The 260,188-nt window shown below is 41.7% G+C and overlaps 1 protein-coding gene across 1 annotated transcript; it reads right to left on the bottom strand.

Annotated features, from left to right (window-relative positions):
• Positions 1 to 69,983: 69,983 nt before the first annotated feature.
• On the bottom strand, positions 69,984 to 195,216 carry LOC126252066 (sodium- and chloride-dependent GABA transporter 1-like). Its single transcript, XM_049952911.1, has 11 exons — positions 194,877 to 195,216; positions 160,742 to 160,876; positions 147,585 to 147,713; positions 147,300 to 147,402; positions 141,248 to 141,380; positions 129,358 to 129,596; positions 114,998 to 115,214; positions 96,429 to 96,581; positions 86,544 to 86,747; positions 85,582 to 85,752; positions 69,984 to 70,731 (listed from the first exon to the last, which is right to left on the bottom strand). Exons 1-11 carry the CDS (start codon positions 195,214 to 195,216, stop codon positions 70,594 to 70,596), a joined length of 1,962 nt encoding a protein of 653 aa, XP_049808868.1. The 3' UTR covers positions 69,984 to 70,593.
• Positions 195,217 to 260,188: the final 64,972 nt, after the last annotated feature.

The following is a 260,188-nucleotide window of genomic DNA, read 5'->3' as shown; positions in this document are numbered from 1 at the left end:
CGGGTGATACGACAGTATGGGATGACGAATACACGCTTCCAATGTGCGTTCACCGCGATGTCGCCAAACACGGATGCGAGCATCATGATGCTGTAAACACAACCTGGATTCATCCCAAAAGATGATTCTTGACATGTTGATACTTGACATGTTTTACCATTGGCTCTGAGCACTATGGGACTCAACTGCTGTGGTCATCAGTCCCCTAGAACTTAGAACTACTTAAACCTAACTAACCTAAGGACATCACACACATCCATGCCCGAGGCAGGATACGAACCTGCGACCGTAGCAGTCGCACGGTTCCGGACTGCGCGCCTAGAACCGCGAGTGTTTTACCATTCGTGCACCTAAGTTCGTCGTTGGGTACACCATCGCAGGCGCTCCTGTCTGTGATACAGCGTCAAGGGTAACCGCAGCCATGGTCTCCGAGCTGATAGTACGTGCTGCTGCAAACGTCGTCGAACTGTTCGTGCAGATGGTTGTTGTCTTGCAAACGTCCCCATCTGTTGACTCAGGGTTCGAGACGTGGCTGGACGATCCGTTACAGCCATGCGGATAAGATGCCTGTCATCTGGACTGCTAGTGATAGGAGGCCGTTGGGATCCAGCACGGCCTTCTGTATTACCCTCCTGAACCCACCGATTCCATATTCTGCTAACAGTCATTGGATCTCGACCAACGCGAGCAGCAATGTCGCGCTACGGTAAACCTCAATCGCGATAGGCTTCAATCTGACCTTTATCGCCGACCGACGTGGCCGAGCGGTTCTAGGCGCTGCAGTCCGGAACCGCGCTGCTGCTACGGTCGCAGGTTCGAATCCTGCCTCGGGCATGGATGTGTGTGATGTCCTTAGGTTACTTAGGTTAAAGTAGTTCTAAGTTCTAGGGGACTGATGACCGCAGAAGTTAAGTCCCATAGTGCTCAGAGCCATTGCATGGGGGCTTAATATAAATATAATGCAAATAATTTTAATTTTTGCTTTAGTAGCTGTCTGTCCAATTACGAAGTCTCGTAACGGTTGGCCCTGACTAGTATTATTACGCAATCTGACTGCTTAGAACACAACAAAGAATGAAATGGAAATTTTCATTAACACAATTAATTAATTAAGTCCCCAGCAACTATAAAACCTACGAAACCAAAGCACAAGTGTAACTGTTCTGTGTGTGGAAGTATGACTCAACGTACGCATCTGGCACGGTTCTTCTTCAATAACACAAGAAATTTTAAATATCATTTATACTGAATTAATTAAAGAAAATAAAAATACCATAATTACTCAAGAAAACCAGAATTACACTCTAATACAAGAACACAAGCCAGATGCTTTGTTAACTGAACCTGTAATGACGCATTATTTAAAACATGGAAATAATGAAAAATAAATCAAGTTTCGTTACCTTCATATATTGACCAAAATCACTCTATACAATATATCTCCACACCGACTCGCTATTACCACATCTCAACAAGAACTTTTCAGTATCACATCTCAGCAAGCACTCCCTACTAGCACATCTGAACACGAACTGACTACTACCAGTCCTCGACAAGCACTGCCCACTACGACATCTCAATAATCACTGCCAGTGGAGGCGGCGGAACAATGCTCTCTAGCGATCTCTGGCGCTGTGGCTCAGTGTAGCCACCTTTCATATGCCCTTCCTCCACGGGCTAGAATTTGATGGTATTTTTGCCAGCATTGGTGGTGAAAATACCACCAAATTCGTCAAAAAAATACAGACAAAAATAAAAGATAATATTAATACGTAAATATCATATAACTAGATAAAATTTTGGCTTTGCACTGACCTTTCAATAACCTAATATATAAAATACAATAAGCAATACAAATTCTTTCATACATGTGACTTTACATTATAGTTTACACAAGTATTATGTGGTTAAACAATTCAATCAATAGCGTCAGTAATGACGAATATGTGCAGGTAAGAGTCTCATAACTTTTCACAAACAGTAATACACAAAAAATCAGTTTATACAAATATTCACATAAACGCTTTCCATAGCTCAAGAATAAGCAGTTGACAGTTCCAGCAGTAGCACCCAGCAATGGTCAACAGGTGCAAATACCAACAAGTAACATTTTTTCAATAGAAGCAGTCCATCCGTGGCACCCAGTAATGTTGAATAGGTGCAGACACCAACAAGTAACACCATTTCAGTATAAGCAGTCCCATTAGTGGCACCAGCAATGTTGAACAGGTGCAGACACCCACAAGTAACACCATTTCAGTAGAAGCAGTCCATTAGTGGCACCAGCAATGTTGATCAGGTGCACACAGCAACAGGTGACTTCATTTCAGTAGAAGCAATCCATCAGTGGCACCCAGCAATGTTGAGCAGGTGCAGACATCAACAGGTGACATCTTTTCAGTAGAAGCAGTCCATCAGTGGCACCCAGTAATGTTGAATAGGTGCAGACACCAACAAGTAACACCATTTCAGTATAAGCAGTCCCATTAGTGGCACCAGCAATGTTGAACAGGTGCAGACACCCACAAGTAACACCATTTCAGTAGAAGCAGTCCATTAGTGGCACCAGCAATGTTGATCAGGTGCACACAGCAACAGGTGACTTCATTTCAGTAGAAGCAGTCCATCAGTGGCACCCAGTAATGTTGACCAGGTGCTGACCGCAGTCTTTATGGACTATCACTATCACGAATCACACTGTTCATCAGCAGAAATTAAACATGTCCTTGTGGCACCAATCATGTAGAAGAAGTGCAAGTAACAGTCCATACTATTCACCATAACTACTGAGACAGTTCAGTCATGAACAATAGTTTGAATGCACATACAATTTCTTTAACAAATTATTATCAATGCTCTTACACTAAACATACAAATCATAATAAACACACAAATGATATCAGGTAATTGTCACATTAACTATTACAGTACACAATAACAGTTAACCTATAATATTTATGGGTGTCAGTGCAAGCCACAACAAACAAGTGAAATAATATTTAGGAGATAGGTTGGGATCACTTCTCTGGGATTATAAAAGGAAAACACACAAAACACACTCACTCATCTTTCATCCACATTAGTGCTACTGTGTAATTGAATAGTGTTAACTGTGTAAATGCAATTCTGTCAAAATTTTATGTTCATCATGTGTATCAAGTAGTAGTGGCAGCCATGTATAACAGTCAATAATAGTTAGTCAACGTCATAGTCATCATGTCAAGACCAATGTTTGCCAAGCCAGACCAAATTGTACTGTTGCTGAACAACTGTCAGTGAGCCAAGATATGCAAATACTTCCTCTCTTCAAAAAAAAAGTGTATACTGCTTAGTGATTTAACAAAGTGTGTGTATAGACTATCTTCCTTCTACTTGAGTGTTCTAGTCTGCCATCTTTATCCTCCTTGTTCCATATGGACCAACAAAAAAAATATGCTCCTCACTTACTTTACCTCTTATCCACCAAACTCCAATAATCATTACTTAATCTTAATACTTCAAAAATACCTCTTTCACTTCCATAACAACTCTTTCCTCTAGTCAGTCTCCTCGAACAAGTACAGATAAATCCTAGTGCAACTTCAATTCATCATCCCATACAATCCGAAGACACAGTGTCCACACACAACCTCTGTGTAATCCATCTCACCCAAATTTTCTACTCATTATAAATTATAAGATACATTTTGGTTCCTTGTCCATCATTAAATAAAAGAAATGCATACATGACCTCTAACAGACTTTAGTTCGAATAACTCTCAGTAATTAAGTACGATTACGGAGTGTGAATGATCATAATATTTCACAGTGTGTACACCACTTCAAGAATCATAGCAGAAGCAAACATGTGGAGTATTTTTTGTGTCAAGTGTCACTTCCTATTTCAATTGCTCACGAAAAATGCAGTGTAATAACTGTCAATGGTCTAAACCTAGTTTTGGTATGTCATGTCGTTAGCTTCCTTCCTATTAGCATAAATTTATACAGCTTCCATAAAACCTCAGCTCATGTGACTTTATGAAGTTTCTTGTATTCATGTCGTTCGTCGAATTATAGCAGTTCATTTTCTTATCTTAAAAATATAAGGCACTGAGCATAAGCAAAACATGCAATAGCGAGTAAATATACCAGTAGAGAACAGAATGTCAACAAGTGGATGCAACACAATCCCTACATCGAGGCTCTGCCAAGCGAACAATCTATAATTAATACCATAGTGTGACCTAAACTCTATGTTTGTACACAGTATATCAGCATTTCTATATACCAACTTAAAGAGTAGTTACGACGACAAACAGAAATGTATAAATATGCCATCCATACGCATAGCAGTAAACATATATCTTACGTAATAAACAGGTCATTAGCATCATATCAGCATAAGCAAATAAATGTTTATATGTAATCTTAATAAGTAAACATGAAGGCGCAAGCAGATAAATCACAAAGTGTAACCTACTTACCTAACTACAGTCAGCACAATTAATCAGGTGACAATTATAATTTAAATAAATAAGCACAGCGGGCACATAATTAAAAAATATGACATCAGTGAAAAAGCACAGCAGCCAAGCGATGCATAATATACGCAAGTAATAACAGTGTTCATTAATCACTCATTGTCAAAATCAGTTAATGTGCGCAAGCACGTCGCTTCACAAGTAAATTCATAGAACATGAAATTTAGCACAAAGAATGTATCACGTAATCGCGAGCAGCAAATTACGTCTAAAGTACGTACCTAAATGGAAATCTGTTACCTGAAAAATAAACTCAATTAATCGTTACCTTTTTAGTTTATTAGTTTCATCTTCGAAATTACATTCTTCCTGAAATTTTCTCGATAGTAAGTCCTCTTAACGTCGGACACACACAGAATTTACCTGAAGGTCTTAAATATTTTACACACCGTATCCTGAAAAATACTGAACGTTAATAACATAATTTTTGAAGTCATTATAGCTTTATACTGAATTTAGTCGGAGAAATTAGACTGTGTATTTGTTTACGTCTGTCAGTGCATTCACACTGAGCGCTCGATCAGCTGTAGACGCGTGACGTAGGAAGTGATTGTTTGCGGTCAACGACAGCCTTGTGCGGCGCGGAGACTTCACTGTTGCTTTGAGTATGTGCCGCCGCCGGAACACGGAGCGGTATCCTTGTATTCTCTACATGTTTACATGTAGCTGTTAATTTCTCTAAAGTATGTCATTCCACAAAAATTTTTACGTTGCCTATTGACATAATTTGCATTTGGCAAGAACAGATCGAATACGTTTTTCCATATTACTTAAGTAGCAATTTTCCCGTAATTTATGAAAGCATTTTCTGGGACCAAAGTGCGCATAACTGAAATGTGTAAACGAGGTGTGGCCAAATCATCCAATCTAACAAAGCGTCTAAGAAAATTACAGACACCAAGGAAACTGCAAACATCACGTTTTGTGGTAGGAACAGCATAATTACGAATAGCGTCTAGTTTCTCTGGATCAGGGAGAATACCTTCTGTAGAAATAATGTGACCGAGAAATTTCACCTGAGAACGACCAAATTCTGATTTTTCCAAGTTCACAGTAATGCCAACTCTTGCAAAAATACGTAATAATGAATCCAAATTTGTTGTGCTCACTCCAATAAGAATATCGTCAACATATGAAGTAATATTGTCACGAAGATAAACAGGTAAAATTTCATTTAAACTACGAATGAATGCGGCTGAAGATACAGTAAGTCCAAACGGTTATTTTCGAAGTCACTTTTGGGTAAAATCGTCATATACGGTTAATCTTTACCTACTGTCTAGATAGATGGATAGTAGAAGAATTGTTTTTATAGATGCAAAGAATAGTATAAGAGTAGGCAGCGGTGCAGAAAACTAAAAGGGAAATAGCACCACTACAGCTCGGGGCCTTGTGAGCGCTACGGCACATATTCACTTAGTGTAGTGAATCCCCTGAGGACTTTAATAGCTGCACATAAATTTCAGTTTGTGACTCAGTGGCAAATCTGGCGGAAGTGCGCACGTAAATCGATCCAACCATGAACATGGACGTATGTCATTCCTAGAATTGTAAAAGATCTTAAATTTCCGAACAGTCAAAAAGTGTTTACAGTCAAAGCTTCCGCCTCGCGGCGACAAAGACCTACCGCGTCTGTCCCAGTCCCAATGTCGATTATTGTCAAGTTCCCGCGCCTGGCGCTCTCTTGTTACATCCCCTAAATGAAACAAATTACTTTCTTCAAAGCCCTCTGCTATCTGTGATACTAAAATTCGTCTGCTGTCTTTTCCTACGATTTCGCTTTCAATATATTTGTCTTGCTTTTGTAATGCCTCAAATTCCCTTTTGACGCGTTCATTAACTTTTCCCTGATTTTCAACATGCTTATTTCTGTTCTGGTACTCTTCGGTTTCTGCAAATGGCAATGGTGCTGTATCATCTGAAGCTCTGTCCCCATTTAAGCTAAGACTTGTCAATTTATCTGGAATCTCCTCAACTCTTTCCGATAAGTTTACGTCTTCCGTAAGTGTCGCAACTCGGGTTTCGGTATTGTCACATTTAGTAGTTGACTGTTCACACTGTTGCGTTAAGTCATTTGTGCTGTCATTTGGTACGGATTCCTCGATTTTCTCAAATATTTCTTCCTTATCGTGTGCACGTTGTAAATTTAACTCTGAAAATTTCTGTACTATCACGCGATCTCTTTCCTCCTGTTCTCTATCCTGTTCCCTTTGTCTAATCTCTACTGCAATTAATCTATTATTGTGAGCATTCAAAATCGGTTGTACTTCTTCTCTGATTTCTTTCTTTAATTCATCTTTCATATTTTTGAAACATGTCCCTATTCGTGAATCTAACCGTGTTTCCATTGTTTCTATCTCTGTTTCTAGCCGTGTTGCCACTGTTTTCAGTTCAGATCCTAACCGTGTTTCCATTGTTCCCATCCGTGTTTCCATTTGTGAGTCTAACCGTGTTTCCATTGTTTCTATCTCTGTTTCTAGCCGTGTTGCCACTGTTTTCAATTCAGATCCTAACCGTGTTTCCATTGTTCCCATCCGTGTTTCCATTTGTGAGTCTAACCGTGTTTCCATTGTTCCCATCCGTGTTTCCATTGTTCCCATCTGTGTTTTTAATTCAGATCCCAAGTTTAATATTACACCCATCAACTGCTCCATAATAGCCGGTTCGAAATTCTTTTCGCCCCTAACATTTCCCGCAAAACCAGCTTCCTTTGTCATAGCTGTAAAGCTATCTGTGTTCGATACTATTTCAGAATCTTCTATCGTTAATCTCGTATTCTGTGAATTTTCTGATTGAGAAAAATTTTGAAATGGTTCCGGACTATTTTCCCGACTTATTACATTGTTTTCCACTTCATTATTCATCATATCGTTCTCCTGTGTTGGCGAATTCGCCATGTCAACAATTTCGTCATTCTGACTATCCATCATTTTTGCCTTCTTCATCGATCGCGTAATCATTTACACAACATACAAAACTCGTCACTTTATGAAAATTACACACAATAAGACTTTATCACCAACAATATCATTCACATGAAATGCTTCCCTCAAACACGATTAACGAACAATTGAAGAATGACAATTACCAAATCTACACATGCAATATAGACAACAATTACTAAACTACAAATTACTACAACAATACTACTGTCTACTATTTTTACAATCAGAAGAATTCCAAGGGACGATCCGAAGCAGCGGTCGCCACGTGCATGGGGGCTTAATTAAAATAATTAATGAAAATAATTTTAATTTTTTGCTTTCGTAGCTGTATGTCCGATTACGCAATGTCTCGTAAACGGTTGGCCCTGACTAGTATTATTACGCAATCTGACTGCTTAGAACACAACAAAGAATGAAATGGAAATTTTCATTAACACAATTAATTAATTAAGTCCCCAGCAACTATAAAACCTACGAAACCAAAGCACAAGTGTAACTGTTCTGTGTGTGGAAGTATGACTCAACGTACGCATCTGGCACGGTTCTTCTTCAATAACACAAGAAATTTTAAATATCATTTATACTGAATTAATTAAAGAAAATAAAAATACCATAATTACTCAAGAAAACCAGAATTACACTCTAATACAAGAACACAAGCCAGATGCTTTGTTAACTGAACCTGTAATGACGCATTATTTAAAACATGGAAATAATGAAAAATAAATCAAGTTTCGTTACCTTCATATATTGACCAAAATCACTCTATACAATATATCTCCACACCGACTCGCTATTACCACATCTCAACAAGAACTTTTCAGTATCACATCTCAGCAAGCACTCCCTACTAGCACATCTGAACACGAACTGACTACTACCAGTCCTCGACAAGCACTGCCCACTACGACATCTCAATAATCACTGCCAGTGGAGGCGGCGGAACAATGCTCTCTAGCGATCTCTGGCGCTGTAGCTCAGTGTAGCCACCTTTCACCATTTGAACCAATCTGACCTTTATCAAAGTCGTAAACGTGATGGTACGCATTTCTCCTCCTTACACGAGGCATCACAACAACGTTTCACCAGGCAACGCTCGGCAACTGCTGTTTGTGTATGAGAAATCGGTTGGAAACTTTCCACATGTCAGCACGTTGTAGGTGTCGCCACCGGGACCAACCTTGTGTAAATGGTCTGAAAAGCTAATCATTTGCATATCACAGCATCTTCTTCCTGTCGGTTAAATTTCGCGTCTGTAGCACGTCATCTTCATGGTGTAGCAATTTGAATGGCCAGTAGTGTATTAACCAATCCCTTCTTTTATTCAAACTGAGCCATAACGATCATTTCTCTCCATTTCGTTTAGTACTTCTTCTTTAGTTTTATTTATTTATTTATTTAAATATCAACCATTTTAACCGCAGTATGAATACGTCAAGAAATAATTTACAGAAAATACAACAGCATATAAATGGAAAGAAAAATACAGTCGTATAAAGAAAAATATAGGAATATGGAAGACAAAGCAAACGCTACAACGAAATGGAAGCTTCAGAAATTAGGAAAAACCGCTGTCAATTTGCCTATTATAACTATATAATGCTGGGTGAAAGTGGATATAACTTCTTGTGGGTCTGAAAAATTGCTGTTGTTCTGTCTTAGGGCTACATTTTCGGACCTTATGCTGGAAGAGCTGTTCCTTTCTTTATTTGTGTACACGTCCAGGCAGTCTTGAAGAGAGTCTTTAAGCTTCTGATGCCTATTAAAGCTATACAGAGACTACGACGTGACCCACTCTGAGATAGTAACATCTTAGTGGCGACCGTGACAGGACGGAAGTTGTGGACACTAATGAAGCTATAAAAGAAAGTCATTGACAAAAACCAAGACGTACAAGACGAGAAGATACGTCCCAAAGAAAGAAGACATCCGGAAGAAAGAAGATGCAAGGAATAGATTCAGAACGCGTCCGAGAACAATTTAAAAATGGTACTCGATCATCAGCATGCGGAGAAGGTGACAGCGTAGACAATGGAGGCTCAGAGGTCAATAAAGAAAGTTCTGAGGTATTCCGCCCTAAATCTCGAGAGCATGCTACACTTCCTAGTCCCTTATGCGTAAACTTGAGTGGGTCTAAACATATTGAGCAGTATAGAGGAATGATGAAGTAAGATCCAACTAATTACTTGGTCAGACTTACATACAGCTATCCAGTGACGTAGTTCCTTTGTGTTTGAATAACACCAAGTAATATGAAAGTGATGACCTTCACTTTCACCTAAAACAAAATACCTAAGCCGGGTCCATCATATACATAACTGATGATCCGAGAAGATATTACAGTGCTTTTAATAAAGAAATAATAGTAATTAAAATTTTAATAATTTGCAAAACAATAACTAACGCAAGTGCTTCAGTCTTGTAAGTAGTAATTTGGAACATATTTTTGGTGCACTTTTTCATCGACAAATAAGTTTCCATTTTTATGCAACTGCAATCAGTCAGAAAAGTGTGATAAGGTCTTGAGCCAATACTAGTAGTTCAAATGGTTCAAATGGCTCTGAGCACTATGGGACTTAACATCTGAGGTCATCAGTCCCCTAGAACTTAGAACTACTTAAACCTAACTAACCTAAGGACACCACACACATCCATGCCCGAGGCAGGATTCGAACCTGCGACCGTAGCGGTCGCGCGGCTCCAGACTGAAACGCCTAGAACCGCTCGGCTACAACGGCCGGCAATACTAGTAGTAATTGCACAGACTGATTAACAATAACTTTTAATGACTAACAATAAAAGTAGAAGCTGTAAGAAACCAATTAGTCATTAAAATCATATCACGAACTTTGCCGTTCTTTTACAATCGAAATTTTGACTTTGCAAATTACGTAACTGTAACTCATAAAAAGTGATTATGGAATGATGCTATATCACTGCGGTAAATTTTATGCTACATGACTGCATTCAGTAATGAATAAACATAAATAACGTCTAGAGTAAAATTAAGGACAGTAAGCATCACAGTGAGTGATACAACTAATTTTACAATTTACTTAACTGTTTACTAGTGATGAGATTTTGTTCTTTGATTATTATTAACTGGTTTCCACGAGCTGCAGTCTAATTTAAAGCTATTTGTCCACTGTGACCTATCCATTTGAAATCACGTTAGAACAATATTTACCAATTTTGTGCTATTTTCGCCTTGCTGCAAAATCAAGCATTCTTACTCCAGTTTTTCACTGTTAACAGACAGTGATTAAAATGACATTAATTTTGCTCAAGTAGTAAGCTGTCGATCGTTAATTTTCTTTATTCCATTAACTTAACTTACAACATTTCTCAAATTTAACTAACTACTATAATTCCGTCCTGCCAAATTTTGTACTCCTTTAACTGAGTTTTTACTTCTTGTCGACGTTGCTGCAAGTGCAGAGCACTGGTGATTCGGTTATAACTGCACCTGTATACCACGGATTTCATTTATTCTTCGGAGTAGATGTCTTCCCCGCGCAGCGGGTAACTTTACATACACGGTCCATCTAAGTCCTTATTAGCAAGAAGTGTAGTGGGTGTTTATAAGTTCACTGAATCACTTGGGCAAAGCTCTTAATGCGACTGCTTGAAAAGACTGTCGAGTTGGCCTATCAGTGTTGCAGTCAATGAGACAATGTGTATTCAGCGTCCGCTGGTGGCGTGTGTGTGTGCTGTCTCCCAACGGAGACATAGAGAAGAAATATGTCTGCAGTGAGCATTCGGATGCGTAGAACAGATTGTATGTTGTCAACATACATAGCCACCCTGCTCCCGTTTTCTTGGGATGCCGTAGTTCGTCCGTAAAGTGCCTTGTACATTTAGAATGTCATTACATCGCTATTACAAACAGATCCTCCTCGTAGGTGCTGTGGATTTGGTATAGACACTTCGTAAACATCATAACCATTTGCACAATAAACCAGACTCTTTATCCGCGAAGAGAAAAATGAAGAGGCATTTTTGCTTCTTTGCGACAAGTGTCCAAGCCCAGATGCACTCAGTTTTAGATATATGGGACAGACACCACTATCTTTGGGTTTAATACGGAACATTATCGTATTGTCGAGTCTCTTGTGGTAAATCTTTGCTGTGATAGCATCGAAAATGGCTTAATAGCAAGCCAGTGCCTTTGCAAGTGTCCCAAAAAAATATTGAATTTTCCGCATGTTAACGTTTATACTATATGTTTCTTCGTCGTTTTTTCTCCTGTTTTTGTATAGGGTCTATATATTTTTCTCTTTCCTGTAGACTAGAGCACAATTTTGCTTACTGGTAACACTTTAATCTATTTATTTAGCGCATTAATGAGTAGAACTGAAAAAAATCCGTTCGCTGGTTAAATGTACTACAAAGCCAGATGCACCCTAAATATTAAAAATATGTATGACACATTTGCTCTCCTGCCACTCCCACCTCTCTCCCCCTCAATACTGTGAAAATTGCATGAACAAACAGTACAGATTCTTCCAAAACATTTTACATCCTCAGTGTCATGTGTTGAGGTGTAGACCATGAAACAACGTGGAGGAAAGTGGACAATGACACACATGAAGGAGTTTTATGGCAGCTTATATTTTATGCCTGTTAATCAAATGGTGAAGACAATACCTTGAAGGTATTCCAAAAAGGCAGCTGAATTTTTACTTTGTGTGTGTGTGTGTGTGTGTGTCTGATTTTTCATTTTTGTTCCCCATTATTATGCTTCACATTCAATCTGTTGATTTCTTATTGACTTACCTGCAAAGCAGAATATACAACCAAGCTGTGAGGCTGCCAGTGTTGTAATACAAATAAATAAAGGAAGTAGTCTTTACCCCGGAATTTATATACTTTGCAGGTCCTTATTTCACATTGCTATTAGCATACTTTTCACTTCCTGTTTACTTTAATTTCTCTCTCTCTCTCTCTCTCTCTCTCTCTCTCTCTCTCTCTCTCATACACACATACACACACACGCACACACACACACACACACACACACACACACACATACATTCATTTCTTTCTTCTCTGTTCTGCAAAACATCCTATCCAACCAAGTGTGGAATATTTAACAAACATTTTTATTTTGGCTAAAATACAAAACGATTTCTTCATGTTACACAGTACCCTATAGGAAGTATATTTCAGTTTAAGACAAACTGACAATAAATTACGCAGATGTGTGCTATTAGAAATGCATAAAAAGGAAAAGGCCTAACTTCTAGCAGTGTTTTTCTTTTTTTTTTTTTTTAATTTACTGCTTTCAAAAGACAAGGCCATTTTTTTTTCTAGCTGTAAGTTTCTCGCCTTTTATGTGTACGAATACCAAGAAATGACTGATGCAGATAAAAGACTTTACTTGATATTACTACACAATTTGCACACATAATAGGGGAAGGCGGGGCAAGACGGGATGGGGGGGTAAGACGGGGAAGGGCTATAAGGTACAGTTAGGGTGCTGCCATCTGTGGATAGCTACGTCAACATCATCAATACACAGGTCCCAGTGTGTTGACATTGCTGAACCTCAGTTTCGGGCGGTTTCTGTGAGCTTTGCAAGGTACGTACAATTGTTATACTGATTTGCAATGTTTTACACCTTTCGAGGTCCTAAAACATGTGTTTCGTGAACATTTGACCAGACCGTATATATAGCACTAAATATTACGTCTTATTAACAGTAAACTGCTGTGTCAGTAGTGAATGTTCACTAAATAGTGTTCATGTAGGCGTAACATAACCTGACAGCATGGTAGGGGGCAAGACGGGGTAGGGCAAGATGGGGAGCTTCCCCGTCTTGCCGCTTCCCCGTCTTTCCCCTACTACACTCCTGGAAATTGAAATAAGAACACCGAGAATTCATTGTCCCAGGAAGGGGAAACTTTATTGACACATTCCTGGGGTCAGATACATCACATGATCACACTGACAGAACCACAGGCACATAGACACAGGCAACAGAGCATGCACAATGTCGGCACTAGTACAGTGTATATCCACCTTTCGCAGCAATGCAGGCTGCTATTCTCCCATGGAGACGATCGTAGAGATGCTGGATGTAGTCCTGTGGAACGGCTTGCCATGCCATTTCCACCTGGCGCCTCAGTTGGACCAGCGTTCGTGCTGGACGTGCAGACCGTGTGAGACGACGCTTCATCCAGTCCCAAACATGCTCAATGGGGGACAGATCCGGAGATCTTGCTGGCCAGGGTAGTTGACTTACACCTTCTAGAGCACGTTGGGTGGCACGGGATACATGCGGACGTGCATTGTCCTGTTGTAACAGCAAGTTCCCTTGCCGGTCTAGGAATGGTAGAACGATGGGTTCGATGACGGTTTGGATGTACCGTGCACTATTCAGTGTCCCCTCGACGATCACCAGTGGTGTACGGCCAGTGTAGGAGATCGCTCCCCACACCATGATGCCGGGTGTCGGCCCTGTGTGCCTCGGTCGTATGCAGTCCTGATTGTGGCGCTCACCTGCACGGCGCCAAACACGCATACGACCATCATTGGCACCAAGGCAGAAGCGACTCTCATCGCTGAAGACGACACGTCTCCATTCGTCCCTCCATTCACGCCTGTCGCGACACCACTGGAGGCGGGCTGCACAATGTTGGGGCGTGAGCGGAAGACGGCCTAACGGTGTGCGGGACCGTAGCCCAGCTTCATGGAGACGGTTGCGAATGGTCCTCGCCGATACCCCAGGAGCAACAGTGTCCCTAATTTGCTGGGAAGTGGCGGTGCGGTCCCCTACGGCACTGCGTAGGATCCTACGGTCTTGGCGTGCATCCGTGCGTCGCTGCGGTCCGGTCCGGTCCCAGGTCGACGGGCACGTGCACCTTCCGCCGACCACTGGCGACAACATCGATGTACTGTGGAGACCTCACGCCCCACGTGTTGAGCAATTCGGCGGTACGTCCACCCGGCCTCCCGCATGCCTAGTATACGCCCTCGCTCAAAGTCCGTCAACTGCACATACGGTTCACGTCCACGCTGTCGCGGCATGCTACCAGTGTTAAAGACTGCGATGGAGCTCCGTATGCCACGGCAAACTGGCTGACACTGACGGCGGCGGTGCACAAATGCTGCGCAGCTAGCGCCATTCGACGGCCAACACCGCGGTTCCTGGTGTGTCCGCTGTGCCGTGCGTGTGATCATTGCTTGTACAGCCCTCTCGCAGTGTCCGGAGCAAGTATGGTGGGTCTGACACACCGGTGTCAATGTGTTCTTTTTTCCATTTCCAGGAGTGTATTTGTCCAACCATTACGTTCTTATCGTCTCATGTGTTTACCTCGCTGCGGGTTTTGAACACGTACATTATACGTTGAATACAATTGTAAATAGAATGGTATTCGTTATTCCCATGTTTCCTAATTAATTACAAAGTATGCCTTAGGCTATATGGTGAATAAAAATACACAAAACGAGCAAAGTCAGTATTCTTGCTATGCTTTAACGACTGACTATTGGAAATATGGTATTTACTGTATAATATAGATTACCAGGCATGATCTGACTCAATAGTACGTTCCACGTGTTTTATTTCAGATGGTTCGCAAGTATAGGCGACAAACGTCTAGGCAAAATAAATGGCTCTGAGCACTATGGGACTCAACTTCTTGAGGTCATTAGTCCCCTAGAACTTAGAACTAGTTAAACCTAACTAACCTAAGGACATCACACACATCTATGCCCAAGGCAGGATTCGAACCTGCGACCGTAGCGGTCTCGCGGTTCCAGACTGCAGCGCCTAGAACCGCACGGCCACTACGGCCGGCTGTCTAGGCAAGGTTGGTCATTGGAGTCAATGGAAGGCGCTGTATATGCTGTTATTGAAGGTCATATGGATTCTTTCAGGGCTGCTCGACAGTTCAACGTGCCGCAGACAACGATTGAATGACATGTGGCAATGAAACGTGCTAATCCTGGCTATACAGCTATGAAAAGGTTAGGACCAATCACTAGTGTGTTTACCCCAGAACAAGAGGCAGAACTTAAAGACTACTTAACACAGATGGAAGGACAGTATTTTGGCCTAACACTTAAAGAACTTTGTGAACTTGCTTTTCAGCTAGCTGAACGAAACAACATCAAACATCCATTTAATACTGCAGCCAAATCTGCTGGAAGAGATTGGTTAAATGGGTTTCTTGCACGAAATCCTACCGTAACAATACGAAAACCAGAGGCCACATCAATCACACGAGCAATGGGGTTTAATCGAGTTGCTGTAGATCGGTTTTTCGATCTGTTAGAAAGTCAATTAGACACATTCCAGTGTACGGGACACAGAATTTTCAGTTGCGATGAGACTGGTTTAACAGTCATTCCAAAAGGTCACACAAAGGTGGTTGCTTCGAAAGGGCGCAGACAGGTGGGAGCAGTTACTTCAGCAGAAAGAGGCCAGACTGTGACAGCAGAAATCTGTGTTTCAGCGTCGGGGTGCTACGTACCACCTATGTTAATTTATCCTCGAAAACGAATGCAACAAGCGTTTGAGACTGGCCTGCCCCCTGGTGCCTGGGCAGAAGTCCAAGAAACTGGTTGGATGACGAAAGAACTATTTTTGATTTGGTTTAAGAAGTTGAATGCATTTACTGGAGCGTCAAAGGAAAGACCAATACTTCTCATATTGGACGGCCACAAAACGCACACCAAGAATTTAGAACTGATGATGTGGCCCGCGAAAATGGGGTTGTCTTGCTGTGTTTGCCACCACACTGCTCACACCGTCTTCAACCATTGGACGTGGCATTTATGAAACCTCTCAGTAAATTTTACGAAGATGAAGTAAGATCGTGGCTTCGCACCAATCCTCGAAAGGTTGTTACGCTGCATCAGATCGCAAGTTTATTCGGCAAAGCCTTCATTCATTCAGCTACAATAAATGTCCACAGCAGTGAACGGGTTTCGCAAAACAGGCATTTGGCCTGGAAACAGAAATGTGTCTCAAGAAAGTGATTACCTTCCCTGTTCAACTACAGACATTCATCAAGCTCACACATCTGAAGTTACAGAAACGGAAGACCAAATACCAGAGATGCTGTCAAGACGTAAAACACCTGAACAATTAACAACTGACGATCAAGCCTCTGTTTCGTCTAACTTTCAAGTTACCAGCCCTGAAATGGTGTTAGCTATTCCAAAGGTGGATAAGAAATCAAAAGGAAACCATCTAACAGGCGTGGAAAACCCGTTGTTTTAACCGAATCTCCTTATAGGAGTGAACTATCTGAAGAAATTAAACGAAAAGGAGTCCCCAAACGTGCTGCATGTAAACGAAAACTCTTCTCAAAGACGTTTAATAAACCTGGGATACCATCAAAAGGACATAATGACAACGAAAAAGTGACAAACGTTGCTGACGCCTTAACCACCCCTTCATGCTCAAGGGATAATAAACTGAGGTCGAATGACAACGAGGAAGAGAGTGAAGAATGTTTCTACTGCTATGACTTCTCTGAAGGAGGCTGGATACGGTGTATTAGCTGCGGACGCTGGGCCCACGACACTTGTGCAGGGATAGAAAGTGGCGATGACGAGGCTGTCCACACTTGTGTACTATGTGAAAGTAAGGGGGCCTAAATAAAACGTAATACCTGATTCTACAATTCGCAGAACCATGTTTCGAAACCTTATCGTCACATGATTGAGTTATTCCAGTCCTTATTTAAGCTTTAGAGATGAATTCATGCTAGTTCCCCATCTTACCCCGCATATGGGGCGAGACGGGGAATTTGTAGTTTATGTTTCAAATCGAGATATTTCTAACTAAATGCAACAAGTTTGCAGGTTTCTTTGCATGCTATTGTAATGGTTCTGAGCACTATGGGACTTAACAAATATGGTTCAAATGGCTCTGAGCACTATGGGACTCAACTGCTGAGGTCATAAGTCCCCTAGAACTTAGAACTACTTAAACCTAACTAACCGAAGGACAACACACACATCCATGCCCGAGGCAGGATTCGAACCTGCGACCGTAGCGGTCACGCGGTTCCAGACTGCAGCGCCTAGAACCGCACGGCCACTCCTGCCGGCCGGGACTTAACATCTATGGTCATCAGTCCCCTAGAACTTAGAGCTACTTAAACCTAACTAACGTAAGGACATCACACAACACCCAGTCATCACGAGGCAGAGAAAATCCCTGACCCCGTCGGGAATCGAACCCGGGAACCCGGGCGTGGGAAGCGAGAACGCTACCGCACGACCACGAGCTGCGGACACATGCTATTGTAATTCAATGGTTAAGTAAACAAATGATAATCAAACCTACTTGAATTTGTTTATTTTTTGTCCCTTTAGTAAGGGTTTAAAGTTAGCGTCCTCAACTTGCCCCGCCTTCCCCTACTATATTTAAAACATTTATTCAAAAAAGCAACCAAAACAACAGAGTACGATATCAGCACGTCAAAGTATTCATACAATGCCCATTTTTTTCTCCTTTCATATATGTCTCTTTGAACCTGTAACAACTACAATAGTTCTCTGTTGCTGTTACGAATAAAAAAAACGGTGAAAACGCAACAAATACGTGCAACATTAGATTTTTCGAGCTCTGTCCCAAGCACAAACAAACAACGTTGTCCCAAGATCATGTGACATTTGCAATGTGACAACCTGCACAAAACGCAATACTTACTCCGGAGATATTTCTACTCTATGAGCGGAGGCAGCGAGCAACGGAAGAGCGAGTTCGCCTAGCAGGTTAGTTGTGACCGGCACACCGGGAGTGGTCGACGAAGATGCTCTCGACACCAGAGGAACCATCCCGGTATTCACCTGGAGCGACTTAAGGAAATCACGCAAAACTTACATCAGGGTGGATGAACATGCATTTGAACAGTCGTCATCCTGAATGCGAGCGCAGTGTACTAACTCACTACGCCACCTTGCTCGATCACAGTCGTATCATTATCATAACACACCTAGTGATTCTTGATCTCATATTTCGCACCATCACAGATTTTCTCTCTCTGGATTACTCGTTGGACTTCGTTTATCTGTAGTGCTGTCTCCACATGTTTGTTTTCTCTTGTTGTTTGTGTTCCTGTTCACATTTGGCGATCTGCAGTTGATGACCCCTTGCTCACAAATCCAGCCTCAGCGATTTCTTATGCGTCGTTCCCAATCTTCTGCTGATCCCAGTTACAATAACTGGTGACGAGGGAAAACATACCATTGATGCTAAGTTTATGAAACTCTGTCAACAGCAATTGGAACAGTTGTTCCAACTACAGTTTTGACAATGGCAGCAGCAAAATGAGTTGCTCTATCAAGAAATTCGGCTTCTGGAGGATCAACTGAAGATATAGGGTTGGGATCATATTTACAGCAGTTGAAACACGACTTCACTGCCTTTCTGATCCCTGATGATAGTCTCGTAAGGTCACTCTTCCTGTCTTGGGCTTCCCCTGAGACATTTTTCTCACTTAAGAAGTTGGTTCCTTTCTCGAATCAAATCGCCTTCACATTTGACGAAACGTGGACATTATTTTCGGATTATTATCCGCAACAATTCCATGTGATCACATCGTAACTCGAATTTCAACATCACAAACAACCTATTAATTCATATTGTTCTTCGCTGATTTACAAGGTTGGTTCAAATGGCTCTGAGCACTATGGGACTCAACTGCTGAGGTCATTAGTCCCCTAGAACTTAGAACTAGTTAAACCTAACTAACCTAAGGACATCATAAACATCCATGCCCGAGGCAGGGTTCGAACCTGCGACCGTAGCGGTCTTGCGGTTCCAGACTGCAGCGCCTTTAACCGCACGGCCACTTCGGCCGGCGATTTACAAGGATTAAGTCGCTGATGCAATTTCACTTGTGCAAGCCCAGCATGCAGTTCTTGTTTGAGACATAGTGGTTCAACTGGCTCGCGATCCAGACAGCCGATCATTGGAAGATATTTTGACAATCGGGCATTCCTTCGGAATTTTGCAGATGGCAAATGAGCGTCTGAAGGCCTGACCACAAGTAGCAATGGTTAAGACGCCCCGTCATATCCCAGGAACGTGAAATATCTGTAAACCACTTCCCCATCGGCAGGATCACGATTTATCAGTATCAAATGTATCAGCAGCCTCTGAATAGCCAGTAATGTTGAGTGTTCAAATTTCTCGGCACACTATACCCGTTGTGGAAAAGATGGACATCTCCATCAGATCTACATCTACGTACATACCCTGCATCCCACGGCGCTGTGTGTGGCGTGGAGTACCTTGTACCACTACTTGTCATTTCCTTCCCTGCTACACTCGCAAGTATATTCGGATGATACCTCCTAACGTCGTGCCGCACCTCCTTTTACCTGGCGTAGTGCAGTAACTTGACATAGATGGACTCAACAAATATCTGGAAGTCTACTGCAGAAATATTGAGCCATCCTGCCTCTATAGCTGTCCACAGTTGCGAAAGTATTGCTGATGCAGGATTTTTTGCACGAAATGACCTCTCAGTTATGTCCCACAACTGTTCAACGGGATTCACGTAGAACGATCAGAGAGGCCAGATCATTTGCTCGAACTGCCCAGAAATTTGACATGGCGCATTGCCATCCATAAAAATCCCATCGTTTTTTGTGAACAAGAAGTCCATGGATGGCTGCAAATGGTCTCCAAGTAGTCGAACATAACCATTTTCAGTCCTTTCCATGCAAATACAGCCCACACCATTATGGAGTGCCTTGCACAGTGCCTTGTTGACAAATTGGGTCGATGGCTTTTTGGGGTCTGCGCCACACTCGAACCCTACCATCAGATCTTACCATCTGAAATTGGAGCTCTGCTGACAAGGCCAAGGTTTTTCAGTCGCCTAGAGTCCATCCGATATAGTCACTAGTCCGGAAGTGGCGCTGCAGAAAAAAAAAATGGTTCTGAGCACTATGGGACTCAACTGCTGTGGTCATTAGTCCCCTAGAACTTAGAACTACTTAAACCTAACTAACCTAAGGACATCACAGACATCCATGCCCGAGGCAGGATTCGAACCTGCGACCGTAGCAGTCGCACGGATCCGGACTGCGCGCCTAGAACCGCGAGACCACCGCGACGGCGCTGCAGACAATGTCGTGCTGTTAGCAACGGCACTCGCATTGGTGGTCCGCTCCCATAGCCCATCAACTCCAGATTTAGCCGCACTGTCCTAACGGATAAGTCCGTCGTATGTCCCACATTGACTTCTGCTGTTATTCCACGCAGTGTTGCTTGTCAGTTAGTACTGACAACGCTATGCGAACGCTGTTGCTCTCGGGCACTGCGTCATCTGTGGGGAGGGCTCATGCCTTAAATCTGATGCCACGCTCTTGACACTGTAGATCTCGCAATATTGAGTTCCCTAACGATTTCCGAAATGTGATCTCCCATGCGCCTAGCTCCATTTAATATTCCGCTTTCAGAGTCTGTTAATTTCCTTCGTGCAGTCATAATCAACTAGGAAATCTTTTCACATGAATCACTTGCGGACATATGACAGCTCTGTCAATTCACTGCTATTTTATCCCTTGTGCACGCGATATCACCGCCATTTCTGCATGTGTATATCGCTATCGTATGACCTTTGTCACTTCAGTGTAGAGCGAGCGAAAAACCAAATATGATTTCGTAAAAGCCCTAGTTTCTCTTATCTTCGTAGACGTTAAGCGAGATGTATGTTGGTGGCGGAAGAGTCGTTCTGCAGTCAACTTCAGACGTCGGTTCTCTAAATTTTCTCATTAGTGTTCCCCAAAAAGAACTTCGTCTTCCCTCCAGTGTTCCGCACTTGACTTCCCAAAGCATCTCTGTAATATTTCGTGTTGTTTGAACAAATCTAGCAACGTACCTTTGAATTGCTTCAATGTCTTCCTTCCATCCAACCTGATGGGGATCCCAAGCATCAAGCAGTACTCAAGAATGGGTCGCACTATTGTCCTATATGCCGTCTCCTTTGCAAGTGGACCACATTTACCTAAAATTGTCCCAGTGAAATGTAGCCGAGCTTTCTATTTCCCTATTACTGCCCTCCCATGACCGTTACACTGTAACTGACGTGACTGTCAAACACTACACTACTAATTCCGTAGTCGTACATTATGTGATTGTTTTTCCTACCCATCTGCATTAATTTACATTTTTATACATTTAGAGCCTGTTACCATTCATCATACCAGCTGGAAATTTTGTCTAGTCATCTTTTATCCTCCTTCAATTACTCAACAACGACACTTTAGCAAACAGCCCCAGATTGTTGCTCACCTTCTCCATCAGATCACTCATGCGTACAGAGTGACTTTATTAACATTTGAAAACTCCTAAAGCGACGTAGGTAACGGTGAGACAAGTAATTTAATACAGCACGTATGAAGCCGCAAACGTCGAGAAATGTCTCAAAACTGGATGGCAAATATTGAACATGTGACGTCACCAGATGAGGTACCTAGCCACACGTGCACTTGTTAGGCTTGTCGACCCTACCCTCGCTGGTAGGGGACATTGTTGCGCAGCGTTCCACTAGGCTCCTCTTTTTTCGAAGTAAAGAGTGACAATTATTGAATTATATATGAAAAAACGTAAATTAGTTACAAACTACGGCGCGCGCACACTTTATTCAACATGTAAACGTCACTACAGGTATTCTGATCTAGGTTTTGACATTTTCAATATGCCTGCCATCATTGGCGATGATGTGGCGCAGACGAATAGCGAAATTCTGCCCGCAGAAGTGTCGGAACATCGATGCTGTCGATGACCTCCTGAATGGCTGTTTTCAGCTCAGCATTGGTTTTGGGATTATTACTGTATACCTTGTCTTTAATATAGCCCCATAAAAAGGAGTCGCATGTGTTCAGGTTTGGAGAATATGGCGACCAATCGAGACCCATTCCAGTGGTCTCTGGGTACCCCAGAGCCACAATGCATTCGCCAAAGTGCTCCTCCAGGATATCAAACATTCTCCTGCTTCGATTGGGTCGACGTCCGTCTTGCATGAACCACATCGTGTCGAAATCAGGGCCACTTTGGTTAATGGGGATGAAATCATCTTCCAAAACCTTCACATACCATTCAGTAGTCACCGTACCACACTAGCGGATTAAAGGGGGGGGGGGCGGTCGTACCCCCTTTATTTTGCTTTACATAAGTGGAAAAGGTTCGTATGTCTTGGAGTAGCTCGAATTTCATCATGATATGTTTTCACCCTGCTGTATGCTTTGGGAAATTTTTTTTATTTAAAATTGAAATTTAGCCTCCGAAGTGGTACCCCATTTTAGCCAGATCTAGAGTGTATCACTTCGTTGTTCTTATCTGCTTTTCTCTAATCTCTATGTTTCTGATGATTTCCATGTTCTATTTCAGGTCAAATTTTGTGTCCACGTACTGCTTGTGACTTATCCTATACAACTGCATTAATCAAAGTAGAATCACATGACAGGTCATGAGGGAGCGAGTGGAAGGGAAAATGGGGAGCAGAAAGGAGAGGAGCAGAGAGGGGAACACTCCAGTGGGTGTGCCAACAGAAAACAGCACTCAGTGTGGGTTACAGGAGCTGAACTGTGAGAAGGTGACACGACAGGGAGGGCAGAAACAGTTGGGTGCAGTTTATTGGGACAGTGGCTTACCGTAGGTTGAGGCCAGTATGATTTCAGGAGCAGAGAATCTGTTGTAAGGATAGCTCCCATCACACAGTTCAGAAAAGCTTGTGGTGGAGGGAAGAATCCAGATGGCTTGGATTGTGACACAGTAACTGAAATCAAGATTATTATGATCAGCAGCATGTTGTGCCACAGAGTGGTCCACTCTGCTCTTGGCCACTGTTTGATGGTGGGCAGTCATCAGGGAGGAGAGCTGGTTGGTTGTCATACCAATATAAAAAGCTGAGCAAAGATTGCAGCAGAGCTGGTATACGACATGCCTGCTATCACAGGTGGCCCAGCGTCTACTGGACTAGGACAAGCCGATAACAGAACTGGAATAGGAAGTGCTGGGTGAGTGGATTGGGCTGGGTGAGTGGATGTGGCTTCCACAGGGATATGATCGCTGTGGCAAGGGCATAGGGGTGGACTAGAATGTTGTGGAGGTTGGGTGGGTGATGGAACACTACTTTAGAGGGGTGGGAAGGATCTTGGGTGGGATGACCCTAATTTCAGGTCATGGTGATAGATAATCAAAGCCCTGACGAAGGACTTGGTTTAGTTGTTCCTGTCCATGGTGATATTGGTTGATCAATGGGGTACTCCTTTGTAGCTGGTTCTTGGAGGTTGATAGGAGAATTGGGGATGGGTGGGGATACAACTGGGAATTCTGGTCGTGGACAGGGTCTGAGGAATAGTGGCTGTCAGTGAAGGCCTTTGTCAAACCTACAGCATACTGGACAAGGGAGCTCCTGTCACTGCAGATATTCTGTCCCTGGGCGGCCAGGCTGTATGCGAGGGAATTTTTTGGTTCACATGGCTTGAGAACTATGGGACTCAACAGCTGAGGTCATCAGCCCCCTACAACTTAGAGCTACTTAAACCTAACTAACCTAAGGACATCACACACATCCGTGCCCGAGGCTGGATTCGAACCTGCGACCGTAGCGGTCGCGCGGTTCCAGACTGAAGCGCCTAGAACCGCTCGGCCACGCTGGCCAGCGAATTTTTTGGTGTGAGAAAAATGGCAACCATTGAAATGCAGATATTGTTAGTGGTTGGTGGATTTAATATGGACAGAGGTTTGAATGGAGCCATCAGAGAGGATGAGGTCAACGTCCAGGAAGGTGGCATGCTGAATTGAGAAGGACCAAGTGAAGTAGACGGAAGAGAAGGTGTTGAGGTTATGAAATAATGAGGATAGGGTTTCCTGTACCTGAGTCCAGACCATAAAGATATCATCAATGAACGTGAACCAGACCAGGGGTAACAGGTTTTGAGAGGCTAGGAAAGTTTCCTCTAGACAGTCCATAAACAGGTTGGTAAAGGATGGTATCGTGCAGGGGCCCATGGCTTGCTCCGATTTGTTTACATACCTTCCCTTCAAAGGAGAAATAGTTGTATGTTAGCATATAGTTGATAAGGTGTATGAGGAATGAGGTAGTGGGTTTGAGGTCTGAAGGACGTTGGGAGATGTAGTGTTCAATAGTGACAAAACCAAGCACATGAGGGATGTTGGTGTATATGGAAGTGGCATCAACAATGATGAGTAGGGATCCAGGAGTTATGTATGTGGGGGTGGAGGAGAGTCAGTGAAGGAAGTGGTTGGTATCTTTGCTGTGGAAGGCAATATTTCAGTCAATATGTTGGTGGTTTTGATCAATGAAGGCCAAAATTCTTTCAGTGGGAGTACAATAGCTAGTGGCAATGTGGCGTCCAGGACAGCTGGGTTCATAGAATTTGGGGAGCATGTAGAAGGCGTGTGTGGTTGTCATGTAGGTGAGGAGGGAAACTGATTGAAGGGATAGGTTCTGAGAAGGACTCTAGGTTTTAAGCAGGGACTGTAGGTTATGTTGTACTTCTGAGATGAGATCACTCTAGCAAAGTTTATTAGTGGAGACAGACAATAAATTTCCAGATGCCTTCCAGCAGGTAGTCACTGTGATTCATAATGACAGTAGTGGAACCTTTGTCTGTATGATTAGGTCAGAATTTGTTTTGTAATTGTATGTGGATGCTTTTGCTGAAAGCTTGATGTTCTTAGGAAGGACCTGGGGAAGGATGGTGAGGCCAAGTTGGAGCAAGGAATTCCTGGAAGGTGACCAGGGAGTGGTTACGTGGGAGGAGGGAGGAGCCAGGACATGGTTGGATGATGGTATGAACTAGGAGAGGCAGGGTTCAATGCTGGACATTGGTTGGCTTTAATTGGAGGGATTGATGGTAAAGTAGTGTTTCCATTGCAGGGATCAGGAGTAGGAGAGTAGGCCTCTGACAAGTCCCACATAGTTAAGTTATAGTGTAGGGCTAAAGGTGAGGCATTCGGAGAGGACTGAAACTTCTGTGGGGCTGAGGATTTTGGAGGAAAGGTTAACAACAGTGTTCTGGGATTGTTTCAGCTTTGGATTTAGTGAGTGTTGGAGGAGAGTTTTGGCAAGTTGAAAAGATCGGTTAGGCTGGCTTTGGGTGCTATGAGGCTTGATGGGGAACCCACTGCTCTTTTCACAATGACCTTCACCTTCTCACATTCCGCCATTCTCTCACCCTCACAAACCTGATAGTCCTCACACCTGTATATAAAAAGTGTAAAAGAACAGACCGACATAATTACAGACCAATAAACTTAACATAAGTCTACAGCAGAATTCTTGAACATATTCTTAGCTCAAAAATAACAAGTTTCCTTGTGCTGGAAAAGCTTCTGTCTATAAATCAGCACGGTTTCAGAAGACATCACTCATATGGAACTTAGTTTGCTCTTTTCTCCCATGATATCCTGCGAACTATGGATGAAGGGCAACAGGCAGATCCCATATTACTAGTTTTCCGAAAAGCGTTTGATATGGTGCCCCACCGCAGACTGTTATCGAAGGTGTGAGCACATGGAATAGGTTCCCTGATATGTTTGGCTCAAAGACTTCTTCAGTAGTAGAACCCAGTGTGTAGTCTTCGAAGGCGAGTGTTCATCAGAGATAAGGGTATCGTCAGGAGCGCACCTGCGAAGATGTGATAAGACTGCTGTTGTTCTCTATACTGGGTGATTCTTATTAACATTTAAGAGCATCCAAGTGAAGTAGATGACGCTGAGACAAGTAATTTAATATAAGACGCATGGGGTCGCAAAAGTGTATGACAGAAGTTCAACATGTGACGTCACCAGATGACGTACCTAGCCGCATTAGCAGCGGTTGAGCCCATCTGTCTGTCACACCTGATCAATGCAATCCAAGTCAAGCATTCATCTCGGCGTGGCTCTGGGCCTACATCGCGACTTTAAGGCATGGGGCTCAGGTTTCGAATTTTGTATGTGGCAGGCAGCAGTTTTTTACATTCCATTAGACAGTTATTTGTTTACACTGAAGTAAGACTTACTATTTTATGTACCGGTCTGATGGCTCCACTGGTTCATTGCAAAAAAACAGTACAACAAAAACCTAGCGTACTGCGTCACAGGTAAATGAGTATAAGCTTCCGAACTGCGTCGCTACCAGTAAATGACCTACGTTTTCTTTACTAAATATATTCCATAAACAAAACACGGGGGAAAAGGGACGAAATGCAAAGTAAGAACAGCTTTTGCATGGTTACAGCAAAGACAACAATTTTGTAACTTCTTCTTTTACAACAGATCACATTACAAAGGTACAGGGTGACAATTATTGAGCTATATGAAATAAAATATTCAGAACTTCTGAACGGTTTCCGTTAGGACTTTCAAACTGTACGATTGGCCGTCGGGGATGATGGGAATTGTATGGTTTGGTTTAGCGACGAAATTCACTTTCATTTGGATGAGTTCGTCAATAAGCAAAATTGGCGCATTTGGGGGACCGAGAAGTCTCTTCACCCTCAACGGGTGACTGTGTGGGGTGTAATGTCCAGTGACAGAATAATCAGTGCAATATTTCTTGATGGCACGGTAGTGGCGGATTAAAGAAATTTTATTGGGGGGGGGGGGGGCGGTTGCCTCGAAGAGCGAGAGAACCTGGGGAGTTCCCCAGAAAACAAAGAAAAAAAGGTATTTAAATGTAGCATTTCAAGCTTTTTGGACTTAAAAAACATATCAAAGTCACGGAAAAGGCGTACTTTGTTTTGGGGATACAGACGTCTAAAATTTCTTCAAACATCTGGCCTTCAAAGTCGTTACATAGGTATTTACATTTACATAATTGTTAACAGGAAAGTATCAAGTTACATAAGTGTTTTGTAAACACAAATACTTTATTTTAAAACAGTATTAGTATGGCCATAAATAAATCCATTCTTTTTACTTTTTTATTTTTAAACACTTTAGAATGATACAGTATGAGCAATAGTCATTACAAACATATATAAGAGATATAAAAACAATAATTTTGAATATAATATGGTATATTTCTGTGTAGTAAGTGATTTAAATTTTGGTAGAAGTTACGTTAAAAATTTTTGTATTCCTTTTTATGCATATTAGCAGGTAGTTTGTTGTTCTTACAGTTCTTATAAAAACGCAAAAATTAATATAGTTTCGTAATTATTAATTACTCTATCTTCTCTCATCGGCTGACTTTACAACATCTAGACCTCAGAAAGCATACATCTTTTCCTCTTTCCACCCTTTGCAATAAATCTATCTATGATTTTTTTTTCTTTCTTAATAACAATGTCCCTATGTACGTACAATAAAGCAAGCCCAGTTAAGCGGTTTTGCCCACAACGATTTCTTAACTAAGTCTTAATCAATTTCAGTGTAGAGAAAGATCTTTCGACTGTTGCAGTTGAGACAGGAAGACAAGAAAGGATCTACATTAAAGATGTAATCAAGGGGAAAATGTCTGTAGTACAAAACTGCAAACACTCAACTGCAGAGTTTGGTAGAAGTGTTTTCTTTGCATCTTCTCTTTTCCATTTGGTCACCCACAACTTGACTTCTACCCTCAAATTACATATGCAGTCACTTTCAACCTTTCCAAACACTTTATAATACTTTCTTGCTACTGTTTCGGTATCACTAATCACTGACTCCATGGACCTTGTCAACGAAGAACACTTTTGGTAGAAGCATGTTCAGGTTGAGGAGAATTAGAACGTTTTTAGAGAATCTGCTTTCAAGATTGTTGCTAATTGTGTCGAGAATGGGGATTAAGACATTAACCCTAAAATAACTTTCTGGACTCGATGGAGCAGCATTAGATCGGTTAATTTGGCGAGATGTAATTATGGGTGTTTTGGATGGTGCTTCCAACAATATCTGCGATTCTCTTGGCTTCATCATAAAGGAGACTGAACTCTGCAACTGCATTATCTCGCTTTGTTTTTAAGATTGATAAAGTGTAGTTTATGGTATCAGTTGCTTCTGTAACATCAATAGTTTCTTTCTGGAAAAATCTACTGAGAGGCAATGTTAGACCGAGCACATCAGCATGGCACACTAGAGTTAAGATAAATTCTCCATTACTGATAGCGTATAAAAGCGTCATAGCTGTTTCACTAGAGGTATCACTTGAAAAATGTGTCCATTGTGAAATTTCCTCAAGGCACAACACAATTTTTTCAATTTTTTTTTAAGAAACGACACTACAGATAACTGCCTTTCTACCCATCTCGTTTCACACATGGAGACAAGCTGACTGCCTGCATGCTTAACGAGTACAGCATTTCTTTTTGGAGAGGCTGTAAAAAATGAAACAACCTCCTTAACGATACCAATTGAGTTTCTCACTTGTTGTACACCAGAACTCATAGAAATAGATAAATTCAAAGGATGGTTGAAACATGGGGCTCTTTTAGTATTAATACATTCCTTCTTTATTGTGACAACTGCTCCAACAATCTCGGAACACATGACAGAGCAGCCATCGGTTGCAATACCAGTACATTTACTGAGGTCGAGATTAAGATGTCTCATACTGTTTATCACAGTTTTACCTAAGTGTATTCCAGTCATTCTGGGATATTTATCTTCTTCATCTGCTCTATCTTTGTTACATTTATTAGAATCACAGCCATCTTCAAAAGACTCAAGGTGATCATTTTCATCCTCAGATGTTGAAGAGAAATCTCCGTTTTTATTACTTTTGGATACAGCTTTGAAGTTTTGTTTCCACATATTTGTCTGTGGCTCCCGTGGATTGATGAAACCTATGAAATCTTCTCTGATCACATCTTTGTAAACATATCTTTAAAAAATTGACATCTGAGTTTTGTGGCTGATGTCAGTTGTCTCATCAAACCCAGTACTGTAGAATTTTTCTTCTGTTCTATTTACTACTTGAGAAATAATTTCTTCGCCACAGCATTCAATCAACTCATTTTGAACAGTTTTACTTAAAAATGTGCGGCTTTTATTACTAGAGCTATACTGTGCTTCTAATTCAATTTCCCCACATTCTTCGGCGCGAAATTTCATCAACTCTTTAAAGTTGCCTTTATTTAATATATTAAAAAACTAAAAACCCGCCTCGATTGCGAAAAAAGCACCTAGTGTTAACCTAGGTTTTGGCGTAGATAACTACACCTTCTTCAGAACAATAAAACCCACAAGTGCCTAAAAAGACCTTTGTCAATTATTAAAAGAACACCATACCTATACATTTATAAACGAAAAAGAAAAGGAAAACATAAACAGTACATATGTACAAAGTCAAAACCACTACTTAACTTAATGGTGTACGTTCCACCTCACACTGGCCTATGTTCGATGGGCCATGACCCGCCATAATCATTGACAAAGGTCTTTCTAGGCACGTGTGGGTTTTATTGTTCTGAAGAAGGTGTAGTTATCTACGCCGAAACCTAGGTTAACACTAGGTGCTTTTTTCGCAATCGAAGCGGGTTTTTAGTTCTTTAATATATTAACCAACGATTGCTGACGCGCTACGATGTTGAAGGTTCTTTATTTAATAGTCTGGGATTGTTAGAAAAAACGGAGCCATCATCTCGATGTCCTCTAAAAGGTATGTTCTGCCTTCCAAGAAATATGACGTTTCGCAAAGGAAATGACAACTGTTTTCGGTTTTTCTTTTTTTTTTTTCATTCTCTTTAGTCGGTAGGTGTCAACTTGAATTTCAACCAATTTATTTGGATTTTGGTGAAAAACCAAAAAGTCGTTGGCACGTCCTAAAGCTTGCTGATGATATACTGCTCTACTGTGATTTTCCAGGTTAACAATATTTACCTAATAACTTAGCAAATTTTGTCAGAAGTACAGTCACTAATGTGTTTAACTTCATTTCTACATGATACCCACACTTAAGAGAAGGAGCAAAGAAAGAACACACTTTGCAAAATAGACCTTCTTTGGATGGAGACAAAACTAACTAGAGGTGGGCCAAACGGTTATTCTGGAGTAACCGTTATCACAGTTCCAGTTATTCTTTGATAACCGTTATCGTTAACTGTTATTAATAACTGCCAAGTTATTTTTCGCAAGCGAATACCGAATACTCCGACAGTTAAATAACGACATAGTTGGAATCCATCGGTTTAGTTATCAGTATAACTGCGAATAGTGTGAAATAGCAGGAATGTCGTATGAATCGTGTCATATCCTTAGCTTATTAACTCCGGGTACATTTTAGTTGATGTTAGAACGATTATTACTGTTTCATATTATATGTTTGTAGGTTATCGGTCGCTATTAGAAATATTATCTTCGCAGCTGCGACAGAAAGTACGCAGAACTTCGCCAAAGCACTGTTTAAGTAAAATGTTAACAACGTGCGTTTTTAAGTATGAAGTAATATGTAAACTGAGTACTGTAGGTTAAATTCGAAGCTTAATTTCTTGTGCTGCTCACATAATAGAATAAAGTGTACAGCCTTGTAATACAACAAAAAATATACGTAATGTGACAGATTCGTTTACTCCTGTGCTGTAAAAGCTAGTCCTATTGGGGAAAGTGTGAGTACGCTAATCCAAGTTTTATGTCAGATTTGCAAACTGCTCGATTTCTCCAGCGACAGCATGTTTATAACATATGAAGACATGCAGATCGAAAAGGTTGACAGTGTTACATTTCTGGGACTACAACTCGATAATAAATTCAGTTGGGAAGGGCATACCACATTTTTTCATTCTATTATTTCATAAGGGAGCTGATTCTGTGGTAACTTATCAAACGTAGCAAAAGTTTTTCGCATATAAAAGCGTGTAATAAAAATCGTTTGTGGTATCAATTCAAGAACATCATGTAGGAACCTGTTCAAGGAACTTTGTATTCTAACCATTGCTTCCTAGTATATTTATTCCTTAATGGAATTTGTTACAAGTATTTCCAACCAATAGCTTAATACATAATATCAGTACTAGAAATTGGAACAGCAATCTACATAAAGACCTAAAATTACTTACCTTGGTCCAAAAGGGGTCCAATATTCAGGAACATGCATTTTCAATAAACTGCCAGCAAGTCAGCAACCATTAAAAACTTGGTTTCAGATAAGGCACGGTTTACAGTGTGTTTGAAAGACTATTTGATACAGAAGTGTCTGATTCCACCCGTCATCAATATGCCGGAAATGGCTATTTTAAGTGTGTCTATGACGTCACTACATACACATGGCAACAAACACGAAGATACATATAAATAATACAATAACATTTCCCACCAAAAATACAGTCAAACCGATGGGACAACTGCGGGAAGTTGGGGGTTTTAGGGTGAGGACAAGCTAGTAAAAAAAAACACACCATGATCCCAAAACACAAAATGAAGAACAAAAAGAAAAAAAAAATACAGCATTCTGCTACACCAACAAAAATCTGCAGGAATCGGACACTTCCCTTGAACAATATAGGTCAACTATAGGTGACCATACCAAAACACCAATACCCACAACTAAAAGTACGAAAATTGGAATCAGACATTTCCCTTGACCTACATAGGTCAACCTCAGATGACGATACTAAAACATCAACACACAACTATGAAAATGGGAATCGATCATTTCCGGTGACCTATATAGGTCCACCACAGCTACTGATGCCAAAAAACCAACACCTACAACTGCGAAAAATAAAACCACAATCCCAAAAGTCCACAAATCAATCATCCCTACATAAATTAAATCACATTCAATACTTCATAAATACACAAAACATCACAGCTAGAAAAAAAAAATTAATTACCACCAGCAAATTCCGGCACTGCAACCTAGATCGACAGTCCCCCCCCCCCACACACACACACACACAAAAACCAACTCATAAACACCGTGCCGTAATGACATTCACACACCACAACACCTTTACGTCGAAGCAGACGGGTGGAATCAGACGCTTCCATTGACCCCTCCTTCTACTCTGTAGATGAATATCGTAACAGAGACTGATAGACCAGCTTAGGTAAAAATTCTGCTATATTTCAGTTTTGACAGCACTTGGTTGCAACAGTCAAGATCGGGTATTCTGTGTACGATAAATTTATTAAAAGTACGTAACTGTGTTTTATTCTGTCAGTGTACCAATTCTGTAAATATTAGCAGTTACTGTGATATATTCACATATTTTGACAATCTCCTGACAAATGATGAGGATAATAATTATTATATTCCACTGTAATACGTTATACTTTCTGACATGTTATTTGTCATTCGCGATGGCCAGCGGCTATTTCCGTAGCAGTACGAAAATATTTGTTCGCTCCAGTTACTATCCTCTCTGGAAATATCACCTGGAACTACGACCTTTAACTGGAGTCACCGAGTCAGGAACGTCTAGACACACAGTTATTCCGTTACCAGCTTCCAGGTTATCTGTGGTGGTAGCCCGATAACTACCAGAGAACTAGAACTACGAGCCAATAACGATAACTGCCAGAGGAGAATACCGGTCTCTGACAGTTATTTCCATAGTCTCTCGAATTCCTTAGTAACTTTCCTTGTACTACCCGTCCAAGCTAAATTAACACGTAAGGCGGTGGCTTAAGGGAACGACCGTACTTGTTAATGCCTGTACTGCAGCTCCTATCAGCCACGGCTCGGACATTAACTTTATTTAATTGTTTATGCTAAAAGTAACGAAGGCCCACGAAATAGTACACAGTTCATATCAACAGATGGCGCGCAGTCTCACAGTTATTCCCATGGTCTATAGAACGCCTTTCAAATGCGCAGTACGATCTTCGGTCAACAGATGGCGCGAGGCACTGTTGACACTAAACAGTTATTGAAATAACTGCCAGAATCAGAGGAACGGTTATCGCAGTAACCGTTACTTCTCAGTAACCGGTTATTTCTATCAGTTACGTTATTTTTTGCCACCTCTAAAACTAACCATGCTTTATATTTATCTGAGTGCTCTTTTCTCAGAAACCTTCTTTCAGTCTTCCCACCCTTATTATGAGTAGAATTTGGGTAACTGTATTCAGCAGGAGGTTCCCAGTGGTTTTGTAGTATGGTGGCAAGCACTCTACCAGATGGTTTAGTCCCAATATGTAGACCGATGTCATTTTCGTAATGTACCACTGAAACGGAAGTGTTATCTGGTTATCTGCAGGTAATAAAGTTGAAGCGCAGCTCATCTGATCACCTGGATCATTCGAAGTGGCAGGCATTGGTGGTGCTGAGTCCTCAATCTCATTATGCTCCTCTAATGTGGAACCTGAAAAGAATACATTGCACCAAAGTGATAAATGATATGTGTTTAACCTTCCTGCCTCACAAGCTTACATGCCATACCACAGTACACACAAGCAGCTGTTGGCATAAATGAATGCTTGGCTGCTCACTCGTCTAACAATCTCTCACCCGCCAAACAATCCTGTTATCATTCGTGCTGGCCTTCTTTCTGTTTGCTATATGTCTCCCGTTAGTCCAACCTGATGGGGCCCTGCACATTTGCTCCATATTACTGGCCGAAATGTCTTTGGGTCCGTTCTCTTCTCGTTTTGTATATCGGCGTGACTTGTGCCCTTTTCCATTCACGAGAGATACGCGGTAAATTATAGACAAGAAAGGGGCTACTTCGGTCGCAAATTCCGTGACAGGAATTCCGTCGGGTCCTGGAGCTTTGTTGTGTGTCAGAGATTTAAACTATTTTTCGACATTTTTTAAAATGTAGATGTTGCTGAGATCTTTAATTTTGTACTGCGTAATTTTATATAGAACCTAAGGTTCACGCAGTGTACCTCAAAAGAGTACACTAGCTGACTGGCGTCAAATTTTTGGCCGTCTTGATTGACTATAATCGACATTGCTTCTCCCGTCTGTTACCTCAAGTAGCAAAATAAATACTAAAACACAGCTAGGGTTTTCATCGATTAATTAAAAAGATTCCCATCAGTCGCATAAGTGATTCCAAGTTTGTGATAGTTTTTTTATAGATTGTAGTGATGGAAAAAAGCTTCGTGTCAGACATCACATCTGACATAGAGCTTTACGCCGTAATTTAGTAGATGTGGAAGTCCTCAAAGACCCTTCTGTTTGTGAATTTCTAGTTAGGTGACTGAAATAAGGGGGCTTATTTAGAAAATTGCAATGAAGCACATCTAAGCTGTGCTATTAACTGCTGTCTTTTAGCGGAACCATTTGACAGATTCTAAGGTATACTTACCATTTTAAAAATATTTACATGCTACATATAAAAAAGATACACTACACTTGTGTTTATTTCCATTTGACAGTGATATTTTAGGTTCTACTGCATCAAAGTATCTTACCTGTTAGTAGTCAAACATTTCGGTTTTAGATCACGGTGCGCAGGAAATGGACATGTTTTCGAAAAACATAAATTATCACATTTAATTGATATATTGTAATTAGACCTAAAGGTCACACATTGGATGATTTCGCATGGAAGATGAGATTTCAACGTGTCCTGATAGGTAAATTGCCATGATACTGACAAAATGATGAAGCAAGAATCCAGTTCTGTTTCTTTCTAAATTTGCCACCATGAGTTTTTTTTTCGTTTGTTAATTGTACAATTTTATTTTATAGATTAATATAGCAACCGTAGTATATCGTATTTATATCTATCGGCAATAAAAAAGTTAAGCAGGCAGTTCTTTGCGGGGTCTGCAACTTTGCACGCAAGCGCAATGCCAGTCTTTAGCTACTTTCGGAACGACGCGTCGAAACAACAATCTTTCGTAATAATACGTTGTTGAGACTTCTTATTCAAAAGTGACCATCCGATGTATTCTCAAAAACGGTCAATCTGTCTGCAGATCTCAAACGAGACCGAACACTGGCAATTTTATCATCGGAATGCCGCCTCCCCCAGTTGAAAATTGGTGCTTCACTTGGAAAATGTATAATAGTGTATATAGGTAAATTGGAACAGATGCTTACATATCAAACATGGGATGCACCTACATTTCAAAAGCAGAAATCTTGTGTGTGACAAGATAAGCAAAATTATCACAGAGAGAGATGAGCTAAATAAAATTCTTAATTGCTATGGCAATAGGGATGCCTTTTTAGAGTAAATTATAGCAAATTACCCCATACAGGTGAATGTGCTACTTCAGGGAGTAAAGTTAAAATAACTTACCAGAACATTCAGTATAAAACGGATGATGCAGAGTAGTTGGGTGTATACCTAAATGAAACTGAACCACATTTCTTCACAGCAACTGAAATGGTTTACAAGGAGGTTGAGGTATGTGGATACAGGTTAAATAATTATGAGCTCATAAACTTGTCCTCTTAAGGACATATATAGCTGGTGGGCTAGGAATTTATGGTAGAAATGATACAGCATGTGAAAAAGTGAAATATATTGATAATGTTGGTATCAAAATGATACCTGAGGCTGCAGCAATAAATTTAAAACTAGGGAACAACAGCATGATTATAGGAACTCTGTATAGGTCACCTGCAAGCAACATTTAAGAATTTTTTTAACTGTCTAGACAATTTGCTGGAAAAGTTGCCAATACATAAAGAATGTGTTGTTCATTGGAGACATCAAATTAGACTCATTTAATAATAGCATTAATTATTTGCATTATCTCTAAATACTACAATGTTATAGCTATAACAAGGTGAAATCTGCACTCACAGGAATTACTATGGACACACATACATCCATTAGCACATTCTCACAAATATAACAAAGAGGAAAGTAAACATAACAGCCTTAAAAACTATTTGCCATGTAAAGTCATATAGGGAATGTAGGCTAACAAAAAGTGATACTTTTATGTTTCATAAAACATAATTTAATTCTGATAAATGTAGGAAGGCACGAGGGAATGGAAAATGGTAACTGGCATACAATGCGTTTGGTGTGAATGGTAAATGGGAAAACCTCTATAAGCTATTCAATAAAACTTTAAATCAAAATGTGCCCTGTAGTAAAAGAACGAAGCAAAGCTGTAAATCATAAATCTGAGAATTTCTCTCCTGAAATCCTTGAACTGAGAGAGAACATGAAATATGGTTATATATCCAACAATGTAGGAAAAGACAGATAGTTTCTTACCATAAAGAAGACATGTTATGTTGCAGACAGGTAAATTAAGAGACATTTATGTAAAGCTTTCAGCCACAGCCTTCACCAGCAAAAGAGAATATCATCAATGTACCCCTGTGCAGTAAGTGTGCCATGGACGATAACCAAAGTGGTCCTGCCATGAAATGAAATGGCAACCCAGGCTATCACTCCTGGCTATCAGGCAGTATGGTGGTTGACAGTCAGGTTGGTACCCACTGCTGTCCATGGCATCTCCAGACACATCTCTGCTGGTCATCAGGGCTCAGTTAAGAGCAAAGCACATCACTGAAGACAATTTTACTCCAGTCAGTTAGATTTCAAGCTGAATGTGCTGAACACCATTGCAAACAGGCTTGTAGGTGTACAGAGGTTAATGGTAGTCAGCTCAAGGAGTGCCATGAGCTCAGTGTCCTTTCTGTGAGCTACCTATTAATGGTCCTTGTAGTCACTGAAGCACCAGTTGCACGTCAGGTCAATGATAACGATGGGGTTCAGAGTGCCTCTCTGGCGACTGCTCGGGCCTCATGTTCTGATGTGCCTCAGGGTCGATCACTTCCTTCTCGATGCTGTGTTCAGCCGTGGTTTACCCATTCCTCCCAACATCATTAAACACTTTGGCGTTGCTTGTATTCAAAAGTCAGATAATTCACTGATTACTCCAACCAGCTTCTTTGAGCCCAACTACACATCCTCCCTTAAATGCTGACATCTGCGTATATTTTTTGTGCACCTGTCTACGAGGCATAGTTACTGTCCAACTGAGTATATGGAATGAAATTCACAAAGACTTTATGCCCCGGTATGAACATGTCTCCCATTTACCATTCTTGTCGGCTGCATGGTGAAACTGTGAAATTGTACTGTACAGTTATACATTCATCCATCAGCCACCAAAGCTTACAGTTTTGCATTTTCCAAGAATACCTGAATGAATATCCATTTGTGACCATTTGTATAACTCCTTCATAGCGCACCTTTCTTAGATCTAAACATCACAGCACTTCCCATTATGCACCAGGGGACGATCCAGGATTTGTTTCTGGAGTTATGGAGGGGTCACAGGTCACTGTTTGTGTTTTTGTCACTGTCTATAACTACAGCTGCACCCCTCCCCACCCTTCCCCATAAATGTAGCCTGCCATCACCATCACTTTTAACAAGCCACAGATGTGTATAATTTTAATAATGATTAAATTTATAAATGTTTTTATAACAATAATAACAATAAGCTGACTACTCACCATAAAATATATGAAATATCCAAAGTAGGCTATAAGTTCTGAAATCCATTGCCATTTCAGAGACTCTTAGTTTTGATGCTATATTGTTCTCCAAAAGTTAGCCCTGATATTTGTAAACTGGTATACAACATGGGTTCAAAAAGTAATAGGTATTTTGTTATTTCACTTGTTGTACTGACTGATTCATGCAATTTTTCATTTTTGCATGTCTGAAAAATATCAGTACAGGGTTAGCCTTACTGTATATTTGGTCTGTTGCGAGTTGTCAAAAATGTTAGGTGGGTGTTCCTAGTATCAGCAATTTGTATAAATGTGGTTCAGAGTATTAATATTAAATTTTGGTATAAGAATGGAATGAAATGTGGCAGAGTTTTAGAAATGTTAAATATTCCTTTTGATGAGTCTTCTGTGATTAAATAAGGGTTTGTAAGTTGTTTTGAGGAAGGTTGCGAAGTTGTTGAAGATAATGGGAGCCCTTGACATCTCAGCAAACCATTAGACAGTGAAATCATGCAAAAAATTCTTTTTTCTTAAGTTTATGAAAAATGAGCTACACGTCCACGCATCCGTGCAGGCTAGGATTTATTTATAAATTACCCCATGTTATGTATGCCTTGAATGTACATAAAACTGTGACATCCACACATCCATGCAGGCTAGGAGTTATTTATAAGATACTGTATGTTATGTATGCCTTGTATGTACACTCTTTGACATAAAACTTGACCGGCGGCCGGCCGCTTCAGAGGCTAAGTCCGCGCCGATCGCGACATGGGACAAAAAAACTGGCCAACTCGCTAATTCTCTAAGTCCGGTTATCTGCACAATCTGGCAACACTGTAGACTGCGGCACTTCCTGGAGGAAAACTTGTCCCATGATAGAGAAACTCTAGGCTGATTACGCCTGTGGTCTAGCGGTAGCGTGCGTTGTTTCTGTTCATAATGTCAGTGGATCGAGAGCAGCTGGCATAAAATATTTTTATAGCCTCTTCTGTCTGAATGCTGAAGACGTGAATGTAATGGTAGCGCAGATTCAATCTATTTCGCTTTGTGACACACCGATATCAAAATTTTATCCAGTAACGATTTTGCGGCAGATTTCCTGCAGACTGTCCTCCTCTGGACGCCGTATGCGGCAAAGCTCCGGGATCCATTTGCTGGCTACTGGCAGCGGCCGTGGCGACAGCAGCGGCGCTGCACTCCCCCGTTCTTTATCGAAAGCGCCTGCTACCGCTCATCGCTTTTGATGATTTCAAACGCTTTATTATTAAATGTTGCTCCACAGAAAATTTCTACAATTTCCATTCACGCTCAAAAGCAACGGAGACAGACGCCCTGATTAGTAGGCGGGTATTATATTACATTAATCGGCAAGAGCTGAGTATGGCCCGAAATTAATTTTATAGACTGGGACGAAATTAAACCACCTCACTACATTCGATGAATTTATAAATGCTTCATACCTCGTTTCTTTTCCTTTCAAACTCAATTATTTGTGCAACTTTTGGTCAATGTTTGGATGTTTTCGTCAAGCCAGAGTGAGCGTCTGTGGTGTAAAGTGTATTACAGTTCTTGTTTCATTCCTTATGGTAAGTCTATGCGATAAACTGTGTGAATACCTTGCAATGCATGCTCTGTAGCAGTGCAGGAACACTGCACATTTGGAGTTCCATGTATGGGTCCATGAAGTATTTATTGTTGATCGGAAGTGATAGTTAAGGTCATCAGATTTAAACCAGAAATATTTGTCGTTTTGAAGGTTTCAGAGAACGGAAAGGAATTGCTAACGCCGGTGTTAGAAAACGTCTACAGTTAAATGCTATTGCAAAAATTTAGAAGAAGGGAACTATATTAATGAACATGTGCACTTCATAAACAACCTTCTGACATGTTAGACCTATATGACGAACAAAGCTCAAATTTATATCGTTGACAGTCGGTTTGAATCTTTTCAGGGTCTATTTTACAGTGAAGCACCTTGGAATTTGCAAAGCAGAAATCCATGATATTAACTTAATTTACTAAGTCGAAATCGGGCGAAGATTGATGTTTAAAGGCATTCTTCAGATTTCGCATAAGAAATTTTTACTAGCAGTTTGCAACTCCATTAATTAAAATGGAAAATAAAAGGTTGTAGTCAGCGGCTTCTACCGTGATTCGAACTGCTATGTCTTATAGTACAAGCACTGCAACGCACAAGGGAACCTCTGAGCTAACGACACACTGGCGGCCAGAGGCGGAATATAGTCACTGCGATGTTGCCTGAGCCTCAAAACGCAACCTTAAACACACGAACAGAGGAGGTGGAGATTACTGTTTTAACGTCCCGTCGACAACGATGTCATTAGAGACGGAGCACAAGCTCGGATTAGGGAAGGATGGGGAAGGAAATCGGCCGTGCCCTTCCTAAGGAACCATCCCGGCATTTGCCTGAAGCGATTTAGGGAAATCATTGAAAACCTAAATCAGGATGGCCGGGCGCGTGATTGCACCGTCGTCCTCCCGAATGCACACACAAACAGGTGTTACTTATGTGAAGAACGCCGTTCTTGGAGTCCAGAAATTAAATATACTTTCTAATTGTGTCATCTTGCAGTGGATTATATCGTACGAGTCTTCGATGTGGAAAACGAATGTCAAGTGAATGTAGCGAGGTAACGCCGACCTACACCCGGAAGTAAATGCACTATCAGAGTGTTGACAAATACTTGCTACGACGCTGCCATTTCTAGGCTCTCTGACGAGGCAACTCTTCAGCGAAATGCTTGCCGTGATTCTCCGATACGGTTCTTCAGAGTGGAGACGCGCGCGCACGTTCCCTGATTGTTTCTGACGTCGCCTTGTGGGCTATGTATACATATGAGACATTCAATTATCATTAATCCAGAATCATACAAGTTTCAGCTTCCGGCGTGGAAGAAGGCTGTTGACGCCGACATTATATCATTTCAACGTAGGGAAAGCAAAACGGATCATTCAATATTTCTCATTCAACATAAAGCATGTGAGATAATTTTCCGTAACGTTCATAATCATCTACAAATACAAACGAAGTAAAAATACATCGGAAGCTTATTCGAATTGAATATAACGCTTTGCACCTCGATGTCGAATTTGTCCATTTGCAATCTTTTGCAGCATACACATAGAATGTCATGATTACCACGAGAATGAAGAAATATGTTGGTAAGGATGGAAGCAAGAAGAGACGCAGTCAACAAATATTCTATTCCTCATGGCATTCATTTCATTTGAAACGTAAGAAGAGGTAAAGCGGGAATTTACTTTCGTTAACACGAAAGATATGCCGCACATATTGATAACGAGGAAGTCTGCGTCTTCATACGTTTCCTCCTTGAAATCAGTATGCTCTATTATATTCTAAGTAGCCCGATCATTGTTTCAGTAATGTTACCCTCTTGTTTGACCCCGTAACGATGAACAGATTCCAAAAGCATGTCTCCCTTCCTGGGTTGTTTTTTGTGCTTTATTGCTTGGAATTCCTGAAGCAGACCACTGTGCCTTCCCCCCTCGTGGGTTAGGTCTCAAAACTAAACCGCTTTGTATCCAATGGCATAATTTATTCAGACAGCATCAGCATAAGACTATCAAACAAAGCCTTCCATTTACAGTTGCAGCACTCTAACCAGCACTGACCAAAGTGTAATCCACGGTCATGGTCCTAAATTACCAGCTGTCTGCTACTGTGGCAAAGTCCGTACTACACTTTCGATTCCGCAGCACCATTTCATCTGGTAACACTGTGCAGTTGCACAGTTGTGCTACCAGGTCTGTCCTCACACTGTCAACTTTATGTATCTCACTTCTCCTGTAGCGTAGATCACGAGGAGCCGAAGTAAATGAGTGTATTCTGCATGACGTAACATTCAGTATTCCCTTCTTTCATAGCCACTCTTCATGTGCATCGATACCAAATAGGAATGCGAAAACTCTTGCGAGTGAGAGAATGACAATAACAATCGTAACAAGAACAAGCAAATAATGAATGATGTTTATTCCAACGCAGAACGAGAATGGCTTTAAATATAAAAATCTGTATCTATATCTATATCCATATCTATTGATCTTTGAGTTGGCACAATGCAAATATATTCTTAGCATTTAGTTACTGAATTTAGTTCTGGATGTTTGCAGAGAAAAGGAAAAGTCGGTACTTCTCGCTAGTGTAATATAATGTGAACCAGCAACTACCCTTTCCTTAGAACACGACTCAAGCAGGTCCTCAAGTAGGTAGCAAGGCACTGCTGCATTCTGTTCCCTGACATTGCTCTGATGACGGTTAATGCAGATAGTTCCGATTATGAAATACAAAACGTATTGCAGGTTAGTTCCTAGGATAGTAACATTAAATTTGCGTTGTAGACGGCACATGAACGTGACGACTATCCATATTACTCATCAATATAAAAAGACAATATTTTGGGAATTTAGCAGGATTACTCAAAATGAATTCTGAAATTGGGTGACTGACTGCACAGGTGCTAAACGTCGTCAAGAGTATACGATGTCCTAATCGCATTAGGAATATGAAGATCGTCTTCGACAGCTCGCAACTTTCACATTGCTATCTCCACCCTACTCCAGACAGCCCTCGGTGGAGTTGCACTACGTTGCCGATGTTATGGAAGGCCTTCAAACCGACAACAGACCACATATTGAAAAATACAAGCGAATTCTCTTGCAGCGTAAGCTTATTGTAACTAATCTAAAAATTATTGGAGAGGAACATTGTCCTATTCAAAAAAAGTAAAATGTTACACACTGTTGACGTCAAACGGACATTATCTATGTCGTGTCTTGTGTCCTACTCATCTATAATATCAAGTGTACTATGAAAATGATTATATATAATGGATGATAGGGTAATGCATTGATACCAGATGGTGGGTGCCGGCCGGTGTGGCCGTGCGGTTCTAGGCGCTTCAGTCTGGAACCGCGTGACCGCTACGGCCGCAGGTTCGAATCCTGCCTCGGGCATGGATGTGAGTGATGTCCTTAGGTTAGTTAGGTTTAAGTAGTTCTAAGTTCTAGGGGACTGATGACCTTAGAAGTTAAGTCCCATAGTGCTCAGAGCCATTTGAACCATTTGAACTATTTAACACAAAATGACATTAAAAATTAAAGTTATTCACGAGCAGCTAGTTGAGAATATGTATGAACATTAAATGACACGACGAACTGAAATAATATGACGAAGAGTTCAGCGCTCACTGGGAATAGAGCCCCACACATATCGTTGTTGACTACGCACAAAGAGACGTCAGCTACCGAATTTTTATCCACCAGCTGCTCAGAATAGCATCTGGAACTTACAGTCATCTCGCAAATAGTTCTGTGTCTCACTGGGAGTTAAAAACGTCAGATATCGTTAGTGTTGACACCGAATGAAAATACATTAAAAATCAAAATTATTATCCACCAGCAGATAGGTGTTCTCATGATAGAGCTTGATAATACATAATTAAATCTTTAGTGCCGGGCCAGGATTCGATCCCATTCACGCGTAATATGTGAAGGTGTTGAGGAATCTGCAGTTTTGAACAAACAACAAATTGTAGCCGAGCTGTATTGCCACGAAGGGATCAAATTCCGCGTTAAGGGCGGTCTGAGTTGCATTCCCAGTTTAGAACCAATTTTATCGACATACAGAAGCTCAAATAAAAGATGGAATAAGTGTTCTGTGACCATACATAGCGTTTGTGTCGTCACTTGAAATAAATAACTAGTATAAGAAAGGTTACTGGTGATAGAGTTTCTACATGTCGCCACTCCAGACTTTATTGTGGTTCAACCTACCGTCTACTTGGTAAAGAAGGAATATCATCTTTAATGTGAATTTTCAGACCACGCAGCCATTATATCTCATTCACTCGGTGTAGCCAGGAGAGAATGGAATCTGTCTCTCCCTATCTAAAATCATTGACGGAAGTGGGAATCGAACCCAGACCATAGGTATAACAACCTACCATCCGTCCAACAGACCACGAAATCCTCTTCTCTGCGAGTCATTTTTCTATTGTAACGCAGTTGCACCACACTGGATGAGAATTCTGACACGCAGGCTCCCTGTAGTAATTTGCAGCATGTTCAGTAAATTCATTTACTTGGTTGACCGAATCACCATGAACTAGCTGCCTCGGCTACCCAGTGCATACATTCGACTATTTTGTAATCACAGAAATAAAATCACGTAACTGCCACCTACACACAACTGCCAACAGTGTAGGATGCAGAAGTTTAAATAGGAAGTGTTCCTTTCCACTTGAGCTATTCTATTGCGCTATCTGTTACTAGAAAACGTCGTTCAGTCCAAAAGAAAAGCTGTAACTGTTTGTCTCTCAGAAGTCAAGACCTGGCCATATGCATAATCTCACAGTGCTGTGGAATCCAAAAGTTCTGGAGGAATAGTTGCCGAGCTCTGGAGCTGCTGTAGCTACGTGTCAGCTTGTAGCATAGATAAGATGTCGCGAGTTCGAATACATTCAGTGCTACATTTTTTAAAACGCAATTCTGCTCTCTGCTGAAGGTATCAATCTAATGGAACTTTGAACATAATTCCCTTCACTTCTCAACCCAAAGTAATCGCATGTGGAAAAAGGGCTAACTACTGTGACATTTTGTTCTATTCAGGTTTAATAGACAGCAGGCAGCAGATGCATCTCGAAGATGTGCAGGGAGAGCGCATCGTGCCATAATATGTCAGAAAAGTATTTTCTACATTAGCCGTCGTGTGGTAGTGATATTTTATTCTTCTTCAAACTTTGTTTGACAGCTTTAACTCAGAACAAGTTTTCTACATGCATGTAATCAATAAACTGCATGTGCATTGTCAGACTGTCATAGGTAACATCAGAGAATTCGCATATATCGTTGATGTTTAATTTCTCTCTCATGTTTACTATTGTTTTAACAACACTAAAGGAAACCTTACGAAAATTGTGCACTGTATTATAAGAAATGAAATAAAACTAACCATGATAACCTTACGACGAAAGTATCTGTGCACAAGCATGCCTCTATCGACACGAATTAGTAAAGTACTACTCACTTAGATTTTGATTGGGTCTGTGTTTAATTGGTATGCTGTGTCATACTCAAGAGGTATGCAAATGTGGCATTTCATAAATATAGTTACGTATTCCTAGAAACCCAAAATTCGCTTGGCAGCAGCGGAAAGAGGCCTTACCTGTTGTGCAGCATTGTAAGTTTTTCAACATTGCACTATGAGCTGAAAGCATTTTCTTGCGATTTCCTAATTGATGTTTGATCTGACTGCTTGTAGCTCTTTCACAGAAGGGATAAAAACGTTACAGTCAGTGAGACTGGAACTGCGAACCGTAACAGACGCTTTTTCACAGGTCAGCACGTTACCACAGAGCTGGCGAGGAGGTATGGGTCTTAGCTTCCTATTACGACGGCAATAGTAACTAGAACTCGTAAACCGCTATTTGAAGGTCGAGATTAGTTGCGGTTTCCACCTGCAACGACTTTCCTGGGCTGAAAACCGTAAATTTTCAATCTTTTGTTACCCTTCAAGCGATAATAACTCAGATTATTCAATGGAAATGACAGGTAAAATCAAGTGAACTTTGAGGCTTAATTCCGTGCACACCAGGAAGTAACTCGTCGATCACAGAGTTGCCAAACATACGTTGCCTTGTTGCCAAATCTCAGTTACAGTACCAGCAGGAAGAAGACGAACCGATGTGATCCTACAGCGGTCTGGGAAGTGACCATAGCTGGTGCCTCCAAGTCGCGGCTGCTACGGCCTGGAATACGTAATGCGTCTGATTCGCTTTCTGTAACTAGGTTTAGGGACTGGAGCGTAGTTACTAATAATACTCAGAACTGACTGCAAACTGAGCATCATAAATCAGTAACTCTCATTGTTGTTTTTATATTTCTTTCGTAAGTGTACTCAAAACTAAGAAAGTCATTCACAGGCGTTTTCGTGCCTCGCCGATAGTCGAGCACAACATACAAATAAAAATAAAAAAGAATGTGTGTGTGTGTTTGTGTGTGTGTGAGAGAGAGAGATAAATAAAAAGCAATGAGAGAGAGTGTAAAAAATTGTTGTAAAGAAATTGAATCATGGTATTTAAAGAAATCTTTCATAAAAATGACACGTTCCACATCATTACGAAATGTCGTATTCATGATCTATGGAACAAGAGTTAATCTAATGTAATCTAATCTAATCTAATCACATCATATTGATGATTAGCCATGAAGAGTCATGAATTACCGAAATTTTGGCCAATACCAGTAACCAAATCTAAACTTGAAAATAAAAGACGACAATTTTTGTAATAAACCGTGACTCCTATCAAGACCCTTTCGTCCCTGTTATCTAACCACGAAAGATGTCTGATATACCTCCATTCTGAAGTAACAAAGTGTGCATGCATTTAAAGATGAAGTGCATGATGTGAAGTTCTGTGACGGAGATACGAACCCAACACGTAATCCGATTGTTAACTAAGAAAAATCAAATGTTACGTATCGGTTTTTCTTACGAGCCGCTAGGTGTCTGAATCTAAAATAAGGATACAAACGTTTGTGCCTAAGCGACAATCGAACTGCACACCTACCGTGCATCCACGAATATAGCTTAAGTATCAGTTGCTTACTCATGAACAGTAAGATGTGTGCGTGTTTGACCAGAAATAACGACACCTGTTGCGATTGTTGGAAACACATGAACAGACATTGAAATTGCGCGTTAATTTTCACTAGCAGGTGGGTGTGCACTTGATAAAGCTAGAAATGAAATTATGAATATTTTTGTACTGGATCAGGTTTCAGACCCACATACTTACCTTTGGAGGAGACCTAGAGAAGATTGCAGTCTTGGGAAAAGGAACGAAATGACTGAACTATACTGTTCCGAGAGATTCAGATCCTCGAAAGAGGAGATACGAATTCGAATCACAGTCCAGCACCAAATTTTTAAACGTCTCTAGTTCAATCAAGTACAAGTAAAATAAGAGCCCTGTCCCTTTAAATGGCTATCGGTTCATCAAATAAAATAAAATTTCCTAATGTAAGTGAGCTTACTGGCGACTGTATTTCTGTTTACCATGACTTCCGCTGTGTCATTTCCCAACGTAAACCGGCTCTGCCCAGTTGGTAATGAAGGAGCGTGATGTTTAATGCGGATTCTGGATTATAACGTCTTTCTCTTGAGGTTACCAGAGGTAAAATAAATCTGTTTGTGCCTCTTAAAAGTAAATGCCTGAACCCACGCATTGCACCTGTGATAGCTCGTTCCACCATACCATTGTGGCCACATTACCCAGCCCCAAGAGTGTGCTGTAACGGATGATGTGCTTAGCTTACAAAATTAGTCACGGTGGAAAAAATGCGAGTCTATTAAATGGTCAAGTAGAAGCAAGCTTCTGACGCAGAGATTATGCTATTCTCATGTCAGCAGGATGTAAAGACTCTTCTAGGCATCATAGGCTGGATGTGAAGCCATTTTGATTTTTCACAAATTCAGCAAATTTCTTAGTTCGAGAAAATCCACTGTGAAGTGTGAAGTTGCCGGATAATTCGATTATTACTGTTATTATTAATATCATTCTATTCATACCGCTGCTGGAACACGACCGTAGTCTTCAGGTAAAACGCGAGACCAGCTAATATGACTTCTGGCGACCGAAAGCACATATCGACAAAATTTTTATCGCCCCTTTCCTCTCGGTGCTGAAGCTATGAGTGTAATTCAAGCGAATCTACAATATCATATTAGCTGGTCTCGCGTTTTACCTCAAGACTACGGTCGTAGTCAAGAGTAATGTACTAAGACTGGAGTCAAGACTTCCTCTGGGAAGCGCCGCAGTCTACATGTTGCTAGATCGAGCATATTGCCAGACATAGAATTCTGAGAGGAGCACGACTGTATTGTCCACCTTACGTGAACGACTCGGCGGTCAATTTTTTGGTCTGAGACTGTATCTACAACACATATTGCACGCTGAAGACCCAGAAGAATTTTAAAAAAAAAGTAGATTATGAGAGCAACGTTAACCATAGCGTTCGAAGTATTCATAGTATTGTATACGTGTGTGTAAACGCCTTCCAATGACCACTCAAGAAAGACAAGGATACACAGTCTAGCTCCAATATTATAAATACGCCTCAGTTTGTGGATGAACTCAGACTTAGGTTGATAATAATTGTGAAAATTAGCAGCACTGTACCCATTGGTGTTAAACTCGTTTTCAACCAATGATTCCCACAGCTACAGGGATACTACTTGTGATACCTCTTAGACAAAATACTTAAGCAGTGTTATCAGACGAAAAGATCAACCTGACACAAACTGTGGGAAGTTTGTTTTACAACCTTCGTACCTGGATATTCAGCTTTTTCCTATTTGAGATATCTGTGAACGTTGCTGCTTAAGACGATTTAAGCAGAAACTAAATTCCCTCAGCTTCGACAATGTTTAAAGAAATCGTCTTATTGGCACTAAATCGTGGTTTGTGAATTGTTTACCGGCCGTACTCTACCGTATTTTGCCGGTTGGAAGGCAAAAGCTTACTGACAAATTTCACACAGAAATTACTGTTACAGTGTACTTATGGAGCCAAATGAGTGAATTGCGTATTTTCCGGTGAGAAAGAGCACTGGCAAACAGTCTTCGCTACATTAGGTTATTTAAACTGGTGTCACTCTGAGCTAGAATGTATGGTCAGCGACTAAGTGTAAGGTCAACGTTTCGGATGCGAGTTTTGCGACTGTGAAATACTTTCCTACATTATAGAAGCGAATATTAAATTTGAACTAATATTGTGAAAATTTTGTACTTGGACAGCTTAGAATGAAAATACTTCTGTTTATTTCAAAGGGAAACAATAGATTTTCTAAAACACTGTCTGTCATACACAACTTGAAACAGGTCATGTCGACCAAATCATGTGGAAGAACTAACAGCAACGTATATCGGAAGGCAGTAAGATCTCTTGCCTTTTGGTTTCTCAGTACTCGATAGCCATTTCTAGGCGAAAGTAAATGAAGAAAGGCAGTGCGTTTTTGTTACAAAGTGACGTCTTCGTCAATTACTTTAGTTTTAAAGTAATCTACGAGTAATTGCTGGTGTTTGATATTAACATGAAAAGGATTCCGTAGACAGGGAAAGAACCTGTTCTTGGGAAACTACACCTATAGTGACCAAAAGGCATTAAATGATGTTCAAGCACTTGTGTTACAGCAGCGGTATGAATAGAATGATATTAATAATAACAGTAATAATCGAATTATCCGGCAACTTCACACTTCACAGTGGATTTTCTCGAACTAAGAAATTTGCTGAATTTGTGAAAAATCAAAATGGCTTCACATCCAGCCTATGATGCCTAGAAGAGTCTTTACATCCTGCTGACATGAGAATAGCATAATCTCTGCGTCAGAAGCTTGCTTCTACTTGACCATTTAATAGACTCGCATTTTTTCCACCGTGACTAATTTTGTAAGCTAAGCACATCATCCGTTACAGCACACTCTTGGGGCTGGGTAATGTGGCCACAATGGTATGGTGGAACGAGCTATCACAGGTGCAATGCGTGGGTTCAGGCATTTACTTTTAAGAGGCACAAACAGATTTATTTTACCTCTGGTAACCTCAAGAGAAAGACGTTATAATCCAGAATCCGCATTAAACATCACGCTCCTTCATTACCAACTGGGCAGAGCCGGTTTACGTTGGGAAATGACACAGCGGAAGTCATGGTAAACAGAAATACAGTCGCCAGTAAGCTCACTTACATTAGGAAATTTTATTTTATTTGATGAACCGATAGCCATTTAAAGGGACAGGGCTCTTATTTTACTTGTACTTGATTGAACTAGAGACGTTTAAAAATTTGGTGCTGGACTGTGATTCGAATTCGTATCTCCTCTTTCGAGGATCTGAATCTCTCGGAACAGTATAGTTCAGTCATTTCGTTCCTTTTCCCAAGACTGCAATCTTCTCTAGGTCTCCTCCAAAGGTAAGTATGTGGGTCTGAAACCTGATCCAGTACAAAAATATTCATAATTTCATTTCTAGCTTTATCAAGTGCACACCCACCTGCTAGTGAAAATTAACGCGCAATTTCAATGTCTGTTCATGTGTTTCCAACAATCGCAACAGGTGTCGTTATTTCTGGTCAAACACGCACACATCTTACTGTTCATGAGTAAGCAACTGATACTTAAGCTATATTCGTGGATGCACGGTAGGTGTGCAGTTCGATTGTCGCTTAGGCACAAACGTTTGTATCCTTATTTTAGATTCAGACACCTAGCGGCTCGTAAGAAAAACCGATACGTAACATTTGATTTTTCTTAGTTAACAATCGGATTACGTGTTGGGTTCGTATCTCCGTCACAGAACTTCACATCATGCACTTCATCTTTAAATGCATGCACACTTTGTTACTTCAGAATGGAGGTATATCAGACATCTTTCGTGGTTAGATAACAGGGACGAAAGGGTCTTGATAGGAGTCACGGTTTATTACAAAAATTGTCGTCTTTTATTTTCAAGTTTAGATTTGGTTACTGGTATTGGCCAAAATTTCGGTAATTCATGACTCTTCATGGCTAATCATCAATATGATGTGATTAGATTAGATTAGATTACATTAGATTAACTCTTGTTCCATAGATCATGAATACGACATTTCGTAATGATGTGGAACGTGTCATTTTTATGAAAGATTTCTTTAAATACCATGATTCAATTTCTTTACAACAATTTTTTACACTCTCTCTCATTGCTTTTTATTTATCTCTCTCTCTCTCTCACACACAAACACACACACACATTCTTTTTTATTTTTATTTGTATGTTGTGCTCGACTATCGGCGAGGCACGAAAACGCCTGTGAATGACTTTCTTAGTTTTGAGTACACTTACGAAAGAAATATAAAAACAACAATGAGAGTTACTGATTTATGATGCTCAGTTTGCAGTCAGTTCTGAGTATTATTAGTAACTACGCTCCAGTCCCTAAACCTAGTTACAGAAAGCGAATCAGACGCATTACGTATTCCAGGCCGTAGCAGCCGCGACTTGGAGGCACCAGCTATGGTCACTTCCCAGACCGCTGTAGGATCACATCGGTTCGTCTTCTTCCTGCTGGTACTGTAACTGAGATTTGGCAACAAGGCAACGTATGTTTGGCAACTCTGTGATCGACGAGTTACTTCCTGGTGTGCACGGAATTAAGCCTCAAAGTTCACTTGATTTTACCTGTCATTTCCATTGAATAATCTGAGTTATTATCGCTTGAAGGGTAACAAAAGATTGAAAATTTACGGTTTTCAGCCCAGGAAAGTCGTTGCAGGTGGAAACCGCAACTAATCTCGACCTTCAAATAGCGGTTTACGAGTTCTAGTTACTATTGCCGTCGTAATAGGAAGCTAAGACCCATACCTCCTCGCCAGCTCTGTGGTAACGTGCTGACCTGTGAAAAAGCGTCTGTTACGGTTCGCAGTTCCAGTCTCACTGACTGTAACGTTTTTATCCCTTCTGTGAAAGAGCTACAAGCAGTCAGATCAAACATCAATTAGGAAATCGCAAGAAAATGCTTTCAGCTCATAGTGCAATGTTGAAAAACTTACAATGCTGCACAACAGGTAAGGCCTCTTTCCGCTGCTGCCAAGCGAATTTTGGGTTTCTAGGAATACGTAACTATATTTATGAAATGCCACATTTGCATACCTCTTGAGTATGACACAGCATACCAATTAAACACAGACCCAATCAAAATCTAAGTGAGTAGTACTTTACTAATTCGTGTCGATAGAGGCATGCTTGTGCACAGATACTTTCGTCGTAAGGTTATCATGGTTAGTTTTATTTCATTTCTTATAATACAGTGCACAATTTTCGTAAGGTTTCCTTTAGTGTTGTTAAAACAATAGTAAACATGAGAGAGAAATTAAACATCAACGATATATGCGAATTCTCTGATGTTACCTATGACAGTCTGACAATGCACATGCAGTTTATTGATTACATGCATGTAGAAAACTTGTTCTGAGTTAAAGCTGTCAAACAAAGTTTGAAGAAGAATAAAATATCACTACCACACGACGGCTAATGTAGAAAATACTTTTCTGACATATTATGGCACGATGCGCTCTCCCTGCACATCTTCGAGATGCATCTGCTGCCTGCTGTCTATTAAACCTGAATAGAACAAAATGTCACAGTAGTTAGCCCTTTTTCCACATGCGATTACTTTGGGTTGAGAAGTGAAGGGAATTATGTTCAAAGTTCCATTAGATTGATACCTTCAGCAGAGAGCAGAATTGCGTTTTAAAAAATGTAGCACTGAATGTATTCGAACTCGCGACATCTTATCTATGCTACAAGCTGACACGTAGCTACAGCAGCTCCAGAGCTCGGCAACTATTCCTCCAGAACTTTTGGATTCCACAGCACTGTGAGATTATGCATATGGCCAGGTCTTGACTTCTGAGAGACAAACAGTTACAGCTTTTCTTTTGGACTGAACGACGTTTTCTAGTAACAGATAGCGCAATAGAATAGCTCAAGTGGAAAGGAACACTTCCTATTTAAACTTCTGCATCCTACACTGTTGGCAGTTGTGTGTAGGTGGCAGTTACGTGATTTTATTTCTGTGATTACAAAATAGTCGAATGTATGCACTGGGTAGCCGAGGCAGCTAGTTCATGGTGATTCGGTCAACCAAGTAAATGAATTTACTGAACATGCTGCAAATTACTACAGGGAGCCTGCGTGTCAGAATTCTCATCCAGTGTGGTGCAACTGCGTTACAATAGAAAAATGACTCGCAGAGAAGAGGATTTCGTGGTCTGTTGGACGGATGGTAGGTTGTTATACCTATGGTCTGGGTTCGATTCCCACTTCCGTCAATGATTTTAGATAGGGAGAGACAGATTCCATTCTCTCCTGGCTACACCGAGTGAATGAGATATAATGGCTGCGTGGTCTGAAAATTCACATTAAAGATGATATTCCTTCTTTACCAAGTAGACGGTAGGTTGAACCACAATAAAGTCTGGAGTGGCGACATGTAGAAACTCTATCACCAGTAACCTTTCTTATACTAGTTATTTATTTCAAGTGACGACACAAACGCTATGTATGGTCACAGAACACTTATTCCATCTTTTATTTGAGCTTCTGTATGTCGATAAAATTGGTTCTAAACTGGGAATGCAACTCAGACCGCCCTTAACGCGGAATTTGATCCCTTCGTGGCAATACAGCTCGGCTACAATTTGTTGTTTGTTCAAAACTGCAGATTCCTCAACACCTTCACATATTACGCGTGAATGGGATCGAATCCTGGCCCGGCACTAAAGATTTAATTATGTATTATCAAGCTCTATCATGAGAACACCTATCTGCTGGTGGATAATAATTTTGATTTTTAATGTATTTTCATTCGGTGTCAACACTAACGATATCTGACGTTTTTAACTCCCAGTGAGACACAGAACTATTTGCGAGATGACTGTAAGTTCCAGATGCTATTCTGAGCAGCTGGTGGATAAAAATTCGGTAGCTGACGTCTCTTTGTGCGTAGTCAACAACGATATGTGTGGGGCTCTATTCCCAGTGAGCGCTGAACTCTTCGTCATATTATTTCAGTTCGTCGTGTCATTTAATGTTCATACATATTCTCAACTAGCTGCTCGTGAATAACTTTAATTTTTAATGTCATTTTGTGTTAAATAGTTCAAATGGATCAAATGGCTCTGAGCACTATGGGACTTAACTTCTAAGGCCATCAGTCCCCTAGAACTTAGAACTACTTAAACCTAACTAACCTAAGGACATCACTCACATCCATGCCCGAGGCAGGATTCGAACCTGCGGCCGTAGCGGTCACGCGGTTCCAGACTGAAGCGCCTAGAACCGCACGGCCACACCGGCCGGCACCCACCATCTGGTATCAATGCATTACCCTATCATCCATTATATATAATCATTTTCATAGTACACTTGATATTATAGATGAGTAGGACACAAGACACGACATAGATAATGTCCGTTTGACGTCAACAGTGTGTAACATTTTACTTTTTTTGAATAGGACAATGTTCCTCTCCAATAATTTTTAGATTAGTTACAATAAGCTTACGCTGCAAGAGAATTCGCTTGTATTTTTCAATATGTGGTCTGTTGTCGGTTTGAAGGCCTTCCATAACATCGGCAACGTAGTGCAACTCCACCGAGGGCTGTCTGGAGTAGGGTGGAGATAGCAATGTGAAAGTTGCGAGCTGTCGAAGACGATCTTCATATTCCTAATGCGATTAGGACATCGTATACTCTTGACGACGTTTAGCACCTGTGCAGTCAGTCACCCAATTTCAGAATTCATTTTGAGTAATCCTGCTAAATTCCCAAAATATTGTCTTTTTATATTGATGAGTAATATGGATAGTCGTCACGTTCATGTGCCGTCTACAACGCAAATTTAATGTTACTATCCTAGGAACTAACCTGCAATACGTTTTGTATTTCATAATCGGAACTATCTGCATTAACCGTCATCAGAGCAATGTCAGGGAACAGAATGCAGCAGTGCCTTGCTACCTACTTGAGGACCTGCTTGAGTCGTGTTCTAAGGAAAGGGTAGTTGCTGGTTCACATTATATAACACTAGCGAGAAGTACCGACTTTTCCTTTTCTCTGCAAACATCCATAACTAAATTCAGTAAGTAAATGCTAAGAATATACACTCCTGGAAATGGAAAAAAGAACACATTGACACCGGTGTGTCAGACCCACCATACTTGTTCCGGACACTGCGAGAGGGCTGTACAAGCAATGATCACACGCACGGCACAGCGGACACACCAGGAACCGCGGTGTTGGCCGTCGAATGGCGCTAGCTGCGCAGCATTTGTGCACCGCCGCCGTCAGTGTCAGCCAATTTGCCGTGGCATACGGAGCTCCATCGCAGTCTTTAACACTGGTAGCATGCCGCGACAGCGTGGACGTGAACCGTATGTGCAGTTGACGGACTTTGAGCGAGGGCGTATAGTGGGCATGCGGGAGGCCGGGTGGACGTACCGCCGAATTGCTCAACACGTGGGGCGTGAGGTCTCCACAGTACATCGATGTTGTCGCCAGTGGTCGGCGGAAGGTGCACGTGCCCGTCGACCTGGGACCGGACCGCAGCGACCCACGGATGCACGCCAAGACCGTAGGATCCTACGCAGTGCCGTAGGGGACCGCACCGCCACTTCCCAGCAAACTAGGGACACTGTTGCTCCTGGGGTATCGGCGAGGACCATTCGCAACCGTCTCCATGAAGCTGGGCTACGGTCCCGCACACCGTTAGGCCGTCTTCCGCTCACGCCCCAACATCGTGCAGCCCGCCTCCAGTGGTGTCGCGACAGGCGTGAATGGAGGGACGAATGGAGACGTGTCGTCTTCAGCGATGAGAGTCGCTTCTGCCTTGGTGCCAATGATGGTCGTATGCGTGTTTGGCGCCGTGCAGGTGAGCGCCACAATCAGGACTGCATACGACTGAGGCACACAGGGCCAACACCCAGCATCATGGTGTGGGGAGCGATCTCCTACACTGGCCGTACACCACTGGTGATCGTCGAGGGGACACTGAATAGTGCACGGTACATCCAAACCGTCATCGAACCCATCGTTGTACCATTCCTAGACCGGCAAGGGAACTTGCTGTTCCAACAGGACAATGCACGTCCGCATGTATCCCGTGCCACCCAACGTGCTCTAGAAGGTGTAAGTCAACTACCCTGGCCAGCAAGATCTCCGGATCTGTCCCCCATTGAGCATGTTTGGGACTGGATGAAGTGTCGTCTCACGCGGTCTGCACGTCCAGCACGAACGCTGGTCCAACTGAGGCGCCAGGTGGAAATGGCATGGCAAGCCGTTCCACAGGACTACATCCAGCATCTCTACGATCGTCTCCATGGGAGAATAGCAGCCTGCATAGCTGCGAAAGGTGGATATACACTGTACTAGTGCCGACATTGTGCATGCTCTGTTGCCTGTGTCTATATGCCTGTGGTTCTGTCAGTGTGATCATGTGATGTATCTGACCCCAGGAATGTGTCAATAAAGTTTCCCCTTCCTGGGACAATGAATTCACGGTGTTCTTATTTCAATTTCCAGGAGTGTATTTGCATTGTGCCAACTCAAAGATCAATAGATATGGATATAGATATAATTACAGATTTTTATATTTAAAGCCATTCTCGTTCTGCGTTGGAATAAACATCATTCATTATTTGCTTGTTCTTGTTACGATTGTTATTGTCATTCTCTCACTCGCAAGAGTTTTCGCATTCCTATTTGGTATCGATGCACATGAAGAGTGGCTATGAAAGAAGGGAATACTGAATGTTACGTCATGCAGAATACACTCATTTACTTCGGCTCCTCGTGATCTACGCTACAGGAGAAGTGAGATTCATAAAGTTGACAGTGTGAGGACAGACCTGGTAGCACAACTGTGCAACTGCACAGTGTTACCAGATAAAATGGTGCTGCGGAATCGAAAGTGTAGTACGGACTTTGCCACAGTAGCAGGCAGCTGGTAATTTAGGACCATGACCGTGGATTACACTTTGGTCAGTGCTGGTTAGAGTGCTGCAACTGTAAATGGAAGGCTTTGTTTGATAGTCTTATGCTGATGCTGTCTGAATAAATTATGCCATTGGATACAAAGCGGTTTAGTTTTGAGACCTAACCCACGAGGGGGGAAGGCACAGTGGTCTGCTTCAGGAACTCCAAGCAATAAAGCACAAAAAACAACCCAGGAAGGGAGACATGCTTTTGGAATCTGTTCATCGTTACGGGGTCAAACAAGAGGGTAACATTACTGAAACAATGATCGGGCTACTTAGAATATAATAGAGCATACTGATTTCAAGGAGGAAACGTATGAAGACGCAGACTTCCTCGTTATCAATATGTGCGGCATATCTTTCGTGTTAACGAAAGTAAATTCCCGCTTTACCTCTTCTTACGTTTCAAATGAAATGAATGCCATGAGGAATAGAATATTTGTTGACTGCGCCTCTTCTTGCTTCCATCCTTACCAACATATTTCTTCATTCTCGTGGTAATCATGACATTCTATGTGTATGCTGCAAAAGATTGCAAATGGACAAATTCGACATCGAGGTGCAAAGCGTTATATTCAATTCGAATAAGCTTCCGATGTATTTTTACTTCGTTTGTATTTTTAGATGATTATGAACGTTACGGAAAATTATCTCACATGCTTTATGTTGAATGAGAAACATTGAATGATCCGTTTTGCTTTCCCTACGTTGAAATGATATAATGTCGGCGTCAACAGCCTTCTTCCACGCCGGAAGCTGAAACTTGTATGATTCTGGATTAATGATAATTGAATGTCTCATATGTATACATAGCCCACAAGGCGACGTCAGAAACAATCAGGGAACGTGCGCGCGCGTCTCCACTCTGAAGAACCGTATCGGAGAATCACGGCAAGCATTTCGCTGAAGAGTTGCCTCGTCAGAGAGCCTAGAAATGGCAGCGTCGTAGCAAGTATTTGTCAACACTCTGATAGTGCATTTACTTCCGGGTGTAGGTCGGCGTTACCTCGCTACATTCACTTGACATTCGTTTTCCACATCGAAGACTCGTACGATATAATCCACTGCAAGATGACACAATTAGAAAGTATATTTAATTTCTGGACTCCAAGAACGGCGTTCTTCACATAAGTAACACCTGTTTGTGTGTGCATTCGGGAGGACGACGGTGCAATCACGCGCCCGGCCATCCTGATTTAGGTTTTCAATGATTTCCCTAAATCGCTTCAGGCAAATGCCGGGATGGTTCCTTAGGAAGGGCACGGCCGATTTCCTTCCCCATCCTTCCCTAATCCGAGCTTGTGCTCCGTCTCTAATGACATCGTTGTCGACGGGACGTTAAAACAGTAATCTCCACCTCCTCTGTTCGTGTGTTTAAGGTTGCGTTTTGAGGCTCAGGCAACATCGCAGTGACTATATTCCGCCTCTGGCCGCCAGTGTGTCGTTAGCTCAGAGGTTCCCTTGTGCGTTGCAGTGCTTGTACTATAAGACATAGCAGTTCGAATCACGGTAGAAGCCGCTGACTACAACCTTTTATTTTCCATTTTAATTAATGGAGTTGCAAACTGCTAGTAAAAATTTCTTATGCGAAATCTGAAGAATGCCTTTAAACATCAATCTTCGCCCGATTTCGACTTAGTAAATTAAGTTAATATCATGGATTTCTGCTTTGCAAATTCCAAGGTGCTTCACTGTAAAATAGACCCTGAAAAGATTCAAACCGACTGTCAACGATATAAATTTGAGCTTTGTTCGTCATATAGGTCTAACATGTCAGAAGGTTGTTTATGAAGTGCACATGTTCATTAATATAGTTCCCTTCTTCTAAATTTTTGCAATAGCATTTAACTGTAGACGTTTTCTAACACCGGCGTTAGCAATTCCTTTCCGTTCTCTGAAACCTTCAAAACGACAAATATTTCTGGTTTAAATCTGATGACCTTAACTATCACTTCCGATCAACAATAAATACTTCATGGACCCATACATGGAACTCCAAATGTGCAGTGTTCCTGCACTGCTACAGAGCATGCATTGCAAGGTATTCACACAGTTTATCGCATAGACTTACCATAAGGAATGAAACAAGAACTGTAATACACTTTACACCACAGACGCTCACTCTGGCTTGACGAAAACATCCAAACATTGACCAAAAGTTGCACAAATAATTGAGTTTGAAAGGAAAAGAAACGAGGTATGAAGCATTTATAAATTCATCGAATGTAGTGAGGTGGTTTAATTTCGTCCCAGTCTATAAAATTAATTTCGGGCCATACTCAGCTCTTGCCGATTAATGTAATATAATACCCGCCTACTAATCAGGGCGTCTGTCTCCGTTGCTTTTGAGCGTGAATGGAAATTGTAGAAATTTTCTGTGGAGCAACATTTAATAATAAAGCGTTTGAAATCATCAAAAGCGATGAGCGGTAGCAGGCGCTTTCGATAAAGAACGGGGGAGTGCAGCGCCGCTGCTGTCGCCACGGCCGCTGCCAGTAGCCAGCAAATGGATCCCGGAGCTTTGCCGCATACGGCGTCCAGAGGAGGACAGTCTGCAGGAAATCTGCCGCAAAATCGTTACTGGATAAAATTTTGATATCGGTGTGTCACAAAGCGAAATAGATTGAATCTGCGCTACCATTACATTCACGTCTTCAGCATTCAGACAGAAGAGGCTATAAAAATATTTTATGCCAGCTGCTCTCGATCCACTGACATTATGAACAGAAACAACGCACGCTACCGCTAGACCACAGGCGTAATCAGCCTAGAGTTTCTCTATCATGGGACAAGTTTTCCTCCAGGAAGTGCCGCAGTCTACAGTGTTGCCAGATTGTGCAGATAACCGGACTTAGAGAATTAGCGAGTTGGCCAGTTTTTTTGTCCCATGTCGCGATCGGCGCGGACTTAGCCTCTGAAGCGGCCGGCCGCCGGTCAAGTTTTATGTCAAAGAGTGTACATAAACTGTGATTGACAGATGAGTTGCATATTTATCACATCCACAAGTAATTACGTAGTAGTATGTCTATGAGTGAAACTGCTTGAAACATTTTTATTCATTCATGTGTAAACTAGAATATAAATTTAAATTCTTAGTCAAAGTCATTGGAAAACAGTCACTGAAAAATCACTGACAATAATCTAACAGGCTATGAGCCTATTCCCTCCATGTGTGAAACAGTTTGAAGGAATGTTTGTGCTTCAGAAGACAGAATTATACATTGTATTTTTTTGTAATGGATTTTGGTTCTGATATTACATGAAGTTAATCTACACATTCTTGGAGAAGTTAGATCATCAGTGAGTGGGAAATGAACATAACCATCACACCTTTTGTCACCACAAGGAATAGGGACTGGCCAATTTCCAATGTTTGTACCTTTTACATGTGTCAGGCTCAGTTTCATCCTCAGGCTCATACAACTCAGGTCATTAATTCATGGGACTCGTCATTTCCAGCTGAAATTTCATCAAGACCATAATGTCCTTCTGTGGATCTTCATTTCATTTTGTGTTTATTTTGTATATCAGGGGTTGTCAAATTTTTTGGTTCAAGAGCCAATACTGACATTGTGTGGTGGCACCTTGCATCACATATGTACTGATCTTATTATTAGCTGGAAACCTGCATAAATGAGTAAGTTATGAGACTCTAGTAGACTACCTGTAGTAGGCTTCCAATATATTACCACTGAACCCAAGTACTAATCATTTGAAGCACTTCCTGTTGACTGTGCTCTGTTTCAGGTTGGTGCCACTCTCAGTGATCCCTAAGCTGCAACACTGTAATTGCCTGACAAAGTGTTGTATTGTGTGTGTGTGTGTGTGTGTGTGTGTGTGTGTGAGAGAGAGAGAGAGAGAGAGAGAGAGAGAGAGAAGAAGATTAATTTATTAATAATAGTAATTCTACTTGCACTTAAATAGTTAAAGCTACTCCACCTTCAAGCCCTGATGGGCCAAATGGGACCAGCCACCTGCCAGGTCATCCTTTGCCAATGGCGGCACTGAATGCAGTATGGAGGGGTGAGGGGTCAGCACACCATGCTCCCAACAGTTGGTGGGTTTCAGCACTTTGGAGTCGCTACATCTCACTCAATTAGTTATCCAATTGGCATCACAAGGATTAGTGTACCCTGTTTCAGTCCTCCCACCAAGGAAAATCCCTAGGAATACTGGGAGTTGAAACTTGGTTTCCCACAAAGGTGCCAGACACACTGATCGATTTCTTGCCATCTTCTTTCTTTCGGTCTGTTCCTTTGATGTTATGTCATCAGTGGTTCTGTATGGATATTGCATGACATCTTTCAAATTCTCTCATGAGAATTTTACACGTTTATTTTTTTATTTATTTATTTATTTATTTATTTATTTATTTTTTTGTTTCAAAGAATGGCCATCCCTCTAACCCAAGATGCTGTGTAACTGTGCCGGCAACTGCTGAACGATGGAGGTGGCTGTACAGGGTGGTCAGAAACAGTCTGAGAAGGTTTTAAGCAGGGTATGTTGTGCTGAGAAATAACTGTTAAGAACAAAATCAATATGTTGCACCATTTATGTGTTAATTGACACTGAAGTTAGCTAATCAGGACACTGTGTGCACAAAAGCAAGTGGCCCACCAGAGACAGTTTTGCCAAAAATGTTCTTTGTTTCATTTCCTAAAACTGAACAAAAGAGTGACACAAAAATTGGACATGGAACAGTAGTAAAGATCAAACCAGAGCCAAAGGCTGAGCAGTCTCATGTGCTGCCCTCTATGCTATGAGAACAACTGATACTGATTGTACCTGGTGGGCCAATGGAGTTTGTGCATGCAACGGTCTGACTGGGTGACTTTAATGTTAATTAACTCATATCAGAAATGGTACAACATACTGCATTTTCTCTTTAACAATTATTTCTCATTACAACCTACCCTGCAACACCCTTAAAAGCTTTTCAGAATTTTTGTGAGCAATGTTTCTTTAAATGCGTTATGCAATATGAAACATGCTCACAAATATTTACTAAATGATTTGAATATCATCTTTCTTCTACTTATTGCATTGCATCATAACACTCTTAATTAATTTAATGTTCCTTGCTATAAATAAGTACCACATTTGAAGATGACCATCTCTATAATGCACATTCACAAATCCATCTTACTTCCATGTCAAAATTTATACCATTGCAGCTGGCTGGCACAAGTCACATATTCCTGTGAGTTGTCAGAGCTGGAAGACAAACTCTAAGACACTGGGCAAGTGCCCAGCTTTACATAGCTCACAGCCGAATTCGTCAGCATCAATTATAATTACGCACAACTCTCCAAACATTTTTGTTTGTTACTGAGCAAGAAAACTACACTCTTAAGAAAACTCTCAACATTAGGTGACATTTTCAGATTTGACTGCTGGTTGCTAGGTGCATATTATTAAAAAAATATGGCTGAGAACTGAAGGCCACACAAACACTTGATTTGGGCCACATGCGGCTCAGGAGCCACTGTTTGATGACCACTGCTGTAAAACATCCAGCAGTTTGGGGAAATGTAGACTGAACTTTAAAATCAATTTTCTTGTTCTAAGCACAGTGACACTCCATTAATGTTGATCACAGATGTCCATCATGCCCATTGACTGGTTATATCTGCATACAGCAGGCAGACATGGTAGCTAAATGTATATTTTCTTTCTTTTTGGGCCAGCAATATCAGCATGTCATTAGAACCCAACTGCTCTTTCTCCATTGTACTAAAACTAGATCATGACTATTATTAAATTTAAACCAAAGAAATACTTAAAGTTCAACGTTCCTACTGACTACACGTTTGTCAGTTTTGATGCAGAAGTAAGTTAAAGCACCTGCAGAAAGAAAGCTTTCCAGGAAAATCCTTCTCTCTCCATGATGGTTCAAATGGCTCTGAGCACTATGGAACTCAACTGCTGTGGTCATAAGTCCCCTAGAACTTAGAACTACTTAAACCTAACTAACCTAAGGACAGCACACAACACCCAGCCATCATGAGGCAGAGAAAATCCCTGACCCCGCCGGGAATCGAACCCGGGAACCCAGGCTTGGGAAGCGAGAACGCTACTGCACGACCACGAGATGCGGGCAAAAGTCTCTCCGTGATCACCTCTGCTGTGTCAATAGAGAAGGCTGAGGATACACATCATGGAAATCTTCTGGTATTACTCATTGTTGTGAAGATGCACCATATTCACAGATAGAAATTGTGGCACAGTAAGAAACATTTCAGATTTATTATTGCTTTAGTGCTTTTGAGACAATTTTCTTTATTGCTGCTGTTTTCTGAATATTTTTCTTTTTATATCACTCGCCAGCCATTGTAATAGGCAATCCACTTTAGCATTTTCATCTTCATACAAATAACCGATGTCTGACATTTTGTTCTTAGGTATTTCACTTTTGGACAAAATACTTTTACTAGTTGACATATGAGGAGTAAAAGCAGCAATCTCTCACTTGCAGTAAATAATTTTTAATGTGAAAATGTATTTTAAATAATATTTCGTAGCTTGGCATAATTGTGTAGGTATTAAAAATACAAAATACTAACCTGCAAACTGGTGACAGTTATTTGTTCCACAGTAAACAGTGTAATTTGAAAATAATTACAACGAACTTTGTTCAGTTGTAGTTATTACACCTCTTTTGGTTAAAAACCATTAATATCATTTCTCATTTAAAAAGTATAATGAAAAATAAGAAATATCTTACTTCACTGATGTGACAACACTCATCAACATATTGAATTTTCTGTGTAAGGAGTATGCTGCCAACAACTGGAATCCAAATTGCCGCTGTACCAGCAGGCACAGGCCCAGGCCCAGATGACTGATTCAAGTTGGTGAGAGCCACAGAAATGAAAATAAGCCAAGAAAAAACTTTACATATTGACCCATACATTCTTTTGTGTCAGGGGCTGAAAGATATATCAACTGGCTCATACTGTATTTTGGTTATGTTGGACGTTTTGGTTCATAACTTGTGACAGCAAATTTTGTTCCAAAATTGTTGAATTATGAACCAAAATGGCAGCAAGTGCAAGATGCTCAGAAGCGGCTAGAACTACTGAAATGTCTCACAACAGATTATTGAAAAGGATGTATGGATATTACATCAAAACTAAGGCTGAATGGTCCCAGTGGAAAGGATTCTGGATCACCAAGAATGAAAAAAGCTCAATGACGACAGTCAGATGTGAAGGATACGCACACTCTGTTTTTCGATGTTAATAGTTTAGTTTCATAACTTTGAGTAATCAGTAAGGAGTACTAGTTACAAGCTCAGTACCTTAACACCCAGATTTCTGATGAAAAAACCACAGGTTTTGCATCACAATAATGCACTTTGTTCCCTGTTTGCAACTTCTTGGCCGAAAACAATACCGTAATGATGCACTAGCATCCATCTTTCCATGCAAGGCCCCATTTGACTTTTTTTGGTTGTAGAAAAAAAATCTTAAAGGGTTATCATTTTGTAAGCATGGATGAGATTAAAAATGTATCACAGAGAGAGCTAAAAGCTATCACAGAGAGTCCAGAAGTTTGAAGAAGTTTTGGTATAAGTGAATAATATCTAATGAAGGATATTTTGAAGGGCTTAACACTGAGTAGAAGAATAAATAAAATTATTTTCAAAAATACAAATTTGACCTTTTTGTCACACCTAGTATTTAAAAATTAAACACTTCTACGGAAAACTTTTTCTTGGGGGACTGCACATGTCATATACCATCATATCACTTACTCTGACTTGTTCAATTTCATGATGCACTTTCTGCTCAAAATATGACATAAAGGACCAATAAACATACAATACAATTAGTATTACATTATTTTTTCCTATATATTGTAACAAATTGTATAAAATAAAAAAAATCATCCATACAAATCTGATGTTGCTTTAAGTAAAGCTTACTCACCATACATGAAAACCTTCAAAAACTGTGAATGAAACAATGTGCTACAGGATCAGATAATAGCAGTTTAATATCATTATATTTCAAACACAACACTGACAATTTTTTCCATATAAAATGTAATTTCATCAATGTTAATTTGAATCATGGCACATCATAAGCTCAGACACACAATACCTAAAATACAGGAAGCTGCACACATTTTTTTCTCTTTGTAAATACTGCCTGGAAAACGCAGAAAACATACATTACACTATATTTTTGGAGCAGCAGAAACTCTTTTTGTAGAAGACACAGGGCAATATAATTGTAAAGCATACTCAGAAGAGACACTATCAAATACATAAGTCTCCTTCCCTCAGTATAGACATTTCTCCAGAGGAAAATGCTCTGATAAATACCTATATTTTTGCTACATAAAGAAGCTCCTTACATAATCAGTAGACGTATTTTCATTGTGGTGTCTACATTTTCCAGATTTGTCAGGCCAATAAGGAACTATTTTCTTGTTTTATTTTCTTTGTACATACTGCAAAAATTTAGTAGAAAAGTTCCTGTTTGACCTAAACATTGCAACATTTATTACTCAACCAGAATTCTTTTCAGTTTTACTTATGTACACTTGAAATGGTCTTTTGCTCTAGACTAAGACTAATGTCTAAATGGAGTTAATGAGCCAGCCACTAACTCCTTTATTATTTTCTTGTTCCATTAACATAATTTCTACATGCTACAGACAAACTCATATACAGTAAACAAATGTTACAGTACAAATCCTTCTAGTTAACATGTTTCTGGTGTATAAATATTTTATTTCCAAACTAAAAATTTATTTCCTTACAGCAACATTTAATAATTCTTCAGAACTCTTTGCGAAAGTTTTAGTAGCAAACTAAAGGAAGACTTTCATAGCACTTTTTCTAGTGGAGTTAAAAGTGACAAAAGTAATTAAATGTTATTTACCACACACATAACTAATCTTCAAAACAGATTTACAACAATTGTGATAATACTTCAATAATACTGCATTTACTAGTAAATGTTAATTGGTGACATCTGTCACAATAGTTCTTTAATTCTAAAATTATAGTATATGTATGATATAATATCACTAGCCCAATACTGGCATCATTTTCTTAAATCAACTGTCATAATTAATACTGCATTAAAGCAATGAATTAGTTAGCAAATCCTTTTGTTTCAGGAGTTAACATGACAATGGCTGAAATTTGGATTTTTGCTTAAATAATAGTGGCATTCACTAACAGTGATATTCCTCTGTTATGAGTAGAGATAAAGAAAGATAAGAGAATACTTCATGCTATGATTTTTGTCTTCTTGTAGAGCAGCTTGAGCAAATCATTATTTATAATACTTTATCTGAGCAATAAGTATAGAACAGATGTTTATAATAGAAAAATGAAAAAGAGTATTTACTAACCCAGTGCATTCAGATGTAACTCTCAGCCATTTTCTCTCTAACAATAAGGGCAATGACATCCTGTAAACTCATATTCTCACACAGCAATAGAAACGTTAAGCACCTTTTTTTTTTAAAAAAAAAAAAAAAAAAAGAAGAAGAAGAAGAAGGGAAAGGATACAGAAAAGTAGGATAAAGTAATAATTTCATTTTTCCTCATTTAAGACTGAAATCAAGATATCTGATATGGAAAAAAATGGTGACTGTCAAAGATAGTACAGTATTTAATCTGTGAACTACTGCAAAAGATAGTTGTAAGAGGCCTTTTATACGAGATATACAGTGAATCAATAGCTGCCAGTGTGTTAAAGCAAGAACAAATGGGAAATCCATAATTTACAGCAATGAATTATGTAAACTGAGGACTTGGTGCACAGTCATAAAGAAACACAGATACAGTAGAAAAAATTACTAGAGAAGAGTAACATGTTTTCACTTCTCATCTGCCTACATGTCCTTAACTGCACACTACTGCATTCAGCTGACTGAAGCTAGTTAAATCTGCTAAAGAAAGGTATGCAGATGATACACAGGTGTAAATTGGCACTGTAACAGTACTTAGATTTTGTAATTGTTGGAAATAACAAGTTTCAGTAAGCATTTTACATCAAACAGGCAAACACGTAATTAAGTTCTTCTTTGTTATTCTCAAGTTCCGCCAATCATGAAGTTTGATATAGTTTTATGAAGCTACATGTTACTTTCACGAATTTGGTAGTACATATCAGTTCAGCATAAAGTTATTAAAATGTTTTCGACTGAATATGACACTTACAGTGCATTGACATGCAGCACACATATGTGAAACTGGACAGTAAGAATATAAAAATGAAAATTACTGATTTAACAAGTGTACTATTTGGTATTTACTATTTGGTAATCTCTAATAACATCAGATTGTGTGACATAACTAATGGTTGTAATAGCAACATATCCTGTATCCATTTTCACAGGAGTAACTATGTCAATTATCATCTACTCCCAGCATTAGCAACACTCTCACAAAAAATCATTAGCATTATTTACATACCTTGAGCCTGTACTCCTATTTAAAATAGAAGACAGTCACATAATATACATGAACATCACCAAATACAGTTTCTTGTACCTCAAATATTTAATAATATACAGTTTTATTCATGAAAATATCTCAATAGATATTCACAAACTTGAAGAACAAACATCTCAAATAAAATATCAAAACCTGATGCTCTGATGCTTTTGTTTTTTGTTTTTTTTTTTTTTACAATAAATGTTTTGCTGATTTGTTACACAACTGTGGATCTATCCTTTACCAGTACAGAAGCTGAATGATTATTTCTGGTCTGATAACCACGTACTGCATTTCTTGTGCAATTCATTTCAACAAGTTCATACTTAGTTCTATTGTTCTCTTACATGTATTGTTTTCTTATGCCACTGAACATAGTATGTTCACAATATAATTTGATATTAACAAGCCTATGTCAAAAAAAAAACTTCTTTCACTCATAACTGGCAACTCTGGTGGTTTCTGAACATTAGATGTAACAGTATGTTGATAATTAAACATCTGTGTTTGTTTTTAAATCATGGTTTTTATTAAATAACATATTCTTAACCAGCTGCCTATCTCTTTGATGTTTGTAAGGAAAATGATCTTAGTGTCTGCTGTACCGACTCTATGAGAACTTATAGAAATTAACCTGATGGACAAAAAACACAATAAGACATTAGTTCCTGATGCATTATCCCTACAAGTGCCATGAATAAAATATGGCAAAGTACTTATAATATTATTATAATATTAATTGTTCTTTATTTTTATACCATGACTTTCATTAATAAGTTTGGTTGTCAGCTGTAAGTCATGTTTTATAGGACATCATTCATGCAAAACTGAAATAACTACTGACTGTGAAAATAAATGTAACTGTTACTTACTCAGCAGCACTCATAAGTGTTGCATACTAACTTGAAGTTATGAGACCCAAATACTAAGCTGAACAGCACTTTCTTAATTGTTAGTAAAACAGTGTCAACAAAGTGGACACACTAACAAAAAGACAAAAGTTCAGAAATGAACTGATTACATCTGCTAGCGATAAATAGAAGTTTGCCCTGAACAAAGAATCAGACATGACACAATGCAGGAATGAAATCACAAGATTATTACTTCTTAGTTCTTTCCTGCACTTTGTCTTCCATGATTAAAGCCAGGAGTAACTTTTCTCCTTACAAAATGCGCACCCTGATTTCCTTTCCATTTTCCTATCATCTTTCTGACAGCAAGGGAACAAATGCTAGGAATGTAATGACTGTCCCTTCTTTTGCATCTCTCACATCCTTTCCCTTATTGCATTTATTTCTGTTAATGATCCCATTAACATATATTGTTGAATTCACATACTGATAGCCAGTTGTCAGGAAACATTTGTTACACATGATCTTCTTCATTCATATTCTCATGTTTTAGGAATAGTGTATAAGTTATGCTGCGAAATGTAATGTTGTAAGAAGTATAAAGGTCTCTTATCAGTAACAGAGTATCAGTTATATACACATACATCTAATAATTAATTATCTTATCACAACAATTAGTCCCAGATCTAAATTGATTTCACGTGACACATTACTGATTTTTGTACCAGAGACAAAATTTTCATGGCTGTTGTAAATATGAGCAGCGTCTTTTAGAAGGGCATTATTTGTCACTGACTGCAGTAATCCAGAAACAGTCACTAAGAACTTCACTTACATGGCTAGAAAGTTTAATTATTTTATTTTTAATTTCAAAAGGGATAATTAGGTACAAGTAGTTCATTTAATACAGAATATTCAATTTACATAACATCGATTTTAACTGAAACTGATTGAAAATGTCAAATGCAAGTAATGTGTCGTAAACTTTCTTGAGATAGTGACATTAAACAACTACTTCTGTACAACTGAAACTTTACACCACTATATGGAGACACTTCAATTTCATTATAATAAAGGATGTGAAAATCAACAGTGAATTTCTTTTCCTATTTCTTGCAATTATAGCTAGTGGTTGGTTGATTTGGAGAGAAAGGGACAAAACTACAGGGTCATCAGTCCATAACTAATGGTCTCAGTTGCTCAAATTTGTTTCACTCTATTGATAACTATAAATAAAGACAGATACCAGAAATCTAATTCAGTATAAAATTAATCAACATAAAAAAGTGAAAAAGTTTGACAAGGTGTTGGTAGAGGCCTGGAAGTATTATGAGACTATAATTGAAACATTGTGTGAAAACATCATTTACACAGACTAGACTGTCTGATGAAAAGGAGTTTCACAAAGAAAGTGATGGAAAAATTTTTTGGTAGTTCTTGACATAGTGAAGTTCATAAATTAATTTTTGTACAAAGTAGATCAATTAATATGTAAAAACATCAACAGTTCACAGATCTTTATGCTTTCCCCAATCTACTTACCCAGTAAGCATGAGAATACACTTAATTTTCTGTGGTTTGTCTTTCTACATTTGGATCTCAATTTTTGCATTATTGACATGAAAATCACATTTGCATTTATTCTTTTGACATAAAATCAGTGCTAGAAACATAGTGGATGCAAGTGTCTCTATGACCTTTCTTTATTATTTTAATATGAATAATTCATCATTTAATGTTTTGTTCTCTGTTGTGAGGTACATTTTCCCATCTTAGTTATCACAATGTTTAAAATTAGAATCAAATGACACTGTTATCATGTTCAAGATTCGGTACTGCCTATGTCTAATGGAACATTTTAGGCAACAGTTTGGACTTTTTATCTCCCTCTACGCTGAATGAGGTCTTGATAGCTTCAGTCTGTCACAGAAAAACTTTAGTGCAGTATTATTTAGTGCAGACATCATATTCTTCATTTGCACAGATGGAACCATTATAAGTGAAAAATTTGGAAATTATTCCAGTTGAAACTTACATAAATGATTTACTGCCTTTATGTTTTAAATATTAAATGACAACTCACTGGCAAACATTGGTAATCTCTTGCAGGACTTCATTTTCACTTTATTTTTTGTAGTAACTGAAATCTGCTGCTGATGACACTTGAAAAGAATTTCACACAGTTTATACCTAAAATGAGTAATTTAACATATTACTATATAATGAAAACAAGAAGCTGAGAGTTCACTTCAATATGTTGCATATGGTTTAAGGTAGGAATTGAGGTTTATGTTTGTTTTGACATGTCTGTGGTTGCTCATGAGCACACCAGAGGTTAAAATACAACAGAAAATTTTAATTCATTTAAGCTCTTGCTTTGTCACATTCTCAACTGAATTTCAATTCTTATTATGCTATTGAGTCCAATTACATACGTTCTGTGCTCTTTAGAAATAAACTGCCCCATTTAAGAAATGTTTTAAACAGCTGCATCTCAAAACTATCATTAACTGCTATTTAAAGCAGTGACCTGAAATACATGAGTATTTCACAGACATATTTACAGAACAAATCATAAATATTATTGAACATATAATTTCATAACAATAATTTAAAATAAACAAATTCTTGTACCTGATGTGTGTTTGCTCTGTGGTTAAAATTCATTGTGTTTTAGTAATAGTTCATGACAAATATTTATGGTAGTAAATTTTATCAAATCACAGCTGCTGTGCTTTCAGTTTGCTCATCTTGAAAATCAGTATCTTAAACACTGCCTCATAAATTTCATGCTGATGCTCACACTCACCACATCTTTTATTGCACATGTTAATAGCTCTAAGAGTTTAGAGTTTTAAACATGTTACTTACTTATTCATTTCCACATTTCAGCAACTAGGTTCATTTTTATTGTTGGCTAAGAAATGAACTGTTCTTTGTGAGCAAACCAGCACTGCTTTCAGACATTGGAATAACTGCTGTCTTCTGGGCTGCAGGCAACTTTTGGCGTGATTTAATATTTGGTTTGAGGCCTCGTATTAAATTCTGGAAATATTTATATCACTATTAATTTCTATAATAATGTATGTGTTCATAATAGTTGCAAAAGTTATCAACAGGTTAACATTACTTTTTAAATTTAAACATTGAAAAATATGTAAATTGTTATATTAGTATGTAATTACATTATTTTTTATGGTTTTCAGACCAGACATTATATGTCTCAAGGACTTTATACATTGTTGACTATCACCAGGTTTGCTAGAATTTATCTTAACAGAATAGCTTTTCTAAGTTAACCTTAATGATTGCAAACCATTTAAACACACACAAACTTCACACTAATTTGCAATTTAACTAAAGAGAAGTTTTGTCATAATTTGCATTCTTGAAACTTGTAACCAGACTAGCTTAATAATGATAAAAGAAAAATTTTCAGCCAGAGCTTAGTCTCCAAGGCAGATCCACTGATTACCGAAATCTCTCCTATATTTTGTTACACATGTCCCAATTGATTATCAACATCACACTGCAGACCCTGAATTTAGATTAATCATTACACAAGTTACAAATGGCTTCTAAACACTGCCAAAATTATTAGTTATTTGTTGCTTTTTTATCTCAATAAGGGTTCTAGAAAATCTGTTGTATTTTAGTCAATCAAAAGTTTTTTTTTTTCAGATGAAGCTACTACTACACACATGTATTATGAAAAAACTTGACTTTCAATACATGAGAGTATTATGTTATCAACATATGCATATTATGTAAGCTTTGGAACAAAGCAGACAATTAAAAGCAACCATTTATTTAAAAAATGCTGTTTCTCTAACAATTAAAAATTAATTCACTTCTTTATACATGTGTATGTATATCTGGCAGTATATGGGCTTCTGTAGTTGATATTGTCTGAAAAAGGCTGTTGTTCTCTGCATATTTCTCAGACATCTTTGACAGCTAGTGGAACCTTGTTAGTACATCCCTTATTACCACATTTTCCTGCATAATATTTCCATTTTTGGAAGTCCCAGTCACAATTTCATTAAACACACATTGAAATAACTTGAGAAATGGAAATTCCAGGATGAATTGACAACATTATTATGAAAATGATAGATTGCTAATCACCATATAGAGGTGTCATTGAGAAGCAGACGGGCACAACAGAGAGACTGCTATACATTTCATTTTTCAAACAAGAAGCCTCTTTCTGAAGCAGTAAACACACACCCATTCACACAACCACATCTCTCACATGCATGACCACTATCTCTGGCTACTTCAGTCAGACTGAGTTGTAACTGTGTGTGATGGTAGCAGCAGTGTAGGGGTGCAGGTGCGGAGGCGGCATGTGGTGGGGGGTGGCAGGGGGGGAGGAAGTCCGGTTAGGTGCAGGACAGATGTGGAGTGCAGCTTTTGGAATCATGCAGGAACATAGTGGGGACAGGGTAGGGCTGCTACATGCAATCAGGAGGTTTGGGTGGAGTGAGGGGGGAAGTGGAAGAGGAGAGAAGCATTGAATGGGAAAAGGACTAGAGGACAGGTGGAATGGAAAGTTGTGTTGTAATGGAGTGGGAGCAAGGAAGGGAATACGTAAATGTAGGACAGGACGAGTGAAGGCTGAGGCCAGGGGGAAGTTACAGGAATGTAGGATATATTGCGGGGAGAGTGCCCACCTGTGCAGTTCAGAAAAGCTAGTGTTGTTAGAAAGTATTAAGACAGACTGGGCTGTGAAGCAATAATTGAAGTGAATAACATTGTATTGGGCAGCAAGTTCAGAAACTGAGTGGCCAAACTGTCCCTTGGCCACAATTTGTCTGTAGCCATTCATGCAGAAGGTATGCCCATATAGAAAGCAGCACAGTGGTTGCACCTTAGTTTGTAGATCACATGACTGTTTTGACAAGGACAACACCTAGCTGACTCCAAACATGCAACCACTTAACCGATCACAATGACGAACTATATCCTCACCCACAATTATTTCTCCTTTGAAAGCTTCACCTACAAACAAATCCACAGTACAGAAGGAACCATCCCATGCTAACATATTCATGGGCCATCTAGATGAATCCTTCCTAACCACTGAGAATGCCAAACCCCTCATCTCATTTAGATGCATTGATGACACTGTTGTGATGTGGGCCAAGGGTGAGGACGCCCTATCCACATTCCTCCAGAACCTCAACACCTTCTCCCCATTCAGTTCATTTGGTCCTCCTCAACCCAACCACCCACCTTCCTCAATCTGGACCTCCACCTCAATGATGGCTACATCAGTACCCCCATCTATATTGAACCTACCAGCCACCAGCAATACCTCCACTTCAACAGCTCACCCTCCCCCCACAGTGGTTAGCACATTGGACTCAAATTCAGGAGGACAATGGTTCAAACCCGTGTCCAACCATCCTGATTTAGGTTTTCCATGATATCCCTATATCACTTCAGTCACATGCTGGGATGATTCCTTTGAAAGGACATGGTTGCCTTGCTTCCCCACCCTTTCCCAATCCAAAGGGACCAATGACCTCACCATTTGGTCCCCTCCCCTGAATCAATCAGCCAACCAACCTGTGGTCATAACATCTGCAGTCACAAGCAGCCCTCTTCTCGAAATATACCAAGGGTCTCAGTGAGTTGACCAAAATTACCCACCCAACCTTGTACAGAAACAAACTTCCCATGCCTTGTCCCTCCTGTCATCAACCACCTCCTACATTCCCAGCACCTGACCACAAAGGGGAAATCTCCCCGTGACTCAGTAACATCTAGGACTGGAGCAGCTGATACACATTCTCCTACAGATTTTCAATTACCTCTCATCATGCCCTTAAATATGGAATATCCTACCCACTATTCTTCCCATTCCTCCCACAATGGTATTCCCCTGCCCCCAAACCTATGCAATATCCATGACCACCCTTACTCCACTCCTGCCCTCAGTCCCTTTCCTCATGGCCCGTATCCCTGCAATAGACAAAGATGCAAGGCCTGACATCCTCCCACCACAAGCTACTTAGTCTTGTCACAGGCATCTCCTGTCTCATCAAAGGCAGGGCTACCTGTGAAAGCAGTCATGTGATATACAAACTAAGCTGCAACCAATGTGCTGCATTCAATGTGGCATGAAGACTAACAAGTAGTCTATCTGCATGAATGGCTACTGACACGCTGTGGCCAAGAGACAGATGGACCATGCAGTTGCTGAATATGCTGCCTAACACTATGTGCTTCACAGTCTGTGTCATCTGGCTTGCTCATACCAACACCCACTTTTCTGAATTGCACAGGTGGGAACTGTCCCTGCAATATATCCCACATTTCCTCCTGGCCTCAACCTTCGCTAGGCCCTATCCTCAACTTACCTATCCCCTTCCCTGCTACCACTCCAGCATCACACAGCCTTCCATTCCACCAACACATCCATTTGTCCTTTTCTCTCCTTTACCTTACCGCCCACTCCTCCCCTCTCAAACTATCTGACTACATCTAGCAGCCCCCCTGTCCCAACCACATCCCTGCATGATCCCACAAGCTGCACTTCATGGTCCCCCATCCCACCCTGCTATTCCCTCCTGCTTCCCTGCCCCATGCCACCTCCTTACCCCCATCACCAGACTGATGCTCCTGTCATGCATGTTTACAACTCAATCAGCCACAGTGGCCAGAAACATTGGTCATGTATGGGTGAGTTGTGCTTATGTGTATGTGTGTGTTTTTTTCCACTTCAGAATGCCTTTTGGCTGAAAGATAAATTGTATAGCAGTTTTTTGTTGTGCCTGTCTGTTATTCAGTGTCTCCTTTGTATAGCGAGTAGCAATTTATCCTTTTTTTTAATATTGTTGTTAAAATGACTCATTCACATGCTGGATATCCTCACATAATACTGTTTGGCTGATGCATCTTTTGCCATTGAGAGGTCTGGGAATGGTGGGAGTAGGATGTTTATGGTGAAGAAACATGCAGGTAGACAATGCTGTGCAGTACCTGCAGCTTTCTATGTTCTACAGATTGTTTGCTATGGCAGAAATGATGCACGGAAGTAGCTTGTATATGTTGGCATTAGCTCTAATGACTTCCAGCTTCTACCAACAAGTACCTATTGGAGGCAGAGGCAAACTGAAGATGGCACTTTCTGCTATTCAAACAAGGCATTATGTACATTCGAGTAAAGGTGTTATGATCGATCACGGCTGTTTGTAAACTGTCTCTGCTGTGCTTGCACAGCTTTGTGGGCTTCGTAACACCATTGTGTTACTGAAATGCATATTCAATTTATTTCATTGTTTGGCAATCTGTAGCACTAATTGATACCTTTATGTTCTTTGCATTACCCAAATGTTTCTAGTCCACATTTTTGGTTTGTACTTCTTGGAGCAATCATCTAACACCATGAGCAACAGTGATACAAAATGCTAATGGAAGAAGTTCTGAATTATTCACATTACTTACGACTTCCCTCATTGATCCTGCTATTTTTTTTTTTTTTTAATATTTTGATTATATGTGTATTCTAACTAATTTTAAGATTCTCTCAATTTTGTCATTGATTGTTACTAATTATCTGCTGTGTATTGTCAGTCTCAATAAACTGTAACATAGAAAAAGCTGAAACATTGCAAATGTTGGAAATTACCATTCCAAGAAAAATTACCAATGGTTAATTTTTAGGAAGTGGCTGCAATGTGTCCAGCATACAGATGTATGGGTAGTGCTATTGGCATTAAGTATATTAATAAACATAAGTGTTAAAGGCTAGTGTTGATGCATTAATATTGTATCATAAAGCTAATTATGTTTAAAAGTCAGTTGAAGTGATCAGGACCATACCTTAGTATGCTATTGAGAAGTGCATTGTCATCCGCACATCTTTAAAAATTTTATCATTCACTGGCAGGCCTTTGACAGCAAGTAAATCAGTGGTAGTGTAATTATAATTCTGAGAACAACATTTAGCAAATATTTTATTTTTCTGTGCACTTATGTTACTTTAAAACTGTGTATGAAATGTGCAAAACTACACATCTAAACACTTTGAGCAGATAGTGTTTTGTGTGGTCACTGCCAACAGTGCTTATAAATCTGGTATGCAGCTTAATTTCACCTGTATAATGTATATGTAACAGTACTGCATGCATATTGCTACCTATGCCACCTCCCTCTAAAGTCAGCCAAATTAATGTGTGCATGCATTTATAGCAATGAGTGTAGGATGCGACTCACAACTGCCAAATCTTGTTACCTGACTCTTGTATGGAAGATGAAAAAATAACTCATTTTGAAAGGGAAATTAACAGAGGATAGTGAGATCCTTTTCTTGCCACATCCCAGGATTCATGTGCACAGCACACGAAAGGAATAAAATCTCTTAAGGAAGTAAAATTACATTAGCCTGTATTAAATATTCACAAGCTTAAGAAGTACTACCCCTTTAAAGGGCTATCAGGAACCTTGTTGTTGTTTCCTTTAATGATAAGAGTACCAGGGTGGAAAAAAGCTATGTGTATGCATGGGCCTTTATCTTTGGAGCAATGTTTCAAATGCTTTTGAACCACCAGATGTAGTTCCTGTGTCCATTCAAGACTAGTCATGACCCTACATTGGCCAGGACTTGAATAACTTTTGACCAGTCATAACCCTATGCCCAGTGGAACTGAGATAATGTCAAATACAGAGTGAAAATCTCATTCTGAGATAACGTCAGACTGACAAATTCGTGCGATCATGATTGGTTGTGATTGTTACTGAAATAAATCTATTGTAAAATGAGTGAAACAAAAATATAGGAAAGTTCTTGACATTTGAGGCTGGCCTGTGTTTGTACAACAGTGAGAAAGGTAACAACCTTGGATGCTATGCATTTTATAAGAAGTGCCTAGGATTTTGTGCAAGAAAGCATAATTTCAAACTGCTTCAAGATTTCTGCCTTTCATTGGATACGTACAAAAGACATCATGCCAGAAAATTAAGGAATTACAGCTGAGCAATGGCAGCAAATAATGGGCCAAGAAGAAAACACTGATTATCTTAGCTTCCAAGCATATGTTGACTGTGACAAAGGGGATGCCATCTCTCAATCCATGACAACTGATAAAGCCTTGAAAGAACTGATGGGAGAGAAACAAGGAGAAAGTGAAAACAAAGATGAACCAGAACCTTTGCCAGTTCCTTCAGTATCAAAAGTTATTGATGCAACTGTCTTAACTAAGCTTACATGCTCCGTTTTGAAATTGACAAAAAAGTGATGAATGTATCAACTGAGATGGGCAATATAAGATTAAAATCAGGTCAAAAGAAACAATCAGCTAGGCAGTCTGGTTAGAGTGGCCAGAGATAGGGTTGTGTGAGTGTGTGTGAGTGAGTGTGTGTGTGTGCGTGCGTGTGTGTGTGTGTGTGTGTGTGTGAGAGAGAGAGAGAGAGAGAGAGAGAGAGAGAGAGAGAGAGAGAGAGAGAGAGAGTTGTACTGCCAGCTTGTGTGAAAGTGTTTGTGTTTTCCTTTCTTTTCTGAAGAGGACTTGGACCAAAAGCACAGAGGTAACAGTCTTTTCATTGTGCCTGTCTGCAACTTAACATATTTCTTTATGGTGAGTAGCAATCTATCCTTTTCATAAAAAATATTTTCCTTCCATTTGCTGTAAACTTGGTAACATTTTAGAGCATAATTCAATATGTTATCTGAAATTTTAATTTATGCCATACATGTGAGCAGGAAAATTAAAAACTCTATTTTCAAATCTTTCTTTACAAAAAAAAATCCAGGAGTATTACCGTAATTCAATTCTTGCACTGCTGTAAACATTAATGATACAGATGTTGGTGACGTTGAAAAAATAGCTGAAACTGCTAAAATCAAAAAAGCTGCAGGGTCCAACAGAACCTAACAGTTTCTATAGATAATTTGTATGGAGTGAGCCTCTCCATTAACAATAGTGTACCGTAGATCTCTTGAACAAAAAACTGTGTACAGTAGTTGCAAGGAAGCATACGTCACTCTCATTTACAAGAATGGTACTCAAAGTAGCCCACAAAATTATTGTCCAAAATATTTTGAATCCATCTGTTGTAGAATCTTACAACATCTTCTGAGCTTAGATGTAACAGGTATCTTACTCAGAATGATCTAGCCCATTCCAGCCAACATGGGCTCAGAAAACACTAGTCACATAAATTCTGACTATGCTTTTCTCATATGACAAGCCACAGATCAAGACAGTCAGTTCAGTGTGATATTTCTTGACTTCCAAAAGCCTTTGACCCATCCCATTTGACTGATTATTGATGACAGTGTGATAATATGCAAAGACAGTTTGTGACTGGGCTATTGATTTTTCAGTAGAGAGGACACAGCATGTTGTCTTCCATGGAGAGTCATTGACAGATATAGATGTAACTTCAAGCATACCCCAGGGAAGTATATAAATATAGAATCCTTTGTTGCTCATGTTGTATGTTAATCACTAGCAGACAAAATTTTTCATAATCTATGACATTTTGCAGGTGATGCAGTCATCTATAATGAAATACTATCTGCAGAAAACTGCACAAATACATCCTGTCAGCTCTTGCTAAGATTTCAGAATGGTACAAAGACTGGCAATTTGCTTTATATGTTCAAGATTGTAAAATTGTGGACTACACAAAATGAAAAAATGTGCCTGGTGGTTATAAATACAGTCACTCATAGAGATCCTGTAATGGGTTAATTCGGAACTGATTTATGCTGGAAAAAAATAAGTTCCAGTTTTAGCCACCAGGGGAAAACCTGGCACTGTATTTCACTGGTGCGATGGTATGACATCCACACTCTCCTCTGACAAGCCATAATGTGAGTGAACAGTATGGCTCTTGAGATGAAAGACCATGTGCTACTAGTGAAACTGTTTTATGTGAACAGCAGCCATTACAGTGATGCATTGAGAGTATCAGAGAGTATCACTGAATGAAAGGTCTGAGAAGACACTCTTGTCATTAAATGGCTTAAAGAAGATGATAATGAAATTTGGAAACATGGGTGAGTTTGGTGTGGCATCTGGAAGAGGAAGGCTTCATATCCTAGTGGAAGTTACTGATGAGGTTGCTCTTGCTGTAACTGATCATGCATCATATGCCCCAGGTAGCGCTAGTGTTCATGCAGTGCCATGAGAATTGTCCATCCCATGGTCAACAATACAGAAAATTTTGTGGTCTTTTTTACAGTGGTACCCATAAAAGATCCAGATGGTGCAACAACTGGAACCTAATGATCTGCAGCAATGTTCTGAATTTTCGATTACTGGCACAGACTGAAGTTGATAACATGTGGCCAGGCAATATTCTGTGGAGTGATTAGGCACATTTTACACTACAAGGTACAGTGAATACACAGAACTGCCAAATTTGGGGAACCGTTAAATTGTATGTTGTGCAAAAAGAACTATGGCACTCCCAAATGTGACTGTGTGGTGCAGATTCACAAGCAGCTTTGTTCTTGGTTTTATCTTCTTTGTAGAGAATACACTCAGGAGGCCTATCAGGCATACCGTGATGTCTGCAAGTTATCAAGACCTCCTTGTAGAGCATGTTATTCCTTATTTTGGAAGAGTGCTGCTGTGTGGAAACCACAGATTTCATGCAAGATGGGGCAACACCCCATGTCACTTATCCAGTGAAAAATCCACTTAATGCAACCTTCCATAAATGTGTTATCTCCAGGGGTTTTACACATGCATAGCCTGCAAGATCACCTGATGTGTGGTCTCTACTTGATATGATATGAAGGCCAGTGTACAAGAACTGATGCTCAGATTCCACTGGAACTTCTGTGAGCAACTGTTTATCACATCATTTTACAGATGTAGCATCTCAATGAAGTCTCTGGTGCTCATATTGAACAATTTGTGTAAGTGGTGGGGTATAATAAAATCAACATTAAGTCTTTCTCACTTATTTGATCTTTTCTGCCCACATCCAGTTCCTAATCCATTACATATAGTAGTTTTTCCATATATCTTTCTTGGATTCGCAGTGCCAGATCTACACCTGGTGGCCAGAACCAGAACTAATTTTTCCAGTAAAAATAGGTTTCACATTAATGCAGTAGAATATCTACCAAGTTTTGATGTCATATGACAATTACACCCCACACTGGTCCTCTGTGGACATTACATTACATTACAGTGTCATATGACTATGATATTGATGGAATCAGTCAACTAATGCAAATACCTGGGTGCAGCTTTTTGTATGGATATAAAATGGAATGATCACATAATCTCAGACATGTATAAAGCAAAGGTAGAAATTGATTCATTGACAGAATACTGGGAAGTGCAATGAATCTACAGAGCAGATTGCTTTCAAAATAAAAAAATAGAAACTCCAGGTAGGAATATCAACAATGTAAGAAAAAACAGATTGCTACTTACTGTACAAAAGATGCATTGACACATGACTGCTGACTCCATCATCTCAGGCTGAAATGCTGGATTTGGCAGTTGTGTGTGCATCTTGGGCCAAGATGCTAGAGCTGGAGATAGTGTGTGTATGAGGTATACTTGCTTTGTGTGTGTGTGTGTGTGTGTGTGTGTGTGTGTGTGTTTTACAGATGAAGGCTGTTGCTGAAAGCTATACGTGAGTGTCTTTTGACTGTGTCTGTCTGCAACTTGACATGTCTTCTTTATGGTAAGTACCAATCAGTCTTCTCTTACATTGTTGATATTACTTACAAAATACTCATACAATTCATCCTACATTATGTTTCAAGTTTGTTGGGAGTGATACCACTTAGGACTAACAGAGTATATTGAATATATGTAAATAATAGCAGCATGAATGGTCACATAGTTGCTTAACACATGGGTCAGCATCTTGGAGATGCAGAAGATAGATATGCCTGAACTGTACACACTTAAAGACACTAGCTATTCAGCTAACGCCTACTTTAAAATTTCAGTGACACATATGAAGTGTGGAATTGAGGAATATACCAAAGTCCCATTTGCATCACTATCATAAGAACAATGATGTCAGAATGAAACTAAGTACAGAATGCATCATGGCACTTAAGCATTCTTCCTGCACCACATAAGTGAATGTTACAGGAATATAACCTGAATACATCATACAGTGGGAGGCAACGTTTTCCATGCACTTCGCAGTAGTTTACAGAGTACAGATGAAGATCAGAATGACTTTTTTTCTTGTGTACATGAAATGCATCTAGGCAACTTAAAATTCTGTAACTCTGTTCATGCCTAGCTGATATCGCTGTGTGAATAGCACAGTCTGTTCGCTCTTTCTGTATATACAATGCAACATCAAGACAACTTTCCATGTAGGGACTCTTGTTAATGATGACGATAATAGTTTCAAAAATACAACTATTCTTAATAGTACTAACAATATCAATAATAATGATTATGTTACTGATGCCTTATATGCCTGAGTCAGTCCACTATCCTTTTAATGAAGAAAAACTTATTCATCTCTAAATCATGATGGCCAGACATGGATTTGAACAGCCATCTCTCCAAATGCGAGCCTAGTGTTGCAAATATTGTGCCACCTTCTTAGTTATTATACAGAAAACATATATTAAAGCCTCTGCAATTGAGAATTCCCAAAGATAATTGTCTTGTATGTTTACCAATGTGTTACTCTTGAGTGGCATTCAAAGACTTATTCAGCATTACATTCACTTACCCATATTGTCAGAAACTTTTCATTTTTAAGTATGTAATTACTGTTTATTTTCTTCTTTTGGTTCTACAACATGTGGTATGAGCTATAGTCTGTGAACATGTATTTGCATAATTTCCCAGAAACATTGTGGTAAGCATAATACATATGTTAACACCATCTTTGTTTTTATATTTTCCCTCAAGATATATTCGCAATATAAGTTCATCCAGTTCCTTCATGAGGCTTCCTGTCTTTTTACATAAGATACTAAATGCATTTTCTTTCATATAATTGGTTTAATTAAAGTTACTCAGTTTTGCTTTGCTGGTAAGTGGTGCAGCTATTACTATATTTACACTGCAGTACATTCCAGGAAGAGTCTTACAACATATTACTTCCTCCCATTTATGTTTTTCAAAATGACCACAACATGAAAATTCAAGAAACTGGAGCTAATACAGCGGTTTACTGATAATCATTCTCCCCACACAGGGATCAGGTATCAGTTAGTGATACCAGAAGCTTCCTTTCCACATACCATCAGGTGGCTTGTGGAGTGTTGATGTAGATGTAGATGAAGCGCTGTTGTCCAGAATTTTCTGTCACAGAGTACTGAGAAAAATAACACTGTGGTTACCATACAGGACTTTTATTTATGAGGAGCAGGATTCAAAACCCCACTAGCTATCCTAAGTTACAATTTCTGTGATGCCATAAAATCAAATAAAGTGAATGCCAGATGGGGTCTTTGAGATGGATATAACCAGTTTTGTCACACCAGCATTGTCCTATCAGAGTGTGTGCTTCATCTCTAATGATGCCATCATCAGATTGTTAGCTCAATCTTACTTTATGAAATGTCTATTATTGTTGGCCAGTTGTGTGCTATCAGTTCAGAAATACGAAAAAAACAATCTTTAAAAATAATGTTGACCTGCAGATTTATATTAGTTTGCTATTTGGACTATCTCTTTCATTAATTGCTGGTGTGTAACCAGTCTGATTAAAATTTCAAAACTGAATGGATTCAAAACAGCTTCGAAAGGAGCCCAAGAAACTGTATCATTTGTTGTGGATACTTTTTGAAAGCAACTAAATGTCTTTATATTGACAATTTTGAAATGTTTGAATTTGTGACCTTATTATCTGCATCAGAGATCTCATTTTGCTTCTAAAGTAGAATATGCTCACGAATTTGATATAGTATAATCAGCACTTAAACCACAGTAAAATTAACAGATTCCTTTTGCCTTTTCATTGGAGACAGCTGGGGAAAGTAAGACAAACAAATAAACACACACATACATATTTAAAAACAAAGATGCTGTAACTTACCAAATGAAAGCGTTGGTATGTTGATAGAGACAATAAAAATGACGGCATCGTCTTTCCCTCTCCTTCCCTCTTTCCTAATGAAGCAATCTTGGGTTGTGAAAGCTTGACATTTGTGTGTGTATTTGTGTGTTGTTTATTGTCTCTATCAACATACCAACGCTTTTGTTTGGTAAGTTACAGCATCTTTGTTTTTAGATATATTTTTCCCATGTGGAATGTTTCCCTCTACAATTTTCTTTTTACACTATACTGCTATTAATAACCAATTTTATTGAAATTTCATGAAGATGAACCAATTCATAAAAGTAAAAAAATGTTTTAAATGCTGTGTACATTAAATCAGCACAAATTGATGGCAGTTTCTCAATTTATCAGCTGAGATTGAGCATCATCGTGAAGAAAAATTTTTATAAGTTTCACACTTGTCATCTTCAGAATTTCACCTGAAGATGATGAGTTGGATACTTATTGAAACATTGCTTTGGGATGGCACTGCATCATGGGCGACAACTGACATTTTATGAGGTATGAAAATATGCATTCGCAGTAGTATAAATTGTTGCATAATAGAAAATCTACAGTTAACTATAAATTAAACACTCATTGCACACAGATATTTCTTGATTACCTAAGACAAACTCAACACAGCACTGACTTTCTAATGGAATGTGTAAAGTAAAGAGCTACTTGTTTTACAAGATAAGAGGAGAAATGCAGAGTGCTGAACAAGTTTGCTACACTTCAAAATGTAGAGTGCAATTTTTCCCCCTCAAATCAGGATACATCACAATCCTTTCTACATTAAAAATAGCCTCACAGATGTTACATGAATCTGAGTGTAGAACCAAAGTGATAACTACTGTGGATAGTAAGTAATGTACACATGATAGTTTAAATAAATTGATGACTACAAAAAAAACTAAGATGTCACTGAGGAGAGATATGAGTAGGCCAAGTGAAAACACAGATAAGTTCATGTTAAAAGATTTTGGGGAAAAGCAAAACAGTACCTTCACTCTCTCAGTAATGATACAGAGGTGGTTATTTTCTCAATAAAAAGGAAAAAAAACATAACAACGTAATGATGAATGTCTCTACAATCCTACATTAATGGCTAAATTATTGTTTTTATATCAAAATTTACATGTAGCCCATTTTACAACTGTATGGTCAAGTTGGCTGCTTGTGCAATAGTTGCAAAACTGGTCACAAAAGTAATTTGGGTGCATATTTGGCTATGTCAGGGAGCATGGTAGACAGCAGTAGTGTTTTAAAGTAACGTGAAACAAAGAGTCATAAATGAACAAAATGCTGTTTTATTTCAAATCTTTAAAGAAGTTTAAGCCTTTAAATAAAAATACAAGACTTGAACTTTTACAAGATGCATAATAGTTTTAGTCAGGTTTAATCATTCAATTCACACTTAATGTTAATAACATTTTTCTTGATAATAGGAAATCTTTGTAAACAAATCTTTGGAACATGAAATATTTCAAAGACAGAATCCCGAAGTAAAATGACTGAAACAATGTTTGGGGAACTGTCATCATCCAAAAGATCAAAATCAAACCCTTCAGCCTTGCCATTTTTGTTTTTGCCCATTCCCATTAGCTCCTGCTGCTCAAAAACTTTTATGTAGAATTTTAACTTTTCCTCCTTGGGCCATGTCTCTCCCCAGAGAAGTGCTAGGATATGGATCACATCCATAACTTTAGCTTTTTACAATCATCGGCTCTATATTTCTTTGTCTCTTCCTTGAACTACAGTTTCCTGTGGCCTCTTCTCTGTCATCACTAACACTACTCTCAGCATTAGTTTTGTCAAGCTCATCAACATGTTCTTTAATAGCAGAAGTTTCCTCTTTATTATCCTCATCCATTTTGGATTGTCCTACAATAAATCTGACCATAAACTCCTTCTAAAATAACAAATGCATCAAGCATGCTGGCTGCTCCTGTTACTCGTAAAACAATGCCTTTTCATATCTTCCTTCTTATGAGGGAGCGACAAAAGAAAAAACATATGAGATTCCCTCCAGTACTGCAAACCTAAACATTTTGGTCACAGGCTGCTCAAAACTGCAAGTTTTATAAAGTGTTGTGTGTGGCAAGGCGACATGTCCAGTTCTCCATCCATAGCCTTTGTCAGCAGTCATGATTCCTTAAATCTTGGCCTCTTTTGCATCTAGTTAGGATTTGGCTGGTTTTACAACCCAATGTGTTGTTGTGTTGAAGACATGGCCACCTCTGCACCCATGCACCATTTCCAAGCTCATTTTAAAGGTCTTAGAGCCATTTTTGCATTCTGATTGATACAGCATTAGAGAGACTTGAAAATTAATATTAATACAAGAGGGAGACTTCAGCTCAATTTTTTTTCCCCACACAGACACATTTGCACCTGGGGTACTCATATATAAGAGTAAGATAAAAACAATATGTTTGATGCTAAAACAATAAATAAATTTAGAAATATCTTCAAAATACTTTTTAGAAGTCAACTTGTCTGAAATTTTCACAAAAATCAGCTTTTCAATACATAAATTACACACCTGAAAATAAATTGTATAAAAAAGCTTATTTCCACATTCTTGTATAATATTAATTAATGTCACAAGAAAATTATATATTTATCCATTGCTTATTATGGAAATATTTGTGTAGTTTTACACAAAATTTCATCAAAACTGCTCTCTCTCTCTCTCTCTCTCTCTCTCTCTCTCTCTCTCTGTGTGTGTGTGTGTGTGTGTGTGTGTGTGTGTGTGTGTGTGTGTGTGTTTTATTAACTGTCTCTTTAACTTAATCACAACAGCAGTTACAGAATTACAGAGACTAAAATATTTTATTAATTGTGTATTGAGTGAAATAGATAATTAGCTTTCTATTGAGCGATATTTACCTCCTTAACAGACCCTGGTGATGTGACTAGGTAATATATGACATAAGCAGGCACCCACAGCATAGATGAAAGGCTGATGAGAATACCCAGTACTTCTGCCCACACAGGATAAGTGTAGTCCTTGCCATATGTAACAGGTTTATATTGTATAAAGTAGAACAAGAATATTGCCTGTGAAATGAAATAACCTATTAGGAAAATTATAAGCAGCAAAACAAACATTGTACAAATACTTAACACTGAAACTGTAGTGGGATAAGTTTCTGCTAGCTACTACTTGAGTTTCAAAGGAGCAGAGTCACACAATTTTCAAAAACAAAATCAACAAGCTGCTGTGAAAAGCCATAATATTAAGATACAAATTAATTCACTTAAGTAAATTTCAACACAAAAAGATTTCTTATAACTGTGCCTGAATAAAATGAAGAATATACATTTAAGATAGGAAAAGATGATGTCACATGATAAATATTTGTTTTAGTAGAGAAGAAAGGAAAAAGCACATCAATGGAATGGATAGAGAATTTTACAATCTGCTCTCAAGCAAAAACCAATGTTTGTAGCATCAATTGCAGAGCATGTTAGAGCAACACTGGGTTTGTCCATCTCAAGCTGTTGGTGAACCATAAAAGAAAGTGATGTTGAACTTTCAGATAGTTACTAACATATGCATAATAGAGTCTGGAAACTTACAGAGTAAATCATTTTTTTCTTGATGAATTTTTGTATGTATATATAGCATGTTAGAAATATCATTGTCATGTGAAGTTCCTTTCTTGCAGGTATAACTAAGTACCAGTCATTTGAAATAAGGCTCTAATTACATTAAAACATATTTTCTGTTTATAAGCAGAGAATATAGTCCAGCAGGGATCCAAAAGCAGTAATGTGGAGTAAATAAATCTTTGATCTTATTACTGTGCTTTCTAGTGATTGTCTGACATGTTAATCCTTGTACCCACCAGCATCACAAGTGGTGCACAGAAAACCCAGCAAGCATACCAAAAGCGACCTGGCCTGACACCCATCATCTGCTGCACACAGTCACAAAACTTGTCAGCACCAAATATCCAGGATATAGCAATTGTCTGGAAGAAGCACACCCACAACAGAGACATTCCACTTGCAGAATAGAAGTCCATCAGCTGAAAGACATATGCACCTCCCTGTGTGGTAAGAAAAAGAAGATTATTGTTTTTATCTTTTGAATTACAGTGTGGTATAATATCCTCTTCAGGACACAGAATCTTACATTAGGATCATGCCTCCCATTGCATTTAGAACTACAGTGTACTGACACACATATCATGGGTTACAAAAAGGCAGCATACAACTTTTAAGACACCATTTCATTTCATCATAACTATAAAACAAGATTATTCACTCAATCAACCATATGTTTCCCTGTGAGAGTAGGTGGTCTGGTAATAGAAAGTCCTTAATGAAATATAAAACTGAACACATTTGTGTGTGTGTGTGTGTGTGTGTGTGTGTGTGTGTGTGTGTGTGTGTGTGTGTTAATAAGCTATTTTTATGTCATTCACAGTTTATTTGTATTGAATCCTGGAGGTCAACCATATATCCAGGTATCCATTTATAAGGTGTCTCGCAAATGGGCACATCAAATAAGAAACATTTTTCTGCTGTATTGCAGAGAATACTATGATATTCTGACCATCATGAGGCTGCGCATTGTCTTTATGGAATAAAGTGCAGGTAATGTTGTTAAAGGAAGAGTTTGATGCCTATAGTTTCACAGGGGTAGTAGTTATTGCTGGGCCATGTGCAATAAATTCTTAGCACTCATCCAAACTCATGTAGTAACATTGCATCATGCCTGTTATAACACTCCATAAACAATGATTACCATGACAGTAAATCATTAATGTCTTCAGTTGTTATGGGTGGAAGAATACAGCCAATGACATGAGGATTATTAAAAAAATTTCCTTTTGGAAAATTTTTGTGTGTACCCAACTCTACACACTTTCCTGTTTTTGCCAATATGGCAATGCCCAATCACATTATGCATTCTCCCTTGACCTGACATGTTGATGAATTGTAGACTCACTCTGGAACAGCTTGGCAAGTAATGCCTCAAAAATGCAATGGACTCCTCTTAACATAATTCCTTGAATTGATGGTCTTACTGCTGACTGAGAACTCTTCAGAAAAGATAATTCACACACATCTAATGTCTCACTATTCATGGGGCTCCCCTACAAAATAGCTTTGGGTGTGAGATGATATGCCCAACTGGCTATTGTCTGAGACTTGAAAGTCCCTTATCTTTTCCTTGTGCTGTTGTAATTGAACACCAAATTTTCACTGAAACATTCATTCACTTTATTCTTCACTTATGTCAATACCTCCTAGGCGAGGTTGCCATCATTCATGTAAAGGGTGTCTTCTATATGTTTATCCCATCCTTGTGATGGAAGGAAGCTGCCATTTTTCATTCATGATTTGACAGTACCCGGCTAGAACCTGCTGTGTTAGCACACCATGAGCACTGAACAGGGTGGCAGTATGCAAACCACTGATACTGCTTCGTATTATTAGTAAGTGGCACATCTTGTACCTGCATGGAAAGAGGCCACCTTCACAAAGGCAATCGCAGACAGTTTTGGTCTGATTTCTGCAGGTTATTGTGCTCTGCAGGTATTGCAACTGAGTTACACTATGCTAATATACAATTCAGTTAGACAAGTATTGGATAATATGGAGCCCCACATCTGGTGCTGGAAACCCTTCAACAGTGAAAGAAGTGGACATAGGTCTAAGTTCGTACACTGCTGGCCATTAAACTTGCAATGCTAAGAATGTTAGCAAATAACAAAATTTTACTTATTGTGCATGCACAGTGTAGTAGCAAGGCTGACACCTCTGGCAGCAGCAACTGTAACCCAGTCGGGCTTTACGTCAAGCTAAGCCTGGATGACATGTGATACATCAATGCGTGCTCCTTCAACTATGTGCCAGAGTTCATCAGTCATAGAGAGACTGGCTCATCTCTTGGCAACCCAGATATTTTCAGTGGGGTACACCATATAAAATTGTCTATTAAAAGATAAAATCTCTGACAATGTTATCAACTCTAAAATGAGCAGACAACAGAATGACAGAAAACTGCTGCTAATCTGCACAATTACTTATGGACACTGCCCTTCCACATGACACTGCAGAGGATGAATTTGATGAACACAGAGAATTGTGGAACAAAAGTAGGGAAGCATATAGTGGAGATGGGACAGTTTTTCCATTTATGGAGAAGGAACTGAGGAAAGAATCCTGGAACTGAAAAGGAATAAATCACCTGGCTCTAATCACATACCTACTGAAGTTCTACATCCCCTTCATATACACGTAAGTTTGTATTTCTGCCAACTCTGTAACACATGTTAGCTACAAGGAAGAATAGTAGATATATGGAAGAAATTAAATGTGATTATCTTGAAAAGGGCTGAAGACAAGGAGCCCCTCACTCCAGACTCCTACAGATCAACTTGCTTTCTCAATACTTAAGAGGAAGTGCTGGAGAAGCTGCTGTTTGGTAGACCACAGAAAAGGCTTCTTCATGGAATGAAGTCACAACAGTTTGGATTCAGAAGTGGGAAGTAAACAGATGACATGGTAAATGAGGCAATAACACTTGCAAAAATTGCTCTACATAAGCTATTGTAACCATAATGGCGGACTATAACTTGACTTCTGATCATTTATGGTGGCCACCTGAGGAGCTTAGACTGCCCCTGAGTGTTCTGTAACTGTTTTAAGAACTGTTGTCAAAACAGAGAAGCAACTCTATCATACCCAAGAGAGACTGTTACAAAAGAAATTTTAAAAGGCTGCCCATAGGGATCCATAAATAGCCCAATCTCTTGGGACGTGGTTCTCAGTCCAGTATTAGGAAAGCTGCAGAATAACAAAGCAGTCATAGGAGTAGTGACATATCACAATGACTTGATGGTATTTGTAATGGGCAGCTCCAGAAGTTGCCTGGAAGAATGATGTAAGGTAGTCCTTCAGCAGTTGTGTCAAAGGTGCCAAGGAGTTCAATTGTTTCTTGTGACTGAAAATATAGTGTAGTTGTACATGTTAAAAACGGATCCTTTTAAGACACCCAGTCTTGAAATTAAGCAATAGGTCCCCAAAAGAGATACACAGGCACCTTCTTTGATAAGCAACAAAATTATAGTGCATTTACTGAAGAAATGAGTAAGAGGGCAGGAACATGATACACAAAAGTATTAGTTTAGCCTGTTACTATTGTAAACTACAAATGTAAACAATAAGAACATGTAAATGCAAACAATATGAATGTATCATTATGCTATCCTAACTGCAATTATGGGGTACTGTGCAATTCTTTTGGCACACAGATTTCTGCTGATAACACCTCCGTGGGATGTCAACAGAGTGCAATGAGAAATATTCCTTTGGCTGATAGGAGCTTTTTGTGTTGTCAGTTGAGGCACTGCAGCTAACACTTACATTATGTCCATTGGATCTCCATATATGAGAAAAAACAAGAATGATGATATACTGGCTGAAGAAATAACAATGCTATGAAGTGCTGAACATAATAGGAATACAGGCTACAATCAAGCAGCAAATTCACAATCAGATCCTTCACCTGTGGCAGAAATAACAGGATGATGCTCAAACAGTGAGGTGAATGTATGGTTTTCTCCAAAATATAAAACAGAGACTGGGAAGGAGTCACCACACTCCCTCAAGAGGCCTGACACATTTCTTGATGGGTCATGAGCCTTATGTCACCTACTGGAATTGAGCTGGTTGAAGACAAATCTCTGACTGTGCCTGTGATGAAGAAGGCTTGCCAGAACGCAACATCTGTGGATGTCCGCATCATGCCAATATTGCTGATTGTTGTATTGTGCACTGTGAGGCAGAATGGCAGGTCTTAGACAATACTGCTGGTGCTGTTTCAAGAAAAGCTTGGATAACACATTACCGTATTGGTCAATCCCCATCTACTTCACTGTAGAAGGTTATGGCAGAAGGTCAAGAAGCAATGCAGTGGAGGCAGCAGAGGTCAAGCTGTGACAGATGAACAGCCAACATGTGCCTGTGCAGCAGTTGCAACAATAACAACAGAATGGAAGTGCAGCTATGGGCTGCCTCTCACCACCCAAGAAACTAGAACAAGAGTGATGTGAACCAGCATGTGGCTGCACTCTCCACCAGCAGCAACAGCACTACCTTGGAATAAAAGAGTCATCCCTTCCAACCAGGGAGTCAACAAACAACAGTAGACATAGATGCAACCATAATGCCACAATAATGCCCAAGGAGCTGGCAGAATATTCCTATGGACTGGTGAGTGATGGAGTGTGTTGTGAAATGTGACAGAAAGAAGTGATTTTATTATTGTTTACAGTCTGTCCCAATTAGATATAAACATAGTGTATACAAGTGACCGAAAGGGGGGATCAAGTTGTAGACCAATAATAGTGATAGACATAATTAGATTTTGAAATAAGTGCAATTTTTATTAATAATAGAGATAATTATGGTGATGGGACTTGATCCTCTGTTGGATGTAATAATGCATACTGTGCCATGAGTTTCAAATGTATAGGGAAAAATTCCTATTTATAGTAATAATTTGTGTAAAATGCATACAAGTTGTGTTTTAATAATAGGTAAAGGCCACCAATTATTTGCATCACCAAGAATATAGCACTCTTAATGCCCAGGCAAAAAGGAATACAAATGTCTCAAAAATGAAATCGACAGGAAGTGCAAAATGGCTAAGCAGGGATGGCTAGAGGACAAATGTAAGGATGTAGAGGCTTGTCTCACTAGGGGTAAGATAGATACTGCCTACAGGAAAATTAAAGAGACCTTTGGAGAGAAGAGAACCACTTGTATGAATATCAAGAGCTCAGATGGCAACACAGTTCTAAGCAAAGAAACGAAGGCAGAAAGGTGGAAGGAGTATATAGAGGGTTTATACAAGGGCGAAGTACTTGAGGACAATATTATGGAAATGGAAGAGGATGTAGATGAAGACGAAATGGGAGATAAGATACTGCGTGAAGAGTTTGACAGAGCACTGAAAGACCTGAGTCGAAACAAGGCCCCGGGAGTAGACAACATTCCATTAGAACTACTGATGGCCTTGGGAGAGCCATTCATGACAAAACTCTACCATCTGGTGAGCAAGATGTATGAGACAGGCGAAATACCCTCAGACTTCAAGAAGAATACAATAATTCCAATCCCAAAGAAAGCAGGTGTTGACAGATGTGAAAATTACCGAACTATCAGCTTAATAAGTCACAGCTGCAAAATACTAACGCGAATTCTTTACAGATGAATGGAAAAACTGGTAGAAGTGGACCTCGGGGAAGATCAGTTTGGATTCCGTAGAAATGTTGGAACACGTGAGGCAATACTAACCTTACGACTTATCTTAGAAGATAGATTAAGAAAAGGCAAACCTACGTTTCTAGCATTTGTAGACTTAGAGAAAGCTTTTGACAATGTTAACTGGAATACTCTCTTTCAAATTCTGAAGGTGGCAGGGGTCAAATACAGGGAGCGAAAGGCTATTTACAATTTGTACAGAAACCAGATGGCAGTTGTAAGAGTCGAGGGCCATGAAGTGGAAGCAGTGGTTGGGAAAGGAGTGAGACAGGGTTGTAGCCTCTCCCCGATGTTATTCAATCTGTATATTGAGCAAGCAGTAAAGGAAACAAAAGAAAAATTCGGAGTAGGCATTAAAATTCATGGAGAAGAAGTAAAAACTTTGAGGTTCGCCGATGACATTGTAATTCTGTCAGAGACAGCAAAAGACTTGGAAGAACAGTTGAACGGAATGGACAGTGTCTTGAAAGGAGGATATAAGATGAACATCAACAAAAGCAAAACGAGGATAATGGAATGTAGTCAAATTAAATCGGGTGATGCTGAGGGAATTAGATTCGGAAATGAGACACTTAAAGTAGTAAAGGAGTTTTGCTATTTAGGGAGTAAAATAACTTATGATGGTCGAAGTAGAGAGGATATAAAATGTAGACTGGCAATGGCAAGGAAATCGTTTCTGAAGAAGAGAAATTTGTTAACATCGAGTATAGATTTAAGTGTCAGGAAGTCATTTCTGAAAGTATTTGTATGGAGTGTAGCCATGTATGGAAGTGAAACATGGACGATAACTAGTGTGGACAAGAAGAGAATAGAAGCTTTCAAAATGTGGTGCTACAGAAGAATGCTGAAGATAAGGTGGGTAGATCACGTAACTAATGAGGAGGTATTGAATAGGATTGGGGAGAAGAGAAGTTTGTGGGGCACAACTTGACTAGAAGAAGGGATCGGTTGGTAGGACATGTTTTGAGGCTTCAAGGGATCACAAATTTAGCATTGGAGGGCAGCGTGGAGGGTAAAAATCGTAGAGGGAGAGCAAGAGATGAATACACTAAGCAGATTCAGAAGGATGTAGGTTGCAGTAGGTACTGGGAGATGAAGAAGCTTGCACAGGATAGAGTAGCATGGAGAGCTGCATCAAACCAGTCTCAGGACTGAAGACCACAACAACAAACAATGCCCATTTGACATTTGGTGCGTGCTGCCTTCATGGTTTGCAATTTTAATAGTGAACAGTGTAGATAAGAAATAATAAAAAATTAACACATTGTAATTTAACTTTATACAACAGATACACTAAAGATTTGTAGCAATAATACAGGCTGTTTACACTTACAAATAAAGTCTTGTCCTTGTCTGATCAGTGACTGTGGCGTAGTACCTCCCTTACACCTATCATGTCTGATGAATCCAAATTTTGTCTTGAAGATACACCGACAGATTATGCACTTGAGGACATTGTTCACAGTGTAGACATAGATGTACTGTGTGGGCCTAGATTTTACTGCAGCCCACTTATTCAACACATGCAAAGCTGTTTATTTGTATGCTTCTACATATTTATGTACCATCTTGCACCAATTAGATCAGTCATCTGCAAGCTGTTCAGCCTTAGAACTTGCAACACAGCAACCTAATGTTATATACACAAGACAAATGATTTTTTCCTTTAACTCTGAAATGTTTGGCATGGTTACTGAAAAAGTAAATTATGATTCATGCTTTTGCTTCTTATAATGTCATTGTATTAATCATTTAAATTTCCGGATGATTGTCATTTTATGATTGATGTGCACGTGTGTTACATAATCTCTGATTATATATAACGAGAAAGTGCTGGTATGTTGATAGACACAATAAAAAACACAAACACACACAAACAAATATTCAAGCTTTCGCAACCCAAGGTTGCTTCATCAGGAAAGAGGGAAGGAGAGGGAAAGACGAAAGGATGTGGGTTTTAAGGGAGAGGGTAAGGGGTCATTCCAATCCCGGGAGCGGAAAGACTTACCTTAGGGGGGAAAAAGGACACGTATATATATACACACACACACACACACACACACACACACACACACACACACACACACACACACATATCCATCCACACTTATACATATATTTTTCCCACATGGAATGCTTCTCCCATTATATACATATCACATAATCTCTGATTATTTTTACAGAGAAGATTACAAATGGATAAACATGTAAAGTAACATGTAAAGTAACAGTGCAAATAGAATTTGAGACTAGCAAACCAAAATTGGAGGTAACACCATTAGTCAGAAGAGCTAACAGAACACAGACGTGTTCAGAGTGAGCAAACAAGTAAAGAGTCCAGATCAAGCACGTGTACAGTGCATATGCATAAAATATTGCCTCAGATGCTGCAAGACACACATATTGAGGTTATATGCACTTCTCCACAGTTCTGAAGTGGGATCTTCATGGAAATGGAAATATGATTTTTCCACCAGAATGTTTGTGCTAATTAGAATAATAGAATTAGAATAATTAGAATAATTAGAATAATTAGAATAATAGAATTTTTCCACCAGAATGTTTGTGCTAATTAGAATAACATGTGAATGTCTTGTATGGTGGACCTAATAGGTTGCAATATTACTTTTGAATCACAAAAACCTTCATTTCCAAGCAGTGTTTAAGTTTCCATTAGCACTGTAAACTGAAATGGCTTTTGAATTTACTAATTTGTATCACTGCAATTGTCAAATGTTCAGAGTATGATAGATTTTTTATGCCCTGACGGATATAACCTGTGATAAGATCCTATGTTTAATCCTAATTAGATGATGGTGCACTTAGGAGTAATTTGATACATGGTGATGTATGTAAAGAACTGTAAATAGAATAGTTGTTATAGTTTTTCAATGTTAACTTTAAATGTAAAGAAAATGCACTGTTGTAATTTATTTTGATACATGGTGATGTACATAAAGAACTTTAAATAGAATAGTTGTTATAGTTTTTCAATGTTAACTTTAAATGTAAAGAAAATGCACTGTTGTAATTTACAACTGATGTGAGAGAGATTGAATGCCTTTTCTTAATATAATTTCAAAATTCAGGATTTCACTGTAAGTATTTATATGTAGAAGTTGTGTCTATTTCCTCCTGTGGTGAGTTGATGCTAGATGACATTGAATTTGCATTGCTTTGTTCTTAATGCAAGATGGGGCTGTACTGAACAGTTAATAGAGAAAAACAATAAACAGAACTTTGGTCTGGTAATAAATATCTCATCATGAACAAAGTCAATTAAATAATCAGAAGGGAGTAATGATGAAGTTTTTTAAAGTTATCAACAGCCTCAAGTGGACAATAATCTCAAATAACTGTTTTTACCTGAAAAATCTCACAATCATAAAATTTTAGACGTAGTGACTGATGAGCATTTTACACAAAAAGAGTGCATCAGCTACATTTGTAGAAAGATTAACTGCAATTTTTAGGTACTTTCTAAAATGTCTCTCAACCATAATAACTCTCCCAGAGCTAAAACAAATTTACTATGGATTAAGCCACTCACATTTTCAATATGTGATTGAGATTTAAGTGGGGTATCTGAAGTTTACATGTATATGGTATTCAGTTAGATGAGAGCAGTTGGAATAACTACTGTCATAAGTTAATGTCAGTCCTCTAGGGACTATTTCATTATCTTCAATTTACTAACTGTGTTCTCTTTGTATGTTCTTAAGACCAATAGGTTAATGAATAGACTCATTCATCACTGCAGAATATGAACCAGAGAAGATTATCATATGTTACTGAGTGATAAAAGAGTTATGGAACAGAGCCCACTTACTGCTGGAAGACATGTCACTAAAAGGTTGCCTAGCAATATAAAGTAACTCTATAGAAATAATTTAAAATACAAATTGAAACAGTCATGGCAATGGACACCAGCAGCAAACAATTATGGTTTCTGAAGCCATGGTATTTGAGTGGTGTCACACTTATCCATCAAAAGTCAGATTGGGTTGCCATTTTTCTTTTCAAATAGCAACAGTAAGCAATTCTAAGCTAAGATGCCCCACACAAAACATTCACTCTGGAACGAATCAGGATATTTTGACTGACACCTTAACATTTTTGTCAATGTATTAATGAACACATATCTGCTAAGCCTTATATTCTGTCCCTGTATGTAGTCAACAAGTGATTATGACAGTACATCAGATTGGTGCTGATACTGAGTAATTATTGTAAAATATTTTTAACATTCTTGGGTCTTTTATTGGATTGTATCTTGGAAAAGGCACAACATTTAAATCAGGCAGCTGCTCATCATCTTCCGATATGAATGTGAAGATGATGAGCAGCTGTCTAATTGAAGTTTACACACCATGCGATGCAGTTTCTGAGAACCTTTCAAGCAGTTATAACATTGGAAAAATCTCAAACAGTACATACTTTGAAGTACTTACATGTGTGACCATGGGGATCCCCAGCAACAGCATGAGGCAGCATACCCCAAAAGTGAAGCGTCGGCGATGCGGGCGTAGCGTATCAGGCCAGTTGTCAACAACCCCCGTCACAAAGCTCTCCACAATGCAGAATTCACTGTCGATGCCCAGTGTCTGGTCCAAAAAAATAATTATCTAGTCATGAATTCTGGATTTCCTACTTCTAATGATAGTTTCCTCTATATTATTATTTCAGTCCTGTCAAAAGATATGAACCATCATTCCAAAACCAAGGGAAATTACAAATTTCAAAATCACACCACACCTTTTAACTATAGGAATAAATGCAGCTTATCTACAAATTTACTAACTTAAAAATGAATGAAATTATAATGTGATGTCTCAGAGGATGTGGTGACAGATTAGTGACATCTTCTCAGTACTGTTGTTTCTGATAGTGTTATCATCATTAATGAGACACTGGAATTTGGTGATGTTGCTTGAAGGAAAAGTCCTAGTGAAGAAATTGTGCCAGATATGTATAGCTCGTGGGCAGGGGGAATGGAGGTCATATGCTGCTGTTGTAGGTGAGGGGTGGATAGCTTAGAGATGAAGTCTATCTTGTGGAGGAGTTCCTATGTTGGGAAGGGGTGAGTGTGTGAAAAGATTTTTCTAGGGGTGCAACCAGATTGGGGTTTAAGGAGCAGATGGGTTGTAACCATGAAAGGTGAGGAGGAAGAGGAGGAAGAAAGTGAGGATAAAATAGAAAACAAATTAGAAGAGGATGATAAATGTCACAGTGGATTTCAGGATCTGTAAGTGGAAGTCTGTTAGAGTTGTACTGTGACAGGATGGAAGGATGCCTTGGGATAATGTTGAGAGATGTGGCAACTCTATGATTAGAAACTATGAGTAAAATTGTCAATACAGAGTTTAAAGTTTGTGTAGGAGATAAATGATGCTCAATATGGGTGAAAAGGGCCCTGAAATTGATGAGGCGTTAGGAGATTCATTTGGGGAGGTGGTAGAGGATTTATTTGGGCAAGGGTACGCAGATGAGGAAATATAGGAGGGGATCAAGATCTGCAAGGATTTCTACAGATGGATAGAATTTTTAGGGGAAGGGAGCTTGTGGGGAGATACACAAAATGTAAGCAGAGACAAAAATTTAATTATTCTACACTGGTGTCCAAAACCAAAGCAACAAACAGACATTTTGCAAAGTTGCATTTATTTTGCTACAAAAGAATATGAACAGGTGATAGTAAAGTAGAAACAATATAATGGATACATATCCTAAACAACTGCAACATGCATAATGGTTCTTTATTTTTTCCAACTTGACAGATTTAGACACACATTCCAAAAACTGGTTAATGTGCTCAGTATATGGTGTGACCACCTCTGGCATCAGTACAGGCCTGACAATCATCGGGCATGTTGTAAATGATGTCACCAATCTCATGTTAAAACAATAATGCACATTCTTCTTGCAGAGCTGCTCGCTAATCTTGGAGAGTGGTTAGTGGATGCTGAAGTGATGCATCCCAGACATGCTCTATGGTATTCAAATTGGGAGAGTGAGCAGGCCACTCTATGCCTGCAAATTCTTCCATTTCCAAGAATTAACCACTTGTGCTGTACGAGTTCAAGCATTATCATCCATCGGTAAGAAGTCTGTGCCCACAGCACCTAACAAAATCCCTACATGAGGTCCCAAATCTCATCACAGTAACTGACAGAAGTTAAACATTGCTGAGTCAACTGTATAAGTTCATTAAGAGGTGTTTTAGTGTCAACATAATGCCTGCTCACATCATTAGGGACCCTCCTTCATATCAGTCTCTTTCCATAATGCTTGGGTCCCGAAATCATGTTCCACATTCCCTCCAGATGCAAATCTGTTGAGAATCACTCTCCAAACCAAATTGGCACTCATCTGTGAAAGAACATTGGCCCACTGTTTGGCCATCCAGGTGGCATGTTGATGACTCGAATCTAGACATTATCTTCTGTGAAGACATGTCAGAGGTACACATACGGCAGGTCTCCGGCAATAGAGGTCATTCTGCAGAAGCCTTCTGTCCACCATTTGCCTCAATACAACATGTCTAGTGGGTGCTGTGAGGTCAGATGCCAGTTGTCATGCAGTCTAAGGCAGTATCATTGTTCCCTTGCAGGCAAATAGTGGATCTCTCTTTCTGATGTAACTTGTGGTTGGCCCTGCTCTGGTCTTTGAGATACAGTTCTGGTCTCTATAAACTGTTGCCACATCCACAAAACAGCAGAATGATTCACATTAAGCCATCAGGCCACATCAGCTTGCAAATGTCCTGCTTCCATTTTTCCTATGTCCCTCCACTACTGAGGGTCTAGCAGGCATCTTCACTGTGCGATACGGCACCATCTATGACTGTGTACAAGTGATTGTGGATTTGGGCTATCCAGCAAACACCACCCAATTTGATAAGTACCCTGACATCATCGTTGACGTGGTTATTCATTGACAGGAATCCTATATTCCGTATTCCGCACAGAACAAAATCATATGGATATCTGTTGACAGTTTGTATAATTATTATATCTCCTCTTACTATGAAGTAACAAATCACCAAAGTTCAGATTTCAATTATCACTATTGACATTTGTGGCATTTAATGCAGTTTGTAAGAGGTCACGTACACTTTAATAATTTCCTAACCTAATACACTGTCTACTATATAATGGCTTCATGTCTTGGCTCTTGTTTTAAATTATGAAGAACCTGCAATTATCTTTATAAATTGAAGGTTTAAAGCAGGTAGCAATGATTATTAAATTATGACAACAAAGTTTTGTTTTGAATTCATTGATTTGTACTTTGCCTTCAAAATAATCTCCTAAATGACAGTACATTTCATCTTCGTAACAATTACATTTGAACTTATTTACAGAAAAATAATCACCCAGCTGCCCAAAACCAACAAATAACTCATACAGCAAACTACACTTATGCCAAGCTTAATATTATACAAACAGTGCTTAAATTTACAATAACTGTTACAGAACAGTTTATTGTAAGGTAACCATCACAAGGAAAACAGAGTAGTAATCTTCATGTTATTAGCAAATAAATTACTTGATCTATTTTTGTATAAAATTTACATAAAAAGTTTAAAGATAAGCAAAACATTATTACAAGTTACACTATAAGTTTAAATAATTTAATTTTCATATTACTAGTTATCAAAATTATTTAATCCACAATAAATGACGGCAAAAGCTCAAATTTGCACACTACTCATACTTGAAAATTAATTTAGACGTGTTTATTTTCTACTGTAGTTGTCAATACCCAATGGAATCGGTAGGCACATATAAGGTGTTGGACTTGACTATATCAGAGACTAAATTTTGTTTTTTAAGAGCAAACTCTGTAAAGAACTTAGAAGTGTAATTAAAAATGTTGTTTGGTTTAAATAGATTTAATACTAAATGTAAGGAATCAGCTCCCACAGAGCTCTACGCAGCGTAAGTGTAGGCGAGAATGACTGGAAGATTGTTTAGGCATGCAGCCTTATTTTCAGCAAATTAGTAATATTAGTCTACTGTGGACTTTCTGTTGGATGGCCAGCAGGTTGGGGCTTGTGAAGGTTGCTGTCAGGTGAATGTTCATAGAATTATAGTGGGAAGATTAGTTGGATCTGCTAGTTTTAAATGGCTAGGTCAACACCCTGAGACCAGAAGCTGCACATGCATCAGCCTGTATCTAAGAAGATTTGATTTAAGGAGCTATCAGTTGAATGAAATGGTACTATTTGTGGAACAGAGTTGAAGTAATCCCTAGTATTACTGAAATGTGTAGTAGACAGCTAGGAATCTAGTACTGGAGATCTCTTGTAAATGCGCTGGATATATCAATGGGCCAGCCAATATAACTATTCACATATTCAACAAGGTCGCTTCATGCGACATGTACGATACATTTGCCAGCATCAGATCATCTGGAAAACACCCACAAAAGATTCAAGGTCTGCCACAGACCACTTGTCATGACCAGGCAATGTTTACAGCAAGCTCTTCAGTGTACTTATTGATAATGACCATGTGCTACATGGTATTCTCTTGGACTGTGATCTAGGCTTTGTTGTTACCTGCTGTCTATTGTGACTGGAATTTGACACAAGATCAGGAACAACCCAGGCAACCTGCTGATACTGGCCAACTGGCTGGAGCTGTCAATGGCAGATTGCTTAGCAGTGACAGATGAAAATGAGGAAAATGGACAGTGAAGGCAGCTCTAAAAACAAACAAGTAATCCAAAAGAGAAACAAGACATAGTGAAACAAAAACCAAGAACCAACAGCGCAATATGGCTTTGCTGCTGGTGTTCTGGAACACAAGTTATATGGGTGAAGTTGTGGCATCGACAGTAGTGCATTCAGTTGGCATGGACAAAGCTGTCTGGGAAGGCATTGGTCCAAACACTTCAATATCTTGGCAGTTATAAGGCACTGTCCATGGGCGGCAACCACTGTAGCCAGCATCCATGTACTTTTTGCCTCATAAGAGCATAAGATGAGCCCAGTGGATATCACCTGGTGTGTCAGACCACTTGGGTTCCTGGGGCTGTGGTACCAAGAGATGTAGAAGATTCTGTGGTTGTCTCCCATAGAGGAGCTCTGACAGGCTACAGTTGTGGATAGAAGTGGTCATGTATAGACTCTTGAAGATTGCGAGTGCTGCTGTGATGGTGGCCTTCAACATTTGCTTCTTAAACATCCACACCACATGTTCTGCTTACCATTGGAGAATGGCTGATATGGTGGACTAACAACCTGTTTTCTGCTGTTGGAGGCACAATGGGGTTAAAAGCTATCTCCCTAAATTGGAGCCCATTGTCTGATATAATGGCCTTCAATGGCTAGATTCTGGATTAGTGTGTTAACTGTGGTGTCCATTGTGGCAGGGCACCATGCTGTTCACATATGGATAATCAGAGTAAGCATCCATGACTGCTAACTACACAGAACCCAAAAAAGGTCCTGCAAAGTCCAAATGAATATAACCCCAGGTGCAATGGGGAGTGGAACAAGAGGCAAAAGATTGCAGTGGAAAGGCCTGATGCTGAGCACAAGCTGGAGAACTGCACACCATGACTTCCACGTTCTTGTTTAAACCAGACAAGTAAGTGTGTTGCTGCACTAGGGCTTTCATTCGTAACATTCCCCAGCACCCACAATGGAGTAGTTCAAAATCTGAGGCTGCGGGGCAGCCAAGATGATGATACAGCTTCTGTCAGGAAGACATCACTAATGACAGAGGCAAGCCAAGGCATAGAGCTCATAAGGATTGGTTTTCTTAGAAAAGTAGTTGGTCACACAACGAGCACACACTGCATCAATCACTGTAAGATTGGGTCATGGTGTATGTCTGCAGTGATTCATTCAGTTGTAGTGGGAAACTTGTCCAAGGTTTGGCCCCACTCCACATCTTTGTGGAAACAAGGGGTCTGTTCCTGAGAGTAAGCGAGATAGAGCATCCACACTTGTGTGTTGCGATGTCAGCTTGTATTTAATGATATAAATGTAGGAAGTGACGAAAAGTGCCCAACAGTGGAGCTGTTCTGTTGCCAATTCTGAAAGACTGGAGTGCAGCCTGAGAAGTGCTACCAGTGATTTGCGGTCTGTAATTATAGTAAACTTAGTCCCAAATAAGTGAACATGGAATTTCTTTATTGAAAAGACAAAATGGAATATTCATTAATGATGTAGCCACTTTAGACTAAAATAACTAAGTCCTAAATAAGGGTACATGGAGTGCTACCTAATTCATTCAAAATGTCTGCTAAGGATGTAAATGGAAGTTCATGAATTTTTCAGGACACCAAGATTGTATGCATCAGTTTATTTGATTGAGTATACAATTAATGAGGTTTGGGTATCCTTGCAATAACTGAGGTATGATTTATCTGTAATTGATGTCAAGGATCCAAGATCAGTATGGATCCCATGAACTGCACTGTTAAATGCACTGAATTTGTTTAAAAGGAAGTGTGTGTTTTGCCTAGTACAATCGATAAAATTCATGCTTGTTGTGAGGAGACAGCACATAAGTGTAATGAGACAGGAGTGTAGATTAAAGCAAAGATGTAGGATGTAAAAGGCAAGTAGGCAAGTGCAATGGATTTTTGGAATGTGAAATTGTGATTTATCGTGGACTTGGTGGCAAGTTTCCAAATGCTCAAGTCTTTAATGGGCCTGAGTGAACAGTGACAGTTGGGAGTGAAAAAGAAAGTGTGAAGTAACAGTAATTTTTGAGCTTCATGCCTTTGGTTTTCTTTTACTTACTGTGAACAGCAGACATCTTTCGTGTACTCAGTGATGGAAGAAAAGGAATGTATGTGAGGTTCCTAAAATTAGATCCAATTTACAAATCTAGAATTATTTGAGATTGTCATAGTGTAACATGGCTGAGAGTAGCAGAGGAACATTATTAATTCTGTCTTATTAGTAATAGTGTGGCTGGCGATGTTTTTTGGAAATGACTTTGTGTTGTCTTTGCTGACAGCTTGTATAGGTGTAGTTTGTTTTCATCTTCGGTTTGTTTTGTAAAAGTCCCAGAATAAATAGTTTCAATAATCTGTGTTCCAGGCAATATGATATATGTGAATTTCACTCATTACTAGGCCAATTTTTTTTTATAAAGTACTGATCAGCATCAATATCCAATAGTTTATGAGACCAGGAAGAGTTAGTGAACTTCCTACATTGACACAGTACAATTAATTCAGAAACTATAAATCAAGATTGCAAAAATCGGTGTGGCATCACTTGTTGTGGTTGTGATTTTTACTCATGAGTTCCTGTATTTTATGCATGTTCAACATGGTGGCATAGTACATTGTGAAGAAAATTTTAAGATTTATTTGTTGAACTAGCTGAGCCTATTTAAGAGGATTTGAGCAGACAATCGCTGCTCAATTTTGAGAAATTGTCTGGTATGTCTAACGACAAGAGCTGGAAATTTATGATTTAAATGCACATAAAACATGATGAACTAAGGGAAACAATTGCTGGCACTGATTAAGATCCAATTAATGTACAGAAAGCATCATCAGACTAAGAATTTTATTGTCTCATCATGTCATCATGTACATATATGTAACAATATTATGAAAAGGATGGTTGCTACTCACCATATAGTGGAGATACTGAGTCGCAGGTAGGCAAAAAAAAGACTGTCAGAATGTGAGTTTTCGGCCAACAAGGCCTTTGTCAAAAATAGACAACATACACACACAAACACAGTCTTTTCGTTCTCCCTATCTGTGACTCAGTATCTCCACTATATGGAGAGTAGCAATTATCATTTTCATAATATTGTTACATTCCATGCTGGATTTTTCATTGTTTGATATGTACACATATAAATCATTCCCATAAAGTACAGGAGACTCGTCAATATATGAGAGGGTACTGAAAAAAAACGGAATTGCTTTTTAAAAGCTATATGTTTTCAAATTGTTTACAAAACAACATTATTCCCTTCAAAATACTCTCCATTACAACTAATACATATGTCCCGCCGGTGCTTACACTGTTCAAAACATTTTCTTTAGAAACGGCTGACAGCTCCTCCCTCATTTTTTTCTTGACTTCTTCAATGTTGTCAAACTGGCATCCTTTCAAGCCCCTTTTCATGTGTGAGAATAAGAAAAAGTCACCCAGAGTCAGGTCAGGCAAGTAAGATGCATGTGGCAATGGAACCATGCCATTTTAGCCAGAAACTGTCCAACAGAGATGGGTCTGCATGCAGGTGCATTGTCATGGTGAAAGAATCAGTCTCCTGTCTGCCACAAATTGGGCTTTTTTGGCAAACACTGTTACTCAATCTTTTTAAAACTTCAAAATAAAATGTTTGATTGACAGTCTGAGCTGGGAGAAACAACTCTGAATGAGTTATGCCCTTGGCATCAAAAAAGCAAATCAGCACTGTTTTGATGTTTGATTTGACTTGATGGCATTTTTTAGACGGGGTGTGATGTCATCTTCCATTGGCTTGGCTGTTATTTGTTCCTAAGTTGTAACCATAGCATCATGACTCATCAACTTTGACAGAAAATCTGGATTGGTTTCAGGCTATTGCTTCAAGGCACAACATGTTTCAACTTGATGTTGCTTTTAATTGTCAGTCAGAACCTGGGGAACAAACTTGGCAGCAGCCCTTTTCATTCCCAATTCCTCCATTAACCAAGTTTTAAGGTAACCCACTAACCTCTGACAGCCGGCCAGCGTGGCCGAGCAGTTCTAGGCGCTACAGTCTGGAACCGCGCGACCACTATGGTCACAGGTTCGAATCCTGCCTCAGGCATGAATGTGTGTGATGTCCTTAGGTTAGTTAGGTTTAAGTAGTTCTAAGTTCTAGGGGACTGATGACCACAGATGTTAAGTCCCATAGTGCTCAGAGCCATTTGAACCATAACCTCTGACAGTTGATCAATTGTCTGTTGATGGTCTGTGAGCAGAAGCTCTTGAATTTTTTCAATTTTTTTGTCAATTCGGGCAGTTGATGGACGTCCAGAATCAGGTTTGTCATCAATCAGAATCCACCACACCACTAGTACACTTTAGTTCTTCATTTAGCGTCATTTATTACACTATTTTGAACATTAAAACAGTTTCATAAGCATTTTTACCGAACAGGAAACAAAGTTTCGCAGCTGCATGTTGTTCACTTATACTTGGCCATCATAAAAAACAAAAAAGAACAAAACAGCACTAGCAAAAACACTCACTACAGATGAACAGAACAAGCCAGGTCAACAACGCAAGTGACACTGCACTGGCAATGAGTTGAGCTACACATGTCTAGCGGTAGAAATGCATGCTACACAAGCTCCACCCATGGCAATGCTATTTCAATTTTTTTTGGGGTACCCCCTTGTAAATGACTAGTGAACCCAGCAATCTTTGCAGTTGCTAAATAGCTATAGGAATTGGACGCGTGTCCTAAACTTCTCCCACCTCTCACTGTCTCTGTCCACCTCCTGTTCACCCGTCCGCCTGCTTAGCTGGGTGGTAACGTGCTTGCCTCCCATGTTCTGGCCCTGGGTTCAATTCCCAGCCGGGTTGGAGATTTTCTCCATTTGTGGACTGTGTGTTGTGCCATCCTCATCATCATTTCATCCTCATCACTGGTGCGAGTTGCCCAATGTGGCACTGACTGAAATAAGACTTGCACTTGGAGGCCGAACCCTAATGGGACCTCCCAGCCAACATTCCCATATGATCATTTCATTTTTTCCTGGTCATCCTTCTCTTTGTCCATCTCTTCCTTCTCCCCCCTCTCTCTGTGTGCCATCTCCTTCTCCTCTCTTTGTCCATCACCTTCCCCCCCCCCCCTTTCTATGTGAACTTCCTCCTCCCCTGTCTCCATACTCTTATGCCTCTCTCTTTGACCTTGAGCCTTGTGTACCATTATTGCAAATGAAACCTTGGTTGGGACTTCAAGGCACTTAAATGGATCAGTACATTGGTTGGGATCATTGGCATATGGGGTATGAGAGAGACCTCTCCAGCTGCTGGATGTATGAGGATAGTAGCTTCAATGACAGTATTTGGCCTGCCATCATAGTTGAAACTGACCGCAAGAAAGACAGCAAAACTGCACATTTTCACAGCACAATCTAACATAATTTTTTGAGATTTTTGCTAACAACATTATAGCCTATGTCCATCCACATGATCATTAGAGTATCATGTAAAAATCTGAAGTAAATCAGTGAAGAAATTTTTGAGATTTGTGGTGAAATTTCCCCTTTATATTAAGAAATGTGTATAGCCCTAAGTCTGTCCAAATTTTCAAAAACCTTTTGTTCCATATCTTACAGTAGATTCAAAACAGCTGTGGTAAACATATTTCCTAGTGTCTATGTCACTTGTGTGGGCCAATACTGTCATTGCAAATGCAAGACTGTTTAGCTTGTGTGCCAAGTACTTTATATGAGAAGACCAGGATAAATATTGTTCTTGAAAATCCAAAGGCAATTAAAAGAATCTACTTCCATTAGTTCCCAGTTCTTATAGATTATTTGAAAGTGAAATGATTTTGACTGTTTAGTTTTAAACTGTGTTAGTTGGGTTTTTTCATGTTTAATTTTAATCAATTTACATCAAACCAACATTCTAAACTATTTAGAGAGTCAATGACTCTTTTAGGAATCTGTTCTGTGGTCCCACTTTCAGTGGGTACAGAAATGTGATCTGCAAATAAAATTTGGTGGACTGTTGCATTTAGAGGTAAATCATTTACATAAAATAATAACCTGATTGTGCCTAAAATGGAACATTTTGGGACTCTCTGTGAAATAATTTTCCATTCTGACAAGTAATTTCAAACCACTACTGTTTATTCTGTATCATTCTAATTTATGTAACAGTAGAAAATAGTTTACACAGTCAAAAGCCTTTGTAAGGTCACAGAAAATGCTGTGACTTTTTGGGATATGTCCAGAGATAAGCAAATTTTCTCAACAAATTTGTTAAAGGCACAAGTTACACTCTTCCCTTTCTGGAAGCCAGACTAATTTAATGTGAGGATATTAGATTTTGCTATGAAATTTTGGATCTGGATTGCAACAACATTTTCGAATACTTTTGAGAATACTGGGAGAAGACTTAATGTTTGGTAGTCTTTTGCATATTCCTTTGAGCCTTTCTTGAATGATGTCTTTATTACTGCATACTTTAGAGCATCAGGGAAGCATCATTCTTCAAATGACTGGTTTATTATTTCAGACCGGGGTGCTGATATTAAACTGAAAACTATTCTACTTACTCTAGTGGGTATTCATCCCATTGAGTTGAATATTTTATTTTTATTTTTAAGAGATAATATTACTTTTTTTTACATCTTTAGCTGCAATTCACTGAAATGTAGTTAAAAATTCCCTGTTATCCTAATTGGAACTGAAGGGTTGGGCATTATTTAGGTAACCACTTATGTCAATATCTGACTTAAACACATGCATAAAAAACTCCTTAAAATATTTTGATATTTCTGAAGCATTTACAATTGATTTGTCACCTATCTTGATTGTGGAGATCTGTGAGCTGCCAGCTATGACACCAAGTTCAGATTTTATGACTGACCATACTGCCTTTACTTATTTGTATTTCACAATCAATTTTTTGCATGTCCTTTCTTTTGCTGCCTTTACCACCCTTCTAAATAGTTTTATACTTTTTTACATAGTTTACAAAATCCAAATTTGTATTACTTCTCAGTTCATTATGTAACTGTCCTTTTTCTGGGACTTGACAGTTTTTACTAGCATTTATCCATTTCAGTTCACTTGTCATCTTTTGTGGCAGACTGCGGGGGGAAATATTTTTTTAAAAAAAGTCATGCAAAAACCTTCCAAGAAACCCTTCATAATTTTTAGAACTTGAAGTACAATAATCTACTGCCCTGTTTACTTCTTCAAGCTTACAATTAAACAAGTTTATATTTTCCTTACTGAAGCATCATTTGAAACACGTTTTTCTAATGGCTGGTTCATTTATTTTGGGAAGCTCCAAAAGCAGTGCAGAATGATCATAAGTACCTAAATCAAAGCAGAAATTTTTGTAGCATCAGATGAATAATTTGTCAGAATGTTACCCATATAGTGTGAATTCTGTGACATTTAGCTTGCAACCAATTAATGCTCTCTGTTAGGCTATGTTTTATATGTTTAACTGTAAATTCCTGCGTCTATATGCAAAACTTCATGGAGCAGCAAACGCTAAAGAAGTGTAGCAAAATTTACAGTCTGCATTCAAAGATACTTTCTCTAATTATATTGGGCTTCTACAATGCTAGATGAATGTATGATTATCTTCTTAAAACAATAAGGTATGTACTCATCAAAATTTTGTCACTTTTTAAAAAATTGGTAAGAAAATGGATGATGATTTTGCAGCTGTGATCATACTAAGTGGATTTCCAGCAACTTTCTTGCCTTCGATTACAGTTTTTGACTATTTGGTTGTCAATATTGCTAGTGATTTAGTAAGTCAGTTGGTAATCCAGGAATAAATGAAACATCAAATTGCAAGAACAAATGGAACTACAGATTCACTGCTTGCAGCTAGTAAGCAATTCAGTAAACACCAGCAGACAAACATCAATTGTGATGTATGAAGTTTCAAATCATTTGAATGTTATAAATGTCAGAAAGTTCATCATGAGGCATGTGAGTGTAGAACTAAGAAGAAACTAAATAAATTTTCAAATGCTGCAAATGTCTTTAAAGCTGAAAACAAAAAAGGATGATAGCTCAAACAGCATCTCTGTATTATGGTGATGGCTGCTACTTACATTCCAAATGTACAAAACACATGATGAATAAAAGAGACTTGTTCAACAGTTTCCAATTGAGAAGCAATATATAGTCATTCTTGCCATTTATACAGACAACTTGATCATCTTATCAAATATAAATAATACGTGAAAGAAAGTATTAAGTATCAATGGATCATTTTAAGACAAGAGATCTCGGCAAACTCAGTTGATGTCTTAGCATGAGAATAAAATTAAACAGAAAACAATCAAAGAAAATATCAGCAAAAGCACACAAGAAATTTTGTATGAAAAACTGAGATGTGGTTGCACATCCATTTAATTCATGTTTGAAGCTGCAAAAACACTAAGAAAAATTGACAGATGAGGAAGAATTCATGTTACATAGCATTCGTTATCAGCAAGCCATGGGTCACTCTCATATTTGGCTCAAAGCACAAGACCAGACATTGCATGCGCCTATACTGTGGCTGCTGTAAGTAGATTTAACTTTAATTATCAAAAACTCCACTGGGAATCAGTCAATAAATTATGAGTTACATCAAAGGCACAGTAAATGTAGGACTAACTTGATGAAAAAGTGGAGCAGCAAAAAGTGAAGCCTTCTGTGATGCTGATTATGTATCAGGTCATAATTAATGAAGATCATCAACAACTGGCTATATTTTCAAGTTAACTGGTGCAGCATTTTCATGGAATTCAAAACAGCAACAATCAGCTGTTCTGCCAACAACAGAACATGAATATATGGACCTATCAACATCAGCAAGAAGCTATATACCTTCAAGGATTGGTCCAAGAGTTGTGTATTAAACACAGTGAAAAACCAGCAAGTGTATTCTGTGATAATAGTGGTGCTGTTACTTTGAATCACAATGGTACAATGGTGTACAAAACATACTCGAACAAAACAAATCAGAGTGAGGCACCACTATACCACTATGTTTGTGAGCTAATTGGTCTAGGAAAGTTCAGCATCAGCTCTATCAGTACCAACAAGAAGCAAGCTGAGTTTTTGATGTAGACACTACCACAGCTTAAGCATTAGAGGTGCTGCCAAGCCACAGGACTTTTCACACTTCACAACTTAACATCTTGAGAAATTACAGGAATGTTGGTAACAACTATGTTTTCCCTTTACTTATGCCTTCTACACCAGTACTTTGGTTTTTTTAATATTTGGGCTGTTTTGTAATAATCCCACAATAAATTGTTTCAGAAAACTGCACTGCTGGAAATATGGCGTACATGGATTTAATCCATTACCAGGCCAACTTTATAATTTCTTGAAATCTCTTAAAAGTCAGTATTCAATAACACTATTTCAATATTAAGAATAATAATAAAATATATCTGCTTTGTTGCTGTGGAAAAGTGTTACACACAGTTGACTGATACATCACTCTGAACATCTTGTCAGGTATTGGAGCAGATCGGAATGCCAGGACACAAAAAATGGTTGTAAGAATTGGGGAGGGTGAATCAGATGGGAAGATTATTGGAAGAAGTATTAGACAAAGGTGTTGGTTGTCACATTACCTTTTCATTATGAACACTGAAAAATTATCAGACAAATTGTTTAAAAACAGCAACGGAGGAGGAGGAGAATAAACAATAAATACAAAGTTATGAGATTCAGCAAATATGAAGGTGTAGTCAAAGTATCATTGGAATGGAAGCCTGAGGAACAAGTAAAATCTCTTAGGCACTTACGAAGTTTGGTGAGAAAAATGGAAGCTATATGGAAAAAATATGAGGTATACTGTCTGTGGATCAAGAAGAAAGAACAAAAGAAACTGAAAAGATGAAAGGTTCATCCACTCATTATTGATTACAAGACAGATGTATCAAAGAAGAAAAAGAGGAGTTAACAAAGTATGGATTTGGGTTTAGTGATAAACTATGACAGTGAGGTCTTTTCATCCTCATGTGTGAGTGTGCATTAGCATTCACAAGCATAGTATGCTGAGAACCATACCTGGCAGTGCATGATCCATATCTGGAAGAGGAAGGAATGTTGCAAGAATGAGTAAAATGAAAGTGGATGTGGTGTTGAGTAGCAGAAAGAATGATGATGATTTCCCAATTGTCAGAATTGAAAAAGACAATGAAGTAAAAGATTTCCACTATCCAGAAGCAAAATACACAAAAATAATGGCTACTGTAGAAAAATGAAGAAATTTCTGACACAAAGCTCAAAGCACAGAAGTGTGCAGAAGTGAAATGTATAGTTCAGAGGAACCAAAGTAAAAGATACTGAAAGCATCTGAAATTTTGAGTTTGCTTGCAAGATTATGTCAAATACTTAGTGGACAGATAAGATGAGGAATGAAGAGATACTAGAAAAAGTAGGTGAGAAAAGATGAATACTCTTGGTAAAAAGGGAGAGCCTAGTGGGGCAGAGTTGTAAGACGTCTAATGCACTTTAACTTCACAGTGGAAAATCCATGCTCAGAGAAATATACAGGGACGAACACAGACATAATTAGGGCCACTGGCACCCATGGCAAACTTCAACTTTGTCCCACGCTCCCTCTAACATTTTTCCACTGTTTGTTTACTCATCATTGCTGCTTAGCCTGCTCATTTGTTTATTGAGATCAATGTGTCTTTACAATGGTGGAAGAGGTACAAATTTCAATAGTTATTTTTTGTGTGAAATAATGCAAAACATGGAACATCGGACAGTATAAAGTCAGGAAAAAATGCAATTATAGTGTCCACAGTAGTTGAATTGTGTGCCAATGGTGGTAACACCTCAGCATGTTGACCAATAGGAACTGAATGTGATAAAATTTGAGTCAGCTGCCAGGAGCCATTGAAAATGTTTGTTCATAATTTCCTATGGTTTGTAAATAAAGTTAGCTGGTGTTTTGTTCTGTTGTTGTGGCCATTAGCACAAAGCCTAGTTTTCTGCAGCTCTCCATGCTACTCTATCCTGTGCAAGCCTCTTCATCTCTGAATAACTACTGCAACCTACATAATTTTGAACCTGCTTACTGTATTTGTCTCTTGATTTCCCTCTAAAATTTTTAACCCCCACACTTCCCTCAATACTAAATTGGTGATCCCTTGATGTCTCAGAATGTGACCCATCAATTGCTCTCTTCTTTCTGTGAAGTTGTGCCACAAATTTCTTTTCTCCCCAATTCCATTAAGTTCCTCCTCATGTATTACATGTTATACCCAACTAATCTTCAGCATTCTTCTGTGTCACCACATTCCAAAAGCTTCCATTCCCTTCTTTTGTGAACTGTTAATTGTCCACATTTTGAATTTCATGCAAGGCTATATGCCTGACAGTATTTTCTAGCACTTAAATTTATATTTGATATTAACAAATTTCTCCTCTTCAGAAATGCTTTCCATGCCATTGCCAGACTACATTTTATATCCTCTCTACGTTGGTCATCATAAGTTATTTTACTGCCCAAACATCATAACTCATCTACTACTTTTACTGACTTGTTTCCTAATCTAATTCACTCAGTATCGTCTGTTTGAATTTGACTGCTTACATTCCATTACATTACTTTTGCTTTTGTTGATTTTTATCTTACAGCCTCCTTTAAAGACACTATCTATTTCATTTAACTGCTCTTCCAAGTCCCTTCACTTTGTTGCATCTGACAGAATTACATGATGTCAGCAAACCTCAGAGTTTTTATTTCTTCTCTCTGAACATTAATTCCCTCTCCAGATTTTTCATTTGGTTACCTTTACTGCTTGTTCAATGTACAGACTGAGCAACAATGTACAGACTGAATAACATTGGGTTAGAATTTAACCACATCATCAGAATATTCAGTAAAATCAAAAATAGGAAGTACATGTAGGTTATTGCAAAGACAAATCAGTCTATGCTACACAAGGAATTTTGACATCTCAGAAGAAAACATTATTGTTAAAAATCAACAAACTGAGATAAAAAAGAATTATTGTAACTGAAGAAGTGATTTTAAAAAAGAAAAAAAGGAAGAAAACACAAAGCTATACTCTGGATTATAGATTCTGCAGACTGCTTTTATAAATAAATCTTCCTCATTGCTCCACTCCTCTGCCACATATCCTCAAACAAAAAAATTAAAGATGTTCTTGCATTTATTGAGTCCATTAAAGAACTTTTTTTGACTATGGACCCTGGGCTCTTTATACTGCACTGCTTGTGGGCACATCTGTAATTGGATCTTTAAAGTGCATTTTGTGGTTCATCAACATATGTATAAACCCTACATCTGATAAGGAGTCATAAGACTGGAAACAATCACAAATTTCAATAGTTCCAAGTGGCTCATATTTCTTTAGCATGTTCAGAATCACACATTTGTTTCTTCCAGGGACAGTTTCAAATAAATGTTTCTTACTTTCACTCTCAGCTTCTCTGAACATCCATCTATCAAAAAACACATTTCACCCTCTGAAACGTTCATGTCCCAAACATCAATTTGTCAATTTCTACAACTGTTCCCTCACCCCCAAGTACATCATCATTAGTAATTAATCAAACACAAAAAGTGTGTCAGTTAGTGACAGTGTGTTTGGACATGTGTAACTCTCCACAAGTGAAAGGAATTATTACATTTGTTCATTCATAACAAAGTCATTTTTCAAAAGTCTCCCATTTTCAGTCAGCTCCCCACACACCAGCTGTTGTGTTGTATGCTGTATTGGAAAATGTGTGGTCCTTCTCCTCTGCAACACCACTGCCCATGAACACTTTGATCTTTTCTCATATCATTAGATTAAGTGATCTTCATGGGCTACCATATACTATCACCAGATTGGCTGTAACCAATGTCAAGGAATTGCCAATATCATTATGCAACATAAGAGTCACCATCAATAAAGTGCACTTTAGCCTAAAGTCGCACTGCTTGCTCATATCATTAGATTCAGTGATCTTCATGGGTTACCATATACTATCACCAGATTGGCTGTAACCAATGTCAAGGAATTGCCAATATCATTATGCAACATAAGAGTCACCATCAATAAAGTGCACTTTAGCCTAAAGTCGCACTGCTTGCTCATATCATTAGATTCAGTGATCTTCATGGGCTACCATATACTATCACCAGATTGGCTGTAACCAATGTCAAGGAATTGCCAATATCATTATGCAACATAAGAGTCACCATCAATAAAGTGCACTTTAGCCTAAAGTCGCACTGCTTGCAAAACTAATGTGATTCCTTTTTCATTGTCTCATTGCCAATCAATGCACATCCATAATAAACAAAACAACAGACAAAAAACATACTCATACTTTCATTACACTGACGGACTTGGTATAATGAGTGCTTCCATTTAGTTGCTGAAAACAAGAATAAAGTGTTTCTATATCATGAGAAGTAACTAACTGTGCCTTCTAAGCAGACTCTCAACATGTTAGTTGACAGGATTTACAGAATGAATGAAAGTCCCAAACAAAGGGATAGAGGTATTTTATTTCTTTGCTTGAGATACTGTATCTCTTTGATCATGAGACAGTGTGTGCCTTTGGATTGCTACTCATGTGTTTAGTGTCGCTACCAACCTCAGGCCGATATACAACACATTACACACTGACAATGTTGTCACAGTCCTGTGTTGTCTTCAGTAAACTGATGTGAGTTTCATTTCTTGGGTTGTTAATTCTGTGTGTCACATTTACTTTCATGAGCAAAAGCAGATGGCATGCTGAACTTAGTGCTGTCTTCCAACAAAGTCAGGCTAGGTTGGCAGCGAGGGAAAGCTGTCAGTGCTAGTCAAGCACATTCGATTTGTACAGTTTTTTGCTAGCCGTGGTGCCGAGTGTCTTCAGGGGTAAATAGAAGGTCTTACGAAAGTTTCTCATTACAACCTAATCTGATTCTCATCAAGACTCTTTTACATACTTCTCCACCTTGTATATGTTTTTGTACTCTCCATCAGTTCCCTTCTTGTTTTTCTTTTTCTACTTCTACCCCGCTACTACTTCACTCCCACTCTTCCTCTTTTTGTTTACCCTTCGTCATTTTCGGACCTGTCCCAAAGCTACCCCATCACGGAAACTGTCCCAATGGCACCAACTTCGACTGCAATACACTACTTTTGCACCTGGCTATAGACAATTATTCATCTATATACAAGAATTTACTGTGATTTTTTTGTATGTGAGGTATGAGAATTTTGGCCCAGCATATGAAGAGATGTTGAACATCAGCAAATGAAATGAAAAACATAGTATTTTTTTATGTCGCAGGAAGTGTCACCATATTGGTATGGGAAAAGCCCCAGATACTCACAACAAGCATGAAGAAGAAGACCGCAGCCCACGCAGGAGCCCCGGGCAGCTGCAGCACGACCTCTGGATAGGTGAGGAACACAAGCCCCGGCCCGCTACGCACCACGTCGGCCACCTCGGCGCCCTTCTCGGATGCCACAAAGCCCAGGATGGAGAAAGTCACACAGCCCGCCACCAGGCTAGTCAGTGTGTTCACCACGCATGTGATGAGTGCATCCCTGCACACACAAATAATAGAATCTCACTAACATACTCAGAACATGGCAAAATGGAAACATTAGGACCTCACTAACCTATTTGGGATCATCATAAAGCTTTAAGTGTCACTTCCCAAAAAAATAAAATCACATAATTCATTTTTTCTTTTTCTGCAGGTACACACACACACACACACACACACACACACACACACTCATGGTCATAAATTAAGGATAATTGCAGAATGTGGTGCCACACAATGTGGCACTGCACAAAACTGGCGCTAATAGCATAGGCACATAGGGAACACACGGTATTGGTGATAGGTTGAGAAAACGGTCCCGAAACACATATGCTGCAAAATGGCGATGTTTCCTGCACATGTACCCCAACATCAATATGGGATATGATCACCATGCACACGTACACAGGCCGCACAATGGGTTGGCATACTCTGGATCAGGTGGTCGAGCAGCTGCTGAGGTATAGTCTCCCACTCTTGCACCAGTGCCTGTCGGAGCTCCTGAAGTGTCGAAGGGGTTTGAAGATGTGCAGCGATACATCGACCGAGAGCATTCCAGACGTGCTCGATGGGGTTTAGGTCTGGAGAATAGGCAGGCCACTCCATTCGCCTGATATCTTCTGTTTCAATGTACTCCTCCACGATGGCAGCTCGGTGGGGCCGTGCATCATCATCCATCAGGAGGAAGGTGGGACCCACTGCACCCCTGAAAAGGCGTACATACTGGTGCAAAATGATGTCCTGATACAGCCGATACACCAGACCTGTTAGAGTTCCTCTGTCAAAGACATGCAGAGGTGTACGTGCACCAATCATAATCCACTCCATAACATCAAACCACGACCTCCATACAGGTCCCTTTCAAGGACATTAAGAGGTTGGTATCTGGTTCCTTGTTCACGCCAGATGAAAACCTGGCGAGAATCACTGTTCACACTGTACCTGGACTCGTCCATGAACATAACCTGGGACCACTGTTCCAATGACATGTACTGTGTTCTTGACACCAGGCTTTAGGGGCTTTTCTGTCATCAGGGGTCAGTGGAATGCACCTTGCAGGTCTCCAGGCGAATAAACCATGTCTCAGTCGTCTGTAAACTGTGTGTCTGGAGACAACTGTTCCAGTGGCTGCGTTAAGGTCCCGGGCAAGGCTACCTGCGGTACTCCATGGCCGTCTGCGGGCACTGATGGTGAGATATCGGTCTTCTTGTAGTGTTGTACACTGTGGACGTTCCATACTGTAGCGTCTGGACACGTTTTCTGTCTGCTGGAATCGTTGTCATAATCTTGAGATCACACTTTGTGGCACACAGAGGGCCCGTGCTACGACCTGCTGTGTTTGACCAGCCTCCAGTCGCCCTAGAATTCTACCCCTCATAACGTCATCAATATGTGTTCTTTGAGCCATTTTCAACACACAGTCACCATTAGCACGTCTGAAAACATCTGCACATGTATTCGCTACACTGTACTCTGACATGCACCAACACTCCTCTGCGTATGTGCAATGCTGCCAGCTCCACCGATCGACAACCGCAGGTCCATGTGCCTATGCTATCAGCGCCAGTTTTGTGTAGTGCCACGTTGTGTGGCACCACATTCTGCACTTATCCTAAATTTATGAGCATGAGTGTAGATCTATTTCATATGAGCTCCACATATTTGAGCAATATTCTAGAATGGTTCAAACAAGTATTTTGTAAATAATTTTCTGTGTTTTCTGACTACATTGTCTCATGGCTCAAGAAATGTACACGCTCTTTGAAGTCCGAATCCCTCTTTCATTAAAGTAAATAAAAATCATTTCTGTTTTGTGGCTAATAAATTAGAAGAGCTTCCAATTGTTGCAGGATTGGAAATAAACACGACGTTGTCGCTTGAAGAACGGAAGTGGGTGCTAAAGTGTTACTGAAAAAACAGAATAAGAGTGAGGTTGAATCTCAAGGGAGAGTTGAATGCGGAACACCACTACCTTCATTGTGTGAATGTGAGACAAGTTTGAAGTAGATGAGATGGTGCATGATGTGAAGAAGGGAGGTAGCGGAAGAAAGAGATGTTCAGCAGACAACAAAAATGTTGATGCAGTGATTCAGGCGTATACGCAATTCCGAAAAGGACTGTGAGGCAGTACTCTCGTGACTATGAGATCAGAAAAAGGTAGTTTCTACAGAATTTTGCGGACTCACAATTGCGTGTACCGGGCTTACGAAAATCTATATGTAACTGAAGAAAGACATGTTAATCTACCAGGAATATCATTCAGGTGTGGTCTATTGTCTAGAGGATTAACTAGGCCGTACTCGAAGAGGCTGTTACAGGTGACTCTTTCCTAGGAATGTTATACACGCTAATCCAGATTTTAACGGTATTTTCGACAGTGAAGATCACTGCATTCTACAGAATGGTGCACCAGTTCACTTTCAACATCATGTGATGGAATTTCTCAAATGCACATTCTCTTCGAGACCGTTAGAATAAAGAGAAGTATACAGCTCGATCATCGCTTGTAAACTCTTTAGATACACTCCTGGAAATGGAAAAAAGAACACATTGACACCGGTGTGTCAGACCCACCATACTTGCTCCGGACACTGCGAGAGGGCTGTACAAGCAATGATCACACGCACGGCACAGCGGACACACCAGGAACCGCGGTGTTGGCCGTCGAATGGCGCTAGCTGCGCAGCATTTGTGCACCGCCGCCGTCAGTGTCAGCCAGTTTGCCGTGGCATACGGAGCTCCATCGCAGTCTTTAACACTGGTAGCATGCCGCGACAGCGTGGACGTGAACCGTATGTGCAGTTGACGGACTTTGAGCGAGGGCGTATAGTGGGCATGCGGGAGGCCGGGTGGACGTACCGCCGAATTGCTCAACACGTGGGGCGTGAGGTCTCCACAGTACATCGATGTTGTCGCCAGTGGTCGGCGGAAGGTGCACGTGCCCGTCGATCTGGGACCGGACCGCAGCGACGCACGGATGCACGCCAAGACCGTAGGATCCTACGCAGTGCCGTAGGGGACCGCACCGCCACTTCCCAGCAAATTAGGGACACTGTTGCTCCTGGGGTATCGGCGAGGACCATTCGCAACCGTCTCCATGAAGCTGGGCTACGGTCCCGCACACCGTTAGGTCGTCTTCCGCTCACGCCCCAACATCGTGCAGCCCGCCTCCAGTGGTGTCGCGACAGGCGTGAATGGAGGGACGAATGGAGACGTGTCGTCTTCAGCGATGAGAGTCGCTTCTGCCTTGGTGCCAATGATGGTCGTATGCGTGTTTGGCGCCGTGCAGGTGAGCGCCACAATCAGGACTGCATACGACCGAGGCACACAGGGCCAACACCCGGCATCATGGTGTGGGGAGCGATCTCCTACACTGGCCGTACACCACTGGTGGTCGTCGAGGGGACACTGAATAGTGCACGGTACATCCAAACCGTCATCGAACCCATCGTTCTACCATTCCTAGACTGGCAAGGGAACTTGCTGTTCCAGCAGGACAATGCACGTCCGCATGTATCCCGTGCCACCCAACGTGCTCTAGAAGGTGTAAGTCAACTACCCTGGCCAGCAAGATCTCCGGATCTGTCCCCCATTGAGCATGTTTGGGACTGGATGAAGCGTCGTCTCACGCGGTCTGCACGTCCAGCACGAACGCTGGTCCAACTGAGGCGCCAGGTGGAAATGGCATGGCAAGCCGTTCCACAGGACTACATCCAGCATCTCTACGATCGTCTCCATGGGAGAATAGCAGCCTGCATAGCTGCGAAAGGTGGATATACACTGTACTAGTGCCGACATTGCGCATGCTCTGTTGCCTGTGTCTATGTGCCTGTGGTTCTGTCAGTGTGATCATGTGATGTATCTGACCCCAGGAATGTGTCAATAAAGTTTCCCCTTCCTGGGACAATGAATTCACGGTGTTCTTATTTCAATTTCCAGGAGTGTATGTAGCTTTGATGTACTGTCAGCAACGTGGTGCATGCCGCAAAACCACAAACACTGTATGATATAAGAGAGCAAACTCAGCAATCTTTCCGTCATATTCCATCAGAAATATTACAATTCGTATGTTGCTTTGATCCAAGTCATTGTCGACAATGCGTTACGGTGAAAGGTGGTCATTTTGAGCGTATACACCTTAAAGTATACCTCAATGTAAACGAAATCAAAAACTTTTCATTTCTATCCGCTTTAATTAAACATGTATTCAATTTCAAAGACTGTATACATTATCTTAGGTTACAGATTTCAATCTCTCCATCGTTTGATACTTCACAAAATGTTATACACAGGTATTTTTAATAAGTCACTGATTACAATTGTGACACGTCGATACTGTAGTCATAAGATATTATGGTTTTCGGCGCCACGTGAAGTGCGCAGTTTTATATTTCTGAATAATTAAAGCAAGTTGTCAATCATTACTCTAGTTTTAAATGTTATCAAGCTCTCTTTGAATAACTGTTCAGTTTTTACAGGTAGTATATGACAATAGGTAACTGCTTCGTTCGGCAAAAACGTTGAGGTTACCTAAAACAGTACGTCGGGTCATCAATGTACATCGTGAACAGAGAGAGTCCCTCCCTCGGGCACTCTTGAAGCTACCTCTACATCGATGATCTCTCCATCCGAGATAACGTGCTAATCGGCTTGCTAGTAGCAACGTGGACATTCATTTAACAATCTGACATAAGTCGTTTTTCCTCTTGACTCGGTTGCTATGATCAACACTCTGTGTTCATCATGATCTTCATTTGTCAGTTTCGCAGCTGTTGGCCGTTTGTCATCTCAGAAAGTCCCAAACGCCGGCTGCTCTGAAGATGTTGCGGTCATGTGTGATTCACATTGTATGCCAATTTCATCGAAATATTTCCGTGCCTTTGCGTATCAGGGAACTGTTTGATTCGGTCTCGAATCAAAAATATCAAGTAACTGATTTTAATCTCTCCACGGTTGTTCGCGATAAAGTCTTGTAGACATGTAGCGACAATGTATTTTATTATGTGAAAAACTACAGACTTCATCAGGCTGAACTTCATTGAAGTTGATTATTCATACGACATACACGGTCGATTTCGAAATACACATTCCATCCTCAAATGTATCTGGAAAACCAATCACATCTAATTCCACTAATGAACAACGTCTGCATCACTCGTGCATCCTATCTTAGGACATTTCCCATGTTTGAGAGATGCATAAGAAATAGGACTTACAGAACATATTGAACCTATACAAAGAATGACGACTGAAATGGCCATAAGTTTAGTTCACTCAGTGCAAAGCGCCACAGAGATGATAATAAACCGGAATTGGCAGACGCCTGAAAATAGATTTCAATTAGCCCGCTGAAACCTATTCATGAAGTTTCGAGAAACGGTATTAAACAAAGAACCGAGAGATATTCTTTAGTCCTGTAGGGGATGCGAAGACAGACTAAACTAATTCCAGCGAGTGCAGAGGAGTTTAGGCGGTCATTCTTCTCTCGCTGTACGCGGGAACGGATTGAGAAGAAATCCAAACATGTGGTAGGATGGTAAGTGCCCTCCGCCAGCATAGTGCTTTGCAGAGTAGGGCTGTTGCATTCCGTATGAATTCGTTACTGAATAGTAGGTACCAACGAGATTCGAAGTAACGTTTTGTTACTGTCAGAAACGCTTCGTTACTCGCGCGTTTCCTTCTCCGCTCGTAGTTCGTGTCTGACTGTGGTCAGATCGGTACTTTTCACATGCCTCAAATTCGTTACCCTCAGTGGACTCTGAGTAAAGGAAGCGTCTCGTTACCCGCCTATTTTTTTCCTCCACGTTCGTGCCGACCCGTTAGTTTTCGTATTCGTTAATTTTTTTTGTTCTCAGCGAAGAACGACATTAGTGATACGGAGTACTAGATACATTTTGAACTCGTATGTTTTATCGCACAATGTAAGCTTTCACGGCTGGTGCTGACATCACAAAACTTCCAGGTTGCTAGGCCGTGATCGATGTCTAAAACTTTCTCCTCCTGCGACTGCGGGAGAACCACTAAAGATATCTCCCACACTCGAACAGGAAACGTTAGGAGAAAGTTTTATACATCGACCACGGCCTAATAGCCGAAAGTTTTAAGTGATGTCACCATGTTTTCTTTCCCCACATGCATGTGGGCGGAGTTGGCACTACCCAATCCCTTGCAATTGCTCCTGTGCACACAATACGGTTTCCGGAATACGGCAAATCGTCGGATTTTCGATAGCCCACAACGTGAAACGGGGGCTTAGGGCTAAAGCGAGTGGCCGGGGAACAGCATCTACTGTCCAGCGACCGTAGGTCGACCTGTGTTTGTCTGCCACTAGAGAGGCTGATCGTTGTACTACAGTGAGGCGATTCAGTTAGGAGTTGTTTCGATCATTCTATCTTCCTATCTCTTCTTTTTGTGTCCGCCCCGATAGCTGACTGATGCCGGCACGTTGGCTCAGCGTGTTCGGTCAGAGAGCTGGTTGGCCTCTGTAATAAAAAACTAAGTGGAAACATCAACAAACGAACTTTAACGGATGTCATGTGACGTCCGCAACAATCAAACCCAACGATCATCAACAACAACAACAACAACAACAACAAAAGTCAGAATGACGGACTGCAGTCCTAAGGGGCCCGGGTTCGATTCCCTGCTGGGTCGGGGATTTTCTCCGGTTAGGGACTGGGTGTTGTCTTCATCATCATTTCATCCCCAGCCGGCGCGCGGGTCGCCCGATGTGGCGTCGAATGCAATAAGACCTGCACCAAATCGGCCGGACCTGCCCCGTCAGGGGCCTCCTGTCCAATGACGCCAAACGCTCATTTCCATTTTTCTTCTTTCTGTCAATGTTTACACATGTTCCTTTCTTCGCCCATTCTGCGAGGAACTACTCATTCCTTGTCTCATCAGTTCACCTAATTTTCAACCTCTTTCTACAGCACCACATCTCAAACATTTCCATTCCCTTATTTTCAGGTTTTCCAGCAGTATCCGATTCAATGCCATACCATGCTGCGTTCCAAACGTTCATTCTCAGAAATTTCTTCGTCAAATGGAGGACTCTTGTTTGCTACAAGTAGAACGTTTTGGGCAAGAGTATCATTTTTGTCTGCGGTAGTCTGCTTTTTATATCTTCCTTGTTTCGTTCGTCAAGCATGATTTTGCTTACAAGGTAGCAGAATTCCTTCAGTTCGACCAACTCGTGGTCCCCAATTTTGACGTTATCGTATTTCTGCTGTTACTCATTCTTCGATTTATTCTCATTCTGTAGTATTTTTGCTCATTAAACTGTTCATTCCGTTCAACAAGATCGTCGATAATCGTTAACCTGAATATGGTGCAAAATTTAGTTCTTACTTTTACAATCCTGTTACAGAGTATGTACACTGCCTGACAAATAGTGAAGCACCCAGAAGACATGGTCGAATGTCAACGTAAAACCATTGGTGGGTATGTAAACGATTAGAACAGGTACAACAGCCACCAGAGAGCACTGGTGTTGAACGTCTTTAGTGTTGTTACCAGGCCTGTGACATGTAGATACATGGAAATACTGTGTTTTCGTATGATACAACGTTATCAATACCTGACAGCGTTTGCAAGTGATGTTATTATGGGTCTCCATTTGGCTGGCTGGTCGAATTGTGCAGTATCCGCCGGCCGGAGTGGCCGCGCGGTTCTAGGCGCTTCAGTCTGGAACCGCGCGACGGCTGCGGTCGCAGGTTCGAATCCTGCCTCGGGCATGGATGTGTGTGATCTCCTTAGGTTAGTTAGGTTTAAGTAGTTCTAGGGGACTGATGCCCTCAGATGTTAAGTCCCATAGTGCTCAGAGCCATTTGCGCAGTATCCAGATGTGTGGGGCATTGGGCTGCAACAGTGCCCCAATGTTGGACGGCGTGGGAACGTAAGGACAGGCAGACTAGTCGTGATCGACCACATCTGATCACCAGGAAGGACGATACCTGTATTGTGCACAAAGCACGTCGTAACTCCTTCACATAACCGCATGGCATCCGAGAATAAGTACTGGGCTCCCTGCGACATTCTGTCCCATCCCACACCGTTGGTCAGAAAATAGCAGCAGCCGTCCCATGGAATTGCCGTCATACGGACAGACTGCCGTTCACACAACAACACAAACGGCTGCGTTTGGAGTGGAACCGTGACCGGTAAGCACGGATCAATTGCCGGCCGCGGTGGTCTCGCGGTTCTAGGCGCTCAGTCCGGAGCCGCGCGACCGCTACGGTCGCAGGTTTGAATCCTGCCTCGGGCATGGATGTGTGTGATGTCCTTAGGTTAGTTAGGTTTAAGTAGTTCTAAGTTCTAGGGGACTGATGACCAAAGATGTTAAGTCCCATAGTGCTCAGAGCCATTTGAACCATTTGAACCACGGATCAATTACGAATGGCATCGCATTGCGCTCAGCGATGAAGCGCGATTCTGCACTACCCTGGATGACCATCATCGGCGAGTATGGAAAGGACCTGGACATAGATCTTATTCTTCCAATACTTCGGAGCGCCACAGCGGTGTGGGGAACCATCGACTATGACTTCAGGTTACGGGTAGTAGTACTAAAAGAAATCAGCTAAAGTTCGATTACGCGATAAGTCACACAAATCTGGAGGCTGTAAATTCAACTAAATACTTAGGGATTACAACTACAAATAACCTAAATCGGAACGATCACATAGATAATATTGTAGGTAGAGCAAACCAAAGACTGCGATGCATTGGCAGAACACTTAGAAGGTGCAACAGGTCTACATCACGCTTGTCCGGCCTATTCTGGAGTATTGCTGTGCGGTGTGGGATCCGCATCAGGTGGGATTGACGGATGACATCGAAAAAGTACCTGGAACGGCAGCTCATTTTGTATTATCGCGAAATAGGGAGACAGTGTCACAGACATGATACGAGAATTGGAGTGGCAATCACTAAAACAAAGGCGGTTTTCGTTGCGACTGGATTTTCTCATGAAATTTCAATCAGCAGTTTTCTCCTTCGATTGCGAAAACATTCTGTTGGCACCCACCTACATGGGGAGAAATTATCATCACGATAAAATAAGAGAAATCAGGGCTCGCACAGAAAAATTTAAGTGCTCGTTTTTCCCGCGTGCCGTTCGAGAGTGGAACGGTAGAGAGACAGCTTGAAGGTGGATCACTGAACCCTCGACCAGGCTCTTTATTGTGAACAGCAGAGTAATCACGTAGATGTAGATGTAGATGTTGACTGAGACAACTCTGACAGCACAACAGCATGTCACAAAAACATCATGTGTCCTCATATAATCCCTCTTTATCGCGGTGCCATTTTTGAACGGGACAGTGACTATCCACACATGATACGTGTCTGTACGAACTGTCTGCATGATTTTGAGGTACACCTTCGGCCAACGAGATACCCAGGTCTGTCCCCGATAGGACATGTGTTGCACCAGCTCAGACGTCAACTCGGTTCCAGTGCTATTATCCAGGATATCAAGGACCAATTACAACAGCTGTGCTCCAGCTTAACTCAGGAGACGATACTATGGATTTATGCAATTGTTCCTTACCGAACCAGTGCTTGCATCTAGATCAGAGGGGTGCAACGTCATACTGATAAATCGGCTTATACTGCCAAGTTCCTCATAAATTTGACTCGATTTTTTAATCACCCGTGACATTTTAATTAGTTTTCTGCTCCCATTCTGGATGCTTTACTTTTTTATCAGCCTGTTTACGTAGATATAGGTTTAGATGTGTTGAGGCAGCGTAGGGTGTTTTTTTTTGTGGTGAGAAGTGGGGAGGGGGGGAATTGTAAGACATTGAACAGATTAAATGAACAGCGAATGGCAAAATTCTTCATTTGTTGAACACTTTCATGCCGATGTGCTCTTTGACCATTTATTATTGTATATATACTTGCTTTTATCTTTGTGTAAATTTATATGTACACGATGTATGAATTAATTTGTTTATTTTGCTGTATAATCAATTATGTATATTATGTAAATATCGCTGAGTAATCGCTGAGGGATTGCTAGGGAAACGTTAGGTTTTTGTCAACGAAGAAGTATCGTTACAGTAGCGGCGTCTCTGGACGGGGGAGGATGTTACATCAGAGCGCGCGCTACACAGAGAGAGGACTCTGGTGTGAGACTCGGTGAAGTGCGGACGCATGGATGGCGTGCACTGTACTGGAGGAGTGATTGTTTAGCGGCACGTGGCAAGTGATGAGCGTGGGCGGTGGAAATATTGGCTGCAGCAACATCAAGAACCCACCACGCCAATATCATTGCCGGCCGGTGTGGCCGTGCGGTTCTAGGCGCTTCAGTCTGGAACCGCGTGACCGCTACGGTCTCAGGTTCGAATCCTGCCTCGGGCATGGATGTGTCTGATGTCCTTAGGTTAGTTAGGTTTAAGTAGAGGACTGATGACCTCTGATGTTAAGTCCCATAGTGCTCAGAGCCATTTGAACCAGTATCATTGCCAATAACCCCCGTGCTCGCTAATTATCATGGAAAGGAGCCAGCAGCATTATCGTCATCAGCAACTTCGTCACGGCGAGAATGAACTGAAGTAAGATTGCTGCATCACAGCTTATTGGCAACAAGTTCTGTAACGGCGTTACTCAGCTTTGTGGTGTTTTGCGAGTGAATAATTACCATAGTTTAATCAAAACTGTTTACCCGTGATTCTCCTAAAATCATTCACCAAGTAGGTTCCTGTCCTGTCCTATTGTTACAATAATCCGAGTACCGTTTATGAAAAATGAAAATTGCAGTACCAGTTAATTTGATTTTAATTTCAGTCTCATTAACTTTAAATTTGAACTTTAATCTGAGGCGATCTAATTGTTGCAAACAGTAAATCAAATCAGCAAATTAAAATGATTCCTGCCACTATAAACAAAAGCACTAACTAGAATTAATGAGTGAGTGCAAATATCAGTGATTATTGTAATTTGTTGTTAGTAAAGTTTTGGTTGACATTTTGACTTGCAGTCGTGCTAAAGTATAATAATTACCTTTTGGTACTGTAATTATCAATTGCAGTTTCCCTGTTCAAAAGTCGATAGAGTTTCTTTTAATTATTTTTTGCCATTTTCCAAAATTCATATGAAAATAGTAGACGTTATTGTGAGGCAGCGCCATTGTCACTTACAACAGTAAGTAACCATTAATCTAAGTGTTATCTTGTATGTTTTCAAAATTTCAGCTCTATTAGTTAATGATATTTCGAGTGCAAACTATTTTCTTTCTCGCTTTATTACGTAAATGTTTCAATTGTTTTTGTTAACGTGCGTGCAGCCCTCTGTTGCCGCACGTGTTCGAGTAATTCTTGACATTGACTGTTCGGTTCATTAATTCACCTAGCGAACAGAAATTTTGCCCAATTGGGCCGGCGACCGTATTTCTTTTAGCTATAATTATTTCAGTAACTCATTATTCTGTTCCGATCCACGTGGTACCCCTTCTCGTTGGCACAGTACGTGAATGATAGCACAAACCTTTCGAACAACCATACTAAATTTTACAGTAATTAAGTAGGCGGAACAAGTTGTCCTAGAAGGCATCTTGTTGTTAACCTCCACCTCATTTGTTGTTGTTGTTGTGGTCTTCAGTCCTGAGACTGGTTTGATGCAGCTCTCCATGCTACTCTATCCTGTTCAAGCTTTTTCATCTCCCAGTACCTACTGCAACCTACATCCTTCTCAATCTGCTTAGTGTATTCATCTCTTGGTCTCCCTCTACGATTTTTACCCTCCACGTTGCCCTCCAATACTAAATTGGTGATCCCTTGATGCCTCAGAACATGTCCTACCAACCGATCCCTTCTTCTGGTCAAGTTGTGCCACAAACTTCTCCCCAATCCTATTCAATACTTCCTCATTAGTTATGTGATCTACGCATCTAATCTTCAGCATTCTTCTGTAGCACCACATTTCGAAAGCTTCTATTCTCTTCTTGTCCAAACTATTTATCGTCCATGTTTCACTTCCATACATGGCTACACTCCATACAAATACTTTCAGAAATGACTTCCTGACACTTAAATCTATACTCGATGTTAACAAATTTCTCTTCTTCAGAAACGCTTTCCTTGCCATTGCCAGTCTACATTTTATATCCTCTCTACTTCGACCATCATCAGTTATTTTGCTCCCCAAATAGCAAAACTCCTTTACTACTTTAAGTGTCTCATTTCCTAATCTAATTCCCTCAGCATCACCCGACTTAATTAGACTACATTCCATTATCCTCGTTTTGCTTTTGTTGATGTTCATCTTATATCCTCCTTTCAAGACACTGTCCATTCCATTCAACTGCTCTTCCAAGTCCTTTGCTGTCTCTGACAGAATTACAATGTCATCGGCGAACCTCAAAGTTTTTATTTCTTCTCCATGAATTTTAATACCTACTCCGAATTTTTCTTTTGTTTCCTTTACTGCTTGCTCAATATACAGATTGAACAACATCGGGGAGAGGCTACAACCCTGTCTCACTCCCTTCCAAACAACTGCTTCCCCTTTCATGTCCCTCGACTCTTATAACTGCCATCTGGTTTCTGTACAAATTGTAAATAGCCTTTCGCTCCCTGTATTTTACCCCTGCCACCTTTAGAATTTGAAAGAGAGTATTCCAGTCAACATTGTCAAAAGCTTTCTCTAAGTCTACAAATGCTAGAAACGTAGGTTTTCCTTTCCTTAATCTTTCTTCTAAGATAAGTCGTAAAGTCAGTATTGCCTCACGTGTTCCAGTGTTTCTACGGAATCCAAACTGATCTTCCCCGAGGTTGGCTTCTACTAGTTTTTCCATTCGTCTGTAAAGAATTCGTGTTAGTATTTTGCAGCTGTGACTTATTAAACTGATAGTTAGGTAATTTTCACATCGGTCAACACCTGATTTCTTTGGGATTGGAATTATTATATTCTTCTTGAAGTCTGAGGGTATTTCGCCTGTTTCATACATCTTGCTCACCAGATGGTAGAGTTTTGTCAGGACTGGCTCTCCCAAGGCCGTCAGTAGTTCCAATGGAATGTTGTCTACTCCGGGGGCCTTGTTTCGACTCAGGTCTTTCAGTGCTCTGTCAAACTCTTCATGCAGTATCTTATCTCCCATTTCATCTTCGTCTACATCCTCTTCCATTTCCATAAAATTGTCCTCAAGTACATCGCCCTTGTATAGACCCTCTATATACTCCTTCCACCTTTCTGCTTTCCCTTCTTTGCTTAGAACTGGGTTTCCATCTGAGCTCTTGATATTCATACAAGTCGTTCTCTTATCTCCAAAGGTCTCTTTAATTTTCCTGTAGGCAGTATCTATCTTACCCCTAGTGAGATAGGCCTCTACATCCTTACATTTGTCCTCTAGCCATCCCTGCTTAGCCATTTTGCACTTCCTGTCGATCTCATTTTTGAGACGTTTGTATTCCTTTTTGCCTGCTTCATTTACTGCATTTTTATATTTTCTCCTTTCATCAATTAAATTCAATATTTCTTCTGTTACCCAAGGATTTCTACTAGCCCTCGTCTTTTTACCTATTTGATCCTCTGCTGCCTTCGCTACTTCATCCCTCAAAGCTACCCATTCTTCTTCTACTGTAATTCTTTCCCCCATTCCTGTCAATTGTTCCCTTATGCTCTCCCTGAAACTCTGTACAACCTCTGGTTCTTTCAGTTTATCCAGGTCCCATCTCCTTAAATTCCCACCTTTTTGCAGTTTCTTCAGTTTTAATCTACAGGTCATAACCAATAGATTGTGGTCAGAGTCCACATCTGCCCCTGGAAATGTCTTACAATTTAAAACCTGGTTCCTAAATCTCTGTCTTACCATTATATAATCTATCTGATACCTTTTAGTATCTCCAGGGTTCTTGCATGTATACAACCTTCTTTCATGATTCTTAAACCAAGTGTTAGCTATGATTATGTTGTGCTCTGTGCAAAATTCTACCCTCATTTATCGACTTTATATTGTATCTTCGGAACGATAGCCTTTTCAAAATTTTATTCCAATTGTTTAGGCACATGCTTACACGATCATACATTTCTAACATTGTCGATAGAAGGAAAGGGGGACGTTGCAGAAGTTACACTTGGGACAGAAGGCGCTAAAGCATATCAGTACTTATTGGGAGGCGTGTTGTGGCGGGTCTGACCTGTAGCAGTTGTGATGGAACTTGTTGTAGGAGCCGAGCGCGGGCAGGGCGCCGGTGCCGATGCTGTAGGCGAAGAAGATCTGCGTGGCGCCGTCTATCCAGGGCCCTGGCGACGCCAGCTCCTCCCACCGCGGCGTCACGTAGTACAGCAGGCCGTCGGCAGCGCCACGCAGCGTCACCGCGCGCACCACCAGAACCGCCAGAACCGCGTACGGGAACAGTGCCGTGAACCAGATCACCTGCCACAGCACAAACTCTACATACACTCCATACCGTCTGCAACACGGCCTGTATGCATTCTTATATTTTAACCGAGCGAGGTGGCGCAGTGGTAGCACACTGGACTCGCATTCGGGAGGACGACGGTTCAATCCCGTCTCCAGCCATCCTGATTTAGGTTTTCCGTGATTTCCCTAAATCGTTTCAGGCAAATGCCGGGATGGTTCCTTTGAAAGGGCACGGCCGATTTCCTTCCCAATCCTTCCCTAACCCGAGCTTGCGCTCCGTCTCTAATGACCTCGTTGTCGACGGGACGTTGAACACTAACCACCACCACCACCACCTTCTTATATTTTACCGGTCACCTCACCTCCTTATTACGAGGGGCATTCAATAAGTAATGCAACACTTTCTTTTCTCGAACAGTTTCGGTTGAAAAAATGCGAAAATTGTTGTGGGAAACTGTGGAACATTTCCGCTTTAGCACCTATAGTTACGTTAAGTTCCGTTTGGTGTCGGCTCTAAACATAGTCTTCAAAATGGCATCTGTAACAGATGTGCGATCCAGGCAGAAAGTTGTCATTGAGTTTCTTTTGGCGGAAAGCAAGAGCATCGCAGATGTACAAGGGCGCTTGCAGAATGTCTACGGCAGTGGTTCCCAGGGGTCCGCAAGCTATGCCAGAGGGGTCCGCAAGATGCTATTAGAATAAATAATATATTAAATGTATTTCGTATGATAAATTTTTTGTTTTGGCCGCTTCTTGCATGAGCAGAGCTTCAGCGAACGATAAATTCTGCGTCTAGTGTCTTCCTAGAGTGTACAGAGATAGGCAGTGAGCGTGAGCAACAACTTATTCATACGGAAGTAAGATGGCTTTCTCGAGGTAGGATTTTGTCAATATTTTTTGAACTTAGAGACGAGGTTCGTGTCTTCCTTCTTGACCCAAAGTACGTTCAATTTCTCACCAACTTCTCTTGGCTTTGCTCAGTTGCGTACTAAGCTGATGTGATGTGTTAAACTTGAGTTTACGAGGAAAAAATGTACACATGTTCAAAGTTGAGGATAAGATTAGTGCTACGGTCAAAAAGTGTCAGATCTGGGCGTCAAGGATAGAAAACGAGTCACTAAGTAACGTTTCTACTTTAAAACAATTCTTGAAGTCATCAGAGGAGAGTTTGCCTGACCAGATCAATATCAACGTAGCTGAGCATCTACGCAACCTAGCTACAACTTTTACAGAGTATTTGCTTGAACCTGACCCTGACGACAGATGGATTCGAAATCCCTTCAGCTGTGAAGAAATAGACAAAATCCAAAGTTTCAGTGAAGAAGAGCAAGATCAACTTGTGGATCTGTCCAGCTGTGGTACGATGATAAACATTTTCATCGGTGATAAAATTACAGGCTTCTGGGCATCAGCAAGCAAGGACTACAAGAAACTTGGAGATAAGACAATGAAAAAGATCCTTCCATTTGCAACTACATATCGGTGTGAGCAAACATGTGTTTCATGAAAAACAAATACAGGAACCGGCTCGACATGCGGTCGGATTTCAGAGTGAAAGTTTCAAGTTTGGAACCTAATATTTCAGAAATAATGGACTCAGAGATCAAATTCAACTCATTTAATTAAGAACTGAAAATTAAAACTAGCTGTATACTGATGGAGTACTCTGTTGTAACTGTATTTTTTCAAATAAATAACACCTTTATGAAATTAGTCTTTTCTTCTTTTTCATACATATCTACTCAATGCAATCTCAAGTGTACACTTGAAAGACCAATACACTCAGTTTTATTTTTTTCCTGTCATTTTCAGTACATACTCAATTTTTATTTTTTTAAGGCGTTTGTTACACTAAACACCGTGATTTGAAGACTAAGATTTTGGGCAATAATCAAAAATTTAACAATAACAAAAGTTTTAAGCTCAATATTTTTTCAATAATGAATATGTCAATGTTTTTTCTAAGTACCAAAAATAGAAAACATATAAAGAGACTCTTAATTTGGCTTTTTTAGGTACTTGATACTGTGATATGACATAGGTACCAATCATGCTCGATGACGGGGTCCTCGAAAAAATTTTGTTGGGAATCCCTGGTCTACGGAGATCCCACAGTGAACAAAAGCACGGTGAGTCGTTGGGCGAGGGGTCTGCCGTCATCGCAACAAGGCCGCGAGCACCTGTCCGATCTACTGTGTGCCAACCGGCCTACACCGCTGTGATTCCTGCAATGTTGAAACGTGCGGACACTCTCATTCGAGGTGACCGACGGATCACTATTAAACACCTCGCTGCTCAACTGGACGTCTCTGTTGGTACTGCTGCTGACACATTTCTCCACCAGCTGGGGTACTCAAAGGTGTGGGCCGTTGGGTTCCTCACCGGCTTGCAGAATACCATAAACAGCAACGAAAGACCATCTGTGCGGAATTGCTTACTTGTTACAAGGCTGACGGTGACAGTTGAAACATGGGTTCATGACTTCGAAACAGGGACAAAACTGCAATCCATGGAGTGGCGCCACACCACTTCTCCTCGAAGAAAAAGTCAAAGAAACACCGTCAGTCGGCAAAGTCGTGGCGACGGTCTTCTGGTACGCTGAAGGGATTATTCTGTTTGATGTCCTCCCTCATGGTGCAACGATCAACTTCGAAATGCATTGTGTAACCGTCAAGAAATTGAAGAACCGACTTCAGCGTTTTCGTCACCTCAAAAATGCAAACGAATTTCTCCCTCTCCTTGACAATGCAAGGTTCACCCAATTCAACCGAGAGGATTGGACTGTTCTTCCTCATCCACACAACAGCACAGACTTCGACATTTATCTGTTTCGCCCAATGAAGGATGCACTCTGTGGGAAGCACTACGTGAATGATGGGGAGGTTATTGATGAAGCAAAAAGTTAGATCCGAGTTCGAACATTAGAGTAGTATCATGCGGGCATACAGGTCCCTCCAAGTAAGGTGGCGTAATGCCGTCCCATTTATCGGAGATTATGTTGAAAAATAGCTTCTGGTAGCCAAAAGAGTAGGGAATAATATGGTGTATTGGAATGCTAAATAAAGCCAATATGCTTTCAGAAAAAAAGTGTTGCATTACTTATTGAACGCCCATCGTATTTTACCAGTCACCCCCGTATTACATAGGTGGTACCTCTGACAATTCTGGGTTGGGTTGGGGTTGGGGTGTTTGGGGGAGGAGACAAACAACGGGGTCATCGGTCTCATCGGATTAGTGAAGGATGGGGAAGGAAGTCGGCCGTGCCCTTTCAAAGGAACCATCCCGGCATTTGCCTGGAGCGATTTAGGGAAATCACGGAAAACCGAAATCAGGATAGCCAGACGCGGAATTGAACCGTTGTCCCCCCGGGTGCGAGTCCAGTGTGCTAAGCGCTGCGCCACCTCGCTCGGTGCCGATTCTGGAACGATGTTGTTGTTGTGATGGGCTTTAGTACGAAGACCGGTTTGATCTAGCTATCCACGCTAGTCTCTTCTGTGCAAGCCTTTTCATCTTCGAATAACTACTGAAACTTACATCCATTTGAATCTGCTTATTGTCGTCAAGCCTTGATCTCCCTCTAAAATTGTCATCCCCCCCCCTCTCCCCCTCACATTTGCACACACACACACACACACACACACACACACACACACACAAATATCTTTTCTCCCCAATTCGATCAACTACCTCTTCATTAATTATTCGATCCGTCCATCTACTCTTCAGCATGCTTCCATTCTCTTCTTGTCTTAACTGTTTATCGTCTACGTTTCACTTCCGTGCACTCCAGACAAATACCTTCACAAAAGATTTCCTAACACTTAAATCCATATTCGATGTTAACATATTTCTCTTCTTGAGGAACGTTTTATTACCAATTGCCAGTCTACATTTTATATCCTTTCTACTTCGCCATTGCAGGCTGTTATCGAAGGTACGGGTATACGGAATAAGTTCACAGATATGTGAGTAGCTCGAAGACTTCTTAAGTAATAGAAACCAGTATGTTGTCCTCGACGATGAGTGTTCATCAGAGACATAGGTATCGTCAGGAGTGCCACATGGAAGTGTGGTAGGACCGCTGTTGATCTCTACATACATAAATGATTTCGCGGACGGGTAAGGGACTGTAGGAAGATACAAAGTGTCTTAGAATTTCTAGTTGGGTGATGAATGGCAGTTAGCTCTAAATGCGGGAAAATGTTAGTTGCTGTGGATGAGAAGGAAACGCATACCTGTAATTTTTGGATGCAGCATTAGTAGTGTACTGCTTGACACAGTCATGTCGTTTAAATATCTGAGCGTAACGCTGCAAAGCGATACGAAATGGTTCAAGCATGTGAGGACTGTGGTAGGGAAGGCGAATGGCTGACTTCGGTTTATTGGGAGAATTTTACAAAAAAGCGGTTCACTTGTAAATGTGAGCGCATATAGGATGCTGGTGCGACCTATTCTTCAGTACTGCTCGAGTGTTTGGGTTCCGCACCAAGTCTGATTGAAGGAAGACATCGAAGCAATTCAGAGACGTGATGCTAGGTTTGTTACCGGGAGGTTCGAACAACACGTAAGTTTTACGGAGATGGTTCGGGAACTCAATTGGGAATCCCTGGAGACAAGGCGACGTTCTTTTCGAGGAACACTAATGAGAAAATTTAGAGAACCGCATTTGAAATTGACTATCGAATGATTCCACTGCCGTCAACATACACTGCGCGTAAGGACCGCGAAGTTAAGATACGGGAAATTAGGGCTCATACGGAGGCATATAGACGCTCGTTTTTCCCCCGCTTTATTTGCGAGTGGATCAGGAAAGGAAATGACTAGTAGTGGTACAGGGTACCCTCCGCCGTGCACCGTACTGTGGCTTGCGAAGTATCTATGTATATGTATATCATCAGTTATTTTCATGTTCTAATAGCAAAGCTCATCGATTATTTTTAGTATGTGATTTTCTAATCTGCTCCTACCTGCAACTCCTGATTTAATTTCACTACTGTCCATGCCCCTGTTTTACTTTCGTCGATGTACATTTTGTAACATCTTTTCAAGGCACTAAGCATTCCCTTCAATTGTTCTTGCAAATCCTTTGCTGTCTCTGAGAGAATTACTGTGTCACCGCCAAACTGCAAAGTTTTCTTGTCTTTTTCGTTAACTTTAAACCCTCTTCCAAATTTCTCGTCTCACTCCCTTCTCGACTACCGCTTCCCTTTCATTTGTTTCGACTCTTATAACTGCAATATGGTTTCTCCATAAGTTGTGTGTAACGTTTTGCTCCCTGTATTTTCATCCTGCTATCTATGACATACAGAGCATAATAACTGTAAAGGAACGTACATAATAACCTATCATGGTAACATATAACACTTTTATAGCATTCAATGAAGATGGCGGTAGAATAGTACAAATGTATTAAATTCCTCGAAATGGTGTTGTTACAATATCTTTAGGTAATATAATGCATGCACTAGGTACAGGTTAAATAATACACTTAGGGACATAATAATTGTAATACTACGAAGGCAGTATCCAATTAACGTCAAACTGGCATATAGTATACTAGACGCTTGCATAAGCAAATGTTTAGCATCTCAGTGCAACCGCATAAAGCAGTTTGGGGTGACGCCATCTACATTTTTGCGTAAGGAAAGATTACACGGATGGGTTTCTCAACTAAAAATTGCATTTCAACGTTGGTTGGTTGTGATAAGATCGTACAGTGTCTCGTGTAAGAAGGAGATTCGACAGTGGCAGGATTGTGGAATAACAAGACTGCAGTGTATTTTTCCGCGATATTGCTGCTTGCATTGGTTGGGATCTCACGAATGTCTCACAGATAAGCAGTCATTGGATTAAGTACGGCCACACTCAACGCCGTGGCCATGCAACTAGCGCCAGAGACGAATAATATATTTTCCGCTCAACCATGAAACATTGTACAGCTAAGTCGCGTACTTCGACTCGGGAAATGAGGTTGTTGTTACAGCAAGACAAGTATCCACATAAACAGTGAGGTGACGTCTGGAACACTACGGATTGTCAGCATTGCGAACATTGTTACAATTTCCCCTCACGTTTCAGCAGCGGCATGCGCACCAACTGTGGTGAGTCCAACTACAACACATGATACAGGAGTTTTACCAGGCGTATTTTCAGACGAGTTCCAATTCTGCATACAACTTCACAATGGATGTAACCGTGTATGGAGGTCTGAGCAGAGCAAACGTTGCCAAATTGCATTTGTCATCATTATATGAACCCACCAATTGGAGTGATTCTGTTGGATGCCAATGAGTGCACAACACGATCATCTTTTTTCACAGCATTTGGACAGCAGACTTTACGTTTCTGAAGTGGTAAGATCAATGGCTAAGTCCTATTGTAGAGATTTCTGTAACATAGCTTTCAACAAGATATCACAAGACCACAAGTTGCTCATGCTGTCCTCACATACCTCGATTCAGAGGATGTTTGGCTGTTGCCCTGTCCAGCAAGTTCTTCAGAGTTCTCACCTACTGAAAACATGTCAGAGGCTGTAGAGAAAGTGACATGTCACCACTGGCCACCACTGTGATTGACGAACTAAGGTTTAGACACTTGAAACAGCATGTAATGACGTATCCGTACCTGTCATCCAAACTCAGTTCGATTTGATGCCTAGCCAGTTCAAAGCAATTATAGTTACCAGCGTGCTCTAAATTTGGCACAACATATCTCCAAATAACCTTCAGATTTAAACGTGCACGCCTCCTATTATACAGCACACACACAATAAGCAAAATCTTACTTTTGCCTGTCCTTGATGATGGAATTTTAATGGCCCACTGTATATACTATTTCGTCAAAAGCATTTGGACGCTTATTAATGGACATTAATGAGGGGTGTGTCGACCTTCGCTTTTATGACGGCTTGAAAAGTATTGGGGAAACTTTCGGTGAAGTGTTTGAATATCTGTGGAGGAATGGTAGCCCATGCTTTCTCAAGAGCCTGTACCAGAGAAGGTAGTGATGTTGGAAGCTTGTGTCTGGCACGAAGTCGCGTTCTAATTCATCTCTAAAACTTTCTGTTGGGTTCAGGTCGAGACTCTGGGTGCTGGAGTAAACTGTCACCAGCATACCGGTCGGCAAAGATATAGCAAAAAGATCTGTAGTAGGCGCTGGATCAAGAACGCCTATCAGGAGAGGGACCAAAGACAGACTCGCAAGCAATGTGCCACCAACGCCCTCTCGACCGCAAGTATTTAGACCTCCACCACTGACCAGAGGGCCAGTCCAGTCTCAGTCTCAGTCGCTAGCACAGGCACTCTGTCTGTCAGTCTCAGTTACTAGCTCAGTCACTGGCGCACTAACTCGCGTTCTAGACTGGCGTCTGTCATTCATCACATAGCAGGTCTTGTACTTCACCAGCAGTGAGGCTAAAGTGGACTATTAGTGAAGGGCTTGTACCACAACACATGGACTCTTAAAGTTAAGTAGTTTCCTGTTTACGTAAATAAAGAACCCTGTTAATACATGAGTCAGTTGTGTTGAAGAAAGATGATACCAGCCACCAAGCAACATCCTCTCCCTTGATTCCAATGACCCTACAGTGGTAACGAGAATACAACACTCTGGACAGGCCAGTCCATCATAGGAATGTTACTGTCCGCAAACCATTGCCCCACAGATGCTACTTTACTACAGTGCTTATTGTCATGCTTAAATGGAAAATCGCCGGCCTTAATGGCTGAGCGGTTCTAGGCGCTACAGTCTGGAACCGCGCGACCGCTATGGTCGCAGGTTCGAATCCTGCCTCGGGCATGGATGTGTGTGATGTCCTTAGGTTAGTTAGGTTTAAGTAGTTCTAAGTTCTAGGGGACTGATGACCTCAGAAGTTAAGTCCCATAGTGCTCAGAGCCATTTGAACCAACCAAATGGAAAATCATCGTCTCCGAACGGTTCCTCCACCATATACAGTGCTGTAAAATATGCTCATATCCCTCCATATTTAGTGTTTTCTTAAGTACGGTGACAGGACCACACCCTAACTACGACAATCATTCCCATGCTGTAACGTCAGCTATTCTATACCTCACTATTGGTACTACACATCATGGCAGGTAACGTTCTCCAGGCATTCACCAATTCCAAATCCTTTCATCAGATAGCAATGGTATACAGTGTGATTCATTATTACACACGTCAAAAAAGGTTTTGCATCACCGTGGTTCACAGAGTTCCGGAACCTGTACAGAAAATTGGAATAGAGATCAACATAAACATCATTTCCGCCCTTTTTATTGCTCATGAAAACCACACATTGCATGTTGTACCACCATGCAGCAAGACCTTCAGAGGTGATCGTTCAGATTGCTGTACACACTGGTATCTCTAATACCCAATAGCACGTCCTCTTGCATTGATGCATGCCAATATTCATTGTGGCATACTGTCTACAAGTTCATTAAGGCACTCTTGGTCCAGACCGTCCCACTCCTCAACGGCGATTCGGCGTAGATCCCTCAGAGTTGTTGGTGGGTCACGTCGTCCAATAGAGTTCATGTCTGGAGAACATGCTGGCCACTCTAGTCGAGCGATGTTATCCTGAAGGAAGTCATTCACAAGATGTGCACGATGGGAGCGCGAATTGTCGTCCATGAAGACGAATGCCTCGCCAATATGCTGCCGATATGGTTGCACTATCGGTCGGAGGCTGGAATTCACGTATCATGCAGCCGTTATGGCGCCTTCCATAACCACCAGCGGCATACGCCGGTCCCACATAATGCCAACCCAAAACAGCAGGGAACCTCCACCTTGTGCACTCGCTGGACAGTGTGTCTAAGGCGTTTAGCTTGACCGGGTTGCCTCCAAACACGTCTCCGACGATTGTCTGGTTGGAGGTATATGCGACACTCATCGGTGAAGAGAACGTGATGCCAATCCTGGGCGGTCCATTCGGCATGTTGTTGGGCCCATCTGTACCGCGCTGCATGGTTTCGTAGTTGCAAAGATGGACCTCGCCATGGACGTCTGGAGTGAAGTTGCGAATCATGCAGCCCATTGCGCATAGTTTGAATCGTAACACGACGTCCTGTGGCTGCACGAAAAGCATTATTCAACATGGTGGCGCTGCTGTCAGGGTTCCTCCGAGCCATAATCCGTAGGTAGCGATCATCCACTGCAGTAGTAGCCCTTGGGCCGCCTGAGCGAGGCATGTCATCGACAGTTCCTGTCTCTCTGTATCTCCTCCATGTCCGAACAAATCGCTTTGGTTCACTCCGAGACGCTTGAACACTCCCCTTGTTGAGAGCCCCTCCTGGCACAAATTAACAATGCGGACGCGATCGAACCGCGGTATTGACTGTCTAGGCATGGTTGAACTACAGACAACACGAGCCGTGTACCTCCTTCCTGGTGGAATGACTGGAACTGATCGGCTGTCGGACCCGTTCCGTCTAATAGGCGCTGCTCATGCATGGTTATTTACATCGTTGGGCGGGTTTAGTGACATCTCTGAGTAGTGAAAGGGACTGTGTCTGTGATACAATATCCACAGTCTTCAGGAGTTCTGGGAACCGGGTTGATGCAAAACTTTTTTTTTATGCGTGTGGTTCTCAGTCATCCATTACATCGCCTCAAGTGTCGTTTAACACTGACTGCACAAATGTGTGCTTGTGAGTACCTCCTCGACCATTGCACCCATTTTTTTAACTCCCTAGGCACATTAAAATTCTAACTAGATGGATTGATAGTAGCACTTTGGAATTAACGAGTGATCACTTCCACTGATTTCATGCGATTTTTAGTATGACCTTCCACAATGCTCAACGGTCGCTATACGTCAGTACAGCAGACGTGCCTGATCTTGATTCAGGTGCAGCTGTTCCTTCGCGTTTTCACTTCATAATCACAACAGCAACAATCGACTTGGGTGATTTTAAAATAATTGAAATACCCCTGATTGGTTTGTTACTCACAAGGGAACCTCCCCATCGCACCCCCGTCAGATTTAGTTATAAGTTGGCACAGTGGATAGACCTTGAAAAACTGAACACAGATCAATCGAGAAAACAAGAAGAAGTTGTCTGGAACTATGAAAAAAATAAGCAAAATATACAAACTGAGTAGCCCATGTGCAAGATATGCAACATCAAGGCTATTAAGAGCCAATGAGCGCCGTAGTCCCGTGGTTAGCGTTAGCAACTGTGGCACGAAAGGTCCTTGGTTCAAATCTTCCCTCGAGTGAAAATTTTAATTTTTTATTTTCAGAAAATTATCAAAGTTCAGGCACTTACACACAATCAACTTCGTTCTCCAAAATTCCAGGACATGTTCAGATTTGCTTGGACATATGCAGGATTTGACCGTCTACACACGGAAAAATTTGAAAACGTTAAAAACATATGTTTTGACAGAGCACAGGGAAAACTGTGTGACTGTGAAACTTTTGCATTCATTTGTCGCAGTTTATGTGACAAATTCTTATGTTTTCATGTCTTTTTTGGGAGTGATTATCACATCCACAAGAAAACCTAAATCGGGCAAGGTAGAAGAGTATTTTTACCCATTCGCCAAGAGTACAAGTTATGTGGGTCGACAACATATTCCTGTAATGTGACGCACATGCCGTCAACAGTGTCGTATAGAATATATCAGACGTGTTTTCCTGTGGAGGAATCGGTTGACCTATGACCCTGCGATCAAATGTTTTCGGTTCCCATTGGAGAGGCATGTCCTTTCGTCTACTAATCGCATGGTTTTGCGGTGCCGTCGAAAAACACACACACGAAACTTGTTACAGTGAACAGAGACGTCAATGAACGAACGGACAGATCATAACTTTGCGAAAATAAAGAACGCAAACTTTTCACTCGAGGGAAGACTAGAACCAAGGACCTCTCGTTCCGCAGCTGCTCACGCTAACCACGGGACCACGGTGCTCATGAGCTCATACTATCCTTGATGTTGCCTATCTTGCGCATGGACTACTCAGTTTGTATATTTTGCTTATTTTTTCATAGTTCCACACAACTTCTTCCTGTTTTCTCGACTGATCTGTGTTTAGTTTTTCAAGGCCTATCCACTGTGCCAACTTATAACTAAATCTGAGGGGGGTGCGATGGGGAGGTTCCCTTGTCAGGTGACATCCAGTAACTAGTCCCCATACGAAGTCAGTGAGCTCTCTTGACTGGCCTACTCTGCTGTTACTGCTTCTCTATTGACAACGCAAGAATCCTCGCCTCCTTTCACACTCTCTTGACACCTATTTGCCAACTCCGCATTATGTAGGACTGTCCACCCACTTTTGATCAGCTACTCTAGATTCATGGCGGCTCGTTTAGTTGCTGTAAATAAACATTAGGTTCCTCGAACAGTCCACGGGTATACTGCCGGTTCATAGTGTCCAGCGGGCACAATTTTTCGGCGATCAGACATGTCACCATCGTCAGTTGCGCCTGACGATGGCGCATGTCTGATCGCCGAAGTATTGTGCTCGTTGGACACTACGAACCGGCAGTATACGCGTGGACTGTTCGAGCAACAAATACGCCGGGAGAAACTGAAGAATCACATCAAACATTAGATTGATATGGATGTACACTTAGTGAATGTAGACACTGTGTGTAAAGAATAGAGGAGCACGTGTGAACTGTAAGGTAGGTTAGGGTGGTGGTGGCGCTGACCTTGCCGCTCTGGTGGAGGCCGCGCCAGATGATGAGGTAGACGAGGACCCAGGCGAGCAGCAGGCAGCCGGCCAGCTCCCACTGAGGGCCGCCCAGCTCGTCGATGCCCGCGCTCACCTGCAGCACGCGCCGGCTGCAACACGCGACCCCTTCACCGCACGCTGCGCCCCAACCCCTCACCCCACACTCCACACCACTCCTACACACTTAGCTACATCCGATACGATAGCTGGTATCAGTGCCAATACCTAACATTGTCTCGACAATTCTACTGTATCGGAAAAAGTTGTCAGTACCGACAGTATCGCAAGGTACTGTTTGCTCGCACATTTAAACTTTTTCTTAACTTAAAATGACTTAAGCACAGAGTGCAAAAAAGTTGATATAGCATCCACCTCTGTAACTAAGACATCAGCGTGTCTGACAGCTGTGTGGAGGTCCCGGGTTCGATTCTTGGTACTGCCAGGGATTTTCCTTCGTGGGAGGACTGGACCATGGTGCACTCAGGCTCGTAATGCCAGCTGACGAGTTACAAAGACAGAAGTCTGAGTAGCTGGCAGCAGTCAGGAAAATAGTGTGCTGACTCCATGCCCCTCCATACTGCATCCGAATGACGCCATAGCCGGCCGGGGTGGCTGAGCGGTTCTAGGCGCTACAGTCTGGAACCGCGCAACCGCTACGGTCGCAGGTTCGAATCCTGCCTCGGGCATGGATGTGTGTGATGTCCTTAGGTTAGTTAGGTTTAAGTAGTTCTAAGTTCTAGGGGACTGATGATCTCAGAAGTTAAGTCCCATAGTGCTCAGAGCCATTTGAACCATTTTTTTTTTTTAACACCATTGACGGAGGTTGACCCGGCGGCCAGTCGGTACTGAATGGCCCGACAGAGCCAGTAAATGGAGCAGACGTAACGCTAATATCGTGTAACACCGCCTCTTGTCTTGATAATGCCCTCAGTTTGGCAGAGAGGAGTATTCAGAAGTGCCTTCAGATATTCCATATCCAGCTGAAGCCGCTCATTAATGACTAGATCCCGTAGGGCTCCCAAATTGCTAGGTTTCACCCGCTGTTACAAACAGTTCCAGACGCATTCTATGCGGCTGCGACTGGATGATTTAACGGAACAATTGGCGTACGTATAGGATACCTAAGTGTTCCACAAAGCCAGAAACGTATCGAACGTATCGTACGGCCCTGATAACATGGCCGCCAACATCTTGGAAGATGAGAGTATCCACAACCTACACATCGTGAAAGTGTAGAAGAAAGAGCAACACTTGGATACTGTGTAAGTAGGCTGTTTAGGTTTTTACGTTGGTAACGTCATCTAGCGCTCTGTATGAAAATCACTGGCTGTACTGTGTGCAGTCTGTGGCTGGTTTGCATTGTTGGAATTTGCTATTGTAGTGTTGGGCAGTTGGCTGTAGCGTTGCGCAGTTGGAGGTGAGCCGCCAACAGTGGTGGATGTGCAGAGTGAGATGGCGGAGTTTTGAGAGCGGATGATCTGGACGTGTGTCCATCAGAGAGAGTAAATTTGTAAGACTGCATGTCGTGAACTGATATATATATATATATATATATATATATATATATATATATATATATATTTACCTTAATAGTGTTAAAAGTCATAATATATATATATGTATATATGTATTTACCTTAATAGTGTTAAAAGTCATTATATATATATATATATATATATATATATATATATATATTATGACTTTTAACACTATTAAGGTAAATACATTGTTTGTTCTTTATCAAAATCTTTCCTTTGCTAACTATGCCTATCAGTAGTTAGTGACTTCAGTAGTTAGAATCTTTTATTTAGCTGGCAGTATTGGCGCTCGCTGTAGTTCGAGTAATGAAGATTTTTGTGAGGTAAGTGATTCATGAAAGGGATAGGTTATTGTTAGTCAGGGCCATTCTTTTGTAGGGATTATTGAAAGTCAGATTGCGTTGCGCTAAAAATATTGTGTGTCAGTTTAGTGATGATCAGAATAAGTAAAGAGAGAAATGTCTGAGTACGTTCAGTTTTGCTCAGCTGTTTGAAAATCAAATAACGTAAGGGGTTTATCAGCACAGTAATTCATTAATTTTTCTAAGGGGACGTTTCAACTGAGAATGTTGAAATAAACATGAAATAAACATCGTGATTCATGTTAGCGGTAACCTGAATGAGCGGGCCCAAGTCACGGTACGAAAATCGTACCTAAAACATAAAACTCCGACCTGAGCGACACCTTCCATACACTGTGGGTAAAGCAACTAGTGGGCCGTCGCTTCATTCAACGCCTCGCATCGTTTGAAAAGAGGCAAAATCGCGACTCGACAGAACACACTGCACGCCTTCACTCAGCCGCTGACAGTTCCTGCGTTGTTCGTCCTATTGAAAGCTTGCAGCTCTATGTGTGGCTGTGAACAATGGCCTTTTGCGAGGCACCGGACTACAAATGCCCATTGTACTAGGTTCCCTTCAAAATGCTCGCTCGGAATCTGCGTTCACTTACAGTAACAAATCTTGTCGGGTTTTAAATCGATTGTCATTGATATGGCGTGACACTCGTCTCAGGTCCTTGTCGGATAGGATCTACTTACAACTACTGTTCCTAGGCCGTGCTACACGGCTGTGAGTGGTACACTATTCCTTGCAGACACGTTGATACACCAACAAATCGGGCAACTTCATTCACTGTTTGGACATGGACACGTCCAAACACGATAGCTCCATTCTGAGACGTCTCCACGTCACTCCATATTACTGCACTGATCCCATACAACCAACTAGCAGATGCACACCATTTGGCTACCGTAAGCGTGGACGGCCACGTGATGGCTGGGTACCAGATCTACTCGATCTACAGGACCCAAAGCGATACTTCCGATACAGATACTCTCTTACGATACTATGAAATCATCGACCACTTGGTATCGACACCATAGATATCGGAACAAAAGTGCTGATAGTTACTAATATCAGTAATATGAGAACGTCCCTATACATACTTACTCTGTTGACAACATGCGAATCTCACCTTGTCGGCTTTCCAAACAACTCCAACAGTTTTTGCACGAAAGGCTATTACAAGCAGTGTTGAGGATGATAAATTAGTACCTCCATTTAGTGTCACAGAATTAAGTACAAACATTAAGCTATATATATTAAACCACCAAGAGGCACATGTATTCATTCCAAAAGAAACCACGTGGGATGTCAAGTGCTCCATGGATTCTCAAGGCATGGTGCTGCGAGTACACTCAAAATAATGTCACCCATACAGATGCCTGCAATTTTTTCGTAACATACATTTAATTCATTTACGTAACTACTTTGCAGAGAAACACAAGAGTTGTTATTTCACTAGTACACGGTCCAGTCACGTTAATAGCACCACCACCTATGTTCGAAGTGAATGTGGCTTAGTTCTTCACAAACAATAGTGGCAGGACTAACAGTGGAGGATATACAGAGCGTGTCGAGGAATGCAGAAAACAGTGTAGCCGTTGTCGTACTGCGGAAACGGAGCGGTTGATCTGGCATCCAAAATGGCATGGTCATTGGCTTTCAAGCCATTTCCGAAACGGCTAATTTGTAAACTGTTCGCGTGTTACCGTGGTTAAAGTATACGGTGGATGGCAAAATGACGCTATCCAAAACTGGCGCCGAGACAACTGTGATGAAGCACGCGTCATAGATGATAGGGACGCATATGTGTTCGACCGAATAGATGTGCAACTGTTGAGCAACTGATGGCACAGATGAACCAAGGGGTTGCTGAAAGTGTCTCACTACGGACTGTTTAGCGAACGTTGCTGTGTATGGCCTCCAATTAGCTTTTGTTGTAAGGACATCTTCTGGCACATCAATAATAATTTTGTCTTCAATAAAATGGGTTAAGTCGGAATCCTTAACTTCAAGCCAATGTCTTTGGTTTTAAGGGAAATCTGAAATATCTGTTGTCATGTATTCACGAATGGGACGGCTCATTCCCCGATCACAGCTCAATCGGTTCTGGCTAAAATGAAGGCACAGCGAAATTGACCGTCCTTGGTACTAAAGAATGCCACGAAACAAAAGATACAAACATAGTGTGTATCGTATCGATGTACTTCGGCATGCGAGTATTAAGTTATTCACAGTTAATTTGCTTCAGTATGCAAAATGTTGGATAAACACAACCTTGAGTCATCGAATAAGAATGGGATTAAATTTCACAAACGGTGTGCTATATTTAATGCACAAGCCCTTAATTCTAGTATTGGATTTTGCTAGGCTTCTCTTAGCTGCCGGGATATTATAGACAGGAACGCAGTTGCCTGAATGAAGTACCCTCCATCTGGTAGTTTTAGTTATTAAACACAAAGAAGTATTTCTGCCCCGAAACTGTGCTCCTTTTTAGTCTGTTAATTGCTAGTAACTACGTAAATATATACAAAAATATCAATGGGAAAGGATTCAAAGAAAAACTTCGAATACAGACTACTGTGATACCACGTAGAGCCGTAATTTGGTGACATACATTCCAGAAAAGATTATGTTATTTTTTGTTAGTCCTTATAATACCGGATATCTTCCAGCATTACTTCTGCTTGGGTTAAGAAATACATTCTTGTCAGCTTTTTCTGTTTCTACTTTGTATACTTCTGCCGCACCTGGCGTTCGTGGGCATTTAGCTGCTGCCAGCCGTTAGAGGGAGGTTTTCATCGCTATTCGACATACACAGCTGCAGTATTAGAGTCCATCAGTGACATCTCGCTGGAACAACTGTATCAAGATTCACTTCACAAATGACGCTTTCGGGGGACAGAGAGCAGAAAACAGTTTAATCCACACAATGGAGGCGTGTAGGTCGGTTCTGATTACTAGTGTCTCATAAGAGTTGGCGTACGCTATAACATACTTCTTAAGCAAAGCATTAGTCTAGTAACATACCATCAGCTACAAATTTGTCTTAGTTCTAAACTGATGATTTCTTATTAATTTCTCTGCAGAAGATATTTTAAGCCATTGGTTTGTGCCAGTATGAATACATGTGCCTCATAAAATTCATATTACTATACTACTCTAGACAACCTATGTTGCTAAAACCGTATCATTTTTATTCGTACTGAACATGTCTCGCAGTCCGAAGCTTGAATTTCTGATTTGCAAGAAAATGTTAATTTGAAATATTTTGTAAGCAATGCTGTAAATAATTTACCTTGATTTGGAACTCAAGTGACTTAAACGCTATGCCAGTACAGACAGAAACGAACAGAGAAACATAATCCATTTACAACAGAATTAAAATTATATATACTTTATTGGTTTGCCCTGTACAATCGATAAGATAAGATGGTATTTAACTGTTGTGTGATTTTCAGTTTTGGTGCTTCCCTTTTGAAAAGCTTCTCGAAAATATTAACGTGACGTTGTGATAAGGAATTTAAATCTAATTTCAAAAATTAAAATTGTCCGCGTGTACAGTTTGGAAATATGTCACCCTCGCTTTGGATCGATGCAGTCTGGTAACACTGCAGCTCTCAAGTTACGTGCTACAAAGCATTCTTCCGAAAGGAGCGTAAAAGTAATTTCAAAAACACGTTGCACTGGCACGAAAAAATGAAAACCACTTACTGCATGGATTAGTGAGATTTCATCCAGCGAAGTGCAAAATTACCTGAATATTACAGACCCGTGAACTCACTTTTACGGGGAGGCGAATTTACTCGTTCCACTTCACTGAGCCCTACGCCTCACAGTGGGTATGCGCTCACAAATGGCCCAGCCGACGAAAATGTCGCTCGGACAGGTGCCGGGTACTGGCGGTGGGTTGCAAACCAGAAGGACTACGGAGAACCCTGCATCTGTAGGAAGGCCGTCTGAAATGAGTATGTCACCTTTCGTACTCACCCAGGATGTGCATCTCTCGCGACTGTTGCTCCGAAAGAGCGATCGCGCGGTACTGACTCTCTCTCTACTCGCGAGACTCTCTGTCTGAAAGAGATAGCGGCTAGCTCGGGCGGCAACTACATAGACATATAGTGTGAAGCATGAGGTGCGCCTTACTCCCAGAACTCTTCCACCGGGGTGGCGGTGTGGTTGGTTCTGTTGTGCACTAGTGTGGCGTTCGTGCCGGGCGTAATGCAGTCGCGCGTATTCCACCAGTTGTCTGCAAGCAGAGAGAAAACAGAGGCTAGACTGCAGCTCCTTGATGGGCGCCTCCTCCCAGCTCTTGCGGTTCGCCCCTGCTAGGCCTGTCACACAGGAAGAAGCGGCAAAGCGCGCGCCGGCGGCGGCGGCGGGGGCGGCGGCGGCGGCGGCGGTGGCGGGGGCGGCGGGGGCGGCACTCACCGCAGTCCTCCCACGGCAGGCTGGGCAGCTGCACGAACGTCGCGATCAGGTAGAACAGCGTCCACGCGATGATGATGCAGTAGTACACGTCCAGGAAGAACACGATCGTCATGGTCGCGTAGCCCACGCCTGCAACACGCCGTATTGCAGCGCAGTCTGAGAAATGAGTGCCTCGAGATCTTGGACAGAAGGTATTGTTTAATTAAAAAAGAATCAAATACGCTCTTGAATAGAGCTATATCGGTCAAACTACCAACCGATCTGACAATTTCTATCAACCCATTGACTTATTAATATTTTTGCTCATTGTCGAGCCTATATTTACTATTTAAGTCTTACAGACTTTTCTCAAAATTATATAATTTCTTGATAAATCTATCTTTACAATTTATTGAAGTGATCAGGAGTGACAAGAATACTGGTATAGATGTTTTCCTTGGTGTGGTGTACCTGATAAGAAAACAGGCATGAGCAAGGCCATTAGACGTTTCTCACATTCATACCGTGTATCACTTTTCTTCTTCCTTGCTTTGCACACTACACGATTTATGGAGGATGTTTTCTTGATAGGACTGTGGGGATAAACCTAAAAAAACCTGAAAACGATTGTTTATAACTCAGTGCCTCGCAAGAAATCGCGTGTGTTATACACCACTTAATAGATTGATTTCTCAGCTTTCCAGTGCTATACACCATGTCATCCACGATTATATCTGCAAAAATCTATATGCTATATTGACTGATTTTTGTTCTGTGGATTTTGAAATGTTACCTGTTCCTGGAAATGATTTTTTCTTTTTTTCTTTTTTGCAGTTAATGCAGATGTTGTTAAAACAATGTAAATTACCTTTGTAATGAAAGTACACTATGTCTTGACAGTCTCCTTTTATTTTCTGACGGATCAGGAGACCAGCGTGATTAAGTTGGGTTGGGTTGTTTGGGGGAAGAAAATGGTTCAAATGGCTCTGAGCACTATGGGACTTAACTTCTGAGGTCATCAGTCCCCTAGAACTTAAAACTACTTAAAACTAACTAACCTAAGGACATCACACTCATCCATGATGGAGGCCTATGTAAGACGACGATTTGCAGCCTTCCTTGGCATCAGTTTTCAGCGGGACTCAGCAGCAGTAGCAGCGTTCCCCTGAAGATGGTGGACAGCTGAATAGCCGAAATATTGAATGACATTGGTTTCAGGATCTAGCAGTAAACTCAAGAAGACTTTCAAGATTTATTCCGCCGGGAAACCTTACGAAGTCACATAACGCATACTATGGATTACACTAGGTTAATGCCGATATGGAATGATAGGTAAATTTTTTATCACTTGTCAAAGTGTAAATTTGCGGTATAATCGAGAGATCGCGGTTCCACACCAAAGTCGACAATGCGAATCGATACCACAGACATTATCGAGGGCTCGCAGCAGCGCACAACAACCAATGAGAGGCACTGCACAAGACACGCCCTCCCTCTCAGCGTAGCAGCGCCCTCACACTGAGGTCAACATAGTGTCAGACATGCAAAGTTCAGTCCAGTTCGAGATCTCAGCTACAGCAATCATCATTATCTAGGACCAACGACTAGTTAAAATATTGAACATTTTACCTCCAGAAAACAGTCTGTTAATTAGTGCATTGAGTGATGCTTTTCTATTCCATGACATATGTAAATTATCCAGTACTCCTGTGGCAAAGAAGTGTGTCAAACTTAGGTAAAGCTTTTATTCATTAATGTAATAAAGTGAACTAATATTTCACGTGTTCTAGTTTGATGAGTCTTCTCCTAGAGCAAGCAAAGAATTCATAGTTATGGCCAGACGAAAGTACTCGTAGCTTCGTCTCGTCACAACAAAAGTGAAATGCCAATACTATTTCTGGGCATTGCTGTGTGACGTCAGAGAAGTGCATGTGAGACCAGATAACTAATTACGAAGCACAAAGTGCGTGGCTAGTTTAGGCAAGACGTAGAAGGCTCTAGGTACATCAAGATCCTGCCCCATAATTGGTCAATGCTAGTCAAAGTGATAAATGGAGTAAAAGCAGCTTTGTTGAGGACTTCGACATCATCGTAAGTAATAAAATGGAACAGCTACAGCCGTCCTTACGATCTTGTTTCTTATATGCCTACCAGTTTCGGTGTTTATTACATCATGTTCAGGCCTGCTGCAAGGGTTAACTCCAATCGTATACACGATACCATTAGTAGCCAATATCCGCAGACTATCTGTAACAATTATGTTGTGTCTCCAACCATCAACTAACAAGTTGGTTGTTGATGTTGGAGAGACAACATATTCGTTACAGGTAGTCTGCGAAAACCAGTTCATAGATGTTGGGCACTGGTGGAACCGTGTGTACGATTGGAGTTAACCCCCTCAGCGTCAGTTAAGGCCTGAGATGGTGTACTAAAGTTCCGAAACTGGTAGCCATATAATAAATAAAATCGTAAGGTCCGGTGTGGGTGTTCCGTTTCATTACGTAAGTGAACGGCCGAAGGTCCTCAAACTTCCAGTCAGAAAATGGGTGTACAAAAGATTCGACATCATCGTCTCAAATCTCTGGTGTACTGTAATACTATTCATTTTCGTTCGAATTAGAGATGTTCAGTGACATTCAGTGAACTTTCAAATAATGGTAGTTATAAGTTAGAATGCACACTTCCTGATCTAACTTTTCACATATGTCATTGTTATATTGACTAGGCCCCTGTGCCTTTCAACCTATACCGTGTGTCGTTTTATAAAAAAGAGACGTCATTAAAAGGAGTAACACTCCCAGTTTTGTTTTCTTGTTAAAAACGTGATTGACATTCATCAGTAACCACGCTTCAGTAAGTTAATTTTTGACGCAACGCAATTCTTGCTATAATAGAGAGTTTTCATCGGTACAATTTCAGTAAGGTGTTATACTTATTATTTGAAATTATTACTTTCGATTTTCTTTAACACTTTAAAATATATAACTCAAATTTTCTTACTGTTAGTTTGGACTGTACTGTTGCGTTGTTTGTCGTGTGTGTATGAACGTTGTATTGGCACACTTTTACATAAACAAATACGTAGTTACTGTTCCAGTTATCGGTTAGCTAACGAGCAGGTATTGTCCAGTTGGACTGCTGACCGTTTAATATTAATTAATTCACTGATTTTGCTGTGCGTTATTCGGAATTTCGTAACACTTTTTCCATTTCGCCTTTATCGTGTGTGATTGCACTGTTTTACATATGTTAGTCAAAGTTCAAGTAAGTAAAGAGTATAGGAAGTTATTTTTAAAAGTAACTTGTTGTATATTTTTCCCGCTAGTCAGTTATTCACTTCGGGGATGACTGCCTTAACATTTTCTTGCTGCGATTAGGCTCAAGAGATCAAGCTCAATATAAAGGGTTGTAAGAAAATCTGAAGAGCTTGTAAGGGTGTTGCAGGATAGGTTGTGCTGAGAGATAATTGTTGAAAATATTTCGATACATTGTGCCGTTTCTCAGTTAATTATCACTTTAAGTTAGCCAATCAGGAGATTGCGTGCGCGGCTTCACGCAGCCCGCCCTGATACAACTAGTGTCAGTTGTTCTCATAGCGTAGATGATAGAGCACGAGACTGCTCAGCCTTTGGCTCGGGTTCGATCCTTACTATCGTCCCATGTCCACTACCGCTCTCTTGTTCAATTTATGAAGCCAAAAGAAGAAGCAAATTTGTTTCTTGATAGTTATTATCAGCACGACCTACCCTTCAACACCCTTACAAGCTTTTCATATCGCTTCTGAACACCCTTTGCACGCAGAGAAAATTAGTGAGGGTGAGGTTACAAAGTATTATACAAAACTCAGCTGTACTAATTATCTTATATTTTACTATCGATTTCGATCAATTTCAGACTAGTCCATGAGTTGTGAAAATTGTTGTTTGTTTGTTGTGTTGTTGTGGTCTTCAGTCCTGAGACTAGTTAGATGCAGCTCTCCATGCTACTCTATCCTGTGCAAGCTTCTTCATCTCCCAGTACTTACTGCAACCTACATCCTTCTGAACCTGCTTAGTGTATTCATCTCTTGGTCTCCCTCTATGATTTTTACCCTCCACACTGCCCTCCAATGCTAAATTTGTGATCCCTTGATGCCTCAGAACATGTCCTACCAACCGGACCCTTCTTCTTGTCAAGTTGTCACAAACTCCTCTTCTCCCCAATTCTATTCGATACCTCCTCATTAGTTATGTGACCTACCCATCCAATCTTCAGCATTCTTCTGTAGCACCACATTTCGAAAGCTTCTATTCTCTTCTTGTCCAAACTATTTATCGTCCATGTTTCACTTCCATACATGGCTACACTCCATACAAATACTTTCAGAAATGACTTCCTGACACTTAAATCTATACTCGATGTTAACAAATTTCTCTTCTTCAGAAACGCTTTTCTTGCCATTGCCAGTCTACATTTCATATCCTCTCTACTTCGACCATCATCAGTTATTTTCTTCCCCAAATAGCAAAACTCCTTTACTACTTTAAGTGTCTCATTTCCTAATCTAATTCCCTCAGCATCACCCGACTTAATTCGACTACATTCCATTATCCTCGTTTTGCTTTTGTTGATGTTCATCTTATATCCTCCTTTCAAGACACTGTCCATTCCATTCAACTGCTCTTCCAAGTCCTTTGCTGTCTCTAACAGAATTACAATGTCATCGGCGAACCTCAAAGTTTTTATTTCTTCTCCATGTATTTTAATATCTACTCCGAATTTTTCTTTTGTTTCCTTTACTGCTTGCTCAATATACAGATTGAATAACATCGGGGAGAGGCTACAACCCTGTCTCACTTCCTTCCCAACTGCTGCTTCCCTTTCATGTCCCTCGACTCTTATAACTGCCACCTGGTTTCTGTACAAATTGTAAATAGCCTTTCGCTCCCTGTATTTCACCCCTGCCACCTTTAGAATTTGAAAGAGAGTATTCCAGTCAACATTGTCAAAAGCTTTCTCTAAATCTAAAATTGCTAGAAACGTAGCCTTTCCTTAATCTCTCTTCTAAGATAAGTCGTAAGGTCAGTATTGCCTCACGTGTTCCAATATTTCTACGGAAACCAAACTGATCTTCCCCAAGGTTGGCTTCTACTATTTTTTCCATTCCATCTGTAAAGAATTCGCGTTAGTATTTTGCAGCTGTGACTTACTAAACTGATTGTTCGGTAATTTTCACATCTGTCAACACCTGATTTCTTTGGGATTGGAATAATTATATTCTTCTTGAAGTCTGAGGGTATTTCGCCTGTCTCATACATCTTTCTCACCAGATGGTAGAGTTTTGTCAGGACTGGCTCTCCCAAGGCCGTCAGTAGTTCTCGTGGAATGTTGTCTACTCCCGGGGCCTTGTTTCGACTTGGGTCTTTCAGTGCTCTGTCAAACTCTTCACGCAGTATTGTATCTCCCATTTCATCTTCCTCTACATCCTCCTCCATTTCCATAATATTGTCCTCAATTACATCGCCCTTGTATAGACCCTCTATATACTCCTTCCACCTTTCTGCTTTCCCTTCTTTGCTTAGAACTGGGTTTCCATCAAAGCAGTTGATATTCATGCAAGTGGTTCTCCTTTCTCCAAAGGTCTCTTTAATTTTCCTGTAGGCAGTATCTATCTTACCCCTAGTGAGACAAGCCTCTACATCCTTACATTTGTCCTCTAGCCATCCCTGCTTAGTCATTTTGCACTTCCTGTCGATCTCATTTTTGAGACGTTTGTATTCCTTTTTGCCTGCATCCTTTACCGCATTTTTATATTCCCTCCTTTCATCAATCAAATTCAATATTTCTTCTGTTACCCAAGGATTTCTACTAGCCCTCGTCTTTTTACCTACTTGATCCTCTGCTGCCTTCACTACTTCATCCCTCAGAGCTACTCATTCTTCTTCTACTGTATTTCTTTCCGCCATTTGTGACAATTGTTCCCTTATGTTCTCCCTGAAACTCTGTTCAACCTCTGGTTTAATCAGTTTTTCCATATCCCATCTCCTTAAATTCCCACCTTTTTGCAGTTTCTTCAGTTTTAATCTACAGCTTATAACCAATAGATTGTGGTCAGAGTCCACATCTGCCCCTGCAAATGTCTTACAATTTAATACCTGGTTCCTAAATCTCTGTCTTACCATTATATAATCTATCTGATACCTTTTAGTATCACCAGGATTCTTCCAGGTATACAACCTTCTTTTATGATTCTTGAACCAAGTGTTAGCTATGATTAAGTTATGCTCTGTGCAAAATTCTAGCAGGTGGCTTCCTCTTTCATTTCTTTCCTCCAATCCATATTCTCCTACTATGTTTCCTTCTCTCCCTTCTCCTACTCTCGAATTCCAGTCACCCATGACTATTAAATTTTCGTCTCCCTTCACTATCTGAATAATTTCTTTTATCTCATCATACATTTCATCAATTTCTTCATCATCTGCAGAGCTAGTTGGCATATAAACTTGTACTACTGTAGTAGGCGTGGGCTTCGTGTCTATCTTGGCCACAACAATGCGTTCACTATGCTGTTCGTAGTAGCTTACCCGCACTTCTATTTTTTTATTAATTATTAAACCTACTCAAGCATTACCCCTATTTGATTTTGTATTTATAACCCTGTATTCACCTGACCAAAAGTCTTGTTCCTCCTGCCACCGAACTTCACTAATTCCCACTATATCTAACTGTAACCTATCCATTTCCCTTTTTAAGTTTTCTAACCTACCTGCCCGATTAAGGGATCTGACATTCCACGCTCCGATCCGCAAAACGCCAGTTTTATTTCTCCTGATAACGACGTCCTCTTGAGTAGTCCCCGCCCGGAGATCCGAATGGGGGACTACTTTACCTCCGGAATATTTTACCCATGAGGACGCCATCATCATTTAATCATACAGTAAAGCTGCATGCCCTCGGGAAAAATTACGGCTGTAGTTTCCCCTTGCTTTCAGCCGTTCGCAGTACCAGCACAGCAAGGTCGTTTTGGTTAGGGTTACAAGGCCAGATCAGTCAATCATCCAGACTGTTGCCCCTGCAACTTCTGAAAAGGCTGCTGCCCCTCTTCAGGAGCCACACGTTTGTCTGGCCTCTCAACAGATACCCCTCCGTTGTGGTTGCACCTACGGTACGGCCATCTGTATCGCTGAATCGCTGAGGCACGCAAGCCTCCCCACCTACGGCAAGGTCCATGATTCAGGGGGGGGGGGGGGGAGGGTAATTATTCAGCCAATATTCAACAAGTGCAATGTGTACTCATTCTAAAAAGTTCTATTATAGTGTAACATGTGTTGTACTCAACGTGTTCGTCTTGTACTGTAAAATATCAATAATAATTACTGTATGGTTGAAATTCAAAGCAAAGTGTCACTATTACGATATTGATCAATTGCAATCAATAACAAAAATATTTGTTTTAAGTCACTATTATTAGACCACGGAATCTTTAATGTGTTCATTACGGGACGGGGATCGGGATATTTTGAAATATAGGTTTCTGTTGTGTGTTGCTTGTTATTTTGTTTTCTTATTTTGCAATGAGTGGGGACTAATCTCGTCCATCATGGGGTTTTAGTACGATTCCCACGACAGCAGAAGGATTGGCGAGTCCTGTGACACTACGTGGTTACTGTTGTCTCACAAATCTACGGTGAACAGTGCCAGCACTTTGAGAAAGCGGCGATATTTGTTTCCCCTCTCCTCTTCACTCTCCGCGGCGGTCTATGTTCTCATTTATTTATGGTTGTCGACGACTATCGCGTTAAAGTCTCTGAACTAAATGCACTTGGTACGGGCTACCACTATATTGTCTTCGATGTGTAATGTTCTAGAGAGGGTAGATGCGTCGTTCCCATTAGCAAGGGCTAAAGGCAGTGCGATTTCCACTTTCTTGGTTTTGCACGTGCATTCTGCACTGAAGCGCCAAAGAAACTGGTACAGGCTGCATATTCAAATACAGAGATATGTAAACAGGCATAATACGGCGCTGCAGGTCGGCAATGCCTATATAAGACAACAAGTGTATGGTGCAATTGTTAGATCGGTTACTGCTGCTACAATGGCAGGTTACCAAGATTTAAGTGAATCTGAACGTGGTCTTATGGTCGCCGGACGAGCGATGGGATACAGCATCTCCGACGTAGTGATGAAGTGAGCAATTTCCCCTACGACCATTTCAAGAGTGTACAGGGAATATCAGGAATCCGACATGGCAGCGGCCGGTTAAAGATCCTGCAAGAACAGGACCACGACGACTGAAGAGAATCGTTCAACGTGACACAAGTGCAGCCCTTCTTCAAGTTACTGCAGATTTCAGTGCTGGGCCATCAAGTATCAGCGTGGGAACCATTCAACGAAACATCATCGATATGGGCTTTTGGAGCCGAAGGCCCACTGGTGTGCCCTTGATGACTGCACGACACAAAGCTTTACGCCTCGTCTGAGCCCATCACCGACATTGGACTGTTGATGACTGGAAACATGTTGCCTGGTCGAACGAGACTCGTTTCAAATTGTATCGAGCGGATGGACGTGTATAGGTATGGAGACAACCTCATGAATCCATAGACCCTGCATGTCAGCAGGGGCTGTTCAAGATGGTGGAGGCTCTGTAACGGTGTGGGGCGTGTGCAGTTGGTGTGATATTGGACCCCCGATACGTCTAGATACGACTCTGATAGTTGACACATACGTAAGCATCCTGTCTGATCACCTGCATCCATTCATGTCCATTGTGCATTCCGACGGACTTGGGCAATTCCAGCAGGACAATGCGACATCCCACACGTCCAGAATCGCTACAGAGTGGCTCCAGGAACACTCTTCTGAGTTTAAATACTTCTGCTGTTCACCAAATTCTCCAGACATGAGCATATCTGGGATGCCTTGCAACGTGCTGTTCAGAAGAGATCTCCACCCCCTCGTACTCTTATGGATTTATGGACAGCCCTGCAGGATTTATGATGTCAATTTCCTCCAGCACATTAGTCGAGTCCATGCCACGTCGTGTTGCTGTAGTTCTGCGTGCTCGTGAGGGGCCTACACGATATTAGGCAGGTATAGCAGTTTCTTTCACTCTGAAGTGTTTTTACCCCGAAAAAAGAGTTGGCTTACATCTAAGACATCCCAGATTCGTTTACAGTAACAGAGGTCACTTACGCAATTGCTGATGCACAACGCTACCTAAAGTCTCTTCTAGGCTAATTCTTCCATTGGAATTTTCGCTGCATTCTCTGACTCCTGTTTCTGTATCACATACAATACTTTGACGAATCTATCTACGTCCTTCTTAAACATACTAAGTGTCGCAGCAGGAATGGTCAATATTCAAGGATATGACAGGAACCACATTCGAATCAAAAAAGTGCGTTAAACATGGGCTCTAAAATGCATACCTTAACAGCTATGAGTACTTCTTCATCTTCGTTACTGTGAAACAAATCTCTTTCACTTCTACCATATGCTTTCCAAATTTCGACAGGTGGTACTGAGGGACAAAACTAAAATAAGTCCAGTAAATATGGTCTCTATATTCATATCCTAAGAGCTATAGGCACATGGTCATCATCGCTACTGTGGAATACATCTCTTCTACTACACAAGTACTTATAGGCGTTAAGATGTGCATTTTATAGATCGTGTTTACTAGAAATTTTTCTTGTTTTGCTCCATACCACCTCCTCCCAAAATATGAGAAAGACTTACTTCACCGTATCGAAGATTAAGAAGTGATCGTAGCTCTTCAGGTAAGCATTTTATAGCTCATATTTGAAAGACTTTCTTGCTCTGAATAATAGTTCCGGTCATATCCCTGAATTTTGACCATTACTTCTGGACGCCCTAAATTTACAATTACTGTTTGTTTGTTCGTGGTAAGGTACTATGGGACCAAACAGCTGAGGTCATCGGTCCCTAGGCCTACACACTACTTAACCTAACTTAAACTAACTTACGCTAAGGACAAAACACACACCCATGCCCGAGGGAGGACTCGAACCTCAGACGGGGCCAGCCCCGCGAACCGTGACAACGCGCCCAAGACCTCACGGCTACCCCGCACGGCTACAGTTACGGAATACAGTGCTTATTATAGTTATAAGAGTAGCGCGTTACCGTGATTCACCATTATGGTGAGTTAACATAAAATTTCGTAAATGAACTATCTGACAAATTTTAAACAGTACCCAATATGTGACGACTGATTCTAAGACGATTTCATTTGACTTCCTAGTATTTTGCAAATGTTCTGTAGAAAAAAATTCACAAAATCAGTTTCATTAATTACGACGGAAAGCTATAACTTAAGTCACATATCAAGAATATGACAGGCTACGTCATATCAAAACTTTATCTTCAAGGTCCTCTATGGTCTAGGCATCATGAGACATTTTTGCTGCCGTGTCGTGAGTGAGGGACTTGACCGTCTGGTGATGGGTTGGTGAGGACTTTGCTTGTGCCCGTAAAAATTATCTGTCAGGTAGGACGTACAGGTGGGCGGAGCAACGAATCTCCCGTAGTAGTCTGCCTGCCAATGATCTGTTTATCTCAGAGGTAACAACAACCACAAATCCAGGAAAAAAGGCCGCAAGGTATTTTTATTAATTTAATGTGCACATTATTATTTTCTTATTTTAATTAGAGGGATGGAGAGATATTGTTTTGTAATTGTGTTTTGGAAAGAGAACTGAAATTAACTAGTAGTGGTCCAACATAGAATGCCTTATGCAAATAAATAAATAATGACATGCTCTATTTACATCACTTGTGATGTAATCAAGCGTAATACACATTATGAACCTCTCTGATACCGATGGGTATTGATACTTTCATTTGTAAGATAAGAAGCTCATAAAAAACTTTGTGCAGCAAAATTTTATGTTTCATACGTTACTGTTTATATTTTATGTGATTAGGATAATTCTGAAGCTTTAATGCGAAAATATGTAAACCTATTTTCCACAAAGTTCTGTTGAACGAGTAGCAGTTACTATAAATAATGTCTTTGTCAGCAGTATGCATTATTTATACTATCTACCCTAAAAATGTAATCTTTGATCTTTCTCCCGGATTTGGCGGGAAGAAGAGTTGCAGAAAGCAGTCTTCTGAAATCTTTTGTTAGAAATACGAAGATGTGTTTTGTGCAGAGATAACAGTTGGAATTTGTAGCACATGTGAGCAGTTATATTAATGTGGAAGTTGTACATTATTTGTGAACCAGTCGACCGACAATTCTGAAATACGGATGGATAAAGGAACAAGTTATTATTTCGTAGCTGACGTGACTCAACAAACCAAACAGTCTTGGAAAACTACAGCTTTCTTCGTACAGAAACGACACGAGATCAACATTACTCTGAGAAGAAACCGAGCCCAGGAAAACAGTAACCTATGAAACAAAGCTTTAATTTGTAATTCAATTCCAGTAAAAAATGACAAACATCCATGCAGTGGATGCGTCATGAGATAGTTATTCATTATTGAAACTGCATGTTACACCCTGCAACTGGCATGACTAATCCATTTATTTATTAAAATAATTGCAACTATATCACTCAAGTGCTATTACCTCACAGTTAATAAATGATTAACATTAATCAGACTCCACCAGTTACAGAATTGGCGCCCATTCTAAGACTTGACCATATTCTATCACTACAACATGTAACTAAATAGAAATGATCCTCAGTGTGTGTCCTGCCGTCCCTAAAAGTTTACCAGTAAGGTCCTCAGACACGCCACATATCGTCATACTAACATTGACCTTCGCTAGTAAGACCTACCTAGTAAACCAGATTTATCTGTCAGCCTCTCTCTTTTTGTGTTCTACTTCACTCTGTTGGGATGCTTTGCTCCTCGACATGAGATTCAAATAAAAAGTCAATTTTAACGTTCTGTGCAACACTCTGTAAAAACGGATCCCTTTAAGATCGCTTTGTTATCCGTCTGTTCGACTGCTCACAATCGTTTATCTCAAGAAACGGGTGGACATATCAACCTGAAATTTGTGTCAGGTACTAATATCTGTGGAACTTTGGTGGTGTAAGACATTGAAACTTCTAAGTGAACACGATCAAAAGGTACGATCATTTATGTCACATAATTAATACTCGTAAACTCACTCTTCAAAATCTATAGGGTACCTCCCGTTGACCTAGAACCACGAAATTTGGCAAGAAGCAAGGCTTCACAGTACAGCCAAGGAAAAAATCCGAAAACTGTAAATTTGTAATCATATTACATGAAAAAATGTTTTTGTCATTTGTTATCAGTGTCTATCCGTTCGTCTGTTAAGACCTATTTTCCTCAAGAACGGGTAGACTTATGAAGTTGAAACTTAAGTCACAATGGTAGTATAACAATTTGAAGTTTTTAAGTCAACACAATCAAAAGATACAGCCATTTATGTCACATATGTTGATACTCGCAAAATCGCTTATCAAAACTTATAGGGTACTTCCTGCTACTCTAGAATCATGAAATTTGGCAAAAAGCCGGTCTTACACTACAAGTGAAAGAAAAAAAAGTCGAAAATTGTTAATCTGAAATATCATGCTAAAAAAATATTTCTTTGTCATTTGTTATCCGACGTCGAACTTGAAATTGAAACAATCAGTAGTTCTGCATTCAGGCTGACAGTCAAACATCAGACAAGACATGACTTTGTTGCTCATATGACGCGTTTTGGACTTTATCCATCATCAGATAGTCTGCGAATGTTTATCTCACATATAATTTTAAAAGCCATTTCTATGCACAGTAATCGCTCTTGGATGTGTGATGATGGATAAATTCTGAAACGTATCATATGAAGAATAAAGTCATTCCTTGCCGGATGTTTGACTTCCATCATTGCGACCCAGCCAGCCTGAATGGTGAACTGCTGATTATTATAATGGTCGTCTGCCTCCTGCATGACTCTATGGCATATTTATATTCTTCAAATTAAAACATTCTCGAAAATATTGGTACCCCTGGGACAGATATCTTGCCTCTATTAATATCGATTCCAGGAATTGATGAACTGTTTATATAAATAATTAAGTTTGTACGGAACCCTCAGTGCTCGGGTCCTACTCGCACCTGGCCAATTTTTTATGCAAAATACTGAAACATTTGTGGAACCTAAATGACTTAGTGGTAGGTGCAGCAGAGACAGCATTCACCTTGCAGGATGGGCACAAGCTGCCCCACGAGTGTCATGCCGCCGGCTCCCAGGTACTGCCCGATGGCCACCTCCTGGAAGAAGATGGGCATCCCGCAGAACACCATGGCGATCGCGTACGTCACCAGGAACGCTCCTGAAACACAACACACAATATCGGGTTGTCATGGCTAGTTATAGCTAGCAGGTGCGGTTTAGCGATACTATGAAACTTGGGCTAATGCTGTAGATTTCTACTAAAAGTACGGCCCATATGAAAAATATTTTTGAAACAGGGATGCAAGGCCTGTAAATCCACTTTTATAAGAAGTGAGACAAAAACAGTGCAACGGGGCACAGATCTCGATCGCTTTAAATGAACTGCTTGCAGTCTACACTTAAAATTATCACGTTCCTCATAACTCTTCCAAGTATGCAACATTAAGCAGAGGTCCAGATCGGAAAGCAGCAACATATATAATTTAGAATGATTACGACAGTTTGGGCAAGCCATTCATACTATTTCAGCTATAGTGAATTCTCTGTCTGTCAGTGGTCCGTAAATCATGACGACAGTTACAGTTGTGACATGGAATCCGTTATTGGCTTAGAAAGAGCAGTGAATTCTGTCTGTCAGTGGTCCGTAAGTCACGACGAGTTACAGTTATGACATGGAATCCGTTATTGGCTTAGAAACAGCAGTTCATCTTTTATCTACGAATACACCTTTTGCAGTTAAGCAAATCGAGCACTAAAGAACGTACGGGGCATTCCCATGATGGCGATACGAATCCTCAGGGACGATGGAGAAGGGTAAACGTGTAAGACTAGGAAACCCTCTTCCATATGTGAGCGAGTTGAAAATTGTAAGTGAAAATGAGAAAATTTCAAGTTTACTGATGGTCTGATGATGACGATGAAAATATAAGAAAATGCAATTTTGCGATGATTTATCTGCGGAACTTGCACAACTGGACTTCAAAGTGGCGTCCCTTAGATAGATTTTATTCATGCATGAAATGGTGTAGCGTACGCATTGGAACAACTCCGCTAAATTCTTTCCAGGAGATTCAGTTCCGTCTTGACAGCTGTCTCTTTCACAATAGTTTTCATTTGACCCCACTAGAAAAAATCCACTAGGCCCAGACCAGTTGAACGAGTTTGTGAAGAAACAGAATCCCCTCTTCTTGTCCTCCTTCAGGAAACATCTGACACCTGCATGCCTTGCGCACTAGCGCAGGCAATGAATTCACACTGATATCAATAAACACACTATGCCTCCATACGTTTGAACTTGGGCACTTTGTTCCAGAAAGACATTAAAAGTAGGTCTGGTACTTAGGATACGAAGAAGCTCTTCAGAAGTAGTCCCTCGTTTGAGAGAGAAAGAGAGACAGTATGGGTTTATTGGTATGTACCTTCACTATGACAACTTCTAAGAAGATGGTAAAAGTGAGAACTTAGGCAAACGTTAGAACTCACCTTCTAATCTACGTCATAAGAGACGAAGTAATAGTTTCGTTGGACGGGTAGCTTTGTTAGTCACCTGGACTGCTCTAGGAAATACATGGAAATTCTAAAATACGATGGGTGGAGGGGGATGTTGTCACCACTATTCTAAAAAACGAACCCGCTTGTCTTCCCACTGCAAGACCTTGATCGCTCGATCATGATATATTTGGAAGGACGTGAGGAATACTTCCAGTTACAAACCATTGAGATGCTTGGTGTTTGTGACTGACTGCCTTGACATAGTGAATCTAAAACACCGGGAATGCAAGTCTTGAGCTAGGAGTGATACACAGATGATGGGGATATGAAAGCGATGATTTGAGGCTACTGCCACGCTATCTGGGAACCAGATACAGGACGTGAACTCATGATGACGCCATAGCAGTAGAAGAAATTAGCGGACCAGGAAAGGAAGACACCGCGTGATGTGGGTCTAACTCTTGCCAGTTTATTAAGTGTTCAGCGACCTGGTTTGGCTCGTTAATGACCTGAGACAGCTGGTTAGTTGGCCGATTTAGCTAAGCAGCACAATGGCCAGAACGAATAGTGTGGCTCTCTGAAGTGTTCCCAGTGAACTCCCCATTGACGTCACTGCCCAGTGACGTCACTGTGCATCACATCTATATCGTTAGAGTTAAATATACATTTGTCAGTTTTTTTTCCATTCGTGGCACACGCCAGGTGTAAGCCATTTCGGCGACTTGCGTGCCAAGTGTGTGTTTAGCGTAGTTAGCTGTGATAAGTACGTGGAGAGTAATGCATATGTTATGTTCATGATAACGAGGGAGAAGGGAGGCGGAGAAACCCGTTGCTAGTACAGAACATGCTTTGCCGAACAGCACCAATGTTGTCTTCAGGCTTAACGTAGCAGTCCGACTGACAGATCGCTATGTACAGCCACATCATGTCTTCACTTCTTGAGATGTTGCAGGGAGGTTTGGAATTTAATCCAGAAGGTTGGCGCAACGGCTGGCGATTAGGAATTGAAGACATGCGCAAAAAAAACGGGCTAACGTAAGTGTTGCCATCTGTTGCTGGGTATGGGAACTATCAAAATTGACATTGGTCTCACCCCTAAACATCATTTAGGGGTGAGACCAATGTCAATTTTGATAGTTCCCCAACCCAGCAACTGATGGCAGCACTTGTCTCTGAGCTTTTACATTTGAGGGTTAGCCCGTTTTTCCGCGCATGTCTTCAATTGTGCTTCACGACGTTTCCCTCCCCTTCACCCCTGCCAATTACGAATCCACCTTCGCACCCAACTCATGTTTGAGTGGTGGCAGCTGTTCGAATTTTAATCATATCCATCTGATGAGTCTCAGATTTCTGATGTTTAGTCAGTCGTTATATTTAAATAGCAACGCACAATAACAGAGCGTTTCTGAAGTCGTGCTTTCATTATGCTCATCATCAAAGAAGCCAGCTCGGATGGTCACAGATATGAAGGACGGGAAGGAGTCATGGCAGTGTTAAAAAACCTGACATGGGAGGCACTTGAAGACAGGTGTCAATTATGCCGCGAAAGCATACTTACTAAGTTTCAAGAACTACTATTAAGTAAAGAATCTATGAATCAGTCCCCTAGGTATCGCTTCCAAAGGGACCACAGACATGAGATTAGACTAATTACAGAGTGCAGAGAGGGACTGAAACACTCTCTCCACATTCCATAGTTAGTTAGTTTCATGTTACAAGTACCAGTTTGCACGATAAATCGTAATGATGTTGATCGAGTCATTTTACATTCACATTATAAATTAATTTGTACATATGGTTACGAGCTGAACATTTCTAAGCCTCTTTCATTAAGAAAAAGTAATATATAGAAGAGAGTTAGTAGTTCCTACCCACCACCTTTTACACATTACTATAATAGAAATTCTTCTACGGAATAGAAGGCGTTGTCGAGCAGAAACTTTCTCAGTTTGTTTTCGGATTTTACTTTGCTTTTTGTCAGACATTTTATTTCACTGGGGAAGCGATCAAAAATGTTAGTTGCAGCATTATGCACTCCTTTTCTCCTTAAAGATAACCTCAATGTGGAGTAATAAATGTAATTTTTGCTTCTGGTTTTGTAATTATGTATATCGTTGTTCCTTTTGAACTTTAGTGGATTATGTACAACAAACTTCATGAGGGAATAAATATACTGTGAGGCAACAATGAGAATGCCCAATTCCTTAAACAGATGTCTACAAGATGATCGCGACTGAGCACTACATATTATTCTTACAACACGTTTTTGAGTAATGAAGACCCACTCTTAAATATAAGTTATCCCAGAAATTTTTTCTACGTTACATTATGAATGGAAATGTGTAAAATATGTCAACTTACTTATTTGTCTCTCTCTGAGATTGCGATGATTTTAAGTGCAAATGTAGCTGAAGTAGGTTGCTTCAGGAGTTCCAAAATGTGCTTTTCCCAGTTTAAATTCTCATCGATATTGACAACTAAGAATTTTGAAGTTTCCACCCAACTTGTTATTTCATCATCATGTGTTACACTTATTTTTTGTGTAGTACCCTTAGATGTGCAGAACTGAACATTTTGTGTCTTTTTAAAATTGAGGGTGAGACCATTCACAGAAACTCAGTAAATGATACTTTTAAGAACTATGTTTACCATTTTTTCTGTTTCTGTGTACATGCTTAAAGTGATTACAATACTAATGACATCTGAAAAAAGAACTTATTTTGCTTTTTGTATATTGGACCGAAGATCTTTTACATGTATGAGTAACAACAGTGGACCTAAGATTGAGCCTCGGGAAACCCCATAGGTGATTCTTCCCTATCAGAATTATGTTCCTCTACCATATTGGTTGATTTAGTAAGTACAGCTTTCTGCATTCTTGTAGTTAGATATGACATTACCCATTGGTTGGTTATACCACCAATCCCATAAAACACAAGTTTATCTAGGATAATACTGTGATTCACACAGTCAAATGCCTGATATAGGTCGCAGAAAACACCAACCGGCGCCATTCAATTATTTAATGCTCACAAAATCTGGTGAGTGAACATGTAAATTGTATTCTGAGTACAGCGACTCTATTGAAACCGAGCCACGCTTTCAGATGTTCTGTGTCCTTCAACACACGTACAGCAAACATAGAGTGCCCAAGATTTGCCTTGATTTGTTACTTTTACACCGAAATACGCGGGGTACACTTGCCACACGAACGATGTTGTATGTCCTTTTTAAATTTAACTCCATTAACTCACCAGAAACGGAACAAAATAAATCTACAGACTTTTTAGAGCCTCTTGAGGCCATTTCGAACACTGTATGTTTGCTTTTTAGTGTATATCCGCCGACACAAACACTTTTGATCGCGAGGAAACGTCATACGAACGGTTGCGCCAACACTGACAGTTGAGATGTACAACACGTTTAGTGACGAAAGTGCTGCCATCTGCCGGTTTATGATACCAACGATTCGTTTTCATAATCAACCGACAGATAAAAGCATGTCCTATGTATTTAAATCTGTCAAATACGTCTTATTTCTGTGATTTTTTAGAAGTATAACACATTTTGAACAACTGCAATTTGCCAAAGTTTTGACGAGATGGAAGAAAACTAAGGGCATTTATGGATTCAGCGTACAAACATACATAGGAATCCATCAATAGAACATGATACAACCGAAAAAATGCAGCTTGTGTAATCTGCGTTGACGGCTGTTCACAACTGTAGCGTGGGGATTCTCATCAGTCCAAACACGGACATTACGAAGATTTAGCATTTCGTCTGTGGTAAAATAGGCTTCATCCGTGAAAAGTTGATACGCAGGAAAATTAGGACCGACTATAAGGCGCTACAGGAACCATTGGCTGAACACGACACGAGGTCCGAAGTCATCAGGAGTCAAAGCATGCAGTTTTTGGGGTGTAGCTGCATTCCCAGTTATACTTGCCACAAAGTACTCCGCGAAGCATTTATTTTATGTGCAACTGATCGAGTGCTGATTGCAGATGCTTCATCCACTCGAATAAGCGCTGTATCTTCCAAGTCGTGAGTCCGTGTAGTTTGTCGTGTTGGTACCAATTGCACTCTTTCACTTTATCGTTCGGACAGTCTTGGAAACATGGTGTGAGTCTGATGTCTTCTTCTCGGATATTTGGTCTTGTACAGTCTTTCCATTTCTCTGCTGCTTCAATTTGCTTGCCCTTAGCGGGTGTAATTCCATTTGATCAGGGCTGATTGACGTTAGTACTTCAACCTGTAAGCAAAGAATGCGGCCTACTACAGTACCGACATTACACGCCAGGACTACCCATGTCATTACATAGTACACCATCTGCATCGGATTAGTTACGTCATTACCCATCTCATTGGAAGTGTCTACCCTAAAATCTTAGCAACAACAATATCGGTGCACGTATTCCATGGTCAGAGGTATCGGAACGACTTTCGCTTGTAACTTCCGACTCGATCGTTTCGAGACCAGGTTCCCTTACTTCAGATTGATACATTTACCCTTCTCTATCATTCTGAAAGTCTGTAATATCATCACCGTAACACCCTGTATTATGGACGATGAAGAAAATTACTTGCTCTAGACTTACGCGAAGCGCAGAAAAAAGTCAGCACCATGTTTTTGAGCCGAGAGAATGAGGGTGTGTTGAACATATTAATTAACAGCCATTTCATCGACAACCAAAAGAAGTTCAAAGTATATTTCAGATCTACTCGTCGTCAGTTTGCATCGCTTCCGATCTTTGTGGAAGAGAACCTGAGGTCAGACACTTGCGACGAGGTCTAGTTGTCAATATCACCTGCTGGAAAACTGGTCCTTACTCTGAGGTAATTAAATGAAATGAACTGATGTTATGGCATTATTGGCCGGGAGAAGCCATTTGGAAAATTTTTTGGAAATTTGTGGTAAGGACAATGGGACCAAACTGCTGAGGTCATCGGTCCCTAGGCTTACGCACTACTTATTCTAAATTTAACTAACTTACGCTAAGGACGACACACACCCCCATGTCCGAGAGAGGACTCGAACCTCCGACGGGAGGAGCTGCGCGAACCGTGACAAGACGCCCTAGACCACACGGCTACCACGCGCGGCAAACCATTTGGAGTTGTTCTTTAGTTACGAAGATGAGTTGAAAAGATGAGGGCAACACAAACACCCAGTTCAAGAGAAAAGAAAATCTCCGACCCGATCGGTAATCGAACTAGGGACTTTGCGATCCAGCGCGAAACCACTATACCACCAGGTGCAAGAGATAAATAGAATACAATGAAGTAAAATACAGAGTGATCTAGAAGTTCGTTGACATTTGAAAATGCACTAATTCAATGAATAATGGAGGCAGAGAGATAGAAACTGACAGACAAGCCTGAAATGACACAGAATTTTACCGAAACCAAAAACGAGTGCAAAAGCTGGCCAACAGATGGCGCTTGACAGCAACGCGTCAGTAATGCCGCTTGAGAATCGTGTACAAAATGAGCTGTAGAGAGAGGCGTCAGATCATCCCTATCCTGGTTGATGAACACCTATAGGAAAGTACGATGTTTTGCAGGACAGCGCTCCACCCCACTTTCCTACACGTGTGAAAGATCTCTTGTGGACCTCGTGCTGAGCCGCCGAAGTCCATCATGCTTGGCCTCCCAGGTTCCCAGACGTCAGTCCATGTGATTAGTGGTTGTGGGGTTATCTGAACGCACAAGTCTGCCGCGATCGTCCAACCTCATTAAGGACACTAACAGACAACACCGACAACAATTTCTCAGAATATCTCCTGATATGCTGTACAGTGCTGTTCACAACATTCTACTTCGACGACAGGTATTGTTTATGAATGACAGCCGACATATTGACCAGTTGATAGAATGAACACTGTGTTTGCTAAGAAAACAATTGTTATGCTAATTATTGCTTTTGTACTGTATGAAACGCCGTCAATTGGTCATTTTGTATACTACACTCCTGGAAATGGAAAAAAGAACACATTCATTGACACCGGTGTGTCAGACCCACCATACTTGCTCCGGACACTGCGAGAGGGCTGTACAAGCAATGATCACACGCACGGCACAGCGGACACACCAGGAACCGCGGTGTTGGCCGTCGAATGGCGCTAGCTGCGCAGCATTTGTGCACCGCCGCCGTCAGTGTCAGCCAGTTTGCCGTGGCATACGGAGCTCCATCGCAGTCTTTAACACTGGTAGCATGCCGCGACAGCGTGGACGTGAACCGTATGTGCAGTTGATGGACTTTGAGCGAGGGCGTATAGTTGGCATGCGGGAGGCCGGGTGGACGTACCGCCGAATTGCTCAACACGTGGGGCGTGAGGTCTCCACAGTACATCGATGTTGTCGCCAGTGGTCGGCGGAAGGTGCACGTGCCCGTCGACCTGGGACCGGACCGCAGCGACGCACGGATGCACGCCAAGACCGTAGGATCCTACGCAGTGCCGTAGGGGACCGCACCGCCACTTCCCAGCAAATTAGGGACACTGTTGCTCCTGGGGTATCGGCGAGGACCATTCGCAACCGTCTCCATGAAGCTGGGCTACGGTGCCGCACACCGTTAGGCCGTCTTCCGCTCACGCCCCAACATCGTGCAGCCCGCCTCCAGTGGTGTCGCGACAGGCGTGAATGGAGGGACGAATGGAGACGTGTCGTCTTCAGCGATGAGAGTCGCTTCTGCCTTGGTGCCAATGATGGTCGTATGCGTGTTTGGCGCCGTGCAGGTGAGCGCCACAATCAGGACTGCATACGACCGAGGCACACAGGGCCAACACCCGGCATCATGGTGTGGGGAGCGATCTCCTACACTGGCCGTACACCACTGGTGATCGTCGAGGGGACACTGAATAGTGCACGGTACATCCAAACCGTCATCGAACCCATCGTTCTACCATTCCTAGACCGGCAAGGGAACTTGCTGTTCCAACAGGACAATGCACGTCCGCATGTATCCCGTGCCACCCAACGTGCTCTAGAAGGTGTAAGTCAACTACCCTGGCCAGCAAGATCTCCGGATCTGTCCCCCATTGAGCATGTTTGGGACTGGATAAAGCGTCGTCTCACGCGGTCTGCACGTCCAGCACGAACGCTGGTCCAACTGAGGCGCCAGGTGGAATTGGCATGGCAAGCCGTTCCACAGGACTACATCCAGCATCTCTACGATCGTCTCCATGGGAGAATAGCAGCCTGCATTGCTGCGAAAGGTGGATATACACTGTACTAGTGCCGACATTGTGCATGCTCTGTTGCCTGTGTCTATGTGCCTGTGGTTCTGTCAGTGTGATCATGTGATGTATCTGACCCCAGGAATGTGTCAATAAAGTTTCCCCTTCCTGGGACAACGAATTCACGGTGTTCTTATTTCAATTTCCAGGAGTGTATTTTGGTTTCAATGAAATCCCATGTCATTTTAAGTGTGTGTGCCAATTTTTACCACTCTACCTACATTATTCCATGAGGTATTGAATTTTCAAATGTTAACGGACTTTTGGGTCATTCTGTACAGGAGATTTCTTATAGTTCTTATTAATAACGTCATACTATAATAACTAACTTACATATTGGTAATAATGCTGTATTTTGAATTTTAATAATTATAATGTATTAGAACAATGGTATATTAAAATGTATAACTGAAAATATTATCTGCATAAATGATAAATAACGTTAATAAAAACAATTAATGAAAAACAAACAAATGAAAGACGAAATATGGTATCTTATCTGTAAACAATTGCCTACGATAGCGTTACAGGGTGTTTCAAAAAGGACTTTACAACTTTAAAAATTCATATTAATTTGTTGAAAGAAGATATACAGCTGGGTTTAGTGTTATTTTGTAGGGAAACACACAAAGATTTTTTTACCTTGAACTATAGATGTATGTGGCTTCCATTGGTTATCCTGCACACATCCCACATCCATCAGAAGTCAATTTCATCCCAAACTCGCCGTAGCATTGCAGATGTAATTTGTGCAGTAGAGGCGTAAATTCTTGCTCTAAGTCCAGATAGATAAGCCGGCACAGGAGGCACAAATACGATATCCTTGATAAATCCCCATACAAAAAATGGAGTCGTGTGAGATCTGGGGAACGTGGGGGCCATGCAATTGAGGCGCATCACGGCCAATCCATTGAAGTGGAAAGCGGTCACTGAGAAAATCCTGGGCGTCAGCCAGGTAGTGGGGTGGTGCACCAACTTGCGTGAAGTAAACATTTAGTTCTTGGTCATCCTCATCAATATGTGGTATCAAAAACTGTTGTAACATGTCCAGGTACACTATCCCATTGATGGTTCTCTCACGGAAAAAAAAGGGGCCATACACTTTGCTCTTGCTCAATGCACAAGAAACGTTCAGTTTAGGGCTTTGTCTTTTATTGCTTGTACGATCGTCAATCTATACGGCTTCAAATGCAAACGGTTTCTCAACACATTCCAAACAGTCGTAGGTGGGATTTGCAGTTCGCGAGATGCACGCCGGCTCAATTTCGTAGGGCTGCTGACAAAACGTTGCCTCACTCGTTCAACAACGTCGTCAGACGTGCTTGGACGACCTGATGATTTCCCATGTCTTACCGAGCACCCTGTTTCTACAAAACATTTATGCCACTCATGAACTGTAGGCCTGCTAGGAGGATCTTTAGCGTATTGGTACGGAAATTACGCTGAACTGTTGTCGCCGAATTCGATTCTTCCAGCCAAAACACACAGTTAGCACGCTCGGGTCCAGTGAAGGCAGCCACCTTATACGCAACTGCCGCTAGTGCTCCTTACGGTGCGATTCGGCATTAGCGAACTATGCGAGACAAAACTTGATGTATTTCCCTACAAATTGACATTACAATCACCTCTGTAGACACTATGAATTAATTTATATGAATTTTCAATGTTGCAAAGTCCTTTTTGAAACACCCAGTATTTCATTTCAGATTCCCTGTTTCTCTTATTGACAACTTTCCCCTACTTTTGTCCATACCATGTCTTTCTTGAGTGTATATTTAAAGTTTGGATTGATCGAGTCCCATACATGTATATGTACAGACAGGGCGTCAATTAACAGTTCATCTTCCTCGGCAATGAAATGCACTTGTAGGTTTTAGCACGTTTTGCAGTCATATTGCACGAAAACGTTACCTGAATTGCAGCAATTGCTTCACAAGAACACAGAGTACAACGCATTAGACTCGCCCACAACCAGTGGGTCTGTCTCGCCTGAGGTAAAGCGCTGGCGCACTGCGCATTGCGTTCTGTCAGAAAACACCTTTACTATTATGTCACTGTCGAGGGACGATGTACTACGCCAGGCACATTTCGTGCTACGCGGCGCAAAATACCTGCACCTAGGAAATTCGACTTAATACATGATAAAATGCGAAATATCCTCTGCCATGCACTTCACAATGGTTTGTAGAGTATGGCTGTGCACGTTCGCCAGAATGTCTTCCATTCTTCTGGACTATTTCGCGCTTCTTATTACTTAGTGTTCATTGGTCAAACCATTGTCTTCAAAAAAATGTTCAAATGTGTGTGAAATCTTATGGGACCTAACTGCTAAGGTCATCAGTCCCGAAGCTTACACACTACCTCACCTAATTTATCCTAAGGACAAACACACACACCCATGCCCGAGGGAGGACTCGAACCTCCGCCGGGACCAGCCGCACAGTTCATGACTGGAGCGCCTTTGACCGCTTCTTTTTTTTATTTTAATTTCATTTTGTTCGCTTTTGTTCGTTGCATCTGCTCGGGGCGGACGTCGTAAGACATTCGTTTAAGTCAGAGGGCAGCTAACCCTCTGACCGAACACGCTGAGCTACCGTGCCAGCATCCGCTCGGCTAATCCCGCGCGGCAAACCTTTGTCTTACACGATCCTGTCACATTAATGTTACCAAAGCATGTGTTCGAGGCAAACGTGCATCAACTTCTCACAGACAGCAGGTGGCAGCACGAGCATTGGAGGATATATAAAACATTTCGGGGGATTTAAAAAACAGTGCAAACTTTTAAGTAAGGCGGAAACGGAGAGATTTATCTGACGTCCAAATGGACATGAGCGTTGACTTCCAGGTCAAGGGTGAAAGCATTTCCAAAATGACTAAGTCTGTAAACTTCTCACATGCCGCCGTGGTTAAAGTATTCCGTACATGGCAAAATGGCGATATCCAGAACCAGCGGCGAGCCTGCTGCGGTGTACCACGGCCCATAGATGACAAAAGTGAACAATGGCTGCGGAGATGTGTTCGGACGAAAAGACATGCAACTGTTGATCAACTGGCCGCGCTGATGAACTAAGGGGTACCAAAATCTCTCCTCAGCAAACGTTGCTGCTTGTTGGCCTGTGCAGCAAGCGCCTGGTTCATCCACCCATGCTGACTGCTGTTCAGCAGCGACGAAGGCTGGAATTTGCACGCCAATACCGCAGCTGGACTTTCACTGATTGATGACAGGTGGTCTTTCCAGATAAATCACGTTTTTTGCTCCATCGGACAGATGGCCGTTGGTGTGTAAGGAGTGAAACATCTGGAAGCAAACAGTTGGTCTCCAACAGTTGCACCAGAGGACTCAGCACATTCCACGTAAATACAGGCTACACCATTACGGATCCACCACCAGCTTGCACAGTGCATTGTTGACAACTTGGGTCCATGGTTTCGTGGGGTCTGCGCCACAGTCGAACCCCACCATCATCTCTTACCAACTGAAATGGGGACTCATCTGACCAGATTGGTTCAAATGGCTCTGAGCACTATGGGACTTAACTTCTGAGGTCATCAGTCCCCTAGAACTTAAAACTACTTAAACCTAACTAACCTATCACACACATCCATGCCCGAGGCCGGATTCGAACCTGCGACCGTAGCGGTCGCGCGGGTCCAGACTGTAGCGCCTAGAACCGCTCGGCCACCCCGGCCGGCATCTGACCAGACTTTGGGTTTTCAGTCGTTTACAGTCTAACCAATACGTCCGCAGCTCGCAGTCTAGTGGCTAGCGTTGCTGTCTCTGGATCACGGGATCCCGAGTTCGATTCCCGGCCGGGTCGGGTATTTTCTCCGCCCGGGGAGTGGATGTTTGTGTTGTCCTCATCATCATTGGGGTCGTGGCGAGACTGTAAATGGAAACACTGGGAACTTCTACGGCCGCTGATGACCACGATGTTGAGCGCCCCACAAACCAACATCATCGAGGTCTAACCGATATAGTCACGAGCCCAGGAGAGACGCTGCAGGCGATGTCGTGTTGTTAGCAAAGGCACTATCGTCTATCGTCTGTTGCTGTAGCCCATTAACGCCAAGTTTCGCCGCACTATCCCAAAGGTACGGTCGTGGTACGTCCCACGTTGAATTTTGCGCTTATTTCACGCAGTGTTGCTTGACTCTTAGCACTGACATTTTCTCACGAAATTTCTATCACCAATTTTCTCCTCTGAACGAGAAAATGTTTTGTTGTTGCCGAGCTACGGAGGTAGAAACGATCATCACAATAAAATAAGGGAAATCAGAGCTCGCACGGAACGATACAGGTGTTTAATTTTTTCCGCGCGCTATTCGAGATTGGAATAATGGAGAATTATTGTGAAGGTGGTTGGTTCTACGAAACCTCTGTCAGGTATTTAAGTGTGATTTTCAGAGTATTCATGCACATGTAGATGTAATAAATGACCGAGAGGTAAATATCAAATCAATTTCATTGCATGATACTATGCTGTTTTTATACAATGAAGACTTTCACAACCGCATGTAATAGTTGCTGATGCATCTTCCAGGCTGTGTGGCCGTGGTCGAAGAAACTTTTCGGTTTCTGAGGTTTCGTCTACGCACCTCCGGAAAAAAGATCAGAACCGAAAAGTTGCTTCGACCATTGCCACACAGCCCTGAAGATGCATCAGCAACTACGCGTTTTTCGCTTGTATTTTTGTCTTTAGTTTCAGAATAGTAGTTCCAGATGAGTTCTGCTGCTTTACCTATACATTAGTACATTGACAGCAGCTAATTCTTCATTGCTAAAAGGCATTGCACACCTGAAAAAATATTTACAAATTAATAACGCTACGACAGTAAATATTTCACGAGCGGCGTACATTAAATGAACTTAGGTATACGTCGCAATACGTCTGACCGATGCAGACTTTGATCCACTGGAATTCATTCAAATCTTCAGAAGGGCACTGAACAATTATTTCCTATATAGGTGAATCTATAATTGAGAGTGTGCAGCTAGTGGTCGCTGCAGCATGTAGACGGCAGGTTCTATTCCCGGCGACGTTGGAGATTTTGTTCGCTCGGAAATATGTGTTTATGTTGTCCTAATCATTTCATCTCAGTTTCAGCGAAGCGTAAGTCGCCGAAGTTGTGTCAAATAGAAAGGGCGGCACTAGGCGGCCGAACAGCCCCAGATGGGGTCTTCAGATGGTTCAAATGGCTCTGAGCACTATGGAACTTAACATCTGAGGTCATCAGTCCCCTAGAACTTAGAACTACTTAAACCTAGCCAACCTAAGCACATCACACACATCGATGCCCGAGGCAGGATTCGAATCTGCGACCGTAGCGGTCGTGCGGTTTCAGACTGCCGCGCCTAGAACCGCTCGGCCACAAGGGCCGGCCCAGATGGGGTCTCGTGGCCAATAATACCGCACGATAATTCTATTTAATTAACTGAGAGAGGCACTAAATTCTGGGTAGAGCGTATAAAGCCCTTCAGATGACACCAGAAAAACCTAAATCCATATTTAGCAGATAATTCCTTCTCGTACTTAGTAAATTACTACGTCGTTGAATTACATGTACACAAACATAAATATTTGTATTTTGAAAGAAATCTGTACAGATAATATGTGGGGAACTAAATATCCTGGCAGGTTGAGTTTATTGGACGAAAAGTACTATTATACTGGTAGGTTGAGCTACATGAAAGATGCCTACCACTATCCCGGGGGCTATGTGGGTGGGGGGAATTATGTGGGCATCCTGTCACGGTGAGTTGAATGAAAGACGTCTAGTACTACATGGGGAGGAACAATGCGAGCTGTTGCTGCTTGATTTTTCTTATCATTCAGTTCAACAATCGCCAGATGCCTGAGCATCACTAATTAAAAGAAAAATGAAGTAATATTTCCCAAGACCTGGAGGCTGATCGGAAGATATTTGTAATTTTAGAAGAAAATAAACACCACTTAATCGTCGTAGACTGCAAAGGCCTTCACGTATAAGCGTGTATGGCTGATGCCCTTGGCTAATCTGTATTGTAATGATGTGAGACCAATTAGTTACTAAAATGATATTCAGAAGAATTCGATTAATAATCGTTTATTTTGTGAACATCTGAACATGGCGAATATCCGCGTTCGAAAATGACACAAAATACAGTGAAGTTTCAAACTTTCAATTACAATTAATGCACGTAATGTTGGATCGGCTTGGTATTGGGAAGCACTGTGAAACGAGGCATTTTTTCCAATGATCTGCAATTTAATATAAATTTTTGATTTGAAAGAAATAATTACGTTACCCGTAACATGCGAGGTTACATGCATCGGAATTAATACATGCACTGGACAAGTTAACGAACAAGTCAATGGTCACTAGAATTCACTGTAAGGGAAACGCTATGTCCCGAGTCACGAGAGAATTTAAATGTAGGGTTAAAAACGTCTTTGTTTTAATGATGTCCACCCCAAATCCAGTATACATGTCAGTGACACTCTCTCTTCTGTTTCTCGATAGTACAAAGAGGGCTGCTCTTCTTTGAACTTTCTCAATGTACTCGTTAATCCTATCTGCTAAGGATTCGCACCACGCAGTAATACTCCAAAAGAGATTGGTTGATTGATTTGGGGGAGAGAACCAAACAGCGAGGTCATCGATCTCATTGGATTAGAGAAGAATGGGAAATTCAGTTGGCCGTGCCCTTTCAAAGGAACCACCCCGGCATTTTCCTGAAGAAAAATGATTCAAATGGCTCTGAGCACTATGGGACTTAACTTCTGAGGTCATCAGTCCCCTAGAACTTGGAACTACTTAAACCTAACTAACCTAAGGACATCACACACATCCACGCCCGAGGCAGGATTCGAACCTGCGACCGTAGAGGTCGCGCGGTTCCAGACTGTAGCACCTAGAGCCGCTCGGCCACACCGGCCGGCTTTTCCTGAAGAGATTTAGGGAAATCACAAAATACCTAAATCAGAATGGCCGGACGCGTGTTTGAACCGTCGTCCTTCCTAAAGCGAGTCCAGTGTGTTAACTACTGCCCCACCTCGCTCGGTCGCAAAAGAGGACGGACAAGCGACCTGTAGGCAGTCTCTTTGGTAGCTCTGCTCCATTTTCTAAGTGTTCTGCCAATAAAACGCAGTCTTTTGTTCGCCTTCACCGCAGCATTTTCTGTGTGTTCTTTCCAATTTAAGTCGTTTGTGATTGTCATTCCTGGATATTTAGTTGAATTTACGGCCTTTAGATTTGACTGATTTATCGTGTAATAGAATTTTAACGGATTCCTTTTAGCAAAGTTACGATACAAGGTTACGATGACACGCTGTTTGCTATTTTATGAGGCCATAGAGACTATTCTTCAAAGTGAAAATATATTATGAATATCTGTAGCATTTATAAAAACAGAAAGTCGACTCGGAGGCTACTACAGAAATGACCCTAATGCTCTGTTTCCAGAAATACCCGTTCTGTGGTCGTCAATATTGTACGCTAAACAAAGGAATACACACTGTATCATGAAAAGTATCCGGACACCTATTAAAACTAAAATCCGTCCGAACAGGCCTCGGAAGGCCCAACGGTACCGACCGGCCGCCGTGTCATCCTCTGTCCACAGGTATCACTGGATGCGGATATGGAAGGGCATGTAGTCAGCACCCCGCTCTCCCGGCCGTATGTCAGTTGACGAGACCGGAACCGCTACTTCTCAGTCAAGTAGCTCCTCAGTTTAACTCACAGGGGCTTGCCAACAGCGCTCAGCAGACTGGATGGTCACCCAGCCCGACAGCGCTTAACTTCGGTGATCTGACGGGAACCGGTGTTACCACTGTAGCAAGGCCGTTGGCCGGACACCTATTAGCGGATATTAACATGTGTTGTGGCCACCCTTCCCCTTTATGACAGCTTGAACTCTGCTGGGGATACTTTCAGTGAGGTGTGTGAATGTCTGTGGAGGAATGCTAACCATTTTTCGTTAAGGAGTCGAAACCAGAGAAGGCAGAGATGTTGGACACTGGGATCTGGAGCGACATCTACGCTCTGGCTTATCTCAAAGCTGTTCACGTCGCGACTCTGGACACGTCAAATGGTTCAAATGTCTCTGAGCACTATGGGACTTAACTTCTGAGGTCATCAGTCCCCTAGAACTTAGAACTACTTAAAGCTAACTAACCTAAGGATATCACACACATCCGTGCCCGAGGCAGGATTCGAACCTCGATATTACTGGCATGTATGTCTTCTGCTTGCCGAAAAGGTGGATTTCTTGAACGGATACTGGCACGTCTTCCAGTAGTTCACGGTATTACCTAAGAAAGGCCTCGCTTCTACAAACTGCGGGTGGATAGATGTTGCTCAGAAACAGAAGCCAAAAATTGGGGGTTGGTCGCATTGTCCCTATTATTAAGCGCATGGTGTGGCTCAACTGGACGTCGATCAAGTTGGCGTGAAAGCTGTTGAGCGACACCGGTGCAGGATACTCGGCGGCTAAAAAGACCAGCGCAATGGATGATATGCGTAAGATATCTGCTGAAGCTCCCTATGTCATTCCACAAAATTTTTGAATAATATTGTCGCGAGTTTTTATCTTGGCAGCGGCATTTTCAAGACTTTTTTATATGAAATGTAACGGTCAAGGGTGACACCAAGGTGCTTAGGGTACTTGTTATGGCAAAAAGCGATTCCGTTAAGTTTCAGTCTGGGCTCCGTGTTTGCTTGTTCGTCAAATGGCTCTGAGCACTATGGGACTTAAAATCTGAGGTCATCAGTCCCCTAGAACTTAGAACAGCTTAAACCTAACTAATCTAAGGACATCACACAGCCGGCCGGGGTGGCCAAGCGGTTAAAGGCGCTACAGTCTGGAACCGCGCGACCGCTACGGTCGCAGGTTCGAATCTTGCCTCGGGCATGGATGTGTGTGATGTCCTTAGGTTAGTTAGGTTTAAGTAGTTCTAAGTTCTAGGGGACTGATGACCTTAGAAGTAAAGTCCCATAGTGCTCAGAGCCATTTGAACCATTTGACATCACACACATCCATGCCCGAGGCAGGATTCGAACCTGCGACTGTAGCGGTCGCGCGGTTCCAGACTGAAGCGCCTAGAACCACTCGGCCACACTGGCCGGCGCTTATTTATCGTTCAGATGGAATGTACACACTTCAGTTTTACTTGTATTGGGTTTAAACTACTGGCCCTTACCATCCCCAACTGTAAGTGTTAACCGGTGTTTCAGAGTTAATCACTAAAGCTACTACGAGATTTATTCTGACTCCCTATCTACTAGAAAACCACAGTTTTAATTAATTTCTCTGCAACAGGCAGGCTTTCATTAGTTACATACCGTCTTATTAAAAAGTGAGAGACTGAAGTCACCCATACACATTAGAACCGGCGCCAACTGAGAGGCTAACGAACGGGCAACGCTGGGAGGTGGCAGTGCAACCGCCGGCAGCTTGCACAGTAGCCGGAGGGGGAGCGCGGACGGCCAGCTGACCGCAGCTGCGGCCGCAAGGCGCTGTGTGTGACCCTCGCGCTGACCAGGCCGGACGTCCGCATTAGGCGCCAGAAACCTCCCCCGCCCCCTCCCCCTCCCTGCCCGGCACAGCTCGCACTGCACCTCTCACCAGTTTGCGTCTCCGACGTCCGACAAGTGACTTTCCTATTAGTCGACCACCGGGAGGCCAGTACGAAATTGCGTAAGCGCCAGCGCACCAGTCTTCTGGCGTAAGAGCCCACTTCAGTTACTAAGCTCAATATGCCTTACTACAGGGCCTTCCTCAAATTCTTAATATTTCGGAATACATAGTCACGAAGCGATCATGCCGCAAATAACTTATGAAAAATTCGCTGTGTCGTCTAAATGGCCGCGTGATTTTTCGGCGTGATATATCTGCAGTGATGTAAATTGAACTCACTTCATAACGAATTGTTTTATTTGTTACTAGCGGAGAACCCCGGTATTACCCAAACACTTATTTATAGCTGTGCATCCTCGTCCATGCCATGCGAAGTCTGACCTTTGCTTAATGTTTATGACGTCGTATCTCCTAAGCTATGTATCGTTCAATGATATAATTATTTATCTGCGTTCAGTGTCATACGTGGGTACTGCCTATAAAATGTGTTGCGAATGGAGTCAGTAGCAACGAAGTAATAAATTTAAACGTGAAGCAAGAGGCCATGATTTTTCATGCGTCTGAGCGTTTATGACACCATATCTCCTTACCTAGACTATGTGTCGTAAAACGATGTGATTTTGCACTTACATTCAGTGGTACAGTCTGTAAAATGTGCCGCAAATACAGTTACTAGGAAGGAAGTAATGAATTATAATGTCATGCAACAAGCGGTACTTTTACTGCATGACCAGTGGAAAAGCGTAAGCGACAAACATTTTTTCTTTCATCACTTTGCAGAGGTTTTCCCTAAAAGTTGAAACGTTCCCTTAGAAAAATGAATGAATTACTGTGCGTGCTGATAAACCTCTATGTTATTTGATTTTCAAACAGCTGAGCAAAACTGAACGTACTCAGACATTTCTCTAAAAAAATGGTTCAAATGGCTCTGAGCGGGACTTAACATCTGTGGTCATCAGTCCCCTAGAACTTAGAACTACTTAAACCTAACTAACCTAAGGACATCACACACATCCATGCCCGAGGCAGGATTCGAACCTGCGACCGGAGCGGTCACGCGGTTCCAGCCTGAAGCGCCTTTAACCGCACGGCCACACCGGCCGGCGACATTTCTCTCTTTACTTATTCTGATCATCAATAAACTGACACACAATATTTTTAGCGTAACGCAATCTGACTTTCAAAAATCCCTACAAAAGAATGGCCCTGACTAACAATAACCTATCCCTTTCATGAATCACTTACCTCACAAAAATCTTCGTTACTCGAACTACTGCAATACAGCGAGCACCCCTACTGCCAGCTGAATAAAAGATTCTCACTACTGAAGGCACTAACTACTGATAGGCATAGTTAGCAAATGAAAGATTTTGATAGAGAACAAACAATGTATTTACCTTAATAGTGTTCAAAATGGTTCAAATGGCTCTGAGCACTATGGGACTTAACATCTGAGGTCATCAGTCCCCTAGAACTTAGAACTACTTAATCCTAACTAACCTAAGGACATCACACACACCCATGCCCGAGGAAGGATTCGAACCTGCGACCGTAGCAGTCACGCGGTTATATATATATATATATATATATATATATATATATATATATATATATATATATATATAAAATTCTGCGATCTGTCTCCCCACATCCACCACTGCTGGCGGCTCACCTCCAACTGCGCAGCGCGTAATCCAACTGCCCAACACTACAATAGCGAATATTCCAACAATGCCAACCAGCCACAGACTGCACACAACACAGCCAGTGATTTTCATACAGAGCGCTACGTGGAGTTACCAACATAAAAACCTAAACAGCCTACTTACAAAGTTAGAAATTATATGTAAAGTTTTTTCGCAAGTCGTTAAGCGCTCTCATTCTCAAATACTGGATAAATGGAGTCAGGGAATTCACACGTCGCGGGCTACGCTTCACTTTCACCTCCACCCCTCTGAAAGGTAGGTGGTTCTTACTCCTAGAGCGATTGTCGCCTGGCAACAAGGTGTATGTGTACCAAGTTTGGTTGAAATCGATCCAGTGGTTTAGGAGGAGATGTGGAACATGCATTCACACACACATACACACATCCCTTTTTATAATATGTGTGGATTACATTCATAGGATACTGACGTGTATCTTGATTCTACAATATAAAGACAAATTTAATTACATCGGTGCAACACGCCATTTAGTACAGGACGTTGATGTGAAAGAGTTACGCAGAACTTGGTATTGGAACTCGCCTCGCTACAGAAGATACACTTTTCCAGGTGAAAACCTATGTTTGATAAACGGAGCAGGGTAGGAAACAGCTCGAAAACGCACTACAGGACACTTTGGGAAAATAAATCTGCCTTGGTCAGCTCGTAAATACGACGGGGGGCATAAGATCGTAAATCTTTCGACGTATTAAAGTAGGCTGGCAAGCGTTTGGAATATTCCAACTATCGTCAGGTCAAACAAGGTTGTATAATTGTTCATCCGTGCTGGTAAGTATATCTCCGCCTTCTGACAGGCTGTGAAACATGCAAACTTGGTGAATATGCAAGACGGAGCCTTAGAACTGCATAGCGAGGCATGGGAATGTCTATATTGCCATTTACAAGGAAAGACGAAACAAAGAAGGGCAGAAAATGTTAGATCACTTGCCAACATCAAGGACATCCTGCAGAGGACAGCCACTTTGAAATGACAATGGTCCTGTCATGGCCGCGCGGTTAGAGACGCCATGTTACTGACTGCGCGGATCCCTCCCGCTGGAGGATCGATTCCCCCCTCGGGCATGGGCGTGTGTGTCGTTCTTAGCATAAGTTAGTTTAAGTAGTGTGTACGTCTAGGGACAGATGACCTCAGCAGTTTGGTCCCTTAGGAATTCACACACATTTGAACATTTGATTTGGACCGGTCATGTTGCCAGATGAAATGATGTCCTATGGACAAAGGTGGTGCTAGAATGTAGTCCAAAAGACAGAAACTGACCTCGAGGGAGACTGCCAGACAGATGGGACAACACCTGAGCTGCAGAAGATCGCACCAGACAACTCACTGACTATTGATCCAAACTGTTCCTCAAGGAAGTTGTAATTGCAGACGTGCATCAGTTCAGTCCATTCAAGGCCACGTAATTTGATTGAAATGGTTGTTGTTGTTGATGATGATGATGATGATGATGATGATGATGACGATAGTGAATGAGGTCAGAGCGGGGTAGGAAACGCCATCAAACAAAATTATGTAAATAACTGAAGATCTGAAATGCACTACTATAGAACTATGGCCACAAGACGGCAGCCATTCAGTTACAAGTGCGCGGAAGTTTGTCTGATAAGCTAACGTATTTGTGTGTGTCTAGCAGCATGGTTTCCTCCGACTAAGCTGTTGTTCTATTATGATGCGGCGGTTGTCCCCAACTGTGCTTGTCACCGTGTGATGTACCGCGCCGAAGTGGCCATCAGAAGGTGACAACGAGCAAGCTGTGACTCACATTGCTTATGGAGCAGTGGGATGCAGGGCTGTGAGCGTGACAAGGCTATCAGCAGTCACCAACTTTAGGGCTGTGGGCCATCGACCGTCAAAGAGGCAGATACACGAGGGCGAAGAACAGTGACGACTCTGGACTCTGATGAAGACGTAATCTAGCGTTTTCGAACAATGCCTTCAATTAGCATCAGAGCAACAGATGGCGATGCCAATGTCACCCATCGCTTTGTTTGAAATGTCGCAAGAGAAATCGGTTTGCATTATTACCATGCACAAAGGATACGAGCTAGGGCTGGGCAAATGACACTTGTGTTCGAACGGGTTCGAGATATCCCTACATGCTGCAGCGTGTGATACAAAATTGAGCTTGCCTGAACAATGACGTGTTGACTCGAGAGGCGCGAGTGCAATAGATACGCAAGAAATTAGAACAAGATGAAGATGTAGCCCCACTTAAAATTTGACAATTTCATGAAACAATAGAGGTAATAGCGTTAAATCCTACCACTGCCCAAACTCCTATTGTGTTTGAACAGATTTACAACGAGTTCTCATATAATACCATTTCTACTTTTTTTTAATTTTTTTTTTTTTAATCTTCAGTCATCTGACTGGTTTGATGCCGCGAATTCCTCTCCTGTGCCAACCTATGTATCTCAGAGTAGCACTTGCAACCTACGTCCTCAATTACGTCCTCAATTACGTCCTCAATTATTTGCCGGATGTATTCCAGTCACAGTCTTCCTCTACAGTTTTTGCCCTCTACAACACCCTCTAGTACCGTGGAAGTCCCGCAACAAATTCCGCATTCTTTCAGTTGAAATTGGCTAAGAAAATAATGTGTTGCATTACTTGCTGAACGCCCCTCAAATAATTACTTTTGTCTTACTTGTTACTCTTCATATTATATTGGATGATTTTATGTACTATTTAATTCTATATAAATCGATACTAAAAAAAGTTAACACATCCATTTGTGTTAAGGCATCAGTGCGAACTCGCCACTTGTTCTTGTGTCAGTTCACACACAGATAGTTCAAATCCTCTCGCAGGCAGGCGTAAAGTCATTTCGTCAAATGTACAACAATGTCTTTTAACTAAGACCTTAAGCTATGAAATAGCATAAGAGTGTTGCATGTACCACCTACAATTTACTAGAAACCGCCTATGATAGACAAGATAATTTCCTAAAATGCAGGCTTTTCGGTCATGCCTGCTTTGAAGTGAGACGCAGCCACGTGAAAAAGAAACATACTTACAAACAGTAGCAACAATGGTGTTGTAATATTTGCTAACATGGAACCGACAGTGCAAACCAACATAATGATATTCATGGTTGACACATTCACTATGGCATGGGATCTATTTCTGTTTACCATAGTGATATAAAGCTGTCCGATATAATGGCAAAAGTTTATTAAAGCTCACCGTCAACAAGGACTAATGTAATGCAGTGCACGTAAACACGTGAAAAGAGTCGATAGTGTTTGATTACACCATTGCTGCTCAACTACTGGAACTACTTGTAAAAAAATCCCCGTATACGCACCTTGAGCTTTTAATGTTGTAATAACCAGATACATCAAATTGTGGGAAAGGCAGACACTGGACTGCGTTCATTAGAAAAATCCTTAAAAATATAAGTCATTGACGCAGAGAACGTTAGCATACCAAGCTGGATTACGAAATTACGAAGCTGCGTGACTGGTCATGTGATTTCTTTGGCCAGTGCATATCATAAAAGTATACAAGTGAAAAGCCAATCATTTGAAAAGAATTGCCATTGGTGCTACGCAAGTTTTGCTGATGTACGCAGAAAGACACGATACTTTCAATGACAGAGTTTAAGTATCCAATACAACGGAAATGTATGTCTCCTCGCAGAAAAATGCGGCTGCTTAAAGTTCGCGGTCACGCTCACAGTGAAGACCTACAGGCGGTAAATCTGCTTAAATAACGGCGGCAGAAATTCGGGCAACGCTACGGCACCAGGTGTGATTGAAAAATGTAGATCTTCTCACGCTAGCCGGCCGTGGTGGCCGAGCGGTTCTAGGCGCTTCAGTCCGGAACCGCGCCTGCTACGGTCGCAGGTTCGCATCCTGCCTCGGGCATGGATGTGTGTGATGTCCTTAGGTTAGTTAGGTTTAAGTAGTTCTAAGTTCTAGGGGACTGATGACCTCAGATGTTAAGTCCCATAGTGCTCAGAGCCATTTGAACCATTTGAATCTTCTCACGCTAAAAACATTTCTTCTTTATCTAAACCAAACCGACATGTTTTCTGTGCATTTTTGTGCAAACGGTATCGAAATATCAACAACATTTGTCATTAACTAATGATATTCCTCTTCGTGTGAGTAATCTCAAAGTGCGCGTTTGCATTATCGATCTATAAATCTGAACATTCACGTATCGTACTGAGCTCTGCTGAGAACGCCTCATAAGCCGAAGAGGTAGCGTCGCTGTGTTCGGTGCAGAAGGACCTAGGCTCGAATCCCCGTACATCCTCGGACTTTTCCGAGACAGGGAGGTCGGGAACGGGGACCGGTCAACTTCATGAGGGAAATGAGGAGCTCCTTGAATAAAAAGGCGACATCATCATGATTCATTTACTGGTAATAACGGCTGGAGGGATTGGCTCCTTGCTGATTACATGGTCCACCATCATAGATCGCCCCTCCTACTGCCTTGCAGGCAACAGTGGGCCAGTCAGAACAGACCTAAAACCTAATCCGTGAGCTTGTTACTTTTTAACCTGTTCTGGATAACTATTTACTTAACATTTTCATATTTCGTTTATGATGTTAACCTTTCACAGACAATATCGTACCTCGTATGTTCTTCGGTACTGTGTCATACTGTCACACGCCGCAGAGCAAGAGGAAGAAAAAGTTAAAGAAAAAGATTAGGGTTTGGTGTTCCCTTCCATCTCTTTGTCGTTAAAAACAGATTTTGTATTCTGCTGTAGTTATAATGGAATTTGCGAGAAGCATTTGCCCAAGGTTCCGCCGCTGGGCAACTGCGCTAATTGCATTAGCTGCCAGAATAAACAGCACTGGAGAAAGGTCTGGCTAGTGGTTTTCTTCAATTTCAGTGGTTTGCAACGTAGCACGACTCCGATGAAAGTATATAAGCACCGACATGTAGACAAGGAATTAGTGTGGCATTCGTCTCTTTCCGACGAGCGTGCGGTAACTGCGGGAACGTGAACTATGGTGACGTTATTGCCAAATGCATACAAATAGGACGAACGTGCTGTTATCCTTTTCTTGGCTGCCGAACGACATAAACTGGAAGACGTCCATCGGAAAATGAAGACCGTGTGTGGGGGAATAATGTCTGTCGAAAACCATTATGAATGGTATGAATGGGATGATAAAGGATACTGCTACTTCATGATAACGCACGTCTCATAGGAGCTCCAACGCTTTATTCCTAATCTCTCCCTATGCGGTTATTGCGCCTTCAGTCCCTTAAAAAGGGCCTTGAAGGGTCGACAATTCCTGTTGGACGAGGATGTGCAGCAGGCAGTAATAGACCTCTTCACGCAGCAAGACACGGTGTTTTTCCAAACGGTTATCTTCAACCAGGTGCATCGGTGGATTGATTGCCTCAATGCTCACGACGATTTTACCTGACCGGCACACCGATTCTGGACTGTACGGCCTTTTTGATCGCACCTTATACGTTTAGTAGTGACTCGCTTTGTGCCCCATACTCTCACAGAAGAGCTTAGTTCACTGCATCAGTCAAGTACTTTACGTTTTCTCTGTGTTTGCGTTACCATCTCACTTAACACCTGTTCTGTAAATCTCAAAACTATCACAAGGACGCTCTGGGTATTTTTAGCAGTACACATGCATTTCATCAACAGCTGCCGAATTTTTCACAAAATACAGTTGGGCTATAGAGATAATCTTTTCTACTTTGTTTGCATAATATCTTCGTTTGTGACAGCAGTTTAACTACCCTTTGGATGTAGGTTTCAGTTGTGCAAACCTGCTGTTTGATTGCAGAAGCGCTGGTAACAACTAGCTATATTACACAAATGGTTTGTCACTTATAACCTATTAGTAAAAAGAAAATACTCATTGTAGGTCTCTTGAACAACGCCTGTCCCAGTACTCACATTTGCTCAGAAACCCTTTATACTGTTTTCATACTTCAGGAATATCACTTCCTTCGTTCTCACACTATTATTTCATCGTCTTTGACTGCCATTATACTGCCTCACCGTAAGTACAGCTGTCAAAAACTGCAATTTCCATCACTATAAGATGACCCTGACATTCTTAACCCTGTCATCAAATCCTTGCCTTCTGTGCCATTCAACATATTTTCTCTCTTTCTGTATGACCAGAATATCTCTTCTGCTTCCAGTTCCAATAATACGACTCTGGATTCTCAATGATTGGTACACATCCTACCACTATTTTTCCTTCTCCTTATCTGAACATTTCTCCTAATGCGTATGGGTGGGAATGCTCCACGGAGTCAGTAACAATATAATTGTGTCTTTCTCAGGTCTTGTGAACATTGCTGAAATGTGTTTCATAAGAGTATAAAACAGAGTGAAGGGGGTGCAGTGATAAGACAACTGATTCGTATGTGGGAGGAAAGCGGCTCAAATTCCATCCACCCATCCTGATTTAGGTGATTCCTCTAAATAGCTTTTAGTAAATGCCAGGGTGTTTCCTGTAAACGGACACGTCGGATGTCCATCGCCATCCTTTACCAATCCGAGTTTGTTTTCCATCTCCGGTAAATATGTAGTAGAAGAGAACCTAAATTACAATATTCCTTTCATCTACTGTTTGGAATCGTTACTTGTCAGCCAACGTCTATATACAAAAATGCTCTATTAGGATCGTTACTATTCTTTACAGATCGCAGACGTATCAGGGATGTTCAGTTAACTTAAATGGCAATCTTTAGAAGAAAGATGACCTTAAGGATAAATATAACTGACAAGTAGGCCTACTCTAGGTAGAACATCTTTGTTGCCTCCAACTACACCTCGCCTAGTAATCACGAAAATAAGACAAACATATTTTAATATAAGCGAACACATCTCTCAGTTTATCCGTAGATGCTCGACCGTTTCTTAGAAAGCGACCGTCGAAATTTTCAACGTAATTAAGAGGTCTTTTAGCGTACGATAAATGCAGCCTGGCTGGCCACAGTGGCTAGCATAGAGTTTTCTCACTTTTTTTTCAGTCCCGTGTTCGAAACCTGATTACAGTTTTTATTTATTTTATTTTTCATTATCTACTTATGTCGTTTTAGGTTACCACACGAATGCTTTTTATCAAGTTAGAGGATACACGGGCGCTATATTAACTGTAAAACTACAACTGGGTTTCACAATAAGTGTCATACATTTATTACATAATATATGTGTGTATGGTATTTTCTGGGTTTACAAGCTTTTTAAATTCTCGTGTTCTTATACAGGATGAAAAGTATTTAAACCGACAAACTCTGGGAGGTTGTATGAGACATCAAAACAAATATAAACTCCTGGAAATGGAAAAAAGAACACATTGACACCGGTGTGTCAGACCCACCATACTTGCTCCGGACACTGCGAGAGGGCTGTACAAGCAATGATCACACGCACGGCACAGCGGACACACCAGGAACCGCGGTGTTGGCCGTCGAATGGCGCTAGCTGCGCAGCATTTGTGCACCGCCGCCGTCAGTGTCAGCCAGTTTGCCGTGGCATACGGAGCTCCATCGCAGTCTTTAACACTGGTAGCATGCCGCGACAGCGTGGACGTGAACCGTATGTGCAGTTGACGAACTTTGAGCGAGGGCGTATAGTGGGCATGCGGGAGGCCGGGTGGACGTACCGCCTAATTGCTCAACACGTGGGGCGTGAGGTCTCCACAGTACAGCGATGTTGTCGCCAGTGGTCGTCGGAACGTGCACGTGCCCGTCGACCTGGGACCGGACCGCAGCGACGCACGGATGCACGCCAAGACCGTAGGATCCTACGCAGTGCCGTAGGGGACCGCACCGCCACTTCCCAGCAAATTAGGGACACTGTTGCTCCTGGGGTATCGGCGAGGACCATTCGCAACCGTCTCCATGAAGCTGGGCTACGGTCCCGTACACCGTTAGGCCGTCTTCCGCTCACGCCCCAACATCGTGCAGCCCGCCTCCAGTGGTGTCGCGACAGGCGTGAATGGAGGGACGAATGGAGACGTGTCGTCTTCAGCGATGAGAGTCGCTTCTGCCTTGGTGCCAATGATGGTCGTATGCGTGTTTGGCGCCGTGCAGGTGAGCGCCACAATCAGGACTGCATACGACCGAGGCACACAGGGCCAACACCCGGCATCATGGTGTGGGGAGCGATCTCCTACACTGGCCGTACACCACTGGTGATCGTCGAGGGGACACTGAATAGTGCACGGTACATCCAAACCGTCATCGAACCCATCGTTCTACCATTCCTAGACCGGCAAGGGAACTTGCTGTTCCAACAGGACAATGCCCGTCCGCATGTATCCCGTGCCACCCAACGTGCTCTAGAAGGTGTACGTCAACTACCCTGGCCAGCAAGATCTCCGGATCTGTCCCCCATTGAGCATGTTTGGGACTGGATGAAGCGTCGTCTCACGCGGTCTGCACGTCCAGCACGAACGCTGGTCCAACTGAGGCGCCAGGTGGAAATGGCATGGCAAGCCGTTCCACAGGACTACATCCAGCATCTCTACGATCGTCTCCATGGGAGAATAGCAGCCTGCATTGCTGCGAAAGGTGGATATACACTGTACTAGTGCCGACATTGTGCATGCTCTGTTGCCTGTGTCTATGTGCCTGTGGTTCTGTCAGTGTGATCATGTGATGTATCTGACCCCAGGAATGTGTCAATAAAGTTTCCCCTTCCTGGGACAATGAATTCACGGTGTTCTTATTTCAATTTCCAGGAGTGTATTTCCCTAATGTCATTTTTTCCTATGAGGATTATTTAAACCGGTGGAGGCCGTATTACGCTCTTCAGTTGTAGGCAACTGCTGTCCACCAGTGTAGTAGTGTATTGTCTCTGTTTACTAATGGAGCGCTACACCTGGAGTGAGTACACTGATGCGGTTAGTGCGTACTGCGTAGCGCACCACAACGGACGAGCTGCACAGCGGGTTTATCATCAACAATATCCTAATCGCCGTATCCGATATCATACGACCTTTGCTGCTGTGTACCAAAGTCTGCGTGAGACCGTGTCATTTAGAAGATTACATGGACAGGGACGCCATCGCACGGTAAGAACGCTGCAATTTGAGGAAGCTGTCTTGCAGCACGTGGAGCGGGATCCTTCAATCAGCACTCGTGCAACTGCACGTAACATGGGGATGAATCAGACGAATGTAAGAACAGTCCTTCGAGAACAATTGTTACGTCCATTTCACTTACAGCATGTCCACAACTTGGAACCAGTTGATTATCCACCCAGAGCACAGTTTTCGCAGTGGTACCTGGAACAGTGTGAAATGCTTCCTACATTTCCATCCTCTGTGTTGTTTACTGATGAAGCAACGTTCGAGCGTGATGGAGTATTCAACATGCACAATTCGTATGTTTGGAGTGAGGATAACCCACATGCCACAGTTACTAGCGCTAATCAAGAGCGGTCCTTCGTTAACGTGTGGGTCGGTGTTGTTGGGGACTGTTTAATTGGGCAGTATCTGCTACCTAGACCATTAAACGGCAGGCACTATTACAATTTTCTCGCCAGACCATTGCCTGAATTGCTAGAAGACGTCCCGCTCCCTACAAGACAACGCATGTGGTTCCAACATGAAGGGGAAACCGGCACATTAAGTCGTCGTGTGCATCGATTCCTGGACCGAAGGTTCCCAGAAACGTGGATTGGTAGAGGTGGTTCTGTACCATGGCCTGCTCGATCCCCAGATATGTCCCCTCTGGACGTTTTTGTGTGGGGACAGATGCGCAACATTGTTTACGCACCCCCTGTTGCATCAGAACAGGATCTGATTGCCCGGACAGCAGCAGCAAGAACAATATAGGATACTCCTGGGGTTTTTGCCCGTGTCAGACAGAACATGATCCGACGGTGTAACCTTTGTTTACGTGTCAATGGAGGTATTTTCGAAAATCTACTGTAATTGAAATTGGGTTGTGTTAATGTGCGCCGGCCGAAGTGGCCGTGCGGTTAAAGGCGCTGCAGTCTGGAGCCGCAAGACCGCTACGGTCGCAGGTTCGAATCCTGCCTCGGGCATGGATGTTTGTGATGTCCTTAGGTTAGTTAGGTTTAACTAGTTCTAAGTTCTAGGGGACTAATGACCTCAGCAGTTGAGTCCCATAGTGCTCAGAGCCATTTTTTTTGTTAATGTGCTGTCTCATGGTCATAAAAAAATGGAACAGTGTTTGTTGGTTTAATTAATTTGCCGCCAGAGAAATCTTCCTCTGCCGGGGTAAATACTCCTCATAGGAAAAAATGACATTAGGGGAAAATATTTGTTTTGATGTCCCCTACAACCTCCCAGAGTTTGTCGGTTTAAATACTTTTCGCTCTGTATTTCATTCTTATATCAGTTCTCAATTCTTATAGTTTATTTTCATATTTATTCTTCAGGAAGATTTGGCCCATTCCCTTGGCGATACTGATCGTAGAAATACTCGAAATATACACTATGTGATCAAAAGTATCCGGACACCCCCCAAAACATAGTTTTTCATTTTAGGTACATTGTGCTGCCACCTACTGCCAGGTAATCCATATCAGCGACCTCAGTAGTCATTAGACATCGTGAGAGAGCAGAATGGGGCGCTCCGCGGAACTCACGGACTTCGAACGTGGTCAGGTGATTGGGTGTCAGTTGTGGCATCCGTCTGTACGTGAGATTTCCTTACTCCTGAACATCCATAGTTCCACTGTTTCCGATGTGATAGTGAAGTGGAAACGTGAAGGGACATGTACAGCACAAAAGTGTACAGTCCGACCTCGTCTGTTGTCTGACAGAGACTGCCGACAGTAGAGAAGAGTAGTACGAGGTGCATTCAAGTTCTAAGACCTCCGATTTTTTTTCTCCGGACTGGAAAGAGATAGAAACATGCGCATTGTTTTAAAATGAGAACGCGTTCATTGTCAATACGCCCCAGAGATGGCAGCACCGTACGGCAGATGGAATTTTACCGCCAGCGGCGAGAATGAGAACTGTTTTAAATACTTACAATGGCGACGTTTTCCTTACTTGAACAGCGTGCAATCATTCGTTTTCTGAATTTGCGTGGTGTGAAACCAATTGAAATTCATCGACAGTTGAAGGAGACATGTGGTGATGGAGTTATGGATGTGTCGAAAGTGTGTTCGTGGGTGCGACAGTTTAATGAAGGCAGAACATCGTGTGACAACAAACCGAAACAACCTCGGGCTCGCACAAGCCGGTCTGACGACATGATCGAGAAAGTGGAGAGAATTGTTTCGGGGGATCGCCGAATGACTGTTGAACAGATCGCCTCCAGAGTTGGCATTTCTGTGGGTTCTGTGCACACAATCCTGCATGACGACCTGAAAATGCGAAAAGTGTCATCCAGGTGGGTGCCACGAATGCTGACGGACGACCACACGGCTGCCCGTGTGGCATGTTGCCAAGCAATATTGACGCGCAACGACAGCATGAATGGGACTTTCTTTTCGTCGGTTGTGACAATGGATGAGACGTGGATGCCATTTTTCAATCCAGAAACAAAGCACCAGTCAGCTCAATGGAAGCACACAGATTCACCGCCACCAAAAAAATTTCGGGTAACTGTCAGTGCTGAAAAAATGATGGTGTCCATGTTCTGGGACAGCGAGGGCGTAATACTTACCCATTGCGTTCCAAAGGGCGCTACGGTAACAGGTGCATCCTACGAAAATGTTTTGAAGAACAAATTCCTTCCTGCACTGCAACAAAAACGTCCGGGAAGGGCTGCGCGTGTGCTGTTTCACCAAGACAACGCACCCGCACATCGAGCTAACGTTACGCAACAGTTTCTTCGTGATAACAACTTTGAAGTGATTCCTCATGCTCCCTACTCACCTGACCTGGCTCCTAGTAACTTTTGGCTTTTTCCAACAATGAAAGACACTCTCCGTGGCCGCACATTCACCAGCCGTGCTGCTATTGCCTCAGCGATTTTCCAGTGGCCAAAACAGACTCCTAAAGGAGCCTTCGCCGCTGCCATGGAATCATGGCGTCAGCGTTGTGAAAAATGTGTACGTCTGCAGGGCGATTACGTCGAGAAGTAACGCCAGTTTCATCGATTTCGGGTGAGTAGTTAATTAGAAAAAAAAAATCGGAGGCCTTAGAACTTGAATGCACCTCGTAATGTGTAATAGGCAGACATGTATGCAGCCCATCACACAGGAATTCTAAGCTGCATCAGGATCCACTGAAAGTATTATGTCAGTTAGGCGGAAGGTGAGAAAACTTGGATTTCATGGTCGAGAGGCTGCTAATAAGCCATACATCATGCCGGTAAATGCCAAACGACGCCTCGCTTGGTGTAAGGAGCATAAAAATTGGACGATTGAACAGTGGGAAAACGTTGTATGGAGTGACGAATCACGATACACAATGTGGTGATCCGATGGCAGGGTGTGTGTATGGCGAATGCCCGGTGAACGTCATCTGCCAGCGTGTGTGGTGCCAACAGTAAAATTCGAAGGCGGTGCTGTTATGGTGTGGTCCTGTTTTTCATGGAGGAGGCTTGCACCCCTTGTTGTTGTTCGGGGCACTATCACATCACAGGGCTACATTGATGTTTTAAGTACCTTCTTGCTTCCCACTGTTGGAGAGCAATTCGGAAATGGCGATTGCACCTTTCAACACGATCGAGCAGCTGTTGATAATGCACGGCCTGTGTCGGAGTGGTTACACGACAATAACATCCCTGTAATGGACTGGCCTGCACAGAGTCCTGACTTGAATCCTATATAACACTTTTTTGATGTTTTGGAAGGCCGACTTCGTGCCAGGCCTCACCGACCAATATCAGTACCTCTCCTCAGTGCAGCACTCCGTGAAGAATGGGCTGCCATTCCCCAAGAAACCTTCCAGCACCTGATTCGACGTATGCCTGCGAGAGTGGACGCTATCATCACGGCTAAGGGTGGGCCAAGACCATATTGAATTCCAGCATTACCGATGGAAGGCGCCACGAACTTGTAAGTCATTTTCAGCCAGGTGTCCGGATGCTTTTGATCACATAGTGTAGATAACCGAACACCAAGAGGATCACACGAAAGCAGGTCTCCCACAGCGACATTTCTGCGTGTGAACCTCACTCGGGAAGGCAACGTCGTTAACATTACTGAAGACTTGACCTGTCGACAATACTTTACATGCAAACCACACATAAAGGATCCATTTTCCGAAAACTGGCGCTTGCAACTGATTATGAATCAAGATACTCTACAGGAATATCACCGAAAAAATTTCAAACAATTTTTCCATTCGTTTATTTTGTTTATTTATTTTAACTCATTCTCCAAATATAAAATTAAAAGATGAATTAGGGCAACATTATTTCAATATCCATTCTAAAACATCCGTGTAGTAATATTCTTGGGTTGAAAATAAAAAATAAACACATATAATAATAATTGGTTTTGGAAAAAGGGGCGCAAAACTGTGAAGCTGTGACACTAGCCACTGTGTCACCTCTTTGTTAAACTGAACACTCGCTAAAAGGCACATAAAATACATCGAAAAGTTTGACATCCGTTTTCTCAGACACGAGCGAATATCTACGGACAAGCCGACACATGTGTTCTCTTTATTTTGACCCCTCTTTCACTGAGCGCAGTTACTGGAAAATCGTCTTATGACACTTGCATTTTCTCCTCGTGAGACTGACCTGAGAGGCACAATGATAAGACAGTGACTCGTATTCGATAGGACGGTGCTTCAAATCTCTGGCGGGACGTGCAGTTTCAGATTTTTCATGAGTTTACTGAATCGCTCAGAGTGAATGCCGGGATTGTTCTTTTGAAAGGTCACGGACAATTTCGTTTACCATCCTTCCTCAAACCGACGCTTGTGTTCCAATGACCTTGTCGTCGATGGGACGTAAAACTCCAATCTTCCTTTCTTTTACTGTGCTCCGCAACTAATAATTTCATTTTCGACAGTCTCCATTCCCTAGTAAGTGAGATCCAATAGCGCTGTTGCGCTGGGTTGGACAACCGCCAGTAACTTCACCAGGAGAGTTAGTTATCACAGTGCCATTCTTATCATACCAAGTGTCGCGTAGCAAGTCTGACCTCAGGATGGACTGTGAAACGCAGAGAGTTGCGATGGATTTTGCGTACTCACCGCCGCCGTTCTTGTAGCAGAGGTAGGGGAACCTCCAGACGTTGCCGAGTCCCACGGAGACGCTGATGCAGGAGAAGAGGAAGTCCAGCTTGTGCCCCCAGCCGCCGCGGTCGGCGTCGTCCTCGCGGCCAGCCGGCTCCGCCCCCACAGGCGGCGCAGGCGTCGGCGGCGGGGGCAGCACCGCGGGGGCGGACACCACGGCATCCGCAGCCCCGTCAGCCGCCCCCTTGCCGCCGTCGCCTGTGCCGCCTCCAGAGTCGCTCTTGGCCGAGAACTCGATGAACGTCTCGTCGGGGTCCGCGCTCCGCTCGGCGCCCCAGTAGTACATCCTCTCTGACATGGCTCGTCTCCTGCGACAGAAATAAAAGTGATGTAAAATCGCGCCGACTTTCAAACATTAGCAATGCCGGGCGAGCCAATATTTTCCTAGTCGTGATCTGGTACAACATACATGACTTGATATGTACGTCAAATTCCTGCCAGACTAAAATGCCGAATCGGCCTGGAACTCGAATCTCGAATCAAGGAGTCACGAAGATGTTTATTCAACTCCAGTGGCAGATGCTGCAAGACAGTCGTTGTGCATCATGCTGTAGCTTATTGTTAAAGTTCCGAGAGTGTATGTTCCTGGAAGAATAGACCAATATATTGGTTCCTTCTACGTATATCTCGCGAAAACGTCACGAAGATAAAATCAGAGATTAGAGTCCACACGGAGGTTTATCGGCAATTGTTCTTCCCGCGAACCTTTCGCGACTGGAACAGACAAAAGGGGGATGTGACTGTGGTACACAGAGCCCCCTCTACTACACACCGTCAGGGGGCTTCGGAGTATAGATGTTCCTGGTGGCTATAATTAATCTTTCCCGATTTAGCACGTTATAACACGGAAACTAATTACCGTATGAGTACCAAACTTTAATCTCCATGCGTCAGAGCGCCACTGTCCAGTTCCAACTACGGCCACCACGTTCCGTGCTCAGCCATCGTGATTCATAGTCTCATACACTTGACCAGCCGCAGTGCACTTGTTGACGTGTCAACATGAGCTTGGACAAAAGCAGCAGGGCATTATTGGTGAAGCTCTATTACCAAACCACCGCCGCTAGGGCCTTGCCTAGTCGGTGGTGCGGGTCTCGCGCATCGTCCCCTACGCTCCTCGGAGTATGGGACCTCATCGTCATCATCTATTACCAAAACAACAGTAGTGCTGCAGCCCCGTTTCGAGAATATTGCCGGCTGAAAGGATTACGCAAGGGTCCTCTTTCTCCACATGCTGTGCGAAATATAATGAAGAAGTTAGAATCAACTGGAGAACTGGTCGTCGCTCCAGGAAGAGCCGACGACCGGTTGCACCACAACAAGTGGTTGATGAAATCGCTGTTGCTATGGCAGACAACGCTGCGCGCAATTCCCAGCCGTCAGCCAGTGCGCGTGCTGTGTCAACGACAATTCAACATGCCGTGGTCCATTGTACGGAAGGTGCTTCGAACCATTGGTGCCGCTCTGAGTGGCGGTGCGGTTTGAGGCACCATGTCACGGATTGCACTGCCCCTCTCGCCGGAGGTTCGAGTTCTCCCTTGGGCACGAGTGTGTGTGTTGTTCTTAGCATACGTTTGTTTAAGTTCGTTTAAGTTGTGTGTAAGTCTAGGGACCGATGACCTCAGCAGTTTGGTCCACATTTGAACCATTCTCAAATGGTATCCGTACAAGATCCATATCGTACAGCACCTTGCACCACAGGACGCTCAACGTGTTGACTTCACTCTTGGTGATAAACATCTTAGTAAATTAGCTTACTACGCCTATTTTCACTCATTGCTTTCATATGGCATCATATTTTGGGGTAATTCATCACTGAGGAATAAAGTATTTATTGCACAAAAGCGTGTAATCAGAATAATAGCTGGAGTCCACCCAAGATCATCCTGCAGACATTTATTTAAGGATCTAGGGATATTCACAGTAGCTTCTCAGTATATATACTCTCTTATGAAATTTGTTATTAACAACCAAACCCAATTCAAAAGTAATAGCAGTGTGCATAACTACAATACTAGGAGAAAGGATGATCTTCACTATTCAAGATTAAATCTAACTTTGGCACAGAAAGGGGTGAATTATACTGGCACTAAAGTCTTTGGTCACTTACCAAATAGTATCAAAAGTCTGACAGATAACCAACAAGTATTTAAGAAGAAATTAAAAGAATTTCTGAATGACAACTCCTTCTACTCCATAGAGGAATTTTTAGATATAAATTAAGAAAAAAAAACAAAAAAATATAAAAAAAATTAAAAAAATAAAAATAAAAAATAAAGAAAAACAAAAAAACAATAAAATAAAGTTGTTATATTAACTTAAGTATGTTGTTAAATTAACCTAATTATGTCATGTATTGGAAAATTCGACTCGTTCCACATCATTACGAAATATCGTATTCATGATCCATGGAACTAGTATTAATCTAATCTAATCTAATCTAATCTTCACTTTCTCGCAAGAACTGAAGTTGACGAGGGCTGGCCCTGGACCATCCTACGGACAGACGAAGCTCATTTTCTCTGACGGGTGAGGTGAACACACAGAATTGCCGAGTGTGGGGATCTTCACCTCCAGTCACTGTGCATGAAATTCCTTTACATGGTGAGCGTGTCACGGTAAGGTGTGGCTTCACCACTACATTCATCATTGGCCCATTCTTTTTTGAACAGGTTGGCGCTCTAGCACCAAAGACGTGCAATGTGACTGGCCAACGATATCCTTCGCCAGCAGGTCATATCCGCCCTCTAGGAGAGAGACGCATTGCACTCAACAGTTTTCATGCACGATGGAGCCCCACAGCATCGAATTATCAGCCGATCTTTTCCAAATGCTTGGCCGTTACGGTCACCTGATCTCCCTCCCTGTGACTTCTGTTCGTGGGGTTACCTGTAGGACAGGGTTTACAAGGATAGCATTCACACATGTGCTGATCTGGAGCGCAGCATACGTACGGGCATGCTTCGTTCTTCTGTGCATGCTTCGTTCTGGACACTGATGAGCGTCATATTGAGCCCCTTTTGTAGCAGTAATGGTACCGGTATGTAATGGTATGATGTACCGTAGCAGCACTTTAAAAGTGTTTCTACTGAACTGATAATGCATTATTTCTCTTTCCCATGTCCTTGACATTAATGCTGCCGAGTTTGGTACTCGTACGGTAGTTAGTTTCCGCGTTATAACGTGTTAAATGGGAAAGTTTAATTATAACCATCCGGTATATGTTGATGTAGATGTAGATGTATTATGGCTGCCTTTCTGCACAACCGACAAGCACAACCCACAACTCGCCCAAATCAGCGCACATTCCCCTGCACAGTGAAAGTTCATTCTGAATAATATTGAAATATAACCTTGCAGTATCAATGATTTTCTAAAAGCCGATGTGCAGCTGCATCCAGCTGCATCCGTATACTAAACAACCAGCCGCAAAAGAACGTACTTGTTCACATAAGAAGATGTTATGCTCTACGTTGGAAGTCTGTGACTTGTTGTTAACTGAAATCAGTTTGTAAATGAATAATGAGGAACCTGGTTTCGCCACGAAATTTAGTCCAATATATAGAACAAGACCATTGATAACGCTATCTGGCTGAAATAGAAGTACATCGGATATGATAAAACTCTCGCAAGCACAACTAAGAGGGTTTGCTTGAAGTGATCTTGTAAAAAAAAATGTGTGTGAAATCTTATTGGACTTAACTGCTAAGGTTATCAGTCCTTAAGCTTACACACTACTTAACCTAAATTATCCTAAGGACAAACACACACACACCAATGCCCGAGGGAGGACTCGAACCTCCGCCGGGACCAGCCGCATCGTCCTTGACTGCAGTGCCCCAGACCGCTCGGCTAATCCCGCGCGGCGAAGTGATCTTGAATAATTTAGATTTTAATACTGATTACAAAGACAGAACAATGAATGTTCTGATGAATTTTCATCGTACATTAGGCAATGCTTTGCAGACTCGATTTCTGCAGAACAAATGTGCTTGCCATTTGTGACGTATACCGCTTGAAAAACCTCTTAACGCATGAACTGGTTCAGTAGAGAACGTGAGTTCCAGTGACGCCATTTCTAGGACCGCATGTCTCGTGCTACTGCATCAGGTAGCCTGTGGAAATCTTACGGAAGGTAATAATAACTAAGCAGAATGCAATGTAAGTGAACAGAGCACGTTTTCATGAAGAAATTTTAAGTATACGCATGCTATGCTGAGGGACGCGCGGTCGAAATCATAGACAAGGGCAGGTATGCAAAGTAATAAATTCACAAATGCCAAAAATCCTGTAAACTTGATCAAAGAGAGAGCCTACAGAATGAGCTACCGTACATGGCGATTCTAGCGCTCCCGATAAACAGTTTTAACAATCCATCTTTACATCGCCATAGAAATGTAATTCAAAATAATAGTACAAACTTGCAGACCGTGATTTTATTAGTGAGAGAGAATGATTATGTGTCACTAGAATCCACAGATGTTTGAACTAGAATCGAGTTCTGGCTACCACGTGCTCTGGTGAAATCAAATGACCACAAATTTATCCAGTTCCCCAGAGCAATTCGAATGAAAAATGCAGAGAGTGCGAGAGATGAGCGCGATTTTGCATAGTTTTAAAATATTTGTAAATTCCAACAATGTAGATGAAGTGTGAATATACGACGCAAGCCGCAATCTCGCAAAATCCTTTGTAATAGCACGTTGAATGCGCCCATCTTGAACACACAAGACAAGCGTCTAAATCATTTCCATTCCACGCGGAAGTAAGGACAAGAGTATAACCTCGACCACACCACGAGATTATGAGGAACAAGTGACTTATGTGTGGGGTGCGATATGAAACAGAAGTCAACGAAAGCGCCCCTTTATCTATATGATCAAATGTGTTAACACATTCATCTTGAACGCCAGGTCCATCACATAAAGAGATATCTAATATCTTTTTGAGACTTCTTTTCATAACAACGACATGTCTTGGAGGCATGTCTCACTACTAAAACACGTCACCAAACACTAATTCCAAAACAAAAACAGAGAGGCGGAGAGAATGAAAAGAATAGGATTATTTGTAGGCTAGTAAATCCCGTGGGACTGATCAGTCGTCTTATTGGAAAGTCTTTATTTCTTTCCAAACAGTGTCACTATCTTTCACCGATTGTGAACACAGTCTGTTCTAGTGAAGTTGAGCGCGATGAAATGGTAAGTATGGGTTTATTCCTCCATTGTATGGCCCAACCTTGATTTCCGAATACGCTTCGTAAATGTACAGTTCGATTCAAATTAGTGGTCTGAGGAGACGTCGATAAACTATTTGTTGGCTTATTTCTGTATTCGTCAATAATTCCGCTACAAACCAAACACTAGAAAGACTGCTCTTTCTTGTTGAAATGAATGATGATTCTGTTTTATATCTACAACGAGCAAGAAGGCACCACGGGAAAGACACTGGACACATATTACGGTAGAACGACCATGTAGCTTTAGGTTTTCCGTGGTTTCTGACGTCTAAATGTCACTTCAGATTCTTTTCTCGATCCTTAGCCAGCTCTTTCACGAACGGCACGTCGAAAGGACGTTAAGTCTAACTTTCTTTGATATTTTTACAGCACACACTAGGTAAGTTTCCATGACATCCTTATAATCTTATAACGTTCTTTCGAGACGTTGCCCGGCCAGATCAACAAAGACTTTTGTTGAAGAGTGGTACCACTGGGCTAAACCCCACTGCAGACTATACGCATAGTTCACCGTGTCGCCCTTCAGGTATTCTTTCGTCCCGTTGGCGTCTATCGGAATAGCACATGGTATATTGCGATTCAGCACTGCAAAAAAGTTCTTCGATTGCGCGGCCATACTGTGTTATCGCTTCGAGGACTTCCAGAAGTGGGATTAGTGGGGACTAATTTAAACCTACAACAGTGTCACTCGTCTTCGATTTGCACTTCTCATCAACAATACGAGGGAATATATGGTCATGTAATCCTTAGGATTTTATCTCTAACATAAGTCGAAAAGGTGGTAGAATGCCAGACGCCTTTCGGAAACTGAAGAATCTATCTATCCTGCTACCTGGAAGATATCGTATGTAGCTAAATTGAGTTGTGTTTCAGACGAGTAGATTTTTCCCGAATACAGGAAGATTCTTTGTAAGGATCTTCATTTCTTCCAGTAACATCATAAAGTTCGAGGTCAGAACCTGCTCCAGGAGCTGCAAAAATAGGATTTTATAAGGGATAGTCAACTGAAAACGATACAGATGTAAATAGTAAGTAAAACGTTTATTATGTCAAAAGTAGTCGCCATATCTGTTAACACATTTATCCCATTGAGACTTACGAAACAAAACGGTCAGTGCCTTCATGGAAAAAATGTCTATGGTTGCCTATGAAACCATGATGCTACCCAGGTGTGCACCTTTTCGTGCAAAGCACATCGACGACCACGAATGTCTTTCTTCAGGGCTCCCAAAATGTGGAAATCGCATGGGGAGACTTCGGGATTGCATGCACGACGTGTAAGGGCTTCCCAGAGGAATTTCTGCAGCTTATTCTAAACAACCTCTGCGACATTTGTGAGGGCCCACTACGTTGCAGAAGCTTCACTGGGAAGCCCTTATACATCCTCCATAACACTCCCGATCTCTCCCCATGCTATTTCCACATTTTTTGAGTCCTGAGGAAAGACGTTCATGGACGTCGATTTGCTGCGAACAAAGAGGTGGACGCCTGGTTCCGTAGGCAATCGAAAAATTTTTCCTTGGAGGTACTGACAGTCTAGCCTCACAATGGGATACACTTATTTGGCGATTACTTTTGTAATAGTAAATACTTTACGTAATTTTTTCCACCTTTGTCGCTTTCATTTGACTACCCCTTACAAATTCGGGTCAAATGCATGGACAACGGTATAGATGACATGTAAAGTGAGTTATGATTAAACGTATCTAAAGCAAGAAATATCTTTATTGTAGGTTTGAGAATTCTATACTGTCACTAATTGGAACAAATTTGATGTGTGCTTCCTATTACATTCCTTCAAAAATTTAGATAACCTGCAAATAAAACATTGTTTCCTCTTTCTTTTTGCTTATACTGATTCGCAGAAATACAATAAAAAAAGTTTCCCAATTTAGAATAGTGAAATGTTTCGCAGTCGCTTCAGATGAAATAAATTCGTAAGTCCAGTTGTCGAGCAAGTAGATGGCAGGCTAAGATCAACGGAAGAAGCAAGTGGGACAGAAAATGCTCAAAGCAGAGCTATGCAGTTCGTCATCGACCTGCTTATACAGAGCGGGACTGTCGCATTTATGCACAACAGATTTCAATTGTGAATTACTTTAAAGGAAAAACGTCATGCACTGCAAAGAAGACCGCTCTAGAAGTTATAAGTATCACGCAATGTAAGGCAGGGCTTCTTTGAGCAGCACAAGTATAACTGCAAGTGTTAAACTGAAACATCTTCAGTATGATGTTTGAGGAATTGTGTAGCCGCGCAAAAATGCTCGTATCGGAGCACAAAAAAGGCGAATATGCTCGTGTATAAAATGTTGCCTCATTTTTCCTTCCTCAGCACCTTTAAAAATTTTCCCAAAAATTTGGAATGCGAACCTATTCTCCCTCTTTGCAACATGCAACTTAACTCCCACAAGTTCCCCTTACTGAACTCGCTCACACCCACCACTCCATGTCGCTCGTACCCATCCACTGCCACTTGTCCACTCTCACTCAATGCAGCCCAACTCACTGTCATTATCTCTTTGTGTCTCTCTAACTCTTAATGTTTCCTGTCTCACAGCCATAGTCTCTTTTCGTCCTGTCCTACTATTACTATTATTACTACTACTACTACTACTGCCTTCTCTCACCGTCACTGTTTTTCTCTTGCTCTCTCTTACTATCTCCTGCGAAGAGAGCTTATGTAAAGTTTGGATGGTAGGAGACGAGGTAATGGCAGAAGTAAAGCTGTGAGGACCGGGCGTGAGTCGTGCTTGGGTAGCTCAGATGGTAGAGCACTTGCCCTCGAAAGGCAAAGGTCCCGACTTCGAGTCTCGGTCCGGCACACCGTTTTAATCTGCCAGGAAGTTTCAAAATGTTGATAGTTTACTTACACGAAATTGATATAACGCAAAACTATTTTTAAACGTCAGACTGGGTTTTACGTGCACAAAAATTTTGCATGTGCTTCAGTATTACAACATGGGGTTCCCAGAATATTTCTGATGATAATGGAGACACTTTACGGCGTATTCCTCCATGCTACGTCACTTTCTAAACTACGTTTTCTCTCATACTGGAATTTACGTGCGTATTTTACGTCTGCAAGTATGGTAACTTCGAATTTCTGTATCTCGGAGATGGATAAATATATCAAGAAAATTTTCAAAGATCTTCGAGATCGGGATCTTAGGAATTTATGGTAAAACTTTGAGCTATTTTCTGTGCATACTCATCTTAGAATTTGCAGCGCTGTTTTCGTACCCAAAAGCCATGTTTTTGTGGTGTTTCTCGATAACAAGTAAAGATTTATGGAAACGAGAAGATGCCTAGAGAATGTAGCATCAAAATTTTCAGCAATTTTCTGCGATTAGTTATTCGGATATCCGCTGCTGACGGCGAAAAAATGGTGAAAAACACGTTTTGGCGTTTTCTCAGGAACTGCCCATGAGCTAAATGGTGCCCCCATAAGTCCGTTGAGGCGGACCGTAGACTACATCTACACTCCTGGAAATGGAAAAAAGAACACATTGACACCGGTGTGTCAGACCCACCATACTTGCTCCGGACACTGCGAGAGGGCTGTACAAGCAATGATCACACGCACGGCACAGCGGACACACCAGGAACCGCCGTGTTGGCCGTCGAATGGCGCTAGCTGCGCAGCATTTGTGCACCGCCGCCGTCAGTGTCAGCCAGTTTGCCGTGGCATACGGAGCTCCATCGCAGTCTTTAACACTGGTAGCATGCCGCGACAGCGTGGACGTGAACCGTATGTGCAGTTGACGGACTTTGAGCGAGGGCGTATAGTGGGCATGCGGGAGGCCGGGTGGACGTACCGCCGAATTGCTCAACACGTGGGGCGTGAGGTCTCCACAGTACATCGATGTTGTCGCCAGTGGTCGGCGGAAGGTGCACGTGCCCGTCGACCTGGGACCGGACCGCAGCGACGCACGGATGCACGCCAAGACCGTAGGATCCTACACAGTGCCGTAGGGGACCGCACCGCCACTTCCCAGCAAATTAGGGACACTGTTGCTCCTGGGGTATCGGCGAGGACCATTCGCAACCGTCTCCATAAAGCTGGGCTACGGTCCCGCACACCGTTAGGCCGTCTTCCGCTCACGCCCCAACATCGTGCAGCCCGCCTCCAGTGGTGTCGCGACAGGCGTGAATGGAGGGACGAATGGAGACGTGTCGTCTTCAGCGATGAGAGTCGCTTCTGCCTTGGTGCCAATGACGGTCGTATGCGTGTTTGGCGCCGTGCAGGTGAGCGCCACAATCAGGACTGCATACGACCGAGGCACACAGGGCCAACACCCGGCATCATGGTGTGGGGAGCGATCTCCTACACTGGCCGTACACCACTGGTGATCGTCGAGGGGACACTGAATAGTGCACGGTACATCCAAACCGTCATCGAACCCATCGTTCTACCATTCCTAGACCGGCAAGGGAACTTGCTGTTCCAACAGGACAATGCACGTCCGCATGTATCCCGTTCCACCCAACGTGCTCTAGAAGGTGTAAGTCAACTACCCTGGCCAGCAAGATCTCCGGATCTGTCCCCCATTGAGCATGTTTGGGACTGGATGAAGCGTCGTCTCACGCGGTCTGCACGTCCAGCACGAACGCTGGTCCAACTGAGGCGCCAGGTGGAAATGGCATCGCAAGCCGTTCCACAGGACTACATCCAGCATCTCTACGATCGTCTCCATGGGAGAATAGCAGCCTGCATTGCTGCGAAAGGTGGATATACACTGTACTAGTGCCGACATTGTGCATGCTCTGTTGCCTGTGTCTATGTGCCTGTGGTTCTGTCAGTGTGATCATGTGATGTATCTGACCCCAGGAATGTGTCAATAAAGTTTCCCCTTCCTGGGAAAATGAATTCACGGTGTTCTTATTTCAATTTCCAGGAGTGTAATTCGAAAAGAGACAACGGATTTGCTCCATTTTGCCTAAGCTGGACCCGGTACAGTAGGATAGTTACAATAAGACGATCCTTCTGTTGTGTATGCTAATGGTCTCTAGCACAAGGGCTATCCAAACACTTCACCCTACATTTCTATCACCAATAGTACCCAAGGTATGAGCCTCGGGAAAATCCCGTTTCTATGGGCCGCGTTTTGGAACATATTGGTAACGCTTGCTGTCGCATACGTACCATTCACGTATGTGGATGCAAATTTGTATCTGCCTTTATTATTCAACCCGAACAGATGATCATAAATTGCTACCACAGTCTGTGAACAACAGAAGCAAGATCTTTTTACCATATGGCTTCCCCTGAGTTTGACATACCAACTCCCTCCAGCGAAGCTCATTGCTTAAATGATATCCGCACCTTTACCTGAGTGGTCAGCGCGTTTGACTGCCATACAGTTCGATTCCCTTCCCGACCGGGTCGGAGATTTTCTCCGCTCGGTGACTGGGCGTTGTGTTGACCTCATCTTCAGTTCCTTATCGTCGACACGCAAGTCATCGAATGTGGCGTCAACTGAAAAGACATGCAACTTGGCGGCCGAACTTACCCAGGTGGGGACTCCGACCATCAACTGCTGTACTTAAATGACGACTCGGTGGCCGCGCGGAGTGGCCGCGCGATTTGAGGCGCCAAGTCATGGATTGCGCAGCCCCTCCCGCCGGAGGTCCGAGTCCTCCCTTCTATGCAATGTGCGTTTGTCCGATGTGTACAGGTGACGCAAGCTGTTGCAGGGTCACTGATTTACACGTTGTAGTTGAGTGCGTGCAGCACTACACTTCGATTAAAACAACTTTGATTGACGTTTCAGCCGGCCTGGCTTCAGTCAATTACAGCTCATTTTGGGACTCCATGTGTTCGCTGTGTTTGTTGTTTTACCGGTACGTGCAGGGACTTGCCAGGGGAAGCTGGCTACACTGGGTGGAGGGGATGTGAGGGACTGGGGAAGGAGAGGGGAGGGCCAAACACGGAGTGATTTATATTGATCGTGCGAGCACGCGGTCTGTTGTGTGATAGCGGGCAACGCCCCCACTACTCCCCTCACTGACATCTGCCAATCACAATGCGTCATCAGCTGCGCAAACGCCATTCGAGGCGACGCAGCGATTTAGCCACTTTCGACCTTTTTAACACACTGCGTTATTCCTAAGCCCGGCTGTGTAAACAAGCTGCACTGCGTTTGTTCAGCACTTTTCAGTGTTAAATCACGAGCGTGCCCTTTGCCCTATTAACACATTGTTTCTTTTATGAGGTAAAAATGATTTCAATGAAGAAATTTTCATTACTGAAGTAGAGCGCCGCTGTAATTTGCGGATCAAGACTCAAGGACCACAACAATAAGATCGAAAAATGTAAAAAATTTGAAACATTGCGTATCTCCTTCAAAGTCTACATTCTTTGTTTGTCATTACTTTACGACTGACTAATGTCAACCTCATTTGTCATTATCAAGTGAAAACTGCTAAAAATAATGTGCAAACCACGTAATTAATTAAGTCACTTTTTTTACCTTCATAAGAGGAGAAACGAACGTGAGAGCTGAATCTCGAGTCGTTGTAGTGCACACCAGACGAAATAATGTCAAATAGAGCAGTCACACTCTGCAGAGAAAATACGTTAAACGTTATGTCCAGAAGTAGTTTTGCAAAAAATGGTTCGTGACTACAAAATTAAAGCTTTATTAATAATACACGACTGTAAATATTTTAGATTTTTGACCTTTTCCCAAAAGACAGCTCGTAATGCCATAATGTGCCGTGCGGTCCCGCCTCGCGCTAATTTTAAAAATGCCACCATCTTCCCTGTGCGTCGCTTCCTCGCGTTTGTTTTTGCGAACTGGCATATACAGCGACCAGGAGGAGTGCCTAAACACTATAGTGAAAAGTTGTAATAAGTGGCAGTAAAATGAGTACGAGACAGATTGAAGGACAGTAAGTAAACTACACTCCTGGAAATGGAAAAAAGAACACATTGACACCGGTGTGTCAGACCCACCATACTTGCTCCGGACACTGCGAGAGGGCTGTACAAGCAATGATCACACGCACGGCACAGCGGACACACCAGGAACCGCGGTGTTGGCCGTCGAATGGCGCTAGCTGCGCAGCATTTGTGCACCGCCGCCGTCAGTGTCAGCCAGTTTGCCGTGGCATACGGAGCTCCATCGCAGTCTTTAACACTGGTAGCATGCCGCGACAGCGTGGACGTGAACCGTATTTGCAGTTGACGGACTTTGAGCGAGGGCGTATAGTGAGCATGCGGGAGGCCGGGTGGACGTACCGCCGAATTGCTCAACACGTGGGGCGTGAGGTCTCCACAGTACATCGATGTTGTCGCCAGTGGTCGGCGGAAGGTGCACGTGCCCGTCGACCTGGGACCGGACCGCAGCGACGCACGGATGCACGCCAAGACCGTAGGATCCTACGCAGTGCCGTAGGGGACCGCACCGCCACTTCCCAGCAAATTAGGGACACTGTTGCTCCTGGGGTATCGGCGAGGACCATTCGCAACCGTCTCCATGAAGCTGGGCTACGGTCCCGCACACCGTTAGGCCGTCTTCCGCTCACGCCCCAACATCGTGCAGCCCGCCTCCAGTGGTGTCGCGACAGGCGTGAATGGAGGGACGAATGGAGATGTGTCGTCTTCAGCGATGAGAGTCGCTTCTGCCTTGGTGCCAATGATGGTCGTATGCGTGTTTGGCGCCGTGCAGGTGAGCGCCACAATCAGGACTGCATACGACCGAGGCACACAGGGCCAACACCCGGCATCATGGTGTGGGGAGCGATCTCCTACACTGGCCTTACACCACTGGTGATCGTCGAGGGGACACTGAATAGTGCACGGTACATCCAAACCGTCATCGAACCCATCGTTCTACCATTCCTAGACCGGCAAGGGAACTTGCTGTTCCAACAGGACAATGCACGTCCGCATGTATCCCGTTCCACCCAACGTGCTCTAGAAGGTGTAAGTCAACTACCCTGGCCAGCAAGATCTCCGGATCTGTCCCCCATTGAGCATGTTTGGGACTGGATGAAGCGTCGTCTCACGCGGTCTGCACGTCCAGCACGAACGCTGGTCCAACTGAGGCGCCAGGTGGAAATGGCATGGCAAGCCGTTCCACAGGACTACATCCAGCATCTCTACGATCGTCTCCATGGGAGAATAGCAGCCTGCATTGCTGCGAAAGGTGGATATACACTGTACTAGTGCCGACATTGTGCATGCTCTGTTGCCTGTGTCTATGTGCCTGTGGTTCTGTCAGTGTGATCATGTGATGTATCTGACCCCAGGAATGTGTCAATAAAGTTTCCCCTTCCTGGGACAATGAATTCACGGTGTTCTTATTTCAATTTCCAGGAGTGTATTATTCAATTATTCGGACAGGGAAGACCGGAATGATTGTTGTGTTTATGTGTGATTATCTATGCACACTTCGCCAGATTTTCAATGCTGTTATAGCTACATGTGCTAACACTAACTGCCTGTATATTTGAAGGCCTCAGTATATCTATGTTTTTTATTCGAATCTAGGTTCACAACGTCTGACCAGTGTTTGTAACGCATCTTTCCTGTGGTACGCAAGGGGCGGTTAATACGTAATGCAACACTTTTTTTTCTCTGACGACTTCGTCGAAAAAATGCTGATTTGTTGTGTGACATCGTGGAACATTCCCACTTCAGCCCCTATACTTCCATGAAGTTCCAAAAGGTCGCAGCGCTATACGTAGCCTTCAAAATGACGTTTGTAATGGACTGGACTGATTTGGGGGAAGGGGCCAAACAGCGAGGTCATCGGTCTCACTGGATTAGGGAGGGATGGGGAAGGAAGTCGGCCGTGTCCTGTCCAAGGAACCATCCCGGCATTTGCGTAAAGCGATTTTAGGGAAATCACGGAAAACCTAAATCAAGACGGTCGGACGCGGGATTGAACCGTCGTCCTCCCGAATGCGAGTCCAGTGTGCTAACCACTGCGCCACCTCCGTCGGTTTTGTAATGGAGATGCGTTCCAAGCGGAGAGCTGTAGTTGAGTTTCTTTTGGCGGAAAAAGAGAGCATCGCATGTATTCGTAGGCGCTTGCAGAATACGGAGACCTGACAGTGAACAGAAGCACGATGGGTCGTTGGCCGACGCGTCTATCATCATCGCAACAAGATCACGCGAACCTGTCCGATTTCTCGCATGCCAGCCGACCGTACACAGCGATGACTCCTACATTGTTGGAACATGCTGACACTCTCATTCGACGTGATCGACGGATAACAGTCAAACACCTCGCTGCACAACTGGGCTTCTCTGTTGGTAGTACTGACGCACTCCAGCTGGGGGCCCGGTGGGTTTCTCACCGCCTAACAGTAACATAAAGGAGCAACGAACGACTATCTGTTCGGAACTGCTTGAGCGTTACGACGCTGATCCAACAATTTTTGTGTCGTATTTCGTCAAGACGGTGAAATATGGGTTCGCTACTTCTAACTGGAAACAAAACGGCAATCTGTGGAGTGACGCCACAACACCTCTCCTCCAAAGAAAAAGTTCAAAGCCGCACCCTCAGCCGGTAAAATCATGGCAATGGTCTTCTGGGACTCTAAAGTGGTTCCTCTGTTTGATGTCCTCCCTCATGATGCAACCATGTGTATTGTATTACACTCAGTAAATTGAAGAAAAGACTTCAGTGTGTTCGACGCCACAAAAACGCAAACAAACTTCTCCTTCTCCATGACAACGCAAAGTCTGACCCAAGTCTGCGCACCCAAAGGAGCTCACCAAACCTCATTGGACTGTTCATTCTCATGCACCCTACAGCTTGGATCTCGCTCCTTCTGACTTCCATATGGTTGGCCCAGTGAAGGATGCTCTCCGCGGGAAGCAGAACATTGATAATGAGGAGCTTACTGACGCAGCAAGAGGTTAGCTCCGACGTCGACCAGTAGATGATGACGATGATGTGTGGCTTGTGGGGCTCCCAACTGCGTGGTGACCAGCGCCCGTACAAGATCCTAATCTTTTCACAGTCCAGTCCAGCCATTTATCCAGAATGGTGATGAAATGATGAGGACAACACAAACACCCAGTCCCCGGGCGGAGAAGATCCTCGACCCGGCCGGGAATCGAACCCGGGACCCAGTGAGCCAGAGACAGCAACGCTGGCCACTAGTTCATGAGCTGCGGACTCGACCAATAGAGTGGCAGCATGTGAACATACAGGCCCTCTCAATAAGGTGGTATAAGGCCGCCGCAATGAACATAGATTATATTGAAAAATAGGGTTTAGTAGCCAAAAGAGTGGAGAATAATATGGTGTACTGGAATCCTGCATAAAATCAACCTGCTTTCAGAAAAAAATGTGTCGCATTACTTATTGAACGCCTCTCATATTTTTAAATCTATATCTAATAATGTGAAATGTGACTGAGTGGGAAGATTGGCCAAAATTCAGTCTGCGAGTAGGAAAAGATATCTGATACCCTGGTGAACCGCAATTCTGACGGTAAGTTTACATACCCGTTCCCATTTCTGTTGAGGCTTAGCCAACGGCAGGCGATATTTGTTTTTCCTACCAGCTCACTGACTGCTGCCGGCTGCAGTGGCCGATCGGCTCTAGGTGCTTCAGCCTGGAACCACGCGACAGCTACGGTCGCAGGTTCGAATCCAGCCTCGGGCATGGATCTGTGTGTTGTCCTTAGGTTAGTTAGGTTGAAGTAGTTCTAAGTTCTAGGGGACTGATGACCTCAGATGTAAAGTCCTATAGTGCTCAGAGCCATTTGAACCATCACTGACTGCTAATAAAATCATCGGAGAATTATTTATTATACACTACTGGCCATTAAAATTGCTACACCACGAAGATGACGTGCTACAGACGCGAAATTTAACCGACAGGAAGAAGATGCTGTGATATGCAAATGATTAGCTTTTCAGAGCATTCACACAAGGTTGGCGCCGGTGGTGACTCCTACAACGTGCTGACATGAGGAAAGTTTCCAACCGATTTCTCATACACAAACAGCAGTTGACCGGCGTTGCCTGGTGAAACGTTGTTGTGATGCCTCGTGTAAGGAGGAGAAATGCGTACCATCACGTTTCCGACTTTGATAAAGGTCGGATTGTAGCCTATCGCGATTGCGGTTTATCGTATCGCGGCACTGCTGCTCGCGCTGGTCGAGATCCAATGACTGTTAGCAGAATATGGAATCGGTGGGCTCAGGAGGGTAATACGGAACGCCGCGCTGGATCCCAACGGCCTCTTATCACTAGCAGTCGAGATGACAGGCATCTTATCCGCATGGCTGTAACGGATCGTGCAGCCACTTCTAGATCCCTGAGTCAACAGATAGGGACGTTTGCAAGACAACAACCATCTGCACGAACAGTTCGACGACGTTTGCAGCAGCATGGACTATCAGCTCGGAGACCATGGCTGCGGGTAACCTTGACGCTGCATCACAGACAGGAGTGCCTGCGATGGTGTACTCAACGACGAACTTGGGTGCACGAATGGCGAAACGGTATTTTTTCGGATGAATCCAGGTTCTGTTTACAGCATCATGATGGTCGCATCCGTGTTTGGCGACATCGTGGTGAACGCACATTGGAAGCGTGTATTCGTCATCGCCATACTGGCGTATCGCCCGGCGTATGCGGTACCATTGGTTACACGTCTCGGTCACCTCTTGTTCGCACTGACTGCACTTTGAACAGTAGACGTTACATTTCAGATGTGTTACGACCCGTGGCTCTACCCTTCGTTCGATCCCAGCGAAACCCAACATTTCAGCAGGATAATGCACGACTGCATGTTACGGGTCCTGTACGGGCCTTTCTGGATACAGAAAATGTTCGACTGGTGCCCTGGCCAGCACATTCTCCAGATCTCTCACCAACTGAAAACGTCTGGTCAATGGTGGCCGAGCAACTGGCTCGTCACAATACGCCAGTCACTACTCTTGATGAACTATGGTATAGTGTTGAAGCTGCATGGTCAGCTGTACCTGTACACGCCATCCAGGCTCTGTTTGACTCAATGCCCAGGCGTATCAAGGCCGTTATAATGGCCAGAGGTGGTTGTTCTCGGTACTGATTTCTCAGGATCTATGCACCCAAATTGCGTGAAAATGTAATCACATGTCAGTTCTAGTATAATTTATTTGTCCAATGAATACCCATTTATCATCTCCATTTCTTCTTGGTGTAGCAATTTTAATGGCCAGTAGTGTATTTATGACATCGTGGCGTCTTACAGTCGCACGTTGTTATTTTTCCCGTGGTTAGCGTTTTCAGCACGAAAGAACAATGCAGTACTTCCTTGTCTGTAGCCGTTTCGCTAGTGGCTCGTACAAGCACATAGCACGAATTTAATCGCGCAGGTAAGCCGCACGACTGAGTATAGGTCAGTTGCAAATTTCAGAGTCTGAACTGTACAAATCAGTCTAAGTATAGGTGAAGCCATAAGCTAGGCATATTACACAAAAAAATTCTTTTAATATATGATTTCGTAAATGGCTAGTTGAGAGGTATAATAGAGTAAGCAAGTGTAGCAGTTGTGTTCCTTTATCACCAAAGTCTGTGCTGTTATCCACCTAATACAGATTTTGTGCGGTTTTGGGAGGTACTGGAACGGCGCGCCTTGCAGTACGACATTACAACTGGCTTACGCCATATCACGTTGGATGATTTCAGACTTTCAGCAACTGCCGGTCGCGTGGCTGGCACATTGCCTTCCCTCTGTTCTGATGGAGTGAAATAGCTTCTAATGATCCTCTGGAGGAAAAGAATTGCAAGGCACGGCCGACTCACTTAAAGCTCCTCGTCTCCCTTGCTTCTACTGCACTGAATAAAATGAAATATTCTGACGCTATCGTAGATTCTTTTTGTACTACCAACTATGTTATCGTTGTCTTCAATCCAAAGACTGGTGTAATGTACTCTCCATGCACATCCATTTCACCCTGCCCACTGTGTTCGAGTCTTGGTCTCTCTGTTAAATTTTTAACGCCCCTCCTTCTACACCTCCCTCTATTACCAAATTAACTACTACTTGACACGTCAATGTGCACCCTCTCACCTATCACTTCTTTTAATCAAATTGTTCAATACCGATACATTCCCCCTATTCTTTTTAATACTTCCCCATTAAATACCCAGTTTTCCCAAATAATCTTTGGAATTTACCAGTCTAATCTTTGAGCAAGACCACATTTCAGAAACCTCTATTCTCTTCTCGTCAACACTTGATCGTTCACGTTTCACTTCCATACAAGGCTACGCTCCAGACAAACACTTTCTAAAAGACTCCTTAACAACATCAGTTTTCTGCTGTATTACCAGATCCTTTGAGCCATCATTTCATGCGATCCATTGCTTCCTTCTTAATGACAGTGTATGTGCTGCCGTCCATCATATCATCCATGATCTGAAATCTCTTCCTCCCTCGCCTCCTCTTTCCTTCCACACACCCATCTGTTTTCATAAACCCCTCCTTCATTCTTAGTATATGTTCAATCCGCTGTCGTTTCCTTCTTTTTATTACTGCTCGTAACTCTCTTACCTCTCCATCTGTTCTTAGTACCTCTTCATTTTTCACCCTATCCGACCAGTTTATTCTTTCCATCCTGCGCCACATCCACATTTCAAAAGCCTACACCACTACTCTGTCTCTCTTCCTCAGTGTTCATGATTTATCACCATACAACAGGGAACTCCAGACAGAACATTTTAGTAGCTTTATCCTTAAATCTTCGTCAGTAATGCTGCAGATAATTCTTCTTTTCTTATAAAATGCCTCTTTTTCCATTGCTATCCTGGTTTTAATTTCTGTGCTGCGCTTCCAGTCGTTTCTGTCCTGCTTCCGAGGTGTTTAAAGCTTTGCACATGTTCTAATACTGCTCCATTTAACATTATCTTTACCTTTATTTCCTCCCTGTGCCATTACTTTGCTAATGGCATATTAACATTTAATCTTATATTCGATGCTGATATATTTTATCTGCTTCACAAAAGCTTTTCTTGCTATTGCAGACTGTGTTTTATATCCTCCTTCCTTCTGACATCATCAGTTATTCTTCAGCCCAAATAGCAAAATTAGAGGCTCATTTTCTAATTTCCCTTGCATTTCGTACGTCACTGGGAAGCTTTAAACTCTTTACTTCTTCTCCCGTAAATTCAATTTCTTTTCCAAGCCTTTCCTTAGTTTTCCATGAGCTGTTCTCCGTACAGCTTGAATAAAACGAAAGTCCTGTCTCATTCCTTTCGCAACTACTGCCTGCCTTTCCTGTCCTTCTGATCTCATAACTGCACTCCAGTATTTGTACAAAAAACACGACTTTCACAAATCGAATTCTCATCCTTGGCCGCCACACTGACATGTCAGTAGAGTACAGCCAGAAAATGCAATGAGCACTGGCTGGCATCAAGTGCGCCCAGAGCCGTTTGTGGTGAAATACCAAAACTATTTCCCCTTCGCCACCAGACGGCTTGCGGGTCTTAAAATTTACACCCCGCGACGTTTTTTCTCATGTCATCAACCAGAGTAAAAACGAAAAAGACAAATACAGAAAGTATTCACATGTATCTGAGCATTAACTACGTGACAGCAAGATAATGTGTACACTCTCTCAATCAAGTCCGACGGATGTTCAATAATTAACGCAACACTTTTTTTCTGAACGCAGTTTCGTTTAATTCAGGTTTTCGGTACACCATATTATTCTCCGCGCCTTTGGCTACAAAACCCTATTTTTCAACATCATCTCCGTTAAATGCGACGGCCTTACGCTGCCTTATTGGGAGTACCCGTAAGCCCGCAGGGTACCACTCTATTCGTCGACGCCGGAACCAACGTCTTGCTGCATCAACAACGTCCCCATCATCCTTGTACTGTTACTCGTGGATTGCATCCGTCATTGGGCAAAGCAGATGGAAGTCGGAACGTGCGGAATCCGGGCTGCAGGATGGATCAGAAAGAACCTTGTTGCCATGATGACGGACGACGCGCCCAACGGGTCACGGTGGTTTTGTTCAGAGGCAGGTCTCCGCAGACATTGTGCAAGTGCCTATGAATATCTGAGATGCTCCAGTTTTCCGCCAAAAGAAACACAATGACATTACTCTGCTTGAAATGCGCCTACGTTACGGACGCCATTTTGAAGACTGCGTATAGCGCCGCTATCTATCGGAACTTCATGAAACTATAGGGGCTAAAGCGGGAACAATCCGCGATGTCCCTCAACAAATTCCGCGTTTTTCAACCGAAATTGGCCGAGAAAAACATGTTATTTTGTGCATTGTTGCGTTACTTACCGACCGCCCCCGGTACTTTATACGTAGTAGTATTAGTGTATTTGGTCATTAATAAACAGTTTTCCAGTAGACTTAAGTTTTATTTTGTGATAAGACGTGCTCCGTTACCTCCATTCCCTTTCCTTTCCACGAAAGTAATATGAATTACACTCCCCCCTTCCCCTCCTCTACCCCCCCCCCCACAAACACACACACTTTCATCCTGCTCAGATCCTGGCTACGTTCTTGATCTGACTTGTTACATATTAGCGTGACAGTGTTACTGTTACTGTAGACACTGTATCTCAGTTTAAAGTAAATGAGCTTGCAACGTTGGCCTGTTTTGCTCCGACTTCAACTAACCGAATACCTTCTCTATTAAAGTAGAGCATCAGTCGTATGCCAGATCCGTGGGCTCTATGGACTGGCGACAACTATTGATAATGAACTACTAAACAGAGCAGTATCATAGCGAAGATAGAACAATATTTTGTGGTTGCATTTCAAACGAGACTTCCAGAAAAACTGTTCCACTTGAGGTTGCCCGTTCATCGAACAATTTCGCTGAAACGATGAACGACGATAAAAAAGTGATGCTTATCTGCTTCACAACTTTCGATTATCGAGCACCTTGTAATTCTTCATGAATACTTACTCGGCAGTGGTGTAAACCTATATCTGTGTGGAGTCGCAACTCAAAATTTGTGCAAGCAGGAGGACTCGTAATTGAGTTTCCAGTTTTTCGCGAGCGGTCGCATGTACCTAAGCGTTCCATCCAAACCAATCCAAATTCTCGTCCCTCGATGTTCCCTCCTAAATGTCAAACTCTTATACGCACCGGTTGTCCCATCACAAGAACAGCACAAAAAAATTTAAAAAAACCGGAGGCGGAGAGACTTTTCTGGTTTTACCCAACGAGGGAATAGTTTCATGTAAGCGTCCTGCATACGAGGAGGAGCATCGAGTGAATGAGAGACTTTCGTGCAGGATGGCCTAATGGTAGGAAAAAAAGGCTTTATTTTTTTAAGGAGTTAACTTGGTGTTTATTTTTTATCTCCAGGAGAAAAGAAATTTGAAGAAGTGTGAAGGCCAGTGTCCAATGGAAAACAAGGCCAATATCGTAAGAGGATAATTTGCGAAGCGAAGCCAAATATAGGTTCAGATCCTCCACCTAGCTCATATTTTCTGTCGTCACTTCAGACATATATCACCGCGGTATATAAACCTTTGTTCTCACTATTACGATTGTTCAGTAACACACTAATGAACGAAAGCAACCTCTAACACAGAAGCAAAAACTGGGCAAAACACTATTTAAAAAAAGGATAAATACGTTTCATTGGACACCTAAAAGGACTGAATTAGTAGGTAATCTGCTGGCACCTTTACAATGCCTTTGAAGGGAATTAACTTGCATTATTTACAGCTTTCGAGTCACAAGAACTGCGATGTCTGGAAGTTTTCGTGTGCACAAGAAATGCTGGTGTACGTGACCGACTAGCAGTTCTAGGTTGCAGAACAACAGTCTCTCCGGCTCCTAACGCAGTTTCCACTGCCGCCCATTGAATGATGTGAATCGACGATTGGTGAGGCGGGCACGTAAAGTGAAAAAAACACTGCCATTCATTCCAAAAGGCTTCGATAGCTATCAGGAACAAAACGTTCACGATCTATGCTAACACAATTGTGAGTCATGTTAAGTACGCTCGTAAATGTTGCTTCATTATGTCTGTTGCACTGACATGCAAAACGAAATTAAAGGTTACAAAGAACGAATTTTTAATACGTACATTTAAGCTCGATGCTCTTGTTTAATATGCAAGATGTGTTAACTTTCTTTCTCTCAGAAATAAAACATCCTAGCGACAACCCGTTGTGAACACTGTATTCGCTACAACCTCCCAATTTCTTAACGCCTTGTTTTGTTTCGCAACTATTGTTATATGTTTGAACTGTGTCACAGTGACAGTGAACGGTTTTCACAGTGTCTGACATACGGGAGTAACAATGCAACGTGCAAATTTTTGGTGAAAGTGGGCGTAATGTTTACGGAAACATCTAAACTTTTGAAGCAAACTTGAGGAGTTCGTGTTCTACGTCTAACGTCTCCTGATGCCAAATTGGTCGTCGATTATTTGATAATGACGCTCGATGACCAATGCTTTTGATCTCATCTGGTGGCGCCCATACAAACTCGAAAATATGGTGTCCGCCAGTCATCGTCTGTCAGAGAACTTTCGGAACAGGCTCGGAAAAGGAAGATAAGAGTCAAAAGCGTACCCAGCAAGGGGTATGGAGAGGCAGTTGCCCCCCACTACTCCCCCAAGAACAAAAGTTGTGGTTTTCCCAAAACGAACTCTCCCGCCACAAGACATACAGAAGCCAGAACTTGTATAACGACTTCTAACAAGAGCACTCAATATAATTTGTACTGGAATCTGTCTAAACTATTTCGCCGTCATCCACTATTCTACTTGCAACAACAAATTATGATTTCTTTGGTTCCAAACGATTCTATTCGCTGCGTTTTCTTTTTCGTATCCCCAGCCAATGTGACAAATTACTACATATTTTAATATACACAGAAAGTATTTTCATTAATCTGAATGTTAACTGCCTAACAGTAATTTAAGGCAGACGAGAATCAAGAAAAGCTGCCAACACGAGTAGATATCCTCGGATTAGTGAAGCAACTCAAATCACTTAATAAAAGCAAGTCCTACGGTCCAGACTGTATACCAATTACATTAATTTCACAGTATGCTGATGAAATAGCTCCATACTTAACAATGATATACAGCCGCGCGCTCGACGAAAGATCCGTACCCAAAGATTGGAAAGTTGCTCAGATGACATCAATATTCAAGGGAGGCAATAGGAGTAATCCACTAAATTACAGGCCCGTATCATTAATGTCGATATGCAGCAGGTTTTTGGAACACATATAGCGTTCGAACACTACGAATTACCTCGAAGAGAACGGTCTATTGACACGAAGTGTTGAGTGCTATTGACAATGGATTTCAAATTGATTCTGTATTTCTAGATTTCCCGATGTCTTTTGACATTGTACCTCACAAGTGGCTTGTAATCAAACTGCATGCTTATGAAATATCGTCTCACTTATGTGATTGTCGGAGATGTCACAGTTCGTTGTAACTGACGGAAATGTGATCGAGTAAAACGAAAGTGATTTCTAGTGTTCCCCAAGGTAGTGCCTCCGGTGTTCCTTATCTATCTTAGGAGACAATCTGAGCAACCATCTTAGGTTCTTTGCAGATGATGGTGTCGTTTATCGACTAGTAAAGTCATCAGAAGGTCAAAACAAATCGCAAACGATTTAGAAAAGATATCTGCATGATACGAAAATTGGCAATTGACTCTACGTAATGAAAAGTGTGAGGTCATCCACAGGGGCTCTAAAAGGAATCCGTTAAACTTCGGCTACACGATAAATCAGTCAAATCTAAAGGCCGTAAATTCAACTAGATACCTAGGAATTAAAATTACATACGAGGGTAAGTCAATTATTAACCGGAATTTAGTTATATTTTGGTTTATTTTGATAGTACTGTGGTTTTACGTTGATGACGCAAGCTTTGTTTATTTGTTGTTATCTCTTTGAAATTTTCAAGCTGCTAGGTTAGTTTCGTTATCGCTGCTGTGCTGTTAATCATGGCTGCTTCGCAGTCTATTTGCACCAAAGAGGCGCAACACTCAAGTGATCCCTTTTTTGTGGTCGGAAGGCGTATCAGGGTCCGAAATTCATCGAAGACTTTCGGTACAGTACGGAAACAGTGTTTTGCCACAGCGGAGTGGCTACGAATGGATTGAAATATTCCGAAATGGTCGCACAAGTGTTGCGCACGATGAAGGAACCGGACGATCGTTTACCACCACAAATGAAGAAACTATTGAGTGTTTACGTGAGATGATTCTCTTAGACAGACGATTAACTATTGACGAAGTGGCACATCGTCTGCAAATCAGTCACGGTTCTGTCTACGAAATCATCTACAACAGACTCGGGTTTCATAAAGTTTGTGGAAGATGGGTCCCAAAACAACTCACACAGATGCGTAAACAAACACGCTTGGACATCTGCAAAAAACATTTGGATCGCTATGGTAACAAAGGGGACAACTTCTTGGACAGGATCGTTACTGATGACGAAACGTGGATCCATCATTACGAGCCGGAGAGTAAACGGCAGAGTACAGAATGGAAACATCCAAATTCGCCGTGCAGGAAAAAGTTCAAGACCCAAACGTCAGCAGCAAAACTGATGCTTACGGTTTTTTGGGACGCTCAAGGTCCAGTACTGGAACGTCATGAGGTAAGAGGCACAACAATAAACAGTGTACGTTACAGTGAGGTGCTTACTGCCAGGCTAAAGCCTGCAATTCTAAGCAAACGCCGAGGACTGCTGTCAAAAGATGTGTTGTTGCACGACAATTCCCGTCAGCATACTGCTGCCCACACTGCTGAAACGCTCCGGAAACTGAAATTTGAAGTACTGGATCATCCTCCATATAGTCCCGATCTTGCCCCTTCTATCGCTTGTTTGCTCCACTCAAACAGGCGTAAAGGGCCGTCGATTTGCCTCGGACGAATCAGTGAAAGAAGCGGTGCATTCCTGGCTCGCAGCTCAACCGAGAACCTTCTTTTATGAGGGAATCAGGAAGCTTGTACAACGATGGACCAAGTGCATTGAAACGCAAGGAGACTATGTCGAAAAATGATGTTTTTGTAAGTTTCCTATTTGATTACAGTAAAATTTTATAACTATTTTGCGGATAATAATTGACTTACCCTCGCACAACTTAAGTTGGAAAGAACACATAGAAAATATTGTGGGGAAGACAAACCAAAGATTGCGATTTATTGACTGGAAAACTTAGAAGAGCAGCAGATCTACTGTATCAGGTCGGATTAAAGGAAAAACATCAAAGCAATTCAGAGGCGGGCTGTTATATTTGTTGCCAATAGGTTCGAACCACACGCAAGTATTACTGAGATGCTTCGGGAACTCAAATAGAAATTCCTAGAGGGAAGCGACGTTCTTTTCGAGGAACACTGTCGAGAAAATTTAGACAGCTGGCATTTGAAACTGACTGCAGAACAATTCTACTGCCGCCAAAGCACACTTCCTGTAAGCACAACGAAGATAAGAGAAATTAGGACTCATACGGAGACATACAGACTTTTAGTTCCTCCCGCGCTTCCGGCCGTAGTGGCCGAGCGGTTCTAGGCGCTACAGTCCGGAGCCGCGCGGCCGCTGCGGTCGCAGGTTCGAATCCTGCCTCGGGCATGGATGTGTGTGATGTCCTTAGATTAGTTAGGTTTAAGTAGTTCTAAGTTCTAGGGGACCGATGACCTCAGAAGTTAAGTCCCATAGTGCTCAGAGCCATTTGAACAGCCATTTGAACCATTTTTTCTCCCTCGCCCTGTTTGCGAGTGGAACAGGAAAGGAAATTACTAGTAATTACGCAGGGTACCGCCCGCCGTGAACCGTACGGTGGCTTGCGAATTATGTATGTAAAAGTAGACGTTTAATAATATATAAAAATAATATAAATTCTCTCGGTTAAGTACATATTAGGTGCCCATTACATCATGGAGTATTAATATGTTGGTGATTAATAAACACAGATTTTCAAAAGTTTTGAGTCTTATATTGTAAGAAACCCTGCCTCCTTTCCTCCACCTTCCATGAAACTAACCTTGGTTGTACCGCTCCATAACCTTCAGCACTGTTCCTTAACGCTCCGATTCAAATTGTAGCCATTACGAAAAATGTTGGTTCACAATAGGCTGTAATTTCCCAGACTCGTGTTACGAATACCACATGTACGGTATAATACAGATCTGTTGTATTCAGGTAAACTGATGTCGCATATAACTATATATCAGTATATGTCTTGTAGAATATTAACCCAAATGAACTTCTTCAACTCAGATAGTATCAGGCGGCTGTCAGTAGCGTTTACACGCAGAAATAAGAAGTATGTTGTTGACTCAGAGCTAATACGTAACAGGCAGTGTGACTAGTGAATAGTCACTTAGCCACTAGACATTGCTCATGAAATCGTTGGCCATAGACCACAGAGAACTGCTTACAAGATGGATGAGGAAGGAATTTTCGAAGCCTCAGAAAGCCATTTGAATGTTCACGTCACATTCAAAGGGAGGAAGTCTCATTTCATCCGAAGAGTACAAAAGGGCCCACCCTAAATTAAAAGAGAGAGAAAGAACTCAGTATTGATTATGGTCACTGGAATTGCTAGTATCAGCAGTTTTATACTGGACGCTCGAGGCAGAAGAAAATTATAGCCTATGGACTTTGGGAAATTAAGGGGCACGTATAAACATCAGTCTGTTTTGTCGCAGCCACTGCAGTTACAGGAAATTGTTGTCCACAGATAGGTCGATTCCTTACACTCTGGCGCACCCTCTCCTCATGACATCTAGTTATCAATGTTATGGAATTAACTGCTTCCAGTTGCTAACCTGCTATAGGGATGTCCGAAGACATTTGATCAGAGAGTGTCAAACGCCATTGAACAGGCGTGCTTTACTAGCTTCAGTTACGTAACTTCCCTATAGCGTCCATCTTTTTATATACTAGGGGTAGTGAGTGTTTAGATGTTGAGATAATCCTCCAAGAAATATTCGTTTGCAGCACCCAACATTAACAGTTCGTTTTTCAGTACTTTCTGTTTAAACAAGACGGGCCGATTTGCCTTACTACCTTAGCCATATAGATAGTAATCAAGCAGCAGAGAGCCTGAATTAAGCATAAGACTGTCTGACGTGGAGAAGAGGAACTTCTTTCCTTCTGGTCGAACGCTAAACTTGATAAGAGCACTCAACGACTTCCAATAAACTTTACAAATAAGGTTTTGCATCTTCGACCATAAGCTTTACATGCATAACGCCAAGTATCTAACACATTAACTCAGTTGTAAAGTAATAAAAAGTTTGAAGCTGTTTTATATGGGGGCGTTCCATTCTTTAACCTCCCATCTCCGACCAGTAAACCCACATCCCCGACTCATTAAAGAATGGAATGAGTATGGGGTGGGCGGTTACTTGTTAATCTACCCGGTAACGTTATCTATTCATAGAGTAAGAATATCTACGGAGTGAGCATTTAGATGCGCAGAATACGATTTTTGTCGTCAGCGCACTGTCTTCCAAGTCACGTGACTATATAGTAATTCGTATGAAAAGTAACTCTCCCTCCTTTCATGTATTTCCATTTGCTTTCGTAGCAGCAACAATCATTTTCCTTTGCTGTTATTAATAAGTAAATGCGTAAAAAAAGACAAAGGTGTGCAACAATAATGTTTCGATTAAACGCAGAATGTAAACAGCATTACACTCAAGTTACGTGATAAATCCGGTTAGATGCTGACAGAGTGAGAAGTACGTCAGCTTATTCCAGAGGTACTCCTATTGTATGTGTCTGCCAGAGGTCCGTGGACAGGAAAACTTGCCTCACATGTATGTGAATCAGAAGCGAATCTAATTCAATTATGGCAATAGCGATTACTTGACTACTCCATGTGTCAAACAGATTTTCGGCAGAATTTCGCAGCCGTATAGCAGGATATGCCATTATGTCCCAACCACGTGCAATCAGTTATATAGTGCAAAAAGCGAACACAGGTAACACATTCTCCGTCACATGGATTTCTCGCCCTTCCTCTCAGCTTACTTTAAGTTGATCTTCTCGGACAAGAAAGGCTTCCAGCCAAAAATAGGAAGCACCAAGGCCAGGATGAGGGAATGTCCGTCGTGTATAGGCCCTTCGTTAATGCCACTAGGAAAGAAAGAGGAAACGTACTCAACAATATGAATAAGGTGTTCTGCTGCTGATTATAATGAAGCTAGTCAAACGGCCTATCACCGTCAAGATCTGACTTGTAATTATGGACGATCATAGTTCTCGAATCTCACGATTACCTGTTTCGTGTACTTTTCTTTCAGTACTGCAGCGACGCAGCAACCAACAAGTACTTTAGTTCCTGACTTTGAGATAATAAATTTGATAATTTTTGTGTGCTATTTGCTTTGGGGAAATACCACTCCTTCTATTATTGACTAAATAGTACGTTTCTGTACGTCCTTGGAATAGCTCTCTGCATATGTGGTGTCTCGTGAATTTCCGTACTTCTGCCCCACCTAAAGGTACACAAACACTCTGTGAAGTATAGACAGAATGAATAAGTGAGCGTATCACAAGCACTTGTTACTGTAGTGTGTGAGTAAAATCTGGCCAGTAAATGTAATCGTCAATGTATCTTAAATATTGAGAAAGCTCACACAATTAGGTGGAAACTTTATGTGAGAATACCCTGACATAAATCCAAACTGCCTTATGTATAGTTTCCACTGATTTAATAATGGAAAATGAATTCCTGCATTTTGGTATAATGGTTACCGCCTTGGTCAACCGAACATAAATAATTATCAAAGACTGAAAATATCAATAGACCTGTGAAACTTGCGATGATCTTTCATCCATCGAAGTATCCACTGCTAAATGTAGGCGCTCATACACTAGATCGTTCGTCGTGACATTCGAAGTTTTGGGACGGCTCTCAAGCAGTTTACGGTGCAACATATTCCTGGTGACGCTGTCATGTGACTCAGACATTCCTGACCGAAACAGCAACGGAGCTGACAAACAAAAAACAAAATTCAGTCATAAAGGGTGTTCCTTACTAACGTTTAAAGAAACCCGCAGCGGCGTAGATGATGCTGAGACAAGTAATTTAATACACTGAAGCGCGAAAGAATCTGGTATAGCCATGTCTATTCAAATACAGATACATGTAAACAGACAGAATACGGTGCTGCGGTCGGCAACGACAATATAAGACAACAAGTGTCTGGCACAGTTGCTAGACCGGTTACTGCTGCTACAATGACAGGTTATCAGGATTTAAGTGAGTTTGAACGTGATGTTATAGTCGGCGCACGAGCGATAGGACACAGCATCTCGGAGGTAGCGATGAAATGAAGACTTTCCCGTAGACCATTCCACGAGTGTACCGTGAATATCAGGAATCCGGAAAAACATCAAATCTCCGACATCGTTGTGGCCGGTAAAAGATCCTGCAAGAACGGGACCAACGCCGACTGATGAGAATCGTTCAGCGTGACGGAAGTGCAACCTTTTCCCAAATTGCTGCAGATTTCAATGCTGGGCCATCAACAAGCGTCAGCGTTCAAACCATTCAATGAAACTTCATCATATGGGCTTTCGGAGCCGAAGAGCCGCTCGTGTTCCCCTGATGACTGCACAACACAAAGCTTTACGCCTTGCCTGGGCCTGTCAACACCGACATTTGACTGTTGATGACTGCAAACATGTTGCTGGTCGGACGAGTCCCGTTTCAAATTGCGGATGACCGTGTACGAGTATGCAGACAACCTCATGAATCCATGGACCCAGAATGTCAGCAGGGGACTGTTCAAGCTGGTGGAGGCTCAGTAATGGTGTGTAGCGTGTGCAGTTCGAGTGATATGGGACCCCTGATGCGTGTAGATGCGTTTCTGACAAGTAACAGGTACGTAAGCACACTGTGTGATCACCTGCATCCATTAATGGTTCAGAATGGCTCTGAGCACTATGGGACTTAACATCTGAGGTCATCAGTCCCCTAGAACTTAGAACTACTTAAACCTAACTAACCCAAGGACATCACACACATCCATGCCCGAGGCAGGATTCGAACCTGCGACCGTAGCAGTCGCGCCGTTCCGGACTTAAGCGCCTAGAACCGCTCGGCCACCGCGGCCAGCCTGCATCCATTAATGTTCATTGTGCATTCCGACGGACTCGGGCAATTCCAGCAGCACAATGCGCCACCCCACACGTCCAGAATTGCTACAGAGTGGCTGCACTAACATTCTACTGAGTTTCAACACTTCCGCTGGCGACCAAACTGCCCAGACATGAAGATTATTGATCATATCCGGGATGTCTTGCAACGTGGTGCTCAGAAGAGATCTGCACCCCGTCGTAGTCTTTCAGATTTATGGACAACCCTGCAGGGTTCAGGGTGTCAGTTTCCTCCAGACTACTTCAGACATTAGTCGAGTCCATGCTACGTCGTGTTGCGGCACTTCTGCGTGCTCGCGGGGGCCCTACACGATATTAGGCAGGTGTACCACTTTCTTTGGCTCTTCAGGGTATAAGATACATGGTGCCACAAGTGCCGGGAAACACCTCAAAACTGGATGAGAAATGATAACCACGTGACGTCACATCCAAAATACGGAGAATATTTTCGAACCAGTGCGTGAATCGACGACTCAGCGATGCGATACTTGCATTCACGCAAATGGTGCAAATATCTAATACCTTCTCTAAATGTGACCTGTCGTAAACATAGAAGTTACAAAATTATTTTTCTCGCTTTAACCAAACAAAAGCTGTTCTTGTTTTGTGTTTCTTTTCTCCCGACTTTTCTTTTCTTTTTTTCTTTTTCTTTTCTTTTTTTTTTTTTTTTTTGTTCTTCTTTGCAGACATTATGCAGTAAAGAAAACGTAGATCATTTATTGGTAAGTACGCAATTCTGAAGCTTATATTCATTTCCTTTTGACACAACGCAGGAGGCTTTTGCTATACTGTACCATGTAATAAACTAGCAGTGACCGCGATACCGGGAAAAAATTTACTTGTTAACAAGTCAGTGTAAACACATAATTGTCTCAGATGATGAGGACAACACAAGCACTCAATCCCCGGGCGGAGAAAATCCCCGACCCGGCCGGAAATCGAACCCGGCCAATCCGAGGTGAATACTTGTCTTGGGTTGATCTGATGACGTCACATGCTCAACATTTGTCATCCGCTTTTGGGGTATTTTCCGGCACTTGCGGCCCCATGTGTCTTATATTAAATTACTTGTCTCAGGATAATCTGTGTCGCTTCGGAGGTTTTTATAAGTTAATAAAAATCACCCACTAGTACGGCGCTAAACGTCCAGATACTATGAAGGCGGCGAACAGCATCTTTGCTATGTTTTGCTGTTTCATTTTGTGGCGTGTTTCTACAAACTCTTTACCAACATTTTTTGCTGACCCATCATATAATCGTTTCTGAAAAACAGAACAATGTTCGCACAACTGTTGCAGGACTGGAACCGCACCCCCAGGGTAATACCGGCCATTTAGGCGCCATGGCGGCACAGACCACGTGACCGGCGGCCACACGCAGCACGTAGTTTTGGGTGTTCCTAGTAAAGTGGAGGGGTGAAAATCTTCCCTCCCCCTAGCGCCATGGTGTTGGTTTGGTCCTTGAATACGTATTCAGGGCGAGTCTGTAGGTGGTATTTAGGCGCTATAGTTTCTCTACTCTGGCATAATGTTTGGAAACAAAATTGATATTAATTGCTAGGAGTATAAGAGGTAGTTCAGTTACAAACGAACACTGTCCGTGGGAAGATTAATTTTGAACATGCCCTTAAGATACCTGAGTACAAAAGTTATTAACATTAGAACTCATAATAGTTGATATTTGTGGTAGTAAACGTTTTAATAAGATAAAAGTGATAGCTATTTCAATAATAAAACCATTCCCTGCAAAAACAGAGTATAGTATAAAAGAAAATGTACTTTTTCCCTATTCCTGATAAACATTACGATCAGTCAAAGGTAGCATAAAAAAAACTGTTGCAGCACATTTACTTCTGCAGAAAGCATCCCGAACGAATCAGAACTGTTTAGTTTTATACACGCTCTTTCAGTTCATTATTTACCGAATCATGTCTCCGTATTTGTTTTCTCTCTTCTTGAGTTATCTTAATGGTGCTCCTTCTTAAAAGTGTTTATTTTTGTGTGCGTATGCAAGTGTAGGAAGAAAGAGAGAGAGGGAGAGAGAGAGAGAGAGAGAGAGAGAGAGAGAGAGAGAGACGGGGAGGGGTGGGGTGGGGGGCGGGGAAGGGGAGAGAGGGAAGGAGAGACATTCAGGCCTAGACTTAGTCAAAGCAGAAAAATGATCGATTTTCCCGGGTAACTGTGTCCACAGGCACATTAGTTCTCGTCGTGAAATCCAATTTATGACTGATAAGGATCTTCTCTGGTATAGCGCCACTAGGTCACATGCATAATTGAAAAGTTAATGACTTAATTTCAGCGCCGCTTGCGTTTGACCAATACTAATATCAGGAGTGGAGGTGACAGTCTATCTGATTAAGTGGTATTATGACCGTAGCATGTGACACCTAATTTTTGTTTCTGTCGGGATAATCTAGCAGACCAACACACGTGTGCAGCACTATGGTGAAAAAAAAAAAAGAGCTTGTGCAGTTACGCAATTCTGCCGGTGATTCTAAGAAAAACGGTATGCTATGTATATATTTCAGATGCAACATCTAAAACAGAACAGCGTCCATTATGATGAGATTTTCAGTATATATTATTACGATTGTTACGGAGAGCTTAATTGTCAACTGTTCAAATCTGTATATATTGTGGATGTATTGAGTATCTTTTTCTTCCTTTTCCTATATAATTAATTTTTAAACGCCGCAGAGGCCACAGGGAGCAGAGCATTTTTCAGTTGGCCCAAAATGGAAATAGGCCGTGTCTTTACTGAATTTGTTGTGTCGATTCCCTAAGGTCTCGACACAATGAGTGGCTAGGTGCACGCGAAACTAACGCAGACGGGCGTAAATTCTGAAACAGGAGACTGGATGAAAACTATAAAGAAAAGAAGAGAGATTTTAATATACTTAACTTTAATGTAGTCTTGTTCTTGTTGAAATACATCTCTTGCATAGTAGTAAGCAATTAGCAATGATATAACTGGCGCCTTGCTAGGTAGTAGCGATGGACTAGCTGAAGGCTATTTAATCTGTCTCTCGGCAAATGAGAGGAAGACGTGATACGTCTTGTCGCAAGCTATGTCGTCCGTACAACTGGGGCGAGGTCATGTCCGTGTCTTGTGACCTGCCATGTGGTGGCGCTAGGTTTGCGATTACACAGTGGCGACACGCGGGTCCGACATGTACTACAGGACCGCGGCCGATTTAAGTTACCACCTAGCAAGTGTGGTGTCTAGCGGTGACACCACAGAATTAATAATCTCAGAAATCGTCTGAAGTAATTTGAGGAAACTATGAAAATTATAACGTAAGATGAACGCTTTTGGCTGAGACCATCTCTCATTCACGTGTCACACTTGCAAGAGTTATCCCACCTTGTTCGGCGTGCACAGGAGTAGAACAGACAGACTGGCAAGATCAGTGTTACGAAAGAACAGAAGGCAAACGAATCTGGCGACGGACACTGACAATTACCAACACCATTCACGACAAGTGGCTTAAATAAAACGACGAAAGCAGATCGACAATTAAATCCAGCAAGGAAAAATAAATGAAAAAAGTCATGACGATATCGAGAAACTGGGTGCCACTTACGTAACATACAAAATGAATCATTTGAAATCTTGAGTAAAAACATAAGACATTAGCTCTGTCACTCACCCCACAGAAGATTAATGTGTAGGCATAAATAGCTGACACATTTCATTTTTATTTTATTTTATTTATTTATTTATTTATTTTTGTGACAGAGAATTAATTTATGGAGTTTACTGTCAGAAATAGTACGTAATAAGCTTAATGTGAAGTTAAAGTACAGTATTTTGGACGCGGCGACAAGAGGAATCAATGGTCATTTGCCAAGCATTCAAATATTATCAAATAACGACACGCGCTTACATGGGATAGATCAACAGCATGGATCAAATTACGAGGAACAACAGATGGCAAAAATATCCTACAGAGGGCGGAAATCCTTTAAAACTATTAGTTGTGACTGAGTCAGCAGTAATCTCTGGAGAGGAAAAGCACATGTGGGCGCGGAAGCAGGAAACAATGAGGTAAACACCCCTACCGCGCAACAGAGGCGTGGCGGGCGTGATCAGCAAAAGGGCGCGATAATATTGCAAATACACGTACTGGAGCACCTGCAAGAGTGCAAATTGGATTACTGATATTTCCGCAATCCGAGCTTCGGCGCTATAATGGTAGCGTGGACTAAAAGCTCACAGCATGCTCGCCGATTCGCGTCTCTAGAAATCGCGCGCGAAGCGAACGCGACTCGTTCAGACACGAGAGGATTGCAGAACAGCGGCCAGATTAACTGGCAAGTTAACGAGAGCACTATGTTGTACAGTTTTTTTTAGTAACGCGATGCTGGCTGCCCTACCTGGAAATGTGTCGGTGTGGTCGGCGGGGTGTCGCGACGCGATACTGACCGGACCGCAGCGCACGGTGTCGAATCGATGGCGCCCCTTCGCGGCGACGTTCCGGCGCGTGCGCCGTGCCGCGGATCGATAAGTGGGGCGCGTCGGGTCGGCACGCCACGCCGCGGTCGATAGTCGCAGCGCCAGTAGCCGGCCATGATCCGCGAACCGCAGCATCCGGAGCCGCGTGGTGCGGGCACAGCCGTGCGCTCGGGGTGGGGGGTTAGATGGGTAGGGGGGAGGGGGGCAGGGCGTTGTGCTGTGCGTCAGCGCGCCACTAGGGCAAGCGAGGAAGCCGAGACCGAGCCCCGCTGGCACGCTCGTGCGTTGCAAGAAGATAGGCCACTAAAGGGACACCGTCGACTTCGAGAAAAGAAAACTGCACGAAGCTAAAAGGTTCCACAAACGTTTAACGGTCAAATAACAGAATGAAAGTTTTCACAGCTGGTGTTTATTTCTGATAAAACTTCTGGGAAGAGTGGTCGTGTTCGATACATAAAACCGTTCATTAACGATGCATTTGCATCTGCAGTAGTAATGGAGGTCATCGCTTATAAAATGACTTTTTTCTTAATGATATGAATATTTATACAGGGCGTTACAAAAAGGTACGGCCAAACTTTCAGGAGGCATTCCTCACACACAAATAAAGAAAAGATGTTATGTGGACATGTGTTCGGAAACGCTTAATTTCCATGTTAGAGCTCATTTTAGTTTCGTCAGTATGTACTGTACTTCCTCGATTCACCGCCAGTTTGCCCAATTGAAGGAAGGTAATGTTGACTTCGGTGCTTGTGTTGACATGCGACTCATTGCTCTACAGTACTAGCATCAAGCACATCAGTACGTAGCATCAACAGGTTAGTGTTCATCACGAACGTGGTTTCGCTGTCAGTGCAATGTTTACAAATGCGGAGTTGGCAGATGCCCATTTGATGTATGGATTAGCACGGGGCAATAGCCGTGGCGCGGTACGTTTGTATCGAGACAGATTTACAGAACGAAGGTGTCCCGACAGGAAGACGTTCGAAGCAATTGATCGGCGTCTTAGGGAGCACGGAACATTCCAGCCTATGACTCGCGACTGGGGAAGACCTAGAACGACGAGGACACCTGCAATGGACGAGGTAATTCTTCGTGCAGTTGACGATAACCCTAAAGAAGTTGCTGCTGTACAAGGTAACGTTGACCACGTCACTGTATGGAGAGTGCTACGGGAGAACCAGTTGTTTCCGTATCACGTACAGCGTGTGCAGGCACTATCAGCAGCTGATTGGCCTCCACGGGTACACTTCTGCGAATGGTTCATCCAACAATGTGTCAATCCTCTTTTCAGTGCAAATGTTCTCTTTACGGATCAGGCTTCATTCCAACGTGATCAAATTATAAATTTTCACAATCAACATGTGTGGGCTGACGAGAATCCGCACGCAATTGTGCAATCACGTCATCAACACAGATTTTCTGTGAACGTTTGGGCAGCCATTGTTGGTGATGTCTTGATTGGGCCCCATGTTCTTCCACCTACGCTCAATGGAGCACGTTATCATGATTTCATACGGGATACTCTACCTGTGCTGCTAGAACATGTGCCTTTACAAGTACGACACAACATGTGGTTCATGCACGATGGAGCTCCTGCACATTTCAGTCGAAGTGTTCGTACGCTTCTCAACAAAAGATTCGGTGACCGATGGATTGGTAGAGGCGGACCAATTCCATGGCCTCCACGCTCTCCTGACCTCAATCCTCTTCACTTTCATTTATGGGGGCATTTGAAAGCTCTCGTCTACGCAACCCCGGTACCAAATGTAGAGACTCTTCGTGCTTGTATTGTGGACGGCTGTGATCCAATACGCCATTCTCCAGGGCTGTATCAACGCATCAGGGATTCCATGCGACGGAGGGTGGATGCATGTATCCTCGCTAACGGAGGACATATTGAACATTTCCTGTAACAAAGTGTTTGAAGTCACGCTGGTACGTTCTGTTGCTGTGTGTTTCCATTCCATGATTAATGTGATTTGAAGAGAAGTAATAAAATGAGCTCTAACATGGAAAGTAAGCGTTTCCGGACACTGGTCCACATAACATATTTTCTTTCTTTGTGTGTGAGGAATGTTTCCTGAAAGTTTGGCCGTACCTTTTTGTAACACGCTGTATATGTGTTTGGAGAGAGAGAGAGAGATTGAAGTCGTAACTGGTACCTGAATTTTGGTTACTGCCTCCTTGAATGATCAGCTTCTGCACCAGTTGGTGACGTATTACGATTTGGAGGAAGTTATTATTCTTTAAGGTTTAAAATACGACTCTGTTAGTTACTTGGCCGTATTGCGGATAGCTTTGAGCCCAAGTTTTCGTAGCTTTTCATACCTAAGGGAGCGCTGTTGTAAGTAAATAAGATCAAACAGCAATCTGCTTTTCGTGAGAAAAGGAGATTGCTTGGCACACAAACGTCCTGCTACATCAAAATTGGTCAGTGGTGTTCAGCACTATACAATTGTACAAGAACATAACCCAATTACTGTAATTAAGAAATTGTGAGAGGTTGTTACTTATTGAATGAAAACCACAGAGAATGCATTTCTTTTCCTGTATTTTAGTGAACTTTGTACACTTACAAGAAAATAGCTCTGAGCACTATGGGACTTAACTTCTTTGGTCAGCAGTCCCCTAGAACTTAGAACTAGTTAAACCTAAATAACCTAAGGACATCACACACATCCATGCCCGAGGCAGGATTCGAACCTGCGACCGTTGGGGTCGCGCGGTTCCAGACTGTAGCGCCTAGAACCGCATGGCCACTGCGGCCAGCTGTACACTTACAATTCTGTCGATTGATAGACGGCGACGACAATGAAGTTCACCTTCTTTTCCAAAAACAATATATTTGTATTCTTCAATTCCAGAAAATTTGTACACATAAATCTTTGGCAACTCTTACACATACTTTACTCGGTTTTATCACTAAAATATCAATTTTCATTAAATGTAACAATACGTTCTGAGCGACGGCCTAGCAACACGTCCTCTTTCCATAAGATACGGATTAACAGTCCTCTTTTTTTTAATATATCAGTTGTCTTTTTTTTAGAGTCCATACTCAAAGATTCACAACTACTATCGTTGCGGGGATTGCGCGCTAAATAGTTTCTTGCCGTACAGCTGCGCTTCACTTCACTTCAAGTACTTTTTGAATCACATTTATATTTACGGTATTTACATACATTACTGAGCTTCTCAGAATAAAATCAGGCACAGTTTAAAAAAAGCAGTGAGGCACACACAACATAACACGTTGAAAGGACCGGTTTTCGGTTATATCGGTGTTTCTCAACGCCAGTTTAATTGGACTGTAAAAACCACTCAAAATTATCGTTTCTGAAATAACCGATTTTCGGTTATTTTCCCATAATAAAGGCAGAAATCGAATAAAGATTGAAAATTTTTATTTTTGTCAGTTTCTAGATACAAAGAATCAAAATATTAAATTAAATATTCAAATAAAAGACAACTTAGACTGTGCACCGTTCCCTGCTTTTCTCAAAAACTGGTGAATGACTGAATACTATAAAATATCAAAAGTATTCTCCTGCTGATTCTAATTTTTGAAACTACTCAAAAATCATGCTGTAAGCGAGTATCATGCTGCTATTTGGGCATTACGAATAGCCAGTGCTAAGGGGTGAAAACCGAATTTGAAGAACTCTGTTTTTCGTGTTGGTTTGTCCGTTTTCAAGGGCTACAAGCAGATAAAGGCATATCATGTAGACAGCAGCGGATCAGTTACTTTCTATTTTTATTCTAAACTACGAATTAATTGGTGTTAATCATTTAATTTACTACTGTTATCATATTTTCCTACCTGTATTATCATTTCATATAAATGGAGGAAAATCTTTAATCTTTTAAAGAAAATGAAGATTGTACTTCACTGCTTCGTAAAATTACCTGGGGACTAGGGTTGCCATTCTGCTACGCAACGGATGTCTGGCGAAGACAGTGAGAAACTATTGTATACACCAAGTGGTGACCAAGTCTTGCACATTGCATGTAAATGCGCATTTTAAGCCACAACACACGGCAACTGGAACATCATTGCCTCAGCAACACTGTTGTTCGTTTCTGTCGGCAGTGTTATCAAAATAACAGTGATTCCTTTTCCCATTTTCTACAACAACTCAGTATTTCAAACCAATGAAGACTTAGGAATAAAAATTACCCCTTGTATTGTCCTGAATTATTTGTTTTTGAAAATTGATTTATATCTTATCTACATTCATTCACAAGGTTGTAAGGAAGAAAGTAAAAACAATTTTGAGTATTTATTTTTATTTAGTATTTCCAAGAAGCAGTATTGAAAGTAGACTGCAAGAGGAGCAGTATGGTTTCAGACCGGGAAGATCAACAACGGACCTCATATTTGCGGTAAGGCAACTGCAGGAAAGGCACTATGAGTACGGGAAGGACTTAATCATGGCCTTTTTAGATATTGATAAGGCGTATGACAGTATCATGGTTCAAGCTGGAAAATGGGCTGCGACAGGGAAGTGCACTTTCGCCTTTATTGTTTATTATTGTTATGGATGAAATCCTACAGCAAGTATCAGATGCAATTGGAGATCATAAAATGAAAGCAGTGCTTTTTGCCGATGACCTGATGTTATGGGGAAATTGCGAGAAGGAGGTGCAAGAGCAGTTAGATGTATGGGAGGCAACGGCAGCACAATATGGAATGCATTTCTCTGCGAAGAAAAGTGAAATAATTGTCACAACAAGGAAGAAGAATAGGCCAAATGTGGATATAACTTGTGGAGGGGAAAAACTACAAGTGGTAGAGAACTTCAAGTACCTGGGAAGCATGATTGAAAGTAAGGGGGGAAACGCAATGGAAATAAATGAAAGGTGCAGAAAAGCAGGGCAGTTCTACAAATGCATTAGGGGGCTTATTTGGAGCAAGGAGGTGGCACAGAAATCCAAGGGAATTATATACCGAGCCTACTTTGTCCCCATATTGGCATACGGAAGTGAGACATGGGTAATGCACAAAAGCGACAAAAGTAGAATACAGGCTAGTGAAATGAAGTTCCAGAGGAGCAGGTTGAGTGTAACAAGACGAGACAGATTGCGAAATGTGTATGTGAGGGAAAGACTAAAGGAGGAACCAGTACAGGACAGGATAGAAAAATCAAGACTGCAGTGGTATGGACACATGAAGAGAATGGATGAGGGAAGAATTCCAAAGAGGATGTTTGATCTGCAACTGGAGGGGAAGAGGCCCAGAGGAAGACCAAGAGATAGATGGGTGAAGGGAGTGAAGGAATGTGAAGAGAAGAGGAGAGAACTGGACGAAGGTGGAAGAGGGGGAATGGTGGAAAGACAGAACACGATGGAGAGGTTTGTGTTCCCGACAGACCCAGCCAGTGGCTGGAAACTGTCCAAGATGATGATGATTTCCAAAATTGGGTGTCCTTCCAGAAGGACGTCAGGACGATAAGGGAACATGTTTTTAAAGAATATGACATTGCACAATTAACTTGTTTTGGTTTTATACTTTCAAATAAACATAAATAAATTTGAATCATGGGCTAAAACAGCTAATAAATTAACTTATACACATATTTTATGGCCGGCCGAAGTGGCCGTGCGGTTAAAGGCGCTGCAGTCTGGAACCGCAAGACCGCTACGGTCGCAGGTTCGAATCCTGCCTCGGGCTTGGATGTTTGTGATGTCCTTAGGTTAGTTAGGTTTAACTAGTTCTAAGTTCTAGGGGACTAATGACCTCAGAAGTCGAGTCCCATAGTGCTCAGAGCCATTTGAACCATATTTTATGCACTAGTATGATAAGACAAAAAGCAACAAACATGAAGTGTTTCGTCACATTTTACGCACATAGTAGTAGTTTTTTTGTGGCAACTTCGACGTTTCAGCTGCTTCTTCTTTTTTGTTATCTCGTCCGTTGGTAATTCAGCAACATAATGTTCTCTTCCATCAAATCTAGAATCTAGTTTTGCCCTCTTACTAGGACATCCTCTGCTGCTAGTGACTCTTTTGTTACTTTCAAGAATTGCAGTGACAATTCGACGACGAAATGTCAGATGATCTATGGGTTCTTCATTGTGCTTGTAAAGATCCCAGGCATTTTGCTCTGCAATGTCTATAAAATGTGCAGTGATCGGGAAATACCACTTTTTCCCTCTTATAAAGCATTTATATAGGGATACATTTTGATCAGCTCGATCTATGCCTCCCATATGAGTATTGTAGGAGTGTAATAAGTCAGGCCGGCCGAAGTGACCGAGCGGTTCTAGGCGCTGCAGTCTGGAACCGCGCGACTGCTATGGTCGCAGGTTCGAATCCTGCTTCGGGCATGGATGTGTGTGATGTCCTTAGGTTAGTTAGGTTTAACCAGTTCTAAGTTCTATGGGACTGATGACCTCTGAATTTAAGTCCCATAGTGCTCAGAGCCATTTGAACCATTTAATTAGTTAGGTTGAAGGACGCTAATCCTTTTCTTTTGTTCCCTGGAAAATCTTGCTACAGAGCGTAGTGGTTGCACTCTGTCAAAGTTGGTGGCTACAGTAACATCATTGTTGTCATTCCAACGTACAATGGAAATCCCGGATGCTGAGTCAAAACAAACTTCATATGATCCTCTATTTTCTTTTATCACTTTATCTACAGATGATAGAGTACAATTCTTAATTCTGTTTCCTCTTATTGTTCCCGTTGCTTCCACGCCCCTCTCTTTTAGGTCATGCAGTAGTTCAACGCTGGTAAAGAGATTATCATAGTATATTCGATATGGAACATGTGGAAGTAACTGGTCAACATAAGTCATTACCACACCGTACCCCATACCTTTCGTTTCATAATCCTTAGTACACGTGCCAGCTCCTTGGTAGGGTTCAAGCCAAATAATATATCCACAACTTGTGCCTCCACACCAAAATTTGAATCCGCATCGGATTGGTTTACCTTTTATGAATTGTTTGCACCCGTGACTTCCGAAGTATGGGACCATCGATTCATCGACAGAACGATGCCGCACGTGAAGCGCAAACTGTTTGAATCTATCATTCAGCATACAAAGCAATGGGTGGATTTTCCCAAAACGGTCTGATTTATCTAAATTGTCATTGTTGCATACATGCAAATTGGAAAAGATAAAGTCAAATCGATCTCTGGACATGACATTTGTTACGAGGTCGTTGTGACTATCTTTATCTGATCGCCAGTACATCTTTCTGCGTGACACTGTTACATATCCACTTAGCAGAAGTATTGCAATAAACACCAACATCTCATCTTCTGAACAATCACCTAGTCTATTTCTCTTGGCTGCGTACTGATTTGTGTAAGTGTCCATAATTTGAAGCACTTCGTTATCAAAAAACTGTTGGAAATATTCAAGCGGTGTTCGCCCTTTCTTCATTGGAACTATGAACATTAGAGGCCATACAGGTGTTGGATTAACTATTTCACCACTTTTCCAGTTATATTTCTTGAGGTTTAGAACTTTATTTTTCGATAGCCTTGCTGGTTTGTTTGTGGTTGTTATTGTTATTGTTGCTGTTTCTGTACTGCTGGAGGGTCCTGGAACAACATCAGAGGTAAAGGATTGTTTCCATGTTGCATTCACAGCATTACCATTGGTAGAAATGCCCAAATCACAAATCGCAGTAGCATTGAGCTGACTTGCTGGTAATTTATCTACACTTGGATTTTCTTCAGCACCCGAATCTTCATCTTTTACGTCATCAGTTTAATTTAGAGGAGGGTGTAATGTTACATTCACACCAGTACTAGGTATTTCCTCATCTTTTGATTCTAACATGTCCAAAAGTTCCATCAGTGTACATCGTTTTCTGTGAATACAAAATGACAACATATTACCCTGAGTCCTTCTGGAAGGACGGTTGAAAACATTATTGTATTACAGCTGACGAAAACTTTCAATCGTAATATGAACCTATAAATAACATAGGTTAATTCTTTAAGATATTATATGACAATTTTAGAATAATTGACGCAATATGAAAGAAAATATACATACCCATCGATGACAAGGTCAGTCAGTTCGTCCATGGTAAAATCGGCCCATTTTCAAGACACAGTTTCTCACTCACTATGAACGACAGCGTCAAACTGACTGTCGCAGCGCGCAACTGACTCTGCCTATTTCATATAACATTGCGTCACAGCCCGTTGCAACAATGCGTTATTCGCAAAAATAAATAATTTCAACAGTGAGTGACGTCGTCCTTCCAGAAGGACGTCAGGGTTATCTGGGTTAAGAGGTTCATTTAAAAACGAAAAATTTTAGCACTGCTGCTGTGGCTAAAAACTGACATTTGGCTCTTTACTCAGTTATAAGTAAAAAATAAAAAGCATCTGTTATAAACGAGATCAAACAAATAGGCTATCGAAAAATACCGGTTATTCAAAACTTAAAGACCGGTATCGATTTTAACCGGTCGCTTTTTCCCATCTGTAGCACAGGGTGCCACAAACGATTAATAGCAGAAGAATACAATGAAGATTTTCACAGCTGCTGTTTACTTCTGAGAAGACTTCCGAGCTGAGTAATCGTGTCAGATACATAAAACTGTTCATTTAAGTTTCGTTGGCATCTGCAGGGGATAACTTCAGAGATAACACTCCCGCAATTGTGTGTGCGCAAGGAGCCTCAAATTTAGTTGGGGCATAATCAGCTTCATGTGGGGCGTCAGTACTCGTCAGTCGATGACGAATGCGTATAATTGTCTCTGACTGGTGACATCATTATCAATTACTAGTAATCCATCTTGAGCTCTTCTTGGTTATTCAGACGAATTGTGGTCGTCCAGATTGACGCCACTTGGCTGAATAACTGCGAAGAGCTCAAAATTATCACACACCAGAAAAATATAAAATCACGCAAATAATCAATTGTTGCACAACGTCAGCATCTACGTTTTATTCTTTGTAACTCTATATTACTTGCTGATATGGTGTACACAAAGTCCTACCGCATTCATATCGAGCGTGTATGATAATACATGTCTTTACTACAAACTCCCGAAATATCAATTTGTCCAAAGTGACAGTTCCTGCAGTGTTTGGCTAAATGGGTGTTAATACTTCTTTCTTTGGTTGTAATGCGCAGTATGATTATAATTAAACTTCTGCTACTTGAGCCTGTGTAGACTGAAAATTATTAACTGCATGGGTATGACTGTATAGGAATGACTGTGGGATTTGCGTTGTCAGTTGTGTTGGTATCGTGACGTGCCTCTGACTGCCATCTCGAAACCCGCAAAGTGTGCAGTACAACGTTCTCCTCAGCATAACACTGAACAATAACTAACACACATACAACAATGAAACTTCCGCACATTAAACACAGGCGTTAGCATTTCGCTGCAACACACCATTGACGCGAGATTACGAGTATTCCGGAATTCACCGAACAGACGTCAAACAGAAATGTCTGCGATGTGCCCCCAGCGTACGAGTATTTTACCACTGTTTACAGACCATGATTGTCGGAGATGGAGCTTTATTCGTTGCAGGAACTTGAAAATATGCATTTGTTGTGTGGAACATCAGGATGTGGTGCCCGGAAAGACGAGCTATGTGCAGAGAACAATTTGTTAAGAGGCGTCACTAAATGAACCGTGTGACAGTGGCTCCGCGGACTGGAAAGTATGCGAAACGGCAGGGAGAGCGGTGTGCTCACTACATGCGCCTCCATACCGCATCTGCATGACGCATCGAGGCTGAGGTGGTCGGTAGACATCCCCTGGGCTTTCACAACTGGGCGAGGAGCTCGACACTAAACGTAAAAAGTCCATCACTGTGGACAGAAACATACGAAAAAACCGAATCGTTCAAGCCACGGATAACCAGTCAAGGTTCCCGAGAAAGGTTTGTTCGCAGAGCAGTGTTTGAAGAGAGTGATGGTGTTTGATCTTGTAGAACAGATTCATCGATAAGCGCCAGTCAGACAGCCTGTTGGATTCACACTTACAAATAACCTTACTCCCCTCGACCACCACCTATTCTTTAAGGAAGCGGATTCGTACGTATGAAACAGCTTCAAACGTCTGATTACAAATAAGCCAATGTGTTTAATATTTGACAATAGCCATGTTAAACCTTTATGGACGAAGACACAAAACCCTAAGTATGCTGGTTTCATAACTTTTAAATTGTTCACCTACAGACTAATGAAAAAGTTTAATAAAGGTTTGAAATTTTGTTTAAAGTTTGTTGGAAGTCACTTATTGCTCTCATTACCAAACACTGGATGAGTATAATCTGGGTAATTTGCGCACCATTCTAAGTAAAGCTAGTTCACCGCGTATCTCAATGTTTATGACGTCATATTCCTTTAATTACGTGTTGTTCTTCGATATATTTTTGCATGTACAGTTAGTGATACATACGGATATTGTCTACAAAATGTGCTGCGAATAAAAATACTCAAAGTTTCGCGCGTGAACAATGAAACCTCCCGCCGGAGGTTAGTGTCTTCCCTTGGGCATGGGTGTGTGTGTTCTTCTTAGCATAAGTTAGTTTAAGTAGTGTGTAAGTCTAGGGACCGATGACCTTAGCAGTTTGGTCCCTTAGGAATTCACACGCATTTGAACAATGAACATGTAGTAAGCGAGAAACTTTTCTGTCATTATTTTCTGGGAGATGTTAGTCTGACATCTGCTCTTGCCTATGACGTACACACCCATATGCAAACAAACACACACACACATACACACACACACACACACACACACACACACACGCACCCATGCACATTCACACTTTCACAAAACTGTTACAAACATAACAGTTACACTGTATATGTTCAGCTGAATGGTTGTGCATTGATGTAACTAGAGTGACTTTCTTTTATAAAATTGCAGACATTTAAATTGTTATGAATTATTGAATCCATTCAGCAACTCAAATGTAAAACTGAAGATCGGATGGAAATTTCACATAAGGTGTCTGTCGTAATTTTGCTAAGTGCATGGAGCCGTATTTGTCAAACACAGTTCCACAGATATTCGTTGGCGTGAAATATTATTATAAAACAAATTGCAATATTACACTACTGGCCATTAAAATTGCTACACCACGAAGATGACGTGCTACAGACGCGAAATTTAACCGACAGGAAGAAGATACTTTGATACGCAAATGATTAGCCTTTCAGAGCATTCACACAAGGCGTGCGCAATTAATTTAAATGTGTAAATCTGATTGTAATAAATTAATGTAGCTGTCGGAAATTCTAACAAGAATGATTGTATCTTATTAGTATTAGAGAGGCATATGTGATGGAGATTTTCTCCACCACAAACTTACAAAGTACATTTTCAATGATAAAACAACATACACTACTGGCCATTAAAATTGCTACACCACGAAGATGACGTGCTATAGACGTGAAGTTTAACCGACAGGAAGAAGATGCTGTGATATGCAAATGATTAGCTTTTCAGAGAATTCACACAAGGTTGGCGCCGGTGGCAACATCTACAAGATGCTGACATGAGGAAAGTTTCCAACCGATATCTCATACACAAACAGCAGTTGTCCGGGCTTGCCTGGTGAAACGTTCTTTTGATGAGTCGTGTAAGGAGCAGAAATACGTACCATCACGTTTCCGACTTTGATAAAGGTCGGATTGTAGCCTATCGCGATTGCGGTTTATCGTATCGCGACATTGTTGCTCGCGTTGGTCGAGATCGAATGACTGTTAGCAGAATATGGAATGCTGGATCCCAACGGCCTCGTATCACTAGTAGTCGAGATGACAGGCATCGTATCCGCATGGCTGTAACGGATCGTGCAGCCGCGTCTCAATCCCTGAGTCAACAGATGGGGACGTTTGCAAGACAACGACCATCTGCACGAACAGTTCGACGACGTTTGCAGCAGCATGCTGTATCAGCTCGGAGACCATGGCTGCGGTTACCCTTGACGCTGCATCACAGACAGGAGCGCCTGCGATGGTGTACTCAACGACGAACCTGGGTGCACGAATGCCAAAACGTCATTTTGTCGGGTGAATCCAGGTTCTGTTTACAGCATGATGATGGTCGCATCCGTGTTTGGCGACATCGCGGTGAACGCACATTGGAAGCGTGTATTCGTCATCGCCATACTGGCGTATCACCTGGCGTGATGGTATGGGGTGCCACTGGTTACACGTCTCAGTCACCTCTTGTTCGCATTGACGGCACTTTGAACAGTGGACGTTACATTTCAGATGTGTTACGACTCGTGGCTCTACCCTTCATTCGATCCCTGCGAAACCCTACATTTCAGCAGGATAATGCACGACCGCATGTTTCACGTCCTGTACGGGCCTTTCTGGATACAGAAAATTCACTACTATTGATGAACTGTGGTATCGTGTTGAAGCTGCATTGGCAGCTGTACCTGTACATGCCATCCAAGCTCCGTTTGACTCAATGCCCAGGCGTATCAAGGCCGTTATTACGGCCAGAGGTGGTTGTTCTGGGAGCTATGCACCCAAATTGCGTGCAAATGTAATCACATGTCAGTTCTAGTATAATATATTTGTCCAATGAATACCCGTTTATCATCTGTATTTCTTCTTGGTGTAGCAATTTTAATGGCCAGTAGTGTACTATCTACAGTTGAACTGGATAAGATTCCAATACATACTTAAAATCTAATATATTCTGATTTACACTGATCAGCCAGAACATTATGACGGTACCTAAAGCGATATAAAACCGTCGAGACGATGGTATTATCTTGTTGACAAATGGGACTGCCATCGGGAAACATGATTGCCATGAAGGAGTGAACGTAGTCTGCAACGTAGTCCTTGGTCGTCATGGTGCCTCGCACGAGCTCCACTGGACCTATGGTTGCCCACTTGAATGTCCCCCAGAGCGCAATGGAGCCGCCGCCAGCTTGTCTCCGTTCCGCAGTGCAGGTATCAGGGAGTTGTTCCCCTGGAAGACGAGGGATTCGCGCTCTCCCATCGACATGATGAAGAAGGTACAGGGTTCCATCAGATCAGGCAGCGCTCTGCCCCTGCGCCAACGTCCAGTGCCGATGGTCTCGTGCCCATTTCAGTCGTAGTTGCCGATGTCGTGGTGTTAACATTGCCAAAGCATGGGTCGTCGACAGTGGAGGCCCATCGTTATGAGTGTTCGGTGCACTGTTTGTTAAGACACACTTGTACTCTGCCCAGCATTAAAATCTGATGTAAGTTCCACCACAGTTCGCCGATTGTCCCGTTTTACCAGTCTGCCCAGCCTACGACGTGCGACAACTGTAATGATGAGGAGTGGCCACCCAAACCCAAGTCTCGCCATGTGCTGAAGACACTCAACACAGCACTTTCCGAAATGCTCGTGCTGAGCATCCGGGCCATCACAATCTGACATCCGTCAAATTCAGATAGATCGGGCACCGAGCACGTGTCTGGCTAAGAGTCATTTCGTCATCTTGCAGATAAACATGTTATTGTAGGAAAATTATCTAATCCCACCCCTACTCTGATGAGCCATTTTTATTTTGTAGACGTCATTGATAAACCTTTTATAACTTTTTGGAAAGGTAACTGGAGTCGGGTGTGCTGGGGCTATATACCAGTACAGTTTTGCAGCACAATTAATGATACTCATGTAACGATGTATTTGAGTAGCATGACGTCCCTTCATTAATATTTCACAGCCGCGTTTGGAGCGTGCTTTGGTCCTCACGTTAAATACCTTTTGACATTAATCTATCAATGCACTGTCCCCTTTCTCGAACAGGAAAGTCAATACATAATCACTTTTCATAACACAGTCCACTCTACCACTGTAATTTAGTCTTTCCTCTTTTCTAAGTAAAAATAACGTCTTAATATGGATCAGCGCAAACGTCTCCGTTACTGCAGCATATACTAGCATTTTTATGGCACCTGGACCCGTCACAGACTTTCGATGGCTTGATTCGTCTTCTCGACAATTTTCTGTTCTTTTGTATAGGTGTTCTGCTGAATTTTAAGTTCTGGAATCTTTTCTTTCGTGTCTCCTTTCTCTTATGTCTTCTCTTCTTTATTGATAATTTCGAAAAATTGAGATCTCTTCTTAATTTTCGGTATTTGACTGCAACATCACTGCTAAGGTAATTAGCTGGAAATTTCAATGCTCCGCTCTTTTCTGCACACTCAACGAATTTCACTGTCTCAGTACCGTAATCGTCTTCTCCACGTAACCTCTTCTGAATATCTTTACAAAGAAAACTGCCTCCTTTCCGCAAAATTATTACTCTTTTTACATGTGCTGCTTCCCACCTTAACAAAATTTGCACTTACGAAATTACTCTTATCAGACTAATGCATTTTCTTTTAGGTGTAATACACAGAGCTTCAAAGCTACAAAGAACACAGCAACATATTCAAAGAACACATTGAATTTGTTAACGTAAAAATAATTTAAACAATTAACGATGTACAAATTATATAAAATCATTGTTACATATGTTGTTTTATCATTGAAAATCTGCAGTTTTAGTTTGTAATGTAGGAAATCTCCATCACATATGCCTTTCAAATACGTACTAATAAGATACACTCATTGTTATTTGAATTCCTGACAGCTACATTAATTTACACATTTGAATTAATCGCGCGTGGGCCCCCGCACACCTCTCCCCTCCCCCCCCCCCCCCCCACACACACACACACGCCCTTTTCGTTCGCACCTTAGTGAGACTAGCTTGCCGTTCCAATTTTCAATTCACTGTCCGCTACAGTGCTTATAGACAATCGATGACGTAATAATGCTTCAGTTGTTCACGCCAGCGCTCGACAGCACAGCACATGAATCATTAGCCAAGCATCCATCTCTATAACTTCTCATTGCTGCATCTGGTAACACTCTCCTCGCAGACAAGCCACTCCATACGCTTCCAGCACTGACGTCTGTCGCTCTCAACAATCACTGGCGTACTGTGTTGGGCTGACAGTATTAACTGCAGTTCTCGCTGGAGACCTTTTACTCTCACAGCATTGCTACATCGATTTATTACGAGGGTTGTCCAATAAGAAATGCGCCACATTTTTTAAACCCATTAATATACATAGACAAACGTCCTTGTTGGTGCTTCACATTTGATGTTTGTTCTCTGCGCCGGTGAAGTTTCGAACCGTTCTAGCAGATGGTAGAGCCATAGTACAGCATCAAAATGGCGTCTACATGCAACTAACGTTACAAGCAGGGTGCTGTTATTGAATTCTTGTGTGCAGAAAAAGAAACCGTGGCAAACGTCCATGAACGTTTGTGTGCTGTGTACGGCGATGCTGCAGTTGATAGGAGTACAGTTGGACAATAGGTAAAGAAAGTTACAGCCTCAGTAAACGCAGAAACACAGCTCCATAACAGACATGCTCCGGACGTCCTGTCAGCCACTGCTCCAGACATGCTGTATCGTGCGCATCCCATTATCCGTGCCGCTTAAAGATTCTCCATACGGGGAACACATTTTGAAGATGACGAGAGTGTCAGTGATGCAGTGAAAACATGGCTACGCCTACAAGACAAGAGCTTTTACCAGCAGGGAATACATGCTCTTCCACAATGTTGGTGTACGGCCATAGGACGTGATAAAGACTATGTAGAAAAATAGCATTTGGACAAGACATATTGATGAATATTGTCACCAGATTTGGACTCTTAACAATAAATATGTTCTGAGAAAAAATGTGGGGCATTACTTATTGAACAACCCTCGTATATTGAACCTCGTTTTAGAAAAATTATTGAATTACTGCGCTAATAAACCTCTTACGTTATTTGATTTTCAAACAGTTGAGCGGAACTGAACGTACTCAGACATTTCTCTCTTTACTTATTCTGATCAACTCTAAACTGACACACAATATTTTTAGCGCAACGCAGTCTCACTTTCAATAATCCCTACAAATGAATGGCCCTGACTAACAATAACCTATACCTTTCATGAATCACTTACCTCACAAAAATCTTCGTTACTCGAACTACTGCAATACAGCAAGCGCCAATACTGCCAGCTAAATGAAAGATTCTAACTACTGAAGGCACTAACTACTGATAGGCATAGTTAGCAAATGAAAGATTTTGATAGAGAACAAACAATGTATTTACCTTAATAGTGTTCAAAAGTCAAATTTACTGTCTCTGATGGACACACGTCCAGATCACCCGCTCTTAAAATTCTGCGATCTGTCTCCCCACATCCACCACTGCTGGCGGCTCACCTACAACTGCACAACGCTACGCGTTGTTCACAGCCAACTGCCCAGCACTACAATAGCAAATTCCAACAATGCAAACCAGCCACAGAATGCACACAGCACAGCCAGTGATTTTCATACTGAGCGTTACGTGGCGTTACCAACACAAAAACCTAAACAGCCTATTTACAACATGTAGGGAAAACTGATAAAATAATATGTCAGAAGTTCCTTTACAGACATCACTTCTGATATACTATTTACCCTGTTCTGAGGTGTTTCTTGCCCCATATCTCTCGTTTGACTCTTGTTCAGTCAGTTCATACACACTTTCAATGGGTTTGTCAGAAATTATAAATGGTCCTTCATATAAATCAAAAAACTTTTCGATTTCTCCTTCTTCCTAACTGGATTTCTTGTGACTTTTTGCTAGAACCCAATTTCCAATTCTGAACTCTGTCATGTTTCTTTATGTCATCTCTCATTCTCCTCTATGACGCCTCCGTCATGTGCTTTCTTCTGATTGCTGCTCTTAAATTCTCAAGTAAAACTCTTCTCTGCTGTGGTATTCCACATTCTCTCTCAAATAGGGTGCTAGTCTCGTTTCATTATTAAATACGGTGTTTAATCCCTACTTTCGTACACGGAGCAATTCATGACAGTCTCTAATAGTTACGTATTTTCCCCAGGAAATGTGTTTAACAGAACAATAGATCTTGGGCAGTCACCATGTTTTCCTCAAGCGATGCTACTGGATTACTAGCTGGATGGTAGACCAAAGTATGTAGTAACTTATGCCAAGAGCTGCTAATTAATTTTTCCACTCTCTGGACACAAACTGTGGACCATTGTCCGATACTATGACTTTTGGTATACCAACTTCCTCTACGTATTTGTACTCCTTCACTGTAACCGTTTAGCCATTGACTCTAATGATCCGGTATAATTTTGTAAACTTAGAAAATACATCAAATATAGCAAAAATACATCAGCCTCCTCCGATAGTTCTGAGCAGCAGACCAATTAAATCCATAGCTACTACATCTAATACATCACATGCTAGAATGTTTTGCATGTTTCCTTGGGCTGCTTTTTCTCGCTTTTCACCTTTTGACATCTGTTTCGAGTATTAATGTGCTGCTTCGTTCTTCTCCCAGTTTCCTTGAAATTATGGTTTCCCTCAACTTTTCTAAACATTTTCACATTCCAAAATAACCATGGCTGATATTGGTGAAAGGAAGGATATTGCGGAGACATGGCTTACCCACAGCCTAGGGGAATGAGATTTTCACTCTGCAGCGGAGTCTGCGCTGATATGAAACTTCCTGGCAGATTAAAAATGTGTGCCGGCCGAGACTCGAACTCGGGACCTTTGCCTTTCGCGGGCAAGTGCTCTACCATTTTTTTTTTTTTTTTTTTTTTTTTTGCATCTGCTCGGTGCGGACGTCGTAAGACAACCTTTTAAGTTCGTTATTGATCAATTAACTCAGTTTTTTTTTTATTACAGAGGGCAGCTAACCCTCTGACCGAACACGCTGAGCTACCGTGCCGGCATACCATCTGAGCTACCCAAGCATGACTCACGCGCCGTCCTCACAGCTTTACTTCCGCCAGTACCTCGTCTCCTACCTTCAAAACTCTACAGAAGCTCTCCTGAGAACCTTGCAGAACTAGCACTCCTGAAAGGAAGGATATTGCGGAGACCATGCTTAGCCACAGTCTGGGGGATGTTTCCAGAATGAGATTTCCACTCTGTAGAGGAGTGTGCACTGATATGGAACTTCCTGGCAGATTAAAACTGTGTGCCAGATCGAGACTCAAACTCGGGACCTTTATATGTACTCTTGGTCCGTTTTAGCTTGCATTAGTTTCAAATGATTATCTATCTCTTGTAAGTGTTATAATCTCCTCCATATTTTCTTAATCTCAGCTTCCTGCAAGATACTTTTGATGTACGTAATTTTGTATCTTCTGTTCAATCCCAATGTTTTCTTGCTGTTTGGTGTCTATAGGCATTTTGGAAAGTGTCTGGAACTCCATTCTTCTCTCTTTTCACTCATCTTATCGCAGTATCAAATTGTTGTTGAAACAATGACCACCAGATCAATATCACGTAACAGCCTACACTCCTTCAGATGCGTTAAAGCTTTATTATCAGTAATGATTATTGTATGGTGTCCCCAGATATAATAACTAAAGTTTTTTCAGACCCTAAAAAATTGCTAGAGCTTCCTTATAGAGGGTACTGTAATGCTTTTCACATTTCGTCAATCTGTGGCTGGCAAAGCATTGTTTTTTGTTATTTTTCCCTCTCCTTCTGTATATCGTGACAAAGACGGAGTCCTATCCCAGTATCATTTGTGTCAGAGACAAGACATAAATCTGGGTAGTGCAATATTTGAGAGTTGCCTAAAATTTGTTTGATTACTTTAAATATTTTTTGGCGTTCAGGCGTCTATATCCAGATGGTTTTTTTCCTTGTGCAGTTTTGCTAAGTTTGGATCAGTAAACACCTGATTACGAAGGAATTTATGAAATGATTCCCATATCCCAAACAGTGATTTCAGTTGCTTTTTGTTCTTCAGAGGAGGTGTTTCTTTAATGACTAATTTCCTCTGGGTCCAGTTCAGTTCCTTTCTGTGATATGTAGCATCCTGAAAAGTTTGATCCTCTCTTTAAAAATTCAGATTTTTCAATTTTCAAAGTCAGCCCAATCAGTCCAATCCTAACGAGTGTGTTGAACAAATCTTCCATTATCTGGCGGTGTTCTTTCCATTGTCCTGTAGTGGTTAACGGGCCATCTACACAAACTGTTAAATTCGAACTCAGCCCAGTTCCTGAAACGATCCAATGCTCTTATAAATATAGATATAGACACTCTGATTCCGCCTGGTACAACATTATACATCTACCATTTTCACTGAAAAGAAATACCATACACTTCTGAATTTCTTTAGCCAGTGGCCCTGCCAGCAGACAGATGTTAAATTACAATTTGCGATTTATATAACTCCCTCGAATCTTTGCATGGGTTTTGGTGTATTCTCTGGCCTTTCTTTCCTGCTCTCTTTGATTTTGTTGATATTTTTCATATCTAACACTACTTATAAAGTTTCATCATGCACATTCACCCTAATCAATGTACTGTTGTAGGCTGAATTATTTCTCTCAATCACACACCACTGCTCTATTTTTCTGAGTTGTTCTTCCACAGTAGTCTTTTTGCCTTAGGGTATTGGATATGGTACAATATAAAAAAAGTGAACAGCATTGAAAATATTACCACTGAGCAAAGAGGTGCATTGAAAGAGTTAATAAATTTTAATCAGATTTTGTCTGATCAGTCAGGAATCGTATGTACCTATGATGTATTCATGCTTCCATAGTTGATGCGACTATTATTACAGCATTCTTTCTGTCCTGCCATTTCCTATAAACTCCACATATTTCCATTCACAGTCTGTTTTGGTTTCATACTTTGTTAGCAATCCATTCTAAGTACAATACCTACATTAAGTTTAGGCACCACTGAGATGATTGTTACTGTACAGCACTGTCCGCAAGAGCTGCTTTCTTTATTCCACTTAACTTAATCTTTATTAAAGGCTGAAAACTATCATTGGTCTCTCCCTGTTGTTTATATCCTTTCTTAATAAACATTCTTCTACTTCTTTACATGTGCACATCGTTAACATTTCCTGCGAGCTGATTTCTTCTTGTTTGTACAGCGGTTTCTTGATCACAAATTTGGGGACAAATTTGCCTTCATCTTCACTGATACTTTGTAATTCATCTAACTGTATTGTAGATAACGTGAGGCTGTCATTCTCAGTTTGTGGTAGTTTGAAAATTCTTCACTCCTTCCACCTTGTGCAATTCTCCATTGGACCTATCACTGTTTTGTATTCTTTCTCTGCTGCAGTCTCCAAACCATTGTGTCTTCCTTGCCTCCTCTCTTCCTCCTCTTCACTTCAATCCTCTTTCTTGCTTATGCCTTCTCCTTCCTTCTCTCTACCATCTTCATCTTGCTTCTAATCTGTTTCCTTTTCTCTCCCTTCGACCTTTGTCTCCTCTCCTTCCTCTTCACTAAAATCTTCTCCTTTTTTGCCATTTACGTACTCTTCCTTCTCACTATCGTTGCCTCCCTTGCTTTGTTCATCATCCACTTCACCTGTCTCGCTTTCATGAGTTTCTTTCTCCTCGCAGAACTCGTCGCCTTCTTCCCACCATTCCTCTGCCTCTACATATTTATCATTCCCTTCCAATTTGTTGACTTATTCATCCTCTCCCCCTTTCCTTCATCGCTAGCTGCTGCTTCTATGTCTTCTTCATGCTTGATTAACAATTGAATTAATGCCCGCTCTTCCTTTACTACCGGCCGGAGTGGCCGAGCGGTTCTAGGCGCTATAGTCTGGAACCGCGCGACCGCTACGGTCGCAGGTTCGAATTCCTGCCTCGGGCATTGATGTGTGTGATGTCCTTAGGTTACTTAGGTTTAAGTAGTTCTAAGTTCTAGGGGACTGATGACCTCAGAAGTTAAGTCTCATAGTGCTCAGAGCCATTTGAACCATTTTTCTTCCTTTACTACAAATTTTGGTATTGTGGATTTTTCCTTACAATTACTTTTTCATTTATATTTTCCTTCAGTTCGAACCTCCCTTTTTCTAAGGTTCCGATTTGCATCAGCTCTGCCTCCCACACAATGTAGAATTTGTTTCCGTGTCTATCCAATTCCACATGCCGGCCGCGGTGGCCGTGCGGTTCTAGCGCTGCAGTCTGGAACCGCGGGGTTGCTACGGTCGCAGGTTCGAATCCTGCCTCAGGCATGGATGTGTGTGATGTCCTTAGGTTAGTTAGGTTTAAGTAGTTCTAAGTTCTAGGGGACTGATGACCTAAGATGTTAAGTCCCATAGTGCTCAGAGCCATTTGAACCCAATTCCACACGCTCCGTTTCCTGCTCTGTATTTTCATGAGTTATATCATATTGGATAATGTCAGTCCTGCCTTCCCCAATGGCTGTTTCATTTGCCTCATGGTGAGGTGTCACAGGGGTTTGGAAGTCGTCTGAAGGTGGTGGAAAGAAAACTCGAAGACTAACTGAGGTATAAAGAAATCTTCGGGACACGCATGAACGTGAAAAGTTTATAAGTTATGTTCTGTCTGCATTTAGGTTTAATTATCTAACTGTAAACTAAATGGTGATTCTTAACACTGACTCCAACAAAGACAATACATGTATTACACAGAATTACCATACTGAATCAGGTACCCAAAAACACTATTATTCCACAAGTCCTAAGAAAAAAGAGTAAATGTATCACACAGATATAAACCATTCCCCATCAATTATATTACACCTTTAAGTGAAGTTAATGTGTTGTGTGCACGAATAATATGGAAGAAATGGAAGTCAAAAAACAAAAACTGGAGTATATGGCGAGGACAACTGCTACAGATGACGAATATAAACCGAACTGGAAAAAGAAGCTATTACAGATATACACACGAGGTTTACACATTGCTTTAAACACAATGTATGGAAAAATGTGGCTATGCATTTACAGTAAACGTGGATGGAAATTGGTCACGTGTCAGATTACTAGCCGAAATCAATGGAATCGAGGACGTTTACTACATTAAAGGACACACGAATTTTTTTTATTAACCTCTTTCTTATTTGGATCTACTTAAAAAGGATGGTTATATTCTGTTAAGGAGTGGAGCACTGGACGTTGTGCACCTAACAACAGAATAGCCACTTCCAGAGTTTAAAACTGATGGAATAACACTACACTTAACGGACACCCGTCTGCAAACGTTTTAAACTTTAAGTTCTACATGGAAATCCCACATGAATGTGGAGCAGAAGATTTGCTAGTATACACCCAGGAAGATGTGGAGTGCTTTAACAACAGTGTTATACTGGAGATAAGTGGCAACATTAGAATCCCCAATTCTCTCGCCTAGAAGAGCTGCAGGAAGGAACAGAGCTACTTGTGAAAACCACAAAACAGGTATTTTACAGCAATAAAATTAGATACATATTAGAATTCAAGAATATTCCTTATATTTACTTCTCCAATTACTGGTTGGAGAAAGAAACAGGTGATTAGAATAATGATTTAAGTTATAAGTCAAAAATTAAGTTGGATGTTGTTAAACCTATAGCAATCAAATACAGAACGACTTCTTTTCTGTGTGTAAATTTATGCGCAAAAAATTAATAAAGTCTTCTGTAAAAGATTATTTGTTTGTTATTCGCTATCCTATTGAAACGCTTAGAAATTCTCCTCTTTACAGTGATCTACATGTGTCTTTTGGATGGGTGGTGGGGTGGTCTTGAAAAGTAACTGAAACTAAGTAGCTAAAAGCGTAGTGCCCCACTTTTCGTACCTGTATGATGCAGAGATGTCTAATGAAGAGGCCTACACAGCAGGGTTTGTTGCAAAGTATGACGAGAAGGTGTGAGAACTTGCATCTTATTGGTCCATGGGATTTCACGCCATTTTAATGTGCTCTCACTGGTCAAGGGGTTTCCCAACAATTTTATATCACGTGACCAGTATCAGGTTACACCATTTCCGTGAATATAAGTAGCTCACTTGCTTCTTAAGATGTGTGTGGGGAGGGGGGGGGAGGGAGAGGTTTTCCTGGTTGATCTTCATCAATTTCCAGTGGTTCCTCAGGGGGTGGGGGTGGGGGGGGGTGGGGAGAGGAGTGGCCGTTGACCTTGAATATACACTATGTGATCAAAAGTATCCGGACACCCCAAAATATACGTTATTCATATTAGGTGTATTGTGCTGTCACCTATTGCCAGGTACTCCATATCAGCGACCTCAGAAGTCATTAGACATCGTGAGAGATCAGAATGGAGCGCTCCGCGGGACTCACGGATATCGAACGTGTTCAGGTGATTGGGTGTCACTTGTGTCAAACGGCTGTAAGCGAGATTTGCACCTTCCCAAACATCCCTACGTCTACTATTTCCGATGTAGTAGTGAAGTGGAAGCCTGAAGGGACACGTACAGCACAAAAGCGTACAGGCCGACCTCGTCTGTTGACTGACAGTTGAAGAGGGTCGTAATGTATAGTAGGCAGACATCTATCCAGACTAACACATAGGAATTTCAGACTGCATCAGGATCCACTACAAGTACTATGACAGTTAGGCGGGAAGTGAGAAAACTTGAATTTCATGGTCGAGCGGCTGCTCATAAGCCACACATCACGCCGTTAGATGCCAAACGACGCCTCGCTTGGTGTAAAGAGCGTAAACATTGGATGACTGAACTGTGGAAAAACGTTGTGTGGAGTGACGAATCACGGTACACAACGTGGCGATCCGATGGCAGGGTGTGGGTATGGTGAAAGCCCGGTGAACGTCATCTGCCAGCGTGTGTAGTGCCAACAGCAAAATTCGGAGGCGGTGGTGTTATGGCGTGGTCGTTGATGTTTTAAGCACCTTCTTGCTACCCACTGTTGAAGAGCAATTCGGGGATGGCGATTTCATCTTTCAACACGATCCAGCAGCTGTTCATAATACATGACCTGTGTCGTAGTGGTTACACGACAATAACATGCCTGTAATGGACTAGCCTGCACAGAGTCCTGACCTGAATCTGATAGAACACCTTTGGGATGATTTGGAACGCCGATTTCGTGCCAGGCCTCACCGACCGACAAAGATACCTCTCCTCAGTGCAGCACTCCGTGAAGAATGGGATGCCATTCCCCAAGAAACCTTCCAGCACCTGATTGAACGTATGCCTGCGAGAGTGGAAGCTGTCATCAAGGCTAAGGAAGGGCCAACACCATACTAAATTCCAGCATTACCGATGGAGGACGCCACGAACTTGTAAGTCATTTTCAGCCAGGTGTCCGGATACTTGTGATCACATAGTGTAAGTCGCCCAGGTGTGTAACCTGACATCGGAAATCCTTGCTGGTGACCTTGAGACAAGATCATTATCTGAGCCAGTTATTGATTTTATATCCCACTGCATATCAGTTAGAGTGTCATCGTATCATCGGAAGTGATATGCACCTGATGTATTGTCCTTTAACTGACCCTGCTCAGCAACTTATAGAGCTTTCTTTTCTAAATAATAGATAACGGAACTTCGCTTTATCACAATGCCAATATAATTTTCGTACTGCACCCCACACATGACCTGTTTGTATATGTTGACTTATCTTGCTTACTGCTCTTACACTACAACTCTTCATTCCTGTAGTTTGTCTTCCATGGTCTTCGTTCCCTCTTATTTTTTTCTGTTACCTCCCTCTTACTGCTACCCACAGATATGACATGTTCACTAACCTTTATTTGCACCTACTCTGCAACATTCGTGATTCTTTTCCCAACTGGCTTTTCCGTCTGTTTCTTTAAATCATCTATTTTCTTTTCATATTCTTGTGTTACGTGTTTCAGCTCATTATTTAGTTCTAATCCCATTTCAGCAACAAAATCCTCTAGTTCAACCTGACCAGCTGTGATGTTATTTTCAAGTTGGCTTCGATTGGCTCAGACTCGCCGTATCTTTATTTCGTTTTTTCGTTTCTCAATTCTTCTTCGAATTTTCTCTGTCCTGCTTCGATTTTGTCTCATTTGCTCCTTTCCATTTTTATTTTTTTTATTGTACTGAAAAACTGACCCAGTATACCATTAGTGTTCGTTCTTCCTAATGAAAGCTATTATAGTATTAGTAACTACTGATTCAACTTTCTTTTCATATTCTTGTGTTACGTGTTTCAGCTCATTATTTAGTTCTAATCCCATTTCAGCAACAAAATCCTCTAGTTCAACCTGACCAGCTGTGATGTTATTTTCAAGTTGGCTTCGATTGGCTCAGACTCGCCGTATCTTTATTTCGTTTTTTCGTTTCTCAATTCTTCTTCGAATTTTCTCTGTCCTGCTTCGATTTTGTCTCATTTGCTCCTTTCCATTTTTATTTTTTTTATTGTACTGAAAAACTGACCCAGTATACCATTAGTGTTCGTTCCTCCTAATGAAAGCTATTATAGTACTAGTAACTACTGATTCAACTTCGGATTCGGTTATTTCATTTGCCCTTTCCTCTTGCTGTATGGCTCTGCTTCTGATGACCCACTCAGTAATTTCATCAGCTGAAACCATTATGATGACTTTTAGTATTGCTTGTGTCCTAATAAGTATAAACTGTCACCTAATTGCATTAAAACTGCCAAATAGGCCAAATCGATCACTGCTATTTATGCTAATAACAATGTCCGCCACAAGGTCCCCAAATAAAATGACTAATGAATTTAATATACGGACCAATTAGTTGACTGATTGTCTAAATACCCCTACTTCTGAATGCCGCTACAGTATACTTGAATGACTACTTGCTATCATCATCAATAACAAACACATGGAATGCTGCCACCAAACCTGGTACTATTTCGCTAAAATTCGGAGTTAAACAAATACTTTTGTCGAATCTGCTTGTGGCTATTCTCACGACTGATCTTGCCTATGACAGCTGACTTAGCTCCACAAGCACATATGTATAGTCACAGGTAAAAATTTAAAAAATCACATTTATGTTTATATAGACATTTATATAGATAAGTTACTCTTCGGCTTTAATTGAAAGCCGCGCAGGGTATCCGCGTGGTCAAAGGCGTCTTGCCACGGTTCACGCGGCTCCTCCTCCCCCTCCCCCCCCCCCTCCCCTCGGAGGTTCGAGTCCTCCCTCGGGCATGGGTGGGTGTGTTGTCCTTAGCGTAAGTTAAAGTTAGTTTAAGTAGTGTGTAAGCCTTGGGACCGATGACTTCAGCAGTTTGTTCCCATTGGAACTTGCCACCAATGTTTGTGTATCGATGCAACTAGCATGATTTTCTTACGTAAAATTGCTGATGTCATAGTATTTTAACTTGTGTTTTCTATGATGATGCGCATGTTAATGCAAGCGCTTCCGCTATTGAGAGGTATGCCTGCCATGGATCAAATCCGCCCGGCGAATTAACGACAAGGAATGTACCGGTCAGCCTGGATGTGGCTGTTAGGCGGTTCTCCACGTCCCACTAAAAAGAATACTGGGCTGCTTTTCATTTTCCGCCTCAGATACAAGCTATGCTAACATTTAGCACACTTTGTCGCACTTGCACGCAGAATTTACTCTCTTTGCAGACAGGTAGAGTACATTGCTTCTTTCCTGGAGAGGTGAATAGGACTCAGGGCCTTGGCTATTTGGTCTCCTTAAATACTTACTCACCATCTATATCACTTTCATTTATGGATACTTTTGCATAACTGAATATTTTGCTATGTGCACCGATCGGTAGAGACTTAGTATCACGAATGTAGGTTCCACTCGTGGCTTTTTAGTTGTATAATCATATATGATAAGGTTTTAGTGAAGGGTGTTCAATAATGTGCATAATGAAAACAGTTAGACGTTGAAATTTAGCTTTTCATTTTGTAATAGAAAAATTTCTCTCCAGTAGTGAAAATAAATAAAAAGATTATTTAACACCAAGGACGTCCACGTAGGAACATGTATACCTTAGCGAAGCTAAAACAGGATAGAGAGATTACACGAACCCGCTGTGCATCGTCGACAGGAAAAATTAGACGAACGTCGAAAATAGCTGACGTTTGGCAGCGATAAAAACTAACTCTTAATACATTACTGTCAAGTGAGTATTTATTCCAACTGCCGTTCCGCGCTCCGTCTTCACTTTGTAGACTTGACTCACAAAAAAGAAAAATATGTCCCATAGACTAATCTTCCCGCACTTAGTAAAATGTTTCGTGATTATTTAGTGTAAGATGACTACCACTCATCGCCGCATGAAAAAGGTTATACACTGAAGGAAAACAAATCGCAACACACAAAATAATAAACGGAAATGCATTTGTGTAGGTGAAATACTTACATGCTTAGCATTTCAACATCACACGTTAATGTAAGCGCGAGATATGCCAGTGCAATTGTGAAATACTGGTACATTAACAACCGGTGTAACCGCCAAAATGTTGAATGTGAGCGTGCAAACGCTCTTGCCTTGTGTTGTACAGGTGCCTGTTGTCAGTTTGTGAGATGGAATTCCAAGCCCATTGCACTTGGGTGGGCAATGCAGGGAGGGTTAATGCTTGTTGTGGATGACGTTGCATACATGTTCGATTGGAGACAGATCTGGTGATCTAGCAGGCCAAGGCAACACGTCGACTTCTGTATGTCGAATGAAAACAGTGGTATGTGGACGAGTGTTATCCTGTTGGAAAACACCCACTGCAATGCTGTTCGTAAATAGCAACACAACAGGTCGAATCACCAGAACGATGTACAAATTTGCAGTTAGGGTACGTGGGATAACTACGAGAGTTCTCCTGCTATCACACGGAATCTCACCCCAGACTATAACTGTAGGTGTAGGTCGAGTGTGTCTAGCATGTACGAGGGTCACTCCAAAAGAAATGCACTCTATTTTTGTAAAAATACACTTTTCATTCTGCATGTGTGAAAGTTTTACAGTGTGTAGATACATCCTTCCCGCTTGTTTTCAAACTTAGTTCAACCTGTTCCCGTGAGTGGCGCTGTCACAACATGTCTTCAAGATGGCTGCTACACTTGACGTTCGTCAGAAGCAACGTGCTATCATAGAATTCCCGTGCTGTGAAAACGAGACAGTGACAAACATCCACAAGAGGTTGAAAAAGGTGTATGGAGATGCTGCTGTCGATCGCAGTACAATTAGTCGGTGGGCAAGCAGGTTACGTGATGAAAGCGGGCACGGCAATATTGAGGATTGTCCTCGCAGCGGCAGGCCTCGTAGTGCACACACTCCAGATAATGTGCAGAGAGTTAACGAATTGGTGACTGCTGACAGACGCATCACAGTGAAGGAATTGTCACGCTACGTTGGGGTAGGGGAAGGAAGTGTTTGCAGAATACTGAAAGTGTTGGCGTTAAAAAAGGTTTGTGTAAGGTGGGTCCCCAGTATGTTGACAGTGGCTCACAAAGAAACAATAAAAACGGTATACAGCGAACTTTTGGAACAGTTAGAGAATGGTGGAGATGAATTTCTTGGAAGAATTGTGACACGTGATGAAACATGGCTCCATCATTTTTCACCAGAGACGAAGAGGCAATCAATGAAGTGGCATCATGCAAATTCACTCAAGAAAAAGAAATTCAAAACCATACCTTCTGCTGGAAAAGTTATGGCTACGGTGTTTTTCGATTCCGATGGACTCTTGCTTGTGGTCATCATGCCAAGTGGAGCCACCATAAATTCTGATGCATATGTGACGACACTGAAGAAACTTCAAGCTCGACTGAGTCGACCACATCAGCAAAAGCAGGATGTTTTGCTGTTGCACGACAATGCACGGCCACATGTCAGTCAAAAAACCATGGAAGCGATCACAAAACTCGGATGGACAACATGGAAATGCCCGCCTTACAGTCCTGACCTGGCTCCATGTGACTATCATCTCTTTGAGAAACTGAAAGACTCTCTTCGTGGAATAAGGTTTGAAGACGATGACTCCCTTGTGCACGCTGCCAAACAGTGGCTCCAACAGGTTGGTCCAGAATTTTACCGTGCGGATACACAGGCGCTGGTTCCAAGATGGCGTAAGGCAGTTGAGAGGGATGGAAATTATGTGAAGAAATGAAAATATTGTTCCTAATGGATGTGTCTTCACACGGTAAAACTTTCAAACATGTAGAATAAAAGATGGATTTTAAAAGAAATAGTGTGCATTTCTTTTGGAGTGACCCTCGTAGGTGGGTTGGTTGCAGGCCCTCTACAAGTCTCCTTCTAACCAACACACGGCCTTCACAGGTACCGAGACGAGCAAGCTTTCATCATAAAAGACGACAGATCTCCATCCTGCCCTACAATGAGCTCTCGCTTGACGCCACTGAAGCCGGAAATCGTTGTGGTATGTGTTTGAGTGGAATGCACGCTACAGAGCGTCTGTGTTGGAGCCGTTCTTGAAGTAACCGATTTGTAGCAGTTCGTCAACATTGGCATTGAAAAAGTATCATGATGGTCTCCTCATTGGCAAAAGATTCCGCAATATTTCCCCATTCGGATCTCCGAGAGGGGCCTGCCAAAGGGAAGATGACCTTGAGAAAAAGATTGAATAACCAACGGAAGCAGAACGTTCTAGAAGTCGGGCGTAGAATGTCAGAAGTCTGAACGTGGCAGGGAAGCTATAAAGTCTGGAAAGGGAAATGCAAAGGCTCAGTCTAGATATAGTGGGAGTCAGTGAAGTAAAATGGAAAGAAGATAAGGGTTTCTGGTCATATGAGTGTGCGGTAATATCGGCAGAGCTGAAAATGCTATAACGCGAGTAGGATTCTTTATAAATGGGAAGGTAGGGCAGAGAGTGTGTTACTGTGTACAGTTCAGTGACTGGGTTTTCTCATCAGAATCGACAGTAAACCAACACCGACAACGATAGTTCAAAGGTACACGCCGTCATCGCAGACTGAAAATGAAGGAAGACACAAACGTATCACAGACATTGGCTGCGAGTGGGCTTTGATGTAAATCAATGGGGAAAGTTGAGAATTTGTGCCAGACTGTGTTTCGAACCCGGGTCTCCTGTTTACTAGACAGCTGCTCTGACCATTAAGCCATCCGGACACAGTGTTCTTCGCAACTGCACGGACTACCGTAGCAGGCCTCTCGCCTGACCCAGATTCTCAACTTATCCAAACACTATAAATGTAGTTTCCCTTGCCCACTATCCTCATTACTCGCGGAAATTCGCCGATTCCCGTAAGAGTTGGAGCCTGGTATGCATCGGCATTGAAGAGATCATTGGCCATCTTATCCTTAATTATATGTACGTAGTGTCTGTTCTTTCGGTCATGTCCGTAAGAACAGACACGAAGTGTACATAAGGATGGAAGACAGAGGAAGTATGTGAGAATATTGAACGGATAGTTCAGTAAGTAAAGGGAGACGAAAATCTAATATTCGCAGGGTACTGGAATGCGGTTGTACGAGAAGGATTAGAAGAAAGGCTTACGGGAGAATATGAGCTTGGAACTAGGAATGAGCCGGCCGAAGTGGCCGTGCGGTTAAAGGCGCTGCAGTCTGGAACCGCAAGACCGCTGCGGTCGCAGGTTCGAATCCTGCCTCGGGCATGGATGTTTGTGATGTCCTTAGGTTAGTTAGGTTTAACTAGTTCTAAGTTCTAGGGGACTAATGATCTCAGCAGTCGAGTCCCATAGTGCTCAGAGCCATTTGAACTAGGAATGAGAGAGGAGAAAGACTAATTGAGGTCTGTAATAAATTTGATTTAGTAAAA

The sequence above is a fragment of the Schistocerca nitens genome, chromosome 4, assembly GCF_023898315.1.
Source record: "Schistocerca nitens isolate TAMUIC-IGC-003100 chromosome 4, iqSchNite1.1, whole genome shotgun sequence".
NCBI lineage: Eukaryota > Metazoa > Arthropoda > Insecta > Orthoptera > Acrididae > Schistocerca > Schistocerca nitens.
This window is presented reverse-complemented; position numbering and strand designations above follow the sequence as displayed.

Coding starts and splice junctions, on each gene's coding strand:
- LOC126252066 (XM_049952911.1), bottom strand. CDS start 195,216: ATGTCAGAGAGGATGTACTACTGGGGCGCCGAGCGGAGCGCGGACCCC. Junction 160,877..194,876: donor CTGCTACAAGAACGGCGGCG/GTGAGTACGCAA, acceptor GTTGTGTTTCAG/GAGCGTTCCTGGTGACGTAC. Junction 85,753..86,543: donor GTGCACCACTTGTGATGCTG/GTGGGTACAAGG, acceptor TTCATTTCACAG/GCAATATTCTTGTTCTACTT.